This window comes from Trichosurus vulpecula, chromosome 7 (assembly GCF_011100635.1).
Source record: "Trichosurus vulpecula isolate mTriVul1 chromosome 7, mTriVul1.pri, whole genome shotgun sequence".
Taxonomy (NCBI): Eukaryota; Metazoa; Chordata; class Mammalia; order Diprotodontia; family Phalangeridae; genus Trichosurus; species Trichosurus vulpecula.
The window spans coordinates 159,590,849-159,861,376 of record NC_050579.1 but is presented as its reverse complement, the minus strand read 5'-3'; the positions used below and the strand labels follow the sequence as shown (position 1 = coordinate 159,861,376).

Genomic DNA, 270,528 nt, shown 5'->3' with positions numbered 1-270,528 from the left:
TCTCAGCTGATAAGGTAAAGTAGAAGGAAGCCATAGGATTCTTAAGGAAGGATGAAATGGTTTAGAGAAAGCCATTGTGGTGAGTGGGCTAGTGAATCAGTTAAGGAAGTATAAAACGATTGTCTTCTTGTAGTGAGAGCCCAGTTGAGAACATGTAACATAAATTTCTAGTGGACCCAGTCAGCACTGGCCTACTAGTGTTTCTGCAACTGAATTGCCTTCAAAATGAGAATAAAATGAGTGACTATTGAAATTTGAACATTGAAATAAAATAGAAAACTTGACACAATCCTTGTATAAAACAATTGCAAATCTATCTGTGCTTGGAATACTGTATGCCATTCAGTTTGCTATGCATCAAGAAAGACACAAAAGTGAAGAAGGATCAGCATTTTTTAAAAAAGAAGGGAACAGAGATCTTGCTATATAGAGAATACAAGAAATTAAGAAGCTTCAGCCTTCAAGGCTGAAGATGGAGATATGACAACAATCTATAAAATTATGAAGGGTGTTTGTTATATATCACCTCATGTGGTTTCTTACTGCTGCTAGGTCATTCTTCTCTTCTACCCCCATCCACTCCCTGTCTCATTCCCCACATTCATTGTTCTCGATCTGCATGTGATTAGAACACCTGTAGCTAGGGAGGAAATGGACCAAGACCAAGACTTCTTTCTACCTTTTCTTTCCCCACAGTGCAATAGTGTGAAATTGACTAGGATGGGGATGATAGTTAATTTCACACTAGGGTTAGCACCCTAGAGAAGAACTTAGACCTTTTATTTTCCAACTGCTAGTATTTTCTAGTTCTGTCTAGGAGTCTTTGAATGTGGTGTGGAAAAGTCAATTTTTCAACACAGAAGATTTTTGTTCAGGCATAGATAGAAAGGTATAAAGGGCAATGAGCTAGGAGGCAAGAGATTTGGATTCTAGTCCTGGCTCAGGAGCTAACTAGTTATGTTAACTCAGATAATAATAATAATCCCTCATATTTATGTAGTTAAAAAAGATTTATGAAGCACAACCATATGAAGTCAATAGTAGAAACATCATTTTCCCCATGATAGTGAGTTGAAGTCCCAGATTGGTTAAGTGTCTTCCTCTTTGTCACAAAAATTTAAAGTATAGGAGCCTGTATTCAAATCCAGAATGCTCATTTCTAGAACTTATTCTCCTATACCACATTATTAGCCAACTAATTTCTCTGGCCCCATTTCCTCATCTATAAAATGTAAGAGTCAGTTTAGAGGCTCCAGAGGTGGAGAAACTGTGGCCTCAAGGCCACATGTGGCCTTCTAGGTCCTTGGGTATGGCCTTTTGACTGAGTCTAAGGTTTACAGAACAAATTCTTTTATCAAGGGGATTTGTTCTGTGAAGTTTGGATTCATTCAAAGGGCCCCACTTGAGGACTTAGAGGGCCACATGTGGCCTGGAGGCCGCAGGTTCCTGCCCTGGTAGACATTCTTTAAAGTCGTCTCCTACTCTGGACCTTTGAAAGAAACAAGACACATTATCTTTTTTAATCCTGGGTGGGAGGAAGGGGAAGATAGCCATCGAGGGGAGAGTTGAAAAGTATTCTATTTTGTCCCTACAAATAGGAGAATATATAAACATAAGTCATAATTATATCCCCTGGACTAGGGTTCTTAACCTAAGGCTTATGAACGCGTGTGCGTGTGTGTGTGTGTGTGTGTGTGTGTGTGACAATATTTCAAAGTAATTGGTTTCCTTTGCAATCTTATGTATTTAACACATTATTCTGAGGAGGGGTCTATAGGTTTCATCAGACTGCCAATGGGGTCCATGACACAAAAAAAGTTAAAAATTCCTGCTCCAGACCATATATGGAGAAGCTACTGATGTAAACATCAACCTAGAAAGGATAAGTCTCATTCAGGGTAAAGGCTGGGAAATTCTCTTAGCATTGGAGCTGCTACTGTGGGATGCTGCTTCTTAGCTTTGTTCAGGTGTTTGGGGGTTTCATCTGCCATTTTAGTATGTGTCCATTTGCTTATAGTTTACTACGGCTAATCACAAGCTAAGAGTTCTCCTAGAAGCTGCACTGGTAGGTGTCCATAAAGTCCATGTGCATATACAAAGTTACAACTATTTTAAATTGCACACAGACTTTATGGACACCCTATAATGCAACTTTTTTTTTTGCAGGGGGGCAAGGCAGGGCAACTGGGGTTAAGTGACTTGCCCAAGGTCACACAGCTAGTAAATGTGTCAGGTGTCTGAGGCCACATTTGAACTCAGGTCCTCCTGACTCCAGGTCCAGTGCTTTACTCACGGTGCCACCTAGCTGTCCTAATGCAACTTTTTAACCTCATTTACATGGGCTCTGCTTTCCCATTCAACCCTACCACCAACAGGTGCTACATAGAAGCTCCTTGAGTCATAATATCCCTGGGTCCTATTCATCTAACACATGAGGACTCAATTTGTAGGTAATGGGTGTAAAAGAAAAGGAATAAATATTAATACTGTACTTTGTGCTTTAGATCAGAAACAATTTTATTTAATATACGTCTAAATCAAGGTTGGAAAGAGAATGATATCCAAATTGAAATAGTCTCCCATGCCTTCCAACATCACTCTGCCATAAAGATTTAAAGTAAGATTTATAGGAATCTTGACCAAAGAAAAGACCATATATGAAAATACAGTTTGGAGTCAACACTCCGAAAGTGCTTTATTCCTTCTTGGACAATTCCCTTTAAAGACTGAAAAGAGCTCCTTCCTGTGACCAGTATTTTAACCTTGAATTTCAAGAGAACAGACACCGTCCATAGGTGGGGTCCTGATACCCACCAATCCAGGTGGTCAGGAGGCAAACACTTTATCTAGGCATGAGATAAGTTGATCATCCTTACACCATTTCAGAGGAAGTTCTTCCCATTTTCCTAAAGGGAAAACTCCGGAAAGGGTTTTAGGTTGGAGAAGTAGAATTTCCCAATATTTCTAGAGAAACTGAAAAGGAGGCTTTTAAAAATATGCTTCCACTCTAGGATAGAGTAAATCCCATGGAGTGTGTTGAGAACTGAATTGAGCTTTTCCTGGACACTTCTGGGGACATACACTTAGCACTAGAAGTGGAAGAGCCAGGATTTCTTCTTGAAAACTGCCTGTTCCTACATATCATTTTGCCATTTAGGGAATGACTCTTGTTCTTACATATTTGAATCAATTCATTATGTGTCTTGCTGGATATCAGATCTCCATTAGAGAAACTTGCTGTAAACATTTTCTCCATTTAATTGTATGTCTTCTAATTTTAGCTATGTTCATCCTATTTATTCAGAAATGCTTTGATTTTGTATAATTAAAATTGTACATTTTTTTCTCTTTTGATCTTTTCTATCCCTTGTTTGGTTAAGAGCTATTCCTAGGTCCACAGTTCTGAAAAAACCTCCTACTCTGCTATGCTAATTTATTTGTGATATGACTTTTTATATGTAGGTCTTGTGTCTATTTAGAGATTATTCTAGTATATGGTATGAGATGGTGGTCTAATCCTAATTTCTGCCAAACTACTTCCTAGCTTTCCCAGCAGTTTTTGTTGAGTAGTATTACCTAAGTATTTGGAATCATTGGGTTTATCAAATACCATGCTACTTTGCTTATTTCTTTTGGGGTCTTATAAACCCAATATTTTTTACTGATATGCTAAAGACCCATCTTTTGAACATTTATGTTCTTTTGGTAATGCTCTATTTCCATGAACCATAGAATACTAAAAGCTCTGAGGAATAAAAATTACGTGTCACTCTTAGAGCAAAAATGAGATGTGTGATGAATATAAATACACAGAATATCAATGATTACTCATACATAAAATAATAGAAAAGATACTAAAAGATGAATGCCTTGGAAAGTAAGTGGGACAGTCAAATAATGACAAGGATAGCATAGCCAGTGTGCTGCATTGGTGTGGAGTATATAATGTTAAAGACCTGAAAGAAGCCCCCTAGCATGTTCAGTACACCCTCCATGGTAGATTTACAAGATGACATGAATGAAGATCTTGGAAGATGAGTGAGAATGAATGGGTTGTGATCTGCTCCATTACTGAGAGTGCCCATATCAGTGAGATCACAGATGTATTGGACCATTGAATTATTTTTCAAAGTAGTTCATCCCTGTGGAATGAACATTAACTACATGAATAATCATCCTGCTTCAACTTAATGTTTTCCTCTAAAATTGGAAAGGCTGAGGGCTATGTCTATTTGAGACCCAAACTAGTCTGTTCAGTTAATTCAATGAAACTTCCAATTAATTCAGTGAAATCCAGTTATTTTTATTGGATTGAGTGTTTAGCTCTAAATAGTAATTTGAGTAGCCCCTATATAGATTTAATCTAATTTTTATCTTGGGCAGCTAGGTGGCACAGCAGATAGAGGAGCGCCAGAACTGGCATCAGAAGTTTAAATCTGGCCTCACTAGTTGTGTGACCCTGGGAAAGTCACTGTTTGCCTCAGTTTCCTTATCTGTAAAATGAGCTGGAGAAGGAAATGGAAAACCACTCTAGTATCTTTACCAAGAAAACCCCAAATGGGGTCAGAAAGAGTTGGACATGACTGAAAAGGACTGAACAACCACAAAACATTTTTTTAAAAATAAGTTATTTATAAGAAAATATTATGTTATAAGAAATATTAAAATAATTACTCCTAATATGAGACAGCTAGGTGGTGCAGTAGATAGAGTCCTGGACCTAGAGTCAGGAAGACTTGGATTCTTAGATACTTATTAGCTGTGTGATCCTGGCAAGTCACTTAACCTCTGTCTGTCTCCATTTTCTCATCCGTAAAATGGGGTAGTAACAGCACCTACCTTCCAGAGCTGTTGTAAGGATCAAATGAGATAATATATGTATAATGTTTTGCCAACTTTAAAGCTATCTAAATGCTGGTTGTTCTTGTTGTTGAAGAACAAAAGACACCCCTAAAATAATTGTATTTCTTTCCACATTTGCAAAGAAAATTCTACTCTTTACCCAGCTTGAAAATATCATCAGGATGTTTCTTTCTCATTCAAATTCAATGTCCCTGGAAGTGGGACTAAACTGAAGGATAAGAAGACACTTTCCAAAAAAGATTCTTAACTTTGGTGATAGAGAAACAGTGATGTCAACATGCTGGGCTGTGAAGAATTTCTGAAAGACGATCTGAGAAGATCAGGTGATCAGGGCTTATCGTGTAAGCCACTTCCAATAAGAAGTTGGCTTCTACACAAGAGATGTGTCATTGTCAACTCCTGCCATGTCAAAACTGGAGTCTCAACTTCTGGTTTAAATCACTCAGTATATATCATATTGATATTTTGACTTAAAAATTTTTTTTTCTCACAAGTAGAAAATCAATAAGAATGTGTGAACAAGATAGAGAGCATTTTGAAGGAGCAAAGGGTAATATGTTTTAAATATGTGACAAGTAAAAAAGCAATATGCTTATGTCAATGCAAATGACAAGTGTTTTATTTTCAAAGTTTTACAGAAGTGAGAAGTAGTGTGGTGTATGGCGAAGAGAAAGCCAGCCTCAGAGTCAGGAAGACCTTGATTCAAGTCTCCTATGAGGCTTCTTGATGGATGCATGACCCTCTATAGGTCACTTTAACCACTCAGTCCCTCAGGCAGCTCCTTACAAAAGACAGAAAAGTTGCAGGTCTGAACTAGTAGAAGGTATTTTCTCACTGGAAAATCCCCACACCAATGAGATCACAGATGTGGATCAAAAAAGTTTTGCAAATCACTAGACAAGACAAATACTTTTGTTTCCTACACTCTTGGGAGTGTAGCTTTTCTTTATTTCTAGGACAAATTTTCCAATTTATTTACACAGCATGCACTTTTATCGAAATACATGTTCACTTTCTCATACAAGACAGAGTTGAAATATTTCTCCTATGAGTATTATGATGGGACTACTTAAGGGGTCTCTCTGGTTCTATATCTTAAAATTTAGGATTTCATCTTAGATTAAGTCTACTGGCCTCTAGGGCATGGTGTAACACAGCTTTCCAATTAGACTTCTCTGATGGTGCCATCATGATGCAGATACCTTACATCTGACACCTACTAGCTGTGGGATCATGGGATAGTCACAGAACCTCTCAGGGCCTTTGACAACTAAGACTCTTAAGTTACAGATGAGTTAGCAAGATTGATGCAGGGAGTGTCCACATGGGGAGCTCTCTACATAAATGAAATTGTAGTTGTTTGTATGTGTTTTTAATGTATATATCTATATTATGTTTATGAATATATAGTATATGTGTAAACATACACATATGCACACAAATATATAGTATATATGTATACATACACACATATGCACACACATACATGTTATATAATGTTTACATGTTACTATATATGTATACATACATATACAGTCAAACAAATATATATAGTATACATATTCTATAATATATATTTGTCTATTATTATCTATATGCACATATATGCATATACAGATATATACAAATGAATATGTAATGTGAATTATGTGTACTGTAATAAATATAGTATATAATACAGGATATATTATAATACTATGTTACATGTTATATATGTACATATAATATACATAATACATAAATTCACATGTATTAAAATATGCCTGTGAGAGTTGGGCTATAGGGAAAGTTGAACATAGAATTGACACTTTTGAATTGTGGTGCTGGAGAAGACTTCTGAGAGTCCCTTGGACAGCAAGGAGATAAAATCAGTCAGTACTTAAAGAAATTAATTCAGGCTATTCACTGGAAGATCAAATACTAAAGCTGAAGCTTGAATACTTTGGCCACATAATGAGAAGACAGAATTCAGTGGGAAAGACTCTGATTTTGGGAAAGATTGAAGGCAAAAGGAGAAGGGGATGGCAGAGGGCGAATGACATGGATAGATAGTGTCAGGAAAGCAATGAACATGAACTTGGACAGACTTCAGGAGATAGTGGAAGATAGAAGGACCTGGCATGCTATGGTCCATGGGGTCACAAAGAGTCAGACATGACTGAATGATTGAACAATAACAGCAAAAATACATAAAGTATGTAAATACACATGTTCTAGCTTATATTTAGAGCTGGTAGAGATCTTTCGAGTTATCTAGTCTACTTCCCCTGCTCCTCTCTTTCTATAAATGAGAAAACTCAAGCCCAAAGAGACGAGGACTTGCCCAAAATTGTATAGCTAGTAAGGGACACAGTCTTCTAATCCAGTACTTCTGGCGCTAAATGGAGTGTCCTTTACAATGCATCAACACTGCATAGTTTTAATTGTTGCCTTTTAGTTTTATACATTTTTGAGCAAGTGTCTATCCTTTCCTTAGTCCTAAAAGCAATTTTTATAAATTAAATCATAATTATGGTACAATAGAGGAAAGAGAGAGAGAAAAGAGGGAGAAAGGAGAGAGAGAGACAGACAGAGAGACAGAGACAGAGAGAGACAGAGAGGAGAGAGACAAAGAGAGAGGACAGAGAAACAGAGAGAAAGGGAGGAGAGAGAGAGGGAGAGAGAGAACGAGCTTCTTCCAGGGCTGATTTTGTTTTATATGTATTGGTGTGCAGTGACCTAGAGGTCTTATGTAGCATAGCCTTTTGTGACACTGCATACTTCTGCTGCCGCAGAAACAAGAAAAACAATCCCTTTAATGTACTTGTGGGGTAGGAAGCATGGGGAGTTCAAAAATAGCATATCAGCAGGCACGGAAGCTACAGTGAATCTAGTCAACATTTCAATCTTTGGGAGTCCCCTAGGTGCAGAACTCCCTTCTGAGTTTCATCTTTCTCAATTTATCTTTTCTTCCTTCCTTAAAAGACACATAAAACTTATTTTCAGAGGGATTGTTTTTAACACTTGGGTTCTCATTCTCATATTTTAGGACCTAGCCTCAATTTCTTCTTTCTCCCCAGGGCTGCTTTTATCTCCCATATGGCTTTACTGTAGTGTTTTTATTGGGTTATTATGGTGTTTTTAAGATGGATAAGAATGCCTCCAAGGGCTTCCCAGGTGCCTTAACAGAGAGACACTTTATAAAATTAAGTTGACATTAATATTTATCAGAATGAATGCATTTCTCTTTTCAAGGTAGGAGAGCTTATAATGCCTAATAAACAAAGATACTTCATCCATAGCATTTAAATAGATCAAACATGAACATATTTGCACGTGTGTGTTACACACGTCTGAGTGTTAACTCTATCTTTGGTTTAAAAAAAACCCCACCAAGATCATAACCCGATATGAATTTATGCAATAGTAAGTAGTCTTTTCTTAACTACACTGGAACCGAGATAGATAATGAGAAAATTAACTTCACTGATTAGCATAAATAGTTCTAATCTTCCACCCTGCTTGCCTCTCAACCCCACAATCTATTTCCTATCTTAAAAGCTTCACTGCTTCTACCTTTCTTTCTTTAAATGCCATCTGTGATCTGACTTGTTAAGACTGCATTTTAATACTGTTTTCAGGTACAAATGCCCAAGGAATAAGCTGTGATTCGTTCTTCACAGAAAGTTAGGTCATTTGTAGACAGTACTTTGTGAGACTAATGCCGCTGTTATTAACCAAATGAAGGAATGTGCATCATTCTGGAAGATATAAGCACGAAAATATTTGATTGAAATGTCAGAAGAGATTTAGTGTAATTTCCAAGTGTTTAGGCCCTTATTACTTCATGCAGTGAAGCTTTCAAAGTGCCTGGTGCTTAGCATAGTTCCACCAGGCACATAGTAGGCCTTTTATAGATGCTTAATAACTGACCAAAATAGCCTAATTTGGCCTCATTGCCCCATCTCTTCCACTTCACTTTCTTCCATTACTATGACGCATCCTTTTTTTTTTTTTTTAAATTGGGTCCTTCGCCTGCTCAGAAGCCTTCATGTTTCCCTATTGTCTCTTCAGTAAAATCCAACCTCCTTAGCCTGGGATTTAATAACCTGCATATTTTGGGACCAACCCATGTTTCTAATTCACAACTACTCTACTATAAGAAACATCAATGCAGCTAAGCTGTCTTATTCAAGTATGTAGGGTTTCCCCCAAGTGTGCCTTGCATTTAACTGCCATAGTGGATTAGCTTATACCACTTCCTCAGGGCAGTAACATGACTTTAGAAAGATTATTTTGGCAGTTGTGTGAAGGTCAAATTGGAAACAACAGAGACTGGAATCAGATAGACCAAAAAGGAGGCAGTTACAGGAATCCTGGAGAGAGATGATGAGGACCTGAACTGGAGTGATGGTCATATGTATGGAGATAAGAGAATGAAGGGAGAGATACTTTTGAAGTATTTTCATAAGACATGGCAAGTATCTATGTATGGGGACTGAAGGAGTAGAATCAATCATGACTTTGAGGTTACGAGTCTGGGTGATTAGGGGGAAGGCGATAGAGAAACAGGGAATTCTAGAGAAGGGAAGGCTTTTGAAGGGTGGGAGGAAGATAATTAGTTCTGAGGCTCTTGTTGGAAAAAAATATACTAAAATGAGAATTTCCAAAATATACCGCCACTAAACAAAATAAATTTTATGTCAGTATGTGTCATAAAGGGATAATGATTCTGTAAACAGTCAAATCAACAAGTATTCATTGAACACCCATCATGTGCCCAACACTATGATAATATGATACTCAGCTCTACAGATTGAACCCCATCCAATCCTTCTCATCCTTTGTGAGTCTTGCCCATATTGTTTTCTCCCCCAATAAATATAGGGTGTCGCAAAAGTCTTAGTGAAGTTTTAAGCTTTAATAGCTTAATCTGTAAATGTTGGTTGAATTAAACATATGTGGTAATTTTGGGGGACCAATCAAGGTCATCATTTTGTGGGATACAGTTAATGCTGTTACATTATATTCTAAGCTTTAATAGCTTAAAACTATACTAAGGCCTGTATTTAATAGAGGTTCTACCCAGAATATGGGATGGCTTCCTCTAGCTATTCTAGTCTGTCCATGGGTGTATCATTTGCTCATTTTGTGACTGACCTGCATGCTTTTCTGGTTACTGCTTTAATAAATAATACTAACTCAAAGCTAACAGAGTCAAACTGACTTATAAATATCAACTGATAGTTATAGGGGAAATGTACTGGTGAGGGCTCATGGGCTGTAGAACTAAAAAGATTCCCTTAAACCCCCCACCCCCACCCCCTCACCCCAGCTATGCCTAGAACCTTGGGAGGGACATCATTGTAGGTAAGCTCTGGGGACCTGACCTGCTAGTATTAGTGGGGTTGGGAGAATGAGTCCCAAAGCCTATATTGCTACACATGCATGTACTAATCAAGCCATATATTGACTTCACTGAGTCAACTGGGCTTCCGTTCAGGTTTCACAGTTTCTAGCATGCTTAGCAATGTGCAATTAAAATGCTGGACTCTGGTTCTTCTTAAATATGCCATGGTGTATTTCGAAACTTCCTGATCCTGCCAGCACCTCCTTGAGTAGCTTATTCTCAAAGTCTCGACTGTGGTAAGAGTGGATCCTGACAGGCAATCGTATGTAGAGATACTTCTCCCATAATACCTTGGCAGTCATAGAAGCCTTCCAACTCCTGGTTGAATATACCTACTCATAAATGGTGACATGGTCTTTCATCACTAGGATATTGTTCACATTCTTTCTATTTCCTTCCAGATATAAAAAGTCTAAACACAAATCACCCCTTCCATGGCTTAGGACATGAGGGCCTTATAGGATGCTGAGGCCTCTCCATCCATGTTGGTTATATCTAGCAAGTTGAATTCAAAGTTGGCTAGTGCTTTGACTCATCTATGGCCCATATCATCCAACTTTGTGTTAGTCAGAATATGTGAATGGGTTGTCGTCTTTCCATACTTAAAACTGGTGCACATACATGACAACACGCTTCAAAGCCAAAAATTCCAATTTGTTTAGGGGATAATGAACCTCCTTGTCATGGAGTCCTTTACTTTCAAATGCAATAGGCTTTTAGTGGCTATTGCTCTCCTGCTGTAAAACTGCTTCCAAACCCTCTCTGTTATCCATGTGTTACACAAAGAACTTGGGTGAATCTGCATAAGCCAATAACTGGTTAGGCAAGAGGGCCTTTACCAAGTCCTTGGAGGGCTTCTCAAATTTCTCATCCTAACAATCACCAAATTGTATGAAAGAGTTCAGGCCAGAATGCCACTTTATGCTCTTCTATTTCTGTTTCTTTTTCAGGTACATACTCCCGAGTGAGATAATTGAGTGATTTAGCAAAGAGAATATATTTCTCCACCAATTTCTGATAGTATCCACCAAACCCTAGGACCTCTTTTAGATCTCAGAATTTCTTTGGACTTCTCAGGCAAAAAGTGCTTTTTTCTTCTCGAGGACAGTACTCACTTCCTACTTCGAAGCCATGTGGTCCAAGTACTTGGTAGAAGGTCCTCAGAATTGGTGCTTGTCAAATGACCTCTTTATACTGACATCTTCTGGCTTATCATCCATATCGTGACCACAAACAAAAGCTCTGTTCTAGGCCTTCTCTTTTCTTTATAAACTACCTCTCTTCATGACCTTGCCAGTTTCTGTGGGTTCAAAGTTCATCTCTATGGAAATATCTCCCAGATTTATATATCTACCCTAGTCTCTCTCCTGAGCTTCATGTCTACATTATCTGATTCTTACTGAATATTTCAAATGGGATATACCAGAAGCATCTCAATCTCAATATGTACAAAACAGAACTTTTTATCTTTCTCCTCAAACTCCCCTATTTTATATATGTATATATCTATGTATATACTATACACATGTACATGTATATGTATACGTGTATACACATCTATATACATATAGATGTATACATACATTACATATATATACATACATATATACATGTATATATACATACAAAGAACAAACACAACAACAACATATATTTCGCTGTCGAGGGCATTACCATCGTTCCAGTCATGTAAGATTGCAATCTTGGCGTAATCCTCTACTTTGCTTATTTACTCCATCTATCTCATCAGTTGCCAAATTTTGCCATTTTTATCTCCATCCATCCCCTTCTTTCCACTGATAGCCACTACCTTAGTTAAGTCCCTTATCAATTCTCATCTGGACTGCTGCAATCTTTTACTACAAGACTTCTAATTGATTTCCCTGACTCAAGTCTCATCTTACTCCAATCCATCTCAGTTGCCAGAGTGCTTTTCCTAAAGTTTAGACCTGTCCATGTCACTCAGCAAACTTTAGGATCTTACTATTGCCATTAGGATAAAAAATAAATTCCTCAGTTTGGATTTGAAGTTCTTCACAATCTGTCCACTTCTTACCTTGCCAGTTTTTTTTTCTTTCCCTGAACACTGAATTCCAACTATTACTAGTATAGTTGCTGTTTCTCACGTATGATATCTCCCTGTCTTTTCATTGGTTGTCCTCCATGTCTGGAATATACTTCCTTCTCACTTACACTTCTTGGAATCCTTGGTTTCTCTCAAGACTCGGCTCAAGTACCATGTTCTTCCTCATTGGGTCTTTCCTCATTCCGCCCCACCCCAGCTGCTGGGATACCCCTTCCCCAAACTACCTTGTGTTCAATGTGTGTGTGTGTGTGTGTGTGTGTGTGTGTAGATTATGTAACATAAATTTCTAGCAGACCCAATCAACACTGGGTCTACTAGCACTTAGAAGTCATCTAGTGGTACCAATGCCTCAGAGTAATTCTCATCAATAGCCACCTTCTCTGTGAACCATTGAAAAATGATAGGTTGCCAAAAATCCTTTAGGGCTTGCACTTAAACTGGAAATATAATATTGATTAGAGGAAGCCTGTTTTTTCCATGCCTTCTACCATATAAGAATACTCACTGTATAAGCTTAACACTAGAAATCACTGGCTATTCAGCAGCTTAAAACAGGGTAACTCAAACCCATGGCATAGTATACTATGTATATAAGGACTGTATGTATATATGTATTGTCTCCTTCAATGGAATGCAAGCTCCTTGAGATCAGAAATTGTTTCACTTTTGATTTTGTGTCCCTAGAGCTTAACACAGTGTCCAGCCAATTGATTTTATTTATAAATGCTTGTTGATTGATTAATTGTACTGATCTGTTTTGGTTCCCTTATTTAATATTTAATAACTCATACACATATGAACCTTTTCAGTTTTCTTCTATACTATCACTATAAGTGAGAGGTACAGATTTTGGGGCTTCATGCTAATTACTATTGACCAATAGTTCTTTCATATGGCTCACTGGTTTTCCTTCTCAGAGAGGGAAATTTTCCAAGACCACTTAAGAAAAGTTCAGTGTTTGGGATGCAATGGTTATTCTTTGAGCACTCCTCACCAAAGTAGAGGATTACACCACACTCACCACCCACTGATGCAATGAGCGCATTGTCATTTTTGAGCAGTTTCTTTCTCAAGTGATCCTTCATTCCTCAGGTGCTGGAGAATCACTGAGGTTGAACTCCTCCGCAGCAGGTGATGGGTACAGTATGCCTTTGATGCTTTTTGCCGTCAATAGACTCTATCTTTTTTATACACTTCCTCATAAGAGGCATGGATTTTTAGATTGTTGAGATATTCAGACCCAGTCTGCTGTCTGCAATAATTTGCCAGTACTTTGAGCAGAGATAGAGATTGGAATTGTGATTTCACTGATGTAGGGAACTCCCAGGTGAGCAAAGTACTATACCAACCACTACAGCACCTCTACCAAGCACTACACAATTGCAAATTGTTAATGCACGTCAGCGTGTTATCTGCAATTTATACTCTTAGAGAGTTGCCTAGAGCACTGAAAGGTTAAGTGACTACCCAGGGTCACATAGACAATATATGTCAGAGGCAGGACTTGAATCCAGGTCTTCATGGCTTCAAGGTCGCTCACCACCTGTTAGGCCATACGGTAATTTGAACAGGCTGCAGTGATAACAGTAAGTAGCATTTACAAAGTATTTTAGGATTTGCAAAGAGTTTTGTGTGTTATTCTCATTTGAGCCTCCCAGCAATCTGGTATGGTAGATTTTGTTATTACTTCCTTTTCACAGATGAGGAGACCGAGGCTGAGAGAGGTTAAGCAACTTGTCTGTGGTCACAATGCTGGTAAAAATCTGTTTTAGGATTTGAACTCAGGTCTTCTTATCTCCAAGTCCGGTTCTCTGTTCACTATGCCACCTAGTGGCCACCTACCCGTGATTGGTCAATCAATGCCAATTTAACTCCAGAGATGTCCACTAGATCTGGGCATGTCAGGTCCATGCCATGTCAATGTCTACTTTCCTATTGCATCCATTTTGCTCCAGATCCTTATTTTAATTCCGCGTAAATCTTTACGTTTATGTGTTTCTTGTTAACAACATATTAGGGAGCTTCAAACTCACAATGATATAACATAGATATATGTGGTCCTTCTCAGTCCACAAAGGCCTCGTCTATCCATGTACAGACTGTAGCAGTTTATGCTGTGAATGTCTTCCTAAAATGACTGAAATATAATTGTAACTTTCGATCTTTTCTTTAGCATTGTGGCACACTGCATTTTCAAACCTTTTCCTTTTTAAAAAAAATTCTGAATTTAACAAACACCAAATAAAATGAGCATTTCTATATACATTGTAGAACAGGAGGGAGTTGTACATAAAACTGGGAATCTATTATGCAGAACTTGATTTTATTTATAAGTATATAATAAATTCAACATGTAACTATCAAAGTTGTCCTGCTTGTCTGTGATTCCTTCTGGCTTTCCTTCTGTTCTTTTCTCATTTATTTAAATGGAGGGAGACCCTATCCCTAAAAAAAGGGCTAGAACAAAATCTATTATGCTTCAGCTTAGCTTAGAAAAACAAGGGTCGTAATCAGGATCTCAGGCAAGGCAAAAGCAAAAAGAGATTTGGTTAAAAGAGGCAAACGGGTAAAACACATTATGCTTAAAGGCACCCTAGAAAATAAATTAATATCAATAGAATAATTTATATAGCAGTAATACAACTTTGAAAGACAAGAACTCCAACTAATTTACTAAGTAAACATGATTCTAGAATACCAATAATGAAACATTCTAGGACATACTTAGAGAGAGGTGATGGATGCAAGATGCAGTTTGAGATATATATTTTTTTGTTTATGGCAAATGTGGGAATGTGTTTTTATTGGCTGCATATTTGTTTAAAAGGGTTATTTTTCTTTTTTTTTTTCTTTTTAAGGAGTACAGAGGCGAGTGGGAAAGGGGACCTTTCTTTGTTTCTCTTGATTCCTGTATTGGTATTTCAATTTCTACTCAGTTCTGATCTTTTCATCAGGAATACTTAGAAATCCTTTAATTAGAGGTCCATGTTTTCCCCCTATTGGACTATACTCAGCTTGGCTGGGTAATTTAATGTTTGTAAACCTTTATCTTTTTGCCTTTTGGAGTACAATGTTCCAAGTTCTTCTCTTCTTTAAGATGATAACAACCAAATCTCGTGTGATCCTCTTTGTGGCTCCTTAGAATATAAAATCATTCTTTATAGATCCTTGAAAGGTTTTAATTTAATCTGGAAACTCTGGCTTTTTTCTATGAAGTTTTTGGGAATTTTCCTTTTGATATTTCTTTCAGGAGGTGACTCATAGATTCTTTGTATTTTCACTTTACTCTCTGTTTCTAATGAGTCTGGACAGTTTTCATTGATGTTCTTTAAACATATGTTATTGAGACTCTTTTTTTTGGTCATAGCTTTCAGATAGTCCAATGAGTCTTAAATTAAGTAGTATGTTTTAGGGTGAAGTCTGATAGCTGCCCTACTGGTCTGAGCTTCATAGATTCTTTCTGTGCTGACCAGGGCGGGAAAAAAGATCCATTGTGGTTTCTCCTTGGATTCTCTGATCACTGTATGGTCTGGTACTCTTCTTCAATCTTTGTTGGAGAGATTGTGGGAGAGTGCTAGAGATTTCCTGTTTCTTCCTACTTTACTATCCATCTGTGTTTGTCAGTCTTTGTCTTCAAACCTGTCATTGCTGCCCAGGATTCTATGATTCCAGTTACAATGGCACCTGAAAATATTGATGGATCAAGGATAAGGTTATTGGGATTTTGTATGGCTCCTGTCTCTGACCCCTTTTAGTTAGAATGAACCCTGAAAATGTTACTGGGTCAAGGATAAGGTGCCTGGGGCCTTAGACACCCTCTGTCCCTAATTCCATTCTGCCTCATTGATTCTGCACGCTTTCTTGTTTTCTTGAATGCACTCATGCACATATACCTATTCATTTATTCCATAGCACTAACACAGTAGCATCCTGACTCTTTGGTTGCATTCTCTTAGCACAATTTCCAAATTGGACTGCTTTGACTCATGGTCCCAAGCTCCTTTGCTCCTCCAGGGGGAGTCGCTCTGCCCACTGTACCATCTCCCAGAAGACTGAGCTTCTGCAATGGAATCTGGTTGATCTGAAGCAGTGTCTCATTTGGACTCAGTGGCTTGTACTTGAGAAGTCCTGGAGGCAGTCAGTATCCGTCTTGTGTATTTCTAGCTTTTCTTCCTGTCTTTTAGCCTCTTCTTGAAGGTATCCTAGGTAGCCAGAACTCAAAAGGTTCCTCATTTGGTGGATGGGATTATTCGCCCCCATCTCTCAAGAAGCACTATAACTTTCCATTTTGAGTCTTTTCATTTGAACTCACAGGCTAACCATTTATTTGTACTCCGTTCTTTATTATCACCACTATATCCTCAGCTACCAAAGATGTTAGCATGGTTTCATGAACAAAAGATGCTACAGGTGACATTCTTCCTACTTTTTGCTTAATGTAGTGCCTGACATTTAATAGGTACTAAATAAATGCTTGTTCCCTTCCCTTTTCCCCTCTTATTTTACCAGGAAGGCCCCAAACTTCCTCAAACTCACCCAAACTCCCAGTGTAGGGAGTTCACTAAATAAGCCGCAAAAACCTGTAATCTCTTTAACAGGAATCTGGGAATGCTAGACTGTACTAATGTTTCAGGAAATTTACATAACACAACTACTATTTCTTCTTTGTCCACTGGCCTATGCTTTGCATCTCTGCAAAGTGTCCCTGGCATGGCATAATGTGCATAAAATAACATCATTATCACAGTCAATAGGTCTTCCCCAAATCACTAGTCCTTTGGTACAGGTCAAAGCCCATGAAGGAGCACTAATCTTCCAATAGCTGTCCAGCCATTGTGACTCTTCAAATGTGTAAAATTTCTGTTTAATATCGTCACTTCAATTACACCAAAGATTTCAATAACATATCGACACATAACAGTATAATAATAATAATAATGATAATAAAACCATTGGTCTAATCAGTATTTCATTAGGATTTAAAAAACTAAACCTTTGAGTGCTGATTATGGTCTAGGGGGAAAAAAGAGAACATCTGCACTACATCCTTATATTACCTCACGGTGACCCAATACTGAAAACAACCTTGCTTAAAAAAAGTTAAACCATGTGTAATGATATATGACTGTAAACCCTGCTACCAAGGATGCGTAGGGTGATGGAACTCTAAAGTTTGGGAGTTCTGAGCTGCAGTGGGCACCACTGTCTAGTGCTGTCTGGCACCAATATGACAAGCTTCAGGGAGAGAAGGGTGAGGTTGGTCATCAGGCTCCCTAAGAAGAACCAGTTCAGGTTGGAAACAAGGAAGGTCAAAGCACCCATGTCAACCAGTAGTGGGAATAGAACCATGAACAAAAGCAAAAAAAATAAAACAGATCCTGGATGAAGCCCCACATATGAAATGCCACCAGTCCCATTTAGATTCTTGGAATCTGTTTGGATACATCTTCTATTTAACTACTATTCATGAGCCTGACCTTACAACTGACTATAATATAGTTGCATGATGTTATGGTAAGGCAAATGGACATTTAATTAAGATAGGATGCAAGAAAAAACGATAAATGGTTACATCAAGAAGAAAGCTTGATTTATCACCTATTTCCCAAAACAATCTTTTTTTTTATACCTCTTGCAGTGGGAGGGTTTGAATTCACACCTTTTCTCTCCCTAGACTATGAGTAGATGAATGTTAAGGATTCAATGCCTAGACAAAAGTGTCTTAGCCTACATCACTGAAGCCTCATGGTCTACAAACCATTGCTTTCCTTGCACTATAGGAGTAAAGCCTCCATGTTTCCAAAGCATTGCTGCATTAGTCTGTTAGTAGAGGCAGGAGTTTTATGTAGCTATGCAGCAGCTTCCTAGTTCTTCATCTATGTTTTTCTTTCTCCCAATTTTATTCATTTTTCCATTCTTCTCTTCCGTTTTCCCTGCTCTAATCTCACTGCTGCTCATCAGCTTCTCTTCCTGAGTTTTTTTTTTTTTTGCTGCCTTTCTTTTTCAAAACTTGTGTGTTGCTAAGCCTATGCATAGCATTCTGGAACAGAAAGTCCAGAACCTTCTGGGACATGAAATAACACGTAGACTCTCTATCACAGAATAGAGAGAGTACATGGCCCCCACAATATTGTAGAAACATGGGATCTCCCAGAGGGAGAGCACAAAGGAAAACAGTTAAGCAAAACCAACATAGCAACTACATGTGATAGGATGCTCAACATTCTATAGCTGTATACCACCACATCTTGCCTGAGAGGAGAGAAGTGTGTTTTGTTATCAGTCCTCCGGGAAAAAAGGAAAAAAAAACTTGGTGACTGCATTTCAAAGAAATTTGCAAGCAAGTCAAATTTGGGGTAACTGAAACTTAAAATATAACAATCGTCATTAGCTAGATGCCAACCTCCAGATCCCTACCTCATCTCAAGATATCCTAGAACCCCAATCTACTCTAACCCTGGAATGTGTTATTCTTTTGATGGGGAATATGCTATTTTTTTTTTGTGCCCTGCCATTGCTTTCCCTAGATCCTCTGGGTCATGCTATGTACACTGCTAATCTTCCTTCCTATGTACTACTTGGCTTTTCCGTTTGGTATGAGCTAAACTGAACATGAGTCCTGCTCTATATATTGTCACCCACAATTAGAATGTGAATTTCTTTAAAGCAGAGACTGTCTTAACTGTCTATTTGTATCCCTAGCACTTAGCACAATTCTGGGCAGAGAGCAAGCATTTTTATTTTGCATTTATGTTTTTCCATTTCCTATAGCATAGTATATAATTTATAGTATGTAGCAAATGCACCTTGAAATAAGAATTTGATTTCTAGACATATAACTTTTCATTAAACCCTTTTTATATTCCATAGCTGGGTTACAAAGAACAAGAACTAAAATCCATTGAGTGTTTTCTTGTTTCTTTTCCTACTTTCTCATTTGCTTTAAAACAGAAAATTACATTGATATTTCCGTAGTTTCTCCAGTGGAGGAAGTTATAGATATTTATAGCCATTGCTTTATTCATCTTCCAAATATCCTTTGAGATTAGACAGTGTAACCATTTAATTTTGCAGGTGGCGATGTTGAATCATAGCAAGGTTACATTTCTACCCAAAGACTAGTCACTAGTGAAAAATGAATCATGAAATAAAACCGAGAACTCCTAGTGTCTAGTTTATTACTAAATCTTATATTATTAGATCCACCTTTGTTTTTACTTCCTCCACTGTTTCCATTATTTAGTGATAATCTGTTAATTTTTCTTTATTTTTGATGAATAGTCATAGGTCAATTTATATAGTACTTCGCAATGCACAAGATGCTTTCCTTACAAGCTGGTGAGGTAGGCTGGGCAGGTATCATCCCATTTTAAGTGTGAGGAACTTGAGGCTCAGAGAGGCTAAGTCACATGTTTATGGCCACACAATGTCAGAACTTGAACACAGGTCCTTTGACTTCAACTTCAGCATTCTTTCTGTTTACTTTACCACATTTTTTTTGCTAGAGCAAAGAAATGTGGTTTAAAATCAGGAATGATAAGCACTAGGATATACACTGTTATGGTTAAAGTTTAAGAAACTTCATGTAGGCACTTTCCCTCCCATTCTTCATTCTTTATTTATTATTTCATTAAAATGAAAAGAAGATAAACTCATGTCGGTACAATGTAGGGTCCATACACATTTTGCGTATCCCCTTATACTCTCTTCTTCTGTATCTAAGATATTATGTCTAACAATAGAACCACTGGGTTCTGGGGATGTTGCTCTTGCTTGTTAAGGACCCCAACTCTGGGCTCTCATTGACCAGTTTAAATCTCGGGCAAACCTGGACTCTAAAGAAAAGGATAAGGCTCTTTCTTGTTGTTGCTGGCTTTTTATGTCTCCTGTCCAGAACTTCAAAGGGAAACAACCACTTCAAGCTTAGTTTTGACTCAAATCTTGTTGTTCAGTTGTGTTCAACCCCTCCTGACCCCGTGGACCATACTGTCCATAGAATTTTCTTGGCAAAGACACTAGAATGGGTCACCATTTCCTTTTCCAGTGTAAGGTAAACAGAGGTTAAGTGACTTTCCCAGGGTCACACAGCTAGTAGGTGTCTGAGATCACATTTGAACTCAGGTCTTCCTCTGCCTCTGTAGGCTCAAGTCTGGTCCCTAAAAGAGATGAGGAAAGTATTTAAGCTATAGGTAGATAAGTTATAGGTATTCATTCTTCCATACAAAATAAATGATGATATTTTTTGTACCTTTCACCTCCCATCCCCCGAAGCATACTCAGTTGTCAATCCAGTATTCCAGTCAAGTGCATGGAAGCTTGGGGTAGGCCTGCTCTTGTACTTCAGAGATGGCATGGTTAACCTCTGCTTCCTGTCATCCATTGTTACTATAAGGTGTTTACTGGGTGGTGAAGAATAGCCTTCTAACTGACCAAAGAGCTGGAGCTGTTTACAAATCAAAGGATCAGTATGCCTCTCCTTCGGCCCCACTTGCACATCTTCCTTGGTGGTTTTTGGCTTTTCAGTGAGGACTGCTGTGAACCTCTGAGTGGGAGGAGGGGCAGCAGCTGCCTTGTTCTCCAGCCAGCCACCATGTGTTCCTGAGCACATTGGTCCTGTTTCTTTTATGTTTATTTTTTTCCCCAATCTTAGGTGAATGAGATTTGGAGAGGAAAGAATACAAGTAGCCAGTGAGATGGGGAGATACATCAAAGCCATCCAAAGCCTCATTGACAGCCAGAGTCTTGAAGTCAATGGCAGCAGATGCTGAGTTTGGTGAAGGTCCAGCAGAGCAGTCAAGTGACCTACTTGACCTAGCCCAGCCATGAATTGGTTCATCAACTGAGACCATTTCCTGGAAGGAGCAGTGAATCCAGATGAAAGAAAGAGAAACTTTGTAATTGTCTTGGATCATTGTATTGCTGAGAAGAGGTAAGTCATTCATAGTTGATCATCACCCAATGTTCCTGCTACTGTGTACAATGTTTTCTTGGTTCTGTTCATTTCACCTTGCCTCAGTTCATACAAATCTATTTAGGTTTTTCTGAAATCGGCCTGCTCATCATTTCTTATTGCATAATAGTATTCCATTAAATTTGTTCAACCATTCTCCAATTGATGGGCATTCCTCAATTTTGCCATCGTGGCCCCTTTAGATCCACCCCAATGCATTTTTCATGGACTATGGTCTAGTCTAACCCTTGCTACACATACAATAATAATTTTAATGCAGAATGATAACTGTGACACTCTTTAAGATAGTAAATCATCAAAGATTAAGGTAAATGTTTCCAATTCTGCCCCTTCCCTTCTCTCCCTCCCATATCCAGTGTTGCTAAGTTGAGGTTTATCATGGCTTTAAGGTAATTTTCATGACCTGGGCACTATATACCAATCATGTTAGGAATTGACAGGAATTTGCTTGTTCTAAGCCAAATGTGAATGATGATAGAGGGATTTCCTCTTTAGGGAAGGGGGGGGTAGGGTAGAGATGAGGTAAGGAAAAAAGTTCTTAATAGCTGCCTAAGTGACCCTTTTGTGTGTCTACTTGGTGTGGTGAGGCCTTTCTAATCAAACAATGGAAAATATGTTGATTGGTCCCTAACATGTTGGCCCAACCTAGTTTCAACATAGAGAGATAATAATACTTCCTTTTGGAAGAATAAAACACAGCAAAAGATGAGTAGAATTTTAGCTCCAGAAGATGGCAGTAAGAGTTTGACAAAGAAACAACAAAAACTAGTTGGGGAAGCAGAGAACAATGTAAGAAGATAGTGCTACAGTGGATAATGATGATTGCTGAAGTGGAATGGAATGGCATCAGTAAAAGGGATTAGAGAATCATGCTGAGAGGTCTACAAGCAGTGCAGAGCAGCACTGATGAACACTAGGTTGCTAGAGGAAAGAACTCCACCTATGAAGATAATCTACCTCATATCACAAATTGCCTTATGAGTGTTCACCTCTTCCCAATCAATGTAAGAATCTGTGAAAGACCATATCTTTTTGCATATGGGACCTGTTAAGTATGATACTATTGTTTGATTTTTCTCTATTTACTTGGCTATTCTGTTCCACTTAATCAATCAGTCAGTAAGTATTTATTAAATACCTACTAGGTGCTAGCCACTGTGCCGGGCTTTGAAGATCCAAAGACAAAAGTGAAACAATCCCTGACCTCAGGGGACTTACAATCTAGCCAGGAGAGGAATTTGATATAGGATTTCTGCCCCATCCATTGGTAGGGAATGTCTTGGATGGGGGCTCAAGTCCTATTTATATTTGCTATGATTGCTTCAACACCCCACAACCTAGGAGTATTGAAGAGTTCTTGAGTCCATGTTACAACTATAAATGCATCTGAGAAATACTCACTTTAGAGTTTAGTGTTAACATAAGTCATTTGTTTAATTTTCTTTTCATATATATCTTTCATGATGAATATATTGTGACCTGTGTGCTAAGTGTGGAACTGTTAGAAACCTTCTTTCTAAATGCGGAACTAAGTCAATAGGAATGAGATAAACCTCAAGAACAGTGTTTCCCAGCCCAAACTATATTGTGGCGCAGGGAAAGTTCTAAGGACTATATATGCCGGATTATTTCAACTTCTGCAGCCTCATTTCACTTGCTCTCAGTGGCTCAAGGTGCAGGGACCTGGAACCAGCAAGAAAGGAAGTAGTGGTCAGGAGTAGGAGAAGCTGGACCCCCATAGAAAAATGGAGGAAATGTTTTTTTAATTATTAGTTTTAAGTAGGAAAGATCTTTGGTATCTTAGTATTTTGTATCTTAGTTGAGATTTGGCATGGATAGTGCTAATTCATTGACTGGATGTTATGCAATGCTATCCTAGAATGCACAGTGGGCTTTTGCTACTTGCATACATGCTCCTGGCACAAGGGTAGTAGTACATTCTAAAGGTTTTTCAACAGGCATTGAAATATCATGGAGTTTTTAAAAGATTATTCTTAGCCAGGAAATTCCAAGCACTCTATTTTTGAAACATTCTAGATAGCCATTTAAACTGCCTTACAAAGGTATATATATATGTGTGCGTGTGTGTGTGTGCATGTATGTGTGTATACACACATATATGTATGTATGTATTTACATATGTATGCATATTCAGATACTACAAATAAGCCCATTCATATTAATTTCCAGGTCAGTCAGGATTTAATGCCTGTACAATTCAAAATTTCTTGATCTTTGGAAATTACTCTAATACACTTACAGCTACTTTCCAAATATGAAATGTTATGTAAATGATTGTTCAAATTGTGAAGTCAGACCAGAGTAAATCACTATATAATATTTCAACATTCCCCAAAGAAGATCATTTATACTAATGAAAAGTCCATAGTAAACAAAAATCCCATTGACTTTATACACTAAAATGAATGACTTTTGTCCATTCAGGATATCCTTTCAGGCATCTGGACCACAGATTTAATAGTTTCAGTGGGAATTTTTTTAAACCAGCACAAAGGCACACAATTTGTCCAAACATCTATTATGGAAACCTTAATTTATGTACATAGCTTTTATTCTTTGGCTGAAATGTATAATGTCTTTCCATAGTTAAACTGCAGAATCTTTTCCACTCAATGTCCTCCCTCTGGGACATAATAAAGAGACAACTTATGCCCCAACAACGTATTGAAGACAAATTTTCTGTGATTGAAAAATGCCTCATTGTGCTTAATGTTTCTCAAAGGAGGTAGGTCAAAACATAGATATCAATTTCATGTAATTATTTATTGAATACCATGCATAGTTCGGGGGTATAAAAATGTAGAATGTTACATTCAGAGACATTGGTGTTTTGTGATGGATGTTTTTACGTTGTATAGTTGTAGTACAAAGCAGGGGAAGGAAGGGAGGAAGAGAAAGAAGATGAAGAATATAGATGAAGAAAAGGAGGAATAATTAAGTCTTTATCTTTCTAATGTCTTTTGTAACAGAATTCTCTAGAAGGAATATGCTGCTGAGAGTCACTGAGACACAGATCAAAGAAAATGGGCCGTGTTGGTGGCCAGGGTGAGTGACTAACTTAGTCACAAAGTTAAAGGACACATCCTTCCTTTCTGCTAATAGTCTAAAATTACAAAAGTGGAAGGTAACATGTACTATTTGAGTGATTTTGCTTGACTGTTTTGGGGGAATGTGCTTTGAAGGCAGATTTGTTTGGAGTTTTGTTGGAAAGTGTTCATTATGTCAAAACAAAATGTTTCAATGCATTTTTTAAAAAAGAAGGAATGTGTCATTTTATTTCCCCAGGTCTGAGAGAATTGGGTTGTCACAGATTTAATAATTTCTAAGTCACTTGGTTAGTGACATCTAAAGTACATATAATTCTGGGCTAAGACTAAGACTAAGACTATATCTACATAGTACCAAATGAAGTGTAGCTTGATCAAAAGTGACAATCAGAGAGGATAAACCAGCCTTTGAGGTATTTTTTTTGCCTGAGTTACCTGGTTTGGCTATCTTTATCAACCACATTAACAAATAAACATATCATTTTAACTGGTTTCATGTTAATAAATTCAATTGGGAATATGACAAGAAAAGGAACTTGTGCATGTATGTGCATGTATGTGTGTGTGAGAGAGAGAGAGAGAGAAAGAGAGAGAGAGAGAGAGAAGAAGAAGAGGAGGAGGAGGAGAGAGAGAGAGAGAAGGAGAGAGAAAGGGAAGGAGGAAGTGAAAGAAAGGGAGAGGGGGAAAGAGGAGGACAGAGATGGGGGGGGAGAGGGAGAGAGAGAGAGAGAGAGACAGAGAGAGACAGAGAGAGAGAAAGAGACAGAGAGAGAGAGAGAGAGAGCAGAGAGAGAGAGAGAGAGAGAGAGAGAGAGAGAGAGAGGGAGATACAGAGAGAGAGAGAGGGAGATACAGAGAGAGAGAGAGAGAGAGAGAGAGATGCATCACATCTGGCTGTTCCTATATTTATTTATATAATTAACAAACTTAGTTTTCTCCAGCGTTATTTCCTTGCCACTTGCAAATTAAGGTCCTAGGGTGAATATCTGTAGGCAGCCTTCTATCTTTTTAGGCATTGGTCATTGGGGTACCATTTAGCAGCTGTCTGCTTCAGTGCCTGTCCTAAATGATATCCTAGTCAATGACTTGCTTCCTTATGTCCAGTCTTATGAACTAGGAGACTAGATCAGATTTTTCTATTTGGCTGAGTTAGGTTTTGGCTGAATATTGAAATTGACCTCTCCCTATAATCAGTAATTCTTAACCTGGGATTCATGAAATTTTTTTAAAAAATATTTTGATAACTATTTCAATATAATTAGTTTCCTTTGTGATCCTATGTGTTTTATTTTATGGATTTAAAAATAAGTCTGAGAAAGGATCTATAATCTTCCCCACAATCCCAAAGAAATCCATAGCACAAAGAAAACTGAGAATGCTTACCTTGGATGGATAGGAACTGAGTTCTAATTGTAAAGAACTCTTTTTTTGAACTTACAGATGTACCTTATTTTATGTAATAGAGGTGTTCCTGAAAAATTGAGGTTCCAGAAATTTAAAAAAAATAAATTTAACTTTATCTTACCTGTAGTATAGGAACTCATTATTTAAAAGAACCCTCTTAATGAATCCTTTTTATATGTGAAGAATTTTTTTGTAGTTCTAATAATAGCTTCCTAATTTAACTGGTGTAGAAGTTTGGATTTTTCTCATAGCATTTTTTTTAAAGCAAGGCATACTGATGTTTGGATTTAACCTATAACTTCAGTGTCATAGTTGTGCAGTAGTAATCCTACTATAGGTCACCTGGTAGAATGAGTTTTGAAATTTTACTTTTGGTTGTTGAAATCTATTTTTATATTCAATGGCACAACCTTTCTCTTAGGCAAAGATGTTTGCAACCTCAGAGTCAGCTTTGACTCCTTCCCTTGTCTTGTATCACAATCCAATTAGTTGCCAAATCCTGTCCATCTTTTCCTTACTATTCCCGCTACCACTCTCTAGTTAAGGCCTGGTTATTTCTTAGTTGTACTATTGCAATGACATCCTGACTGGTCTCCCCACCTCAGTGTTAAACAGTCCTGGGCCTCCAATACTTACTGTGTGATCACGGGTGAGTTAGTTAACCTCTTTGAGCCTCAGTTTCCTATAAATGGTGGAGGGGTGTCAACCAGATGACTGCTAAGGTCCCTTCCATCCAACTCAAAATCCTATGATCTTCTGATCTATTCTAGGCATCACTACACGATAAATTTTCCTAGTGCAAACATAAAAAGCATTGTCTGGATTCCATCCCACCTTTGACTATGTATCTCTGGATATGCCACCCACCTTAAAGGGTTGCAGTGTGGAGAAAACACTATAAATCTTAGTTCTAAATAAATATGTGTTATTATTCTTCTCCTCACACTAAAGTTCTCCCTCACCTCATCTTGGCATAGAAGTGACCTGGACTTCCTTAAAGGCTTTATCAGTGGAATATAAACTCTAACAGGTTCTACCAAGCTGGAAAGACATCAAATTTAGATGCAATGATATACTGTATGTCTGTTTGTTGAAGATTAGTTTATATAAATTTAAAGTCTCTTCACCATTTTGGCCAAGAGTATGATTACTTTTTTGAGGGGGCAGGGAGCAAAATTACTCTGAAGAATCATTTACTAGGAGGCAGAAGTATTGTGCTCATCTTTGGTGAGGGGATTCCAACATTGACAAAGTCACAGATCTTTCCAGTATTGAAATGACCTTTATAATAATGCATAGGTCTGATCATCTTATTCCCCATTGCTCAAAAACCTCTGATGATTCCACATTTTCTCCCAAATAAAACCCACACCCCTTAGCTTATCATTCAGTCTTCTACAGTCTGGATCCGATTCACCTTTCCAGCCTCATCTTACAATAGTCTCCCTCATGTACTTACTCTAATGTCCAGCCGACTGTGTTTTCCTGTTAAATGACTTCTAATATATGTCTTAAATGTAACATCAGTAGTCAATAGGTCAATATCAGTGGTCAATCAGCCCAATGTTTTTTGACTCATTCACACATACACACATATATACCCACACACCTGATTATTTGTAAGTTTATTGCTTAAGAGAGACTATTAGGAGTCTAATTACGGGCACAAAATTTAAGTATTACTTCTACCTCATAGACTTTATCTCTTGATTTTTTTTTTGTAAGAAACCAATGTTTATTTTCCATCAGCATTTTCCCAACATTATTAGAGCATCTGGGGCAAAACTTACCATAACTCTGTGGTCATTCCTACCCACTCAGTGGCCTGAGCAGTAGGAGCTGCAGACCACCACTCCAATCTTTAGTGGGGAACTGCTGAATGGGCACAGATGGCACCTTCACTCCCTCAGACCAATCTGCCACTTCTGGTTGAGTAGCAGTGAATTCTGGGGCGGGTGCGGTCCATTCACCCTGAAACTCTTCCTTTGTCACTGCCTTCTCAACTGCAGTCTGCTCTTCTTTTTCAATCTCCTCTGGATCCCTGCAGAAGTAAAGATCAGGCATAACCTCCCATGGGTGTTCACAAGAGATGGTACCACACATACATAAGACTTCACGAACTAGCATCCACCACATCAGACCCACTGAGTGAGCCCTCTTGTTATTACATGGAATGGCAATATCCACATAGCGAAGTGGAGAGTCTGTGTTGCACAGTGCAAATGGTTGGGAGGTTAATGTATGATGCTTCAGTCAGAGACTGGTGATTTGCCTGAGGATCAGTGACCACCAAGAGGTAAGGCTCCCTGAAAGCTGCCTGGATCTGGTGAGTGAAGGTGCCCAGTGTGAAACGTCCAGCAATAGGTGTGGCACCAGTGGCAGCAGCAAATTTCAGAACAGCTCACTGGCTGGTGTTCCTGGATGAGATGACACTAACATTGGCTGGGTTTTCAATGGCAACAATGGCACAAGCTGCCAGCAGAAGCTTTTCCTAAGTTCTCTTCAAGTTAATGATGTAGATGCCATCACTGTTTCTTTTGTAGATATACTGTTCCACCTGGAAGTCCAAATTGGTGCTACCCAAATGGGTTCCTGCAGCAGGGAATTTCAGGACATCCTCCTCCTTCATCTGCAAGACATCCAGGGCTCTGGACATTGTGAAAGTTTCCCTTTAAAGTTACAACAGAAACCGAGAACAACACCATATGGAACCCTCTTCAGGGCACCTTGGAAAAGCATCTCTTAATTATTGACAGCTCATCTATTAGACTCACTAAAAATTGGTGCATGTGGTTAACTGAAAAAGTAATTAATTAAACAATTACTTGATGTCTTTGTGTAATTCACTGTAAGGTACAGTGGGAAGGGGTACAATGAATCAGTACAATCCCTAGGGTCTTTGGAGCCCAAGGGTATCTCTGGGAGTTTAATACTTCATACATTTGTGTGGTCTCAATAAACCAACACTTTTATATTAGTTACATAAGGTTAAAAGAAATATAAATGAAAGACATTGGATGGGCAAGAACATGGAAAGTAGAATAGTCCTAGACCCACATTGCTTTTATGATAGGGGAAAGGGATTTATGAGTTGATTGCATGTATAAGAGCTTCAGATTTTTTAAGGGTCATTTGGAAGTTTGTCTTTGGTTTTTCCTCAGCAGCTGCTTCCTCGAATGACTTCTTAGTTTCACTAGCTGTGTGAGAAGGACAGAGTTAGGAGATAGAGATGAGAGCAGATAACAACCCAGAGCCATCAGTTTGATTTGCTGTACCCTAGATTCAGTGATTCAAAGAAACATAAAACACAGTCCCTTCTCTGAAGGAGTACGTGATCTGGGAGCACAGATGACAGCTGAAAGGGTACTTAAAGGCTACTGAGTAAAACCATATCTTTTACTTATGAGGAAACTAAGGTACAAACGATTGAATGGCTTGATCAGAGTCACATGGCTGTCAAGTGTCTAAGGAGGGATTTGAACTCATCTTCCTGAATGCAAATTCAGTGTCCTATCTTCTACTCAAGGATTCTTAACCTGGGACCAGTGAATTAAAAAAAGAATTTTAATAAATGTTTCAACAGAATTTGCTTCCTTTGCAATCATATGTATTTTGTTTTAAGCATTTAAGCACATTTTTCTAAGAAAGGTTTCATGGACTTCACCAGGTTGGCAGTGGGACTCAGGACATCAAAAAAGGTTAAGAATCTCTGGTCTAGAGGACATGTCATTGTTTTCTGGGGCATATGATTTAACTCATATTATAAACCTATGCAATGAAACAATACTAGAGGACAATATGGTGTTTTTAAGCTGATCTATTGATATTTTTTTTCAGATAGGCAGATAGAAAGTCTTGACTTCCACTGTACTTTTTTTTTAGATTCACTAACAAGATTCTTCAGTTCTTGATGCTTGAATTTATCCTTGACAATGAGAAGTCTTTGAATGCATTTCACTTGGAGCTGAGAGTCAGCGCCAGAAGCACTGAATCCTGGTTTCTAACATGATGTCTTCCCCTCTCTTCTCTCTTTCCTATTTTTCTCTCTTTTCCTGTAAAGGAACAGGTAAGGTAGATAACGATGATGAATATTATTATTATTTAATGTTGACTCATTTCAAAGAAAGCATTATTTAAAGGAAGGTGATCTATATCCAAACATAACTTTGGTCTATGTTTCACCTTTTTTTTGGTTGTTTATTATTCATAAGTTATGAAACTGTATCTGAAGATTTGGGATATGTAACTTGTTATATGATATGCACTGAAAAACAGTGAATCAATTGTAATGGTTCTGGCACCAAAGGAAATAGAGAGGCCTTAAAAATATTTCCAGTAGAGAAAAAGCTACATTTGGGGGACAGTTTACAATACCTGTTTCAACTGTTTGGAATATTGAAAAGTACTTTAAAGTTGTTTGCTACTTCTCCAAGTCAGTGGCACCCACAAAAATTCACTCCCCCACCTCAATTCCCACATATACATACAGGACCACGAACAACAGCACAAAACATGAAACTTCAACCCACATATCACTTGTCAGATGTATTGGATGTAATTCAGATTTTAAAAACGATTTATCTTTTTGTTCCCTCTGCTTTCTAATGGAATGTCTTTTGTTGCTGTATACCTTCAGCAAACTATTAACATCTTCTTTACCCCCATATGATTGTACCAAGGGTTGTTTGTGCAGAAATTCATATTTCATTCATTAGGAAGCTATGGAGTGAGATCCCATGGCTAGGAAGTTGAGCCTTCAATGAAAAAGGAGGTAATACTTTTGTGCTGGTCTAGTGACCCCAACCCAGCAATTACACAGAAAGTTTGGAGAGCTCAGCCATTATAAAGAGCTCTAGTAAAATTCCTTATTGAATCTGGATTTTCTAACTCACTGTGTGCTATCATCCTCCTGAGAACTTGGGGTAGGAAATCTTCCCCTCTCCCTTTGTGTTTTTCTTCTCTGCTGAACAGATTAAGCTCCTGATAGCTCTCCAACTTTTCAGCAGGGCAAATGTTTACTACTGACCCCTTTCAGTGGGTATTACGCATCGTTCCAGAGTTTCTCTCTTTTTACGATTTGATTTTTGAGGGGATTGGGGGCAGCTTGGAGAGACCTGCCAGGCTCAGAGAGGTTTTCTTCTCCCTTTGGACTCTCCTACTATTCCATCCAGAGCTTGGGAGGAATAGAAGAAAAAGGGAGTGAGAAGAGATTGGAGGGCTCAATTTTCCCAGGTTACACTTCTATATGCCAGTGATTTTTAAGCTCCGGAAACACACACACACATACATACATACATACATACATGTATGCATATATATGATGCAAATGAGACATTGTAAAGTGCAGAATGAACTTAGCTTTGACAGGCTAAGCAGAAATTTTTTATTGAGAGCCTACTCATAACCCACACAAAACACATTTTATCTTTCAAGTATCAAAAAAAAGTGTAATTTAAAGCTCCACCAGTCATAATGAAAGATGCTTCACAATTACAATTTTGACTAATGGAACAATGGACACCCCCATATTGTATTGTATCAGGTAATTATGAACTACCACAGAATGTGAAAGTTCGGGTCCCAGGAACAATCTATGGATCCTTTCAGTCAGTGTGCATCGTAATTTAGCACCTTCAGTCTTTCTTAACTCCCATGGAACCATTTATTCCTCGTAAGAGGAGCGGTTGGGGGAGAGAGAAGCGAAGAGAGAGAGTGAGAGGGAGAGGGAGAGGGAAAGGGAGAGGGAGGAGAGAGAAAGAGAGAGAGAGAGAGAGAGAGAGAGAGAGAGAGAGAGAGAGAGAGAGAGAGAGAGAGAGAGAGAGAGAGAGAGAGAGATTCTTGGAGGGAGAAAAGTTTATAAATCCAGGAAAGAAGCGGCCAGAAGTAAGGGCGGGGCAGGGTAGAATGGGGCGGGGTGGGGCTCTAGAGGGTGTGGCTGTGAGCGCTGGCCATTCTGGAGTTCTGAGAGAGCCGGCTTCTGCGGGCCATCCTGGGGTGCTCTGGACATCATCCGGTGGCTTCCACATTGAGAAGGCACAAGTGCAAACTAGTTGGCACGGAACCTGGGAAACCCGGGAGACACTCAGGGGGTGGAGTGAGTGAGTGGGACCACAAGGAGTAGTGGGATTAACTTTTTGTATGGGATTGAAGGGATGGGAGCTGTTGCCCTTTAAAATAAAAGGAAAAGGGGCGGGGGCTAGGAAGAAGAGATGCTCCACTTCCTAATGGGGTCGACAGAAAGACTGAGACCCAGAAAAGCAAGCTTTCTTTGGAGCCAAGCGGAAAACCTAGTGCTAGGAGGCGGGGAGAGAAGGCGTCTCCAGCGGGATAAGGGAAGAAAAGGGATCAAGGACTTCTGCGAGGGGCGTCATCAAGCCCCGGATCTGTCTCTACGATGAGGGCTCCCGCTGAGGATCACAAAAACGCAGCCACAGGCCGCCGCCCGCGGGCACTGATTGCCCTCCCAGGACCGCAAGCCATTCGAACCCCAGGACCATCAGCTCTGGCGACTTGCTAGTTCAGCCTTCTCGGCAGAGCTGCCAGAGCTCTGGTGTAATTAGCAAACTGAGATCTCTCTCTCCACTAGCCCATTTCCCTACCTCTCTCTCCTCGCCCCCTCCCCAGTCACCCCCGCCTAATTTCCAACAGCAACCTCTAGGACTGACGCCTCCAGTGAGATCTTGGGGGATTCTAATCCCCACCCTAATAAATATAAAATAGATTGTTTAGTTACACACATTGCAAGGGCGCAGCGATGGGGGAGAAAGGCACTGAGGATGGTGGGGAAGCCAGAGGATGGGGGGCAGAAAGGAAACAAGGAGGAAGAGGAGGAGGAGGCGGCAGGAGCGAGGTGAGCCGCCTCCTGCCAGTCCCTGCAGAGGATGAATAGCCAAGTCTAAGAAGCCCCCGCAGCCCGAGCCAGAGCCGAGCGGAGCAGCATCCGCGTCTTCAGTGACGGCGGAAGCCCCGCCCGCTCCCTGAGCCGGGGGGCTGTCCTAGAGCCCCCACCTTTTTTTTCTCCTTCCGAATTCCCCCCCTCCCAACCCCATTCCCTTCCCCTACTCCCCCTCTCTCTCTCCCTACCCCGCCCCCCGTTCACTGAAGGCACTGGGCTCTCTGGCTGGCGCGCTCTTCTGCCAGGCACACACTAGACACACACGCACACACACACACACACACACACACACACACACACACACACTCACGCGCGCGCACGGGCGCGCGCGTACACACGCATAGAACCCACATCCACGCACACAGAGCAGCCAGCTCTCGCTCTCTCAGTCTCCCTCTCCGGCCTCTGTCCCTCTTCTCCCATGCAGACAGACAGAGAGACGGAACATGGCTGACGACTCCACAGGGCATCGAGGATGCAGCCCGGTGGTGGCGGCTGCAGCGGCGGCAGCAGCAGCAACAGTGGCGGCAGGGGCGGCAGCAGCAGCAGCAGTAACAGCGGCGGCGGCGGCAGCAGCAGCAGCAGCGGCAACAGCAGCAGCGGCGGCAGCAGCAGCAGCAGCAACAGCAGCAGCAGCAGCACAGGCGGCGGCGGCTCCGGCGGCTGCATCATCGGCATCCCTCAGACTACCAGAGCTCCCTTTCCCTCTGACAGTCACTGACGTCTATTGCCGCTAGAAGAGTTCCCGCTCCCCTAGCTCCTGATCCCCCTTCCCTACCTCCAGCACCTCTGCCTCTCCCTCCTCCTCCTCTTCCCCCTCCTCCTCCTCTTCCTTCACCGCCACCGGCAGCACCGGCGGCCGCCGCGGCCGAGGCACCCAGGCAGGCGGCGGCGGCGGGAGCAGCCATTTCATCACCCCAGAAACCAGACACAAAAACATGGCAGAAATGGAGAAAGAAGGGAGACCTCCCGAAAATAAAAGAAGCAGGAAACCGGCTCACCCTGTGAAAAGGGAGATCAATGAGGAAATGAAGGTATTTATAAACCCCCACTGGCTGGGTAAAGCTTGCTTTTTTTCTTTTACCGCTCCCCCCCTCCCCTTGCAGTTGCATGGATTTTTTTTTTAAGAGATCTCTTGTCAATTTCTGTAGGATGCACTGAATGTCTCAGCTCCGCCTCCCGGGTGGAAAATAGGGGCTAACTCCCAGCCTTCAATCCTGCAAATCGACTCTTTTGACTGACAGAGCGAGGGAGAGGGAGAGAGAGGAGAGAGGGGAAGAGAGAGAGAGAGAGAGAGAGAGAGAGAGAGAGAGAGAGAGAGAGAGAGAGAGAGAGAGAGAGAGAGAGAGAGAGAGAGGAAAGAGAAGAGCCCTCACACATAATACTTAGTCTAATAAAACCAAGGGAGTTACGGAGACATCCAGGAAAGGAGGAGGGGAATAAGGGACGGGTGGGGCATAAAGAAAGCTTGACTAATCGTTTGTGCAGTTCCTGCTGATAAAACCTTTCTCCCTGTGAACCCTCCAAAGTTAGGGAGCTGCCTTGATGGGGCAGGCACCTCTGGAAAAGCGCAGTCTTTCGCCTTCCTCTTTTGCTCCTTTCTTCTCCCACCCCCTTTTTAAAATAGCCAACTGCAACGGTATAATTAAATTGTCAAAGTGAAATGTTATGGACTGAACCGCACATAATTTTTGTGCTACACGGAGGGACTCCCCCCTTTCACTGCTCTTTCTCTCTCTCCCCCACCTCCCCTTTTCTTTCCCTCCTTTTCTACCCCACCTCCTTTTTTTGCTTCTCCCCCTTACATGCTTCACTTCACAGTTAATCAAACCCGAGTAAGTCCTGTTGAAAGAAAGCTGTCTGAAGGAGCTGTTTTTGACAGCAGTGTATTTATTGTTCGGAGGGGGGTAGCCCCGGTGTCCTATCTGATATAAAGACCTGCCAGTCCAGCTGTGTTCCAGAGGTTGTGCGGGAGGTTGGTATTCCAGATGTTCAGATTCTAGTGGTTGCACAAGAACACAGCTCAGGACATTTTTTTTTTTCCATGAGGTTGCAGCTTTTGGCTAGATGAGAGTTTTTTTCTGTGTTGACTTTACACGTCTGTTCTGGTGTTGCTTCCTCCTACCCCCCCCCCCCCGTCTGTTTCTTTTTTCTTTTGAGTCACAAACAGGTAATAGATATTAGAGAATTTACTTTCCAGTCTTTTGAATCTACTAAGACATTGCTTGTATAGAATACTTTAAATTGGCCCATTTGGTCACTTAAAAAAATCCTTTAATTCACCTTGTTAAACCAGATGTTTAAGTTTATATTTGAAAGACCCAACTCAAAGAAACTAGTATTCCATTATGGCAAGCTTAGAGTATTTTAATTTTTAATCTGAACCTCCCCTCCCCACATTTTATCACATTTTCCTTGCTGCTTAAACATAGTGAGCACCTGGTTGCTTATATGTGTATAGTAAATATTACCTACACATGTGCTTATTGTTTGCATGATGTCTTTCTCTCCTTTCTTTCCTGTCTGAAATGTCAATGCCCATCTGGATTTTGATGCTAGGATTTTCTTCATCTGTGGGTGAGGGACATAGTGTCTAGAAAGGTGAGAAATGGATGTGTAGATGGAATAATGATGTGGTTCGGGTGTAATAAGGAGGAATTACTTCGGAAATTGATGGCTTTTTATGGAAATCACCAAAGATTCTAAGAATGGACAGTTGTTTCTTTGAAAGATCATAAGTTGGTGCTTTTTGGTGGGGCTTTCAGGAGCCAGATACCCCATAGTAAATAAGATTGCCATTCTAATTCCCTCCCCATCTCCTCCTGCCCTAATTTCCAGATTTCTTTTTTCCATTTCATATTATATTGGGAACAGCAGAGTGAGAGGTGAAGAACTCTGCAGACATAGATCACACTATGCCCTGCCCCTTTAAAACATTTTTCAATGTGATCTATATAGATTGCAGCTTTTAAGTTTCATAGGTTCTAGAATTACAAATTAGCTAATTTTAATCAAAACATGTGAAATGTTATCCTGGCTGGATATAAAGGCTGACTGTGCTGGATCCTCTGGATTTGTTTTGTTTACTTTGGCTACAGGCACACTCAGCGGTTTGGGAGATAGCTGTTCTTCTACAGTATAACAGATGTTTGTCTGAACTAGTGAGGAAGAAACAAAAACAACATTGTGTGAAGGGGGAAAATTACACAATTTTTAACTAATGCTTAACGACTAAGCATTGGAATTAACCTTGGTGCACAGAGTTTAATTTTTTTTTAAACCGTTGCTAGCTGAAGCTACAAACCTCAAGATTTCAATCTGGAGTAGTAAGTCGATAGAAAGTCATCAGTTGTGATAATATGATTGCCTTCAAGATCTGTATTTTTCTCTTTGATCTGAATAATTTAAGTGAGCCCTAGGTGAAGTTTTTATGCCCTTTCTGTGTCACAATTATATCAGTTAGCCGTGAAATCGCATTTCTAATGGGATTGTTTAATACTTACCCCTCCAATATAACAGAGGGTAGAAGTGTTATTTGTCCTTTTTGATATAATACTGCTTTTAATAAAAACCCATGGGGAGGCTTTTTTTAGAGCCCCCATAAACCTAAAGAAAACTGGAGTAACATAACAAATTGGTTATACTGTATAAATATGTGCAACAAAATGTCACGGAGAACACAATGTGCCCTTGTGGAGTTTCATATCTGTAATGCTCAAGCTGCCTGACTGTGTTTCCCTTCATCTGAACTGCTTTCATCTGGACCAGTGTAAAATAAGCTCTGGTAAGTAATCACGGCAGAGCAGAAAGAAAGGAATGTATACAGCAGTAGACAGCCTAAGCTGTAAAAACTGTAACCCGAGCACCCACAGTGGATCAGATATCAAGGCTTTAAGGTAGGGGAAATGAAAGAGGGAAAGACGAGAGAGGGAATGGAAAAGTCAGCTTGGAAAGTGAAGGATCAGGAGGAGGGCCCCCTTAGGGAAATTTGGCTCAGGGATTAGGGAATTTTATCGTGGTGTACAGTGACCTACTCAGGTTTCAGCCCTCGCTGGATCGAGTTGCTTCCCTTTGCGGGCAGAAAGAAAAAGGACTGGTGTGTATGTGATTTTTCCCCCCTTCGGGTAATAAAAAGACTATTGGTACAAGTGTCTATTTTAAGTACAGCAAATGCAAGGCACTGTGAATGAGCAATGAAATTACCTCATCACAGAGACTTCCTTCAAGATCTTCTGTTTGATATAGTCATATATTTGCTCGAGGATGGCTAGAGAAGACAAATAGAGTCTGAGGTTTTCACATGACACCAGCAATGTCACTAACAGCCTGGTTTTAATGTGGCTGGAAACTAATGGTGGTCGCTGTTTCATTATATCAGATATTAAGTTACATTTTCCTTATCACTAGACTAATGTACATGACAGTTGTAACAAATTTAAATTTGATACAATACAATTTTGCGTGCAAAAAGCACATGACTGCAATTTCTTTCTACTGTACTTTGATGAAAATATATTCAAACAGAAATGTCTATTTCACTGTGACCTTTACAATGTTTCATTCTTTATCTTTGGTTTCTATTTTTCCTTCTTCCTTTCATCCTACTTCTTATATTTTTATGCTCATTATTATAAAAATGAATTTCAGGTTACTTTCTTATAGCCTATGATTGGTATACCTTGTTTAAATGTTTCCTAGAATAGAGGAAATTTTTTAAAAAGGATTACTCTGAGATTATACCTCATATTTACTTATGTTAGTAAGTTTGTCAAGTACTTTTGCATGCATTTTCTGATTTGAGTTTCATAATAACCCTGTGAAGTGAGGGGATATCTTCATTTAACAAATGAAGAAACTGAGACTCAGAGAAATGGCTCATGGTCACATAGCTAGTAAATGGAAAAGCAGGTATTCCAACTTACCCAGAATTTTCTGATTCTAAATCTGATTCTTTTCCACTGAAGCCACACTGTCTTTTGCTACACTATGCTTGGCTATTTCTTCTGGTTCCTAAATATTGGGATCCCATCAAACATTGCTTCTTATTAGCATGTCACAAATGATCTCACATGATGTAAAATTGGTATATTTATTTGTAGTATAGCTGACACATTTAAGCGCTGATTAGATGTTAGTAGCTCTGCATAGCATATATAGTGAAAACTACTTTCTTCAAAAATCTGTCAGTGTACCTGTACATATACTTATTATAAATATAATATATGCATATACATATATATGCATGTAGATGTGTATGTGCATGTATATACATAGGGTGCCTCCCAAAGCTTAGCAAAATGCACTAAGATTTTTGGGACACCTTGGGTGTATATGACAACTAAAGAATTCCATCAGCTGGTTGCATAGAATTCACCAAACACTTGACTGTGAACCATGACTGTTATACACTTATATGACTCAAACTATCTAACCGATGATTAGATTGATTGGGTCAGATTTTCATCCAGTGAAACTATTTGGGGGGGAAAAAAGCTAAAAATGATTAGATCAAACACCTTGCCCTGGAAACTCTCTTACTTGAAACTAAAGAATGCATTTGCAATATTTGGCTTCTTTATCAATTGCAAAACTACAGGTTAATCTGCGTCAAAATTTTAGAGGGCTGTCTCTTGTGCCCAAAGAATTTGCTGTCTATAAATATTCTCAGTAAGTAATTTGTATCTAAAATTGGGCTTCATTCCTGATGCCTCCAGCTTAAGACAGGTCCATCTGTTAGGGTTTAGTTGTAAACTCATCAGGAGGTTCTCCAGTTTGGGTTCTAACATTCCCAATTTGGTACTGAAAGAAGTAGCTGTGTCTAGATGTAAAAGGCTTGATATAGACACCATAGATTGTGTATAGAGTGCCCTTGGTTGGTTTGTGTCTTTTAATGGGGGGAAGGGAGATAGAGTGGGAGAAGTTAAAGTGGTTACAAGTTTAAAAGCCACTTACTAATAAAAATAAAATGAACCTATTAAAGGTGTGATCATGGAAACCATGTCCTGGTGTCAGACCCAGTTGGTCCGTGATGCCTGGGAAATGTAATGAATTTTGAGATGGCTTAGTCCAAAATTCCAACTGTGACGGACACCTTTTATCAGTCTTCCTCAAATGAACAGTAGCCGTGAGTGTGTAATCATGTGGTACATAGGAAAAGCCAAAGTGAAGTTATGTCCTAGGCCTCAAGACCTGGTTGTAGTACATTGCAGTAAAATCATGGATTGCCATTTATAAATCCCGATTACGCCATTGATAAACCGCAACCATACCACGTGAGACTCTCAGTTCAGTTCAATCTCATTCAACAAGCATTTTTCCAGTACCCACTCTTAGACATTATGCTTTTGGGGAGTGGAGGATGGGGAGGTATTCAAAGACAAAAGTGAAATAGTCCTTGCATCCAAGGTGCTTAAATTCTACTGGAAGTGGATCAGTCAAAGGTGGCAGAACTGGGAAGATACAGGATCCTAGAATTTTAGTTGGAAGGGATATAGTGAAGTATATACATATGTTTGGCTCTATTCATATTGGGGATCCTCCGACAAGTTTCCATTTCTGTCTAAGTGTAATGGTGGGCACATTCTGAGGTGTGGTGTGGATGTCTAAGCTTCATCCAACTCGTGGGTCCCAGAGACAAGGAAATGGAAAGGAACCACTCTACTTCCTCCAGAATCTGAAATAAACATTTGAACTAAAAGAAAATGAGTCTGACAGACTCGTTCCTTTCTGCGTTTCCTGCCTTGGAGTTTGCCAAGCATTGCTCTGAGGAGCCAAGGCCTGCTCCCCTTGTGTGAAAGGCTCATAGAAAAGTGGAGGTAACATAGAATTTTTTTCCTTCTGCAAAAAGGAGGGAGAGAGGGAGAAAAACAAGCCCTGAAAAAAGGACACACATGTCAGTGAGCACCAGAGAGTTTTTAAATGGAAGGGGGGCACAGGGGAAAATCCTATCCTATTAGAAAGGTCAGACTTCTCCTATGCTCTAATGAAATGTATCCTTTACTGAGAGCCTTTGTCATTTGGTGGAAATATTTTTCTCTAGCTGCCTAATATCAGGAGTAGTATTAATACATGAAGGTAGATTATAAAAATACCAAGTCTAAACATTTCCACTGCAGAATGGCAAACTAGTTACATATGCAATTTCGGTCTAATGAGTATTGAGGTTCTTTTGTTGAAAGAAATGAGATATTATAAGGTAATATGAGAAAAAAATAAATTGTGCTAATTTGAAATGCTGAATAAACAATATCTAGGAAAACAGAGACAAAGGAGAAGGGAACCCAAAGGAAGTCAGAAAGATATCCTGAACCTGTATTTTAGGATCTGAAGACGGATGGGTATTAATATCTCTTACATAACCAAAGGTCTGTGGAATTCTGCACCGCTTTAAGTCCAAGGGTTTTTGGCAAGGGCGAGAGAATAATGTAGCAAATCTTTGTGATTTTGAGTTCAGTCCAGCAGCTGTGTGTGATAGAGCTCACAGCTGTACACAGCTGCACACCTGCCATTCCGGCTACAGAATTACCAAGAGGCCCTGCTTTCAGTTTCACAGAATTTATTTGACCCTTTCAGGACACTTGGATGCACAGACAGCAGATCAAAGCTTAGGAGAGATGACTGTCTGCTACATGCCACAACAAAATATTTGGAGATGCAGTAAATCATTCATTCATTCGTTCAAAAAGCATTTATTAAGCACCCAGTGTGTATTGCATCTTTGGACAAGTTATTTCATTTTCCTATATGTTAGTTACCTCATCTGTAAAGTGATGGTGTTGTACTGGATGGCGTTGGAGTTGGAAGGTCCTTTTCAACCTTTTACCTATGAACTTAAGACCATCGATAAAGGAGACCTTATTCTCTGTAAGCATGGATTTTATATGCACGAGTAGATAATTAAGGTTTCAGAGTACTAATATCAAACTCATTCAAAGCAGATACCAGAGAGAGCAAGAGAACCTGTGCTTCTTTTCGTTCTCAGTTCAGACCCAAGTTGCTTTTATTAGCATGACCATGTATGGAACTTTAGCACCATCAGCCCAGTTCCACTTTTGTCACTGTCACATTATTTGTTATAACAATGATTCCAATAAAGACAAGATACCACGGTCATATTAAGAAAGAGTCTAGCCCTCAAAGTGCTTCTCTCTCTCTCTCTCTCTCTCTCTTTTTTTTGAGGCAATCATGGTTAAGTGACTCTCCCAGGGTCACTCAGCAATTGAGTGTTTGAGGCTGGATTTGAACTCTGGTCCTCCTGGCTTTAAGGCCGGTCCTCTATGTACTGTACCACCTAGTTGCCCCCTCAAAGGGTTTCTCATTGAAAAGTCACATTCAAAGCAAAGGCAACAAAGGCAGCATCTAAAGTTAATGTGTCTATGGAGAAACTACCCCTTTCTTGACTTATTTTTCCTTAGAACAAGCTCTGGCCAATTTTATTAGAAGGTTCACTGTCCAGTAAGTGAAAACTGAAACATGAAACAAAATGAAATCCCAACTGATTTATTTTTCACTGTTTAAAAATTTCTAATGGCATATTCTTATCTTAGGCTGCAGCATTATCAAATATAAATAAGTAAAACTTTGAGCCAGATTTGAGAGGGTTAGCATAGACTTGGGACCAGGCCTATGCCTGAGAATGCAGTCAGAAACTCTATTCTAATCTAGTTCAATTACTAATTCACCCTGAAACTTTAGACAAGCTTCTTAATCCCTTTTGCATATTCGGTTACTTCACCTCTAATAGTAGTAGGTCAAACGGTACCTGACTGTCATCAGTGTCAGTCCTTAGAAATGGAAGATGAGGAGCAGACGTAAGATTTTCAAACGAGACTTTATAATGGATAGTGGAGCTCTGGATTAAAAACGAGGAGACGTAGGTTTGAAACCCACTTCAGACTCTTACTAGTTGTGTGGTCATAAGTACGTCATTTAATCTCTAAGACTACTAGCTTCCTGATAATGGATGTGGCACAAACTCTCAGGGTCTCAGTTTCTTCAAATCTTTAAAAAAAAGCAATAATATAGGTGGAATCATAGATAGTGTACTGGGTCTGGAGTCAGGAAGATTCATGTTCCTGAGTTCAAATCTGGCCTCTGACATTTACTAGTTGTGTGACCCTGGGCAAGTCACTTAACTTTGTTTGCCTCAGTTTCCTCTTCTGTCAAATAAGCTGGAGAAGGAAATGGCAAAACACTCTTTGCCAAGAAATCCCAAATAGGGTTGATAAGAGTTGGACAGACTGAATAACAATAATACTTTCGCTAGCTGCTTTTCAGGGTTGTTACAAACTTTAAATTATTATATAAATGGATTATTATTCTTTTTTTAAAAAAAACTTGTTTCATTCATCTTGTGCTGAGATTTCTTAGTTGTACTCAGTTCTGTCGTTATTTCAACTTGTGATATTTTTGCTAATTTTATTTCTTTAATTTCTTCAGTGTGATCCATTTTGTTGTGTCTTGAGAAAATTGTAGTTTTGATTTCTAGTGCTTCTGTTGGCATAGTCTGAGTTTTCATTTGGCATCCTTGTCTCTGCCTTTTATAATTCATAATATTGCTTCATTTCTTAATTCATATTTTTTCTTTTGTTTGCTCATTTCTTTGAATTTTTTCCCTAACAAAATTTGTTTTTAGGGTTTCTGGTATTTTTTTTTACTTCCTCTTGGTATTTCTTTTGTGGTTTTTTAGAACAATACCGAAAAGCTAGGCTCTCTTGTGATGTCAAATTTGATCAACTTCCAGGAAGTTGTCCATTATCATATTATGGATACAATATTAATTAGCAGGCACAGCTGCATTTTTCCTACCCCTTAAATTGTGTGGGATTATGAGTTTCTTTTCTTTTTAAAACAGCTACAGTTTGTGCTCCATAGACTTGTATGATATGCCAGTAGAGGCTCTTCTTTATTCTTATTGACACACAGATATTTCTGATCTTCATATGTTTGAGGTTACCCCTAATCCAAACCCCAAAAGACCTCTTCAGAATTTTGTTAGAAATTACATTTCATTGCTCTTTGAGAAACCATTTAAATTTGTTGCCAAGTTTTATTCATCCCAATAGAATGCACGCTCTTTGATGATAGTGGCTATCTCACTTTTATAGCTGTATCTCCAGCACTTCTCACATTCTAGGCACTTAATAAATGCTCAATGATTGTTTGGAAGTACTGTTGGACATCGTGGGGAATAAAAAGAATTATGTGTTTTTTCATCAAGTCGTCTGGCTGAAGAGACTGACATTTCATTGAGCTGGGTTGAAGAGGAGAGAGGAGAGAAAGGGGGAGACGAGAATTTTAAAATGATCCTTGCTTTGTTCATTAGGATGAAGATCAGAGACATGACTTTATTAGGCTTTGAAAATTCCCTGTTCTGTTTTATAGGTTATTATATTGAAAAATATTAATTCAAAGAGTAGATATATTGGACACGATTGGAAAAGACAACTTACTTTTTATTGTTTCAGTGCTGTCTGCCCTTATGTTCGTACAACAGTTCAATGCTTACAAAATGAATAATTAAATTGAGCATTCATTAATTATGATGCAGTAGTACAAGCACTGGATTTGGATTGAAAGCATCTGGGTTTGAATCCTGGCTCTGCCATTACTTGTGTGGTTTTGGACAAGTCACAACATTTCTAGGCCTATTAAATCACCTTGAAGGTCACTTCAGGCTCTAAATCTCTGATTATTTCAGGCTAAGCCCCTACAGTAGGGGGATTCTGCTAGGTTCTAGAGTAGATACAGAACCTGAGTTGATGGTAATGAATCAAAGTGATAATGGACCAAGTACCAGACCTGATGTCAGGAAGACATGTCTTCATGTGTGTGTTCAAATCTGACTTCAGACACTTACTACCTGGGTGATCTGGGCAAGCCACTTTACCGTCTCGTCTGTAAAACCGAAGATAATAAGAGCATCAATCTCCCAGAGCTGGTGTGGGGATCAAATGAGATAATATACCTAAAGTACTTCGCAAACCTCAGAGCACTATATAAGTGCTTTTTTTTGCTATTATTGTTTGCCAGTTTTCAGTCACACCTGATTCTTTGTGACCCCATTTTAGGGTTTTCTTGGTAAAGATACTGGAGTGGTTTGCCATTTCCTTCTCCAGCTCCTTTTGACGAATGAGAGAAGTGAGGCAAATAGGAGTTAAGTGATTTGCCCAGCTAGTAAGTGTCTGAGGCCAGATTTGATCTCTTGGAAGATAAGGATTCCTGATTCAAGGCCCAACACTCTATTCACTAGCCACCTCACTGCCTCTCATATAAGTGCCAGCTATTATTATTATAGAAAATTTAGAGGAGACACCTCAAGGCATCTCCTTTCACTTTATTTGCATATTTCACATATCACTCTTATTCACATAGTAGGAGTCTTCCTGTATTTGCATATTTCATATTTTCCTCTTATTTACATAGTAGGAGTCTTCCTGCTTCATGATTGCCTTTCATGCATTCTACATTCAAGTCATACTAGCATTCCGGCTGTTCTGCAAACACCTACAATTTGCTGCCTGTGTGTCTTCACGTAGACCATTTCTCATGACATGCCAGGAATGTACTTCTCCTCACTTTTATTTGTTGAAATACCTTTTTTCCTTTGAGGCCTAGCTCAGGTGCTGGATGGTCCATGAATCCTTGCTTGATCCCACCAGCTGAAAGTTTTCTCTTCTTCACACACTTTCCTAGAGCACTTTGTATGTACCTTCACTTTGCCCCTCAATATTCTACTTTGAACCATGCTTCTTTGTGTGTGTGCTGTGTACCCTTTCTGATCTCCCTCCTAATTAGATTGTAAGCTCCTTGAGGATGATAGTATTATCTTTCATCATCACGTCTCCAATGTCTAGCACAGTACTTTGTACATATTAGGTGCTTAATAGATGTTTGTTTTTTAATCAGAAGGATATATGCTGTATCCATGTCATTCATGTATTTGTGTTGTTGTTCAGTCATTTTCAGTTGTGTCCTACTCTTTATGACCCCATTTGGGGTTTTCCTGGCAAAGATACTGGGGTGGCTTGTCCTTTTCTTCTCCAGCTCATTTTATAGATCAAATAGGATTAAGTGACTTACTCAGAGTCACAAAGCTAGGAAATGTCTGAGGCTGGATTTGAACTTGGGACTATGAATCTTCCTGACTTCAGTCATAGAGCTCTATTTTACTGTGCCACCTAGCTGGTCTGATGCAAACATGGGAGAAATGGAAAATACTGTGTAGATCCCCTGTGAGGTGACAGAAAACTAAGGGAAGATGATGAAGGAAGATATCCTGGAGGAGGTGTTGGCAAAAAAGCGATCTGTTAATTAACTTTGACCTCTATGTACAAGGTGGTATGCTAAGTATTAGAGAAGCAAAGACAAAAATAAGAGGTGTAGGGGACCTCCGGTGTAAATATGTGGGGAAAGAAGCTAGAATGTTGAATTCGGGAAATAATTAATGGTTTGGTTGGGCGGGAATACGGAGTTCTCAAAGGAGTTAGTATTAAGGCTGGAAAGTTAAGCAGGAGCCAGAGTATGGAAGACCTTAAATATGGACTTAGTATTTGTATTTAATCTCAGAGGCAACAAGGAGTCTCTGAAGGTTTAGAGCATGGGAATGATTTGGTCAGATCAGCGTCTTAAGGAAAAGGTGATGTTGGCAGTTAAGTGGATGATGTATTGGAGAAGGCAGAGGCTGGAGGTGAGGAGGTCAGTGAAGAGGCTGCCATCTGGAAGATGTCGTATAGGAATTGCAGAAGGGTTTTGAGATTAGTAATCATTATTTTCAAAGTGCTATACATTCTCAGTTGTCTACTAATATAGAAGAGAACGGCAGGATGGATAATGTAAAATTATTTTATACTGTGTTGTTTTTTGTTTGTTTTTGGAGGGGGGAAGGCAGGACAATTGGGGTTAAGTGACTTGCCAAGGTCACACAGCTAGTAAGTGTCTCAGTGCCTGAGGCCGGATTTGAACTCAGATCCTCCTGATTCCAGGGTGTGTGCTCTACTCACTGGGCCACCTAGCTGCCCCTACACTGTGTTTTTGAAAGTCCATAGTATTTACATTTGTATGTGTGATATTCGACATCCTAGAAATTAACTTTAAAAAAAAGAAACAAAAATATCAGTTATGAAAACCCAATACAGGAAGAACTGGATAGCCGGGCATTTTCCCTTCCTATGTCTTTTTTCCTTATTGTCAGCAGTGTGCTGGTATATATTTAACAACCAGATCTTCAACAACAACAACAACAACAAGACACTTTTAAAGTTTAACCTACATCAGTAACATTTTCTCTGTCACCTTCTTAAATCTAGACAATGAACAAAACAATAAATTGAGTCCAGATTTGTAGCATTTGCCAATTTCTGAAGTGTAAGTTCTCACGTCAAAAAATTTAACAATCACTTTTCATCCTCCTGCAGACTTGTGTTTGGTTTATTCTCCAGTTTACCTGGAGCTGGGGGAGGAGATAAAAACCTGAATATAGTGTACTGACTAAGTATTTTGAGTTCCAAAATAAACAGATGGAATTATGATATCAACAAGGTCACAATTAAGAAGATTAGGTACCATACAGAGTGAGTATCTGAGATCATCAGCAAAGCAATTACTTAATAGAATAGGTACTAACTATGAATAAAATTGAAAACAAGCTAAGTTCAATGATAGACAGACCCTGATTTGAGAATTAACTTCATGTCTATAATAAGAACATTCTAGTGATATTTATCCTTTATAACACCTACATCTTTGGGTCTTTTAGCTACTGATCAAATGATAGAACGTTTGTTGTTCAGTTGTTTTTTCGTCATGTCCGACTCTTTGTGACCCCATTTGGAGTTTGCTTTGCAAAGATACTGGAGTGGTTTGCCACTTCCTTCTCCAGCTCATCTTATAGTTGAGGTAACCGAGGCAAACAGGGTTAAGTGACTTGCCCAGGGTCACACAATTAGTAAGTGCCTGAGGTTGGATTTGAACTCAGGTCTTCTTAACTCTAGGCTCAGCGTGCCAACTAGCTGCCCTAATAGAATAAAATAACAATATATGTAAAATGTTTTTCAAAGCTTAAAACTCAATGTAAATTTGAATTATTATGTATACTATTGTAAGGGACTAAACATGTATTTGAACTGTGTTGGTACAGTGTGATACAATAGAGAGACCAGCATGATAGAAGTTAAGAGACCTGGATTTTGGTCCTGGCCTTGCCACTTACTTGCCGTGACCTTTCGTGGAAATTGTTTGAACTCTCTGAGCCTTACTTTTCTTAACTGAGGAAACATAATTCTACTTGCTCTACTTACCTCAAAGTTTATTGTAAGGATCAAATGTGATCATACATGAGAATGTACTTTTTAAAAGTTAAAAGGAAATTAGGAAGGAAGGAGGAAAGAAGAAAAGAAGAAAAAAGAGAAAGAAGGGATGGACGAGAGGAAGGAAGGGGGGAAGGCAGGAGAGAAGGAAGGAAACAAGCATTTATTTACTATGGGTCAGGTACAGCGTATATGCTTTAGAGCAGGGCTTCTGAAACTTTTTCCACTTGTGAACCCTTTTTGAGTTTTGGCATTGTGTTCGGAACCAAGGCTGCAGTGAAGCTGCGGGATGCAACACGGGCCAGCACTTCCAGAAACGCCTTGGATTCATTAAGTGTTTGATTTTTAATTAATTTTTAATTGTTGCACATTGAGAAACCTTTAAACATTGTCAGATTTTGTTGTGACCCGTATGGGGTCGAGACCCACAGTTTAAGAAGCACTGTTTTAGAGGGGGGGGGGGATAAGACAGTGCCTACTGTGTGCCAGGCACTGTGTTAAATGCTTTAGAAATACGATCTCATTTGCCATACAGATATAAAGTAGGACTATAGTAACATTCTTTTAAAAATATTTCTTTTCTGACACTGATACTTCAATGGATCTCTGACCTCATCAATGTGGGTACTCCCCATTAAAGGTGCTGATTGCAACACATCCAAATCTTTTTATCCTGTATGACTCTTGGTGTCTTCCCATGAATCCCCATGCAATAAGTTGATGGCCTACCTACCTACTTACTTTGTGGATTCCACTGGAGCACTTGTAGACTGTCCAGTTATTCTGCACTTGAATTCTTTGGTGGGCACTCTTCCTTTTCTGGTCATGTATTTCTCCAAAAAGATCTTTTTATAACACTTTCCTGGAAAGTTCATTGGTGGTAGTATGCTGCAACCTACCAGTAACCCCTATGTCCCTCTCCCATGCTCTTTGGGTAACCTACAACTTTGATTATTTAGGGACTGTAATATTCCATTGCTTGTAGCCATACAATATCACTCGAAGAATATTTTTATTACATACATTTTTCCCCAATTGTATGTGAAAACAATTTTTTCACATTTTAAAATGTTTTGAGTTTCAAATTCTATCCCTCCCTTCCTCTCTCCCTTTCCCCTCTCCCTGGGATGATAAGCAATCAGGTACAGGTTATACATGTGCAATCATGTAAGACATTGGAAGAGTATTGATGTTAAAAAGATGGGGCTTTGTTTCAGGAAGCAGCTTAGGATCATTAAAAGCACTGTGCAATTTCCCAAAGGCAATCTCACCTGTTCACCTACTTCCATTAAATTCTGAGCCCAGTTCATTTTCTGTCTTTAGTGCCTGAGGGGTGTGTGTGTGTGTGTGTGTGTGTGTGTGTGTTCCTGTCACAGCATCATCACAAGTTACACACACACACATATACTGCTGGATGAACTCTATAAAGCTGTCCATGTATATAAGCATAGTCAGAACAATACGTATTCTTCATCCACTTCACTTTTCTTGCACACAGTTAGGTCAAATACTTTTAATTGATTTTAGATCTCGTTGAAGAGATTCTGCAGTGTTCTGGGGCTTAATGGAATGTGAATAATGCCATCCACAAACAAGAGCGTGTGGAGGATGTTACCCTCTACAGGGAATCCCATTTTGATTTGGATTCCATGCTTTCTTTAAAAAAAATGGTTTTATTGATACCTTTTTTTTTGCACTACCTTCCTCTCCCACTGTATCTCTGCTGCCTTTGCCTTTCCCAGAGACCTATCCTTTCAGATAAAGAATAAAAAAAGAGGAAAAGAAATTCAGTAAAACTAACCAACATATTAAAAAAATCTGACCCATGCAGCATTCCGTGCCCATGGTCCCTCATCTCTATGAAGAAGTGAGGCAAAGTGATTTTTTACTTATCTTTTCACTGAGGTCAAGGTTGGTCATTATGATTTTTTAGCCTTTAATTTCAATTACTTTATTATTTTTTGATTTACTTTGTTGTATTGTGTATCTTGTTCTCCAGATTCTGCTGGCTTCATTTTGTAGCAGTTCATGTAAGCGTTTCCATGTGTCTTTGTATTCATCATATTCATAATTTCTTACAGAATTTAATATCCCATTACATGTATCTACCAATCAATGGCTGTCTATTCTATGAACAATTCCTTGATACCACAAAAATGGCTGCTATAAATACTTTGGTAGGACCTTTCCTTTTTCGCTTAGCCTCTTCCTTGACAGTAGCAGACAAATAACTATGGGGAGTATGTTTACCTGTTTTTATGCTTTATTTGATATTAAGAATCAGTTTTTCTGACAAAGTTATTTCTATTGTTTCATCCTTCCAGGAATCTTGTATGATTTTGATATACACATGGAGAATACTTTGTTAGGGGATATCTTTTAAGGCAACACTTTGTTCTACTGAATCAAATGCTTTTGTGTAGTCAACAAAAAATAAACACAGTGGGATCTTGTATTTTCTGGACCTTTCAGTCAATTGTGTAACTGTGAAGGTGTGATCTCCTATAGAAGATTATTTGAAAAAGACTGTCTATTCCCTTCCCATAACTTTATCCGAGATTCTCTTGATGCATATGTTGGTCTTCCTAAATATTATCCCAATCTGTTGTGGGGATTTAGAAACATTTGGAAAAGAGTCTAAAATGCTGATACCAATAGCTCTTTTTATGTTCAAATTTTACCTCACATAAGAGAAGCGTTTTGGATTCAAGGGACACCCAGGAACGGGAACCTCAAGGGGAAGTCAGAGACAACAAGGGAAAGTAGAAACCAAAGTGGCCACTGGACATCTTTGGGCCATGGGAAGGGGAGGAAGAAAGATTAGTAATGGTCCTTGGAGAGGCCACTCCTTGGTCTGAGAGCCCTTAGCTCTAGTCCGAGAGATGGCTAGGGTCTTATCTCCTCCTTCAGGGCAGCAATGACATGGGGCTGGAAGCCAACATCTCCAAAATTAGGACCACAAATTGAGGTAGTGAATGTAGTGAATAGGGGACTGGACTTGAAGACAGGAAGATCTAGGTTCAAACATTATCTAAGATATTGGCTGTGTGATCCTGTACAAATCATTTAGGCTCTCTGTGCCTCAGTATCCTCATCTGTAAAATGAGGGGGGTTGGGCTACATGGCTTCTAATTCTCTAAAGTTATGTTCCTATGATCTCTGTGATAAGAGTATTGACATTTACTGAACTATAGTGGACCATATCACTTCCTAGAGCAGTATTCAAAGAGGCTGGGACCAGGCATCTTATAGGGAGAGTGAGCATCTTGCTCAGGTACAATAGGATAGTTTACCCCTTCTCATTACATAGAGGGAGGCACCAATTAGCGAGGCTGAATGGGACAGGGAAATTTCTAATGTGAAAGATTTCAAGTATAGAAGGTTATGGAGAAATGAAAGAACACCAGACTGGAGGAGGAGGCATGTCTAGAATTGAGACAGCCTGTTGCAAGAAAAGCTACACTCTTCAAATGAGAAGATTTTTAAAGACTACTCAGACTTTGTAGAAATAAGAAAGTATGTGTATGGATCGATAATTGTCCATATTTTCTGGATGATTTTTTTTTAGTGACAATAAAGTCCAAGATTTTCTCCCAAGTATTTGTTACCCTCCCATGTTTCAGATATCCTATGAATCAATCTATCTGCACCTTCAGAATTGTGGTCTCTTTGGTCTAGTCCAGGTGGGCATTTCTATATCCTCATGGAGTATACTGGGGACTGTGGGGTTAGATTGGTCAGTATAAGTAGAAATTTCTTAAAGAGTTTATCAGAAATGCTTCTGATCCTAAGGAGCTATGACATCCTTTAATTTCACAGAATTTTAGAGATGGAAAGGATTTCAAAAAGTCATTTAATCCTGCCTTAGATCATGTCACTGCTCCAATCAAAAGTCTTCAATGGCTTTTCATTGCCTTAAAAAGAAAGTAAAACTCAGCAGCCTGCCATCCAAGGACCTGCACAATCTAGCAATATCCTATCTTTACAGACATATTTCTCACTACTTTCTTTCTTGCAGGGACACTCCAAACAAATTAGATTATTCTGTTTCCTTGATATACAGTCTGGGCTTTCCTGTCTCTGCTTTTTATTCCTTTTTCCTAGAGTTCCTTCTCCCAATTTCTGTCTGTTGAAACCTACCCATCATCTGGGCTCAAACTCAAAAGTTATTTTCTCTGAAGAGCCTTCCTTCATTCCCTGCAAGAAGGTTTTTAACGATCCTTTCTGTGAACCCCTATTGTTCTCTCTACCTTTTACAACACATCATATTCTGTCTTAGTACAGTTATTTATATGCTTGTTTTCCTCTACTAGATGCTAAGCCGGTTGAAGGTAGAGCCTATGTCTTATTTATCTATGAGTCTTTCACAGAACTCAGCATAGGATTCTGTACATTAAGTTTGCCATGAAACATTATTTGTTGAATTAAAATGAGTTGGATGTAAGCCACAAAATAGAGTGTTGTATATGTTATAGAGAAGCAAATTCTGCAATCTCTTGGCACAATAACTTGTTTTTATTATTATTTAAGTGATGATTCCTTATGTTGAGCTTAAATATCACTTTCTGTATTCTAAATCCATTTTTTTCATATAGAAACCCTAGAATATATCATATACCTGGTGATAGATAATTCCTAAAATACCGTCTTGCAGCATTGTTGTAAGGAAAATACTTTGTAAACCGTAAAATGGTAAATGTGAGCTATTATTATTATTTTGCTTGCTGAGTTTCAACCCTGAGAACCAACAAATTACAAGAATATACTTTATTGCTTTGGTTCAATTTAGTATCAGGCCCATTCAGAACCAACAGTTGAAGCTCCTGCTAGGAAAATGCCGAAGGTCTGGGCTTGGATCTTTCTTCATTATGTGCAGCATATTACAATCCAGCTTCGATACTATATGCCTAGCTCATCTTGTTTTATCAACTTTACTTTTTGCTTCCAGATTTTTGGTTTCCATGTTGAAATATTTAGAGGTACATGTTTATATTTTATGATATGAGGGAATGTTCAGCCTTAAATACAATGCTTTGCTTTCTTTGACATTGTTAGGGTGCCATCATCATGGACTGCAGAGGTACCATTGCCTTTGACATAGCTCTGCTCAAGAGAGTAGGGAACGGCTCAACAAGTCTTGGTCAAAGATAAACTTACCACCAATCCTGTAATAGGTTATCGCTGTCTTGCCCTTTGATATATCATTACCTCCTCAGCTCTGCCCTCCTCTCATCCTTCAAGACATCTCAAGCATCACCTTTGACATAAAGTCTCCCCTGGTCTTTTGCCCTAACAGCTAGTACCCTCCCCCCAAAACTATCTTGTAGTAAACAACTTTGTATTCATTCTTGTTCTGTTTATTAGATATACTTATATATCCTACTCTTTGTAATATAACATCCCCTCCAGTATAACATAAGCTCCCTATAAATAGAGATCGTTTAATTCATTGTATTTGTATCCCTAGTGCCTAGCTCACTATGCCTAACACTTATTGATGGCTCAATTAAGAACTCAAGTAGTTTGCGGTTCAACTCAAATCTAAGATTTTCTTCACGGACGTAGGACATAAGATAGCACAAAGATACAGACAGGCACTCAGGAACAGTCATTCATGTATCTAGGGTCCTTATGGTGGTGCTGTTCTGCTGGAAGATCTCTCTTGCTTGTCTTCCTTGAGAAATTCATAGTGCTATCACCATAGTGCAATGGGTCAACTGAATAAAAGACCACGTTATCCTTACTTTTGTCTACTGCCTCCAGGCAGCCTTGGAGCAGAAGAGAGGCTGATGTGCCCTTGTTAGGGCTAATGGTTGTAGCTGCTGCCCTCCTGTTCCACAGATCAACTGTCCTGCTTTCCCAATTGTATTAATGACATTTTTTTCTTTAAGACTGGTCCTTCTTCCTTTCCCTTCCTGGAGGAAGAAGGGTGCCCCTATCTCATCATATACCCCGGTGTATGTTTCATTCTTTTTATTTGTATCCCAAGCACTTGGCACAGTGCCTGGCACACAGTAAGCACTTAATCAATATTTACCGATTTATTGATTGGTTTCTCTATGGCTTGCAGTACAGCAGCACTACTACTTCTAAGCCTTCCATTTTAAAAATCTATACTTCAAAGGCAGTAAGAAGAAACACTGGTCTTCCAGGGTCAGCGTGGTCCAATCTTTAAGCCCCAGTCATGGTCAAGGATAAACTTTCTACTGATCCTGTGATAGGTTATCACTAGAGGCTACAAAGATCTTGCCCGTTATGCTGGTGCCGTCCACTGCCTTCTCCTAAATTAGGCATCTGTGCATATGATTGGCTTCAGTGCATCCTAGCCTAGAACTCTCCTTCCTTCGTTCCCTCCTTCATTCCTTCCTTCTTTCCTTCCTTCCTACTTTCCCTCTCTCTCTCCCTTTCCCACTCCCTCTCTCTTAGTTTTATTGATGTGTTTTGTTTTTTTACATTACATTTACAGATTACTCACATTTAGTGGGAGGTCTCTTGTAACAAAATAAACCAGTTTGAAAGTAATAATATAATGACCTCATTTGAAAGTGCTTGTAACATTTCACATCTGTAACAGCACACTACCTCTCTATTTTAAAAAGAAAAAGAAATCTATTTTTCTCTCCCTGTCCCCACCTCACTGGGGGAAAAATCCACAAAAATAAATTTATTGTTAAAAAATATGGAGAGTCAAGCAAAACAAATTCCCTCAGTGGCTATATACAGAAATATGTGTATTTCTCATTCTGTACCCTAAGTAGGTAATAATCAGTCAATAAATACTGATTAATATCCTGCTCTCAAAGAGCTTATATTCCAGTAGGGAAGATAACAGAAAAAAACTTGGCAAACATGCTATATACAGGATAAATTAGAGATAATTAAGTGAGGGAAGACACTAGAATTAAAGGGCACCTGGAAAGGCTTCTTGTAGAAGGTGAGATTTTAGCTGGGACTTGCAGGAAGTCAAGAGGCAGAGATAGGAAGGGAGAACATTCCAGGAATGAGGGACAGCCAGTGAAAACACCCTGATGCAGCTGGTGGAGTGTGTTGTTCAAGGAATTGCGAGGAGGCCAGTGTCACTGGATCGCAGAATATATGGTGGGGTGTAAGGTGTAAGAAGACTGGAAAGGTGTGGGGGCCAGGTCATGAAGAGCTTGGAATGCCAAACAGAAGATTTTCTATTTGATCCTGGGAGACATAGGGAGCTGCTGGAATTTATTGAGTGTGAGAATGACATAGTTAGACTTGCATTTTAGGAAGATCACTTTGGAAGCTGAGTGGAGGATGGACCAGAGGAGAGACTTGAGGAAGGCCAACCAAACAATAGACTACTGCAATAGTTCAGGTGTGAGTTGAAGAGGGCCTGCATCAGTGTGATGACAATGTCAGAGGAGAGAAGGGAGTGTATATTAGAGACGTTACTAAGGTCAAATTGACTGGACTGTTACGACAATGGACGTGTCACACCAATTAAGTCCACAAGATTCTCAGGCATAAGGAGCCCTGAGCAGTCATTTAAGGTTTTGTTTAGGCCTTTCTAAATACTCTCACAGACACTGCCTCCTCCCAACCCAAAATTTCCTTGGTTGGTTGAATTTACTTTTATAAGATATCAAAGAATATTCACCCTGTCAGAATCCCTGAAGCCACATCCTATTTGCAGGGGTGGTAGCCCAAATGATCCAAAATCCTATCTTAATGTGTTAATGATAACTCTCCACTGGGGGGGGGTGCTTTTTTCTTCCCTCAGAGTAACTATTCAATCTAGATTATTCCTCTCTCTCCTCTGCCTTCCCATCTCTAGCCCAATCTACATTTGAAGGTCTGTTCAGAAGGTCCATGACTGGATCTTAAAGACTGGACCACATTGATCCTAGAAAACCAGCATTTTCTCTTCCTGCCTTTGGAGTATAGATTTTTAAAAAGTGGAAGACTTAGAAGTAGTGGTGCTGTTGTACTGAAGACTATAGAGAAACTGATCCATAAATCGATAAACATTTATTAAGTGCCTACTGTGTGCCAGGCACTGTGCTAAGTGCTTGCGATACAAATAAAAAGAATAAAACAATCTCTTTAAAAGAGTGATTCTGTGAGGTAGAGCTGATAAGTTAATGTATTCCAGACATTGAGGTTAGCAGGTACAAAACCACACAGAGACAGGAGATGAAGTGTCATGTGTGAGGAACAGAAAGATGGTCCAGATTGGCTGGATCATAGTGCAGAAGGAAGAATGATGTATAATGAAGCTGGAAATATGTGTTGGGGCCAAGTTATAAAGGTCTTTAAAATCTATTTTTTTTGTCCCAGAGGCAACAGGGAGCCACTGGAGTTTATTGAGTAGAAGAGTGACATTATTAAGGAAAATCACACTGACAGAAGTGTGAGGATGGATGGAGTGGGGACATAACTGAGCAAGGAAGACCAGTTAGGAGGTTGTTACAAATAATCTAGGTAAAAGGGGAGAAGGGCCTGAACTAAAGTTGTGATTTATGTGAATAGAGAGATAAGATGTTGTACATCTAGAAACAATATGGTCTGAAAGCTGATTAGGTATGTGGAGTCAAGGTTACAAACCTAGGAAAAGAATATTTGTGGTACTTTGACAGAAATAGAGAAGTTTGAGAAAGGGATGGGCATAGGGGAAAGGTAATATGGTCAGTTTTGTACATATATTTAAGGTGTCTCCAAGGCATCTAGTTTTAAATGTCCAATGGGTAATTGGGGACTGAAGCTCTCAGGAAATATTGGGGCTAGATGTATAGATCTGTGGGAAATCTGCACAGACATGATACTTATACCTATGGATGCTAATGAAGCCATCAGGAGAGCGTGTGTATGTATAGAAAGAGGAGGAGAGGAGAAGGCCCAGGACAAGGAGAACATCAGTAGTTAGCAGGCATGATATTGATGTCAAACCAGTGATGGAGATTTTGAAGGAACTGTTAGACAAGTAGGAAGAGAACCAGGAAATATTAGCAAGCATCCCTATCATTCTCATCCTGTTTTGCTTCCAGAATGCCTTTGAGGTTTTGAAGTAGCAGAGTTAAGAAGAGGGAGGAGGTGCTCTGTCTTAAGCCTTTATTACCTGTCTGGGTACCATGATCTCTATCTGCCAGGGACTTGCAATCACTGACTCAAACAGGCCCAGGAAAATGGAGGAAGGCTTCAGAAGGTGTTGTCAAGGATTTAACAGTCACCAACTTTGTGACAGAGTCATCACTGCATAGCCCTTTAGCATATGCTATGTCTGTAGCCTCAAGCAGTTGGTAGTACAACCCCATGGGCAGGACTTTTCCCTAGAGACCCACGGAACACAAGGGAATACAAATGTCAATATACAGGGAAACTATAGAGCTAACAAGATCATCCGGAGATGAACTATTTTCCCATGAAAAGGTCTCACCTGGCTCTCTTGCCAACTTCTCTTCCAAATAGCCCAGCTTAATCCCTATAGTATATCAGGCCAGCTTGACATTAACCCAGAAGCCCATACTTTCCCTACATTCTTCTATTGCCTGCAGGTAGCTTCAGAGTGGGAGAGGGGCTGGTGACTTCATTAACATTATTAGTAACAGCTGCTGTCTTCCTGCCCCCACCCCCGCCCCAATATAAATTTCACTATCTTCCTGATTAGGCTAAAAAAATTTTCTTAAATACTTAATTGAAAATCATGAAAAAATGTAAATTCGTATTAAGTAGTCTATGAAGTCAAATGGTTTGCAAACCAAACTATAGTATCTGAGGGCCACAATTGAACTAACCAAATGGTAAAAACCTGGGATTAAAAATATAGATTAGGTTCCATGTATTACAAAAATCTTGAATTATATTCTGCAAAGTATGGATCTGAAAAAATGAGTGGATTTGCACCTTGAATTCTTTGGTAAGAGAAGACAGATCTATAAATTATGGATTATGGATTATACATCCACTACAGAAGTTAGATGGAGCTATAAATAACTGTGGCAAAGTTCATTCATCCTTTCATTCTACAATTATGAAGAATCCATGATTCAATGTGCACTTTAATTGAACTGTATTCAACAAATAATCATTAAATGTGAACTGTATTCAAGGCATTATACTTAGTAGAGGTGAATACACAGAGAGTTTATAATCTAGTTGGAGTGACAAGATGCGCACAAAAACGAATATAATACAAATTAGAATATGATAAATGCTTCAGAAAATATAAAATTAAGAGGTGCTATTGGTAGAGATGAAGAGACTGGTTGGGTTGTGTCAGAGGAGGGAGGAAGATTAGCCCAGGCATACATATATAATTATAGAAAAGTCTCAGAGTTGGAAGGAAACTGAGAGACGATGCAGTCCAACCCATATCTGAATCAGAATTCCTTCTACAACATGCTTGACAAGTGGTCTTTGAAGACTCTTTATGAGGAGAACGCCATTATTTCCTAAGGCAGCCTCATTTCCCTTTCAGTTAGCCATAGTGGACATTATTCAAAAAAGTTTGGACCCAGTGTTTTGTCCTTACATTACTTTAATTGCAATGTCAGAGTATACAGACTAGGAGCAATTTGATGACTTCTACTTACTTTGAGAAGACTATGGGAACCTTTAAAAGCCATTGGAAGGCAAGTTTCCCATTTCATAATACGTCTTAGTGATTTGGGTTTTGGCTCCATGTCTGATGGGGGAGGGGCTTGTACAATGTGAACTTAAGTCAGCAACATTCTTATTCTCGAGTCAGACTAAGTTGAGTGAAAGAAGTGAGATAATAAGGAACAATACCATCTCAAAGAAATGCTTTTCTGATTTAATAGAGAAATATTTAGCACAAGCCTCCTCCGGGGAGGTATTCTTGAAGTTACTAGGTTTATTCTTCTTATTGTTCATACCTTGTTTATGTATTAATTAATAGAATGTAGACATGACCAGCCATCAAAGAAAGTAAACCTCTTACAGGAGGTTTGTTGGCTGGTTGTACTTTGGGTGTTTTTTTTTTAACTTGCTGGCATGTCATTGCATTATAGTTTGACTCAGTTAGATCTCTGTGCTAAAGAAAGGGTCTAAAATCCTGTGGGTGGTTTGAAATGCCAGGTTTGTTTTTGCAGAATCAGTAATAAAATAGCTTTTCATTTATATGCAATCCTAGTTGAAATCTAAAGACATAGAATTCAATAAAACCCAAAACACTCACGTTGTCTTAGCACGTCAGAGGTAGAATCAGTGATGTGCTGGAGCCAGCCTGTACTGGCTCTGAGAACCAACTGTTAAATTTGTTGTGCAAGCTTTTATACCAGAAATCAGTAAATTATACATATCAGGGAGTGATCTAATGTTTGTTGATTGACTAGACAAGAAAGTGATGGAAAATTGTTAATAATGTAGATTAAATTTAAAAGTATATTAAGAGGCAGCTAGGTGGCACAGTAAGTAGAGCACTGGCCCTGGAGTCAGGAGGACCTGAATTCAAATCCAGCCTCAGACACTTGACACACGTACCAGCTGTGTGACCTTGGGCAAGTCATTTAACCCCAATTGCCCTGCCCCCCCCAGAAGTGTATCATGTGTATATCCCCTTTCTTCCCCAAGCTGGTTGTTAAACCTACCAAAATACCCTTGGTTAAAACCCTGGTACATTATCTCAGGTACATAAATTACAAATTAAAATGTAATTCTGAAATTCTAATTTTCACTCAGCAGAACCCAAGAGCATTTGAGCTAAAAGGAAAATGTGAAGTGGTAGTTTATGGCAATCAAGCCAGGTATCTTATGCATATCATCACATAGTTATCCATCACATCACAAAAGAATATCAGAACATACAGTTTCATATCTTGTTTTGAAATTTACACTTGGTAAGACTGTAAAGTTTTAGATTTGCTGGACTGATAGCATGAGCTTGAAAAATCAATTCCATAATGATTATAAAATTTATTGGCAGTTAACTTTAAGGATATCTTCATTTCATAAGCGCACCTAGCACAATATCTGGCATATAGGTGCTTAAGAAATGTTTGTTGAATTGTCGGATTGAACTGAATTCTGAAGCAATAGGAGATGATCCAACTGACCTTGGGTTCATGAAGCAAGAAAATATAGTCAATGAAATTAATATTTCTGGATGTTTAAATTTTAATTTTTTGTAAGTAAACCAAGAAGGAGTATAAGGTTTAAAAAATTCCTCCTGCTCAATAAAAAATGAAAAAGAAGGCTTATATTGTTACTTGCCTTACTTTACATATTGACAATGAAGAAATTATTTCTTTATTGAGATTTCAGTTGATCCAAGGCATTCATGTTAAGAATCTACGTTTGAGTTAGAAAGCTATTCCAATTTAAATTAAATCTGTAGTTCTGAAAGGGTTGATTAATTGTTTTCATAAGGATGTCTTTTGTTCTCATCTAGTTTTGTGTTTCATTTTTCAATATTTTTATAGAAGCATGTTACATAAATTTTGCTAATGAAGATAGGCTAAAAATATGACCTCTCCATAAGCAAAAATGATAAATTCCTTTTTTCTTATTTTCTTTAAATTAGAAAAGTCTGAAGGTACATCATAATTGTACAGGGCATCGTGGGATTTAAATGTGTTATATATTTTATACGTGACTTGAAAAAGAACATGAGTCTGCAGGGGGTGGGACAATGCTAGCAGTTCTTGGTACAGTGCAAATAGATTTCGATTTATGTATTCTTTCCAAAATGATTATTGATTACCTAAATAAGCAGGCAATTCTTCTCTTTCAGAACTTTGCTGAAAACACCATGAATGAACTTCTTGGCTGGTATGGTTATGATAAGGTTGAATTGAAAGATGGCGAGGATATTGAATTCAGGAACTACCCTACAGATGGGGAGAGCCGGCAGCACATTTCTGTTCTCAAAGGTAATGACATTTAATGTTCCTTTGTTCATGCAAAGAAGGATGAACTATCTCAACCTGCCAGAATAGAGTTGCAATGGGACTCATGCTTTGTAGCCTATTCCAATGGCTGATTTAAATGTACATCTCCAACAGGGTTTTTCCATAAGCAGGATCCAATAGAATATGAGAGTGCAATATAAAACAAATAGGAACTTACTATTATCTCTCCACCAACAGTTATATTATGGCAGAGCCAGACAAAGGATTCTGCCAAAAAAAAAACAATGAAAAGAAAAAAGATTACCTGCTACTTTTAGATTCCTGAGCCCTTTTACTATTAAAAAAAATCCTGGGACTTAGGCTTTCTGTTAAGCAAAATGTCAGAGTTAGATCAACAAAATATAAGTGAGAATCAAGATAACTATGGAAATGATGGCTTTGGTTTTTTTTTCTGCCTCTTCCATCCTGCCTCCCAACCATGGGAGTACTAATAAGGAGAAATATTGGAAGTATGGGTTGTTGAGTTGGGTTCTGGTTGTGAATAACATTCCTGGATCTTGTATTGTTTATGGAAATTATTCCCAATCTTAAACAATAGGGGTATAGTTCTTTCCCAGTTCATTGCTGTCTTTGGATTCCTCAGACAGACTTGATAGATAGGGAATTGCAGCTAGGGTGAGAAGAAGAGGAATGATACAGATTCAGAGTGTAGCAAATGCCTGGCTCAACTTATCCAACAAGCATTCTCTGAAAACAAAGGTATAGGGGAGAAACTATGGTAGCTCTTCGTGGTACAATGGCCCATCATGTGGTCTTGTGAATGGTCAGCTATGCTTGGAGCCTCATTAAGGAAAACTACAACTGTGCTGTATTGGGTATTGATATGGGGACTCATGAATCCCATATTTGGGAAGATTATCTAGGTAGAGATGAAAAAATATGTATGAAAAAATCCTCCCTCAAGACAAACAACAAACAATATTCTACCTCACTCTTTAGGGATATTCACAAACCATTTATGAAACTAATTGCATGTTGTTATTGATAATTTGATCAGTATTTGTATTCCACCAAAAATCCTGTCAGTATAAACTACCTTTTCAAATATTTTATTTCCAGTCTCCAAGGTAATACATTTCCTTCTTACATGACAACAAATAGAATGTAAATGAGCTGTCCTGCAGGCATGTGGAATCGAATGTACGTGACAAATTTTATATTCAGCTTGCTATGAAATTATGTACATCATGTTATCTAGATAGCATCATCAATTTCTCTGTAAATAGAAAGATGCAAGTCATGAGTTTATATTCTATAAAGTAATAGTTCATGTAATACCTGGACTTGGTATTAATCTTTTCTTCTGAGAAAGGCAAGGGGTGAGTGCCTGTAAGATTTTTGTTTTTAATGGATGAGCAGCTTACTTCCTTTATTCGAAGTTTTTGGGAACTTCGTTATTTAAGAACTTGGGTTCTTGCTCAGGTAAAGGTTACTAAATTCATATTACTAAAATACCACTAAACTTATAAAATAAATATCCTTTTAAAAATAATTTTGTTTGCTAGTCATGAATATGTTTCTGTGAAAATGTGGAAGATAGAATAGAAAGAGGGCTGAATTTCAAGTTGGAGGACCAGAGTTTAAATCCTGCCTCTGGTCACAACTATCTGTGTAACCCTGAGCAAGTCACCTGACTGTTATGGCTTTTAGGCTTGTCATCTATAAAATGAAGGGACAGCACTAGATGACCTTTTAAGGTCCCACTCAACTCTGAATCTATAATCCAAAGAGCCTTTTTTTCTTTCTAATCATCTACTTCCTGAGTTTTTTCTTTTAATTCAGCAAGGTCATTACACAGTGGTATTTAAAAAAAAACTAATATATCGAATATTATATATTTATAATTTTTATTTTATTATTTTCAATAAAAAATTGACTTATTTTTCCCTCATTGGGAAAAAAAACCCAAACCCTTGTAACAAATAGTATATACTGAGCCAAGAAGACAAATTTTTGCCTCGGCCATTTCCAAAAAAGTTTATGTCATAATTGTACCTTGAGTCCATCACCCCTCTGTCAAGAGGTCAGTACCATGCCTACAATTTATCGTCAGTCTTGTGGAATTGTGATAATCCAGTATTTGGAAAACTGTAAAACCTTGCTTAAATAGGTTTGTGTGATGTGAGAGAGATGCTACAAACACCACATCAGGGAGAATAGTTTGACCTTCAATAAATCTAAATTTTGGTTGTTCCAAGGAGTTTTTTACACTATTAAATTCATCAGTTTTGATGTCAGAATAAAATGGCCAGCATGAAGCCAATTATAAAGGAGCCAGATGGAAATTTGTAGTGATGTGAGCAGAATTGTTCCCTGGAGTTTTGATAATGTTTTATTTTTCAAAGTCTGATAGAAAAATACTAATTTTCACTATACAGTCTTCCGAATTAAGAAAAATAACCAGAGAAAAAGTTTTTGTTCAATTAATAAGTGCTTTTTTTTTGCCATACTGTGTAAGTATATATGTATACATATTTTTTTTTATTTTACAGAAAATTCTTTGCCAAAGCCAAAATTATCCGAGGACAGTGTTATTTCACCATACAATATGAACACAGGCTATCCAGGGCTTGCCACGGGAAATGGACTAACTGACTCACCAGCAGGGTCAAAGGATCATGGGAATGTACCCATTATTGTACCATTAATTCCACCACCTTTCATAAAGCCACCAGCAGGTAAATCTTCACTAGTGTTTAAAAATGACAGTGATTCATAGAAAGCTATCCTTACTCTGCCATCTTATGAGTAAATTTTAAAATAGCCATTTAAGTCTTGGAAAGGGCTGTAATATTAATTGTGATGAATGTTGCATGAGGAAGATCTGTGCTAGGTTGTTTTGTTTTTTAGTATTAGTGTTATATTGGATCAAATTTGGCATAGACTGCAGGCTCATGCATCGCATGGGCTTTCATCTCACAAAGGGCTTCTAATATTATTGGCTGCAAATGATGGATTTCCTTTTTTAAATGTCATACTTAAAAAGAATGAACTGATTTTGAAACTTTCAGTTATGAGAAAGAAACAAATGGAGTTGAACTGGCCACAGGGCAAGGAAATATTTGCCCATTGAGGGCCTTTTGGGAATGTGCTGAGTCTAAGGATTTCTCTGTATAAAGGAATGTATAGGATCTGTTGATCTTGGGCTGGGTCTTCTCTCTTCTTTAAATCTACCCAAAGCCAGATCATGACATCTAGATTCTTAGTAGTGATCTACTTAATTCTTGGAGAGAACTTTCTGGACTGCTAGTTACTCTTTCGGTTGTTTTCATTTTTTATTACTTTATTTATTTTTAGTTTTCAACACTCCCTTCTACAAGTTTTAAATTTTCTCCCCCTCCCTCCCTCTTTCTCTCCAAGACAGCCTGCAATCTGATATAAGCTCTCTATATACATTCCTATTAAACATATTTTCACAGTCCTGTCATATAGAAGATTCTAATGAATGGGAGAAACAATAAGAAACAAAACAAAACAAAAAAAGGAAATAGTCTGCTTTGCTCTGCATTTGGACTCCACAGTTCTTTCTTGGGATGTGGATGGCATTTACCATCATGAGTCCTTTGGAACTGTTTTGGGTCCTTGCATTGCCGAGAAGGACTAAGTCTATCAAAATCAGTCATTGCACACCGTGGCTGTTACTGTGTACAATGTTCTCCCGGTTCTGCTCACTTCACTCTGTTTTCATTGTTTCAATAAAGATCTTTCATATTCTCAAATCTCTTACATTTCCAGAAAATCCTCACCCTAAAATTAAGCACTGGTGCAGTAGTAGACTTAGCATGATTATTGAGTCCTGTAATGTAGGTGGCAGACGTTTTACAAAGAGAGATACTGTATATAGGGGTTCTTAACCATTTTTGTTTTATAGACCTTTTTGGCAGCCTGGTGAAACCTATGGACCCTTTTTCAGAATAACATTTTTAAATAAAATACATAAGATTACAAAGGAAACCTATTATATTGAAGTAAAAGTTCATTTTTTTTTCTCCATCCAAGTTCATGAACCCTCTGAAATCTATAAACCTACCCCCTCTAGGTCCATGGACTAGAAGTTAAGAACCCTTGCTCTCTGTGATAATGTATGCAGTGGACTATAAATGTTAGGACCAGGACGAACTAATTTATTGCTACCCTGGTTACACTGGTGGTGTATCGTACACCAATAAATGCTGAGTTCACGTGACAGTTTTTATTCTCCTATGTCCTAATAGTGGTCATTATAATTTTATTAGAGAACTAAAGAATGCAGTGAGATGTTGGAATGAATTTCCCTAAATGACCAACACGTGCATATATCTAAAATTTCTAGTATAGGTTATAGGTAGGTTTCCAATGTATTATTTCTTTTCATTGCTGACACCATTGCCTCAAATAGAAATAGGCAATAGATACCTTGATTGCATAGTATTTCATGTTAGTGTTAAGAGGGGTTTAGATGCTGAGGATCTTTTAAAATATATATAATTGAAATCCATTTACCAGTCAAACTTAAAAAAAAATCATGTTTGTGTGACTATGAGTAAGTAACTTAACCTGTCATTGCCCCAGACAACTCTTTAAGACTTTGAGTTACAGATGAGTTGCTAATTTGCATGGGTGGAGGGAGTATCCACACCAGGAGTTCACATCATTGATGAATTATAGGGGCAGCTAGGGGGTGCACTAGAGAGAACATTGGCTCTAGAGTCAGGAGAACCTGAGTTCAATTCCAGCCTCAGACATTTGACATTTACTAGCTGTGTGACCCTGGGCAAGTCACTTAATCCAAATTGCCTATAAAAAAAGAAATTATAATAATAATATTTTATATTTATGTAGTACAAAATCACTTTACTATAAACCTCTGAGGCAGATGCTACTAGTACCCCATTTTACAGATGAAGAAAGTAAGACTGAGACTAAAACTAAAACTAAGAAACTAAGATTCATAGAGGTTAGGTCATTTATCTAGTGTCACACATCCAGGAAGTGTTTGAGACAAGTTTTGAACCCTGGTCTTTCTGATGTTAGCTCTACCCCTCAATTCATTATGCTCTTTATCAAATCATAAGACTGGACTCGTTAGGAATATTTGTTTAAAAAATAAAGTGATTTGCACTTAAGATAATATTTAATTCTTCTCTGTCTGTCTTCTCTTTTGGCTGCTTGTGCAGGGATAGAGTGGGGCCCAAATTTCCTTCCTAAGAGACCAAAAATCTACTGTGAATAGGCCAAGTAGGGGTAGGGAAGGAATGGTTAATTTTCTAAAATTGGAACTTGTTTTTGAACATGTGTACAGAGGCTTAGGTGAGTGGCTCCAATAATAATAACTTTTTTAAAAAATCTTTTCCTCTTCTTTGCTTAGTCTCTAATCCTCCTCCCCATCCCTACCAACAGACATCCCACACATAGGCCATGCATAAAGTTGTGTGCTGAAATGCAAATTGATTGGCCAGCAGCGTCTCTTGAGAGCAAAAGGGAACTTAAAAATGAACCAAGTTGAGGCTCCCTTGGGTGCAATCTGCCAGAAAATTTCCTCTGGTGTTTCCTGCGTAGCAAGTCGTGTGGCGTCTAGGCACACAGCACCCATTTAACATCAGTTTATACTATGAATATACAAAGGAATTGAGGCCTGTAATGGAACCCATGGATTCTGATAGGCTGGGACAAACAGAATATCCTGACACAAATATTTGTTTGTTTTTTTTTAAAGCAGCATTTATGGAACTTTTACAGTTCCTTAAAAGAAAAAGTGTGGTCATAAAGGCTGTCTTCAAATATGCCCTTGCACCATCACTGTCAAACCCTGAACCTATCTATACAACAAAGGTGCCAGAGTGTGAAAAATGATAAAAACATTTTCCTTGACCTTGAAGAGTTTGAGAACCAGTTGACTCTTCAACAGAAACCTTACTGGACCTGAAAGGATGGGATTTTTATTTTAGTTTGGCTCATTCAGGGCCAAAAATAGGAAAATTCCCATGATATTAGGCCAATGGATTGAGTTTCCAGGGGCAAGATTCCTAGGGTTTGATGGGTATATTCTCTCAGGATTTCTTGACAGAGCTTATTTTGAGTCATGGACCCATCTGGCAGTCTGGTGAAGCCCATGGATCCCTTTTCAGGATGACATTTTTAAATGCATAAAATACAAGTTTTTTTTTTTTAAACCCACAAGTTCAAGGACTCCATGTTAAAACCCTGTATTTGAGTGATGTCAGAGTGTAGATTATAGTGTTAGGGATAAATAGGAAGTGAAATTTGGTGATTGGTTGATAAGGACTCCCCACATATTTATGACAATTGCCAAGTAGCCTACTCTGGGTGTCCATGAGCAAAGGTGAAGAGACCTTCTTGATTATTTCTGCCTTGCTGGGACTTGACATTAGTTTTTTCATATATGAAGTCTATTCTTTGATACATAAAATCCATAAATTATCAGAAACCCCTTTCTAGCCCACGCTTGGCAGGGGGCATAGTGCAATAAGTATGTTAACTGAGGAGGAGTGAGATGACCAAAAGCTGAATGACCTAGCATTGACTGTAACTCCTAAAAAGCAGTACCAAGTTTGGAGATGGGAGATGAGTTCACATCCTCCTTCTGACATCCTAGTTAATTGTCTGACTTTGGTCTAATTACTTCATCTCTTTGAGCCTCAGTCTGCTTATCTGTAAAATAGAGATAATAATATTTGACTTACCTACCTCACAGGGTTATCTTAAAGGAAGCACTGTACAGACTTTAAAATACTATAGATATATGGACTATTCCCATCATTTTAATGTTATATGCTATATAATTATATCATATAAGATCAGGGCTGTCCAAAATATGGCCTGCAGTGCAATTTTATCCGGCCCGCCTGTGGGTTTTAATTTTCATGAGTGAAAAAATAAAATAATAATTTGCATGGAATGCATATTAGATTTTTTGATTCCATCACTAATAAATAGTATCATTGATGTTAATTTTCTTTTGTGTTTTTAAGCAGTATTACGGACGGAACATATCGCACAGAATTTTCAATTGATCTGTGGGATGCATTCTGTCTGTACGATGCAGACTAGTTGGTATGCACCTACCTTCATACTGTTGTGTTGTCGCTTTGTTGTTTTGTGTTTGCTTTCACGCTTTGTGCCTTCTCCTGTTGTATTGATGATGCGTGTTCCCCCATTTTCTATTGGTGTACTGTATTTTTTATTCTGGGAGTGGCCCTCAAATAATTATTTTATTTTAATGTGGCCCTAAGATAACCTAAGGTTGGACAGCCCTAATGTAAGATAATTATATGATACATAACATAATGACACATTGTAGTATAATGATTATTACATTTATTAGAGTCAGCAAGGTCTAGTGAATAGAAAACCAGCCTCAAAGAGAAGGAGACTGAGATTCAAGTTCTGTTTCTGATATCTACTGGCTGTGTGATCCTGGGCAAGTCACCTAACTTCTCAGTGCTTTAGGCAACTCTCTAAGGCTATAGGTTCTAGAGAAGTTGCCCTCTTGCATTAGTAGAGGTAATTTTCTCACCTGGGAGTTTCCTGTACCAATGAAATTACAGGTTATAGTCAATCTCCCTCTCCCTCTCCCTCTCCCTGTTATTACCTTCCAAGGTAAGGAAAATGGAATAGGGCAAATGTTTGGTCTTCTGGAAATACAATTATTGTACTAGAGCATAATTTATCTTTTTTTTTTAACTCCACCACAGATTGACTCTGTGATATTTTAACTAAGGTCACAATGTCTTCCTATGAAATTGCCATGTAGAGTAGGAGGACAACAACGCACACTACAACGTTTCCATGTTCTCTGATGACTACATGTCTACGTGTACATGTCTATATCTGAAGGGTCTTATTTTTTTTCCCTGAAGACCTGATCCTATGGTGAACCAAAAGGAGTCAAACATTAGCTGTGTTATTAAGAGTGTGCTGCTCTCATGAGACAAGCTATGTCTTGTGGGGTGCCACTGGGGTTTGTAGGGGCAAAACTTTCCTCCTCTAGAATGTACTTTTTTTTTTTGCCGTGACTCAAATCCACCACTTTTGGCAGATCATTGGCCCAGTGGGGTATTCATGATTGGGAACACACAGATATGTTCCCTCTGCTTTTTACTCTCCTTCATGCACAGCTGCATGCAGGAGGGCTGGATATCAGTCATTTTTGTGGCTGCAGAACAGATCCTCAGGCTGGATCCTGCCACCACTCCCCCACCCTCCAACCCCCCCCTGCCTAGGACATGGGGGAACTCCCTGCCCTTTTGTGGTTCTCACAAGTATTGACCCTATTTTAACCACATATGTTTATATCCCTTTTCTTATTCTAACTTTTTTTCCCTCCACTCAGAGCCAGAATTTGGCTCGTGGTGCCAAATTTGTGACATCACAGTTATTACTATGGTAACAGACTTGTTATAAACACAAGATAATAGCCCTGATTTTGCAACCTTTCTTGAGTCAGTCGATGTCAGTAACAGTTTTGCTGAAATTAAGATCACAGGCCTTTTCATCAGGATCTAGTAAACGGGCAAATGGAAGCATCCACAAGCAGATTTCCTACATCAGACTAATGATCATGATACAAGTAGCAGAGCCCTGGCCAAGTATTTATATTTTTGCCAAATGTGTCTTTCCCCTCCCCCTCTCCCCAAGTTTGAAGTCACAGGAAAATCCTATTGTCTGGTAGATTCTAAAATAAAAGACGATAACTAGAAAAGAACATAAAGTTCTTGAGGACAACTCCAGTTTGAATGGCCAGATTTCACAGTCTTCATTAAAACTTCATTATACCATTCTTTTCCGTGGAGTAGGATTTGCTATATAAATGGTCTAACCTTCTGTACTCCATACAAAGTGGATGAGTTAGTTTAGCCTCAGAAGCTTTTGGGGGGCAGTGTGGAATAGTGTGAAGAGCACTGGCTTTGGCGTCAGAGTCTTGCCTATGTCGCTTACTACCTGTGTGACCTTGGAAAGTGCATTAAACTCTCTGAGCCTCAGTTTCCTCATATGTAAAATTAAGGGGGCAGGTAGACTAGATGGTCTCTGAGGTTCCTTATTGCTCTAAATCAGAGTTTCCAAAGTTATTTGGCCTACCTCCTCCTTTAAAAAAATTACTCACCCCTACTCCTGGAAATCAACTTCTTTAACCCTTTAATGGTTTTTAAAAAAAAATTGAGTCATTTCAAAAAAAATATAAATTAAAAAAGATGCATCTTAAATTTAATAATTTATTGTAAATTTGTGGGGTTTTTCCTGCATTGAAATTTTGATGCCACAATATTGCATCATGTAACCATATAGTATTGTATTGTAAACAGGTCGTTATGTGCACATATTCCTGCCATTCCTGCTGGACTTCCAGACAATGTGCCACATGCTCACCTGACAACATTTGCTTGTTAAGACCTGTTGGTGGACTTGACCACTGATCAGTTATAACTTGCATTTTGTGTCTTTATTTGGAAAATAATGTAATTGCTATGACTTTAACTCTGTTACACAACAGATGAAACATGCACAAATGTTTTTTTTCAAAATTTTCTTCTCTTCTTTCCTTATGCTTCCACCGCCCCTTTATTTTTATTCAATGCCCCCAGTTGTACCTGAGGCTACTGCCACTCCCTTGGATCATTCCAGCACCGCCACACCCCAACCCCAACTCTGCGGGGTATTCCCACTCTGGGAACCTATACCTAAACTGATGGTCCTGAAAGCAACGGTATGGCTCTTAAGGACTTATTTTACAATGAGGGTTTAGTAATTATTTCTGGAAAGCTTCTCAATATTTTTATTTAAATTGCAGATATTCTGAGAATATAATTGCAAAGAAACCAACCCCACTTTCTCCTTGTGTGGTGATTTGTAGCTTTTCAAAGTGATTTCACCTATATTTTTTATTGTGTGCAATATTTTAAAGCTATTTAAGCTTAAATCTGCATTAAGACTTTTGGGATACCTTGTATATGGATTCTTCTCACAACTATGTGAGGTGGGGGTGAAGTAGGGTAAATCGTGGAGGAAGAGAAAGTAACTATCATTCCCATTTTTCAGAAAAGAAAACTGGGGATCAGAAAGACCACATAGTTAGTGAGTGGCAAGAGGGAAAAACCAGAATTCAGGTCTTTGACCAAGTCTGGCATATTTTTTCCCCAGACTGTTACCACATTGCCTCTTTGTAAAACTAAAGAGCATCACAAAAGATAAAGTGATTCTTGTTCTTGTTTTTCTGTGTGAGAAAGAGATTATAAAAATGATTTTTCCCACTGAAAGTTTCACTGAACCCTGCTGGGGGAGGAGCGGAGAATCTTGTATTTAGAAAAGTGAATTTTTAAAAATCAGAATCATTTGACAGGCTTTGCCAGAATACACAGAGGCTTACAGACTGACTATTCTGGATTCAGCCTCACTATAAATCTTTGACTGCTTTATAACAAAATGAAACAGGAGAGCGGGGGAAGTCCACAATCTTATTGCTGAGATTCTGGAAAGTCATGAGTAAACTGCCTCTGTCCCCTCCAAATGATAGCTGACTTGATTTCCATTCTCAGGCTTGCAACCATACATCAACTTGAAAAGAAGGGTCCATTCATAGAGCACAGCTACATGTTCCTATGAAAGGGAGGGAAAATATTGTCCATTTAGCTCTGCTTAGTTACCTGCAGTCTTGTATTTTTTTAAAACAATGGATATTTTCCATCATCTGAGGTGGTTTAGTTTCATTGAGCTTTGCAGATCAGTTTTTTAGCTCATAGGCACAGAAACATGATACCTTTTTTTTCCAGGCGAATCCTAGAATTCTATGTGTGTGTAAGAACGGCCTCCTGAGGCTCAGAGGAACCATTAGTTTAACTGAGAAGATGGAAACAGTCACATGACCTACAAGGCTATGTGTACGTAGTTGAGCAACCCACAGCTAATGTGCACGTTGCTTTTTTGGCTTCTATAATTCTTATATGGAATTGCACAAGCAGGAAAGCAGGAATCAGAATGTGGTTTTCATTAGGATCATCATTTATTTCTTCTGTTATTCAATATTCTCAGGGCTTGCCCACGAATGATGGGTTCCAAAGACCCATTGAGAAAATATGGGATTTACTTAGATACATAGTTTGCCATTTATTTAAATGTTCAAACTTTAAAACATAATTATTAAATAAAATTATATAAATTTAAGAGGATTCGGATGACTTAACCTCAATGTACCAGATATATATTTTTTAAAAAGTACAGTAAATTGTTCATTCACTGTACCAGTGGGAGAGGGGGACAGGGAGGCCATGGTAGATAGCAGGATTGGTGGTGGCTTAGAGAAAGCAAAACAGAATATCAATTAGCCAATAAATAAATACATAACTGTTTATTGATCACCTACTCTCTTTCTAGCACTGTTACATGCTGAATAGGATTAGAGTGAGAGAAGAGGCAGAAAAGTTGTCTTGCAGTTTGAAATTTAGCGCACATATCATCCAAAAGTTATTTTAACTTGGCTTTAGACACTAACATCTGATCTTAGCTAATCTCAAGATCCTTAAGGCATTCTAGGAAAGTCAAGATGTCTGGAGAAGGCCAGCCTATTATTGAGTATTCGATGCTAATAAAGCCGATCTTCCAGAGATAAATGAGAACTGCATGGTGCTGTGGAAAGAGAACTCTGCTAGATGTCAGGAGACTAGGGATCAAATCCTGATTCTGAGCACTCACTGGTGGTGTGACTGACTTTAGGGAAGTCATTTGAGCATTCTGGGGCCACAGTTTCTTCATTCTGTAGCATGAAGTGGGAATGGGGTGAGGGAGTAGATTGAATGAAGTCTCCCAACTAGAACGTCTTGAGATTCTGTGAATTATTAATACTGAAACATATAAAGGAAAAAGGGCATTTGGAATTCAGAATTACAAAAGTTACCCAAAGCAGGAAAGAATAGAAAGCTTTAGCTGCTATGACAATGGTTTCAGGTGTACCTCGGTTTGTGTGATAGATGTGCTTCTGGAAAGTTTTTCTAGGTTATAACAGAATCTAGTCCAACCTATACACCAAAGGAATACTCACTGTAACATGTGGTCTTCTAATCTTGGAACCCGCCACCTATCAAGCCATTTCATTCGCCCATTGGGTGGCTCTAATTGTTAGAAAATGTTTTCTTATCTCCAGCCCAAATTGACCTCTTTTCAACTTACTTCCTAGGGCAGCTAGGTGATGTAGTAGATAGAGTGCTGGATCTAGAGTCAGGAAGGCCTGAGTTCAAACCTGGTCTCAGATACTTACTAGTCGTGTGACCCTGGGCAAGTCACTTAATCCTGTTTGCCTCAGTTTCCTCATCTGTAAAATGAGCTGGAGAAGGAAATGGCAAACCACTCCAGTGTCTTTGCCAAGAAAATCCCAAATTGAGGTCACAAAGAATTAGATACGACTAAAATGACTGAATAATAACAACAACCTCTACCCATTGCTTCTAGTTCTGTCCTTTGGAGCCAAACAGAACAATTCTAAGCTCTCCTCTCCATGACAGTCCTTCAGATACTGGAAGATGACTTTCAACATATCAAAACTTTTTAAGTCCACCAGAGGAATTTGCTCTCTAAAGGGCAGCGTGGTATACTAAAAAGAACATTGCACTGATTATCAGGAGACCTCTTTGATTCTTGGCTCAACTCTGCCCTTTACTGGTTGTGTATGTTTGAGTAAATCACTTAACCCCTCTGGGCCTCAGTCCCCTCATCTGTAAAATTTTGAGGTTGGCCAAAAGGTCTCTGAAGTCTCTTCCAAATGTAGCTCTCTGCTACTATGAAAACCAACCTAATTTTTGTGTCTTGTAAATGATAGATTTTTGTACCTGTGCTTTGTTTAAAGCAAGGGTCCCTATAGACTGTCATTCATTCATTAAACAAAAATTTATTAAGCATCCACTATACTAGGCACTCTATGGGATACAGAAAGAAATAATTACTCAAAACAGGTAATCATTCAATGATTGCTGATCGATTTGCTGAATATCTCAGATAACAGTGAAATTCATACCTAGGTTTATGGTTATCATAGCTGCATAGTTAATACTTCTTCTTTGCTTCCTCATCATCATAATTATTATTATTGTTTGTGCAAATATTCAAGGAGCTTTTTCCTAACGTTGAACTCAAATTTGTCTCTACAGCTTCCACTGCACCTAGTTCTGACCTCTGGAGTTAGCGTCCACATAAGTTCTCCAAAGACATGAAGACCCGGTCCTCTCTGAATTTTTTTCCAATCCTCTCTGAATTTTTTTTCCTTTTTGTAGGAATCTATCAAGCTAAACATGCCCAGTCCCTTAAACTAATGCTCACATGTCCTGAGCTCAAGGACTGAAGTCCTAATTATTCTCTTCCAGTTGTTCCTTAGCTTCTCAACATCGTTTGTGATGCCTAGGGCTGTATGTGATATTCCATGGCTGGTGTGATCAAGACAAAGTGCAGTGCCACCAGTACTTTTCTGGTTTTTAATGTTATGCCTCCTCTTGTAGCCTAAAATAGCATTAACTTTCTTGGCTGCTATGTTGTACTGTCTGAGGTGACGTTTGAACCATAGCCATCCTAATTTCAAGTCCAGTATTCTAGAGCACATTGATTATTCAAGATGATACAAAATATTCTTATCAATTGTTATATTCCAGTAACCTTTAATAATTGACATCAGACTGGAGTTAGTGTCTGGCAAGTTTAAGTAGAGAAAGAACCTATACAAAGCATATATTGTTGGTTCCAGTCACACTGACCTTATTTTTTAGCATAACATTTTATTTTCAAAACAAAACAAAACAAATTTTATTTTTCCTCAGCTACAGGTAAAGACAATTTTTAACATTTGTTGTTTTTTTTTTTAAAGTTTTCAGTAGCCACACTGACCTTATAAAGGAATAGCTGTTGTTCAAAATAATCCCCACCTTCAAAATAGGGAATTATGGGAGATAGCAAGAAGAGAGTAATGGAAGAATCACGAGACCTAAAATCAGAAGACCTGAGTTCAGAAGGATTTGAGAACCTCAGATACTTGCTTATTCAGGGGCAGCTAGGTGGCGCAGTGAGTAGAGCACTGGTTCTGGAGTCAGGTGGACCTGAGTTCAAATGCGACCTCAGACACTTGACACACTTACTAGCTGTGTGACCTTGGGCAAGTCACTTAACCCCAATTACCCTGCCTTCCCCCCTTCAAAAAAAGTTATTTCACTTCTCTGTGCCTCAGTTTCCTCACCTGCTATGGGTTGGGCTTGATGGCCTCTAAGATTCCTTTAGCTCTAAATCTATCATCCTATGATCTCTCTACATACCAAGTGACCTTTGGCAAGCCATTTAAATTCCCTGAGCTTCAGTTTCTTCCTCTGTAAAAAGGGGATATATAACACCTGCAGTAGCTAGATGGCTCAGTGGATGGACTGCTGAAGTCAGAAAGATCTGAGTTTATTTGTTTTGGTTTTTTTTTTTTGGGCAGGTCAATTGGAGTTAAGTGACTTGCCCAAGGTCACACAGCTAGTATATGTGTCAAGTGTCTGAAGTCAGATTTGAACTCAGGTCCTTCTGACTCCAGGGCTGGTGCTCTACTCACTGTGCCACCTAGCTGCAATCTGGCCTCACACACTTACTAGCTGTGTGACGTTGGGCAAGTCACTTAACCTGTATCTGCCTTAGTTCTTATTTGTAAAATGGAGACACACTGGAGAAAGAAATGGCAAACCGTTCCAAACTGCCAAGAAAACCTATGGACAAAGTCCATGGGGTCATGTAGAGTCAGACATGACTGACTGAATGAACAACAAACACCTAGATAGTTCTAAGATTTAGAACAGAAGAAACCTCAGAAATCATCTTGTGCAACTCCCTCATTTTATAGAGCCTCGTGGATTAAGTGAGAATACACATGTGAAAGCAATTTACAAACGAAGAGGTACTCTGCTGCATGAAGCATTATTTGAGCCACCAAGCTTAGGAATTTGGTGAGGATTAACATTTCCTCTCATAACTAGTTTATCCATAGCCGGCTTGACTAGTGGAAAAAGCACTGCCTGTAAAGATCTGTTGATCCCTCTTCCATTCTCTCTCCCCAAATGAAAAAAAAAAGGTGCTTCTTACCATGAAATACACATGAAATTAAACTTTTATGATGGGGAACTGTAAAAACTTGACTTGCTTTCTGAAACTAGCTTGAGTAGTCCCCAGGAATGAGGAGAGGTACAGCTCAAGAAGGTTTATAAAAAAAACTCATAGCAGTAGCAGTGTTTTTGTAATTGGTTAGGAACAGAGAAAGATCGAGGGAGAGAATCATTTTAACTTGTGTATTATTTGAACAAAAGTGGTTTTATGAGTGAAGAAAGTTTTTATGAGTTTTGTGAGTAATTTTCTGGTTAGCTCATCTGTCTTCTCTTTTTGGAACATGCCTCAAATCTCAGACCCCTCTTCCCGAGAACAATTCCACTTTACCTAAAGTTCTTGACCCAAAGATGCTCAAATAAATGACGCAAAAGTTGGGCAGGCATTACAAGGCAGGGTAGGTAGTTATCGATATTATGTGATTTGAGGGGCCTCTTCCTTCCCTCTTTCCATCTCCCATGCCAAATCTCTCTGCTCTGTCCTCTGTCTGTGTGGCAATGTACCATGTACCATACTGAATACATTTATGTATAATACAATATATGAAACAAGGAAGACCTTCAATTTAGTTTGACAAACATTAAGTGCCTATGATGTGTAAGATATTGCAATAGGCTCTAAGGATACAAAGAAAAAAACAAGATGGTCTTGCTCTCAAGGGGCATACAACATATACACAGCTAAGTAAATACAAAGGCTATATAAAGTTAGTTATACAAATAATTTCAAAATAGAAATGGTATTAACAACTGGTGGTAATTGTGAAGGATCAGGAAAAGCTTATGTAGAAGTTGGCATCTGAGCTGTGTTTCGAAGGAAGCTAGAGATGCTAAGAAGTGGTGGTGAGGTGGGAGTGCATTCCATACCCAATGGACCACCTAAGCAAAGGCATGGAGGCAGTGGATGGAACGGAACAATTACGTATGGGGAAGAACTAGATGTGGTTTGACTGGAACAGAAGTGGGAAAGGAGTCATATGAAATATGACTGGAAAGGTCAGTGGAGGCCATATTGTACAAGGTTTTAAATGCTAGCCTGAGGAGTTTATATATTTTTTCCTGTATCAATAGAGAGATATTTTAATATGGGCATGACATGATCAGATCTTTGGTTTAGAAATATCATTTCAGTCTGGAGGATGGATAGGAGGGGGAAGAGCTTGGAAGGAGGGAGACAGGCAGGAGGCTTGGAGAAAGTCCATGAAAAGGGAATGAAGCCTTGAACTAAAGTGTTAGTTATGTGAGTAGAGGCAAGGGGATGACTGTGAAAAGTGTGGCTATAAAATCAACAAAACTTGGAAACCAACTGGATATGATGGGTGAGGGAAAAAAAAGTCAAAGATGGCTCTAAGATTATGAACCTAGATGACTGGAAAGATGGTGGTACCCTCAACAGAAATTATGATATTTGAGGAAGGACGATTTTCATGGGAAATTTATATTTGTAGATTTTGGTGTCTTTGGAATATAGATTTATATCTTGAAAGCCATCTTGCCCAACCTCCTCATTTTATATACGAGGAAATTGAGGTTCAGAGACATTAAGTTATTGGCCAGGAGTCATACAGCTAGTTGATGTCAGAGATGGGATTTGAACCTAAATCTTGCTGGCTCTAAGTCCAGGGCTGTATCCACTGTGACAAACTACCACTTTAGAGGAGACAACCATATGGAGATGGTGATCAGGTGGTTGGTAAGGTGGGATAAGAGTGCAGAAGAGAGATAGGGATGAATATATAGATTTGGAAATGGTCAACATAGATATGATTGTTTAACACATTAGAGTTGGTGACATCAAGTAGAAAGTGTAAAATGAAAGAACAGAAGGGGCCCAAGATGAGGGCACTGGGAGCATAACAACCCTTAGTCAGCTATAGATTGGGTTTAAGTATTGCCTCCCATCTATTACCTCTGTGATCATGAACAATTCACTTAATCTCCTGGAGCCTCAATTTTCTGAACTTAAAAACAGGATAATAACATCTACTTCCCAGGATTCTTAGGAGGCTCAAATGAAAATAATAATTGCAAACTTGAAAGCACTATAAAATGTCTCATAGTGCAATGTGGCTTTGGAGTCTGTAGACCTGTGTTCAAAGAGGTAGGAACTTCTGGTACCTACTGCTTTTGTGTCTTTGGACAAATAACTTAAGTCCCCTGGGTCTCACTTTTCTCTTCTGTAAAATGAGATATGTGAACCACATGGCCTTTGAGATTCCTTCCTGCTCTTCATCTGTGATTCTATGGTTTCACAAGTAGGAATGTTAAGTTAAAATAAAGGACTTTTAGGCTTTTCTGACCAGCTGCCTGATGCTAAGGTAAATGATGAAGGCCAAAATTATGAAGAAGTTATGTTCAATAAAGGTACAGCTCAGAGATGTCCTGATCTTGGTGGATGACTCTTCTTATTGGAATTCTTAGAATGACCCTGAAAGTACCTCTACCATCAGTGGTCAGGAGTTCATCAATCTCCTTTCCCTTTTAGGGTAAGCACTTCTCATAATACATTTCTGTTTTTTTCTTATTATCTTAAACAGAATCAAAGGGCTTCAATTTGACATCAATCACATTGATCAGCTAGCAAAATGGCCTTATTTAGGATCCTATAATTCTGTGAGCCAGTTATTATCTATATATGAAATTATTGCATTAGAGCCATTCCCTTGGGTTAAACGTATTGTCCCTTATTACAACTGAAGTGAGATATAATAAGACAAATTGTATTGGTTGTTCAGACTTTGGTATGAACAAGTTTTATTACGCCCTTCCTCAATAGGAGAACCCAACTTAAAATAGGTTTAGAACAGTGAGCAAGAAGGTATTTGGGAGGTGTTTTAAGGCACAAAATTAGAGAAAGGCTTGGGAAGGGGAAGAGAAGGAATGCACTATAGATAAGCCCATTCTTTGTAGTTTTTAATGGCACTGTTGTGAGGTTCTACAGGGTTGCTGTGAGGTCCAAAATAAATAATTTATTTAAAGTGATTTGCAATTCTTAAAGCTCTACATAAATTATTATTATTATTATTTCTCAATGTTTGACCTTGAACTTAAATATAGTCCAATCTCCAACTTATGAAAAGGTTATAGTCTGAAAATTCATTTGTAAGTAAATCAGTTGTTTGGAATTTCAAGCACACTTTTCTATGGAAATAATGTTATAACTGGTGGTTAGTTTCCCAGGTGAGCTCTATGACAGTCATTTCATAATGTAGCTGAACTGTATAGTACTAACAGTCCTAGACTGACTTGTTAGTCCTGGGAGCAGGAGGTTGCACATTGAGAGAGAAAGGAGGAGGGAAAGAAAAAATAATTATACTCCTTTTCTGGGTATAGGATTGGCTCCAGGCAAAATTTTGATACAGGTGAAATTTGTCTTTAGGACTGTATTTGTGCTCTTTTCCTACCTCACAGTTTTCCTCTAGGTCCCTCGTCTGACTCTGTAGCATTTCACGCATGCTTACCTTGTCTCCCTAAATTGCCCTCCCATTAAACTGTGAGCTCCTTGAGGGCAAGGATGATCTTTTGCTTTTCTCTGCATCCCCAGAGCTTAGTATAGTACCTGGCACACGAGGCATGCTTATTGACCAACTGACTCCTCTACAAAATCGCTGTTATTTCTATACTGTTTTACTTACATCACCTTCATTGAGCTTCACCACAATCCTCTGAGGTAGCTGGTAAAAATATCTTCTTTTTGCAAAAAAGGAAATTGAAGTTCAGAGATGTTAAGTGAATTATTCGTGGTTACATAGGTCCATCCATGTGCATCAAAGACTGGATTCAAACACAGATCCGTCTGATTACATGTCCACCATTTTTTCCATCATCTTTTTCCTCTCAAAGTATTCCATGCCCCCAGATTTCCTATCTCACTTTCTCCCAATTAAATTTCCTCTTCTCTGAGCGTGGATGATCTAAGCTAGGAGGAATAGAATCTGATTGCACTAATTTACAGTAACGTGTGAATGACATAGCTTTTGACACTCCTAAGCTCATTTGCATTTTTAAAAGAGTTGGCTTAAATACTCAAATGAATTTCTAGCTGATGGAATTTCAGGTAGTTTTTCCTGCTATTCATAGCTTTTTTCCCTTGTTCTACTTATGAACCCAGAAATTCTTTGAAAGCTCCATTAGAAAAAAAAACAAGTCTCAAAATCAAGGCCTCCAGAATTAGAGAGAGGAGATGGGGCAGGGACTATTTCCAACTATGGGCCATTTGTATGGTCAGGTGTTTTAGAGTTATGGACTGTCCGGATTGGAGAAAGAAAAGGGAAAAGGTGCCTCATAGCCACATTTTCAAATTTCATTTATTTGGGATATATATTTAAAATCATGGAGATTTAGATGTCAAAACAACTTTATTGACAATCTAATTCTTTGATTTTGCAAACGAAAAACTGAGGTAGGAGAAATTTAAGTGACTAGCCCAAAGTGATATAGATAATAAACAACAGAAAAAACACTAGAACTCAAATTTCTTAATTCTGGCTATCTGGTCTACCAGCCAATGCTTCTAAAAATATATATATTTTTTGCAGCTGGTATCCTATCTGACTATCATCTGACCACCCCACTTCTTGTAGTCACCAAAATGACCTTGAACTTATTATAAGCTGTTTTCTGGGCACAACATGGATAAGATACAATCTTTAGGATAGCTTGAAAGATTACCAAAGGGTTAAGGTGTAATGTGCAAAACATCAAACATAGTGGGTATTTAACAAATAGTGATTGAATAAATGGTTCATGGGAATAGAAAGAATAGGAGTGTTCCTCACTTTTGTACGAATTTCCTTCTCTGGAACTAGTCTAGACTTTCCAGAAATTAAATGCTGCATTAAAGAAATTAATAAATCATTGGCCCAAAGCAGATAGGAATAGATAAATTGGGAGCTAATATTGACTCAATGCAGTCCTTGTCTCTTCTTCCGAACCTCTAGTTTTATTAGAAATTTGGAAGGGTACTGGCATATAGAGCATGTGAGTAGAGAGGAAGAAACTAGGATTTCATTTTTTTCTGCCTGTCTTTATGCTTCCAGTTTTCCTTTTCCTACCTTTCTTCTATTTACCTTCATGTTTCTCTTTTTCTCAAAGATAGCTTATTCAGATTAGGTGTTAGACAAAGATGACAACCTTGGTTTGCTACACTAGGGTATATTTTCAACCTTCTTGCTCCATACTCATTAGAGCAGGGACCCTTAATTTAATTTTTTTTTAACAAATCATAGACCCCCTCAGGCAGTCTGGTGAAGTCCATGGACTTCTCAGAAATAATACCTGTAAATACATTATAGTAAAATACATAAGATTGCAAAGAAAACCAATTATTCTGAAATATAATTATCAACATTAAAAAAATTCACAGATCCCAAGTTAAAGACCCTTGCACTAGAGAAAGGTCCTCAGTGTGAAATCTTGTGAGGTTCCTGCCAATTCAGGTGCTGAAGGCAATTGATTGCTTATCAAAAATGATAGAATTTAAGGAGAGAAGTTAGACCATAACTCCTTGGACCTCTTTGTGATGACAGCATGAGGGTGGGTTTGAACCTTGAGATGATTCATTTGGACTTGGTGCCAAGTGCTTAGTTATCAAAATTCCTTAAAAAAAGTTGAAATGGAACTGCGTTTGTACTTGAGTTAACTGTTCTCCCACCTCTGAGTCCTAGTAGATAATTATGCTGGAGTAAAAGTCTAAATTCATAAGGCATTCATTCATTCATTAACATTTCTGAAGTGCCTATTCTGTGTAAAGCACCGTCCTGGGGAAATGCAAAATTTAGATTAGACATAGTCCATGCCCTGCTAGAGCTTATGCTCTGATAGTATTAACAGTCCTTAATTGCTCTGTTTCCTTTTCTTTAAAGCTGTAGTTTATAGCTATAGATAGAACATACAAATATGTCCTCTTCTATTCCCTTATCATGGACTCTGGTGGGGGGAGAAGGGGGAGGGGCGGCAGTGTTTTTACACCTCCTTCATTTCTTCTATTATGTAGCTCAGGGAAAGGTCTTTCTGAACAAGGAGTAGAGCCAGCATTATTCCCTTGGGTAGGACTGGTAGGACCTGAACCTGTCCTGTGGAGCAGGCCCAGAAAGAGGATGACAGTTGGGCGGTCAGACTTGAATTCTCATTCTCACTAGGTTCCTGTAGGACATTCTTCAACAAAAAAAAGGCAGAGAAGTACCAGATTTGGGGCATACAAGGGCAGTGAATACTAGCAGCAGACATGAAGTTGTCATCCTTTATCTCCAGAAAGACAGTGACCACAATAAGAGACTTTCTTGGATGTGGACTGAGATCCTAAGTAATGAACCCCAAATTCTGGGTTTTTTTCATTTTTTTTGGCAGGGCAATTGGGGTTAAGTGACTTGCCCAAGGTCACACAGCTAGTACATGTGTCAACTGTCTGAGGCCGAATTTGAACTCAGGTCCTCCTGATTCCAGGGCCGGTGCTCTACTCACTCTGCCACCTAGCTGCCCCATGAACCCCAAATGCTAATGACCATCAACTGGAATGGATTTTCTTTCAATTTCTGATGGTGATCCATGACTGATCTGGAGTTTTTCCTTGGCCTGCTAGGCCAGAATCATATTTTTATCTTAGTCATTATCTGGCTTTGCAGGTTTTTAGATAATTGGAAATAGTCTTGTCCTTTACATGGCTAGAAATAATTTTTGCTACTTAATGTAAATTGATGCTTTTCCTGGGACGTAGAAATGGTCCATCCTGTTAAGATGGAATGAGCACTGGACTTTAAAATCCTTGGTTTGAACCCTAGGTATGACACTTACTAGGTTTCTAATTCTAGGAAATTGAGGTCTGGAGATGTGCAGTGATTTACCAAAGGTCATACAGGCAGAAAGTAGCAGATCTGGGCTTCTAGCCCGGGTCTTCTGACTCCCATTTTAGTGTATTTGTCTCAATAGCAATGCTACCTAGTGGTGAGAAACTCTACTTGACCTATTACTTTTTTTTAACCTTCTTAGGTATATTCAGGGTGGGGGTGGGGATAGCGGTGGTGGTGGGAAAGGACAGTTTTGTATTAACTTTCCAGTGGGTTCTGTTCAAACTATATCATCAAAGGCTCATTCCTATGTTTCATGCAGCTTTTCCTACATCTCTGAGTATGAATCAATCTATAAAGCAGGTTAAACGAGGGTGGGAGTATGAAGAGTGAAAAAAGCCATCCTGGGCAAAAGGAAATGCTTTTCATCAGTGTTTCATCGTACTTGAGGCCACCTTAGAAATTATCAAAGTAGACAGCAGGTGGCTCTTTTATGTCTGCCTTATGTACTGGGGCACCCAACTCTCTGATATGGGGATCCTTATAATATTCTGCTCTGCCTGGTTTTCTAGAATGCTTAAAGTTGGGTCCTGTTTCTTCATCTGTAAAATGAGTAGGGTGGACTAGATCAGGACTTCTTAACCTTTTTTGTGTCATGGACCTCATTTGCAGTCTGATGAAACCCATTCTCAAAATAATGTTTTAAAATACAATAAAATAAAATGCAGAGATCGCAAAGGAAACCAATTATATTGAGATGAAGTTATTAATATATTTTTAAATAAAAAAGATCTACAGACTACCCACATTAAACCCCCTAGGCTAGGGTACTAAGATTCTCTCCTGTTCTAAGTTCTCTAATGCAAGGAACTACATTATCCCTTCCACATCACTGGGGCTAGGGATCTGGAAAATCCGCATAAAATTTTTTGGCCCTCCCTTTGTGCTGCAGAAGAAGTCTGAATTATAATGGTATTAAAAGACAAATATATTAATATTATACAATACTGTACATATATAGTTTATGCATTTGAATTTCTAAACTTTTTCTGTGTCGTCTATTGGCCTTTGTGTGTTATCTGTGGCTTCTGTAAAACTCCCCTCAAATTCTCATTTAATTTCTTATGCCAACCCACTATATATCATGACGTGGAAGGGATAACTGTAGTTTGTTATGTTCCCCTTCATGGACTTTTCCCAAAAAATAAAATTTATTATTTATTTTTAAATTTGAGTTTCATATTCTCTCCCTCCCACCCCTTCCCTGCACACTGAGAAGGCAAGCAATAGGATTATCATTATACACATGAAATAATGTAAACCAAATTTCCATATTAGCCATATCTCAAAAAAAGCAAGAAAAATAAAGTGAGAAGATTATACTTTAATTTGCACTGAGTTCATCAATTCTCTCTCTAGAGGTGGATAGCATTTTTTTTCATTATGAGTCCTTTGGAATTGTCTGGATCATTGCATTGATCAGAATAGCTAAGTCTTTCACAGTTGATCATCATCACAACATTGCTATTATTGTGTTCAATGATGTCGTGGTTCTGCTCACTTCACTTCGCATCAGTTCATATAGGTTTTCCCACTTCATGAACTTTTTAAAAAAGTTAATTCATTCAAAAAGTCCAATTACTCTTAAAGATGTTTTTACATTGCTTTCATTTCCCTAACAGTTTCCCATTTAATTGTTATTGAAGGTGATTTTATATCACCTTAACTTCCTGAATATATCTCTTCCTCTTTCTTATCCAGCAAGTCATCCCTTGTAATGAAATGTAAAAAAGAAATAGAAATGAAAAAAAGGTAATTCAATCAAACTAACCAACATATATGCAAGTTGAATTTGACAACATATACCATGTTCCATAGCCATAGCTTCCCACCTCTGCAACTCCTCCATGGACTTCTAAAAGCGCGTGATTCCCTTAAATTCTGGAGAGTAATTGAGCCCCATGAACAATTCCTGATTTTTACTTGGAACCTAGACTCTGTACCTTAGCATCTCTAAACTGTGAGCTACAGAAGGGTTGGACTTGGGCAGTCACAGACTTCTGGGGTCACCATTACTCTTGACAAACCAACCAAATTCAGAGGATGAAACAAATATTCTAGGTAAAGAGCAGGATACAAGAATGTCACCTATGTTGTCTTGAATTTATAAGGTATCTTACTGTCACCATAAAATTTGCCAAGCCATACTATGCACAGAGAATATAAAGACAAAATCAAAACAGTCCCTGACCTCAAGGAGACTACGTGATACTATGGAAAATAACACATACACAGAGAAGTGAAATGTAATATATGCAAAATAAATATAGTCATTTGGGGGTTGAAGGAAGACAAATAACTGAGGGAGTCTGGAAAGGCACCTTGTAGAAGGTGGCACTTGAACTGAGCCTTGAAGAGAGTTAAGAGAGGGCAAGCATTCCAGGCATGGGGGATGCTCAGTGTAAAGGCAAGAAGAGGGAATGTTGGTATGAGGAATAGCAGACAGTTAAGTTTGTAATGTAGAATGTGTGAAAAAGTGTAACATGAAATCATTCTGCAATGGTAGGTTGGATCCAGATTATGAAGGCAGATTATGAATGACAAATGGAGGAATTTGTATTTTATCCTCAAGGTAATAGGGAGCCACCGAAGTTTCTTGGAGAGGGGAATAATGTGGTCAGACCTGTAATTTAGGAGTATCACTTTGGTAATTATATGGAGGATGAGTGGGAGAAGTGAGATAGTGGAGGCAGAGAGACCAATTAGGAGGCAATTATGATAGTTTTTTGGGGGGAGAGGAGGTATTGAAGTCCTGAACTAGAATTGTAGCTAGATGAGTGGAAAGAAGGGGATGAATGAAAGAGATTGTAAATCATTATGATATACTTCTCCTTTCTTGTGATTTATTATCTTTCCAATAATAGGGGTGGGTTTGGATTCATCCATTCATATTCTCCTGTCTGATCCTTCTTATGACATATAGCACAAATTAACAAGACGCAGAGAGCTGGAGCTCTGTGGAGAGGAAATAAACTTAACTGACCCATTCTGAGGTGAAATCTATGGTTAATTTAGAGGCAATGTGGTATAGTGGAAAGACGACTAATCTTGGCATCAGAACAACTGGGTTTGAATCCCGGCTTTGCCGTTTACTCTTGGACAACTCACTTCATCTTTCTGATCCTCAGTTTCTTTATCTGTAAAATGGGAATAATACACAACCTACCTCGCGGAAAAATTGTGAAGGAAATGCTTTGTATGCTTTAAAAGGTCTTGGCTGCTAATTGGAAGAGCCTGCCTCTTTGTCTCATAGTCTGTGTGATTGCTCTGTCCTCTGTTCAGTTCTCATTTCTCAGTGCTCTGTAGAGCACCTAACATACTGCTTTGTACAGGGTGGTTGCTCAACAAATATTTGTTCTGGTCTGATTTAACTGGCACTTTTGCCGCTGTCAGTCCTCATGCCATGGTTTCTTCCTACTTAGCTTGCATTTGACCTCAGCTCACTAAAACTATTTACCAAAGGCAGAATTGTGAGGTGGAAGATGCTCAACTGCTCACACTCTCACAATTTACTCTTTGTACCCTCTTCCTGCCATCCAGGTATTTGGTTTCTTGACATTCTGCCTGCCCTCCTAGCTCTAAAAAAAGACCCTTGAGAGGAAAATCTGATAAATTGATCTATGTTAAAGTGTAAATCATTGTCAATAAACATTCATTAAGTCTATTTTGTGACTTAAAAGTTCACTTTATGACCATTCATTCTTTGGGTGGTGGGAAGATGGTATTTTCATTTTGACAAGGGATAAGAAGCCACCCAGCTGTCCCTCAACAACAGTGACAGGTAGGATAGTGGATAGATCACGGGGTCTGGAGTCAGAAAGATTCATCTTTCTGAGTTCAAATCTGGCCTCAGACACTTACTGGCTGTATGACCCTGGGCAAGTCACTTTATCCTGTTTGCCTCAGTTTCCTCATCTGTAAAATGAGCTGGAGAAGGAAATGGCAAACCATTCCAGTCTCTTTGCCAAGAAAACCACAAATGGTATCATGAAGAGTTGGATAGGACTGAACGGAAGGAATTTTGAAATCTGGAATTGGATCATAGGGTCTGGGTTCAAATCTCAGCTGTGCCCTAAGTGAACTTGGAAAAAGTAAATTTTCTTTACTGGACCTCAGTTTCCTTATCTGTAAAATGAGAGAGGTTTGGACCAAAAGATATCTAAGGTTCCTTCCAGTTTTAAATTCTACCTTTCATTCAGATGTTGATAGAGACATTTTTTGACATCCATGAGACGAAATCCTACAAGTAGCCACCTAGGTGAAAGGCCATATGTCTTTGTTCTGCTGTCATCCATCATCTACACAATGGTGCACATCTGTAGCTGCTATTGTAACTGTGGTGGTGTCAAGGGCCACCATTCTGTTTCCCATAGCTATGTTACTGAACCTCATAGAGTAAGTGTATAAGTAATAGTAGTTGTAATAATAATGACATTAACTAACAATTAAACGTACCTTAAATTTGCAAAGCATTTTACATACACTATCGCATTTGAGCTTAAGTGTTTGAATGTTTTATAAACAGATGACCGGATGAGTTATTGACCTTAGATAGCGATTCTGACTTGTCGCTTTGTGTCAAATGTGACTCATAGATTATGCTAATGCAAGTCAGATGTGGTACATTCAGCAGGTTAATTTTCTTAGTCATAGAGTCGTTAAAGGCATGCTTTGTAGGCCTCAAACATGGTTTTTTCCCCCTAATCAGTCAACCAATCAACAAATATTTACTAAACATTCCACTTTAATGGTCTCTTCAAAGGCGTGTTGACATTTTAAATGTGAATTTCTACTTGATGCACTCACTCGCTTAATCATTTATTCCTTAATTGAGGTACCATCTATTACGCTTACTCTGCTAAGTTCTGGGGAAGATATAAAATTTACAAGAGTCAGAGTCTTGGCCTTCATCCAGCTTCCAGTCTAGGGTGAGAAAAAACACGAACACAGATAAATGTAATATAAAGTAATGTATGATAAGTTTTACAAGTCTTGAAAGGAAAAAGGTATGCCAGTTCTCTGCCTTATGGATAAGGTCATCATCCCTGTGATTCACCAGACAAAAACTCCCTTCCCCGGCCACCACTACCTTATATGTATTGGCAGGGTCTGTTTTCTTTGATGTTGTATTTCTATTGCTTAGCATAGTGCCTGGCAAAAAGTAAGGACTTAATAAATGCTTTTTTATCCATCCATCCACCCATCCATCTAGCCATCCAACCATCCTTCATTCATTCATTCAACAAACAGCGTGATGCTACAGGGGGAAGAATGTTACTTGTGGGAAGTGAGAGTGAATCTGGGACAGATTTATAGAGGTATTTGAGTTGGGCTTGGGTGGGAATTTAACTGGTGCAGAAAGAGGGTAGAATATTTTGGGCACAGAAGAGAACACTTGTAGCAAAGACAAGGGAGAGTGCAGAGCATATTGGCAGGAGAGAAAATTGTTCAGTTTGGCTGGAGTATAGAGTATAGGAATTGTTGCAATATGGAAAAAACTGGAAAGGTAAAGGTGGCCTTAGTTTGTGGAGTGCCTTGAATATCAGGATAAGGAATTTGAACTTTTCTGGGGAGGCAACAAGAGGCCATTGAAGGTTTTTGAGTAGAGGAGTGAGAGGACCAGATCTCTATGTAAGAAAGCTTATTCTAGCTGTTAAGAAGGATCAGAAGGTTCAGCAAATGAGACCAGGAGGACATGTTAGGAGCCTATTGTAATGGTCCAGGAGGATTTATCTATCAGAGTGTCAGTGGATAATGTTCTGCCCAGGTCACAGAGTCTGTGACAATTTTCAGTTCTATTTAGATGAAAAAGGTTCTTACCTCGCTAGCATCTTTGTTTTCCTTGATGTGGGATTGATATGGGATCTCAGTCTTTTCTTGCCTTACTGTCTGTTCCTAATTGGAATTGAAGGCATAGGATTGGAAGAGTTGGTTCAGTGGATAGAGAGCTGGGCTTGATGTCAGGAAGTCCTGAGTTCAAATCCAGCCTCAAACAATTACTAGATATATGACTTAACCTCTGTCTTCCTCAGTTTCCTTAATTATAAAAAAAATGGGGATAATAACAGCATCTACCTCCCGTCTTACAAGGACCAAATGAGATAATATTTGCAGAATGCTCAGTACAGTGCCTAGCTATAGTAGGCAGTTATTAATGCTAACTATCATCATCATCATTAATACTACATTACATGTGAAAAATGGTCCAGGAACCCTGTCAGGCATTCCTGGGGCATGTTTCTAGACCACCGTCAATCATGCAGGAGTTCCTGGAGGGTCATCACAAGAGCTTCTTACAGGGGTCTTACGGTCTTTGGAATTAAATAGCCTCCAGAAGGATTCAAAGGAAAACTGGACATCAGATTCTAAGCCACGTCTGTGTGTGCCTCCAAGCATGGTCACAGAAATCTAAACTGAATACAACCTTGTTTAACTCCACTGGGGACGATCAGGATGACAACCAAAGCTGCCTTGTAAATTATCTTAAAAAGATCATTTGGCTTTCAAAAGTGTATTCAAATTCGCTCATCCTACATGTCACTAGAGAAGATAAGCATCTGTCTATATAAAATATTTTCTGAGTTTCCCCACAGACACAGATTCCCATGGAAATCCAAAAGGAAGAGGAAAAAGAGGCAGGGCATTTTCATTTTCCTTTCCGTAGTAGAAAGCTAACTGCCTGCTTTCTACTATGACCAACCACTTTCTTTTAGTATCTGGTGATGTAGATGAGAGTTTTCATTTTTATATGTACCCCCATTCCAGAAAAGTGCTCATTGTCCGTGCTCTTCTTCAGAAAACCCAGATAAGGAGATTCCATAAGCAGCCCTGAGATTTCAGACATAACTGACACTATATTATATGAAGAAGATTCTTGCGGCATCATAGAATCTTAGTGCCAGAAGGGATTTTTAAATTGTCCTAGAAGCAGGAGTCTTTCCTCCTGGAAGGAAGCAATTCTACTGACAAGTTGCTACCCAGCCTCCAGTGATGGAGAACTTACCACTTACCATCCTAAATTTGGATAATTCTACTTCTTAGGAAATTATTTTTTATGCTTAGCTAAAGTCTGCTTGTCTAACCTTTATTAATTAGTCCTGTTTCTGCCCCACCTAGAGCTATGTGAACTGTTGTTTGAAGATGGCAGTCATGCCCCGCCTAACTCTCTTCTTCTTTGGACCTGAACCAGAATAAAATGTTGGTCATAATTTATTCAAATTTCTTGTTTTGGAGATTTAAAGTAGGAAAAATTTCTTTAGTACTTTAACCATGAGCCTGAAAAAAAAAAGAAAAGAAAAACAACCTTAAACATTCTGCCTAATTAAGACCCAGAGAGGTGGTACACATTTTGGATGATTACTTGAAGCATCCTTTAGACTGATGCATATTTAGTTATTATAATGTGATAATTTTTTCTTGTTACACAAACTGTTCCCTTTGGGAACATGACTTAATGTTGTAAACATTCTACATTTGTTGCATTTTTCATTATAAAAATATACCGGCTAAAGACCATAAGGAGTGGTAGATCTTAAGTCCAGTTCCTGAAGTAGTCTTTGGGAACATGCCTTCCCACTTATAATGGCATAACCTTTAAGTAAAGACATAGTTGAGAGATTATAAGTTTCCCGTTGCTGGAATTTTTTTCTAAAGGAAGAGAAATGAAAATTATCTACTGAGCTTAAACTTAGAAAAGTTAAGATAATCAAAGAATCTACTTACCTGAGTATCCATGTTCATTCCATGTTTGAGCTAATTGTCTAATCCAGGCCTCTTGGAAATCCCTTGGCTTTAGAGTAGTTATGATTTGGTTGCTTTTGTGTGGAGGGTGGTAGAGGAGTGGGGTGTAACTTATTTAAGACAAGGAGAAAAAGCTCAGGGATTGTAGAAGAATTTCCTGCCTAGTATTGATTGCTAAAATTAATCTGGAAATAAATCACAGCTACTTTCTTTGTTTACTAACTGTAGTGTTAATTTACTGAGCTTTGCAGAAGACCAGAATAAATGAGACATCTGAAAAATGTTTGCTTGAATTTTTGGAATAAACCTTTTATGGAATTTTTGGGGGGGATCGATAGTAATTGATAACAATTTTATAACTGAAAAGAAAAAAAGGTGATGGCTGTTTTCCAAGGTGGTGCCTCTCTGAAATTGAATTCAATGAGAAACATAAGAATGCCAACTTATTTATCAAGGCAAATGCTAACCACCATTCTTAGAGTTTTCCAACTGCTGAATAAAGAAAAAGAAATCACACAATTTCTTTGGCTGCATTTTATCATATTGTTGGCCTGCAATGGGGCTCGTTTGCAAAACAGTCTTTTTTTATGATACCTTCCTTGTTCAGTCACTAGGCTTACTGTCAGAAAGCATCCCCTTAAGTAGAATGACAGTTTGAATGAACAATTCTTATATTTGATGATGATGGGATGAGGGATGTAGGGGAGGGAAACTAAACTAAATTCTTGGATCTCAGAAATCCTTCATATATTCTGGTTTGTGTAAGCCTCAGTACTTGCCCCACTATACTTTTTTTGTCCACTATACTTTTTCTTCTCAGTTCAAATCTGTACTGCTAAATAAATAACAGTAATTCAGAATGCTGTGCTTGGCTTTGGAATCTAGACTCCTTCAAGAGGGAAGCAAGGAACGGAATCTAATTAGTGGAGATATTCTCAAAGTGTGCTTTCCTCACTGAGCTGTGATGCCAACTGATTTCCCCAGTTCGATTTTTCCTTTCAGGTTTCATCAGCAGTGAGATTATTGCCACTGGATCATTTGTGAAACGTTCTGCTGTGCCATCTTTTTTCAGGAATCCGAGATTTAAAATGTATTTAATTAATGGGGGAAATTTAAAAATAAAGCAATGGATGATGTTAGTTAGTCATCTTTTGGGAATGAAGATTGGCTATTTAAAATATAATTAACTAAAACTAAATTTAAAAAAACACTCCTCAAATCTGCTCTAAGGTAAATTAGGGTATTTCGGGAATTTTGTATGCCACGGATATTGTGTCTAATAGGTAAATGTGTGTTATATTTTAAAATATATATGCATATATATTTAAAACTTTGAACAAGTAAATTATAAAATGAAATAAGTTTGTAGCATTAAATTTGAGGTTATATTTGGTTCCAATTAAAGAAAAGTATAAGTTATAAAAGAAGTCTGATTAAAAAGGAAAGGTCAGCTTTTTGTCTGTGTGCATTTGATTTGTAACTATAAATTGCACAATATAATTTGGGGAATAAAAACCCATTAAACTGACAATATTTATTCCATTAAGGTGAATAAAATGTACCATGTAATTCTGAGTTATGATACTCAAGGGAAAAAAAAGTCATATCGCTGCACTACAAATTAGTTTGCTTCTAATTTTGCAGGCTGCTGACAGCAATGCCTCAAAACAAATCTCTCAAAAGGAAATGAGATGGTTGTATGACAGACTCTCTGAACCATGAATGTGTCAACAACTCATGGACCAAGGATTGCTTTAGCAATTAGTCTTTGGGGGATTTTGCTCAGAAATCAGACAAAAGAGAATGCCAGAGATAGCTGGGGATCCTGTGGTTGCAGTTCCAGTTCATAGGAAGGGCTCTGATTTAGCCCTTAAAAATGATTCTGTACAAGAAGGAGAGAGCTGGCTACTGACAGCAGGCCATCTTGCCTACCATCAGTTGGGAGGGAGAGAAGAAACTCGAAATGGAGCAGAACCTTCTGTGATAAGCTTTACCTGGCCTCAGTGTTTGAGTTTTGTTTTTAACTTAATTTTCATAGATGAAGGAACATATACACCAAAAAGACAACCAGGAAATGAAGTTAGAAAAGGATTGCGTAAGGCCACATGACCTCAGTCCTTATGGACTATATGATCATGGGAGGAAAAATGATCAAATTAATAGGTGATACTAAATCTAATTTACATTTAGAGAAACCAATGCCAAAATGTAGTTTACATAGATTATTCAGAAAGCCAAGTGTGCATAAGCATCTTAATTATTAGAGAGTGCTTAAACATCCAGGATGTGACCACTCAGATCTTCCCCTCTGTTGCTAAATGCAGAGGTCTGTCAAAACTCTTCCATAGAAATTGAGAATATTGCACATTTTGGAATGAATATCCACTTGGAAAGAGAACATTCTCTTGGTTCCTAACAGCTCAAAGATGCACACGAAGTTAATGTTATTCAAAGACTATGCTGTGGAGACGATGATGCCTTTTGCATTTGGCGAGGAAATGATGTGGCAGGATATCTCAGATCTAAGCAATGCCCTATTAGGAATGGGGTTACTTTGCAAGCTTCATTAATTTTGAGGCTAGTTTCAAGGAGCAGAGGGAGGTATCTTAAACCAGGCTACCCACTCCCCTCCCCTAGGACCTTCCACAGCTTTTTTGTCATGCTCTGTTTTGTATGCAAACCATCTTTTCCAGCAATCTATGACCATGAAAATCTCCTAAGTCTATCCAGCCAGGAGCTATCCTGACTTATTAGAAAGTTGTGAGGCCAGTGAAATAAAAGTAGCATATGCCCCATTCACTTTTGTTAGGTTGAGGTTGTGTGTGTGTGTGTAAGTCTGATGGGTTGTTTGCTTCTGATGTCAACATTTTTCTTATACTTTTGTTATAGAAGATGATGTGTCAAATGTACAAATAATGTGTGCCTGGTGCCAGAAAGTGGGAATCAAGCGATATTCCCTGAGTATGGGAAGTGAGGTGAAAAGCTTCTGCAGTGAGAAGTGCTTTGCAGCTTGCCGAAGAGCATACTTCAAGAGGAACAAGGTAAGAGAACCATAGAGAGAGCCATAGCATTGACACAGGCCAGGTCTAAATCATGAGCTAGTTAGTGCACTAGTGTCTGTTAGTTTCTGAAAATATTGTGTACTTTTTTTGGGGGGGGTCTGCGCTCTCTCTCCCTCTCCCTCCCTCCCTCATTCTCTCTCTCTCTCTCTCTCTCTCTCTCTCTCTCTCTCTCTCTCTCCTCCCTGCTCTTGCTTTTCCTCTCATTTTCACTCTCTCTCATTTTTAACTTTCTGTCTTGTTGCTTGAGTCATGCGAGGGTGGATGAACTTAATGAGCACACAATAAGTAGGAACCATAAGCTAACCAGAATACTATTTTGACTTTTGAGGGTACAGGCAAGATATCCTGTACATAAAAAGATATTCCATGAAGAATTCTCATGCAAAATAAGGCACTAGGTTCCTAACCTGGGCAATTATGCCTTGGTCTATTTAATGCACCCCCCCCAATGGGAACAGTTTGCTTCTTCTTTCCAAATTCTGACTTGCTGATTTCATACCTGAGGTTTGATGGACATGCCCCATGCTTCCATCATCATAAAAGCCATTCTAATCATTATTAAACATTATTAATAATGTCATACCATGAAATGTTTGCATGATATATGCATTTGGATTCCAAAAGCAAAGTAATCATAAATTATAAAAAAAAGATATCCTAGGACAGAAAAATGCATTGTTAGAATATTTTAAACTACTGTTTATGTGAAATTGAATGCATGGTATTTCTATTAACACACATATACTCTCTCTCTCTCTCACACACACACGTACACACACTCATACACACACACATACGAACAACCTAATTTCTGAGTCTTTGAAGAACTATGGCATTTTGCCACTAATTACTGAAAGATATTGCAAGCTCTTGACTATTTTCTATTGATCTATAAAGCCTTCTTAATTTACAAAATCTTCCACATTTTGCTAAGCATTGTCATTTCCGTAATTCAGGATCAAATTCTGTCCTTTACAAAAATTAAAGAAATCTCCTATTAGCAATCCTGAATTTCTAATTATGGGATCATTTCCTTTTAAGGAACTCCATTGCAGCAAAAAATCACCCTCCTTTGCCAATTTGGGTCACATCATTCTGCCCCAAAACATAATGCCTGAAGAATTGGGTTGCATATGTCCATGGAGTAGAATTTTAGTAGGTATCTCCTCGTCCACATTGGAATAGGAAAGCCAGTATGGAAATCCATTGGAATCTCCCTTCAAAACTCAACAGATTGAACTTTTTTTCTCTTCGGCAGAAGTCAGTGAGGGGGAAAGGGATGCAGGGAGAGAACTGCTCCTTGACATTCAATTGTAATATGGAGAAAAGTCAATAAGTATTTGTTAAGTGCTTACTATGTGCCAGGCACTGTGCTAAGTGCTGGGGATACAAAGACAAGCAAAAACAGTCTGGGCCTTCAAGGAGCTCACAATCTAATGGGGAGACAAGATGCTAATAACTATGTGCATATAAGAGATATACAGGGTACACTGGAGGTGATGTAGATTAAAATCAATACTTTGGAGAAATCTTGGTTCTTGTTGGTCATTGTCAAGAAAGTTAAGATGAAAATAGCAGGAATCACCCTATTTCTTTTTCTCAATATGGCCCAATTCCCCACAGCAAAACACTATTTATGTCATTCAAAGAGATCACCACAGAACATTTTTTTTCTTTCTCTAAATCTGGAGGGCCCTGGGCAGTATTTTGAATCTTCGTGTGCTGCTTGAGACAGATTGCATGGATGATGATAGGCAGGTAAAATGAGATTAGGAAGGTGCTAGAAACTCATATGGAAGTCTCCACCAACAGCATGTTTTACCTCAGCCTTTTGAGTTTTTTGGAAGAAAAGCAACACATACTATTTGACAGAAAGTCACAAGGCATTATCACTAGTAATGATAAAATTTAGATTAAGATTTGGTTCTTTCATATCCTACATGCTTGATTTATGGTGAACTGTGATGAACAAACATAAGAAGTACGATTTAGCATATCTGTAGAAATGCTGTGGAATTAGCACAAATGCTGATAGGGATAGGCAGGTGCTGATGTAACATATCTGGCAAGTAGTGATTAGTGTAGGTGTTCAAAATCATAGCAAAAGCCAGGAGCTACCTTGGTTTTCTTCTAACCCAGTGACCTCCAAGTGGACTCTCCAAGTTTAGCAGCACATAATACCTGTCTTCTCTATGATCCTAATGCTTATTTATGTATTTCAAAAGTAATACCACTCTACACCTTCTCATTTTGCACATTGAGGAGTAAGCTGGTCACATGTCACATGCTGGATTCTTATTTTTTTTTGAACAGCGTTATCTCTGCCACAATATAGCATTGTGTTACAGTAAATATGTACAGCTGCTGCATTTCTGTTAACTGAGAGGGCTGTGTGGTCATTTGATTTAAGGCTTGGGTTTCCTAATGGATTGTATTAGACACTGTTCCCTGTTCTGTCGTTTCTAAGAAGTGCTGTAATAAGCTCTGGGGCTTCCCTCTATAGAAACAGTAGTAGAGAGAGCACTTAAATCTTGCATCAGTTTCAAAAGTTGAAAAGAAGCCCCGATTATGATTGCAGATTTTCTCTATTTTAAAACCAGAGGGGGAGGGGCAAAATTCTCCTCCATGGTTAGAAAAGAAGCATTTTCCTCCAGTGATAGATATCAAAGTTATAAACTAAAGAAGAAAAAGGAAAAAAAAACCCTTGCATGTAAAAGATTTTGCCTTAGGTATCATATAGATAAAACATGTGAAATTAAACATGTTGTAAATTATGATTCACAGAGATGGACACTTTCCTGCCTGATAACATTACAGGATCTAAAAAAAGGTCTCTAATTTGAACCTAAATTATACACAGAACTTCACTAAGAAAAATTCTGCTAGAAAAGGTAGCTAATTAAGAGCCAGATTTTTCAGCTGACCTCTGTTTTGTACATGAACAACACCTGCATTTGTGAATGTAAATTGGACAGCTGTTCCTGCAGCTACCCACCATGCTTTTCATAAATGCTTAGTGGTATGGGAAAAAGCTGATTTTTCTGAGCAGAAAAATTCACTCAAAACAAAGACCAACTGAAAATTCACTCCTTTAAATAAATATGATTTATGTCTGAACCTTTCTTACTTCCTTTTGTTTTTGTTTCTAACTTAGAGAACATCTATATATTACATATAATATATGATATATACATGTATACCCCCCATACCCACCCACAACTTTCTCACAAGCCAATGCAGAGTGGTAACAAGTTAATCCTTTACTGCAATGACATTTGGAGGTGATAGTGTTAACCATCCCCACACCCCCTTTCTTGTGACATTATTGAGATAATTTAGGTTTTGGAGTTGTTTGGTTTATCACAAATGTTCAGGCTGTATTCTAAATGCTTATTCTAAATACTTTGCTAATATGGGCCCAAGAATCACAGCTGCATACAGTTAGGAGTTTAATTACTAGCTCACATGTTTCAGGATATTGGATCTAAAAAAAAAAGGCTGTATTGATTCATAATTTCATTATGTAGAATCTGAATCCCTAAACGGTTCAGTTGATGATTCAGTTTTGGAGAATGTGGTTCAACAAAACAATTAAACCTTTGTGAAAGCCATGTTTGTTGGGTGGGGAAAAGTCGGCATTAAGTATACGTAGGTGTCAATTTCATTATGCTCGTATACTAGGCATATACTAGAGACAGAATCGCTTAAAAAATTGGCCATAAATAGAAAGGAACCTAGAAAAACTTCTAGTCTTGTTCTTGTTAGAATTTATTTCCAACTCGTTGCAATTTTACAAGAAGTATTGAAACTATTATTCAGTCCTATTTGGTAGTTGTACAATACCACCTGCTTCCTTCCCAACTCCACCCCTAGTCACCCATCACCAAACACTAAGTAGTTCTGTCTTTGAGTGTTATCTCCCAGAATCCCTTGTCCCTTTTTGAAAAAAAAAATGACTTGTGGACAGAAGTGATAGTGATTTTCAAACATCCTGTATTCAGTCTTGTTGCAGATTTGCATGACTGCACAATTAAGAAAATTGAAAAGAGAGAACCGTTTATATTTTCCTTGTCATCTAATTTCCACAAAACCATAAACCCAAAGCAAATAGTTGCTCGAGTCATGAAATATAATTGTTTTTTTTTTGCTCGGGTCACTGGTGTAGTAGTTTTTCTGAATCAATAATTTGATAGCTTTCATATCAGTTTTAGAAATCACTGCATGTTTCCTGTCTCTTTCCTAGCTTCTCTTACCTTCTGGAGGCAGAATAGATTGCTACCTCTCTGATAAGCGGACCATCATATGAATGAAGCTGAATCTTACTTTTTCTTTTCCCAGAAGTCAATTCAATTCAATTTAATTCAGATCAATTTGCTGTTGGGAAAAGTGAATTCAATTCCCAGCTGGCCATCATGGTAGGAAAAGCAGGTGGTTATTAAACAGCTGGATTGAAGCTCAATGGGAGCAAGTTTGCATATTTAAAGATCTTTTCTTTCAGATGTTTAGAGAGAGTCAGCATTTGCAAATGACCATAAAAGTATGGCTACAATTGTAATAATTATTAGCATAAGTTTACCTACTACATACAATATGTTAAATAACTCCTTTTACTTTCAAACCGTGTGTAAAAAAGAAATAAAAACTAGTTCATGAATGTGAAGCAGAATAATGAATCTAGAGCAGTCATCTCTGGAAGAACACATTTCTAATTAACGTATGTCATCATATTGCTTATTTCGAACTACGTCGTGGCTAGATGTAGAATATTGCTCTTTGATATTAAAACTGAAAACTTAATGGGCAAAGTTTTCTTCATTTCAGGCTTAATTATACAACCTAGTAGTGCAGAAGAAATATTTAACGATCTCCCAGTTAAGCCAATGAGTAATGACAAAAATCTGTCTGCTGCCTTTTTTCCTCCAACACCTGCAAAATTTAATTTGCAAAATGACTATCATTCATATAACTTTGGGAAATGGCTTCAAAAGATTAGACACAATTAATGTCCCTTGACATTCAAAAGCTCAAACTACCAGCCCCATTTTGGCTTCTTGTTCTAAAGGAAGCTTTGCCACATTTATAAATGCTTCTAGGGAGTCAATATTTTCCCTTTTGATTTACCTTGTTTTAATTAGATGCCTGTTGAGGTTGCAGGGAATGCTGGTGGTCAGCCTGGCTGTCCTGTTAGGATAGGATTACTTTGGCTTTGCAGATGCTTTGGGGACTTTCATTAAAGCCAGTGGGTTGCCTTGCTTTTTAGTTGGGAGGTTGCTGTATGAGGCCTTACTCCTATAAAGTAAGCCAATGTCTCAATTCCCTGTTGGTTATAGCAGACAAAGGAGTCCGTAGGAAGCTCTAGTGGGGAAAAAAAATAACAAACCCACCTGCTCTCTCATTCTCTGGTGTGTTGAAATATTTAATGGAATATTGATGAGTTCCTACAAATGGCCAACCAGGATAAGCAATAGCAGAAGTGTGGGATGGGACTATAACTTTGTAAGCACATTTCTGATGGGAAGATAAGAATTTCAATCCATGTCATGAGACTGAAGAGAAATTAAGCATACCTGGAAGTTCTTGAGGAAAGATATGCAGAATCTTGAGAATTATCCCCAGCTGTATCAGAGGTGAAGTAAGATAGAGGGAGCGCTAGGTTGTGGCAAAAAGATGGATAATTGTTTTTCATGGGGTACATCTTTTATTTTTCTTTTGATATATAAGACTTCCTTTGCTTTTTAAATTAATTTTTCCAATTATCAAACACTATTTTTTTTCTATATTACTCCCCCCCAAGAAGAGTGGGGATGGGGAACCACAAAATCCTTTTAACCAATAAGTAATCAAACAAGACATTCCCATATTGGCCATGTACAAAAATGTGTGTCTCATTCTAGCTATTCATCCATCACCTGTCTTTTAGGAGGTGGGTAGCGTTCTTTCTTAACACTCCTCTGGATTTATGATACTCAGTTCTTAAGTCTTTCAAAATTGCTTTTACAATATTGATATTCTAACATAAATGGGTATACCTTCCTTTAAAGGAAATGAGACCAGATATCATACAAATTCCAACACTACCCAGAATAGATTTAAAATATCAATTGTGATTTTGAAGGTTTAAGTTTAAGAAGAGAAGATGACGAAAACCCAAATCCACTCTAGTACCAATCTGTGTTAAAGATTCTTTTAGGGTTGGTTATGTGGGAGTGGGAGTATGGTAATGGTAGCAGGCTCTGAAACCTGAATGGGGTCACCATGGGATGCCTAGTGGCTGTTGGCATACGTGCAGGCTCATTAGCTTTCAGGCACAGTAGGTATCTTACCAACCATCTGTGGCTATTTAGTGCCATAAATTGAAATTGTTTTTTTTTCTCCCTCTCTCCTCCAATTGGCCAGGGTTTATCCAATCTATCTAAAAGGCAGGTTTCCCTTTGCCCTTAACCATAGTGTCAAGTTGCATCAGCCACATTGAATGCTGGTCAGTATTGTGTTGGTTGATAAATGTACTTGTTTGGGGTTCATGGTCTGGCTGTCTGTTTGAGTAGTGGGAATTTCAGTCAAACAAATTGCCAGGAAGAAATCTAATTATCTGATGCATCCTCCTTCTTCTTCCAGACACCTGCACTGCCACATCTCTCACCTTGCCAGTAACAGGGTTTTCATTTGCATACCAACTGTGCAACAAAAGAATTATGTAATCATTCCTTTCGATATTCTTTTCACATCAGAAGATGGGTTGAGTTAATCCAAAAGAAACCTGTTCCATCTGATTTAAAAGGGAAGGTGTGATCACACCTTAGTAATGAACACCAGAGAAAGGAGAAAGCACAGTTTGTATGTATAGGGCAACCTTTTCAGAATGACCAAGGAAGAAATAATGTCGTGGGGGGGCGGCGCGGGGCAGGATGTGAGCTTTGCAGAGTCACTGAGGAAGAAACAATGTCCTGTTTTACTGCGCATATCTTCCTGTGGTTATTTTCTATTTGATCAGATAGCTCTATAAAAAATGTTGACTGCTTAGTTGAGTGCCCCCCTTGAGAGTTATGCATTCATTTTAGGTCCTTTAAGGATTTTGGTGTAATGAACTTGGAGATTTGCATCTAGGATGTCTATTCCATCAGTTTCTGAGATTCAGAACCACAATGACCAGAAGTCTCAAAAAATCCCTTCAGAAAATTAATCTATAACTTATTTACACATCCATGCCTATGTATATTTTCTCTTATATTGCCTTTGGACTGACTTAATATAGACAAGCAAGCTGTGTATAGACTGCACCTTTGATCCTGTACCCCTTTGCTCTCAGTTCATATCGTTTCAGATTAATACCCAATAAATAATAGGATACTACAGTTTTGTGCTGTGTCCACTTCATCAGTGGAAACTCATAAGGGGGAAAATACCCTTTGTTGTAATCCACACCCAGATTGGATCTGCAAACTGTGTTCAAATGTCTCCCAATTGCCTTTGAAGGTTATAAATTAGCTTTCTGTATCTTCTGTAAATACAGGTCAGAGACTTATAGTCCTATAAGCATCAGGAGGGAGATCAATTGTTCAGTGAATCCAGCAAAAATGTTTGCAACCCTGCTGCATCACACCAAATGCTCTTATTAAATGGCACTCTAAAACAAAGACAACACCAGAGGATGGAGAAAGTCAGTGTTCCAAAATTAAAACCTACCCGAATTTGTACTACCTCTTCATTGCTAAGGGACATGTGACCAGATTTATTCTTTAGAGGCTTAGTAGCTTTCTCATACCACCAGGTATTTGAGAGTATTTGGCTCCAGGAAGACAAAATTCTGAACGTGCTGCTTTAGTGAGGGGTTATTTTTATACTATGAATTTTTGAAAAGAATAACCCTTATTTAAAGAAATAAGACTTTTCTCAAAAATTAGAATACTTATGCTGACAAGGAGTATCATTGTAAGTCATTTGCAAAATGAAAAATTAAAAGGGAAAGATCTGTTTGTGGCTAAATCCTCAAAATGTTAAATCTCTTAGTACTAGAGAGCCCTTATTAATCTTCCCATGGTAGAATGTAGCTCATTAGTCCACTGTAGTTAAGGGTTCACAACAGGGCAGTTCCCATAATAAATTCAGACACTAATGAATTTTCTGTTTAATTCATTTTTTGACTAGAACAAAACATAAGGTTAGTGAATATGCAATACTCCCCCTATCCCCATGTGCTTTATTAGACTGATTTAAAAGAAAAATTTGGTAGGCATATTGGACATTTGCTGCTATAAATAAATTGAAATTTATTTTTAAGATATGTGGTTGCAGTTGATTGGAGAAAAGGACATTTTTAACTTAAAAATTATTGATTTTTTAAAATAGAGGCATCTGAATTGATGACATTCATTAAGGATTGATTTTCTCTTTCATTACTGCATTTCTCTTTCAGGCTCCAACAAATTTCTGTTGCTAGTTAACCCTTCTAGATATCTTACTGTTTTCGTATGCAAAATAAGATGAGGACTGCTGAATCTTTCCTTTGTAGGAATGCTGAGTTTAAATCAATATAATGATGATAACTAACATTTAGAGCTTTAGGGTTTGCAAAGCTCTTTATATGACCTTATTTGATCCTACTATGGACCCAATCAAATCGGTGTCATTAGATTCCTTCTGTATAAAATGAGACAAGAGAATTTAAGTGACCTCCCTTTTCTCACACAGCTAATAAGAGTCTGAGGCAGGATTTGAACACAAGCCATCCTGACTCCAAGTCCATTGTCCTTCCCACTATACCACACAGCCTTTCTTGGAACTTTTGAAATGTGCAGATAGAATGATTCTTGTAGGTATTTAAATTAGTGTTGCAAGGCAATCCAATGGGCATTTATTAAGTGTCTACTATGTGGAAGACACTATGTTTGGTGCTGGGGATGGAAAGACAAAAAATGAAGTAATCTCTTGTCTCAAGGATCTTGTGCTCTACGGAGAGACATAACACACTAATCTCTATGTGTGCACACATGTATTTATATGTACATATATACATACATAATGGTTTGAGGAGGGAGAAAGCATTAACTAAGGGGTAGGGAAACGTTTTCTCATAGGATTACAGAATTTTAGAATTGGAGTGGATATCAGCAGTCATCCTGAACGACCCACGGAGGAAATGGGAGAACAGAAAGGAAATAAGCATTTATATATCATCTACTATGTGTCACACTGGAAGGAAAGGGAACACACATTTGTGAAAATGCCTGCTATGACTTAGGCATCGTGTTAAGAGTGTTTACAAATATTTCATTTGATCCTCACAACAACTCTGGGATACGGGTGCTATTATTATCCCCATTTTACAGTTGAGGAAACTGAGGCAGACAGGAGTTAAGCGACTTGTCCAGGGTCACGCAGCTAGTAAGTGTCTGAGGTCAGATTTGAACACAGGTTTTCCTGATTTAAGGCTCAGTGTACTATCCTTGGAGCCAGCTAGCTGCCATGTTAATTTACAGATTAATTTTGTTCTGTAGTAACTTTACTTCCTCTTCTGTGATAAATCTGCAATATTTGTTCAGTTCTATAGAACTGCTGTGGTAGCCATCAAACCTCCTTACCTTCTTCTAAACTATTGTGACAGAATTATTTAAGATTATTTAAAGTAATGGGCAAATCTATTGAAAAATCTATGACAGGACTTCAAAACCTGTTTTCCAACGAGAATGTTTGGGAAGACTGATTTGTAACTGTCATCACTTCTTAAAGTGTTTGTGGGAAAATTAAGATGTTGATGTCAACACTTTTTGGGTGCAGAAATTAAGTGAATGATCAGAGTAAAGGATTTGCTTATCTGAAAGCAGGTATTTATGCTATATAATCCTTAGTTCGCATTTACTTGGTATTTAGAAACTCAAATTTTTGTAGATATGTATTAAAATAAAAATCCGCATTATTAGTTCTAGCTAAGATAAAGTTAGGGAGTTAGAATTATGGCATCTCAAAGGCCATCACATTAACTCCTATCTGAACAAGAATACCTTCTATAGGGTGTCCCTAAAGTCTGGACACATAGACAAAAATGCATATTTTGAAATATTTGGAATATTAACAGACGTTAGCCCCCTTGACTTCTTTTTCTGGGGTATGCTAAAGGAGAAGGTGTATTCAATGAAAATCACAGATGGAACACACTTGATTGAATGTATGAAGAGTGAATGTGCTAAAATTGACAGCAATGTGGAGTTATTGCAACGAGTTCACATGAATCTTGCAAAATGCATCTATCTTTGCATCACAAATGATGGAAATCATATTGAAGATGTTATTTGTTAATATTCCAATTGAATAAAATATGGTTGAAATTTCATTCATTTTATTCCTTGAAAATATGCATTTTTGCCTATGTGTCCAGACTATAGGAACACCCTGTAGGATATATCCAATCAGTGGTCCCCTAGTATTGGAGTTTTTTTTTGAAGACCTCTAAGTGGGGGAAGGAGAAGGTACTATTGCCTCTAGAGCAGGCCATCCATTCCATTTTTGGATGATTCTAACTGTTAGGAAGTTTTCCCTTTTATAATAGTAACTACAATTTGTAGAGCAATTCAAGGCTCGCAAAGTACTTTATAAATATTATCTCATTGGGTCCTTACACAACTCTGGGAGGTAGGTGCTATTACTATCCCTATTTAAAAGACAAGGAAATTAAAGCAGACAAAAGTGAAATGACTTGCCCAGGGTCACCCTGTTAGTAAATATCTGTGGCTACTGTGCCACCTAGCTCCTTCATTATCAATTCCTTCAACTATTTCCCACATGGCATCATCTCTAGTCCCGAAGACTTTCCAGCTTAACATGTCCTAATTAAAATTGGGGTATTCATTTATGTAGGATTCCAAATATAGCTAAGATGAATGAGTTAGAAAAAGGCCACAGTAGCTGGGTCAAAGTAGAGTGGGTCTCATCATAGAAAACTGGAGACTGCTGATTTGTTGTTGTTCATCTTACTCAATAAACATGTATCATCAATTATGAAAAATTGCCCAATGCCAAAAGCATGCAGAACCAGCTCATTTATATATATGTATATGCATATATATGTACACATACATACACACAAACACACACATATGTATATTAAAGGTGTTGTAGGGGAGGAAAATGAGGGCAGAAAGTTAAGTCACTTGTTTTGGTTCCCAGCATAGACACAGACTTTAGTATGACAAGACTAACAACTTTGATTTGAGCCTACCAATGATATTAGCACCTGAGACTACCAGCAACTGAGAGAACCCAAATTGGGATGTTTCCAACATACATAAGGATTGATGAAATCCTAAGGGACGTTAAAATACTTTGTAAAACCCAAAACATGACATGAACAGAAGTTACTGATTCTAAATGTGGCAAGGTGGAAGGAAGCAGTTTAATTTACATGATACCTACTCGGGGATCCTAAGATCACGTCTGTAAGACTTCAAGGGATCTCACAGGCCATCTAATCCTACACCCTCTTTTTAAAAGTGAGAAATCTTAAGCCTAGGGAGGCTGTGACTTTCTCAATGTCTCTGAGGAAGTAAGATTCAGAAGTGGGAAAGAAACCCAGGTTCTCTGGCTTCTGGGTCAGTGGTCTTTAAATTGACTTAATACAAAGGTTTCATTTGCTAGGAGAAGTGATAGTTTGATGATAAAAATTACTGACTTCTACTGATTGGAAGAGAGGCAGAGGTCATAGGATAATAGATTTAGAGCTAGAAAGGACTCTAAACATCACCTAGCCCAACACCTTTATTTGACAAATGGGGAAACTAAGGCCAAGAAGGGTTAAGTGACTTTACCAAAGTTACACAAGAAACAGCTCAGTAATGCCCCAGAGTTCATTGAAGGGTAACCTCTGCCAGGCTTCCCCATAGGTAAGTGACTTTGGAGGCTGAGTATGGACTATGAGACAAATTGCCATTCTGTCCCAGCCTTCTCCAAAGAGCCATCTATCTCATATGAAATGACGATTGTCCATGACGTTCATTATTAAGAAGATGGTGTAGTGTGTATTATTTAGATTGTGGTACCACTTGGGAAGAAGGGCAACCCTAGGGAAAAGGTATGCATTTCAGTCCATTCTTTTTTCATTCTGGTCAGATCCTATCAAACATGCGAAGTTGGGAAGGGCCAAAAGAAAGTAATTACAGTTAGCTCAATTATTCTCACTCATGAAGAGGAGCAATGATACATTTAATTAAAAATAGAAAATAATACACAATATAACTTCATTAAACTTCGGTGGCAGATTTGGCACTGGTCCAAGACTATCCTGTCTGTGGAGAGTCAGATGATTTGGGACAGTCTGGATAGTCATTTGAAGTTGTTGGATTGTTCAAAAAGGTGCTTCTGAAGCTATCCTGCTTACAAAGAATCTGTTATGAAGCTAATCCTTGTGTGGATATTTGGGAATTTGATCTATTAAGTTGTAGCTGGCTTTCATCATAGCAAGGAAAAGGAATCTTTTGAAAAGATGTGAGATTTTAGTGAGTTGGAAGTCTAAAGTTTAGGTCTTCATAACAGGATTGTAAAGCTTTGGAGATAGGAATGCCAAAATCTAATCCTGGTTCTGTCTTGCTCTGGGCTAGTAACCTCATTGATTCTATCATTCAGTCAATAAATAGTTCTATGAGTTTATGAATCTAAAACTATTATCAGAGAGCAAACAATATCCAATAGTCATTTCAAACTCAATATATCCACAACAGAACTCATTATCTATCCTTTTTCCTCTCTTCCTTATTTCTTTGGAGGGTGCTGCTATACTTCTGGTCACTCTGGTTGGCAATCTCAGAGTCATCCTCAACAAGTAACTTTCAGGATATCTGATAGATTCTACCTCAACAACACCCCGTATGCCTGTCCCCTTCTTTCCACTCATATGGCCACTGCCTTAGCTCAGGCTTCTGGACTACTGCAATACCTCCTAATTGATGTCCCTGACTTCAAGGCCTATATTGCCTCCCCTCTCTAATCCATCCTTCACACTGGTACTAAATTAATATTATTTAAGCACAGGTCTGATCATTGTCATTCCTTTGCTTGAGAAATTCCCAGTAGCTCCCAATTGGCTTTAAGAAAAATGACATATTCCTCCCTTTTTCATTTAACGTCCTTCACAATCTATCTCCACCCTACCTTTTTCAGACTTACTATACACTACTTCCCATCACACATTCTGCCTTCCAGCTAAATTGGTCTATTTGCTTTTCTTTATATAGACATGCTAGCTCTCATCTCTATGCCTTGGCATAGGTCATCCCCCATAGTTGGCATGCAAACTCTCCTCTCCTGCTGCTTAGAATCCCCACCTTTGTTCAAAGCTTAGCTTAAGTGCCAAAAAGCTGACTGATTTCTTCAGTTGCTACTTCCCTTTCTCCACCCCACCCCCCAAACTACTTTGTTTTAGATTTTGAATTTACTTAATATGTGCATGTATTATTCTCCCCCAATAAAACTTGGGTTCCCTAAGGGCAGGCACTGTCTCTGTATGACCTTCCTCCTAATTGGCACATTAGAGGCACTTAATAATTGCTCATCGAAGGAAGGAATTAATTCAAGGCATCACCATAAAGGTTATAAAGGATAAAATGCATACAACAAAGTATTTGCCCTCCATGAGTTTACAATCGATATCATTGACTCTAGAGTTGCGACAGTAATACTGATTCACATCACGGAGTGTTTTGACAATTCATTAACTCATGAAGGTAATGAATGCATTTTGTAAATAAATTTTAAAATGCTGTTTTTAATGATCAAATGCCTGCATAAAATAAGCCACAATGACAACAAAGAAAAGGGAAAAGCTAAAAGCTTTGCTTTGGAAAAGGAGAGTGGTATAATTAGTGTCTGATAAATGTGGCTGGGTGATTGAAAATAAATGGGATAAGTGGCTTCTTGGTGAAGAGAGCCACAGAAAGGGTAGATTAACACCCTGGGTGGGGGAGGAAGAGACAGCTGCATTATACATGTAGGGTACTGTACGGCTATATCAAACTTTAATTCAAGGGTGGGGATGAACATTGGATGATCACAAATTCAGGAAACACTAAACATAATTATCACTCAGGTCACCAGACAAGAATACAGAGGTAAAATTGAAACAAAATAGCAAAATCTACCAGCAAAATGGCTGGTAACATAACACAATGGTGTACTGGGGAGAAAGAGTTCTCTTCCCTTTCTTTGGATTCTTTGTTCCAGCCTAGTATCTCATTTTAGTGCCTGGTATTTTGTAGACAAGCTTCTCAGATATGGAAAGACAGACAAATGGGCAGGTAAATAGCTACAGATTTTAGGTTTCCCCTGTGCTAACTGGTTGATAGACATAGTTTTGCTAAATGACAGTTTTCCCAAATAGATAAACAGGATGTCAAATCCTCACAGGAGAAGAATGATGATCCCTCGTTATGTTCAGCCTGAACACACCCTGAGCAAAGGACTGTGGTATCTTGGTTAATGGTGGCCGTAGTGCAATTAAGTTGGGAATCATCATAGGCTTGCTTCCCTCTCAATAGCCCTGAGAACCACACACAGTGACGATCACCTCCAAAAGAGGCTGATTTTAAAACTGTGATGAAAATGGCTAACAGCAGGCTGAAGGTTAAAGTAAAAAACTTTAAAACCATAAAATCTGCCTGGAGGCTATTTAAGAAAACTGTTTTAGAGGCACAGATGGTTTATATACCTCTGAGCCAAAAACAAAAAGGAAAAAGGGGACAGTAAAGCTGGCATGATTAAACAGACAAGTATGAAAGTTTATTAGGATTAAAAAGGCATCTTTTAAAACATGAAAATCTGTCTCAAGAAACTAGCAAGATGGGTTAAAAGCAAATTGGAAAATCAAGGGGGCAAAGAGATGAAATTTTAAAAAAATCAACCAATTAAAATGGTGAACTTGGAGCCACAAGTACCTTGATTTGAATTGTGTCTTAGGGGCTTATTAGCTGTGTGACCCTGGGCAAGTCACTTAATCTCTTTGTACACTGGACATAATAATAGGATTTACTTCACTGGGCTGTAGGGAGAATCAGATGAGATAATTTATTGGAAGTGTTTCATAGAAGCTAAAGTATTATATCACTGAGAGCTATTACTGGTAGTATCACTGTTATTATTATAAAATACAATATATAAATATATAAAAGTATTGACTAGACATGTGCTTTCATTGGTGTAGGGAACTCCTCCTGTTGCAGAAGCACCTCTACCAATGTAGATCAAATTCAGTTCTACAATTTATGGGTTAGTGGTTTACCTGGCTGCTAAGACCACCATGCTGTTAAATGTAGCAACTGTACCAGAGAATGTGGGATGTCAGTGGGATTATATCTCTAGCTTTCCACACATTGGAAGACTCTCAGAATTTTCGATGGGGAAACATCATCTCAGTGGTATGAAATCTCTATCTGAGGAATCATACAATGGTAGACACTAACTGTGTGACCCTGGACAAGTCACTTATCCTTGTTTGCCTCAGTTCCTTATCAGTAAAATGAGCTGGAAGGAAATGGCAAACCACTCTAGTATCTTTGCCAAGAAAACCCTAACTGGGGTCGCGAAGAGTCAGACATGACTGAAATGACTAAACAACAACAATACAATGGTATAGAGTTGATATGAACCTAATCTGAGAGGGTTAGACCTCCAGATCTCCTCAGAGGAAAAAAAAAACAAACAACATGTTCCTGTCAGTTGGCATTCAATATAAAAATAAATAAATATTCAAACTATAACCCTGCAAAAAGTGTGGTAATTTATTTAGAGCTTTACAAATCCAAGTAATTCACTTAGCATTTGGCCAGCCCCCTCAGAAGGCACCCTCGAGGAAAATAAATAAGAAGAGGCAAGGCAAAAAGTGTTGCTGGAGATGAAGAACCTGGGTAAATAGTGAATGGGTGTTCCTCAGAGGACAGGTAATTTAATGTTAGTTCTCTAGGGCTATATTAGAATTGGTCACTTAATATAGTGATTGCTTCTTGCAAAGAAGATGCAGGTAATGTGGGGGAAGCTCACTTTGGTTGGTAAAAACCAGAGGGCTATGAAAAATCTCCTAAGAAATTTAAATATAATGAGCTAACCTGATTTCCGCTATCATTCCATTCAATCAGCTTTTAGGCAGTGCAGTCAAACAAACGTTGTTCACATTTCTTTATCAGTCAGTGGACAAGCATTATTAAACTCTTACAAATATATTAAACTCTTACAATATGCCTGGTTCTGTGCTCGGCCATGGGGATGCAAGAAGAAAGAACGATTCCTATTCACAATTAATTTATTTTCTAATGGGAACAAGAAGACTGAACAATAGCTCCGATATGTGGAGTGTGAGTTAAAAGTGGAGGACGATATTCTTATATGCTCTATACGCATTGAATTTGCAGATTCCCTGGAGAGAGAACTTAGTGGAGCCTAGCAAATCCCTGGCATTGGCTATTTAGGGCATAGAAGCAGCTTTTGAATGCCTGATGAGATTATAAAAAAAGCAGAGCAAAAATGCTTCAGATGACCAAGATATTAATCAAACAGTGTCACCTTCTCGTTGCATGCCCTCACTCCATTTTATGTTACCTGAACTTTCTGGCTAAATCTGAAACTAAAAAAGATTTAAGTTAAAAATAAAATTTAGAGGTGACATGGAGGTCAGCTAGGAATTAGGCTTAAGTGAACCTGAAAAGATATCCCAGTCTAGGAAGTGAATCAGGGCTAACTCTTTACTGTCACTGAAAAGTGAATGAAGGAAGACTAAAGACAAACAGGACTACAGAATGCTTCTATTCAAGAGACCTATAAGGGTCTTCTGGAATTAGCTATTGCTGAGCATGACTGGGTCAAATGTAGTGCCTGAGGATTTTAGAAATCATGGATAATTTGGCCAGTTGTCAATGGTCTTCTTCTCCCTTCAGGTTCTCCTTCTCTCTAGTCCATCCTTCAAATGGCCATCAGAAAGATCACTCTAAGGCTCTTCTCACCTCTAGGCCCATATCTTCATTAGAAACATCTCTACTTGCAATGTCCATGTGGACTTTGTGCCCGACTTGTGGTAGAGCATTCTGAGCTTATATTGGTCTGATCAGCCACAGTCAGACACACTGTACCTTGACTCTAACATAATGATGTCATTTTGGTCCTCTTCAGGTTGTGGTTGTGGTTTGTCCTTCATTCTCAAAGAGGACCATGACATCAGGGAGATGATGACATGATTTGCAGTTGACTTTGATTTGAGTGAAGGAGAGCTGTGCAAAGTCACTAGCCTCACTTTCTCCTCCAGAGCCATCTGGGTCCAGTGGCCTGATATCAATCAGGACAACTGGAGATGGCCTAGGGTGTACTGGGAGGACCTTTTAAGCTAAGGTCTTTCCAGGTTCTCACTTTGAGTGAGGCAATGCCCATTCAGTGAATAGGCCTCTTTAGGAAGGAAGTCAAGGGATGGCCCCTTTGATTAAAAAAAACAAACAAACTGGGAGGGGAAGACCCTCAGGGTTGATGGCCAAAAGAGAAGTAGTTACTATTTACTTTCACTCTGAGCCAGGAGGGCCCAAAAATAACCATTAAGTGGTGCTTGGGCAGGGAACTATTGTTGTCTAATCCAAGAGATCCAGAGTGAATTGGGTTTAAAGCTTGGCCAACCAATCACCAATTGCCTATTAGACATTTTTAATTGGAAATCCCATAGGCATCTTAAATTTATCATGTTCAAAATGAAAATCATTATTCCCTCCTAACCCTACCCTCCAAACCATCAATCTTCATAACATCCCAATTTCTCTTGAGGACACCACCATCTTGAGTTGGACTAGATCAGGGCTTCTTAATCACTTTTGTGTCATGGGCCACTTTGGCACTCTGGTGAAGCCAGAACCTTCTCAGAATAATGTTTTGTTGCCCATATTCGCAATTAAAGGTGTCATAAAAATTGTCCAAGGATTCGTTGATAGGTGCCAATCATACTTTTCAACATGCAGAAACATTTTAATTGGTTTATTATATGCATTTAACTGGTTCTTTTGTGCTCAGCATAGTCCCATGTATACAAAAACCAGTGGGGTCCAGCGGCCTTTTCAGCAACCTTATATAGGCTTTAGTTACATCAGGCAGGATGGATACATTACGCAGGGCAGAAAAGAGTCGGTATTTTCTAGGATAAGCAATGGAAACCACTGTAATTTTCCTGGCATTTAAGACTCTCCACAATATAGTGCCAACCAACATTTGCCATCTTAATTTGCTTTGCTTTACCTAGAATGCAGGTAGGTGGTACAGTGGCTAGAAGGCTGGGCCAGGAGTCAGGAAGGCCTGAGTTCAAATTCAGCTTTAGGCACTAGCTATGTGACCCTGGACATCACTTAACCTGTTTTCCTCAGGTTCCTCAACTGTAAAATGAGCAAAGTAATAGAACTTACCTCCCTCCAGGGGCATGGTGTAAAGTGTATAGGACAGTGCCTGGTACATAGTAGGAATTTAATAAATATGTGTTTCCTTCCTTCCTTTACCCTTCCTTTCTATACTTTATAAAATTCTGCTCAATGAGCTATTAACTGTTCCTTGATCTTTTCCCAGAATCTCTTGTGTCCTTTTGCAGGCTGTCTCCCATGCTGATCATGTGCTCCTTCTACATCTCCACCTGTTAAAATCCTTCAAAGCCCCGCTCACAGGCCATTTCCTCCATGGAATCTTCTCTAGTCTCCTAAATGAAAGCGATCTCTTCTCCCTTGAGTTTCTTATAGCTTTTTGTCCCTATCACATTCTACTTTGCATCATCATTATGTGTGTCTGTGCCTTATCCTCATCCCCTTCTCTTTGCTTTACCCTTTCTCCATACCTTTATTAGATCCTAAACTCCTAGAGACCAGGGACTTTGTAGTTCTTCATTATATTGCTAGTACCTTCTATACAATAGCCATTTAACAAATGGTTGTTGAGTTGATTTGACTGGTGAATAAGAGCTGTGATTTGTTGCTATTCTACTAAGATAATCAGGTCTCATTTTTCAGCTTTGAAATTAATGAGTTCCCGGTTTAGACAAACAATATTGCTCTCTTTTCTAACATTGGATACTGGTCAGACGTACTTCAAGAAAGGAGACAATTTAGTTTGTTTTCAAGTGGCTGGAAAACAATTAAATTATCCAAGTGTTTATTAAACAGCTACCATGTCCATGATTCTGTGCTAGGCACTGGGGGATACTCAGATGGGGAAAAAATGGTAGAGTTTATGCCCTCAAGGAGTTTATAATCTAGCTAACAGAGGAGCTACCAGTTGCTAGGAGTGTGATTTAGTTTCCCTTTTTAATGGCAAAGATCACATATGAATTGAAGAATTTGTGGATGGAATGCATTATCATTGGAAATGACCTGCAGGATTCCATTGACTCAGAGCCAATGGAACAATAGACTTCCACAAAGGGACTTAACAAAATAAAAAATTACATATTTTATAGCTTGAATGGCTCCAGAGACATCAGTGATGCCACTATCTCCCTCCCCCATCCCATTTCTTTCTTCAGATGTATGAAATAGACAGCAAAGGATAATGTTCCCTCAAATCCCATAACACTCAAAACTGTGTTTAAGGAAAAATGAAAACAGCCAGAACTCAGGGAATTCATTGTAAAAGAGGACAGACCCATCATACCATGGAGGGAGTGAGGAGAAATCATTTGGGATTTTGAAGCTTAAACCAAGACGATGGGAATTATCATCATTTCTGAAAGTTGGAACAAAGCCTCAGGCTCCTTCCTGATGGATAGGATTTTAGAGATTTATTTCCAAATGTATTGAATTAAAATAAAACATGTATGATACATACAACATACAACATACAACAGTATGGAGGGAGTGTCTGAGTTCAGCTGTTTCCTCCTCTTCCTTCCCTCGCCTCAGGTGGACTTCACCTCAATCCGTTTAATCCAGTTGCCCATTCAGTACAACCTATTCACACTTGGTTGTTGTTATTCAGTCATGTCCAACTCATTGTGACCCCATTTAGGGTTTTCTCGGCAAAGATACTGGAGCGGTTTGCCATTTCCTTCTCCAGCTCATTTTACAGATGAGGAAACTGAGGCAAATAGGGTTAAGCGACTTGCCCAGGGTCACACAGCTAGTAAGTGTCTGAGGTCAGATTTGAACTCAGGAAGATGTCTTCCTGATTCCTTCACTATCCACTGTGCCAGCTAGTAAGTTTTGATTGTACTTGTCTTTCCTAGTGATATATAGCCTTGGGAATAAGCAGGCTTTCAGATTTCCCAACTATCAAAAGTTTCATTGTTAATATTTAGTCATTAGCCTGGTAAAGGTGGTACTAGTTTTACCTTCCTTCATGTGTGAGGGGGTGAGGTAAAAGTAGTAGGTTATATTTTACTGATGGCGTAAAAGAAGAGGTAGCTGAGGGTATGGGACAGCTAGGGGGCCGAGTGCATAGAGCTTTGGGCCTGGAGTCAGGAAGCCTCATCTTTCAGAGTTCAAATTTGGCCTCCGACCCTTACTATCTGTGTGACCCTGGGCAAGTCACTTAACCCTGTTTGCCTCAGTTTTCTCACCTGTCAAATGATCTGGAACAGGGAATGGCAAACCACTCCAGTATCTTTGCCACAAAAACTCCAAATGGGGTCATGAAGAGTGGGACACGACTGAAAGATTGAACAAAAAAAGCCCAGGGCATAGTGGATAGAGAGCTGTCCTAGAAGCCAGGAATATTTGGTGTCTCTGACACCTACTGGCAAGTCACTTAATCTCTCAGTGCTCTAGGTCAGAGAGGTCGGCAAAACTCCTGAGTTTTGGACCAGACTGAAATGGAATTAAGAAATGTTTAACAAAATAAATAGAAATCTAATATGACATAGATAATGCTCATTTGTGATTTTCTAAGTCAATATGTAGCCCAAAAGGATCTGTTTCTATTTGAGTTTGACACCACGGTGGTCTAGGTAACTCTCAAAGACTTTAAGCCACAAGAGAACCTGCTGACTTTGTGGGTAGAAGGAGTTTCCTTCCCTGGGAGTTCCTCATACATCAAAATCCCAAGCCTAGCTTCTATCTCAGTGTATTTCTGTCAAAACCTTAGGGGGAAATTCCATTAAAAAGTATTGGTGGCAAATACTAATAACTCACATGTATATAGCACTTTAAGGTTTGAAAGTTTCTTTAATATATTATCTTGTGTGATATTTAAAATGTATATTTTATTTGTGTAATTCTTAAAACAGCCTATGTAGTGAAAGGTGGAAGGGATCTTAGAGATTTACCAGTTTGGAACTCTCATTTTACAAGCAGAGAAACTGAGCTCCAGAAAGGGAGGCCTAGTAAATGGCAGAGCCAGTCCAGTAACTCTGGACTCAATGTCCTTTCCTGTACACTGCCTCAGTCTCTGCTTTGCCAGCTCTGCAGGGGGATGGTCAGAGAAAGGGCTGAGGTATCCCTCAGGCTTGATTTTCCTGTTCCCCCCAGCCCTGTGAAAATCTAGCCTCCTGTTCCTTTCATCCTCACTAGCTCACTAGTGCTCCCCAGAACTTTATTCCTAGAAAACCAAAAATTCCCTTCCTAAAGGTGGGAGCAGAGTAGAACTGGCTGCTTCTGCTTCTGCTCCCTCTCCTGATGGGTCCACTGCTCTTTCATCGCTGCCTTACACAATTCTCTCTACCCCTCACTGTCCTCCTCATGGTAGATTGGAGATCAAAGGCAGTCAGTCTCAGAGTTAACCCTTGTTGCTTTGGGCTGTATGTTGTCAAGAGAAGAAAACTATAACCCCTTCATTAGAGATGTGTGGGTCCTCAAAGCTGGATTACCCCTTAAGGGTTATACTACTTCTTTTGTCTTGAGGCTCTCTTTCCACCCTCCTCCCACCCCCCCAACCCTCCCCCCTCACCTGGGACATATTTTAGCAATTTGCCCAGGGGCACACAAGTAGTTAGTAGCAGAACTGGGCTTTGAACCATGTTCTCTCACGCCAAATCTAGAACTCTTTTGCCCTGCACCTACTTCACTGTTATTTTTTTCCAATTCACAAGATAACATAGAGAGGTCAGAGATAATCTCTATGAAGGTCTACCTTCTCCTAGAGGTTTATGTATTGGCAGCAGTTCCTCAGAGCTGAGCTCTAGGGTGGAGTAAGAGGTAGTGTTGCTTTATTTACATAGCTATTTAATTTCTTTGTTATGAACCAAGTATGTCATCAGATCAACGAAAGCCAAATATATAGGTGGAGGGTTGGAGAAGATTCAAACTCATAAAATACCTACAATGTGGGGAAGCTCTTTGATGGACAGCCCACCAAATCCTTTACTTTGAAAGGATTCTAGCTTCGATGTAGAAGAAGGTTTACTTAAAATAAAAATCAATAAATATTATATAAATCAGCAATGCCCTAAAATCCTATAGTGCCCCCTTGCATTTCAAGATCCCACTATCCCCGGGTGAGGGCTCTTTTCCCATCTCATTCCATGTACTCTGCTTACAAAGTTTGCTGCATCATCCTCTGCTGGCATAGACTAACTCTGTTTGTGATTCCACGGGGGTTTTATGGCTCCTCCATCATGGCCCAATAGACCTGTCTGTTGTGATGTTTGTTGGTCAACAGTGAACAAGCATTTATTAAGCACTCACCACGTGCCGAAGTTCTATGCTAAGCACTGGGGATACAAAGAAAGGCATAAAAACAGACCCTTTTAAGAAGCTCACAGTCTAATGGGGTGACAACATGCAGACAACTATGTACAAATAAGATTTATGCAGGATAAATTAGGGATAACCAACAGAGAGGGTCCTAACATTAATGAGGATTGGGAAAGGCTTCTTGTAGAAGGTAGGATTTTGGCTAGGACCTGAAGGAACCCAGGGAAGCCAAGAGGTGGAGATGAGGAGGGAGAGAATTCCAGACCTGGGAGACAACTGGTGGAAATGCAGTCAGGAGAAGGAATGTCCTGTGCAAGGATTTCTCACTCTCCTTTCTCCAGTCACCCAAGAGGAAGCTCCCAAGGAGTCCAGAACAAGGAGCTCTTGTTACCAAATGGACAATCTTTACTCCCCACAGATCATTTCCTCTCCCTCCTTTCCCATTCTGGTCCATAGATCTCCCTCACTTTGGGCTTCATGGTCAGCTTCCCCAAATGGTAGGCATTTTGTGGGTTAGAATCCTCTCCAAAACCAACCTGATGGGTTTTACTTTTATCAATCAACTTGAAGACACATTCAGGTCCTAATAATTTAATTGAATTGCAGGTTAAATGAGCCAATAATATAGTATCCCCTCCTATCTTTTAACCCCCTTCCTCAAATCCCCCTCTCTCACTCTAATAATAAGTAGTAGAAAGAATGGACCTTCATAGGACTTACCTCTGACCTCTCTATGTCATCTTGTGAATTGGGCAAAGCAATAGTGATATGCAGAGGAAGGAGTTCTAGATTTGGAGGTAGAGAACTTGGGTTTGAAGCCCAGCTCTGCTGCTTATTACCTTTGTGGCCTTGGGCCACATCTGTAAAATGGGGGAGATGGACTGGATGGTCCCTGAGGTCCCTTGGACCCCATGGACCATGGCGCTCTAGGCCCTTCTGTCCAGCATTATCTCTTGAAGCCTAAGTTCCTTCCATAATACTATCTATCCATTTATACTTCCATGATACTATCTACCCATTTCATCCTCTGTCTTCCCCTTCTTCTTTGGCCTTCAATCTTTTCCAACATCAGGATCTTTTCCAATGAGTTCCATTTTCTCATTACATGGCCAAAGTATTTCAGCTTTAGCTTCAGTATTTGACCTTCCAGTAAATAGCCTGAATTCATTTCTTTAAGTATTGACTAAAATTGAGGTAAACAGAGATTACATGACTTGCCTAGGGTCACACAGCTAATAAGTGTCTGAGGGCACATTTGAACTCAGGTCTTCCTGATTCCAGTACTGGAGTTCTATCTGCTAGCTGCCTCACTTTCTATGTGCCAGGCACTGTGCTTTGTTATTGTTCAGTCATTTCAGTCATGTCTGACTCTTTGGGACCCTATTTGGAGTTTTCTTGGCAAAGAGACTGGAGTGACTGGTGATTTCCTTTTCCTGTTCATTTTATAGATGATGAAATTGAGGAAAACAGGGTGAAGTGGATTACCCAGGATCACACAGCTAGTACATATCTGAGGCCAGATTTGGAACTCAGGTCTTCCTGAATCCAGACTGGGTACTCTAGCCACAGTACCACCTAGTTGCCCGGGCACTGTACTAGGTTCTAAGAATACAAAGATAAAATACTCTCTGTCCGGAGGGAGCATCCTGCCCATATTATTTTTGAGGAGGTAACAGGTGTAACAATATGATTTTAGGTATATGCGAAATAAACACAAGGTAATTTAGGAGAGAGGCACTAGGTAATTTGGGGAGGGGGGAATCAGGAAAAGCTCCATGTAGGAGGGGGCACCTGAGCTTCCTTTGAAGGAAACTTGAGAATTCTATGAGGCAGATATTAAGAAGGGAGTGCATTCTAGGCATGGAATTCCTCAGCATATGCAGAGGTCTGGAGGTGGAAGATGGAGGGTAGCGATGAGAAACTATGTATTTCTATGTTTTACTATATGTTTATAAAGGCTGAAGAGGTAGGTAGAAGCCAGACTGCCCGCACCCTTGTGAAGTCTTTACCTAAGCGGAATAGAAGTAAGACCACATGTTCTTAGCTCCCAATCTTTTATCTTTTTGTCATTGCTTAACATGATGACAATTATATACTTGTTGTTAGTCTCATCTTCCCATACCTTGATATTTTTGGCATCTTTCTGCAGAAGTTGGGTGTAGGACAGAGGTGTCAAATTCAAGGCAGGATATAGCCCCTGGCACTGCCTGCAACCTTTACAAATGTCACCAGTACCAGATTAAAATATAATCGGGAAATATTTAACAGAATAAATAAGACAAGAAAACATAAATCATGTTAATTTGTGGTTTTCTAAGCCAATATAAGTTCCTGAGTTCAAATCTGCTTTCAGATACTTACTAGCCGTGTGACCCTGGGCAAGTCACTTAACCCTGTTTACCTGTGTCTCTTCATCTGTAGAATGAGCTGGAGAAGGAAATGTCAAACCACTCCAGTATCTTTGCCAAGAAAACCCCAAATGAGGTCACAAAGAATTGGACACTTGAAAAACAACTGAACGCCAACAACAATGTGTATACTACAAGAACCTGATTATTTTTGAGTCTGAATTTGGATCAAATCATTTAATCTCTTTGGGCCTCAGCTTCATCATTTGTCAAATAAGCGAGTTAGACTAGATAATCACAATTTTTTTTAGACCTAGAGTATAGGATTTCCTTAGTATTTTACTCCACAGAGGAATGTTCTTTTGCTGTCGTAGCCCAACTTAGCTTGAGCAAGGATTCTGAGTTCTGACCTTTACCCCAAGCCGAGAGGTATAAGGTATGGAGGTCTATGCTGTCCTCATCAGCCTATTTGATTTGTGTCTTTTCTGTTGTCTATTTCTGGCCAGTGGCCTTCCTCAGCTATCCAGGACACCCACAGCTTCCCCTCAGGAACCGTACATTTCAGTAGGGGAAGCCTCAGAGCTATACTCCTGGTCTGGCCAATGGTTAGAGCTCTTGAAGGGGAGCCCACAGCTCTAGCTGTCAGGGGCCAAATTGAGGATTCAGTCCTCCCAAGACTTAAGTCCGTTTATAGCTCAGCTGTCTGTGTATATTAAGACTCACCTAGAACTAGGAGAATTGTGTATCTTTAACACATATGCTATTACTCACTGGGTGGGTGTAGTGGAACTAATGGCAGTGACCCCATCTGAGGACAGGGAGGCTGAATAATAACCATATTTTATACTTATCTAGTTATTCAATTCCGAAGTATGGCTAAGTGATTTGCAAAAACAGATTCAGCTAGGAAGTGGCAATGGGGCGATTTGAACTAACTAACTAACTAGGAGTAACTAAGCGCGTTACTCTTTTTGGGTCAGTATCCTGCCTCTCCAACCCTGGTGGCCTTCCTTACTGTGTCACAAAAGGATTGGTCATCCCTCGCCCTATGCCCTCCTTGTCCCAGGGTTGGCAAGGCATGCTGATTGTCTCCCAAATTACTCTCATTAGGCACTATGCCCAGAATAATCACCATCACCTAGGGCTCTCGGTGACAAGTACTGAAAGCAGTGGCCTCTCATCCCAGGGGAAGCTCAATAGCTCCTAAAATGTGTGTGCCTCTAAGTTGGCTTGGGGTAAAGGTCAGAGCTCAGAGCCCTTGTTCAACAGCAAAAGGCTGGTATCCCTCTGTGGAGTGAAATACTAAGGGAATCTTATTCTCTGGGTTAAAAATAAAAAAGGTTGTCATTTGTGATTTGTGAAGTTCGTGAGTCTAACTCACTTATGAGACAGATGAAGAAATCGAGGTCCAGAAAGATTACATGATTTGATCAAGTCCATACAGATAACAAATAGTAGAGTTTACAACCTAGAACTCAGGTTTCATGATTTCCATTTGAGTGATCTTGCCACAATTTCAATTGAATTCAGCAATCATTTATTAAGCTCCTACTATGTGCCAGGTCTTAGGAGCAGCTAGGTGGCACAGTGAATACAGCGCGGGTTCTAGAGTCAGGAAGACTTGAGTTCAAATATGGCCTCTGACTTTCACTAGTTGTGTTACCCTGGGCAAGTCATTTAATGGCTCCCTGTCTCAGTTCTTTCAACTGTAAAATGGGCGTAATGATATTATGTACCTCTCAGGGTTGCTGTGAGGACCACAGAAGTAATATTTTAAATTGCAATTTAAATAATTTAATACTTAACAATTATTTTAAAATAATTTAGATAATAATTTGATAATAATTTAAATATTTAATTTTCAAGCAGAAATAATATTTTAAAAACATTTAGCATAGTGCCTGGCACATAGTAGGCACTTAATAAATGCTTGTTCCCTTCCCCCATGGCAATAGAAAGATAAAAAAGCACCTGCCTTCAAGGAGCTTATATTCTATTAAGGTTTAACAACATGTACACATATAAGTAAAAGTCAAATAAATAAACTCATTCAAGTGAACTTGTTGTGTATTTGGAGTGGAGGGTCCCTTTACTATCTCACAGCTCGCAGAGATGGCCTCACATCGGAGGTGGCATGTGGACTGAGCCTTGAATGGAAGTGAGGATTCCGAGAGTCAGAGAGTGTTCCAGGAAGCAGGAATAGGCTGATTAAGGGAAAGGAGATGGGGGATGGAATGTCTCATATGAGGGAGGGACAGCAGGTAGGTTAGTTTGGCTGGAATATAGAGTGCTTGAAAGAAATTAATGTGAATCATCTGGAAAGATATGTTAGAACCAGATATTCAAAGGCTTTAAATGAGAAACAGAGGAGTTTGTATTTTCTCCCCTAGGCAACAGGAAGTCTGGGCAGCTTCTTGGCTGAGCTGGAGAGTGAAATGATCAGAACTCTTCTATAGGAATGACAATTTGACCCCTGTGTGAAGGATAGATTGAAAGATGGAGGCAGGGAGACCAATTAGGAGTGTGTGTGTATATATGTACACACACACACACACACACACACACACACACACACACACACACACGGCTGTTTCCTAGGGGAAAGACGACATGGGGGAAAGGAACAGGAATGTCAGAAAGTGCTCCCCCTCTCAATGTATTATTGTCCATTGGAGGCTTGAAGCTTTTATTGCAATTCATGTGACTGGACACAGAACAAAACAAATACTTCCATGACAAATGCCTCCCATACTCCCTTGCATTTAACTAGTCTGTATGAACTTATTTTTTATTTCGTCTGTTTATATTTACATATGTACCTGTTGCAAGTAGGAATTGTTTCTTTCATTGTACTTGTATCCCTAGCTCCTTGCACATAGGTACTTAATAAATTCTTTTTGATTGATTGATGGATGGACGGAGAGCAGATTTTTCTGGCGTAAATGTTCATTTCTAAAAAGCAATATTAAAAGGCATCCCTTGTCATCCCTTGCTGTGTCTTGTGTTTTGAGCAGCTGTTTGCGTTTCCTACCTCTAGCCCTGGCCCTCTCAGTAGGTAGTTTTTGTACCCCTATGCAGGCTTTTAAAATAACTTTCTTCAAGAATGAACTTTGCAGAATTGGTGAGGGAGCAATTCTACCTCCCCATAGGAGACAGCATCCTCCTCCTAGCGTCTGGAGCTTGTAGATTCAATGACAGTTTGGAAGCTGTATGCTAAAACACCTGGAACAGACAGACACCTCTGGAAATGGGTGTCATTAGACTCACAAAACTAGCAGTATCATGGACTCAGATTCTTCCATTCATACTACTGGCACACAATGGATGTGGGCAAGGTCTTGGTCTTTTTTTTATAGTGAGATGTTATATTAAATAACATGTGGCTGCCTAGCCTTGCTGTCAGATACCATTGTGAGATTTAGAAGAATCCCCTGTCTGCTCTTAAAGGAACGCAACCAGTGGGCCCATTAAATGTTCACTTCTAATGTGAATTTTTAGATGAAGCCAATTTAGTTTGACTCAGGAAGGCGCCTCTTCGTACTGAAATGCAGGCCTGAAATTTTTTTTTTTGAGCTGGGACCATGCAAGCTGTGAACCATTTTTTTTACTATATAAAATTCAAGACACGGGGCCTTGCTTGGCACAAAGGAGTCACTTTTGTGGGTCACTTTTGTATTTGTCAAGGAAAAACAATGCAACATATTCAGTTCAACAACTCCCTACCATTCGAGTTCTATGGAAGAAGTATTGTTCTAGACACCCTTACAATAGACATGGAAGCAGTCTGAGAAAGTAGTTTCTCTTGTTGCTTCTGTAAGGATTTCAGTCTTGGTTGGCCTTTACCAGGGGGTGGCGGGGAGACATTTGTTCTGAAAGACGTTAACTAACAAATACCATAAGTGGAAAAGCTTGGTAATGTATAGCAGTATCTCTGATTTGAAGCTAATGGTTTTGCTTTTTTTTTTTTTATAAACCCCTTGTGTAGGGAAATCTGTGATTACATTTTATTTTTCTCTGCACAGGTGCTCGAATGCATTGCACAAACACAAACATATCCCACTTCATGAGAGAATTTGGAAGTCATTTGCCTTCCATCTGTTTGCAGTAGACTGTGCTCTAAAACTGGCCAACCACCCACTCATTCTCCCACGCACCCACTCAGTGACAGGGAGAAATGAGACTGCAAGAGAATGGGGGGAAAAATCATAAACCCCAGAAGGCATTTAAAGGAATGACTTATTAGTATCATTTGGACAGCAATGAATAACGCATGATAGCTTCTGGGGTTTCATATTATTCACAGAAGAGTACCCTTAATTTCACTCCTCACTTTCATATTTTCTTTATTGCAGTGGCCTTTCTAAGTCTGACACCAAAAATCTTATAGAATATGACTGTTTTGTATACATGTATGCATTTTCCTATGTCCACTGGGGATACATGCCCAGAGTCTGTAGGTAGGCAGCACAGAAAATCAGATGGAAAAGTCTATTTCAAGAGAGGCAGAGAGGACAGTACAGCTGTAAACATTCTGCAGTGAGATAATCAAAGCCCCAGCAGGAGCACCTTCCAAGCACAGCTGTACAATTCCCTTTGCTCTCTAGAAGGCAGTGCACCCTACGTGCGGTTTCCAAGCTACATTTAACACAATTGCCCATCAGCACTTAGGAAGCAGTTACCACAGAAACCCAGCAGAGACCAATTAGTCACATGATTAAATTAATTAAAATAACCCAGGGCATCTGCCATCTTGCTTCTTTCTGCTACAGATAGCACATGACCCAGACAGAACTGTAATTGGTTAGCAATATTGTTGTGTCTTCTAGTTCCAGAATTATGTCCATACCGTGATGAAAGAAGTGTTCTTGATTTTCTTTTCCCCTTTCACTAAAGCCTCTTTTCAGTTGTTTCAGAAAGGAGAATATAGTATTTCCCCTCCCCCTACCAATACACCCCATAAGCCATAGAATATCAAATTTACAAAACACTGGATTTAAGAAACAGTGGGATTTGTTACGTTGAGGATAAGAGGATTGGGAAACACTTTCAACTGCAGAGTTAAAGACTTTTGGAGGTCTTTTAATGACAGCTTTAACAATACTTGCCAGAAGGTATTTTGTTGTATGTATTAACACTAGACCTGAGAATTCTGAGGTGAGGTGGAAAGACCTCTTCTATGTCTTGCCTTGTTGGAGCAATAGAAGTGTTGCAACTTGGCATGTTCGAGTGTTCTAAGCTGTCTGCATTGTAATATGTTATCGGAATCAATTGTGTCATGGTAATGGTGTAGCCAAGCAGTCTGTCATTTTTAAAAGAAAGAAATGTACAATCTCCAGTTAAATCAGTAAATCAACTCTTTGTCCTTGATTCACTGAATGGCCTATTAATGGCCTTTCCAAAAATTTCCATGTAGTCAGAAGTTTTCCATTATGCCGATGTCATAATTCTTCCATGTACACACAAATCAGCTTACCTGCCACACCATGAAACAGAGAAGAGTGTGATTTCCATCACCTCAGATGTTGGCAGGAGAGCACGCTGACCCATTGCACCAAATGTGAGCTGCAGAACACGATTTCTTGGAAGGAGGACAAGGGAGCGTTGGGGTTTTCTCAGGCTATTTCTATGAGAACAGGCTTGACAAAATGGCATGGATAAATTATATGGTTCTGGTGCATTAATTTGTGCCTAACAAAGCAAATGGCAGCAACACTGTTGATAAGCCATGGCAGCCCAGACAGGAGAAATACAGTTATGCATGAATAAAGGTTTATATGTAAGTAATCAACTGTTTAAAACCTTGTGGCTATTTAAGGAGTAGGGTTAGTTTAAACCTAATTTCAAAAATGTTATAACAGCCTCATTTAGGATGGAACTGAATCTGGTCAGCTGTTGGAACAGATGTGCACACCTGGCAATGCCCATATCCAGTGGAATGAGGGAAGAACAAAAGTTCACAGTTAATAATGAGTTAACAGAACAAAGTTGTGGACTCTAACACATTATGTGCTACAGAAAAGAAGACCAGACAGTTTATTCAAACCTCTGCCCCTGGGTCTGGGATAGAGGAGGAATCAGGCAAAGTGGCTGCACAATTCTGTGAGAATCTGTGCTTTCTGACTTCTACCTACCACGATAAAAATTTATCTGTGATGTCTTTAGAGCCCAACTGATTGTAGGCAGCAACATGAATTTTTAGTGACTAAAAGAGATGTATAATTAATTATGTGAAAAAGAATATAATAGAAGTATGAAATATAGGTTTCACATTTTCAGGTTTTTTTCTTGAAAGTTAAAATTAGCAGTAAAAGACAACAGAAGAAATTAAAGCATGAGGTGTTATCTCAGATAAATGATTAATGAGCATTTCAGGAGAAGGTGATTTTAAAAAGCAATAAAAAATAGTTAATTTTGCAACACAGAACCACGTAGACTCACCCAGCACCATCACATATTGCTGTAATCTCTAAAAAAGTTCACTGGGATCTATTTGAAATTACAGGGCACGTGCCTTGTATTTACTGACATTTTCTTTAGAGGTGATGAATGAATTTTAAACCTGAGCTCTGTTGATACCTTTTAGTCATGTGCTGAATTTGCACGAAATCAGTCAAGTATTTTTTTTTAAAACATCACAGAATCATCAAGCAGATAAATACAAAATGCCAAGTACTTGAGGTGAAATAAAACCTTTACTTTATTTGGCTAAGAAAACCCAATGACATTATATGTAAACCAACAATTTCTGATTATCTATGACTAGAATAGTCACAGCAGCTCAAGGCTATCCATCTTTTTTATTTAGTTAAGTTTGGAGTCATTGAAAATAACCCTAAAGCAGGAAGGGACAGAATTAATTATGGAACTGGATATGTGTATTTGTGTGTGTGTGTGTGTGTGTACGTATGTTTGTGTGATTATATGTGACTGAATTTCTTGTTATTTTATTATCCATTGTTTTGCGTCGTTACATTTTAATGCACCTTTCCTACTCCATTAAGGACTATAGTTAAGAATTCACCTTGTATATTTTCTTTTGTGCCCTTTCCCATGTGATATTTACATTAGTAAGTGTATGGGAATAGTAATATGAAATTATAAAATTTTTATTGGCCATAGTTCATTTGCTATATGTGCTATAATCATTCATTGATAACTATAGTATATTTACTTTGTACATTACATGCTATAATTTTTAAAAAGAATTATAAAATGTAAGAGCTAAGATACTAATTCTGTGAGTGGAATGGTACTGACAGGCTATAAAGTGTGTTCCCAAAGGGGGGAAAGATTAAGGTGAAATGGTTGTGGTTGTTCAGTTGTTCTAGTCATATCCAATTCTTCGTGATCCATTTGGGATTTTCTTAGCAAAGATACCAGGGTATTTTGCCATTTCCTTCTCCAGCTCATTTGGCAGATGAAGAAACTGAGGCAAAGTGTTAAGTGACTTGCCCAAGATCACAGTGTTAATAAGTGTCTGGGTCAGATTTGAATTCAGATTATTCTGACTCCAAGTCTGGCACTCCATCCACTGTGCCACCTAGCTGCCCTTTAAGGTGCACTGGACTGGGATATCGTTGGCATAGGGAATTTCCAATGAGGAAGCCCCCTTTACCAAAACAGATTGGTATCTGCTCCATAATATATAACTGGAGTTGACTGGGGGTTACTGAGAGGTTAAATAAATTTCCCAGGGTCACACAGCAAGTATGGGTCAGAGATGGAACTTGAAAATAGGTCTTCCTGACTTCTGGGCTAGCTCTCAGTATCTCATGCTTCCCCAAGAAAAATATTATAAACTTAATTCTACATGTCAACTGATGATATAAGGAATAGATGCTTGCTATTTAACATTCACTTTAAAAGTTTCATTATTGGATTCTAGGTTGGTGAGATTTTTGGCTATAACAACTCTTCAAAACCATTTACCAAGTTGTGGATGGGTTCTGATCTATATTTAGGAGAGAATATGTGGTCATCTTTGATCCCTAGCTTCAGTGATCAAACTGATGGGGGACGACAACTAGGTGGCGCAGTGAATAGAACGCCAGACCCGGAATCCGGGAAGGCTCAGCTTCCTGAGTTCAAATCTGGCCTCAGATATCTACTGGCTGTGTGATCCTGGGCAAGTCACTTAACCCTGTTTGTTTCAGTTTCCTCTTCTACAGAATGAGCTGGGGAAGGAAATGGCAAACCATTTCAGTTTCTTTGCCAAGAAAACCCCAAATGGGGTCGATTGAAATGACTGAACAATCCTGGTATTACCGTATACACCAATGAAATGTTTTAAAGGTATTGAAATCTTTTGGTTTGTCTTTTGTCAAGTCTTAGGAAAATTTCCCAAGGCACCTAAATTGTTGAAGAATTGAATTTCAGACAAGATTAAATAAGATGTGTTGGATCTTAGTTTATGTCACATTTATTCACATAAGAATCCTATTATGTAATAGGAAAGAGGCAGAGCAACAAGCCTAAAATTATACAGAATTTTTAAAGCCTTTGACAAAACATCCGCTCATTTATAGGCTATTATTTTTTGTTGTTTACGAGAATGTTTAAAGGAATAATTCTCCAAAAGAATAATTCTAGTGATATGAAAAATCCAGAATCTGTTATATTGAAAGACTTGGCTGGCTATTTTAACTAAGGAGACTTGCAAGGTGATATCACACTGAATGGATGGACCAAAGAGCTTTTATTCAAACACACTATTTTGAAAGTTAGAAGGAGCCGATACATGAGCTCACAGTTTTGATGTGGGGCTTGGATGAGTCATTCATTCCCAGCTCTTCTGCTGACTGAGCTTTTCTGTGCCTTAGTGTCTCCCACTACAAGTTTCAGGGAATGCTGCTTTGCCACTCACCTTCCTCTCTAATGCACAGTGAAGCTTTAGGAGATGAGCTTTGTAGGGGTTGGCCGAATTCTCTTCAAGCTGGAACAGTCTCTGTGCCATGAAGAGATCCGGTGACTGCACTAAATGAAGGATACTCTGGTTGATTATTAGTATTATTCTGCTTTCAGCATGCAAACATCGTAGCACAAACAAACTTAAAGAGGGCTGGAGATGGACTGAATTAAGGTGGAATTTATTTTAGCCAACTACAACACTAGAAACTAGTATTTAATAAAAGAAAAAGGGGAATATTGAAAGTTAGAATGGAAACTGAGATATGTGCAAAGCACAGTGGAGGAGGGGATGGATCTCCCCTATAAACAGGGGTTCCCAATGGGTATTCTTTCTGATTTTGATGGGATCATAAATACCTAAAGTAATGCCGTTATTGAGTCCATGGCAAAGGCTCTTTGTAGATTACTTAGGCTGCCCAAGTTGTGGTCCTAGAGAGGATTTTTCCTAATCATTCTGTCATAGTATCATTATAAAGTCGTGATACATATGTGCATCATGTGAGATAATGTGAGATTGCAGGAAGCTTTGGGTAGCACCTACAGGAGGCTTTGTATAATGCATCCAGGGTTCAGCTAATGCCTAGTAGCAAACGTGGATGAAGTGGACAATCCAATCTAAGATAGGGACTTTGGCCATCAGGTATAAAACTACTTGTTTGCAATATTCTATTTCTCTTTCCCTGCCTCAGACAGTACTAGCTTGAGGGACTCAGTCACTCAGTCTTTCTGGGTTGTAAAATGGGAGGAGGCTAAACTCCACGGCTTACTAGGAGCCCATCAAAGCATCTGATGTCATTTACACCTTAAGGTGGCCAACTCGTCCTCCTGTGTTTTAGGCCAATCTTACTTATGTGGAAGCCTTCACCTTTCTGAGAGAGCAGTGTATTGACAAGAGGAGGTAGCTAGCTGACAATGTGTACTTCTATCACAGGGCATCACTGATCTCTAGAAAACACACATTGACATTTTCCCTACCTGCTGGGCATGTGGTCCAACCTTGCTTGCATGAAGTCCCTAAAAGCTTTTGATATTCTCTCTTTCCTTTTCTGATTTCTCAACTGATAGCATCCTTAAAAACAAAAAACAAAACAATGCATTATACTTCTATTTTTTTTAACGTTGCTGTAATTTGCAATAACCTGTCCCTTTCCAATGGAACCCTTACTTGTAACAGAGAAGTACAGACTACAGTTAAGCAAAAGAAGCCAGCACAATGACCATGCCTAACAAGTTTTGTATTGTAGTCTATGCCTCTATGCAAAGAGGAGTGAAGTCATTTTCATGATCAGTTTTCTGGTGTCAAGACTAGTCTTTGCATTTATTTGAATTATGATATTCTTAGCATTATTTTCCTTTATATGATTATGATTAATGCATTATTTTTCTCTTAGTTCTGCTTACTTTACTCTGCTTAGTTCAGACAGGTCTTCCCGCATTTCTCTGAATTCTTCATTTTCATTTCACAAAAATATTAATTTCTATTCATATACTGTCTGTTTAGCCATTTTCCAATTAGAAGTCTCTGTCTCAGAAAAACATGGTGACTCCTTTGGACATATCAGATAGTTAGATGCTACTGACCTAAAGTGTATTTAAAAAAAGGCTAGGCTAGACCACTCAAAAGAAATGAACCTAGCTATCACTAGGATCCAATTTGGGAAGAGGTTGATTTTAAAGACTTTTATTGAGCACAGAATGTCCTGAGAAGTGCACACAAACTAATACCAGATGAATTATTCATTCCCTTCTTGGTGATATTCTATCTCTATTTGGATGACATGATAGAGGCCAAAGACAGGAGCATATATTTTATGGTGCTCCTTTTATTGTAATAAAAAAGCAAACCTATCTAAAAGCTACAGATGAAGTATTTCAATTCAATTTCATGTCAACAAATATTAAGTACCTGCTATGTTCCAGATGTCACACTGGTAGCTTTAAAGAAAACCCAACAGTTCCTGCTCTCAGGAAGCTTAAATTCTACTTAACATTCTTATCAATTTTGTGAGCAGGAGATCATATAGTATATGCTAGATTGAGGATGAATGAGAAAATTAGGGTTTTGAAGTAGAGATGTTTTCATCCAGGAGGTTAATCCTAATGATTAGCCCTTTTCTGGAAATTTTCTTCATCCATCGCTTTTCACTACTCTGGATGTTCAAAGGTTGCACAGTCATTATTTGGAATACACAGCATGTGGACAACCAATTCGCCGACAACCAACAGGTTTTTTTTTTTTAAGTTCCGACTATGTGTCAAATACCATGCTAATATAAATTCAAAGACTAACACAATCCACACTCTCAAGGAGCCTATATTCTAGACAACTCTGTGCTAACACCTTGGGAGGTAAAGACTTTTATTTAATGTATTCTGTTAACATGCGAAGCTGTCTAGAGTCACCCACAAAACTGAGAATGTTAATATCAGTGGGGATGACTAAATGCAAGAAAAGAGCTTGACTGGTCAAATTACTTGTCAGGTTAAGAAGCCCTTTGTTTCTGTTTAGCTTTCTGAAACAAGACAGATTATGATATTTTCTGTTAATTTCTTTCCTTAATGAGTTTCATTAAAATCAAAGCTTCCGGAAGACTGAATCTTGACAGCTGTCTAAGGGCTGTTTCATTCACTTGAGGCTGTTTAGACTGAATAATTATTACAGCTTGGCTGTTTTTTTTTAAAGTATCAGAAAGAAATGAATCCCTTGGAAAGTGTAGCATACATTTGTAGTCCTTCCTAGCTGTGATTCTGTGGTCTTCAAAAGAGACCATTAAAATTATATATTCTTTGAAGCAAAACCATACTAAGTCATCACATGGTTACTTCTTAATGGCCCCCTGGTTCTTAAATGCTGAAACTCATCTAATGAGGGTAGATTGGAAAAAAAGGCTTTTAGAGGTTAATAAAAACAAATTGTCTTTTCTGAGAGATTAGCTTGTTTGTACCTGGCAGGTCATTTAGCACATGACATAAAACCATTGTTTTGTTATTTTGATTTACTAAAAGGCAGCATATTTTAAAATTTGCTGATGAGGGTACATTTGTTCTCATATACATGTACTTAAGTCCTTCCTCATATATGTTATATTTGTTGTATAGTTAGTTTCTTTCCTTTCCCCTCCCTTCTCCTCCCCTTTACATTGCTTAGGACTAAAAGGGCCATTTGATACCTTTAAATGAAAATCAATGCTGACATTTAAGCTGAGGGAGCTGTTGGAGGAAGGTGAAAAATAGGGGACTGGAGAAGTCGAGAGAAACTGAATTTCAGAGCAGTTGGCCACAGGTTAAAGGTTTATTCTGGACATTTGCCACCTGTTTTCATAGGCCGCTGGAGCTGATAACAGTTTGGAACCGGAGAAGGCAGTTTAAGCTAAGAGAGCTTCAATTTATAGCCAGAGTTTAAGATTTCAAGATGTGAATGGAAGATTTCTTGTTATGGGGGCAAACCCTTCTCCTCTCCCACAACATCTCAGACCAGTTATTGTATCGCTTTTGAAATTACTCTTTGTTTTTGTAGGAATGGTATAAAATATTTGGAGGTGATTTAAATGAGGGTTAAACCTTAAAACCTTAAAAATAAAATAATACAATATGTTGAGGAGGGCAAATATATTTATATATACATGTATGTACATATGTGTGTATGTATATGTAAATATTTTTGTGTGTGAATATGTGTGTGTACACACATTTCATATATATTATACATACATACACACACATACACACATATAGTGAGAGAGAGAGAGAGAGAGAGAGAGAATGGATAACTGGAATCTACTGGTTCAAAATCATTTTAGGTGGAAAACTGACCAGGAAAAGCTTATCTTTTTTGGATTATGAAAAATGAAGAGCCTTTGTATCATTGAGAGGAGATAGGAGATGGAGAGAGAGGAAGGTTAAGAATCTAGGCAGGTAGGTGGCACAGAGGTTGGATAGAATGCTGGGCTTAGAGTCAGGAAGACCTGAATTCAAATTCAGACTCAGATACTTACTAGCTGTGTGATCCTGGGCAAGTCATGTAACCTCTATTTGCCTTAGTTTCCTCATTTGTAAAATGGGGATAATAATGGCACCTATCTCCCAGGGATGTTGTGAGTATCAAAGGAGATAGTATATGTAAAGTGCTTAGCACAGTGCTTGGCACATAGTAATTATTATACAAATGTTAGTTGTGGTCATGTACCTACATTCCACAGACATCCAAGCTCTGACTTTTCTTGGTAGAGAATATATTTAAATTTTATGAAATTAAATGGGGGGAAAGATGATAAATCTTTAGATAGATTACTAGGAGCAGAGTGAAATCCCAAGATGGAACAGCCATCCATTAAAATGAATATTGTGGCACTTATATGAAGGAGAGGAAATTAAAATATTAATAGTAAGTAATTCACCTCCTGGTGTTTTCTACAATTGTTAAACCACATTGGAGTATTCGATTCAATTCAACAAATGCTTATTAAGCAAAATATTTCCTTGTGCTGTGTTCTGGACACCACATTCTAGGAAGCACATTGGCACACTCAACCTTGTCCAGAGTTACGTGACCAGGATTTTGAGGATACTAGAGACCCTGGTCTATGAAAATCAATTAAAAGAAAAGGGAATGAATGCTTTAATCTTAAAAGAGAAAACAGTGGTATGTGATAGGTCTCTTTACTGCCTTTGAAGACCTGTTGTGTGGAAAAGGCTTAGTCTTGTTCTGCTTGGCTACATAAGGCAGAAGAAGTTACAATGAATAGAAGTGACAGAGAGACCAAGTTCAAGTCAGGAAACACGAATAATCACAAGCTTTCTAAACAAAGGGAGCTGTCTGAGGGAGTGATGGTTTCCCTTCACTGGAGGATGAATGAGCCCAGCTCAGGGATACCTGATTGGGTCTGGGATGGATTGAATAGCCCCAGAGGTCTCTTTCAACTTGGAGATTCTCTGATTCTGTGATCAGAAAAAGAAAAAGGCAATGTTTTAATTACTCTGTCTTTAGCGGTATACTTCCAAGTGAAATTTGTGATAAGCAAAGAAACCCAAAAAGACCCAGGACCTTTTCTCACATATTCTTGCTTCTTCTTTCCAACATTTTTATAGCATTTTAAGGCGCGCAAAGCACTTTGCAAATGTTATTTAATTCTTATAACACCTCTGAGAGGTAGGTACTGTTATCATCTCCATTTTACAGATGAGGAAATCGAGGTAGATAGACATTAAATGACTTGCCCAAGGTCACAGTTATTAAGTGCTGAGACTGGATTTGAACTTAAGTGTTTCTGACTCTACTATCCATCGCTCCCACCTAGATTCTAAAAAAGGAGAGAGCATTTCTGTGACAGTATTGTTTAGGAGAGGAGATTTCAAAGACAAAACCTCTTGAGATGGAAACAGACAAGAGATTCTGAATGACGAATTACTGATAGTAATTAACTTGTTCTAGCCATCATGTGCCTTTGGTAATATGGATATATCATGGAGTCATTCAGTTTCTACTTGAATATTTGTGATTACTGTGAGTTTACTATCTTGTGAGGCAGCCTGGTTCATTTTGGAGGCTGATGTAGATGAAATCTATGATCTCTTGCAATTCTGTAATTTTGTGGTTCTGTGAAGTGGTTAGAAAATAAGAGTCTAAGCATATAAAATTTGGATAGAAAAAAGTAGATGCATAGATACAAATACGTGAGGGATCTATTATTTCGTGTGGGGGAGTCCTGTTATGGAAACTACCCCCTTCAATCAACGCAGTTTGTGATGCTTCCATGACTTGGTAAGTTCTAAGGGGTTTGACTGAGTCATACAGAGGTTTAGTGACTTACCCAAGGTCATGTAACTAATAAGTGATAAAGAAAAGTTTTGAACCCATTCTGATGCCAAGCTCAGCCTTCTATTTCCTATGTCTCTCAATATCACACATAAACATGACTACATACAAGTGTATGTATCCTTCTGGAAAGGAGTTCAAACTGCAGGCTGGCTGCCCACCAAGTAGCAAACAGAGTGTAATCTGGCCCTGCTTATTTTTTTTTAAAGCTCTTAATATGAAGGAACCTGGTCTCTCTCAAGATCTCCTCATTAAACTTTAAAAGGCACTCCTGTAGAGTAAATGCTACAAAAGAGCTCCCCTTCCACAAAGTATTTTGCTATCTCGTGGAAATCTCTCCCTTAGGAGGTTGCTGAACCCAGGGCTGCAGCTGGTTTTTAATAAGAGCTGGATAATTTTATGACCAGCAACATTTGTAGTTACACATGCTACAAGGAGGTTAATCATATCTCAGCCTTCGGGGCGTAATATGGATTCCCATTGGACTTTTCCTTGGGAATTTTATATTTGCCTAGCAGTAGTGGCTTTCCTGCTCACACATCAGATGTTGACCATTGCTCCAGCATCCTAGACCTGGGACTTGTCATCTCCCTCACACCTCACATAGAATAGGTCCATGTCAGAGCTATTGACTGAGTACTGTCATGTGGCGTTACTTCTGGAGGCCAGTCCTCACCACCTTATGCTGCCATTACAAGGATTTATTTTCTAGTTTGGAGCTTCAGGTGGGATTTACATATCGAACTCAGCTATGTAACTGATCTTCAGAAGGCAATTTTTTTTCATTTCATTTTGATTCTGATCTTCTGAACTCTCATTTAATTTTATTCTGAACACTAAATACAACGAACATTTTGATATTCATTGTAAAACAGCAAATTGTATATGAAACCAAATCCCCGTTACACAGAGCTTGCTTTTCTTTTTAAGTATATAATAAATTCAATGTATAACTTTCAATGCCATTCTGCTTGTCTATGATCCCTTTTGTTTTCTTCTCATTTTTCTAGGAGGGATCACTATCCCTACCCCTCCCTCTTTCCTACCTCCAATTGAATTAAAAAAATATAACCCTCATAATAAATATTTAGAATCAAACAAAACAATTTTCCATATTATCTGTATCCAATAAGGTATGCCTCATTCTGCATCTTGATTCTATCCATCACCTTCTGTCAGGTGACATGGGTAACATGCTTCTTTATTGGTCCTTCGGAGTCATGGTTGGTCTTTTCATTGAACACAATTGTAAAGTCTTTCAAAGTTGTTATTCTTGACACTTCTGGTTTTTTTTGTATCATTTGTTGAGAAGCCAGAATTTAACAATAGTTTGGGGACTTGAAGTAAGGATTGCGACTTGAGATACCGAGTATTTTCCAGTGTTTCTCAGTTTCTTAGGAAACATATCAAGTGTTCCAAACCTCTCACTTGGTAGAAGTGTTTCTTTACTCAGAAATAATCCATCTCCTGTCTGTAAAAAACATCATCATTGTCTGAAGGGTACTGGTGCAGGCCTAGGGCCAGATCCAGAAGTGAAGGTGTGGACCAAGAATGGCTCAGGGGACCCATATTTGTCTGCAGGATTCCTGGAAGACATTAGGGAAAGGTACTTGAATCTTTATATTAGCCCTAGAATGGACTAACTTAGCCTTCCTATAATTCTTCTAGATAGAGGATGACTTGAATATAACTCAACCCACTCTAAGTTCTGGTTGGATTCAGATCAGCCTCTGATACTAAATGTCAGTAATGGCAGAGGAAGCAGCATTTTGGGGAATATTTGTCCCTGTGGTGTTTGCCTAGATTCCGTATTTCCTCTTGCAAGTGAAGGTGCATTCAATTCAATACACATAGGATACAAAGACAAAACCAAATGGTCCCTGCCTTGGGAAGCTTACATTGTACTGGGGAGAAATAATATGTATACATGAGTATGAAATATATATTGTAATTTCATCCATGGAAGGAAAATCTCTGCACAGATACAGATTGGCATCCCATGTACAATTTGTAGTTTAAAAGAGCTGACTGGGACACTGAGATGTTAAGTGACTTTCATAGAGTCACACAGCTAGTTTATGTCAGAGGCAGGACTCAAACCCAGGTCTTCCTGATTATAAGGTCAGCTCTATCCATTATGCCTTGCTGGGGGTATATGTACTCATAACCTATCAGATAAAAAAACCTGAACCCAAAAACTGTATGAGTTCCAACATTGATTGGCTTTATGTGAGATGGAAATGAAAGCTGGAAAAGACAATTACTGTCTGTGGTTGGTTCATCCCACTTCCATAGGTGCAGGGAAGTGATGGAAATCTTGCTTTCCATTTGCTTCAAGGGTAATTTTGAACTTTCACCTTACTCCCACTTGTTTTTAGTTCATTTATGTATACAAACAGATTTTTTTTCAATTGTCTCTTGCTAAAGAAGCTGACACCTGTCACTCTCTTTGATTATAAATGACAGATGCCCTGAAGGGTAAAGAACTTGCCAACTGAGTTTCCATTAACATTAGAATCTAGCAGACTTCACCATTAGACAGACAGCAAAGTTTAACCCGCGAACTTGGTGAGAGTTCAGCTAAAAGAGCAAAACAATCAATCTCATTTTGGCCAAAATTAACACACAGTATCTCTTCTTTATGAAAAGCACTGCTTTTGCCCCATGAACCCCTTTCTCTGGCTTTAATATACAGATCTCTGTCCTTCTCATGACAAAGGGAAGACCAAACATTGTTTTTATAATATTGTTGATGTTAACAACTGTGGTTGGTAATTCCACATGACCCCCCACCCCGCCCCCAGGAATCTTGACTATTAATTTCCTTATCAGTAAAATGAATGGTTAGGATCATGTTACATCCTTTGTTCAAAAATCTTCAATGGCTCTCTAGTGCTTATGGAATAATATCTATAATCCTCAGCCTGGCATTTACAGCCCTTTAGAATCTGGCTTCCGCCTGCCTTTCCATTCTTAATCATATTACTACCCTTCAGACACTCCTCGTTCTGTTAAATTTGTCTGCTAACTGTACCCTTTACTCATCTCCCAACTGTGTCTTTGTACAAATGGTTAAGTCATATCTGCGATGCATTCTCTACTTACCTCTACCACACAGAACCCCCAATTGCCTTCAAAACACAGCTCACTTGGCCATCTCCTACATGAAGCCTTTACATATACCTGTTCCCCAGTTATTAGCACTATCTTTCTCATGAAACTACTTTGTAGATACTTGGTATTTAGTTATTTATATCCATGTATTACTGTGGCAGAATATAAACTCCCCAAGAGTCAAGTCTAATTCATTTTTGCTTTGGGACTCCCAACATGCAGGAGAGTGCCTTGATTATAACAGGGGCTTAATAAAAATTTGTTGAATCACACTGACTATAAGATCTCTATAATAAATGATTCTATGATACCTCACATTTCCTATGCAAGGTATCATTTACCTTCTTATCAAAAGAGAAAGAAAAAAAGAAAATATACTTTTGAAGAAAGGAGATGGTATGATCTAACATCAGGAAAGACAATTTCCCCCAGAATTCTATTGTTTATTTAACAATAGGATTAGATATTGAGGAGGGGGAACAAAGAGGAGGAGAATAGAAACCAAGTCAGGGTGGGTAGCAAAGAATTAGGTCAGTGATGGTGGCAAAGAAGGGAGGAGAGTCATGATTACACTCTGTTAAAGGGGAGCTAATAAGGTTACTAGGAGGTACAGTGGATAGACCGCTAAACACCTGGAGTCCCAAAGAGTTCAAATCCAACGTTAGATACTACCTGTGTAACACTGGGCAAATTACTTAGCCTCTGTCTCAGTTTCCTTATCTGAAAATGAGATGATAACAGCGTTTACCTCTCAGTGTTGTTGTGAGGATCAAAGGAGATAATATTTGTAAAGCACTTTGCAAACTTTAAAAAGCACTACATGTGTGTTAGCTATTGCCGTTATTACATAAATAATAATAAATGACATCAGCTCTGTAGCTCTCATCTAGGATCCTGTCCTCACAATTCGGATTTTTCATCCATCTCATTATATGTGAGATTGGAACAACCTACACTAGAAGGAGCAAGGTCCTTGAATATTAAATTAAATTAGATAACTATAGTCTTCTTTTTCAGGCAAACCATTATTGTTCCAAATTTGATGAATAGTAGAAAAGCTGAATGGAAAAATAAAGTACGTATGTTAGAGATTTCGTGTGCTGGAGCTAGATGTTAGGATTCGGGATTTCTAGGAGGGGTAGTTTCCTTTACTCTTAACCCAGCTTCCAGCAATATAAGTGAACCAAGGACTATCCAGAATTCTAATTTTTTGGATAGAGTTTGTCTATCGAGAAAGTGATCTCTCCTCCTTCTGAGTTCCTATAGCACTTATTTGTCTCTACTTCCAATTTATCACTTATTATGGCTTATTTTGCAATGTGATGTTTTAAAGTTAATTTTTTTTAATGAATCTAAATCTATTTTTTCCTTACCTCCTCCCTATTAAAAAAAACTAATAACAAATATGGATAGTAAAGAAAAACAAATTCCTGAATTGACTGTGTCTTATTTTGCACCCTGCGTCTCTCACCTCTCAGTTAGAAGGAAGGTATCATACTTCATCATCACTCCCCTGGAAGCATGGTTGATCATTGCATTGGTCAAAACTCTAAAATCTTCCAAAGATATTTGTATCTATACTATTGTTGTTGTTGTATAAATAGTTCTCCCGGTTCTACATAATTCACCTTGCATCAGTTCATAAAAGTCTTTCTCTAAAACCATCTCTTTCATCATTTCTCATGGTACAATAGTAATCCATGACATTTCTATAACATAATTTGTTCAGTCGCCTCCTAGTTGATGGGTACCCCTTTGGTTTCCTGTTCTTTGTCACTACGAAAAGAGTTGCTACAAATATTCTTGTACATATGAGTCTTTCCCCTCATTCTTTAATCTCTTTAGGGGTATAGACCTACTAGTGATATCACTGTGTCAGAGGGTATGCACAGTTTAATAACTTTTTGGTCACGGTTCCAAATTGCTTTCTAGAATGTCTGATACTTCTTGGCATACAAGTCATGCCTCAGCTTTCAGCTGCAGTTTGCACATGATGCAGGGAGCAGTTGGTTGGATGAGTCTAAACTGTGATGGCTGATGGTGGGCAGCCATCCATAGTCCATCTAAGCATGAAAAAAAGGACAGAAAAAAAGAGAGTTGAAAATGGAAGCTTCCATATAAGAACATTAAAGGAAAGAAAGGTGGAGTGTTTTTCTCATCCAATCTTTTAAGGCTCCTCAGAGAATGTGTGGAAGGAATGCTGGCACTTAAATCCAGTTTGCTACTTCACCTTGTTAAAGGATGAGTCCTAGATAATTTGGACAATGTCTTTGCCATTTAAATCACATGCTGCCCCAGACTCAATTCTCAACTGAGAATTACAGATAATGTAGCAATCATTTTCAAACAGCAAAGCTTCTGCTAACAGAAGAAATTAAAAAGTGAGCTCTATCCCCTCCACCTACAGGATCATAGACCAAGAGCTGAAGGAACCTTAGAGATCATCTGAGCTAACTCTCTCATTTTCTAGGAGAGGAAACTGATGACCAAGGAACTTAAAATGACTTGCCTAAGGTCATACTGGCAGTAAGCATCAAAGGTGAGATTCAAACTCAGGTGTTCAAAGCAGACTTCAAAGCCATACTCTTTCTAGTACCATGAGTAACTCTCTATTCCATTCCTCTGGTTGCATATTAAAATCATTTAAAAAGTCATAATATACATGCATGCACATACAATATCCATATATGGTTATGTACATAAATATACATATAAATGAATACACATGCATACATGTGCAAACAAGACTATCTCCAGTTTATCCTGCACGTAACTTATTTGTACATAGTTGTTTATGTATTGTCTCCCCCATTAGATTGTAAATTCCTTGAGATCAGGGACTGTCTTTTGCCGTAGGAGGCAGGACTCATTGGAAACGATCCTGATGTTGGGAAAGATTGAAGGCAAAAGGAGAAGGGGCCAGCACAGGGTGAGATGGATAGATAGTGTTAGGAAAGCAATGAACATGAACTTGGACAGACTTCAGGAGATAGTGGAGGATAGAAGGTCCTTGGTCCATGGTCCTATGGTCCATGGAGTCACAAAGAGTCAGACATGACTGAATGACCGAACAACACAACAACATATCCTCGGTGCTTAGCACAATGAACAGCACGTAGTAGGTGCTTAATAAATACTTGCTGACTTGATTTGACATTACCCCTGGAAAATGATGCAGCTGCCAGACCCTTTGAAATATGTATTTTATTGTTTCTAGCAATTCCACACACTGAAACCATATTGAAAATGAACAGCTGACTCAAATGAGCCAAAGCATGCCTCAGGCAACACAAAGCTTTCTGCAAGTTTGGGATTAACTTCCATCACTCCCTAACATTTGTAAGAGGCTAGGTTTCTGAATAATCTCCTAACTCAATTCTAAATTCTGAGAGCAGAATAAATTAGGTTAGCTGTAGCACATGCTTCTGCATCGCCAAGCTTCCCAAGTCTTTAAGAATTCGACTGTAACTTTATTGCTTTGCCAGACAAAAGTGGTAAGCTGATAAGGGATGGTATCCTCATCGCCTAACAGAAGGGGTTGCCCAGCAGATAGGTGAGATACTATTGTGAAATTTCATAATTACCTCACCCTTGCTTTCTTTGCCTTTTGCACTCTTTTGCAAAATGGGCCCATTGTCAAGAATTCCAAACTCCAATTTGTACCGAGTGACTTCTGTCAAATTGCTAAGTGCATCTGTGAAATCAAGAGATTAATCTTTACTATGCTTAGGCTAATAGAGCACTCTGTTAATGAGGCAATGTGGTTCAGTGGAAAGATTGTTGATTTAGGAGTTTGAGGAGCTGGGCACAGATCCTAGCTCCACTATTTATTATTATGTTGGACAAGTCACATAACCTGTTTGGGCCTCAGTTTCCTCATTTGTAAAATGAGGAGATTGGACAAGATGACTTAAAAGGTCCCCTTGGGATCTCAATCTATGATCTGTTGCCCCCCCAAACTTTAACCTCATTAAACATCAGTAAAAGCCTCCAACTTTTTGAACCTTCAGTTTTGTGCTAACTACTTGGATGCAGGGACAGTTAGGTGTCTCAGTGGATAGAGTCAGGAAGGCTCATCTTCATGAGTTCAAATCTGGCCTCACACTATGTGACCCTGGGCAAGTCACTTAACCCTGTTTGCCTCAGTTTCCTCATATGTAAATGAACTGGAGAAGGATATGGCAAACTACTCCAATGTCTTTGCCAAGAAAACCCCAAATGGGGTCACAAAGAGTAGGACATGACTGAAATATAACTGAACAACAACTTAGATACAACCACAACAGAAACTGGGCAAAGAAGTGGTTTTGAGAGAAGAGAAAGGTACTTACAGCTTATTTATATGAAAGAAAGAAACCATAAAGAAGTGTTTTCCAATTTTTTTCATTTTGTGCACTATTAGATGGGAAGCTCAGGAGTATGAAAAGAAAAGAGGAAGGGATTTGGACCTGGTGCCTTCTGTAATGTCCCATATTTAACAGAGTCCTGAATTCTGCATTAGGTTCAGATTCTGCTTTCAGAAACTCCTAGGTAATCATCAGTGGCTCCTATGGGTCCCTGGAAGCAGGAGGGGTTTATTAGTAAGTGAGGGCCGGCTAAAGCTCACAGGAAAACTGATGAAATGTTCCTTGTTGGCCCCTACCAAAGCAAATCTATAAAACTACTCTCAGATATCCCTGTATTTATTTACTGCATCATCAGATAGACAAAAAAATTAAATCTTGTTACTTTCTGATGGTTCACACACACATTTCTGCTCAATTTTAGCCACGAGCAAAGGTTAGGGGGTGAGGTCTTCCAAGGGGCACTGTTTATAAAAGAAGGACCTCAGAAGTTGTGACAGAAGCCGTGAGTGAGGCAAGCCAAAGTTAAGGATCTCTCTCAGTTCCTAACTCATCTTTGTCACAGCGAGCAAGTTCCACTTGAGCCCGAAGTCTGAAACCTTGTGGCTGTTTCTGGCTTGTGTCACATCTTCTAAGTCATAGTCTAGCTTCTCCCATCCATGTTTTTTTTACTGCACAGAAGGTTTCACGTTTTGTCAGCTTTTGCAGAACAGCTGTGCCCAGAGAGAAAACAGAATGTGTGTGTGGTACAGGATGCGTTCAGCTGATGCACAAGATTCTTCCTACCATATGTGGAAAGCAGTGTGCTTTTCACTCTGAAAGTTCACCGCCAAAGCTTCCAGAAGCAAATAAAGAAGGGTGTAAGGCAGAGAGACATAGCATGCTAGGCCTGAAGCCTGGACCTTGAAAGGAAGGGGAAGGGAATAAGCATTTATATAGCACTTTACCATGTGCCAGGACTTCAGTGACTCAGGAAGAGAGAGTGAGGCTGACAACTTTGTGCAAAACTCTGCCTCGCTTAAATCCAATTCACACGCAAGTCAAGACATCACTCAGGAAATCGTTGCTGCTCTTCGAAAAAAAGGAAGTACCAATAACATCTATGTGCCCGGCACTGTGCTAAGTGTGTTTTACAAAGATTTTCCCATTTGATCCTCACAGCAACCCTGAGAGGTAGGTGCTATTATTACCCCCAAACCACCTTGACGATAGGGGCTCTTATTATCTCCGCTTTACAGTTGAGTTGCTTCAGACAGAGATGAAGTGACTTGCCTACAATCACACAGCTAGTAAGCCAGGCTGGATTGGAAGTTAGACCTTCCCTCCTCTAGGCCTAGTACTCTATTTGTACCACCAGCTGCCCTTCCATTCTCTTCTCCCTCTAAACCTAAGATCCTTTTATCATATAACGCATTTTTAGTCTTAACGAAGGATAAATGAGGGGAAAGAGTACCAGGCAGAGTTAGGACACTTGAGTTCTACACCATACAACTAGACAATTTTAGAACTCAATTCAACAAGTATTTATTAAAGACCTACTGTGTGCAAGGCACTATAAAATGTTTAAGAAAGGAATGATAATAGCTAAAGCTAGTATTTACATGGCATTGGAAACATATTACCTCATTTGCTCTTCACAATAATCCTGTGAAGTAGGTGCTATTCTTATCCCTATTTTATCCATGGTGAAACAGGGTAAGAGAGTTTTGTTGTTGTTCAGTCGTGTCCAAGTCTTTGTGACCCCATTTGGGGTTTTCTTGGCAAACATACTGGAGCGGTTTGCCACTTCCCTTCTCCAGCTCATTTTATAGATAAGGAAACTGAGGCAAACAGGCTTAAGTGACTTTCTCAGGGTTACACAGCTGGTAAATGTCTGAGGCCAGATTTGAACTCAGGAAGATGACTCTTCCTGACTCCAGGCCCAGTGCTCTATCCACTGCACCGCCTAGCTGCCCATAAGAGAGTTTATTAAGCCCCAAGTCAAAGCCAGTCACTGTGTTAAGCGATGAAGATAAGAAGAAAGGCAAAAACATGGTTTCTTCCTTCAGGGAGCTAGCGTTCTAATGGGGGAGACAGCATGCAAACTGTGCACATATATATATATATATATAATATATTATACACACAGACACAGACTCAGACACAGACACACACACACACACACACACAGTAGATGGAAGGCAATCTTAGTGGGGCAATGGGGAGGGTGCTTGAAGAGAGTGGAGAGGGACCAGGACAGGTGTCCTACGCAAGGTGGATTTGAGCTGGGTCTTGAAGAAATCCAGGGTAGCCAGGAGGAAGACAGTGAGTAAAAAACAGTTTTGGGAGCTGAAGTGTCACCTGAGAGCAACAGCAAGATGGCTGGCGTTGGCATTTCACAGAGCATGAGAAGGGGAGTAGAGTGCAAGAAGACAAGAAAGGTAGGAAGGAGCCAGCTTGTGAAGTGCTTTATAAGCCAAACAGAGGATTTTCTATTTGAGAGGAGTGGAGCCCCTGGGGTGGATTGATTGGATAGGTGACATTTTTAGATCTGGGCTTTAGGAAAATCACTTTGGCAGTGGAGTGGAGGATGGATTGGAGTGGGGAGAGACTTGAATGATGAAGACTAACCAGAAGGCTATTATTATAGTCCAAGTATGAGATAATGAAAGCCTGTACCAGAGTGGTAGCTAGGTGAGTGGGGAGAAGGTGGTGTATAGGAGAGATGTTGGGAAGGTAGAAACAATGAGACCTGGCAACAGTTTGGACACGTGGAGTGAGTAAAAGTGAGCAGTCAGTGATGAATGACACTGGGATTGCAAGGTGAGTGAGAAGAGGTTCTGGCCTCAATAGTAATAGGCAGGGGTGTGCTGGTAAATCCTTGACAATCAGCTTTGCAGAAGAAAAAAAAGCATGGCACACTTTTAAGTTTAACTTGTTTAATTTTTGAACAGCTGGGTGGAGGGTGAAGCATGGAGGTGGTGGTCGCCATTAGTGGAGAGAGAAAGGAGGATAGTGTGTGCGTGCGTGCGTGCGTGTGTATGTGTGTGTGTGTGAATGAATGCATGTTTAAAGTGAGGATATGAATGGACAGTTGCCTGCATCATTTGATAGTTAGGTATAAGGGGGGGGGGTGGAAGAAGGGTATTCTAGGGTGTTCTGGACAACTCATAAGTATGCTGTGGGTTGGAAAGATTAGAAATGTTTAAATAATAGAGTACATTATTGCCTTTCTAGTATATAGCTTCATTGAAAACCCATACTGCAGGCTCAGCAAAGGATCCTCACAGCTAAAGCTTTTACTTACTTAGAGTATTTTCTTTGCTTGACATGACTTCATTTTTGACTGGTGACATCCACACCGAGCTCAATTCCCATTCATTTTGTAATGGGGGATTTGAACACAAACTGTGACTAAGGAAAATGATTACACACCTGTCAATTCTATAAAGGGAAAGAGAACTGTTGGCACAGAAGAACAGGCCACATCGCTACCCAGGTCTCTATGGAGTCTTCTCCGTCAGAGATGTCATTTCTCATTTTTGCTCTGAAACAAGGCAGACCTTATAGCTTCTGTCTTGCCAACAGCATCTATAGGAATTGCTGCCACAATTGCTTATCTAAGCCAATAAAATTCCATTTTTGATCGTATCTTTGTGCACATTATATCCTAGGGCCCAGGAGGGTAGGATGGAGCATAAATTAAGGAAGGAATGAGCATAAATGTGACATAATGACTGAAATGCGGCTTCCTGTCACGAGGCCAGAGGCGGAGAGGGGGAGAAATGAAAATGATTCATGCAAAGGAGAAACATTCATTTTAAGGTGAAATAAGGTGGAATGGAGTATTGGAAATAAAAGGAAAGCTATTCCAAATGGTACTGATGACCAAGGCAGTGGGGCTTTCACTGATGGAGAAGAGATTCTGAGATAAGAAAGAATACTCTCTATGAAGTGGAAGAAAGAGAATGCCATGTTGGAGAGAAACAAGTATTAATACATGTTAAAAAACCCCATTGACAACAATTTTGACTTGAGTTTTGAGATAACTAAGGATCAAGTCAGTGCTATAATTCTACTTCAAAAAAGATCAGTCTGACCTGAAAAAGAAAAAAATGCCTTTTTTTCTATGTTATCAGAATTTTGAGCCAAATATAAGATTTAATCAAACTTTCTCTTTCCCTCCAGTTTCTTCCCTCTTTTGCCAGAGCCCCTGGTCTATGTCACATTGGGTAACTCAGTTTGGAAAGCTTGTTTTGCAGTTCTATTTGGCTCTCTCCCGGCCTCAAAGGGGAATTTATGGCAAAGATAAAGGGATCTTCTGCTTCCAGCCAGAGAATTTCTGTTACATAAAATGGAGGTTGTTTTTTTTTAAGACCTGAAAATTAGTAAAAAGAGAGATGAGAAAATAGGCATGAAATTAATGAATTGAAGATTTTAGTAGACATGAAAGAAGGCACGTGGTAGCAGTGTGGTAGGGACAGATGCCTACCTAAAATGAGGAGGGCGGCAAGAGTAGTTGCTAAGATGTGCAAGAGGAAAGAGTGGTATCATAGTCAAGCAAAGTTAAATTGGGGAGTTAGACTCTAAAAGAGGGACACAGGAGATGAAGTTACATTCGAGAAATATGTTTTTATTGTCTTTTCCTGTAGGTATTTCTAGAACATCTGTAATTCTAGACAACTCCCCGAATATATATGTATATACATATACATATACACACACACATATACATATATACATATACACACATACATACACACACATATATACATAACATACACATACATACATGCGTACATGTGTATATATGTATATATATATATACACATGTATATGTATATTTGTCCACTGAATCCCAGCCTGTTGCCAGTCATCTTGATGTTAGCCTTGCCACCGGGCTTCAATGACTCTGGAAGAGAGATGGAGGCTGATGACTTTGTGCAACTCTGCCTCGCTTAAATCCAGCTCATACACAAGTCGAGACATTACTCTCTGATGTCACTGGTCTTCTTTGAAAATGTAGGCCAACAAGAACAATAAGAAGCTTTGATAATAAGAATGCAAAACATTTTTCTCTGTGCTATATCATTTTAATTTAATCAAGACCTTGAAAAAAAGAAAAAGTACTCTTGTCCCCCATACCAGCTGGGTCAGTTCTCTTCTAAAAAGGCATCAGGTCCTCTAAAAAAATGTCAAGCAGTCATTAGCTCAGCTATCTTTTGAAATACCCCATTCTTAACCTTGTATTTTGCCTACTTCCTTTTTACTTACTACAAGTGTTTTCCTCTTCCCAAGAGAGTATTTATAGGATTTCGCTTGTTTTTCAGCTTGGACTAAATTTTATTCAGCTACTTGGAGGGTAAGGTGAGGGTGGGAATAATATATATTTAAAATCCAGTCTGACATTGAGAAAAATACATGTAAAATCCATAAAAATGAGCACCTCAAAGTAACATAGTTAGTCCTTGATAAGGGTCTATTTTCAAGGAAACCTCCTTGGTGATAAATTTAAAATTTTCAGTCACACATAGTTAGTATGAAATTCTTATTAGTTGTGCAATTGCTCACCACACTACAGGGTTGAGGAGCAGCTTGTGCAGATGCTTCGGCTGAGGTGGCATGTTAATTTTGTGCCAGCAAAACGCCCATGCCTTATACAGTAGTTTGGGGATAAATACCAAATAGAGAAATCTCAAATTTACGAAGCTTGGTGAAGCCATTTCACAGTTCAAAATCATAGGGTTGTAACCCCTCTTCCCCAAAGCAAGGAAATAAAGAACAAAACCTCAGCTACTCAAGGAGCTAGCAAATTGTGGTAATATAGTAGGTGCATACACTTATTAATAATATAGAATTAATACACAAGTAAAGGCTTATCTTTAAACAATGATGGAGTATGCCAGGACAAGATAGTAGTCCATTCTGTGACTGAATAAATGTGAGAAGTAACTTCAGAGCCCAGGGCTTAAATCCACGGAAATCTTGCTCTCCAAAAATATGTCTTAATTACTCATACAAAATATCTGGGAAAAGATCCCTTTTATACATTTTACCAGCCATAGGTTGTTACTTTTGGAACTGAACCTATGAAGACTCCAAGTAAAATAGAGAGGGGAAAAAGAGTGCTTTAATAATGTCTGTTCTGCTCCAATGAACTATAACTAATAGAAGGATAGAAGGCAGCCACCTTTACACCTTTGCAATGAATGCTCCTTTCTCCAAGGATGTGCACATTTCCATGATCTAACATTCTTATTTCCCATAGCACTATACCCTTTTCTCTTTGTATTACCTATAATCTTTATTTTCCCATCCACTATCCATCTCTATTCTTGCTCCCACCCACCCTTACCTCAAGAGTATCTAGAGACTCTACCTTATTCCACCTCTGTGTTTAGGTTTTAGCCTCCCCTCCACTGGCCTCTGGAATTTCGTTTTCTTTAGCCACTGATTTAATAGATATAATCAGAGTATCATTCTGAAACCTCTTCTTCTCTCTCCCACACTCCTCTTTCGGGAAAGAGGGGAGAAAGTGGGATAGGGTGAGAGGATACTGTTTAGAGATCATCTCCCATCTTGATGCCTTTGCATAGGCTGTCTCTCATGCCTGGAACATTGTCCTTGCTCATTCATGCTTCTTTAGATTCCTAGCTTCCTTCAGCTTCAACTCAAGAGCTACCTCTTAACATGAGGCTTTTCTTGATCCAATAAGCTCCTTGTGCACCCCCCAAAATTGCCTTGTATTTACTTTGCATGTATTTTGTTGTGGTGCATGTACATTTCATTCTCTGTTATAGAAGGCAAGATCCTTGAGGGCAAATATGGCTTTGTTTGTCCTCTGTATCCCAGCTTCCTAATGCAGAGCCTGAAACAGGGGTGGGACACCTATGGCCTTGAGGCCACATGTGGCCCTCTAGGACCTCAAGTGCATCCCTTTGACTGAATCCAACCTTAACAGAACAAATCCCCTTAATAAAAGGATTTGTCCTGTAAAACCTGGACTCAGTCAAAAGGCTGCACCTGAGGACCTAGAAGGCCATAAGTGGCCTTGAGGCTGCAGGTTCCCTACCCCTGGAATATAGCTGTTGCTTAATAAATGTTTGGTGAATTATTGATCACTATTAATTGCCATGAATTCTTGGCAACTTTCAGTTACGTGTGTTGTGATTCCCTTCTCTGGAAGGCTCTTAGGTATTCAATGATTTCAGGTGAGTTTGGGTAATCACCTTCCAAATTTGTTCTAATGTTAAGGGTGCTTTTAATAGTACAGTGCCTAGCAACAATCCCAAAGACCCCACTGTATTCTGAATGATTTGGAATTTTGGTAACCTAGTGGGTGGTGGTAGGGACAATGAGGGTGTAGACAAAACAAAGATAAGGAATCATAGCTGAATTGCTAAAGGAAGTGCAGCAGATGATTTTTTTAAAATAATACTTTATTATTTTTCTTTTTCAAGTAACACATTTATAAAATCAATCTGTCCCTCCCACTCTCTCTTTCCTCCATTGAGCAAAATTTTCTTTAAAAAATGAACAAATGTGAAAAACAAATCCTTCATTATATATCTACCAAGTTGGGCAAAACAAATTCCCACACTAGCCACGTCCAAAAATGTATGTTTCTGCATCTTAAGCCCTGAGCATGTTTCACCTTCATTCTTTTGGATTCATAGTTTTTCATTGCTTTGATCAGAATTTTAAAATCTTTCAGAGTTGTTCTTCTCTACTCTTCTTATTAAATAAATCATTCTAGGTCTGCTCCCTTCACTCCACATGAGATCATAAAGTTCCTCTCAATTTGCTTTGAAGCTGTCCATCTCATCATTTCTTATATTCTATTACCTTCATATGGCACAATTGGTTTCACCATTCCTCAATAGAAGGATACCTTCTCAGTTTCCAATTTTTGACTGCAACAAAAAGAGCTGATAGAAGTATTTTTGCACATATAGATCTTTTTCTTCTTTCTTTGATTTCTTTGAGGTGTAAGCCAAGTAGTGGTACAACTGGGTGAAAGAGCATGCATAGTTTGATGACTTTCTGGACATAGTTCCAAATTGCCCTTTGGAATGGTATATTATTAAGGCAGAATTCATGACTTTAAAGATAACCATGAATATGCCTGAATGGTCCAGAATCAGAGGATATAAGGAATTCTCTAAGTAGAAGGCAGAGGAGTTAAAACATTTATTGAAACTCAAAGGTAGCAGACCCACGGACCAGTGTCCCCAGTTCGACATCCTGGCAAGAATCTTCCAAAACCAGTATGCCCATCTCACAATAGTGACCAGGAGGCCACAGAAAAGCATTATGGCAGCAAGCCAAGCCATACTGGTGCTTCCCCCCCTTCCATGCCAGGGCCCTCCAGCAAGAAGACCACCCACTGGCCTCAAACCCCTGCTCAGCACTCTCCGGTCTCCACGAGGGTCAGTCCTGCTTTTTTGTAGCGCCTGCCACCATTGCCACCGCTTCCACCTCAATCTCCAAGCTGTGTTCCAGCTAGCTGACTGCTTCCTCTCTCCTTCAGCTCTTAACTGCTCTCCCCAACTGCCTCTTAGCTCTGCTCCAACTCTTCAGCAAGCTCCTCCCACACAGGCTTCCACTGGTGCCAGTCCTAGCCACTCCCCCCAGGACCCTGAGAGCCCTGCCCCCGAAGCCCAGTGAATGGGTGGGAAAGATCTTCCCATTCACTGATTGCCTTTACAAATGGCTGGACCAATTCAAAGCCCTGCCAATAGTGCACTAGTGTGCCTATTTTCTAGTGGTGATTCTTTTTTTTTTTTTGGCAATGCAATTGGGACCAAGTGACTTGCCCAGAGTCACACGGTTAGTGAGTGTCAAATGTCTGAGGCTGGATCTGAACTCAGGTGCTTCTTATTACAGGGCTGGTATGCTAGAGTCTATCCACCGTGCCACCTAGCTGCCCCACTAGTGGTGATTCTTAACCACAAACAATTTACAAAGGCTTTTTTCAATAAAGGGAATTCCAGGTATAAGAATTCTTTCCACTAATATATATCACATTTTGTCTCTAGTTTAATAAGTAAGTTCTAGGGAATTGCGTAAGCCACATAAAGGTGAATTGACTTGTCCAAGGTCATTTAACTAGTGTCAGAGAAATTCTGGTCTTCCTGTCTCCAAATGTAACCTTTTCTTCATGATATCATGCTACCTCTTAACTGTAACTAATCAGAATACTAAAAGAGAGAAAAAGTGGAAACATGGGACACTTTCTGCTTTCATTCAGAAAATATTATTGCAATAAAGTATTATACATTAATATATACAATTATTATAATTTATTTTATTCAACAAAGATTAATAATTCAATAAATATTATTTAGCATTGACTGTGTGCAAGGTTCTATGCCTTGTGCTGGCAGAGAAAAAGAAAGAAAAAGTGAGAGAGAATGGAAAGAAAGAGGAAATGGAAAGGAAGAGAAAATGGTCAATGAAGCAGTTTTAGAAAATGCACAAAAGAAAACAGAAGGAAGGACAGAAAGAATCACAGATGATCGGGGCAGCTTTGAAAGTTACATGTTGAACTTATTGCATATTTTACAACAAAAGCGAACTGTTAGTATCGAATAAGATAACATGGAAAAAGTGCTTTGCAAACCTTAAAATGTTATATAAATGCTACTTATCTTTACTATTTCATAATATATATTTGCATTTTAAGTATAATCTTTTTCTATCCTATTATGGATGCAGAGACATTCGTTTTATTTATAAATTCAGAATTGTAAAAAAAAAATTTTTAAACACCACATTTCTTGGGACCAAAAAAAAAAAAAAGAAAACAAAAGGCAGGGTAACACTGTTAACTATGTCTGTCACCAAAAAATTAATGTGGCTAGTGAGCATACACTTGTCCTTAACCTGACATTCATTTGGCAAGCCTGATATGAGTTGCCTTCAGCTCCAATCAGTTTCTACTTAAAAATTTCTTCCTGACTTAAACATGTCACTATCCTCCCTATTATTATTACGAGTCGACATCTTCAGCAAAGCTGAGCCTAGAAATGAATATGGTAGAGGGTGCCATGTGTATGGAGCAGGTTTTCTATCTGTCTCCTTATCTTGCCACATTTTCTTTTGCTTCCTAGAGAAATTGGTTGTCCCTCTCTTTAGCGATGGAGTGATGCTGGTTTCCTTCTCAAAATCCCTGCAGTGCCTCCATTAGTAGGTCAAGTGGTACATCACCCATAACTGAAGTCTCATCAGGAAAGCCATCCTATGCAGGGCAAAATTGTGTTTTCATACTTGGGAAGACCCATGGAAAAAACAGACGGAGATTGACGCACAGCGTTGCTTTGCTTTTTCCCCTGGCCCACGTTCATGCAGCATTAATCATAGCTTTGCTGAATATTATTAAGGACTCCTCTGTAGAAATAGGTGATTACAGGGACACTTCCATTATCCAGGCCTAGCCCCTTTTTTTCTTTTTCTTCTTCAGGCTTATTTTAGGTCCTTACCCAGGTTATATAGAGGCTTATTTATTCCCCCCTTCCCCCACTCCAACCCTCCTCCCTATGGAAACCCAGTGTTTAAGACTCACTATGATATCCATTAAGGTTCTTGGTTCACCTTAATTGGATATTGACTTTTGTGAAACTAACACCATGGACTAACTGGAATCAAGAGAGAAGAAAGTTTATGGTAATAGAGCCCTGATCATGTCACACCTGTAATAGAGGGAACAGAAATTCATTAAATCAGCCAGAATCACTTTTTAAAAAATGATTTATTCTGAATTTAACAACCACCCTGCCCAAAAAGGGGAATATTTCTATATCCAAAGCAATATAGAAAAAGAAGGATTATATGTGTACTCTATTATGTGCAGCTTACTTTTAAAAAAAGTATACCATAAATTCAACGTGTTACTTTCTTTAAATATTTTTGATATCTTTTTTCTATATCACCAGAATTTTTCCTAGTATCTCTCCCATTTCCTTCTCCCAGAGAACTAGCTCATATAACAAATAATATTTTTAAAGAAAAAAAAAGAAATAGAGGAAGAAGAGAAACAGAACCAGCAAAGCCAACCAGTATGTCAAAAAACATCTGAAAATATATGCAGTGTTCCACGCCCATGGATGTCCCACCTAAGCAAAGGACTTAGGCTGGAGATATCTTCTCCAATCTCTTCTTTGGTGCTTTGCTTGTTCTTTGTAATTTTACAGCATTCACTTTCGATTATTTTGTGGTTGTTCTTTCCTTTTCAGTTGTTGTCATCATTATATATACTTTTCTTGGCTCTATTTACTTCACTCTGCATAAGATCATGTAAAAGTTTCCATGCTTCTCTATATTCATCATATTTGTTGTTTATTGCAGAGTGGCAATATTCTTTTATAATCACATACCATGATTTCTTCAGCTGTTGGACATCTACCATGTTTCTAATTCTTTTCTACTACAAAAAGTGCTGCTAGAAATATTTTGGTGTATATGGGGACTCTCTTCTTATCAATGACCTTCCTGAAACATGTTACTTTCCAAGTGGTCCTGGTTGACTGTCTCCTTCTGAACTTCCTTTTCTTCTCTTACCTTCATTTTTTTTTTAAAAAAAATGCTTAAATAACTGGATGACTTTTAAATGATTTAAAAAGTCAATGATTTTGAATGACTTTAGCTGGAACCCGACAGGCATCAACAATATTTGTTACAGTTCATCATTTATATTCTTTAGTGCCATAAACAGTCAGTAAGTATGCACATTCTAGGGCAATATTTGGTTCAGTTCATGATTTACAACTATCCATTCATTCAATGATCAATGTTTATTAAGCATTTAATGTCATAGGATCATAGATATAGAAATGGAAGGGACCTCATAGGTGATCTAATCTAATCCTCTCATTTTATAGATGGGGAAACCTAGGACCAGATAGGTAGATTGACTTGCGTAGAGTCACGTAGGTAGGAAGTGGAAGCCAGGGCCTTCAGTTCATTCTGCCACCACTCAAATGCCTCTTTGTGATGTGCAGATGACTGAATTTCTGCAGGCTTGGCTAATGGAGCATAAGCTTTGGCTGTTTTTGTGAAACTAGAGAGCCTTTGACAATGGACTTTGTATCTGCTATCTGAGAACTAACCTCGATAAAGGCAGAATCTCACCACTGGAAGACTGATCACAAAGTGAGGAATTCTTTTGGCCACACCAACTCATGGAAAAATTGTGTTAGGGGCTAACAGAGAGAGAGTGCATTAATACCAGAAAAGTCATGACTCTTTTCGAGCACTGTAGTTATGTCCTAAGCACTGTGCTAGAGGAGAAACAAATAGTACATAGCCCTTCTCCTCAAGGAGCTTACATTTGTCCATCCCCATCCTCTTACAAGGCTTCTCTTGGGATCTACTCTTGTCAGATGCCAGGCCAGAATTAAAGGAATCGTATGTGACTTCGCTTTGAGATGGTGTGAGGCTTATGTTTATAGCTATGACTTACGCCTTATTAGTATCAATCTTTAAGCAAAAGAGCTAACATTGTCATTCCGTTGTGTCCGACTCTTTGTGACCTCATTTGGGGTTTTCTTGGCAAGGATACTAGAGTGATTTGTCATTTTCTTCTCCAGATCATTTTACAGATAAGGAAACTGAGGCAAGCAGGGTTAAGTGACTTACTCAGGGCCATACAGCTAATAAGTGTCTGAGGTCAATTTGAACTCAGGAAGATGAGTCTTCCTGACTCCAGGCCTGGCACTCTGTCCATTGCACCATCCGGCTATTCTTATTATTGGGGCATGATTAAAGTTAACGCTTAACTATAAATGATGATTCAGGGTATATTAATGTTAAATGAGAGGGCAAAATGAGGATATAATGGATTCATAGAATCATAGCTTTAGAACTAGAAGGGTCCTTAACCTATTCCCTTCATTTTGTAGATAAAAAACTAAGGCTTTAGAGAAATTCAGTGAATGACTTGATATTACAGTTTGTGAGGGTTGAAGCAGGGATTTGAACCCAGGTCCCCTGGTCTACACCTAGCAAGCTTTCTACTACACTAGAGGTTCAGGGCCTATTTCTCAGCATGCAGGCCCATAAACTCAGTTTCATTAATTCACATAGTGTGACCAGGCTTTGATGAACACTAACCAAAATAACACAAGATACTTGTAAAGCAGGAAAATGCAAATTAATTTACATTGGGGAACAGAATTGCCAGGGCTGCCAGATATTATTAGTTGATCAGAATACCCTGTGCTCAATATTGAATAATTTGGGAAACCCAATAACTAATCACAAGATTTCTTAGTGAATAGAGAATTAGGGTAAAGGAAGTTGAATGATCATAAGAGACCTTTTCATCAGGCCACGGTAATGACTCACCCTTTTCCATTATTTGGATAAACTTGCCAAGTCTACTGAATATTTATGTTTGCTGGCCAGGGATCTCTCTTGGTCAGGGCTAAAGACACCCTGGCAAATCCTTACTCACTGCCTCTCCTGTTACTAGACTGTAGGCAGACCACCCCTCTTCTGTTTGCATTTGCTGTTACAATACCCTCCTTTTTTAATTCAATAAATTTTTCTAACATTTATAATTTTGAAGTTTATAGTCGATTTTTATACTGATTACATTTTAGGTTGGCTTATATCTGATGATATCTTGAGTTGTGCTATAATCAGATTAGTAATGGTTTTCTAAATCACGTTTTAGGTTGGATTATTTTGGAAAGATTTTTAGTAGTTAACCGAATCTTTAGAATCTGGATTCTTACTGTTGGAATCTTCCAATATTCTCCTTGCCTGTTTCACATTCTTCCTCATTTCTAACTTTTTTTCTCCATGGGCAACTAGGTGGCACAGTGCACAGAGTGCCAGGCCTACAGCCAGGAAAACTCCTCTTTCTGAGTTCAAATAGGGTCTCAGATACTGACATCCTGGTTAAGTCACCTAACCTTCTTTGCCTTAGTTTTCTCATCTATAAAATGAGCTGGAGAAGGAAATGGCAATATCTTTGTGAAGAAAACCCCAAATGGGGTCATGGAGAGTTGGACACAAATGAAAAATGACTTACCAACATTAAGAAGCTCTTCTCACTGACAGCTGGGGGTTATAATAAGAACTGGCATTTATAGAACATTTTCAAACTTGTAAAATGCTTTATATGCATTAACTCATTTGAGCCTCACAACAACCCCTACGAGGTTGGTATTAGAGCTGCATTAAATTCTCCCCTTTTATAGGTTCATAAGGATGAAGTGTCTTGTTCACATATCTATGGATACAGTCACAGAAGGAATGTAAAGACTGTGTACCTCTAGCTGTGTGACCCTGGGCTTGTCACTTTACTCTGTTTGCTTCAGTTTCCTCGCCTGAAAATGAGGATGATAATAGCATCTACCTCCCCGGGTTGTTGTGTGGATCAAATGAGATCATATTTGTAAATCACTTGGTGCATTGCCTGGCACATAGTTGGTATTTAATATATGATTATTCCCTCCTCACCGCCTTTTCTTTTATCCCTCCTCTTTATCTATTTCGATGCCACCATCTTTTCTGGTTGGTTGGTTCCCCATCTTTTTTCTGGCCTAGGGAAATGTGTTTTCACTCTTAATTGCTCCCAGAAGGTGGGCTCTGTCCAGCCAGTAATAGCCTGACCACCAGATGGCCCAGAGATATTAATGGCCATGTGGTTTCAGAGACGAGATTCAAACCTATTTCTTCCTGATTCCAATACTGTTACTCTATTTACTAAATTAACACAACTGACTGAAATCCTCATGCAAGCCAAATCCCTCAAGGTAGCCAGTCATATAAACTTTTTAACCAAGACTCACCAATCTTTTAGGTGTGGTGACACGTGTCTAGGCCTTGCTCCTGGGGAAGCTGAGGCTGGTGGATTTCTTGTGTTTGGGAGTTCTGAGCTGCAAGGGGTAAAGCTGAGTGAATGTCTGAACTAAGTTTGGCATGAATATGGTAAACTACTGAGACCTGGCAAGGTGGGGAAATGGGTGGGAGGTTACCAGGCCACCTAAGTAGGGGCAAACCAGCTCATGTCAGAAATGAGAATTTCAAATCTTCTGTGCTGATCAGCAGTGGGGTCAAGCTTGTGATTAACCATGACATCTCTAGCCTGGGTGAGATAGACTCAGTTTCTTCCCCCTGACCCTCGACAATAGCAACAAAAAGATACCAATCTGTACTGAATATTTCCTACACGGATGAAATCCCAGATCAAAAACAAGCAAATAAAACCCCCAGGACTTAACAAGTAACACTTATTTCACCACTTATTTTCTTTTCCTTACCCATTCATCAGTAGAATGGGATCATGTCCAAAATGGCAATCAATAGGAATAATTAGGGGCAGCTAGGTGGTGCAGTGAGTAGAGCACCAGCCCTGGGGTCAGGAGGACCTGAGTTCAAATAGGGCCTCAGACACTTGACACACTTACTAGTTGTGTGACCTTGGACAAGTCACTTAACCCCAATTGCCCTACCTTCCCCCTCCAAAAAATAAAAATATATTAAAAATAGGAATAATTAAGAAGAATTTAAAAATTCTAAATTTCTAGAAAAGGCTAAAGAGTTTAGATAATAGCTCCCATTTTTATAGCCCTTAAAAATTTCCAAATCACTTACACACATTGTATTTTTTGATCCTCCCCCAAAATCTGTGAGATAGGTACTGTGAGGAAACTGGGGTTCTCAGATGTTCAGTTACTTACCAGGGTTACACAGCTAGCAAGTATATCAAGAAGGATTTGAGCTCAGTGTTACTGACTGTAGGTCCAGGGCTCGATCAATTATGTCCTTATACTGCATCATACTCGAATTTCATGAGTTTTAGTACATGGGCTGTGACATTTGGGATATAATATTCTTGCAAATAAAAGTAAATTTATAGATAACTTTTAAAATATAAATACTGCTTACTCAGCATATATACATATATATGTATATATATATATATATCTATATATACATATATATGGAAAGACAGAGAGAGAGAGAGAGAGAGAGAGAGAGAGAGAGAGAGAGAGAGAGAGAGTATTTTAAATCTAGTATTTGCAAACTAAACAAAACTTGCCCATTACATAGATACATTAACTTCAGAAGACATCAAATCTTGAATTCACAAAGAACTCACTGAAAATTGTTCTTATTTAAAGGAAACTTCTCGTGCTTGATAAAAACTTAGTTGCTAACTAAGTTGTTGCTATCTTAAGTGTTCAGCATGCTACACACTATTCTTTATGGCGAAGAATACTGTGCTATGAGCAATAAATAAAAAAAGTCAAGAGCCGTTGTACCTTGGGCAGGCCAGCTCTCCTGAATCCACAAAGTAGATCATCAGCCCCTGAGTACTCAGGCCTTAGGACTGACTTGTGGTGGTTGTTTGGCCTCACTGAGAGGTGAATGGGAAGCATTTGTATCTTCCTTCAACTTTTGCCAACTTTCCAGCCCCTATCTGTCTTATAGGGCCCTCTCTCCTAACATGTTTAATTGAACAAAAGCACTCAAGTTACCTCACAAAGAATAGCACACAATAAATCAAAAAGGGTCATCTGTCTCATGAAAGAAAATAGATAAATATTTTTTTAAAAAAACCAAACAGAGGGATTTTCAGGACCATGTGGCAACAAGGATGTGTTAGTTGAGACACAGCTGGAATCTGTGAGAAAGAACTTAATATGTTTTCATGTATGGAATAGCTGTATTTCAGGCTAATATTGAATCTTTTCTCATAACTGTCATATAACCCATATCTGTCCCTGAGTAAGGACAGTCATTAGTCAAGCAAGAAATCTGCCCCATTGACTCATTTCTGTGCAAGCTCTACATGGCTATGATCTGACACCTCATTCAAAGAAATATTCACAGAGGCAACAAACAACATTCACTTCATATTATCTTCATGTTGTATATTTGTTACCATTATTCTTTTAAGGCTTAAAATGGAATATTAACATTTTATTATAGCTATAAAGGCTTACACAGAATGAGGGAGATACAGAAAGAGAGAGAGGAGAGACAGAAAGAGGAGAGAGAAAAAAGGCAGAGACAGAGAGAAGGGAGGGAAAAGGGGCAGAGAAGAGAAAGAGACAGAGAGACAGAGATGGACAGAAAAAAGAGAAAAGACAGGAGAAAGAGAGATGGAGATACACAGACACACAGACACACAGATACTACAAATAAGTACTTCTCATCTATCAGTGCTGTTTGACCTATCACAGAAGGAAGTACAGAGGCAATCTGTCTGATCACCAGCTGAGTGAGGGCATAGTATTAACAGGCGAAATAGCCTTTCCCTCTGTTTATCATGTCAAGTGAGAACAGATTAATTTTGTTAATAAACACAAGATCAGGACTTTCCCGCATCAGTCTCCTAATCCTTTGCTTCTTCCAAACCTCTTAGTTCCATAGAACGTGCTAACCATTCTCATAATCAGTCAGCTTTGTAGACTTGGAGTCATGTTAGAGCAGGAGTTCTTCCCCTTTTTGTGCCATAGGCCCCCAGGGCAGTCTGGTGAAGTCTGTGCATTCCTCCTCAGAATAATATTTTTAAATACATAAAATAAAATACACAGGATTACAAAGAAAACAAATTGTATAGAAATGCAGTGGTCAAAATATAAAAAAGAGTAAGTTCACATGCCCCAGATTAAAGACTCATTTCCCTCCCCCCACTCTCCAAAAAACCCCTATCAGTTGGCAAGTTTTACTGATTATAGAATATAGCCACCCTTCTAGCTCAGGCCCTCACATGTTTATCTAGACTGTTCTAATAGCCTCTTAATTGATGTGCCTTCTTCCAGTGTTCCCCCCCACCAATCCATCTTCCATATAGCTACCAAAGTACTCTTTCTAAATTGTCTGACTACACCACGCCAGTCTTCGAAAACCTCAGTGGCTCATCATCATGTATGGAGCAAAATACGGGCTTCTTGCTCTGGCCTCTGAGTCCCTCCACAAACTGCCCCCTCCCACCTACCTTTTCAACTTTATTTCATCCTCCTCCCCTTTATGAACTCCATGATCCAATAAAAACTGGACTGCTTCTTATCTCCTCCAATCAACATTCCCTGCCTCCATGCATTTGAAGCAATTGTTATGGATTCTCTCCTCATTTCTGCTTCTAGAAATCCTTGTCAGCCTTCAAGGCTCAGTTCAGGGGCCACCTCCTTTATGAAGCCTTATCTGGTTCCCCCCTCCAATTTTTAGGGATCTCTCTTAATACTTAACTAGGGTACATGTGTCCCCTCAGTAGTGTGTAAGCATCTCTAGGACACATACTGTTTTAATTTTGTTTTCTCATATAGTATTTTGTAAAAAGCAGCAAAATGCATAGAGTTGGAATTGGAGTTAGGGAGACCTGAGTTCATATCTGGCGTGGATACTTACCTTGTAACCCTAGGCAAGTCACTTAACCTCTGTCTACCTCAGTTACCCATATATAAAATGAGGATAGTAACAGTGTCTACCTCCTGGGATTGTTGTAAGAAGATAATATATACAAAATACTTTGTAACTTTGAAGCGCATATAAATGTTTGCTATTATTATATGTATAGTAGGTATTTAATAAATATTTGTTTAATTAGATTGAACTGAATTCTCTGACCAGCAAGTATAAAAGAGCCATCAGCCACTCATCATACCTAATCAGTAGTAAAAGGAAAGATGTGAGTTTGTAAGCCCCCATAACAACTGCTTCGGAATGCTTAAGGGTTTGACCAAATATTCAACAGGTAGCAGAATGATAGGGGTGATTTTATTGTTCACAGGAGACTTGGATTTCTCTTCATTTGAGCCAGATAGAGAAACCATTGTTTATTATGGTGAGATGCAACTCGCTATCTGCTTGAGAGAAGCCTGACAACTTAAACACTTACAAAAGTATAATTGATATTTCGAGGCAAGTGGTTCACAGTGGAGAAAATGAGATACTTTGGACACTTATCTTGTTTTTCAAAAGAATGCAGAGTTCATTTATTATGGCAGCTATGGACAAGGGATTGTGGGAAATGTGATGTTTAAAAAATTTGAGAAACGAAATTTCTGGGTCATCATTTTATTAATAATGCCAGCATTTTAATTAAAGGAGGTCTGTGGCATGCTTAAATGCCAAAGACAAGCATGGCAGCAGGCTCATGGCTTATATGCCCTTGGAAAAGGGGTATTCCCCCCACCCCAGAGTGGCAATCAACTCTGATTGGTTAACAATTAATGAGAGAATATATATTATGATGAGGGGCTGAACTTAATTCTAATGAACTTTGATTCTGTCATTTATTTCTAAGTTACCCCCCAGCCTTGGGCAATCTAAACAAAGAATCTATATCCCCTACCTAAGCCTGAGCAGAAGGGAATTTTGCCTTAGATGAGAATTCTGATGTAATTGCATGGAGTAGCAATACCCAGAATGAGGAGAATGTTAACCCTGTCTTTCATCAGCCCTCTCCTTGAGAGATTGGACAAGGAAATAGGACAGGGGAAAAAAAGCTGGGGTCTTCCCAATTTTAATAATTGGCTATTAATATGAGAGAAATAAAATTTCTCTCAGAAAATACAAAAATAAGTTAAGACCTGGCCCCTACTTTGTAGGAATTTATAATCCAGTGTAGAATATATCATGACCAGTGGACTAGCAGTGGGGGTCAAATTGGGAAAGGTTAGGAAAAGGAATCCAAGAAAACAAGTAAGGCCAAGGGGCTGAATGTGGGAGCAAAGCTGGGAGTGGTTTATTCTAAGGATAGCTTGTGAGGTTGAATCCTAAGGTAAATCTGAAATTGGTAAGTCTGCCTGAGGGGAAAGCTGAAAAAGGGAGATAAGTATTATTGGCTATGGTCCAAGTTAAGTCTGATATGGGAGCTGGGTGGATTATGTATTCAAAGATAGATGATAGAGATTAGAAGATTCAAAGCTGCTTGGTAGAGGGTGAGGTAGGTGGGAAGCTGCTATTTGGAAGATCAGCCAACAGATATTGGGGACTCAGCCATCAGGAGACTGGGGATAAGGAGTAGGGAAGCCAGTGACTAGGCTCTGGGCTTCAAGATAGGATACTCAGCCGTTGAGAAACTGGGGTACAAGGCAGGAACTGAGTTATAAGGATATATGACAAATAATTATGGAATTGAGGAATAGGGCAAAAACCTAGTCACTAGAACTAGGGTATCAAGGTATGTTGTGTTCTAATTAGGTTCACGATATTAGGAAATATAAAGCCTTGCGCTAAGTTGATCTAAGTACAGAGTTTGCTGAATGATATATAAACCACGTTGGTACAGTCATACAGGAAGGGCACAAGAAGACAATACAGGTCTTTGACCTACCTTGCTGTCACCTTTTGGGTCCTATATTTTTCAGGGCAAGAGAAGGATGGCTCCATGCTTAAACTATTCCCAGAATGTGCATTCTATTCAGCCTGACGACCAGATTGCTCAGAGATATTTGTGGCCCTGTGGTTTCATGCTGAGGTAGAAAAAGGGAGCTACTGCCTCTTACAAATATACCCACCCAGGCCTAGGTGGCCAGGTAGCTTAGCGGATCGATCAACTGCTAGTTTGGGAGTCTAGAAGACCTGAGTTCATATTCTGTCTTAGACACCCATTAGCTGTGTGTGATACAGGGCAATTCACTTAACCTTTCTCAGTCTCAGTTCCTCATCCCTAAGATAGGGATAACAATAGCACTTGCCTTATAAGGCTATTATGAGGATCAAGTAACATCATATATGTAAAATGCCTCGCAATTATTAAAGCACTATATAAATGCTAGCTATTACAAGGAGAAATACAGGGGTTGGGTAGATTTCCTATGAAATCAGGGCCTAGACTTATGGATACTCCAGCAATCACTTTACTTGTCTCTATTTGTATGTGTCCTCTCCTCTGGGCAAAAGGACCCGGTTACAAGGTCATGGCAAGACCTTCTCAATGCAATGCATGACCTATTCCCATAGAACTCCAGGATTAGTCAAAGTCGGTGGGTGGAGCTAAACCTACTGTGAGAAATAAGGCTCAGCTGCCAAGGTTGATAGGGATAGTACACCAAGGACTACAATAGATGGTATGAGGATCTACTCGGTTCTAAGCTACTAGGCCTAGGTCATGCCCAAATCCTCTTCTGGTTTTATGAGCTCATAGGTATTTCAGAAAAGGTCATAATGGAGGTAATGGAAATTAATGGGATTGAAATTCTCTAAGTTGTCTGAGTTGATAACTCTCTATAATTAAAAAAAAGACTCTAGTCCCTCTAGTTCTTAAAAAATATACAACAATATATAAACCCAACCTTTTCTGTCTTTTCTTCACTAGCATTAAAACCTTAATTACGTAGAGTTGAAACACACCATTATTGATTGACCTAGAACACTTGGATTTGAGCCTTGGCTTGCTTGCTAGCTATATGACTTATCTCAGACTAACAGTTTGGGCCCTTGATTCATAAGAGTCAGATAGGACAGTGATGCAAAGATCCATCGAGCTTTATTGTGGTGAGTTTTTACACCCACAAAGGAAGGCTCAGGGACTAAAATAAGACTCCCGTGGGTAAGATCATGGGAAGAAGGAGCAACAAGGGAAAGACAATGAAGGAATTTTTCAGATCATGCATGCAATGGCCTTTAGGCTGTAGTTGAAGGAGTAGTAGAGCTAAGTGGGCTCTTGGGAAGAGGCTACCTTGGACTTGACACACCAAGCTTCACCTGCTCTCCATCACTCTTTCTAGATACTATTTGATATAGCTGGGTTCCCATATCCTCCATACCAAGCAGACAAAGGCCATGGGTTTTATCGGGGGAAAGTTCTCACTTCCCCACGATGGCTTCCCCATCTCTAATATCACTGGTAAGCAGACACTAAGGATTGGTTAGCGAGGCTCCAGCTGTACAAACATGGAACATGGAAGTTTCCAGAATAAATCATGGAAGCTTTCAGAAAAGGGCAAGGTTGGGAGTGCCAGGAAGCAGGAGACAGTAGGTCCAGAGTCCTAAAAAAAAGAGAGGCTTTTAGAACTGTTGCCGTGTTTCGGGCAAGTAATTTAACCTTCCCAAGTCCCCATTTCCTCATCTTTAAGATAGAGGCAGATTCAACTCAATAAGATTGTGTTTGTGAAAATAAGGGTAGCAATATTTTCTGTTTATATTTCCCTACTTCACAGGGATCAATTGAGATGGTATCTGAAAATTGCTTAGCAAACCATTACTTCAATACTTGAAAAGATCTGTGATTTTTACCAGTGTGGCCCCTATTGCTATCAGCAGAGATGGAGATTGCTCTATGATTTAGTATCTGTGGCTGAAAAATTCATCCTCTTGTGGCCATCCTGGTGATCAGTATCTTTAAACTTGGCTGTTCAGGCATAGTCTGTCAAGACTCCTGTGTTGGAAGCCTTTCTGTATGGGTAGGATCTACCAGGATTTACCCACTGCTGGTATAGACATTGAGAATCCAGGATCACCTTCATGCCTTCTGATGAGGCATAAGAAGAGATCTTTGAGAGACCTCTTGAATAGAGATTTTGTAAAACATGAATCTATGTCAATTACTATGATTAGTATTCCAATGAAGTAACTAAGTTTTTGATTCCACAGTATGTGCCCCTTGACACATTTGTCACACAGGCTCATAGGAGCCTGTGGTTCATTAGTTACCCACCTGAAGGAGTACCTGCTAGTTTGTTTTCTTTTTACTCAGGAGAGGGGCTTTGGAATCTCATTGACACACAGACTGCCATGGTGTAGCCAACCAGTAGAGTCAGGAGACCAAGGGTGAAGTCTTGGCTCTGACTTACTAGCTGTGTGTGACATCACCAAGTCCTTTGAGTTCCTTACACCTGTGAGACAGGAGTAATGATTTTTAGTTGTCCTTCAGTTGTGTTCAACTCTTTGTGACCCTATTTATGGTTTTCTTGGCAAAGATAACTGAAGGCAACTTGGCAAAGTGGTTTGCCATTTCCTTCTCCAGCTCATTTGACTTATGAGGAAACAGAGGCAGACAGGGTTAGGTGACTTGCCCAGGGTCACACAACTAGTAAGTGTCTGAGACCAAATTTTCAGGTCCTCCTGACTCCCGACCTGGTTCTCTGTCCACTAAGCCATCTACCAGCCCGAGGACTAAGAACACTGCATAAAATACCTGCCTCACATGATTGTCACCAAAAAAGTACTCTATAAAATATTATGCATAGGGACCAAACCTGTGATTTTATTGGTATAAATATGCCAATTTACTCCAATACAGGTCAACACCTTTTTTTAGGGAGTTGCCTAAGTTGATAAGTGACTTGTCCAGGGTCACATAGCCAGTATGTCATAGGTAGGACTTGAACCCAGGTCAATCCTTGCTTGGAGGCCAGCTTTATGCACTAGCGCCTCTCATAATAAGCTATTTTTGTATAAATGTAATCTGAAGGTATATTATGTAGCCAAGAATAGTTGTTATATTATAGCTATCTATCTGAACAAGTCACTTCAAATCTGTGGGCCTCAGTTATAAAATGAGGGGAATGGTTCTCTAAGGCGCTGTCCAGCTCTTACTCTGAGTCTGTGATTCTAAGGATTGCATAAGGGATAGAGAGCTGGCCTGGAAGACCTGGATTCACGCCTTGCCTCTGACACATATTTGCTATGTGAACCTGGGCAAACAACTCAGTAGCTGAGACGACTCTGAAACTCTAAGATTTGGAGAAGATACAGACTTGCATTGGTAGAGGGGAGGAGTAATCTATAGCAATGAAACCAAAAGAAAGAATGCAGACTTTGAATATTAAATAAATAATAAAATCTCTGGTCTAAGTGTGTGAGAGAGCTTTTAGTGTAATATACAAAATAAAAGTGTGGAATTGGTGATGATATTTGCAGAAACATGGACTAAAATGAGGTATTGAATTTGTTTAGGCTAGAGGCATTAAGGTATAAGGCAGATAGGTGACACAGGGCTAGGGTAGGGCACTAGTGATAGAGTCAGGAAGGCTAGCTATGTGACCCTGGGCAAGTCACTTAAAGCCCTCTGCTTGCCTCAGTTTCCTTATATGTAAAATGGGGAAAATAATAACACCTCCTTCCTAGGGTTGTTATGAGGACAAAATGAAACATAATTGGAATTTGGAATTCCAAGACTGGAAATCACTTTGAAAACTTCAAAGTGATATATATGTGCTAGCTTTTGTTCCATAGGCCAATACTTTAGGCTTTCTTCTCCTTTACTATTTATTGAATATTCCTTCATCTATTTTAATACCCCCAATACCTGCAATTTTCTTTTAAAATTGTGTATATGACAGGCAGCTAAATGGTAAAACCCTTTCCCACTATAATGCAATTTGGGGATTTTTATTTGATTTCTTTTTTGTCTTGAAGTGAAAGCAACTCACAATAATAATAGGTAAAAAAATATTCCTTTGATCTGACAGTAACATTTCTTATGAAAACACTAGGATCAACTCCTCCCTATGCTATATTTAAAGCAAGTACACAATGCCCTAGCAAGGGTATAGTTACTTATGAAGAAGTAGAGAAAGAAAAAAAAAATTCTAAAGTGCCTCATGATTTCAATTATATTTTGGTCCAAATTGTGTTTCATATATTGCCATTCTCTCACCCTGCCAGCAAGTCTGTAAGTTAAGTGCTTTCCTGGTCCCTGGACCTCAACATTAATATGGGGCTCTACTGTATCCAGGCATAGATATGGAAGAAGACAGTGACCACAACCAGAGGTTCAGGAATCTTCCTGGAGGAATCCTGCAGCTTGGGAGAGGAAGTTCCCAGGGATTTTTGCCTAGCACTCCAGAGAAGTGGTATGACCCATTCGAAGGGAATTGGGCTCCATTTGTCCCACCATGAGAGAATGGAGAACTTTTCTTTTGTTCCCTACAGAGGTCCTTAGGAATGTGCTACCACCTCCCCTTCCACCCTGAATTAAGCATTTACCCTTGTTTCCATCTCTCCCTTAGAAAGATCTCTTTAGCTTTCTTGGGCCAATGATGGTACCACCAACCATGCATGACAGTGCTCATTTGGTAGTGTTTGCTGTTGTTGCTGCTACTACGAGAGAGGGATGTTTGGTTAAGTCTGAGAGTGCTCTGAGTGATGTCATAGGGTTGCTGATAAAACCTCTTATGGTTAATTGAAAAAGTCAGCACGGGCAATTGATTGCCGAGGCAGTTATTGGAGCTTTGAAAGCAACCTACAAAAAAGGAGAAGAACAGATTTTGCCTTGGTATTAATATCTCCCCTAAAGATTTACTCTGTCATCTAACTAGGGGCTGGAGGATATCCTGGGTTCTCAAAGTCTATGCCAGTAGACTGTGGATAGGTTTTAACTACAGGCTTGGTGTTGAATTATGGCCCAGCCTGCCTAGATTTGTGGAAGCTTAGCAGCAGAAGATTGGCTACCAGGTGACAACATTTCTCAGTAGCTCATTAAGAGCATCTACTAAGGCAGGGAGGAGTCAGAGGGAGGCAGTACAGTACAGTTGGAAAGATCACTAGCTCTGGAGTTGTAGGACCTGGGTTCAAATCCCCTCTCTGATGCTTACTGTCTGAATGACCTTGGGCAAAGTCACTTAACATACGTAGGCTTTTGTTTCCTCTATAAAATGATGGGGTTGGACCAACTGGTCTCTGAGATGAGAGTTACTCTCTGAAGTTCCTCCTTGCTTTATATCTTTGATTCATTTAAAATCATAGGTCAATCAAGTAATGAATCGAATATAGTAGCTATCATGCAGGCATTAATTTAGCTCTTAGCGAGCAGCAAAAGAATACTGGCACTAGAATCAGATCCTTCCACTGACTCTTATAAAAATAAATAGTGTAGCATTTGTGGTAGGGAAGAACTAAACATCCACTTGTATGTGTGTGGCCTCATGCAAGTCATTTAACCTCCATGGGTCTATCTTCATCTATAAAAGGAGAAAGTTGGACAATTTGGCCTGTAGTTCTCTTCCAACTCCAAAACTGTGATCCTATGACTCCCATGTATTCTCAATCATGATTATTCATAAATGGCCTGTGAGAGTCAAGAATGAACTGAAGCCTCCCCCCAGCTTTTTTAGGGTGACTCCTCTCTAATCAGCAGTTAAACTGGAAAAATAGCCCATCATTTAACACTTCAAGTCAACAAGAACCTAGGCAATGCTAAGCTGTTCCTAGAATAATATCCCCCAACTCAAGTATAATATTCTTCTGAGAGCTGCATACATCCCTTATCCCCTCTAGTGGTACACAGCAGACAACTCAAAAGATGTGGTAGTATTCCTCTAGATCAAGCAGTTCTCAAGAGAATTATACCTATTCTCAGGAGAGAAGGGAGCAGAACACCTCTTGTCACTTAAAACTTATTTTTTTAGATGATTATATTTGACTTCTTTTAGTCCTTAGTGAAGTTTAAAACTTTAGACCATTTAGAAATTCAGAATACTGTGAGGATTATTTTTGGTGGTGGTGGCAGTGCTGGGGTGTGTATATGTGTGTGTGATGGTGTGCATGTGGGTGGTGGTGTTGGGTTTCCTTTCACTATGTGTGCTTTCCATTTCCGTGGTTGTGTGATGGATACCAAGCAAATGGTTGTAGGATGGAATTTCTTTAACTATGTAGTCAGATTAATTGTCAGAGGTTCAGGCACTTTCCAGTGACAGGGATGTGTGATGCAGAGAAAAAAATGGAAGATCTAGTAAGATAAGCTGTGAAAACAGGATGGTTCAAGTTGCAAGAAGCCCCATGATAGCATGGGGTGGGTGTGTTGTACTGTGAGCCCAGAGGCTATAACCATTTGACCCTTGGCACATCACCTCACCTGCCCGAGCCTCAGTTTCTTTACCTTTAATGTGAGGGATTAAGTCAGATGATCTTTAAAGTCCTTTCAAGGACTTGGCATTCCATAAGTTTCTTTATTCTTTATACTCCAAACCACATATGCCTCCTAGGAAAGTTTCTAGAACATCGAGCATTAGAAGATCTTACTTTAGAACTTCATTTAACCTCATGAATTATGAACTGTAAATGCTGAACTAGTTGTTATGAATAGACAAATTTAAGACCTACGTAATAAAGTAATTTAAAAAAACCCCAACAACTCATGAGAGATTTACATGTAAAGGAAATAAATTTATTTTTATTTTTATTCTTAATCAGCAATGTTGACAATATCACCAGGCATCTGGTGTGTATGTATGTGTATGCGTAGTACATGTATAATAAACACATTCTAGCTTATGAATATTTATGTATAAGATACATATATATCGTGAATATAGACATACATATGAAAACACACTGGCCCCTGTATAACTATATGCAAAGTGTGTTTTCAGGCATATGTAACACAACACACTAAGAATGTAAAAGGATGTGCTCAAGTCCTTCTGCCTAATCTAATGTCATTTTCGTGAGGACTGCTTATAGCAGGCTTTAAGTTTGGCACACTTCAGTGTTTTTCCATGTAACAGCAAACATTTATTGAGTGCCTATTATGTATTAGGCACTGTGGGGAAACAAAGATAAATTCTACATGGTTCCTACCTTCTAGGAAGTTACAATTGTAGAGAGGTGTTTATAATCTATTTATAAGAGCCAAGCATTACAGCGGAGTTTCGTGAAGCAGTATCTATTACTTGCTCCAGGCATCAAAAATCTTTCTTTTGTTGAAGCATTCCATTTTTTGCTTCTAACCACCAGGGCCACCACAATCCAATCCAATCCAATCCAATTCAGCCCAACAAGAATTTACTAAGCACCTATTGTATGCAATTGCACCGGGCAAAAAAGCAAAAGAAAGAAAAAGACAAAAATGAAAAATAGTCTCTACCCTCAAGAAGCTTATATTCTACTGAGAGTTAGGAGTGGGGCAGGAATATACTAGGTTTGCAGATAAGTATATATTTGGTAATTTGGGGAGGAGGGAGTGAGCACTATGAGCTAAGGGAATCTGGAAAGATTCCCCATAGGAGAGGCAAGTAATGACGGATTTGTAACCGGCCCAACTTAAGGCCACATTTCCTTAAATAGGTCATCCTGATATAGTACATAGTATGTGTAACCCTGTATCATGTGTTATCAGGTCACCCTGACATAGAGTAGAATGAACACCCTGAGTATCAGTTGTACTTTGAGTGAAACTTTGGACAATTTAAGCTGGTAACTATCAAATCAAGATGTCAAACACTCAGGAAGAGACAGCTTTTACACAGCTTGGACCCTCAAACTGTATTTTTTTCTCCTCTAAAGTTAACTGCATTGGGCATCAGGAAAAGGCTCAATAAAAGAGGCATTGAATCCTAAATGGGGGGCAACTCCTAATTCTTAAAACAAATCAATTAAAAAACCCACCCTAATCCTTCTGTGACCCAAATACTAGTGGCCTTGTCATTCCCTCTTTTGAATTATTCCATCCTAACTCCCATCCATCCCTACAGTGGGAAGCAAAAGCCTCTATGATGATGAGCTACGCATACCAGGGCTTGCAAAATGTGGATTTGTTTTTGAAATGGCAATACAAAAAAAAAAAAAACAATGCTCCCAGAGTTCCCAGCGACACCCAACAACATCAGAACAATTTCACTCCATCAAGGAGAAACAATGCATAAGGGCTGTCAGGGCTTGCTAGACGGATACTCATCTTCCCCGCCTTAGTCCATATATCACAACAGGTAGTTCTCAACTCTCTTTGTGTCAGACATACATTTTATCTGAAAAGACAGCAGACAGAGCTACCTGCTGTTTACTCTATGGCTTTCCTGTGTTTCTCTTCTTTTTCTTAGTTCACTGGGGCTTATTTAAATAAGCTGGCTTGGGGCCAGGAGCTCATCATTTTAATGCAGTGTAAAATGGAATATGCATAATTATATGCAAGCCATATGTGAGGGAGACAGCTCAGCTGTGAATTTCAGGAGGCTGGGAGAGTGAACAGCTAGGGATTAGTTGAGATGAGAGCGGAACAGAGTGCAAGTGTCGCCCAAATGAATGGCTTAATGAGTGTGCTGCTGACACTCCTCCTTTCACCTACTTCTCCCTTTGCTTTAACTCCAAACCCGAAAATGATGTAGATTAGAAGGAAAATACTGTATGCAAACGGTATTGCTAATGGGTTCTGTTAATGTCTCCATTTAAACTTCAGCTTTCTTAATTAACAGTGTAGATCAAAATAACCAGTAACTTTTAATGCAGCTTCTTAATTAAATATTTTTTACTGCATTTGATTGAATACTCATTGTTCTTGCTAGACCGTTGCTCCTTTCAGATCTTTATTTAAAAATAGAGGGGAAATCAGTTTATCGCTAACAGTATTATGATGCCAATTATAAGTATGCAAATCGCTTTTCTTACGGCCTTGCTATTAAAACAACAAAAAAAAGTACGTTATCTAGAGAATGCTTGAGCATGTCAAAAAGTTTACATGTATGTAATGGAATCCTGAAAATGCAATAAAGTCATATAAAACTCCTAAAGTGGGTATGACTTTCAGCTTATCTATTGGATTTTGGTTTGTTTCTTATTGTTTTAAAGTATTAGAACACAATGAATTTGCATGTTCAGCCTAAGCTATTTAAAGAAAAAAAAATCCCAAGTTTTGATATCTAAAAGGCGTACTGCGTATTTAAATAAACTTCTTATTAATGTTGTTATTTCTGGATTCCCGTTTGTTTAATGATCTGAGCTGTTATGCTTTTAGCTTTTTTTTTTCTTCCATTATTTGTAAGTCCCTAAATAGGCCATTATATTTCCCTTCAGGCTAGAGATGAAGATGGACATGCTGAAAATTTCCCCCAGCAGCACTATACTAAGGAAACTCCAAGGCTTGCCTTCAAGAATAACTGCGAACTACTTGTAAGAATAACGTACTTACAACAAGTCTAGAATGTTACTTTAGCACAGTGAAAAAAGTTTTGGAAAGGGTTTGTACATGATTACATAAGTTATGAAATATTAGAGTTTTATCTGTATACAAGTTCTAAATGCTGATATCACTGAATAATTATAAGATCTCAAATGGTTTGCAAATCTTTTATATCTGATTATAGAGCTCGAATGGCCCGGTTTCATTCATCTGCTTGGTATGGTAGCTTGTAGGCAGCCCTTCCCCGATTAGAAAAGTAAAAAATATAGAGACAATAATTATACATATAGAGAGATATATTATATACATATATCTGTAGCGTTAAAAAAAACCCCAACCCCACTCCCACCTGATATCTGTATACTATTTTTAGACAAAGGTGTAAAATTTTGTTCTGCTAGAAAAAAAAAGATAGCAGAGTCGACACGCAGTACTCCCTTTAGAATTCAACGATTTTGCCACTCTCTTACCAAATGCAATCAGGCTCTTTCCGTCCTGTTTTTCTGTGTAGAAGGAGTCAAAGCAAGTAAGCAAAAGCACTGACGAGAAAAATCGAGAATGTTTACAAGTCGTAAGAGAGAGGATATCAGTGGTGAAAAGGACTGTATTCCAAAGGAGGGTTAATTTGCTGTTCATTTGAGCATTTTCAGCTAGACAAGATGAAAAGCAAGCAAGAAGGCCTATTATATTTCTATTAAATGAATCTGTTGGGACCTAATGTTCTTGATTAGCTTTTCAAAATGAGTACTCCACAATGAATTTTCTGTTTACCTAAAGTAAACAGGGAATGAATTGTCATTTATTTAAAGAGATTTCAAACACTGCTTTTGAAAATGAAGCTGTTTGATGAATTCAGTTATGTCTTCCCCTAAATTTTCCTTTCTCTCCAACTGCATTTTAAGCACAACATTTGCTCCCAGTGAATGAGAGTGAGAATGCTTAGTTATTATATCTCGAGGTAGTCTAATTTCTGTTTCATTTTTGGCCTAATCCAGTAAGAGCCTGTCTGCCAAATCTCTGCATTAGGAAATCCCACATGCAACGGTCTTTGGGTTTCTCCCTGACACCAACTGTTCCATAAAAACAAAGTGTCCAAAGAGCAGGAGAAGCATGAAAAAAATACAGTTCTTGCCCATTCTAGCCACAGTGACTATGTTGAAAGAGAGAAACACTTTTTTTTTGGCTCCATGGCCCTATTCAGTTACAACAGCACTACTCATCTGCTGTGTGCTATACTTTGGCTGGTCGGAGGGAAGATTTAATTCTTATAAACAAAATTCCTCTGAACCCTTACATTTTCTTGGATTTATCAATGGGACACTGAATCCTTTGGTGCTGCTCTTGTTAATGCAGACTTTTCCAATGAGCAGCACTTCCCATTCAGCCAAGGGATTTAAAAAGTATATATATGTATATATGTATATATATATATATATATATATATATATATGTATGTATATATACCTTCTGCTATACTTGGTTGAAGACAGGAGGAGCCATTAGTGTTGGTACTCAATTAGTGATTTTTGAACAGTTTGGTTCTTATTTAAGGAAGCAATGAAAGTATTTTGACATCTCCCCCTTCTCCCCCACCCCTTTGCTATTGGAAAGATGGGTTGGCCAAGGCCCTGGCTGTGGTCAGTTTGTATTGGAAGAGGGGGAAAAAAGAAGATCCTTTTCAGCTATCATTAGCAAAAAGATATGTTTAGTTAGGGCCATACTTAAACACCATATCGTGTTGTAGTTTGGGAAGTTTGGGAACTAGTACAATCCTTGCTTTCCTGGTTGTTGTTTGAAATGATTTATTTTTGATAATATATTCAACTCTCTCTCTACCCCCATCCCCATAAAAAGGGAAGCAAGCCAAAGAAAAACCAGAGAGAGTATTTCTCCAATGAGAGATTTAACTAGTTTTTCATCTGTGAGAGGGATAGTGGTTTGAGGGCTAGTTACGAAGTCCAGAAAAGTTAAGATTTGAAACAAAAAAGATTCACTAATTCTTAGAATAATTGGGAAGTGCTTAGAGCTTGCTTAGGAGATCTTAGAGCAAGTCTGATAAGGACTTGTTGGATGAGCTTGGGCCCTTGGACTCCAGAGGGCTTTCTTAATTCCAGGGTATAGATCCAGCTGCTAGGACAGCAAATGTAGCCTCTGGTTTAGACGATGTTTGTGTATCTGAGGGATTGCCAGGATGGATCTAGCAGAGAGAGCACTGGGATGGTTTCTGAATCATCCTGGGCTCCTAGAAGAACCAGATCAAGGGCTTAGATGGTCACAACATTGAATCACAGGCATTTATTTGAAGTCCTTTGTCCTAGGGTAGATGCTACTGTGCTACCCTGAAAGGTTGGATGGTGTCTGGATTTCTCTCATCTCGTTCAACAAAATAATTTTTTTAAATCTTGGAGTTTCTTGAAAAGGTGAGGGATATTAAGTAAGCTAAATGAGAGCAGAAAGAAATCAATGCCTGGATTATACAAGTGTGTGTAATCAGAAGGCTCTCACAGTGAAAGCATCGGCTGATACGAAATCTGCTCTACAGCTGTAGATTTCCTGTAGGGTATTGATTTTTCTATCTAAATCCTAAACTGTGATATGTGCCATCACACTTAATGTACAACACAGATGACTAGATATTTAACTTGGTGGCCAAGATTCTTTAGTCAGGGAGGGTTCAGCAGTTTCCTTATGCTTTTAATAATTTTGAATATGAAAGGCTGTCAAGATGAGCAACATCCAATCAAACTTGTGCCACTACATCACAGACCACAACCTGACTTAATCCCATCATTTCCTTTCCCTCACCGTCATTGGGTAGCATGCAAAGATTTATAGGACCAAATCCCAGAAAGCGTTAGGAGACAGAACAAAAACGAAAGTAACCAAAATGGTGGCCAGGACTTGAGGCCCTAGCATCCCTTCAAGGGACAGTTCTCTCTGTTGCCTCAATATGATGAAAACCCTGCACCATCATCTCCAATAGGATAGCACATGCATATGTAACCTGTGTCATGACCAAGTCAAGAGCCCGTGATAAAGGGGGATTATCTGTGTCAAAAGGACACAGAAGGGTCCTTCAGAAGGAAAAACATTTAGACCAGCCTTAGGGGTAGGAAGGGTGATTTGAGAGGGTCCCTTTCTCTAAGGATCATAAAGTCATAGAATGTTAGAACTGGTAGAGACCCTAGAGATCATTGAATTCCCTTCTGCCTGCTATTCTGCCATTATAGTCTCCTTCCTTTGGGCCTTGAGGACTTCCTAACTTTGGGAGCTCCCTGTATAAAATACCCACAATTCTGACAGGGTTTATACCTAAATATATATAAATACCTTATAGCTTAAGTTGATACATTAGTTGTCAGTGATAAGACCTCAAGTAAGTCAGTGAGAGTAAAGACCTTAATTAGGTATTAGAGGAAACAGGGTACACAGGAAGGCATGGAAAGACATTAGAAAGGAAGGTAGAAAGGTACCAAGATAAACCCTGACAACTTCCAAATTTTGGATTCTGAGGATGGGATTATATTAAGGAAGAAGGTAGCAATATGGTCCTAACATATGACCATTTGATATGACATTTAAAGTAGAAAAAGAAACAGACCTGGAAAATCTAAATCAGCATTTGTTGAATGAATGAATGAAAATAGGAAGGAAAACAAGGGAACTCAGAAAAAAACAATTAGCTTGTTTTGTTTTTCTTAGCTCTAGATTTCTGAGTCATCATCTTGACAACTTAAGAGTTCCTTTGGTTTCTTCCCAGACGAGCTAGGGTGAGAGGGGGATCTTATGGTTGAATATAAAATATATTCACCTATGTATGCATATATATTCCATATATGTGTATTTTTATATATTTCGTGTGTATGTGTGCATATGTGTAGTATGTGTGCAGTATAGTGTAGAGGATTCAGAATTGGCCTTGAAGCCAGGTAATACTGGAATTCACATTTTTCCTCTGACACATACTGACTTTTTGACCAGGCAAGTTGCTTAACTTCTCTCTAGGCAACCTTCTAAGATTATAAATTGCAAAGTTCTTGATGACTTTCACTGATAGAAACTCCTCACCTGGGCATTCTTTATTCCAAAGAAATCATAGGTTCAGTTTCTATCTATCTATTGATATATCAGTCTATCTTTCTATCATCTTATATACTTCATCAGGATGTGGAGGCAAAGGGGAAGATGAGTCAGAATTAATTGGGGAAAGGAGGGTTATACTATTATTGGGATATGCCATATATCTCCCTACATTTATCTCCCTTGTCATAAAAAAGTACCCTTCTTTCCTCATACTGCTTCCTATCTTTCCCTTGCCTCAATACCAAGGTGAAGTACACAAGCATTTATCTAATGAGTCCTAGAAGTACTTGGTTGAAAGTCTCTCTCTCTCTCTCTCTCTCTCTCTCTCTCTCTTGCTCGCTCACTTGCTCTCTCTCTTCCCCACCCCTATATAAGAATTGTACTAGAGAACATGCTTTTTTGGGGCCATTCATAACATCAAGACAATTTTGTAATTTAAAATAATTTTAAGTTTGTGGCCTTGTATATACCATGGAAAAAAGCAATAATGGCCAGGCAGTCATTTCATGGAGCCATTTTTCCACTCCATTTATTTGTGGAGATGGAAAAGAGAAGTATAATAGATGGACTTGATCAGAAGAATCCTTCTGATATTGAATTACTGACCAGCAGAACAAAAAGCTGAATTCCTAGGCAACTCCTAGAGTCTCTATAGCTTTACCAAAAAATTTTAGGCATCCTATTTCTTCAGAAAGTAAGTTGATGCCAATTAAATAAGGAAATAAGAGCTTTGAGATAGTGTGTAAAGAGGAGCTATTTGTTTAAAAAAAAGAGAATTAAATGTCTATACAATCCTCCTTCCACTATTAGCTCAGCTTTTGTAAGCCATGGCAGGTAAGATAACTTAAAAAGGACTCCCTGACTTTAAATGGAAATTTAATTACTATGCTAGTGAAGTCTTGCCTATTCTAAACTCTCAAGACCCTAGGCTGAGAATGAGTTATATTTATTTTATAAAGTAGGATCCAACTATCCCCTTTCTGCCCTATCCCTGTCCTCTTGTAGCCCAGCAACAGGTCAAGGAAAATTGAAAGCTATAACAAATGACACTGACATTTAGTTATTGCTTTCGGATCTGCAAAGCACTTTACATATATCATCTTATTTGATCCTCACAGAAATCTTATGAGGATTGTACTCTGGATCCATACCAATGATTTCATCAGTGCAGGACAATTACAGTGAGGAAAAATCTCCCTGTCTGCTGAGAAAGATTGCTGCAACTTAAGAGTATTAAAGAATTGTCCGGACCACTGAGGTTAAGTGGTCCAACCTCCCTGGGTAATAACTGGACAGTGACTATTTGACACAATCAGTATGTGTCGGGAGCAGGAAATGAACCCTGGGAGTTTCTTGACTCCGAGGCTGACTCTATATTCACTAGCCATACTGCCTTTCTACCTCCATTTTACAGATGAGTAGCCTGAGATTGGGATAGTGACTTGCTTGGGTTCACATTTGAACCCAGTTCTTACTCACTGTAAGTATTGACCAATACTCTACTCACCTGGCAAGGCTTTCTTTTCTCTATTATGGAACGTATGGAAAGAATCACTGTAATTTCACGGCTAAATTGGGAGGTATAGGGAACCAAAAAATTAGCTGAAAAGCTGAATGTAGGACCAACACATTTCATTTTTAAGCTTGATATATTCTTGAAAGCAAGTGTTACTGACAAAACTCTCTCTTTAATACTATGATTCTTTAATACTCTTGGCCAATTGGATGTCATTGTTAAACTTTACTTCAAACTATATTACCATACTCAGATGTAAGGAAGATTAAAAACCAGCGTGACAGACCTAGAATCCCATCACCTTCCCTCTACTACCCCAAAATGTATCATTATACTACAACTATATACTAAATGGCACATTGCTTCTAAAATAAAATTTTAAGACCCCAAAGAGGTACAGTTGCCACATAAAAACTCAGGTCTATAAGGACATGTAAAACAGTACATTTCTTAGTCTGTTGAGGGTTGCCTGAGTACTTTTGCTCCAGGCCTCATTCACTATCACAGCTGATTTAGAATCAATTCAGCCCATCGCATTAAAACTGTCCCTCTGCTCTCACAGTTTGCAGAAATGAATTTTCCTGACAAATAGAAGCTTTAAGAGAAGACACATGAAATGAAACAATTCCTCGTTTTTAACCTAGCAAAGAGAATGAATGACTGGTTTCTGGCCAAAAAACTATTGCAGTGTGCCATGCTATCATCTTGTAGTGTTCTACAATTTTTATTCAACTATTCATCAAGCATTTATAAAGTGCCTACTGTATGTTAGGCACTGTGCTTGACACTAGAGATACAAAGACAAGTTCCCCTAAAGAACTTACATTCTACTGGGGGAAAACCTTATTCTCAGCTAATTCAAAATAAATCTTCAATGTAAATAAAAATAATGTGAGTGTGTTACTAAAAAGGTGATGGCAGATGCATCCAAAAAAATTCTTGTATAGGGGTGGTACCTGAACCAAGCCTTGAATAAAGTTAAGGATGATCTCAAAGGAAGAAAACCTTGGGCAGGAAAACATTTTAGCCAAAGTTTCATGCTTACATTCTGTCTTTTGTCTCTCTTGGCATCATTTCAAGTTATTTCCCACCTGCATATTTCCTCTTTTTCTATTCTTCTGGGTCTATTCATCCTTCCCTCTTTCTCTCTGCCTACTCTGCCCACATTTCTTTGATCAGGTTCTCCTTCTTCAATATCTGTTAGTTACTTGTGTGGGCCATCTCCCTCTACCTCACCTCTGACTTAAACAAAATGTTTTTCTTCCTTCTTTCATATGTAGGCTGGAAGGTGGAGAACAAGAGTTGCTCTTTAGCTCTGCCTTCTTGTGCCTTTCCTTTGGTGCCTGCTGTGGGCCAAAGCCATTTACTCTCAGTAGGTACCTTGGCTAAAACATGTCTGCAAAAAGGAGGCTTTTTCTGCCTTTCTAGCATCCTATGCCATTTGATAATTGATTCAATCAGAAAAGGAATATTTGCTCATGACCCACTTCCAAGAGCTCTGATTGGAACACTTGTGCCCTATCCTTTAAATTCTAGTAGTTATGTTGGCCATAAATTGAGATTTGAGATCACATACATCCAAGTTGAAGATTGTCTCGCCACTGAACTTTGATGACTTGGGGAGAGAGTAAAACTGATGACTTTGCGCAACTCTGCCTCACTTAAATCCAATTTATGCACAAAGTCAAGACATTACCTCTGATGTCATTGGTCCTCTTCAAAAACTGACGAATACCACCACCACCACCACCACCACCACCACCACCACCACCACCACCAAAGCTCCAGTAGAAAAACCCAGACACACAAATTTAGAGTATTTGGATTTCTTTCCCAGTGAGAGTGCCTTAGCCAATGGTCTTGATTATTGACCATTCAAATGAATTGTCGTATTTGAACTTAGGGAAATCTCTTGGGAACATTTTTTTAGATAATCAACTGCCTAGGGGCCCAGGGTGAGTAAAGATGTCTTTTGGCTGTGTGGCTAATGGGAATGTGGACTTGCCTATTTTTATTGGTGCTTTGGGGTCAGTGTATTTTCTGGAAGGAGACTAGATGAGTTAAACAAAACAAACAAAAAACATGAGCTGGAAAATGGATTGTATTCATTTTTGAGGCTGCTCTGGAGCATAGTAGGGAAGGCTACCTTACAAATTATAGACTTTCTAACGATAAAAATAATGGAAGGGAATGCCTTCAAGGTTGCAAATGTGTTTATATGCAACATTACATTTGTGTCTCAATGACAACTCTGTGAGGGAGGGACAGTTATCGTTGTCCACGTTTTACAGATGAGGAAACTGAGGCCCTAAGAAGGGAAGTCCTATCCTCCAGGTAGAAAGTAATAACACATGGCTCCAAATTCATTCCTCTCTTCCACTTTTCAGTGCCATGAGTGACTAATCTTAGAAGCCAACAAATAAGACTAATGTAAAATGAAAATGTAATTTACCCAGAAGAGAGTACTTTGCAACTGCAAACTGATGGAAGCAATTACTTCAAGAAGCATTGTTTGAGGCTTCTTTGTCACCATAATTCTATCTAAAGATTCTAAATTAAGCCAGAAAGAGCAGCTGTAAGGGAGCATGAGGAAATGCAACTTCTTCTGAAAGGGGTAGCTGTTTGTTTCTGCAAAGAGCTCCCACTGAAGAAGCAATTGTAGGAAAAGTATCCAAAGGATAGTTTCCTTTTATGTGCTAGACGATGAAAATGGCAGATGTAGCACTCCAGAAAAATAGGGTGGTGGTATGCTTTTAAAATATTCTTTCACTGGGATTTGGGCATTGCAAGGGTGGGGGAGAGGGGGAGTATGATTTCCTGTCTGAGAATAACAGATACATGTGGTAGATGGCAGTGTTCTCTTGAAGATTTTGATCCAATTTCTGGTTATCAAAGGGACCCAACTTTTCAAACAAAGGCTTGAACACTCTACTGGGCAGGATCACCCAGAGTGAATTAGAATTTTTTTCCTGTTGTTATTCAGGGAATTTAGACTATAGAAATCATGTCAAGTCATCAGTACCAGGCACTGTGTTAATTTACCTGGACCAGGTTCTGGTATATAGGGTTCTCCATTTATCTTGTATTCTTACAGTCTCCAGAGAGAATTTTTTTATTGTTATTGTTCAGTCATTTTGGTCACGTCCAACTCTTGGCAAAGATACTGGAGTGGTTTGCCATTTCCTTCTCCAGCTTATTTGACAGATGAGAAAACTGAGGCAACCAGGGTTAAGTGACTTACCCAGGGCCACATAGCTAGGAAGTGTCTAAGATTGGATTTGAACTCAGGAAGAAAAGTGTTCCTGACTCCAGGTCTGGCGTTCTACCACTCTGCCACCTAGCTGCCACCCTCTAAAGACAAGTAGATGCATGAAGTACCAAGGAGAATATGCTTTCTATGGTTTCCAAGAGAATCACAGAATCTTAGAGTTGGAAGGGATCTTGGTAGCCATCTAATTTAACCTATACCTGAAAAAGAGTTTTCATTGTAACATACTTGACAAATGATCATCTAGCTTCTACTAAAGATCTCTGATAAAGGAAGTATGTGTTAATTATCTACTATTTAGAGTATTTAGGTTTCTTTCCCAGTGAGAGTACCTTAGCCAATGGTCTTGATTATTGACCATTCAAATGAATTGTCATATTTGAACTTAGGGAAATCTCATGGGAACATTTTTTTAGATAATCAACTGCCTAGGGGCCCAGGGTAAGTAAAGATGTCTTTTGGCTGTGTGGCTAATGGGAATGTGGACTTGCCTATTTTTATTGGTGCTTTACATACCCTTTACATATCTCATTTGATCCTCACAACAACTTTGGGAGGTAGGTGCCATTATTATCCCCTTTTTACAATTGAAGAAACTGAGGCAGACTGAAGTTAAGTGACTTGCCCAGGGGCACACAGGTAGTAGATATCTGAGGCTTGATTTGAACTCAGGTTTTCCTGACTCCAGCCCCATCCCTCTATCCACTGTGGGAATCCATTATTTGTTCCCAAGGCAGCCATTCCACTTTGGAATAGCTCTAAATGTAAGGAAGTTCTTCCTTGTACTGACCCTACATTTGCTTCATTGCAACTTCCACCCTTGTCTCTAGTTCTACTCTCTGGGGCCCAATGGAACTAGTTGATTCCCTCTTCGACTTGACAATCTTTCAGATATTTTGACTATAGCTATTATGCTCCTGTGTATCCTTCTCTTCTTCAGATGAAGCATCCCCAGTTCCTTCAACTCCAGGGGTCCTATGTCAATGAAAAAAGAAAATCCACAAGAGCCATGAATTTTCAGTATAAATATGTATGAGTAACCAGCCAGAACTAAAAACCGTATGTAAGCACATGTTTGATTTATGGCTAGAATAAGAAGTCAAGAAAAATATGTTGGAAGGAAAAGGGTAAGAAGAGAAAAAACACATTTTGAGTGGGGTGAAATGACATAAGTAAATTGAAAGAAAGGCGAAGGAAGGGGTGGGGAAAGGAGAGGATTTTTTTTTTTAAAAAGAAGTCAGCTATGCAGAGAATCAAGATTGTACTACATGGAAATATCCTTGTTAGGTCCAGGAAACCAACTCTATGGATTTCAAGGATGCTTAAAATTGCATTTTTAAACTGTTCCTTTAGCTTCAAGCCTCTTTGATAGTTCAGAAATTGAGACATTTATCTGCACGTCAGAGTTCCCTTCAAGGGCTGGCTTCATAGTTCTTTCTTCTCCTCCCTCTCCCCATCACCTCTTTTTGCTCCAGGGACTCAGAGTAGAGAGGTCAGGCCTTGTTAGAAGGTCATACCCTCCCCCCGCCATCTTCTATTGGTTCTAGACTATAGCTTAGCTCTGTTGCAGGCAAAAACCACTCAGTTCCATTTATGTTTTTGGATTGATCTACCTTAGTGAACCTTGATCATCTCAGCACATTTATCAACAATCCACTTCCCTCTACATTTGTGATAATCAAGGCCTTCAGAGCAAAGTGGAGAATTAGAAGCAGCTATCCAGATAATCTGGGTCTAAAAACCTAGATCCATATTTGCTTGAACTATCTGGAAAATTGCTCAAACTCTCTAATTCACATTACATTTCTCCAATCGTTTTTCTTCAGACCTCAGAGTCAGAATGATAGAGCAACATTGATGCTCCTCTTATTAAAGTAGAATAGAGACAATGTGGTGTGATCTAAGATCAGAGGACTTGGGTTCAAATACCGGTTCTACTACTTAATACTATATGATATTGCCTATGTCATCTTTAAAATGAGGGGGTTGGACTGACCAGTGTGATTTCTAGTGGAAATCTATCATCCTATGACTTATGAATCTTTATAGGTATGAGTATTATGGGAAACCATCAATTTGTGGAGGATTCATCAATTATTGATTCATAGAGGATTCCAATTTATGCTAAGGAACATACACAATAAATATATTCAAGGAACTTAAAAGCCATGTTTTAGGGCAGCTAGGTGGCTCCGTGGATAATGACTCTGGGCCTGGCGTCAGGAAGACTCTGCTTCCTGAGTTCAAATTTGACCTCAGACACTCACTAGCTGTGTGAGCCTGGATAAGTCACTTACTTACCCCAGTTTCCTCATTTCTAAAATGAGCTGCAGAAGGAAATGGCAAACTATCCCAATATCTTTGCCAAGAAATCCCCAAATGCGGGTCAGAAAGAGTCACACATGACTGAAACAACTGAACAACAGCAACAAAAAGCCATGTGTGGGGTACCAGTTAGTACAGTGCAAATTAAACTTCCTGAAATACCCTTTGGGGGTGGGGCTAAATTTTCTGTTGTAAACTTTCTGTAGTGTGTTTCCTTTTAAATGGAGAATTTGGACAAAATTCTGCAGGAGTGTGGATTGGAGCTAATGTTCCACTGTGGAAAATATTTGGCTGAACGTGAGGCATTGGAAGCTTAAGGAAGTGATAGGCAGATCTTCACTTGAAAATTATCCAGGTAACTCAGAGCCTGATAATATATATTCACCTCAGTTTTCTGGGTAATTTGATGAATGTGGGTTTTCTGGCCTTTATTTTTGTTTATTTGTTTTCTGGTGAGCTCTCAAGGAGATCACAATCTAATTTTTCTTGCTCTGATTTATCCAGATAACCTGGATAAATGGACCCTGCCATGAAGAATTGAAAAAAAAATTGTATCTAAATGATCAGGAAAAACTCTCCTAATATTTATTGGAGATGAGATTTTTGTCTTTGGAATTTTATAAATGTAGCATATCACTGTAAGAAAGTTTTTCCTTGTACTGAGCCTAAATATGCTTCAATGCAACTTCCATCCTTGCCCCTAGCTCTGTTCTCTGGGGCCCGATTCTCTGTGGGACTAGATGGTCATATGTCAGTCTCTCCTCTTTTTCCTTTGTTTCTCTCTTTGTATAAGTATGTGCCCACATATGTATGTGAAGACACAAGCATGCACATTTACAAAATACATATGAGAACACAATATACATCATATACATTTATGGGCATGTTTGCCTCAGTTTCCTTATCTGCAAGATATGTGTGTTATGTGTATGTGTATATGTATATGTAAATGTGTATATGTATATATACACACATACTATACACACAGACACACATATATTATATATATATATATATATATATATATATACTGAAGAATGAAATGGCAAACCACTCCAGTATCTTTGCCAAGACAACCCCAAATGGGTCACAAAGAGTCAGACATGACTGAAATGACTGAACAACAACAACAAATACATACAGGAAAATTAATTTTAAAACAATAAATTGTTACATTATTGATATTAACCCCTGCTAAAATTAAGCAAAATTGAAGATTTTATGACATTTTATAAATACTAGAGTCTCACATGTATATAATGTACAAAAATAAATAACATGAGAATGTTAAAATTACCTTGAGAATTTAAGTTTCAATTTTCCTAACTTTGCACTTAAAAGCTTCACATTCTGGCTGTCACCCAATAAATAAAGAAAAATTGAGTTGTATCAATGTAGACAGCTAGGGTAAATAATTCAGTTCAAAAAGACCCTTCTCAATTAAAGCCCTTTCCCCCTTTTCCCTCCTCCCCTCCCCCCATTCATCTTTTCCGGGTAGTTACTTGAACCTTCCCTCTCACAACTATTTATTTATATTGCATGTGTATACACTGATAATGACTTCAATTTCGGGGGTTGAGGGGATGTTGAAATATTCTGATGGAAAATAAAAAATTCAGTCACACATTTTGAAGTTTGTACTGCCAGCCATCTGGATACTTGGAAGCATCTGGGTATTTTGGCATTTAATTAAATTCACATGCATTTAATAAGTACCTACTATGTGTAAGATCCTGAGCTCAGTACCAGTGACACAAAGATGAAAATGGACATAGATACACACATAGCTCCTTAAGGAGGTGATAGACTAATAAAGGTATAGTGAACTATACACAAAACTATACACTAAAACTATACACAAACAGCTGTAAAATAGAATGTTACAAGTAGAAAAGAGAGAGCAAAAACCAAGTGCTATAATGAATATATATGTATATATAGTATATATACATATATAATGTGTGTACATATATACATATTTACATATACATATATACATATTCACACTTTATACATACACATACACATATATACATACATTGTATGTGTGTGTATATGTGTGTGTGTGTATGTGTGTATATATAAAGAGACAACTTTCATTTCATGGGGAGGGTGGGGGAAGGGGAATATGAGAAGTCAGGGAAGACTTCATGGCAGTGTTGTTACTTCATTTAAACCTCGAAGAAAGGGAAAGACTCCAACAAATGGGGAGGGAGCGTGCCTCCTAGGCATGGGGAATGGTGTGAGCAAAGCAACAGATTAGAGGAAAGGTAAAAAGAGAATGGCGGACGAGGGAGTAGTCAATATGGTTGTAACACCGACTACATGAGATTTGACTGGAATTCTATTGTGGGGAGCCTTGAAGGAGGTTTTGAGTCAAGAAGTCATTTGGACCAAAAAGTCTAGTAGAAAGTCTACGTGGCCAGTGGTACGAAGGATAATAATAGCTACCATTTCTATGACACTTGGAGGTTTGCAAAATGTTACACATATATTATCTCATTCAATTTGCCCAGGGACTCTATGGGGTAGGTAATATTATTCCCTCTTTTGCAAATGAGGAAAGTGAAGCTGAGAGAAGTTAGTTAAATAATGTGCCCACATTCACGCACCTCGCAAGTTTCTGCAGCAGGATTTTTGATTTCCGAGTCCAGCACTCTATCTACAATAATGAATTCATAAAGACAATCAATTAGTAGAGACAGGAGGCAGTTAGGAACGTATTACCGTAGCATAGTAAAAAAAAAACTTAAGCATGTGAACTAGGTCTTTGTGTGGATATTGCTTCTGTCTCTTAATATATGAGTATATGGTTATGATACAGTACACTTGTGTATAAAGTATTTTAGCTACTGAATTAATCAGCAACTATTTATTAAACATTTACTGTATCCAACACCGTGCGCAGAACTGAGATCCCAAAAGAATGTGACTGTCAAAACAAAATATGTCGATAAAATATTATAAAACACAATCCCTGCCCTCGGGGAACTTAGAGTCTAGATGATGAGGTGAGATATACACTTTCAAAATAACTAATGAGGATGTCTAAAATACAAAGTAGTACAAATAGAGAAATGGACAGTATGAAATAACATGCTAACTGTACAATCCGGGCAATATATGTAAGACAATTCAATATGTATTTTATTAAATTCTTACCATGTACAAGGCAATGTGTTAAATATTGGGGCTACAATGATGAAAAATGTGGAGGGGGGCTGTGTGGTTAGTGGGACTGCAGTCATTCAGGGAAGTTTTCGTTGAAGAGATAGGACATACTGAAGGACCTGATGGATGGAAATGGATATGTAGAAAGGAATGGGGGAGGGGATGGGGGGGTGTCTTTCAAGGAGAGGAAATACCATTAGAAAAGCAATTAGGTGAGAGAATGTGAGCTGGGAGGAATGCTCTAAGGTGATTGGTTTAACTGAGGTAGGGAGGTGCTTCATTTTTTGGAGGAAATATGACAAAGAAACTTGTATTCATGTACTGAATGGGGTCAGATTATGAAGGACCTTGAAAAGGAAGCAGATGACCTTACACTTGATGTGGTAGACAATAAAGATTCCCTTTAGGTTTTGGAGCAAGGGCATGATATGTTGAAAGGGGTGTATATGAAATAATGTACATGAAATACCCCAATGTGTGGAGTATATTGGAGCACGGAGCAGAGAGATTGAAGAGAGAAAGACCAGTTCATCTAGGAGGCAAATGCAGCTAACCAGGTATGAAGTGATGAAAAAGCTGGGTTTATTGTAATGGCAGCAGTAGAAATGGAGAAGATATTTTTCAGCTTGAGAGGTGCATAGTAGCATAGGATTTAGACCCATGAATTAATCTAGTCTGGGCTCCTCACTTCACAGATAAAGAATTTGAAGCCCAGAGTTTTGTCTACCAAGAGAAAATCAAAAGATAATGGGCACCAGGTTCTGATGAATATGTTAATACAAATACCTGGCAGGGATATTAATTCTCAGGCCAAATTTATATGGAAATCCACACTTTGGTTAGTTAATATTAGGCAACATAAATGAAAAGTAGTTCAGTATGTATATTACAGAAACAAAGGACCAAAGTAGGAGCAAAAATTAGAACTGGATAAAAGTAATTTTGACCTAATATGAATAAGGTATAAATCTGATTTATTTTTAAAATTAATTAATTAATTATAACATCCATTTAAAAATGTTTATTTCATTAAATATTTCCTATTTAGAGTAAACTTTTTAAAATAATCATTTAAAAAAAAATCTGAGTTCCAGATTCCTTCCCTCCATTCTGCCCTTCCCTTGTCCTCTAGACAGCAAACAATTTTATATTGATTAGACATGTGAAGCAGTGCAAAATACATTTCCATGTTAGCCATTAAACATGACTTTCAATATAATAATAGTGACCACCACAAATCAAGGGTCTAATCCTATGATACTATGCACCCTCAAGCTGAGGAATATCTTCTCCATTTCTACTGCTGCCTTTACAATAAGGCCAGATTTTCATCACCTCATACCTGGTAAGCTGCATTAACCTCCTAAATGAACTGGTCTTTTTCTCTTCAGTCTCACCACTCTATTTTCCAATGTACCCCACACTGAGCTCCTTGAAAGCAGGAGCTATCTTTTGTCTTTCTTTGTATCTTTAGTGCTTAGCACTAGTAGGCACTTAATAAATGTTTATTGATTGATGGACTACAAACATTCCTAGATCCAGCCTATTTAAAAGGAGATACGACAAAATCTCCATCACATGGAATCCAAATACCCACAGTTCTCAATTAAATAAAGCATTTTTTCCTTCAAATCTTTAGAGAAAAGAGGCAAATAACAAAATGAACGAGTGAAAAAGCATTTACTAAACTATCTGTGCCAAGCACTGTGCTAAGTGCTCAGGATACAGATACAAAAGCAAAAATAGCTTCTACCCTCAAGGGGCTTACATAGTAATAGAAGGAGACAACATATATAAAGGTGAGTGGGGCCATGGAGGAGTAAACTGATATACCCCTTTCTGGAAAAATAGAAAAGTGAGGGTATTTTCATGATGGCAAGGATGCTGGTAACGCTGTGAAGGTTGTGTCTAGGGGATAGGGAATGAAATGGAGCATATTTCCAGCTTCCAGCAGGTAAGGAAGCTTAAAATCAGGAGGTGGGGAAGAAGGGGAAGGGAACGAGGCCCAGACTTGAAGCTGTGGAGTTAAAACCTCCAGGTCATGGTAGGCTTCTAGCAAGGTGGTATGATGAAGTGGTATGAGACTAGGAAGTGACCCCAGGGAGCAACTGCAACAGTACTTGAAGACTCAATCAGTGCTCTGGACAGAACACCAAATTAAGGAATTAGGTGCTGTGGGGAGGGGGGGGGGGGGAGAGAGAGAGAGAGAGAGAGAGAGAGAGAGAGAGAGAGAGAGAGAGAAATATGCAAATTAAAATACTCTGAGAGTGTTTTATCAGATTGGCTAACATGACAGAAAAGGAAACTGACAAGCTAGAGGGGATGTGGAAAAATTGGGACACTAATGCACATGTTGGTGGAGTTGTGAACTGATCCAACTATTCTGTAGAACAATTTGAAACTACATCCAAAGGGCTACAAAACTATGTATACCCTTGGACCTAGCAATACCATTACTAAGTCTGTACCCTAAGGAGATCAAAGAAAAGGGAAAAGGACCTATTTGTACAAAAATATTTATAGCAGCTCTTTTTGTGATGGCAAGGAATTGGAAATGTTGTGGTATGTGATTGGGATGGAATACTATTGTGCTAAAAGAAATAAGCAGAATGCTTTCAGAAAAACCTGGCAAGACTTACATGAATTCATGCAAAGTAAATGAGCAGAATTAGGAGAATATTGTACACAGTAAGGGAATATCATAAAGATTAACAACTATGAAAGACTTAGCTACTCTGACCAAAACAATGATCCAAGACAATTCTAAAGGATTCATGATGAAAAATGCTAACCACCTTCAGAAAGAGAGAACTGATAAACTCTGAATACAGATTGCAGAATAATTTTTAAAACATTTTTATTTTATTTTGTGTGTATTTTCTTTTGCAACATGGCTAATATGGAAATGTTTTGCATGACCTCATATGTATAATTGAAAGCAAAGTGTTTGCCTTCTCAAGGAGAGGGAAGGGCAGGAGAGAGGAAAAGGATTTGGAACTCAAAATTTTAAAAAATGATTGTTGAAAAAATTTTTACACGTAATTAGGAAATATTTAACAAAATAAATAAAAATAATTGAGAAGGAGAAAGGAGGAGGAAGAGGAAGAAGAAAAGGAAGAGGAGAAGAAAGAGAAAAGGAGAAAGAAGAAAATAGGGTGTCTGTCTTTCAGCAAGTTAAAATACAGTTGAGAAGTAACAATTTGTGAAACACTTCATGTACAAGGGATTGGTTTTAAAAATGGAAACAAAAACGCTTCTGAGAGTTAAACTGGTAGCAATACAGAGGTCCACAGAACTGTACAGTAAGGATGGGTGTTCAGAGTCATGCCATGGAAGAGGGGCAGGATCCTTAAATTTCAAAGAAAATTCACTTCTGTTTAACGTAAGGCAGGAAAGTAAATTCATAATTTATTAAATTTTTCAGCAATAAGGGTTAGAATAGAAAGGAATTTCTGGTTAGCCAAATTCTGATGGCCAGAAAATGAAATTAGGCAGAATTTCCCATTCCATGACAATTTCAGTTTCCTGAGGATTTTTAAAAGTTATATTCCTATCCCAATACATATTTATCTGCTTTTTGGATCAGCTTCCTTCTTTGTTCCTAAATTGGTAATTTCAAGAGTATAAGAATTAGGTACATGACTGACTCTCCAGGTTCTATATTTTAACTTGCTCTGCCTTAGCCTGTTGAAAACCATTTGGGACCCATGAGTTTTAAGAATCGGAAAACTCAAAACAATTCAATTTGACAAACATTCACTAAATATCCTATTTTGTATAAAACGCTATTCTGGGCACACAGGGTGAGAGTCTTTCTCCTCAAGAAACATGCCATCTAGTTACAGCATAATCACTGGTGCTATATAATCTTAAGTTTATTACTATCTTCAGTACAATAGAAAAAATGTTACAATTAGAGACCCATTTCTCTGATCCTATTCTCATTGAACTGGGCAGTAGTGGCCCCAACACAAAATAAACAAGGTGATTTTTCAAGGTGAAAATTACCTCCAGAAAAGGGTGGTGACCATTGCCTGAGGAAAATTGTAAAAAGAAAATCCTACCCATTTGAATTTACTCATGTCTCTGGTTTCTTAATTCTTAATCTTTTTACCTAACTAGTCAAATGTAATTTTAGCACTCACATATGATTTCTAAAATCATAAAATGAGTATCTGTGTGTATATGTGAATTACACATATATTTGAAATGCCATTTCTTTTCTTCCAGTAAGACTGTGGGTAGTAAAATCATCATTTCAATATTTTAATTACTTGCAGCAGACTGGATCTCACTTAACAGAAGTTTTAGCTCTAGGAAACAATAAAATCCCAATTATTTTTAGGTTGTGAAATTAACCATGTGGTTATTTTTAGTCTTTGTAATATAAATTAAAAACACATGGTAATGCCTATTGTGAAAAGGATGACCAAAATTAGTGGGTTTACATTTTAGGTTTTCCCTGAGAAGAAATATTAGGGAATCATTGAGGATCATAATTAAGATACAATCGTCGAAATGAGGGCTCAGGAGCTCCAGTTGTTGGTTTATCTCACCACCGATTTTCTAGGCAACCGTGACTACCTGGTCATCTTTTATGATCAGCATCCCATAGACTTAAAGAGAAATTATAATATATTGGAGTCTTGAACTGTCTGCAGAATCAATGAAGTGGGATTATTATTCTTAAATTCATTCATTTATTCAGTCAACAAACTGGAGCCAACTCTGAAGCATGGCAGACTGGGTGCAGAATACTAGTGACACATCCTCATGACAAAATCCTTTTGGTATTTTGTCCAATATGGACTAATAATAATAATAGCTCACATTTATGAAGCACTTTGAGGTTTATAAAATGCTTTCTTTATAAAAATCCTGTGAGGTAGGTAATAGAATTATTATCTGTGTTTTATAGATGAAGAAATTAAGGTTCAGAGAAATAAATCGACTTGTCCAGGCTCACAGAGTTAATGTGCCAAAGCCTGGACTTGAACCAAGATCACCTGGGTTCTCTAAGACAAGTGTTCATTTCCACTGTATCACTCTATTGCAAATAGTCTTACAGTAAAGTTTTTGTTTATTCTCTACTTAGGTTAAACTCCATATATTTGATATTACTGCCTGTCTTCTATGTTCCTCATACTATGCCTATCTGTTCTTGTAGGAAATGTCTTAGGATAGAAAGGAATATTTCTAAAAAACAGTTAAGTATCTTTAAATATGCTAATGGACTACTTTGATTTCTCACCTATATGCCAGAAGTCTACCATTCATCCCCCTGGAGGATAACAGACAAGGATTCCAGGAAATGCTATATCAGTTAGGTTGGTGATTTTCACAGAAAAAAAAACTTAATAGGTCAGAGAAGTAGAGAATATTGCCATATGGAACCCAATTTTTCCTAAATTAAACCTATGGAATTAGCGTACATCTTTTGGAAATGGAAATATGTGAAGCCCTGAATTTTATTATAGAAGTTAATACCAATAATTACTTAAAATTTAATGAATTTCACTACTGGCTTAATTGCTTTTGAGTAGTTCACTTAACTTATTAAAGAGAAGCAAGGACATATTCATTTAATGAGCAGCAGAAGCCTTGGCCTTGCATCTGCCTACATTCTCTTTTCAATTAATCAATTATAGTCCGATGGTATGTAATTACACATTAAGAAAGTTATTGGATATCTCAGCAGGCCTATCCCAGGGGGCTCATGAATACACTAATATAACACACCTGTAATGACCTGCTCTCAGATCAGCAAATTACACTCATTTCTCTCTCTGTCTCTCTGTCTCTCTCTCTCCCTCTTTGCTAAATGAAAATGAGTGCAATTACCATTAACTTTTGGAGTCATATCTTGTCAATGTGATAAAAACACAGAGAGAGGAAGAGAGAAAAAGAAAAAGAGAGAGAGAAGACAGAAAGGAAAGGAAAGGAGAGTGGAAGGGAGCGAGGAAGGAAGGATGGAAGGAAGGAAAAAAGCTAAAAAGGAAGAAAAGAGTAATAGAGTGGAAATAGGACTAAATTTTGAGTCCAAGGAGCAGGGTTCAAATACCACCACCACCACTTTCTGCCTGTGGGCCTCAGTTTCCACATCTGTACAATGAGGAGGATGGCCTGTTTTTGTCTTTGTAGCCTCAGCACTTACCTTAGTGTCTGGTACATAGTATGTACTTTATAAATGCTTATTAAATGAATAAATGAGTGAATGAATGGATGAATGAAAGACTAAATGGCTTCTCAGACCCCTTCCAGCTCTAAATCTAAGATCTGAAGGAAGGAAAAGGAAACTCTCTCTGTTTAGTCTTCACAAATCTATCTTTTGATATTAGCCCTTGTAACTGTATCAAGTCTCCAGTAGACATTTTTGTGGTTCAGAGAAACCGTGGACTAATATCTGAGCTGAGTCTACTGAGTCATATGAATTGCTGGAGGAAATCAGACCAGTATCATTTGAACTCACAAAATGATGTGCTTCTCTCCTTCCCTCAGTCTCCAGATGAGAGAAACAGGCAAACAGGAAAACCCTGTCAAATCACATACAGGCTTCATTTGCTTGGCTTGGTTCACATCAAACCAAACTCTGGAACTGATCCCCTTGCAGTAGCTCTAAGCTTCTGCATAGCAACTAAGTTATGCTAGGGGTGGGGAGTGCCGGGGGGAGGGGGTGGAGAGAGAGACAGAGAGACAGAGAGAAAGAGAGAGAGAGAGAGAGAGAGAGAGAGACAGAGAGAGAGAGAGAGACACACACAGAGAGAGAGAGACAGAGAGACAGAGAGAGGGTCGGAGAGAGAAGAGACGGAGAGAGACAAAGAGGGAGACAGAGAGAGACAGAGACAGACACAGACAGAGAGACAGAGACAGACAGAGACACACACAGAGAAACAGAGACAGAGAGACAGAGAAAGACAGGAAGATAAAGACAGAGACACACACAGAGAGACAGAGACAGACAAAACTAGAAGATGGAAACAGAGACAAAGAAGAGAAGGAAGGAAGGAAAGAAGAAAGGAAGGGAGAAAGAAAAAAGAAAGCACAGAAGGGGGAACAGAAAGTGGGAAAGAAAAAAAGAGAAAAAAGAAAGAAAGAAAAGAAGAGAAAAGAAAGGCAAGGAAGAAAAAAAGAAAAGAGAAAGAGAGGAAATCCATCCAAAATATAACATGAACACATATAGAAGAAAGGGCAAATTTTGCTATGTTCATGGTACAGAGGATATGGTTGTATAAAGGGAGGGCCATACTCAAGCATGCCCTTCTGATTTATGCAAAATCAGTGAAATGAAAGAGAACCGCTTAACCCAAATTATGTAGTCAGCCTATGATTCTGTGACAGATTCTAAATTCCTGAACCAACTGAGGGAGCTTAAGTAAAATGCTCTGTTAAAAATAAGCTTTTGATGTCTGCACAAGTCAAAGGCAAAAAGCAATCTGTTGACATTTTTTGGTAAATGCTGTCTTAGTGTGAGACTGAGGTGTCAATGACTTCTTCAGAGCCGAGTAATCCTTGTTTTCCTAAATAAACTCCCTCTGTTATCAATTCAGCAAGATGCTGAAAAGATAAAAATCCATTGAGATTAATAGATGTCCTTCAATATAGAACTAAGAATACATGGTGAAATTTGCATGAGCCACTGCCAGAACAACATGCCCTGCCTTTTCAGGGGGGCAGGCTTTGCTTTGTTGTTTTGAAATTCAGAAATGATTTTTCTGTGTTTCTTACGCTGCTCCTCCTCCTCTTCCCCCCTCTCTCAGGCAAAACCTTCCTCTCAATGTGCCTTCTGTGCCACACCTGGCATCTGCCTTCAGTGAAGTGTGTGTGCCCATGGAGGTGCTGCAGAGTGTACCACTGAGCTATTGCATCCTTGGGCATCTTGACCTATCATGACTAATGTCTTTGCCCGAGGGATCGTGTTCCTGTGTGGGCTACACTGGTGGCATTTGATGGGCCTCCGGGAACGGAAATGTAAACAGGGGCTACCACATAAAACCCTCCATCTGTGCCCATGTGGGTAGTGTGATGGGGAAAAAAATTTTTTTCCAGGAAAACTAACTGATATTTACAGTCACGGCACAATGGAATCCATTCTCATACACATGGGATCAGATGATCCCAAAGGACCAATGGGCATTTGGCCTATGGAATAAGCAACACTTTTAAAAAATACCCTTATGATAGGGTAGAGGGGAGGAAAGGGACTATAGCAGTACGCTTCTGTCCATATAAGGTCTGGCTTTCAGATAGGCATTATGGGAATTAGCTGGATCTGCTCCATGAACTCTATAAGGTTGTAGACTCTGTATGTACTTGGCTTAGGGCAGTGGTCCCCAGATAGATTGCTAAATCATCCTTGGATGACATTTGTGTCTCCAAGGGAGGCTGGGGGTTCTCTTTTTTGTGCTAAGAACAATAGAACTTGAAGAAGTTTCCTTCTTATATTTTCTGGTGTTTCTGTCCTCAGACTGGGACAGGCCAGTGTCTATGATGAGGGCTAGTCATGCTGCTTCTAAGTTAGTTCAACCAGACTTCACTGCCTAGGAGAAAGTAAGAAGGATGGTAGAGTGGAAACCCTGGGTTTGACTCCCTACTCTGCCACTAACCCACACTGGGCGAATCATTTCATCTCTTTAGGCCCCACTTTCTTCACCTGGAAAAAAAGGTGAGGGCGGAGATAACCTTCAAGGTTTTGTCTTTTTCTAACATTTGATAAACAGGCAATTTGGGGCTTTCTTGAGTTAGGGAAATCTGTCCTGAATGGGAGCCAATTTCAAGGTTTGCCCTCCAAAAAAGACATCTGTCAGTCAATCAACAAATATTTAACAAATCTTCACTGATGATATATGATGGAAGGGGAAAAATAAGTATGAGACACGATCTAGCTACTTTTACTCCCATTCACCAGAACGCATGACAGGAAATGACATATAGTCATATAAACATTATCTGAATAACAATTTACTTTATCTAGTACTTTAGAGTTTGTAAAATGCTTTCCTCATCCTATCCTTGGGAGGTAGAGAATGCAAATGGTGATATCCCAGTTTTACAGATGGGGAAACTGAGTTTCAGAGAGGTTCAGTGACTTGGGAAATAGGGAATGCACATATTGATATCCCAGTTTTACGGGTGGGAAAACTGAGTTTCAGAGAGGTTAAGTGACTTGGGAAATAGGGAATGCACATACTGATATTCCAGTTTTACAGATTGGGAGGTACATTTCCTATCAAAAGAAGGGAGGTACATTTCCTCAATTTCTTCTCTGGGGCCATAATGGTTGATTAAAATTGTACTTCATTTAGATTTATCTTATTTTAACCCTCCCTTATAATAAGTAAAGTTAATCAAAACAGAATGACAAAACAACCATATTTGAGATGCAACATTCTACATTCTGCATATGAAATTCCTTACTTCTTTACTGAGAATAGGGACATTTTCTACTAGACCATGTTGTACACACATATATAGGAACACATTCACATACAATCACTCCAGAGTGGCCACTGGCCACTCCATTGGCCATCCCAAAAAGGCACTCAATGGCCATTTGTATCCCTTATGCTATAGGACCCAGAGACTTTCCCCATTGTGGGTGTCTTGGTGTAGTTCCATTATGCTTTTAGAAGTCAGAACTTCTGTCTCTTTCCCAGCCTGGGTTAGCTCTAGGAAACCCTAGGATTACCCTAAAGCTATCTATGAGGCTGAATTAGAAGATGGAGGGGGGTGTAGTACAGTGGAAAGAGCACTGCTTTTGGGAGTCAAAGCACCTGAGTTCAAATCCCATGCCTGATGCTTACTCCCTGTGGGACATAGGGTAAGTTCCTTTGCCTTCCTGGATCTCAGTTTCCCCATCTTTAAAATGAGAATTGATCAGATGGCCTTTTTGCCTCAGATCTATGACCATAGAGGAAGAGGTTTTCTGCTTTCCTGGGTCATGTCATGGGGGCTTTCTTTGTATCATTGGCCATGGGCATGGACATTTTTGCTGGGCATGCTCTTCTGACCCTCTCCATCCAGCAACCTGGCATGTAATCATGGATCTATGTGTACATTACAGTTCTCATGATTGTTAATATGTTGTTAGCATGTTGTTAGGATAGATGCATATGTCAAAATACACACAGACACAGTCCTTCTTAGCTGAGCAACTCTGCTCTAGTGGGCTGAGGAGAGAGTTGGTATAGAAAGAGTTCCTTTGTAACTTAGAGAAGTGGCTAAATTGTGGAGGCAGATGTGATGTAGCAGAGAGAGAGTGCCAGTCTTAGATTCAGCAGATCTGAGTTAAGTTCTGCTTCTGACATTCTTTGGCCATGGGAAGGTCATTTGACTTCTCTTTACCTCAGTTTCCTCTGTGTAAAATGGGTATCTTTCTTATGCTACCTTCCCCACAGTGATGGTGTGAGAAAAATGCTTTGTGAAAGGAGCTATTACATTGTAGGAAAGATTTATTACATTGTAGGAAATGGACAGCATGTGGAGCGGATAGACAACCAGCTTCAGGGCCAAGAAACCTAGGCTCAAGTCCCGTCTCTCATACATAAATGCCATGTGACTCTGGGCAAGTCATTTAACCTCTCATGGTTCCAGGGAACTCTCTAAGATCTAAATTTCAGAGAAGCCTCCAGGCTGCATAACAATTTCCTTAGACCGGTGATTCTCAAAGTGGGGTCTTGAAACTCCTGGGGGTCCTCAGGGTCAAAAGTATTTTCATAATAATACTAAGACATTTTAATATAGTAAATATAGATATAACTCGCATAAACAAAAGCTATTTGGAGGGTCCTCTGTGATTTTTAAGAGTGTAAAGGGAGCCTGAAATAAAAAAAAAAATTGACAACTGTTTTCCTATGGCAATGAAAACACAGGACCAGGCCTATCTTTATATTATAAGAGAAGGTGATAGCTCTGTGAGAAAGGGTGGATTGATGGAGAGTGTGGATAGACAGGAAAGATGAGAAATGGGCAGCACAGGGACCTAGAAGACATGGAAATTGAGAGAATGCATTTCTTTGGAAAGCCTCAGACACAGGTTTTGCAATCTACATAGCTGAGATCAGGCTCCAAGTTAGAGAGTAGAATGTCATCTCTTCCTGCCCGCCACCTCAACTAATTACTGAATTGTACTCCCTGGATTCAGAAATGTTGGTTCCATTGTTTGATCAGTGGAAGGAAAAGAACCGGGATGCATCCCTGAACAGCATCGCATCCCAGCATTCACAGCTAGCCTTAGGGGAAAGAGGCCAAGTTGGGGGAAGGGGGAACCAAGAAGACTGCATGCCCTCAGGGCTGTCCTCATCTTCTGGGCTCTGCAGAGTGAAGGCTGGGGAGCAGGGAGGCACAAGTGTCAGATCCCTGCCCTCGTGACTCCTTACTTATGCCAGATGGGAATGGGTGGTGGGAGATGGGGGGAGGAGGAGAAGGCGGCTTGGGGGTGGGGAGAGGAGGTTGACAGCTGCTGTACTGGCAGTGTCGACCTTTCCGGCTACTACTGTTGCTGCTGCTTTCTGTTGGCAGGAGACAGAGAAAGCTGTCACTTCTGTCTCCCCAGCCTAGCTCCCACCCTCCCTGGCTGCAAGCAGATTAAAAGTCTGCTATGGAAAGGGCAGCTTGAGGCAATTCTGGCCGCCCATCTCCTGAGGTCTAAGAAGAGCTGTGCCTGTTGTACATGTGTGAGCTGATCTTGGAAGTTATGTATCTTGTTCTTCATCTCTACCTTTTTACACACATGCTCATGTGTGAGTGTGTATACAATATGTGCATCCACACCTGATAAATGTACTGAATGCATGAGACTTAAGGTATACAAAAAAAAAAGTCTTTACCCTCTTGAGAGAGCTGAATGGTTGGACTCTAGGGGAGGGAGAGAGAGAGTGAGAGAGAGAGAGAGAGAGATAGAGAGCTGAATGGTTGGACTCTAGGGGGAGAGTGTGTGTGTGTGTGTGTGTGTGTGAGAGAGAGAGAGAGAGAGAGAGAGAGAGAGAGAGAGAGAGAGAGAGCGAGCTGAATGGTCATACTCTGGGTCCAGTGAGTCTGTAGAGAAGTCAATAATCAGACAATGGTTAAAGGTGATTCTGGCCGTACTTTCTCACCTTAAATGTGTTGTTGAAATTTAAAAAAGAAAACATAAATGCAAAAATGTGTACTTCTATATGTTAGACTGAACAGGGTTGTGCTTGTGTGAAACAAGGAGGCTAGGTCAACATGAGGAGTATATATGTAAGGGTTAATTAAATTCAGTTCTGTTTTAGTCACTTTGATGGCAGGGATTCTTAAGATTCTTGAGTCATGGACCCCTTTGAAATTTGGTGAAGCCTCTGGTCCTCCAGCATTAGGAAGGGAAGAAATTAATATTTATTAAATCCTTACTATGCCCCAGGCACTCTGCTAAGCTTTGGGGAAACAAATCTAAACCAAAAGAAAGATGGTCCCTGGCTGTTACATTTGAATGAGGGAAGACAACATACAAGAGCGATTTCTGGAATTTGGAGTAGGGATGAAGGTCCCTGGATAGGGGCATGATTTTGAATTCAGGAAGCCAGGCACACAGGAAGAATTCACCAATGGGAGAAGGGGGTGTGCCTTATGGAGGGACGTCCCATGTTGAAAAAGCCTCAGAGATAGTTGGATATTCCAGAGCAAAATAGGGCAAGCCATAAAATAAAATACACAGAATAACAAAAGATACCAATTATACCGAAATAAAGATGTAATTTTTTTTTCCTTTATGGACCTCCTAGAATCTATCCATGAATTCTTTGATGGTCCATAAACCCCCCAAGTTAAGAATCTCTGGTCTAAATGCTGGCCTTAGAAGGAAATAAAATGGACCAGGCAATAGCCTGTAAAGTGTAATTTGAGGAATACACCCAGGAAGATTCATTCTGAACCAAAATATTCTCCTCCCAATCTAAGATTCAATTGATAGAGGTGAATTCCTTTGTGAAGAATGCTGAAAGAGATTGTTCGTATTTAGCACTTAATTTTTGTAGTCGAGGCAGAGAGGTAGACACTGAACTGGAAGTCCAAGACCTGGGTTCAAGTCCCAGTTTTAGCATTTATTCACTGTGGGATCTTGGGCAAGTTGTTCTTAGTTTACCCATCTGTATAATCATGAGTTTGGATTAGATAATCTCTAGAGTCTAAATTTCTATGAGTCTTTAAATGCTCAGGGACAAGAAAAGCCCAAGAGGCTTCAGGACTAAGGTTTTTCATTGGTCCTTCAATCTTGTTTGTCGATTCATTCATCATTTACTAGTCAATCACTCAGGGTCTCTTATGTATTAGGTACTGAGGGAGATAGATAATATGGAAGACCAAATCTCTGGCCTTAAGGAAATTGCAAAGTTCAGAGACAAGATGAGAAAATTACATCAGTCAGATAATGTAAAGAAAGTTTTGTGGTAAGTGCCTAGCAGGTATGATCAGAAGGATATCAGAGTTAAGAGTCTAGCAAGCTTACCTCTAGAAGAAGAAATCAAGGCTTCCTGGAGAAGGTAACATTTGCATTGGACCTTTGAATGAAGAATTTCAGCAGGCAGAAACAGCACGGGAGAGAGGAAGGACAATCCTTTTCTTGGGGCAATCCCAAAAGAAGGAAGTGATTGTAATAAAGGGAAGGGGTAAGGGGGAGGGGAGCTCACAGCAACAGTGGAGTGAGACAGAGGCACTCCTTGTTTTAAGTAAATTTGTTTTCTAGAATTTCCAAAAAAAAAAAAAAACAAACCCAACTCTCTCTTTTACTCAATATAGTTCTCATGATTAAAATGTCATTATTTTCTTTAAAAAAATTTCAAATTTAGCAAAGTCATGCCCTGATTCATTTCATAGGTCTAGATTAATGATCTCCAAAGTCCCCTTTGGCTGCAAATCTTGTGATTTTATAGAGCCTTGCGTTTTAAGCCATTTTCAGGTTGGGTTCTACAGTACTGATTAGACTAAACATTCAGATGAAAGGAAGAGAGCAAAGATATGGGACATGTTATATGGTGTTAAGATGTCTCTAGGAGAAATTACTGTAATTAGCAAAGGATGGATGTGAGAAATCTTGTGTTATAGTGCAAAGAAGATCCTACTTAGATTCGAGAAATTTGGACCAGTTTCCGAAAGGGCTATAGAAATGAACTTTCAACTTTCTTAAGTGATTCCTGGCCCAAAAGTTCCAAATTAGTTTATTAGAGGTTATTTCTATGGAAACATTTCTCCAATTTTATAATGTAAGTTAATGTCTAAATGGGATTCGCTTCACAGAAATCACTTACTAGAGAATTTCTAGACTCTTTTCTAAAAAACAGGGTATGTCTGTACTATATGTATGTTTTTGTGGGGGAAGGGGGAGGGGGGAAATATAGCCTCTTGGGCCATATTTAGGGCTAGGTAGAACAAGAGCTTGAGAAAGTGTGTTGGATTGCTTGACATTCTCACATGAGGCAGAAAGAACCTCATAAGATAAGGTTTAGTCCAGCAGAGAATCTGATGCTTTTTACCCTGAGACATCAGACATATTATAGCAGCCTTCCTGGAATGGTATCCAGAGAGGGGCAAAGGGATAAAGGATTGGTTATGTAGAAGACAGTAGTCAGAGAAAAGGCTTTGCATGTGTCTAGGCACCGACTACAGGATGTCGAATTTGGCAGGAGTGGGAACCGGGTTACCTTTATAACCATCATTAGACCCTTAGAGGTGGACAACGCAGCTGTGGATTTTGCAATTAAGCCTTTATAGAGTTTCTTTCCTTCTGTATTTGGTGCGACACCAGACAAATTGGTCTGCAGAGGAGCAGCCAGAGGTTTATGCGGCAAAGAGCAAAATGCAATTAGAATGACCCCGACAGGAGAGAAAGTGTATTAGAATTTTTGCCTATTAGTCATAAGCCTCATTAAACACAACTAGTGAGATGTGGCCAGATATATGGTACCATTTCACTAGGGGTTGGGTTTGTCATCAGCATACAGATTCTCTTTCCAAGGTAGTGTGGTGTACTGGAAAGAACTATGGATCTGGAATCAGAGGGGCTGGCTTCTAGCTTTGCTATTTATTCCCTGGGTGACCTTGGGCAAATGCCCTGATGCTCTGGGCCTCAGTTCCTTGACTGTGAAACAAAGGGATTAAACTAGATAGCCTATCAAATCCCTTCTAGCTCTAAATCTGTAATCCATTACTACATGACAGCCTTGGGGAAGATGTATCACCTCTCTGGGCCTTGATTTCCTCATCTGTAGAATGGAAAGGTTAGACTAGATGGCCTCTGAAAGTCCTTTCCAGCAATAAATCGGATCAGAAATATGATTCAGTGACAACGATGAGACTGTCTTGGGGAAAAGGTATTACTCCTCTGGGTTCCAGCTCAATCAGTGCTGACCTCAGGTAAGAGACACCTTGGTTGGGTCTCCTACTCCTTTCCCTACATTTAGGTGTTCAACAGCATAAGCCATCCAGCAGATATCATAAAATTATAAATAAGATTATTTAATAAAAAACAGAATTATAAAACTAAATAAAGTATAAACTTCTAACTCTGGCATTCAAGGTCCTCCAAAATCTTATTCCAACCTGCCTGATTGGCTTTATCTTAAGAGAACATCAAGAAATTAAGAAATCATTTCTCTGACTTTTCCAATCCCTGCCCCTCCCCGCCCCCACCAATTGTACAGATTCGTACTTCTGTTTTTAGAGCCAGGCATACTACTTTCCTTCGTGTATATATCCTGCATCCCAGCCAAGCTGGACTATTTTCTGTTCCTCACTTTCACTTGCCCCATCATCTCCATACCTTTGTTCATATCTGGAATGGATTCCCCATTTCTTCCAACCTCCACAGACACACACACACACACACACACACACACACACACACACACACGCTGTCTAATGAAGTTTCTTTCTTCTTTTAAGGCCATAGCTCAGATTCCTTTCTCCATGAATCTTTCTCTGATTTGCCCAGCTAAAAATGAATTCTCCCTATTTGAATTTCTCATTGTACTTTGCCAAGATTTTTCCTTTACACTTATCCTTTTTATCACAATTATTTGTGTAACTGCCCAGTCTCTTTCCCTCCTCTGATAGATTGTAAAGTCCTTGTCAGCAGGAACCATGCCAAGTCTTTCTTTGTATCCTTAGTACCCCGCACAGAGTCTTTTGCCTTATAAGATGCTTAACATATGTTTGTAGAAATGCTAGAGAACATTAGTGCTGGAAGAGATCTTAGCGGTCATCTGGTCCCACTCCCTCATCCTATATATGAAGAAACTGTAACTTGCCGAAGGTGACATAGCTGATTAATGACATTTGGGACCTGAACCCAGACCTCTGGGCTTCCAATCTAGGGCTTTTTCCTTTACTCCCAGCTTTGGCTGTGTACATCCTGTGTCATAGCTTAAAGAGTGTGGTAAGATTTAGAATCAGAACAGACCTTAGAGATCACTTGGTCCAACCCCATCCTTTTACTTAGGAAACTGAGGATCCAGGAATTGAAGGGACTTGCTTATGGTCCAGGATCCAAATCCTGGGGTTCAGTGCCTTGCACTGAGTCTGGAACATAGTAGAGGCTTAATGAATTCTTGTTCATTGACCACCCAGCTCCTTTGATTCCAACTCCTCTTCTCTTGCCCACTGTACCATGACACTTCTCTTTAGGTCATGTCTGAAAACATCAATAGCAAAGCACCCTTTGGGCTTTTTGTTGGTTCCCGCACCCAGGGGGAAAGAAAGGGCAACTGGACATTCATCTAGTAATTCTGAAAGAAACTGTATTGTCATCTCTAGGTATCATTTTGCATGGTAAATTCAGTATTTCCCCTCTTTGAAAGGAAGCAAGTTGTTGGCTCAGCCCATTTGAAAGGGTGTCACTGCCTGGTTCTGAAGATGGAAGTATGAATCTAACAAATTTGGGGGTTGGGGGAGCTGATCTAATTATCTTTTAATCCCTTAATGATCTCGTAAGGTTAACCCCTTTGAACCCAAGTCCTCTCCTTGTCTCCAGGTTTTAACCTTCTCTTGCTGTGACACAAACTTCCCATCTTTGTTAGCTGACAAGAGCAGTTGACCCAATTATCTATGGTCACTTTAATTCTGAAACCCAAATGAGATGACTTTTGAAGTGAACCCTGTGATCCCTTCCCTGAAAACTTCACAAAGACTGAAATCTCTGATAAAAACTGAGAACCTTTGTGAGACTGTCTGAGCCAGCACTATTTGTCATCATCATTCTGAACACAGTTTAATCCAGGCAAGGGAGGAGAAGAGGGCTGCTGGTGGGTGGAGGAAGGGAGGGAGGGAAAGAACATTAATGTGTAGAGAAGAAAGAAAAAGGAAAAAAAAAGTCCAACAATAACCACCAATAAGCACATAAAAAAAAACCCAAACTTCCTGCAGATGTGGACACTGAAGGAATTCAAAGATTGGGAGCCTATTTTTAGCAAGAGTAAAAGTGCAAACAGTGATAGACGCCACAGGCTGCTGTCACTAAAATTTGGCTATAAGCAACATATTCATATTTAAACGTGGCAGCCCTGCAAATCGAAAGGAATAAACACTCTGTCTGCTCATTGGGTTAAAGCTATCGCCTCCCCTCCTTCTCCCTTCAACTCAGTGGGGGTCCTGACGCCTCCTGATGGATTAGCCAGTCATTGAGTTTACTTGTATGGCCCTGCGTGTTTACATTTCAGGCACTGTGGTTATGCTAATGTTGTATGACAGTAAGAACTGAACTGGTATTCTTTCCAGGTGAGAAATACCATGGAACATGAGCAGCATGACCTCTGTCGGGCAAAGGCCTGGGGTACTCTGATCAGTTAAGCATGGGCATGTGGAAATTGAATACTCAAATGCTCAGGAATAAAAACTATATTAAATTTAAAAAAAGAAGATAAGGAAATACATCAAATAACCCTACTGAACTGGGGCAGGAGGGAGGCAAACCTCGAAATGTCAAAAGAGAGAATCCCAGCCATTCTGGGGTCAGTGACTTGTTTAGCAAACCCCGTCCCCCTCTCCAAAGACAAGAGATAGGCATAAGCTTCCAGATATATAAGAAAATGTATGCATTAAGAATAATTAAGAATAATTAAGTGTGGACTCAGTAGATTTTTAACACTTTCTGCTTGGTTTCTGAGAATGGGAACTAGAATCCTGGCCCATGATAATATAAGGTTACCTTATCTTATGTGATCCTTAAAACAACCTTGTGAGCTGGGTCCTGTTATTATATCCACTTTGCAGAAAAGAAAACTGAGGTTCAGGTTGTGACTTACTTGCATAAAGTCATGCACCTAGTAAGTGTCTGAGATAAATCTAGGTCTTTCTGGCTCCAAGTCCAACATTCTATCCATTATATACATATACATATATATATGTATATATATATATAGCCTATGCAGAAAAATCACTAGGCACTGATTAATCATATACTGTGTGGCAGGCACTGTACTAGGCATGGGAGAAAGAAAGACAAAAGTGAATAGGCCCTACCATCAAGGAGCTTCTCCCTTCCCCTGCCAACTCGCCTTCCATCTTCCCCCATCCCCCACTGATAAAGGGGCTAATATGTCCTGAGAGGTAGACTGGTGTAATAGGAAAAGACTGCACATGCAGTCAGAAGACCTGGCTTTGAGTTTGAGACATGGCTTCATCACTATCTGGATGAGGTTTTGGAAAAGAATGCTGGACTTGCTGCCCAGGAAAGAGAAAGTTAGGCGAAGATGAATAAATCCCTTCTTATCTGCTTGTTATTCCTTTGGATTTTCTAGGAGGGTTTAAACTTTTCTATATGTGAACTGAGAAGATATCTGGACTCAGATCTTGATCCTGGTGCTAGCTATGTGACCGTGGGTTAACATTAGCCACGTGGACATTTCTGAGCCTCAATTCCCATTCCTACGGATGGGATAGACTGGACCTGTGATTTCAGAGGTACAGACAACTCCTGGGTAGGGAGACCTCCTCTACCAAGGCAGATGGGTACCTCCTCTGCATCATACAGCCTTAGTTTCCAGGGACACTGAGAGTTGAAGTGATATATACAGAATCGCTAGTATTTGTTAGAGATGGGACTTGAACCCGGGGTTTTCTGGCATTGAGACCTGCTCTCTATTTACTCTGCCACAATGCATCTTACCACTTAACCTCACAAGATTGTTGTGGAGGAAATGCTTTGTCAACCATAACATGCTAAAGAAAATCTCATGAATAATTATTGCTAATTATTATTAGGTTTGGGGCTCTCAGGAGCCAATGATGACCCAAAATCCAGAAGGATTAAAAGGAAAAACAAAACCACTGGGCAACATCTACTGCCTGATACCAAGTGACAGGTTCAGAGCTGTCATTCCTGTTGACATGGAGACACATAGAGAAAAGTTTAAACCTTTCTAGAAAATCCAATTTCATTTAGCCAAAAGGAGGTAAAAGATAAGGGATTTCTTCATCTTCTCCTCTTTCTCTTTGATGAATGGCAAGCAGCACTACAGGGAGCAGCTAGGTGGTGAAGTGGATGCAGAGCTGGGACTGGAGTCAGGAAGACTCATCTTCGTGAGTTCAAATCTGACTTCAGACACTTACTAGCTATGTAACCCCTGGGCAAGTCACTTAACTTACTTTCCTCATCTGTAAAAATGAGCTAGAGAAGGAAATGGCAAACAAAACTATCTTTGTCAAGAAAACCTCCACATGGGGTCATGAAGAGTCAGAAACAACTGAATAATGACTGAACTTTGATAAAGCACCCCTACTCTAACTGGAGAGCCTCAGAAGCCCAGAAGGTATCTGTGTAGCCTGTCCTGGCCTTGGACCTGGATTTGGGGCCATACCTGTTTAGAGTTAATTTCTGCTGCAAAGACCAAGCTTCCTAGTTTATACCTGAGTCCTTTGGAGGCTGGGCACCAGGAAGGAACATTTGAGCAGAGAGGGACTTTTTGACCTTCTGCGTTGAAGGATTTGTGTTTTCTACAAAATGCAGAGGCATTTGGTTTTGTTCTCTGACCCAGTCCTGGGCTCTATTCCCATTGCAAACACCCCAAGTACCTATGAGAAATCATTTTATCTTTGCCAGTAGAAACCAATTCCCAGAACTGTAGTGGTACAGAGTGGGGAGACAAAAGGGAAGGCAGAGTAACCGGGATGGAGCTTTGGGCACTTTATCAATTCTAAATTAGTCAAACCATACAAATCCACAGAAAAGCCCTGGGAGATATTTGAAGCGTTGTCTTTTGTGGTAGGTTCAGGTTAAGCCAGCTTTTCTTGAATACAGTCATTCTTTCTGGGTGGGCCGTGTCTGCTTCACAGTGGTCCATAACCCCCCACAGCAGTCGGAAGCTCCTCTGAGATCTGAGACTGAACATAGAAGAGCTGCATTCCATGGCATGCTTAATTTGCTTTAAGAGTCATAAGCTTGTGGAATCATGGTTACATAGATCATAGTGTCAGGGGATCCCGGAGGCTATCACTTAGCACATTGGCTGGCACATAGTAGGCCCTCAATAAATTTTATTAAATTGGATAGTCCAACATTTTTAATAATCTAATTTATTATTTTTATTTTATCATTTATTATATTTATACCTTTAATATATCTAGTAATATAATAATTTAAATGTAAATAATTTAAAGTAATAAAATTTTAATAATAATTTTAAAGATAAGGAAAATGAGACCTAGTGAATTTAAGTGACTTGCTTGGATCATAAAGGAATAAAAGCATCAGAGATGGGATTTAAACTCAGTCTTGATCGTTTCTTGGAATTTCTTGGAATTGTGATGGGGATTGACTGAAATCAGATGGACTCATAACATTTCTTCTGAAAGAAAATTGACTGCTGCTCTTTTAATCCAGAGCAGGATTAATGTGGAGCAAAATTGTGATGGAGGTAAAGAGTTGTCACATTGCCCTCCCGCCTAGCTTTTCTGGATTTCTCCCCAAAATCTCTTCTAGATCCATAATTCTATTGCTTATGACTGCAGATGCATCCCATCGTTCCCCACTGTCATCCACACCCTGCACCCTGCTCTTCCTGGTCTTTCTCAGCAGCATTCTGTTCTAACTTAGAATTCCATTTCCTCTCTAGTCAAACACACCTGTCCTTTGTCTAGTTATTTCAGCATCCTACTCTTTGCTCTTCCAGGTAATAGCTAATTAATTGAATAAACTAATGCATCTAAAAGTAATAACAGCTTAATATATTGCCTCCCCAAGGGATATTTAGATTTTAACAGGATTCCTAGAGACATAGTTCCTTAACTTAAAAGGGAAAAAAAATCTAGTGGTGGAATCTCAGGCACTGAAAGGAAGATATTTGGTAAGGCAGATTTAAAATTTTTTTTTCATTTAACAAGCATTTATTTTTAATTCCTCCAACACCCCACCCCATTCCCTCCACCCCCAGAAAAGAAAGAAAAACAAAACCCAGATAATAAATTCACAGATTCCTACAATAGCTATGTCCAAAATATGTTTCTCATTATTTATATTTAGCATTCTTTATCATCAGTGTAAGGGAGGTATTTGGGGGGTGATGGTAGCTATCCAGGAATTCTCAAATCATACTCTATAGCTTATCTTAAAGTGAGTCTTGCTTCAGACACTTTTAAGATCTAAGTAAAGTACTCTGAATTCAAAGTGTTGTGGCCAACTCTATGTCATACTCAGAGAGATGCTATTATCCAGAGGAGAGTATGGCCACCATGCCATAAAAGGAAGGATTGCTTGAAAGATCTGGACACTTTTTTTTCTTGACCTGGAAAAGAAGAAACTTAGAAGGAATGTAATGACTTATCTTCAAGTATTAGGAATTCTGTCACATGGAAGAGAGGATTCAATTTGTTCACCTTGGCCCCAGAAGACTGAAGAGGCATCTAGGTGGCACAGTAGATAGGAGACTGGACCTGGAGTCAGGAAGACCAGAGTTCATATTTGACCTTAGATACTTCCTAGTTGTGTGACCTTGGGAAATCACTTAACTGCTATCTTCCTCAGTTTCCTCAACTGTGAAATGGGAACAGCGAAAACATCTACTTTTCAGGGTTGCTGTGAGGATCAGTTACTATTTATACGTAGTAGACCCTATATAAATACTACATTTTATTAATAATAATATTATTATTCTGGCAGAACTCAGATGGATGACTGGAAATTCCAAAGTGGCAAACTTCAGGTCAACATAAGGAAAAACTTTCTAATAATTAAGGCTACTTGAAAAAAAACCCAAAATGGGCTGCCTTATGAAGCCAGGAACTCCCCAGAGAAGTGTTTGAACAGAGGCGGGTAGATGTCATGGAAGATTCCTGCACTGGGTGGGAGTTTGGACTGGATAATAATAACTCATATTTATAGAGATGACCTTTAAGGTCCCCTCCCACGCTAAGAGTCTATGGTTTTATGATTTAATTGGTGTCTAAGTACTGCGTGCCAAAATATGAACCCAAAAGCATAAAGCAGATTTGGATTTAATAATCACCTTAGCAATTTAAAAACCTGTCCTATATCCTGATTAAATGCTCACATCATTGTCAAAATCAGATTTGGAGATACTTGGATGCTTTGGGATTTTGATTGCTTTAGGTTTATCAACTGGAGGGAATGTGAACTCACGCATGTTCTAAGTAATAGTGGATTACTCTTTTTAAAAAAAAATTGGTAACAATGTGGTACCTACTGTGTGCTAGACACTGTGGTAAGAGCTTTTACAAATATTATCTCATGTGATCCTCACTCCTCATTTTACAGTGGAAGAAAAGGGTAAACAGAGGTTAAGTGACTTGCTTGGAGTCATATAGCTAGCAAGTGTTTGAGGCTAGATTCGAATTCAGATCTCACTGACTCCAGACCCAGTGCTCTATCCACTGTGCCACTTAGCTAACTTACTGAATAAATGTGGCTCTCGAGGGGTTAACACAGCAGAAAAGAAAGGACTTGAGGAAATAGACCTGAACAGCTTACATTATCCTAGAGGGATACATTTTTTACAAGCATGTTATAGATATTATACATAGCTCAAATTAATTAGGACTAAGAAATTTGGGTGGATAGCATGATCATTGTCTTCAACTATCTGAAGGATGTAAATACTAAGGGGGAAAAGAATTATGTAGCACAAGACGAGGGCTATAATTAGGGTAGGAGTAATAGGCTGAAATTAAGGAAAGAAAAATTTAGGCTAAATAGAAGGAGGAAATTTCCCAGCATAAAGATTTATTGAGCTCTAGAATACTTCTCTAGGGGCTATGATGAAAGTTCCAAGTCACTTCAAAATTCTCTGGACAAAAATGTATAAATCGTGTTAATAGAATACATTTATATTGTTTATTGAGTTGTTTCAGTCATGTCCAATTCTCTGTGACACCATTTGGGGTTTACTTGGCAAAGATACTGGAGGGGTTTGCCATTTCCTTCTCCAGCTCATTTTACAAATGAGGAAACTGAGGGTTAAGTGACTTGTCCAAGGTCACACTCTTAGTAAGTGTCTGTGGCCTGATTGGAATTCAGGTCCTGCTGATTCCAGGCTTGGTACTCTGTCTGCTACACCACCTAGGTGCCCATACATTTCTATAGTGTTTTCAAATTTGCAAATTCCTTTACATATAACATCTCATTTGATCCTCACAACAAACTTGCGAAGTAAGTGGTATTATTTTCCCCGTTTTTCAGAAGAGGTAAGAGAAGGTCACAGAGGTTAAGTGACCTTGGACAGCCATGGTTGTCAAGTAAGTATTTGAAACAAGATTCAAAGTCAGATCTCCTTGGCTGCCAAGTCTAGTACTCTGGCTATCATGCCAATAGGAAACAGTAGCCTACCCAGGAGTTTAGGCAAGATAGCTTAGCTTTCTATCATTTTGTTTATGATTTATATAGTTTATAAACATTAAAAAAGCTCCACTGGGAATCCTCTCCTGAATTAGTTAGCCACCCTTTGTCAATGGATAAGGAAGTATCTCAAGTGAGGCATGTACCATAAAGGAGGCATCTCCATGTGACAACAAGGATGGATGAGAAGACTTAGAATTGAAGAATCGAAGCATTTATGAACTTTAAGGAAACTTCGAAGTCTTCATTTTGCCAAAGAAGAAACTGAGGCTGAGACAAATGATTTACTCAAGCTCCAAATTGTCTAATATGTTTCTTATTGATATTTCTGGTGGAATATTTTGGTAGGAAAAGAGGTTTGATTCAATTTGACAGCTGTTTACTGACAGTTTATAGTAGTCAAAGCACCATTGCAAGTAGTGCAAGAAACACAGAAATGAATAAGATATGGCCCCAATATATGTATGTATTTTCCTTTTTTCTGTAGAGTTGGTAGCAATTTGGTAACTGCCATCAACTGGTACCAATCAACCGGTACCTCAAAGAGTGCGCTCTCTTTATGGGGGTGATTAAGACATACAAAATAATACAGAAGTAGAAGATGAAGAGTCTGAAGTGTGTAGTATAGCACCAATGGCTCTGGAGTCAGAGGACTGGGGTTCAAATAATGGCTCTGATGCTTACTATGTGTGTGACCTTGAGCAAGACACTTGACCTCCTGGGCCTCAGTTTCTCCATCTGTAAAATAAGGAGGATGTTGAAGTTGATGGCTTCTGGGGTCTGTTCTGGCTCTCATTCTATCATGCCATGACTCTACCATGTTTGAGAAAAGCAAGCCATTTCTTTTGGGTTAGGAGCATTGGGAAAGCTTTTACAAAGGCATTTGACTTGGGTAGGATTTCCATAGGCAGAGATGGGGGATGGAGGATGAAGGGAAAGCATGCCAGGAGAAGAAGGTACAGAGCAAAATATAAAGGTTAGTATTCATGAAAGGGCAAATTTTCTAGCTTGACTAAAGTGCATATCTTTTTGAAGGACAGGAACTGAAGATCGATTTGGAAAGGCAGGTGGTAGCTGAGGTTTGGAGGACCTGGAGTGCCAGATCCAAGGAGATTGGACTTTATTTATTCAGCAAGAGTTTGATGGGTTATTGATGGATTTCACTGATGTTTGTCTCTGGAGTGATTTCAAAGTTGGCTTTAGAGGATAGAAGTCAAATCAACCAATCAACAAGCATTTATTAAATGTTAGCATTTTCTAAGCATGCATCTTATCACAGGTACCGTGCTAAGATCTGAGGATATAAAGAAAGGCAGACAACTTTTATTGGTATTTATTTTTCTATTTAGTAAACCTTCAGTATGCATATGCTATGTGCAGAAAACTGTGCTAGGTGAGTTTTGATGAGACATGATTCCTGCCTCCTTGGGACTTGCAGGCTAGTTTGGGAGACAGACTAGAAGACCTTGTTGTCTCATCACAGAGTCAGAATGTATTCTTATATTGTTAGAGCAGCATGAGATCTTAGAAGCAAATTAGTCCAACCCCTCACTTTACATGTAAAGAAAAAAGAGAGGTGGAGTGACTTGTCCAGTTGCGGAAGAATTTTTTTTAAAAAAAGATTTAAAGCCAGAATTTAAATTATAAGCCTCTTGAAGGCAAGGAAAGAAGGAAGAAAATAGGCAGTTATGAACAGCTTACTTTGGCAGCAATTGGTGAAAAATACAGTCCCTACCCTCAAAAAAGACAATGCACAAAAAGAAGCTGAAAAGGGTGGGGGAATTAAGGTACCCACAAGGAGACATGATTTTTAAGCCCAGAAGGCAACAGCAAAGCTAGGAAGGAATTGAAGGCTGCCTAGCCTGGACCCTTCCACAAAATGGAGACGCCCAGGAAGAATTCATAAATGGGAGAAGGGAACCAGCTTGGCAGAGGTATATTCCAGGGTGAGAAGGCTGCAAAGGTGACTGAATGATCCCTGGTAAGGATGCCCCAGGCATCAAGGGAAGTGTCAGGATGAGATCACAGCTGAGGTGTGAAAGTCTAGTAGTCCAGAGCAGAGCCCAGAAGTTACTGTTTTACTTTTGTATTTATACTCCCCCAGCACATAATAAGTGTATAATAAATGTTTTTCATTCATTCATTCATCCATCCATCCATCCATCCATCCATTCATTCATCCATTCATTCATCCATCCATCCATTCATTCATCCACCTATCCATTCATCCATCCATCCATCCATCCATCCATCCCATCCTTCATCCATTTCATTCATCCATCCATCCATCCATCCATCCATCCATCCATCCATCCATCCATCCATCCATTCATTCATCCATCCATCCATTCATTCATCCATTCACTCGTTCATCCATCCATCCATCCACCCATTCATTCATTCATTCACTCGTTCATCCATCCATCCATCCACCCATTCATTCATTCATCCATCCATCCATTCATTCATCCACCTATCCATCCATCCATCCATCCATCCATCCATCCATCCATCCATCCATCTATCCATTCATCCATTCATTCATCCATCCATCCATCCATCCATCCATCCATTCATTCATCCATTCATCCATTCATTCATCCATCTATCCATTCATTCATCCATCCATCCATTCATCCATCCATTCATTCATTCATCCATCCACCCATCCATTCATTCTTTCATTCATGCATGCATGCATTTGTTCATTCATTCATCCCAGTTTAGAACTCTTTGCTCTTGGTGGTTGCCTGAGGGGTCTCAATTTTCTAACATTGACAGCCATGAGAGTTGAACCATTTCCTGACCACAGATTGTGTAACAAACATTTGCACTTTGCCCTTGCTTTCATGGGTTTTGGCTTCTCATCAGTCTATAGGAATCCGTGTGTCCTGCTCCAGATTCTAGCACATCCAGCTCTCTCCCCAACCACGTGACATTTTGCATGTCAGGAGGTGCTGCCAATCTGGTTGTGCAGCTTTCGAACATGCAGCCTTCCTATTTACTACCTTCCTGAAATGAGGCCAAGACCCTCACCAACTTCAGTCCTAGAATATCAGGAGACTCAGGCTGCCAGGCACTCTGAGGCTAATTATGAGGACATTTGCATAATTTGCATGAGCCATTCAATACGTACCAAAAGGTATCACAATACAGGGATATACTGACATATGGAGGAATTTTTTTTTTCTTCCCCAAACCTCTTGAAAGATGTCAGCAGGCCTAGCCTCCTCCCAGGATATAGGCAATGTCAAGTTATGGCTTTTTAATTCTTCCTAGTATAACTCTAGCTCCCACATCATTTTCTCCTTTGAATCCTACATCTTCTTTTTTCTTTATTAAGTAAAATAGTGTTTTGCTCCTCAAAACAGCCTTGTCATGTGGCTAGTCTGCACTGTTAGCTTTGTCTTAAAAGGAAATAAAATTCTTAGGTTGAAACCCTATAGGAGCCCATGCTTTTGGAGATCTCTGCAAGAAGCCTAACATATACACCACTCTGATTATCGCTTCAACTCCAGAAACAGCAGGACCTAGAGTCCTTGAAACGGCTGACATTTGAAGCGTTGGTTCTTCCTGTACTTTGAGTTACTCAGACCTTGATCTCCTCGCTTGGCATAGAATCCTATACTCCATTGAAACCTGACCTCCTGCACTTTCCTTGGGCAGCAGAGGAATTTGCATTCAGTCAGGCTGTTGGAAATTTCTTGTTTCTAGCCTCAGGACAGACTGAATCTAGACTGCACAGGGCCAAACGGGCAGGACAATAGCAATCACAGAAGCAGAAAAGGGAGAGAAGGATGCAAATGAAGAGTTACTGGGGGTTTGAGATTGACAGACATTGTGAGATACACAGGGGGAGCAGAATGGAAGAATACATCAGAGGAAGTGTCAAGGTTCAAAGTAGAATTCTTTGTGGGGGGGGATGCAAAACAATGAGGGGCGGGGCGATAATTCTGAATCAGAAGGAACTGTACCATTCAAAATGTTGGGAATTAATGATAACGTTTATGTAGTGCTTTATGGTTTGTGAAACATGGGGCGCATATCATGATGTTCACAATGACCTGGTGACACAGGTGATATTACTGCTATCATCTGCATCTTACAAATGAGAAAATCAAGACTCAGGGTCATAGAATGAGTATTTGAGTCTGGATTTGAACTGAGGCCTAATGGACTACAAGGCTAGAGTATCATCTACTATGCCACCTAACAGGATAGAATGAAAAGAAGTCATAAATTAGCCTGAGTGGTCTAGGACAATAGGCAGAATTTCCAGGATTTTTCACTTATTCTGATTTAATCTGTGATTAAACTTTTTAAAGTTCAATCCAATTCAATAAATATTTGTGTTGAGTGCTGAGGATAGAAAGACAAAATCAACCTTAGTCTCTGCCCTCAAGGAAATTACTTTCTGGGGGAGGATACAACATAAGCAAATATGGAATATATGCAAAATATCACAAAATAATCTCAAAGAGGAGAAAATGATAAAAACTGTGTGTTATAGTGATAGGGCTATTGTGTGAGAAACTCTACCTCATCCGGATCTTTAAGGAACTTAGGGATTCCAAGAGGCAGAGGTGAGGGATGGGCTGCATTTTAGATATGAAACTCTACCTGTACCAAGGCATAGAGATAAGAGATGAAATGTTGTGTGTGCAAAAAAGCTGGAAAACCCACGTGACTATACAGGTAGGTCCTGACTAGTATGAACAATAAATCCCATGAAATGGTTGCATTATTCAAATTTTCATTGCATATTTCTGTTGGGCTGGAACCAATGACCACATTTTACATATAATTTTGAATAGTTCAAATTCAAATAATATGACCACTACATGGTTATTCATACTGATTAAGACCTAGCTGTAAAGGAAAGGACTTGAAAGAGAAGAATGAGAAATAGACTTGGAAAAGTAGCTTGGGTACAGATAATGGCAGGCTTTAAATGCCAGGCTGAGGATTTTGTATTTTATCTTAGAAGCATAATGTATGGTGTGTGTGTGTGTGTGTGTGTGTGTGTGTGTGTGTGTATTTATGACTTGGTTAAATCTGTTTTAGGATTATCTGTTTGGCGCTTCTGTGTTCTAGAGGGTTGAGAAGCAAGGAGATGGGTATGGAGGCTGTTGCAATAAGTCCAGGTGAGAGGTGATAAGGACTTGAAGTAGAGTAATAACTATGTGTGTGGAGTGATGGGGTTGTATATAAGAAATGTAAGGAGGCAGAATTGAAAAGTCCTGGCAACTGATCATTACGGGGGGAGGAGAATGAAGGATAGCCATCCTTGCCTCTTCCAAAATTGGGAACCTGAGTGACTTGACAATGGGGGTGCCCTTGATGGAATAGGGAAATTTGGAGGAGAAATGTGCTTGGATTGTTGGATTTGGGAACCATCTTTTTTTCCCCTTAGGAAATCATCACACAGAGTTAATTTCAGAAAAGACAATCACACATACTCCTTTCTCTAACCCTGGTTTTACAACATGCCAGAGTATCTCCATTTAACACAAGGGATTGTGAAATTCTCAAAAACAAAATCGCCCTTTAGATTCACACTAGTTGTAAGAGCCAATATCTGCCCATGCTGCCCGCTCTTGGCAGGGATGAGGCAGGAGAATGTGAATTGCAAAATCAAACAAAAGGGCAGCACAGGTTTCTAAAGCCTGAGAATTACTGCTTTATCTGATTTGGCTGAACTGAGGGTTAGTAGCCCTTTTCTGTTACCATATATCACAAATGTTTTAATACCTTTCAATAATAATACAGTTGTGACTTTCTCAGCATGGCTGCTACTTGCTATGTGTAAAGCTCCAGGAAGTCCAGCTGATGTAAATACAGATGAATTATTTAAAAAGTAATAGGGAAGAATGAGGTTCCAAACATGTAATGCTTAATAATTCAAAATGCATAATGGAATATGAGTCCAAACTGATCCCTCAGGTCTCCCTGGTGCTTGGATAAAAATTTGCTCAATGAATTAGTTTGCTTAGCTTGCCTGTTTGTTGCCTCACTTTTCACTCTAGAAAGGCAAAAATCAGCCTCTGATAGATACCTGGTATCATAGATATGGTTCACTTCAACATTCTTACTCCTTTTCATGAAGTCATTGTAAAGTCCTTCTTGTAACTGAAATGATTGGTGAACTGCTGGCTGTCTACACATTGTCATGAGGAACTGACAGCGTTGAACCATCAAGGAAGCAAACAAAGACCCACTTGAGAACATCAGCCTTCTTCCAACTCCTAGAGCATACGGGAGGAATAATGTTACCTGTTAGAAACCACACACTGAGAATAGTCCAGCCTACTTTGGACTCTCAGGGATTTTGTCATGAAATGCAGCTTACGTTTGGAATCTTGGGATGTTGGCCTTATAGAGCTAGGGATGGCCAGCTAGTCTAACCCTTCGGATTTTACAGATGAGGAAACTGAGGACCAGGAAGGCTAAGTGAACTTGCCAAAGGTCGCACAGGTGATAAGCATCGGAGGAAGTCTTGGGACTCAGAGCTGGGGCTTTTCCCCAGATGTGTGATTAGAATATCTTGATTAATAGAAAGAATAGGAGTAACTCATTCATTCTTTGGGACAGTCATCAAACGGTCCTTTCTCAAACCAAGACAAAGATACATTTACATGGAAATCTTGCACATTTGTGGTAGGCCCTGGCCTGTGAAAATGATGAAGAAAACAATCTGTTTGACTTTTTATCGAATAAATGCTCTCAGATCAATATAGCTTCCTTCATCAATGGCATTGGCATACCAGTAAGAGAGGCTGAAGAAGAGCTGCTTAAGTTTAGGTTTGAATTCTATTCTAGTAGCATGGACTACCCTTTGCATGCAAAGACAGTGCTATGGAACCACCCTCTGTATGGCATACACGAGGGTTGTTTAATACCATTTGTGGTGATGAATTTAGCATGAAGTACTCATCTATCATCGGGGCAGCTAGGTGGTGCAGTAGATAGCGTGCTGGGCCTAGAGTCAGGAAAACTCATCTTCCTGAGTTCAAATCTGGCCTTGGACACTTACTAGCTCTGTGACCCTGAAAAGTCACTTCACCCTGTTTGCCTCAGTTTCCTCATCTGTAAAATGAGCTGGAGAAGGAAATGGCAAACCACTCCAGTATCTTTGCCAAGAAAAACCCAAAAGAGGTTATGAAGAGTTGAACATGACTGAACAAAATGCTTTCTTATTACAACTCTACAGGTTATATGACAGTGAGCTCCACCCTGATCAGACTAACTGACTAAATCACAGAGCTGGAAGGAACTTAGAAGTAATCTTTTACAGATAAGTAAGCTAGAACTCAGAGAGGTTAATGAATGAATGAATGGTCCAAATGCTAATCTCCATTCCTAAGGCCAGTAATGACATTTTTAAAGCCTTTTCCTAATAAGACAAATGGAAGAGGAAGGTAATCCAGTATGGCACAATGTTTCATCACCAGATCTCTGAGACATTGACCACCAAAATTTCTTTTCAAGTTTATGTCTGAAATCTAGTTTCTCCCGCTCAGGTTCTGTTCATGTTGTGTTGGGTGATAGACAGGAGGAAATGTTTTGTGTGACTCTATTAAAACAGTTATATTGATTCCACAAGTGAAGGCAAGTTATCTTTTTGGTGGAATCAGGAAGACTCAACTTCAAGAGTTCAAATCTGGCCTCAGACACTTACTAGCTGTGTGACCCTGGGCAAGTCACTTAACCCTGTTTGCTTCAGTTTCCTCATGTGTAAAAATGACCTGGAGAAGGAAATGGCAAGTATGCAGTATCTTTGCCAAGAAAACCCTACATGGTGTCATGAAGAGTTGGACATGAGTGAAAATGACTGAAGGACAACAACAGCATTTGCATATTTACTGATTTGGCCCTGACTTGCAATTTCATTGGTATAGGGAGCTCTTGGTTAGTAAACTCCCTCTACCAAGGCAGATCAGTATCTTAGAGAGTTTTTCAGGTCAGAGAGATTACGACTTGTCTAGGGTCATTCAGTCACTATGTGTCAGAGATGGGATTTGAACCTAGGGAGGTTAGTTCTCTGTCCATTATGCCATGGCACTTCTCACAGTGTAGACAAGGAAGCAAAAATTGCTGTGTAGAAGAAAGGCTTTAATCTGCTGATAGATTCTAAGCCATAAGGATTCCCACAGCAGGGGGGTCACACAAAAAGTAATGAACTTGAAGTCTGAAGACTTGAGTTTGAATCCTAACTCTGCTATTTGCTACTTATATGGCCCCACCTTAACCTCTCTGGGTCTCAGTTTCCTTATCTATGAAATAGGGGTATTGATCAAAATTCAATTCAACTCTCTTCCAGCTGTAATTCTTAGGAACAAAATAGGAAAATACTGAAAGCTTTCTGGCTGTGGAGTAGCATGGTCAGACCTGTACCTTAAGAATATTGATTTGGCAGCTATAAAGAGGACAGATCTGAGAAGGGAGAGACTAGAATCAAGGATATGAATAAAGAAGGTTGTTCCAATAGTTCAGGAGAGAGGTGTGGAGGGTCTAGATTAGTACAATGACTGTATGACTAGAGGGAAGGGGAAAATGCAAGAGAAATTGTGGAAATAAAATCAACAAGCCTCAGAAATGATTGGATAAAGTGGGAAAGAAGAGTCAAGGAGAACTCCTATGTTGCCTTCCTGGTTTCCCTAAAAGAAAGATAGGCGTTTGAAGGAAGGGAAGGCTTAAAGGGGATAGATAATACATTTCTTTGGGGATATGTTAAATTTGAGAGCCATGAGAAGCTAGCAGATAGAGAGGTTAGGGCTATATAGATTTCAGAGCCATCTGCTAATAACATAAAAGGTAATAATTGAACCATGGAAAGTGATGAGAAGACTCAAAGACAGAATAGAACAAGGCCCAGGATGGAGACTTAGGGGAGCCATAAACTTATTGAGTAGGAGACGGGTACAGCAAAGAAGACAGAAGACGGGAGACAGGTAGGAAGAGGACCAGGATCAGGGTCATGGAAGCAAAGACAGGAAAGGGCATACAGAAACTCTCCCCAAACTTCAGAGGTCAGGTAAGACTGAGAAAAGGCTACTTGGTTAAGCAGCTAAAATATGTGATAACTTTGAAGAGAACAATTTTGCTAGAGTCCTGGGGTTAGGAGTGAGATCACAAAGGGCTGAGAAATGAGTGGGAGGTGAGGATGGAGGCATCCAATGGAGGTGACTTTTTCTATCTCTAGGTATTTGTGAACAGGAGGAGCGATATTGTATGACAGCTTGAGGCAGCAGTGTCAAATGAGGGTCATTTACTTATTTATTTTAAGGACAGGGGAGATTTGAACATGCTTATCAGCAGCAGGGAAAGGAGTCAGTAGATAAGGAGACATTAAAGATGAGAGACAAAATGACTAATGGGGAGAGCTTCTGGAGAAGGTTTTAGGGGTTGGAATTAAAAGAATAAGTAGAAAGCAAAGGAAAGGGCCACTCATTCAGAAACTGGAGGAAAGGAGGAGAAAATGGGGAGGCTAAGTAAAAGAATTTTGGGATATGAAATAGAGGAGAAAAGAGTATTCTCAATTAATCAGGAGGAAGAGAGGGTGAAGATACAATAGAGGGGGATCCCTTTGAAAAGGGAAGAAAAGATATGGAACATCTCTGTAGAAAGCATGATAGAGAATTAATCAGGAAGAATAAGAGGATTTCTCTATGTCCAGAGCTTCTAAACCTTTTTGTGTTATAAATCCCCTTGGCAGTCTTGTGAAACCTATGGATGCCTCTTCAGAATATAATATACACAGAATTACCAAGGAAACCAGTTAGATTGAAATAAAAATGTAATTTTTTTTCCATCCAAGTCTGTGGACTCCCTGAAATCTATAGCCATGGATCCTTTGCTCTAGGGTAGTGAGGGCTGACTTGAGATTAGATAGTCCAATATCACATACATAGCAGTTAACTAATATTTGTTGAATTGAATAGATAACATAACTTTGCAGTGGCCCCTTTTTGACACCCTTGTGTCACTTCCTCCTACGATGTTCAACACTGTGGTGAGTAGAAGTAGAGAAAGCAGACAGTGAGGATAGCTCAAAGTTGGACAACAAAGCCTAAGCATCAGTAGAGCAAGGATGCATGGAATTAGAGGGTGGAAGATAATGGACAGTTCAGATGTATGCCTACAAGATCAAGAACGTGAAGGGAAGAAGTGAGTCAACGTCGTTGATGGATTTTGGGAACAGGGAGGGAGATAAGACCTGAAGGTATTGGTGAGGACAAAGACTAGGTTCAGGAGGAGTGAGGAAGGGAGGGAGATACAAGTTTATGATCAGAGAGAGATCAGGATCATGAAAATAGCAAAATTCTGGATGATGGTTTTAAACTATGGGCCATCCCTGTGGGTAAGTGAGGATAGAGATGATGAGAGTGGAGAATGATGTACTAGTTAGTCAGGGTGTTTGTGGGAGCATTAAAGCAGATATTCGGATATCTGAGTATGGAGGGGAAAGATTGAGGCAGAGAGAAAGACTACAAGCCCGGCCCTGAAATCCCTGAAAAAAGAGAGAGAAGAGGGTTGTGTGGTATAGTGGGAACAGCATGGGGTTGAGAATTTGTCTGTTAAGAGAATATGAAATGTGCCTCCAACAGTCACCTTCCTGGCCGCTCCAAGCAAGAAATCTTTCCTCTCCAACTCTCACTCAGTAACTCTACTCATCCCCGTATAATAATAATAATACTAAATAGTGCCTACTCTTCTTTCTGGTCCTTTGGATCAAGAAGCATGAGAGGAGAAACATCCAAACACTGAAGAAGGTGGTAGAGATATGATGTCTTCAGGAAGAAACTTATAGGTTACCATAAGGCCAAGAAGATGGAAAGAGTGCGAGAGGAGGAAGGGACATTTGCTAACAATAAAATGGAGTTTGCAGAGGGCATGATAGAGAAGGAGCACAGAGGAAGCTGGGAAGAGGTAGGTCAGATCTGGAAGGTGTTGAGAATTAGGTCAAGGTCAGAGGCATTTCATTTTAGCATGTAGCAACCACGAATCACGGGTATAAAGAGAGGAAGATGTGAGATTTTATCAATTGCCTTTTGACTTAAATGATACCATTGGTTTAAGCCATTTGGCTTAAAGGATAATCTTATCAGGGATTCTTGAACCTGTTTTTTTAAAAGAAACATATTGTGGTAACTTTATGTCAATATAATTGGTTCCCTTGATAATCCTGTGTATGCAATTAAAAACATTATTCTGAGGAGGAGTCCACAGGCTTCATCAGACTGCTAAAGGGGTCTATAACACACAAAAATAGTTAACAACCCTTGTTATAGGTAGGTTTTAGAACTAGAAAGGACCTTTGAGGTGATCTACAATAATCCTCCTCTTTTTACAGATAAGGAAGCTAAGACCCAGAGAAAAATGACTTGACCATAGTCAGTCACACAGGTATTAAGTAGCAGAGTTAGTATTAAAACTGAGTTGATTTAATTCCACATCTAGTTCTCATTGTGCTATACCTTGATGGCTCTCTAACTTTGCAGAAAACTGTTCATGAAATAGATGCTTAATAAGTGTTTTTTGAATGAATGAATATTTCTGTTCCCTCTAGTTCCATGTCCCCACCAAATTTGGCATCTGTGGGGTATTATGGGTTTTGGTTACAATCTGGGTTAGCAATGACATTAAGCATCACTGTCACATAGAATTATCTTGATTCTGTGGCAGAAAGAGTCCAACTGCAGAAGTGGACAAATGAAAATGTGTTGGTGGATTTCATTCTGGTCCCCCAGAGGCTGTGGTTGTCAAGGAAACATGAGATTGGAGTCATAATCACAGCACTGTCATCAGACTATGACTATGAGAGCACTTGACCATATAACCAATGCTAGCCTCAATTTACTCACCTCTGAAATTAGGTTATTACCTGGCTTTTCATTCCTTCACACACTTATATTTCCAACTAATGAGGGAGTATCTATATGCAGCCATTTAAACTAGAGGATCTGGAAAGAAATTGCTACATAAATACTAGTTGTTATGTGTGTGTTATGTGCATATATGTGTGTGTGTGTCTGCTGTACTATATATGTTACATATATACATACATATGTATACATACACATACATGCATATATAATGCATGTATATGTGTGTGTGTATTATATATATATATATTTCTTTTATTGTCACAGCTGTCCTCAGCCCACACTGTTTGGCAATCCAAGCCAGGAGTTTAGATAGAGATAACAAGGAGATTGCTGATAAGTACTGAGTTGCTCGAGGGAAGCTGAAGGGAAAAGCTAACACTAGCTGAGCATTGGTTTTCAACCATGTTGTTAGCACTTCCTGACCACTAAATTCACAGGCTATCAACCAGAAAAGAAAAGATACGAGCAAACAAGCAAGGTACAAAGTAGCCTAACAAAAGCTGAGGAACCAACCTATTATAGGCTGCAATCCAGGAAAAGGTTTCTCAAGAAGGAATTCAGAGCATCCCTTGCAGGGACTAGAGGAACCATCCTAATCCTAGACAGTCTCTTAGGTCTTAATTAAATCATAAAGACTTACTGACATCTCAAATTACCCTTCCTCTCCATGTTTGATATGTGAGTACTTTTGGCTACTCAGAGAAAGGCATTATTCAGGGACCCAGTAAATGTCACATTTGTGTGTTACCCAGCAACAGGGATTCCATTGGTAGCTTTGGCCTGGTTGAAGTGGTCCTGGCCTGAAGCTAAGCCTAGGGCTAGAAACATCCTGTGTGAGTTTAAAACCACCACCTGGCCCTCAAACCACCTCATTATTGCAATTACATTGCTGTCAAACATTTCATGAACCATTGGAAATACTGTAGAGTTTGGCAGGGGGGTGATTTGTCTTTAGTTGGGCTATGTTTTTTTTCTTCTTGATTTGATTCCATATCCTCCCCCTTCTCCAGAATGCGCCAAAAGAAAGATAAATTAAAACGGAAGAAGAGAAAATACATGACTAAGTTTTAATTTTAAAACAATGGGTAAGCAGAATAATCCATAAGTATATAATTTGGCCTCTTAAAATAGTGATGTTATACATTTATAAAGATTAATGACTGCAAATAATTGAACTGGGAAGTCAGGTACTTTTCCAATTTAGCTACTGATGAAAATGGTCCAGTGACTCATTCGGTAACAGAACTTTGAGACAACTCATGAAGCCTAGAAGAAATGCATTTTGTCAGCTACTAGCTCATTGGATCAAGAATCTTTTCAGCTAAATTTTATGGTGGGGGTGGGGGTGAGGGTGGTAAAAAATCCCCAGATGAATCTGGAAAACTGAGCAATATGAAAGACAATAGGCATGATCTAGAAAGAAAACACGGAAAGCAAAAAGTGCCTGGTAATTCTGATGTGAAAATAACTGGGAAGTAGGTTGGGAAAACTCTGGTCTCAGCTATTGACATGTCAATGTACAACAAATGTAGGGGAAACAAACATGGAGATCTTGACATTTTAATTTAAAAGGGTAAATACAAATTCAGAAGTATCACAGAGACTTGGTGGGATGGGCTTTATGACTAAAACACAGTAAAGACCAAAGAAATGGCAAACCACTCTAGTACCTTTGCCAAGAAAACCCCAAATGGGGTCACACAAAGAGTCAGATGTGACTGAAATGACTGAAGAACAACAATAGCTTGTCCAAAAGAAATAGATCTGAGAGAGCAATCAACCAATAGACCAACAAACATTAAGTACCTACCACGTGCCAGGTCAACGAGGGGCGAGAGTGACCACACGTAAAAGGATGGTATATGCCAACATGAAAATATAGGAAAACACAATGGTGAGCGTTTGAAATGTCATTGTCGTTGGGAGTCTGCTACAGGTGGCATTGCCTGAAGTATGATATGGATGATATTCTCAATAATATAGAATCAAAAACTGGCACTGAGACAGGATATAATTGTGAAAGCAGGCTTCAGTTTTCAGATATGTGCTAAAGATCTCATTCTACTAAGAGCCAGACATTCGATACATTCATTCATTCATTCTTGATTTGCCTTTGGAAGCAATTCCAAAACAAACATAAAGAAGAAAGGGGGCGCTGAAAGAAAACAATGCATTGGGAGTTTCAGAAAGCTCAGATCTTTAAAGGATATGTAAAAAAGAGGGAAAGCCTGTAAGGAGAAGTAAAAAAGATGGATGGCCAAGGATGACCGTGAAAGTAAGGCAGCTAGGTGGCACAGTGGATAGAATGCTGGATGTCAAGAAGACCTGACATTCACTAGCTGTGTGATCCTGGACAAGTTACTAAAACCTCTTGCCTGCCTCAGTTTCTTTATCTGGTAAAATGGGTATAATATTAGCCCAGGGTTGTGGTGAGGATTAAATAAGATAACATATGTAAAGTGCTTTGCAAGTGCTAGCTATAACTAATTATTATCATTATTAATAGAGTATTCAGATCACAGAAGGTAATATTCCCACTATGCTTCTAAACTGGTGAGATCAGATCTGGGCTATTATATTCAATATTCTAAATCTTATATTTTAAAACAAACATTGACAAAGTGGGATATTTCCATAGGAACTGTGGGCCAAGATAGCAAAGGGTCTAGAAATAGTAGCAATAATAATGATAATAATAATTAATAATAATAATAATGATAGTAATAGCAATCGTTAACTTTTTTATTGCAATTTACGAGGCAGCTTGCTTAGAGAGTCATATAACCTCCTAGGTGGTCAAGCCTGGGTTCCCACTTGGGTCTTCTGATTCTGAATCAAGTCCCTATATCTTGTGATCTCTGTTGATTAGATTATGTGATAACAAAATCTTCCCCTTATCTTAGACTCTAGTAGAGTTAGTAAAAACAGAACCAAAGGGCATGGAGACAATGACAGTTAGAAGGTACAGAAATAATAAATTTTCTTTTATGCAGTATATATTTTCAGTGGGACAGTGAGGTGGTGCAGTGGACAAAGCACTGGGCTTGAAATCAGGAAGACTCATTCTCATGAGTTCAAATATGACCTTGGACACCTAATAGCTGCATGACTCTGAGCGAGTCACTTCACCCTGTCTGCCTCAGTTTCTTCAGCTGTAAAATGGACTAGAGAAGAAAATGGCAAACCACTCCAGCATCTTTGCCAAGAAGACCCCAATTGAGGTCACAAGGAGTCAGACACAAATGAAACAACTCAACAAGTAAACAACAACTCTACAAAAGTATTTTAAGTTAGTAATCATTCGTTGAGAGGCAGTTTGATAGAGTGGGTAGAAAGCTAGTTTCAGCATCAAGAAGATCTGAGTTCGAGTTTTACTTGTAATCCAGGCTATGGGACCTTGGGCAATCAGTGCTCCAGCACCAGCAGGGAGGTGCTGGGAAATATTTAACAGCCACCTTTTACATTTTTTTTTTTGGTAAGGGATAGGAGGAAATGTGTACCCATGACAGATTTTAAGTTTAATTTATTACTAATATTTTCTCCATCACTTTCTTTAATCTAGACAATCAACAAATCAAGCCCCAATTTGTAGCGTTTGCCAATTTCCCAGTTGCAAATGCTCACACTGAAAATTTAACAATTGTCTCTCACCAGTTGGTTGGAGTTAGCTCCAGCACACCCCTGGTTTCAGGCAACTCTCTGGAAATAGCAGAGTAGTTGTTGATCTCTTGTTATAGAGGAAGTTTCCTTGTTCTCTACGCCAATGAAATCATGGGTCTGGTTAAAAAAAATCATTTCTTAGTATCTCCTATCCCCACCCCCCAAATACATGTAAGATTTTTTTAATGACCAATAAACCTGAAGAAAAATGATTTGCTTTCACCAAAAGACATGGCAGGACTTCCATAAAACTTCAGACAAAGCAGTTGGATTCAGTGATCTTTAAAGTCCCTTTTAACTGTCGCATTCTGTTATCTCTGTGGTCTTTTAGTCTGTGGCACCATTAGGTGCCAGACATTGTGAAAACTGAGCAAGCCAAAGATCCCAGATGTTTGGCTCTATGTAGACCAAAAAATTGGTTATTTGACTCAATTTTTCCATTTCCCTTTGGATGGACCAGCCTTATATGAACATAATCTGCATCTCCACAAACTAAATGAAATCGATTTTTTTCTGTAATTATATAGCTACTCCAGGACTGGGTCAGTAATCTTAAAAATAAAATCAGACCAAAGGGAGGAAAATCACCTTAGTCAGAAATATCTGATTGTGGGGGTAGTCCTAAAATCACCGTTTATAGCAACCTCTCATCCTTTGCTTTAGCAGAACCTCAGGTTAGGCAATCTGAGCTTTCCTCAAGCTTCTTACAAAACTTGGTTCCAAACCAGGGCTACACCTGTTTTCTCCCTGCTTTGGCCATGGCACTCAGTGAAAAGGATGGACTTGTCCCTAGTGAACTTAGTCAAGAGTTCTGGGATCCATCTTAGAACTATAAGATAAGTGGATTTTGGAGATATATCACAAAGACTTCTTTTTATAGTTAACTTTCTTTGTGCTGAACAAGTTTTCCATTAGATTTTTAGTTCTGACAAAGACTTCCCTAACAGGTCGTTGAGGTCTAAAGCCTATTTTAACTTGCTTAGCAAAAGAAAAAAGCAAACTTCCATCCAAACACACACACACACACACACACACACACACACACACACACACACACACACATTCCCCGTATCATTTAAACACAGTGAACTTGATAGTAAACTTCATGTGAAAACTAAAATTTCACAGGTTGAGAATGGATTTAGTTCATATATTCTAATGTGTATTAAATGTTGGTTCCCCACCCTGCCATTTTTGATCCAAACCTGTGACTTCATGGATTTAGGGAACTCCCAGGGCAAGTTGGCAGCATATCTGCGACTTTATAATTTTAGACTTGTCTGGGACACTGAGAGAGTAAATGACTTGCCCATGGTTGTGCAAGTCAGATGTGTTAGAGGTAGGATTTTAACCAAGGTCTTCCCAACTCATTGCCCATCATAGATCTTAGGTATATTTTTTTAAAAAAGTTTTTTTAAAAACTTACTTATTTTTGTTCGTCCTAGTTACAAAGAGTTTTGCTGATTTTTGAAAGTCTTCTCTTGATTTTTGTATTCACTTACATGTCTGTGGCCAAATCATCCTTTGAAGGAACTTGTTCTCCACTCCAGCTTTGCAAAGGGGCAGCTAAGTGGCTCAATGTATAGAGTCCTGGGCTTAGAATCACGAAGATTTATCTAAATAATTTCAAATCTGGCCTCAGATGCTTTCTAGCTGTGTGACTTGGAACAAGTTCCTTAACCTTGTTTGCCTCAGTTTCTTCATCTGTTAAATGAGGAGGAAATGACCAACCACTCCAGTATCTTTGCCAAGAAAACCCTGAAATGGAGTCACAAAGAGTCAGAAATTACTAAACAGCAGCAACAAAAGCTTTGCAAAACTGAGCAGGCTGGGATGTCGTGCTACTCCACGGCATTTTGGAGAGATTAGTGACTTTCTTTACACATATAGGAACATATAGTTCATCTATGCCTTGTTCCAGCTAGCCAGCCAGTCTCCTTTTAAATGTCCCTGATAATAGGGTGTCTATTTCTTCCTTTGGAAGATGATTCTGCAATCTAATGAGTCTAGTAGATTATTCATCTACTCTGTTTTTTAATAAAACATGAAGAGTACAGCTTAGGGCTCCCACTATTCAAACAGCAGTTGAGACTATGAGAAATTATTCATTTTAATGGATTTAACACTCATTTTCAAGCAGCCTTGCAGTTTTATCAAGCTTCTGCTTGAATCAGAGACAGGCTGAGCTTGGAGAAGGAAGGGGAACGGCCAGGGGAGAAGAGAAAGGCTCTCAATATTAAAGAAGCAATCCCTGCCCTAACAGATTTGGTGTTTTTTCTCCCCCTGAAACTCGACTAAAACGTCCCTTTCCCATTTAGTTGCTGTTAACTACCTGTGTAACTTTGGGTAACTCACCCTGTCTAGGCTTCACCTCAAAGGATACAAGTTCATAACCTGCATATGCTTGGTATGTGTTTTTCTGTTGTCCTCTGTATCACTTGTCATTTCAGCTCTTCAGAGATGTTAGCATCCTGTGATTCACTGTTATGTGATATTGCGGTGAGAATATGGTGTTAAAAAGGATGGACTTTTGTAGTGGCAAGATGTTTAGGATCATTGGAAGATTGTAGCTAAAGGGAACTGTAGCTTAGAAACATTAAATGATTAATCATCTAAGTACTAAGATCATTTAAGTAGAAAATAGGAAGGAAACAATTCAAACAACATTTACTCACCTCAGGGATAGACTGAATGAAGTCCAAGGTCTCTTCCAGCTTTAAAGCTATTTGAGTTGCTCTGTTTAGCTAATTGCATCCCTCTGGAAGGCTGGGAGAGTTTGCCCTGAGTTCTCGAAGAGGACCATGACATCAGACAGGTGATACCGTGACATGCAAGTGAATTGGATTTAAGTGAGGGAGGGCTGTGCAAAGTCACCAGCCTCACTTTCTCCTCTGGAGCCATCTGGGTCCAGTGGTGAGATATAGATCAGGCTGACTAGAGATGGCCTGCACCCCTGAAGGAATGAGGGATGAGGCAAGAAAAGACCAAAAGTATGGTGTCATCTAGCCTTGGAGGTTGAGATGTAAAGTTCCCAAATGGAAGAAATGTCTAATGAGATGGAATCCAAATAGGCTTCCCCAGAGTGTGTGTGTGTGTGTGTGTGTGTGTGTGTGTGTGTGTGGTGTTTCTGTACTTTTTGCAGATGGATGGGGTAGGGAATAGGAGAGGACAAAGGAATTCTAGGCCTGGATTCTCCCAGCCTTCAACTCTACAGCAATCCATACAGTATGTTAGGAATATGATTCAACATTATAATGAATTACAAGAAATATTTATTAAGTATTTATTGGGTTCAGAGCATCTAGTTTGAACAATTTGGTTAAGATAGGGTCCTTGTGCTCACGGAGCTTGTTTATGATCTAGTAAACACACAGGTATAGACACATTCATTTATTTTGACTAAAATAGCATTATTATGCAATCTTATGGCGGTAGTTGACCTCTGCCTTGAGACAGCAATAACAGGGGAGGTTGTTGGGGTAGAGGTTTGAGGGGAGGGTGTAGAGAGAAAAGATGTTGGTTTCAAATCTTGCCCCTGACTCTTACTACCTTTATGAACTTGAATAAGTTACAATCTACTTTGGTCTCGGTTTCCTCATTTGTAATAGGACAGGGTTAGACTAGATGGTCTTTGAGGTCCCTTTCATGATCTTATGGATATAAAAGCCAGATTTCTGAACCAAAAATTTGGGGCATATGGCCTGACAAAGGATATACTTTTTTGTAAAACCTTATTCACTTAAAAAGTTTTTAATTTAATTTTTTAGATTTCTAAAAAATCTGGAACTGCCCCAGAAAAATCCAGAATGGATGGTTGTAGAACTTAAAGACATTTCTGACACCAGATTTTAAGTCAACCAAGTCTTCCCTCACCACCACATTTTTTTTAAATCATCAAAAACTTGGCCAAGCATGATATAATTCATCTTGTTAAATCATTTGATATAATGCTTTAGTGTTTTAGGGGAACCAGTTGCTTTATCCATGTGTTGTAATTCTCAGTACCTAGCTGGCCCTATAACTTTCTTTTCTGGTTGTATATATGTACTCTAAAAAAATCTCTTTTTTGCCTGCAGCTAGAGGTGCAGTGGATAGAGCCCTGAGCCTAGAGTCAGGGAGACTTGAGTTCCAATCTGGCTTCCAATACTTATTAGCTGTGTGACCTTGACTTAACCTTTGTCTCCATTTTCTTCATCTGTAAGATGGGGTTAATAACAGCATCTACCCCACCCCCTGGGGTTGTTGTGAGGATTCAATGAGAGAATACTTGTAAAAGCAAAGTGCTTGGCACTTAGTAGGCTCTTTGTAGATGCTTATTCCCTTCCTTTTCCCAGTGACTAGTTTATAAGCTGCATACGCTTGGTATGTGTTTTTCCATTGTCCTTTGTATGATTGTCATTTCAGCTTTTCAGAGATGGTGGTAGTGACCCATGATTCACTGTTACATGATATCGTGGTGAGAATATGGACTTTTGTAGTGGCAAGATGTTTAGGGTCATTGCAAGATTAAAAGGACTGTAGCTTAGAAACATTAAAGGATTGCTCATCTAAGTACTAAGATCACTGAAATAACAAATAGAAAGGAAACAAGCATTTATTAAGTGCCAGGCTCTGTGCTAGGCACTTTACAAATGTTATCTCATTTGGTCCTCATAACAACCCTGAGAATCAGGTGCTATTATGATGCCCATTTTACAGATTAGGGAAACTGAGGCAGACAGAGGCTGAATGACCTAGCTCAGGGTCACCAGCTAACTAAGTATCTCGGGTTGGATTCGGGTCTTTCTGACCGCAGTCTGCTCTCTCCACTGCGCCATCTAGCAGCTAGAAATTGAAAGCATGTCCTCTGGCTATAAACCAAGTGTTCTTTCCACCATTGCCCACTCCCTCTCCCTTTCATTTCTTATTGCGTAGCATGAATTTCTTACTATTCATCCGCAGTGCTTGTCGATGATCCGTACTGATTGCAATAATTTGATGGGTGGTCAATATGCATTTTTTCTCTACTGTTTTTTGCAGCGAGGATGATTAGACTTACCCATCTCTTTCACCTTTCTGCAAATTTCACTGAGGAGGCCTTGCATTGCTCTAATTTTATGGATTTTATTTTGCTCATGTGGCTTCCAAAATCTCTGCCCTTGCCTCATCCCAGAACCAAAGGTCCGGCTCTTGCTGTTGTTCCATTAGTGAGGGATGCCGCTTCCATGCTGAAAAACTGCAGTATAAGCAAGAAGATAGTTATCAGCTCAGTTTAAATTACAATAAGATTCCTCCAAAGAATGATGCTAGGTCAAATTGTGAAGAAAGCTCCTGGTTCCTGTTGATATCTCAATTCTTCCTACTCGCTCCAGGACCCAGAGCTGCCTGGCACCTGTTTCCAACCTTAGTACCCATTCCTGGGATTCAGCAGCCTTACTCTGGACTTCTCCTTTGTTGTTGTTCAGTAATTTGCAGTTGGGTCTGACTCTTTGTGACCTCATTTGGGGTTTTCTTGGCAAAGATACTGGGGTAGTTCACCATTTCCTTTTCTAGTTCATGCTACAGATGAGGAAACTGAGGCAAACAGTTAAGTGACTTGCCCAGGGTCACACAGCTAGTATGTGTCTGAGGCTAGATTTGAACTCAGGTCTTCCTAACTCCAGGCTCACCGCTCTGTCCACTGAGTTATTTAGCTGTCTCTAATTTTTCTTAATTGCCCATCTACCTGGCCAAACAAATAAAACTTACTTGTGTTGTGTCCAGTTCCCCTTAGGACCCTATTCTCTCCTAGCTCCTTAGCTAGCTAGTCTGATAAACTAATCCGTGCCAATGTGTTAATAAATGGTAGTATATTATGCCTCTTAGAAAACATGCATTTTCATAGGGATCTTCTAGAGACAGTGTATTAACGCACAGACTGAGGAGGAAGGTGAGAATTTGTGTGATGGCCAGTGAGGGAGATTTTGTTGTCATTGTGAAGAGTTGCTTTCTGGGTTCCCAAAACCAGAGCTGTAGGTAACTGCCTATAGGTAGGAGTGATTCAGGTCCATACACAATACTGATAGTATTCTATCTCCCTTCACTCCACCCTTCCTTTTGTTAACAAGTGCTCATGACTTTCTAGACCTGATCTGTACTAGAAGGCCACTGGTACCTTTTAGAATTTTGTCAGCTTGTTTGTCTAAACATGATTTTTATTGGTAGAAGGAATTCTGGTTGGAAATACCTTCCATTGGTGCTGATGGGCAACTCACCTGTAATTTATTCACTTCGATACTTCTGGCACCAAGGGGCTCATGATTTGCGCATGGTCACAAAGCCAGTATTCATCAGAGATAGAACTTGAATCTGGTCTTCCTGATGCCAAGGCCAGCCCGCCATACATCCTCCTACTTTGTAACTTTTTAGTCCAAAAGATCAAAGCTTTTATTCTTTAAAATATTGAAGAGCTATGATCTCCCAGAAACAAAATGGAGGTGTGGATAGAGAGCTGGGCTGGGAAGACTTGGGTTATAGTTCTGCCATGGACTAGCTATGTGACCTTAGGTGAGTCACTTAATTTAAGTACCCCAGGAGCCTCTCTCTAAGACTCTAGGTGCCTAGCACATAGTAGGCATGTTAATAAATGTCTATTGGTTGACTGATTAAATAGTCGTTCAAGTGCAGTTGTAGAGGGAGTTTCCTCACTGAGTGCTCTCTAAAGCAATGAAATCATGTGGATAGACCTAACATACACAAACAAAACATCTCTCAGAGGTGACCAGTGTGACAAATTCAGGGAATGCCAGAGAATCTGTAAGGGTTGTTTTGGGTTTTTTTTTGAAGTTGGTAGATTCCATTCAAGAGATTGTTAAATCCGATTCCCATTAGGTTGGTGCATATATCTTTACTCAGGATAAGAAAAATTTCAACTAAAGACCTTCTTAATTAAATCTTACCCAATGTTAGATTATCATTCAGAGGGCAGTGGTGGGCTCCTCTAATGGATGAACTCCTCTCCTGACTTTGACAGCTGATTAATGTATTAATTATACTGCTCCCAAAGTTACTCCTTTTAAGCCTTGTAGAATGTATATGTTATACCCATGTGGTCTTGGACTTGCCTCTGGACATTTATCGAAAAATAAAGGCTCAGCCGCCAATATGAATAGTTTGCTTTCTTTTCTGGGGAAACATAAGATGGAGAAAGTTCTAGGAACCAGCAGCCCTGGCCTTTTGGTTTTCCCATATCAAGCAAGAGCAAGTGATATTTTTGCTGATGCAATGTCTTTGGAGCAGTCTAGTGGTATATGTTGCCACACATATTTTTTTCACAGGAAAAGGGGTGAATGATATCAAACCACCGAGCTCATAAGTACTACCCTGGCAGTCAGCCACTAAAGTATAAATACTTTAAATGTATGAAAGGAAATGTTCATTCTGTTGTTTAGAATTGGACGCATACCAAGGAGGTAAATTTAATCTTCTTAAAGGCTGCTGCTATAAGCTACAATGGTATATACGTACATTTGTTTCTCTCATTCCTGATCTTTTTGTCATTCCAGCTTCATATTATGTATTAGTGGAATGAAGCATTTCAGCTGGGTCTCATACGAGAGTATCATATCGGTCAATTGTTTGTGTCCTCAGAATGCCATTGTTAGAAAACCTCAGTGTGATATAATCCTAGGACGTGTTTAGGACTCTTCCTAAAAGGTGCAATGAGAAAGGATGGATTCCAAAAGAAATAAAGCTATAATAGAATTAAGTGGAGAAAAATATTCTAGAGCCAAGTTAGTTTCGTGCTGTATTTGTTACCTTTTAATTTTAAAAAATGTCTGCAAGATTTTTTTAACCTTTCTTGAATAATTACAGTGAAGGGGGAAAAAAGCAATGAAGTTTTATAGCTTTAAAGCAGTTTGTGGAAAAACTCCACAATATGACAATTATCAAACTGCAGTTTATGAGATACATGCTATATATATCATAGATATGCAAATGTTATTTTATTAAAGTGAAAGATATATGGTCTATGCTTTTACCTAACTCCTACATCTTAAGTAATCAGGAAAGGCTCTTAGAAGAAATCTTTAATTACTAAGAGTATGTCATTAGTTTGATGGGGAATGAGCGATGTTGCTCTATTTTATTGCCTTGTGTAATACAGCCAGTTGTATCATAAATTCATTGACCTCATCTTAAATGATGAATCCTGGGCTGGATTCATTAATTCTTAAGTGACAATTTTTTTCCTTTAAGAATTTTTTTCCCCTGAAATTGAAAGATTACTTTTCTGTATCTTAGGTCAGTATCCTGGGATATAATACAATAAAGAGGGGGAAATGTTCTCTCATTCTCTTTCTCTGTCATTCTCTTCTCTCTTTCTTTCTCCTCTCTCATTCTTTTTCTCTCCTTCCTCTCATTCTTTCTTTCCTCTCATCTCTCTCTCTCATTTCCTCTGTCATTCTTTCTGTCTCATTTTCTCTCATTCTCTTTCCTCTCTCATTCTTTTTTTCTCTCTCATTCCCTCTTTCACTCTCCCCTCTCTTTCCTGTCATCCTTCCTCTCTTCTCTCATTCTTTTTTCTCTTCTCTCTCTTTCTTTCTCTCTCTCTCTCCTCTCCTCTCTCTTCTCTCATGTTATTTCTCTCCTTTCTCGTTCCTTTTCTCATTCTTTCTCCTCTTTCTTTTCTCTCATTCTTTCTCTTCTCTCATTCTCTTTCTCATCTCTCCTCTCTGTCTCTGTGTCTCTGTCTCTGTCTCTGTCTCTCTTTCTTTCTCTCTTTTTCTCTCCTCTGCCACGTCTCTTACACACCCATGTATGCATGCGTGAACTTGCCTGTACACAGAGCACAACACAGAAATGAGATAGTGCAGGGAAGTCTGGTATACAGTCACTTTCACTAAGACATTTTAGGAGATGGCAGTTATCTGTTTGATAACCACTATTTTTTTCTTCTAGTCAGGATGTTTGGTGCATTATTTTAAAATTGTACTCCTCGTTATTTGTACCTAGTGAGTGATATGAATAAGGGAGCATAATGTTAAGAGATGGCATGACATAGTTGATGGACAACTGGGCTGGAGTATGAATTTATGAGCATATGTAACAGAAGACCAAAGTTTAACTCTTAGCTCTGATACTTACTAGTTGTATAACCACAAATAAGTCTCTTAACCTACCTGGGTTTGAGTTTCTTCATCTGTAAAGTGAGGCTAAGGCTTCATCTTCACATGGTGGCTGTGAGGAAAACACTTTGTATACCTTAAAGCACTATAAAAAATATGAATGGCCATTATCAACAAAACATGGCGGATGGTCTAAATTTTATATGAGTTAGTTATACTGCCTATAGCCCTTTTTGCTTTTCATATGAATTATTAAAAATGAGATAAATTGAGGAAGAATTTTCAAGCAAGGTTCTGAAGTGTTTTCCTGGGAATGAAAATATTTAACTGGAGGTGACTTTGGAATCCCTGGGAGGTCGACAAATTGATCTAGCAATAAAATATATAAATATTTCTGTAAGCTCTTCAAGTGATAACTGACCCCCTAAAATAATACAAAAGGAAGTCAGGAACTCTGTGGTATATTTTTCTTTTTAATGACTTCAACTCAGCCATTAATAATGCTCTTTAGCATAAAATTTCTAGCTGTCCCCTCATATTTTTTCAATTATTTCTCTCACTATAGTCTTGTAAATTTCAATTGTAGGTTTTTGTTGAATGCCTAATTTTGGAACATAACAGCACATGGCCAAGTTCCATAGATGGAAATTAAATGCCATGTCATGTGTATATTGGTTAACTCTATAGCCAAAATGAGCAGGTTTCTAAAATACAAATGTGCTTAGATACATTTGGATAAATTCAGTGTTTATTTATAGCATAATCATCCTTAGAGGGCCTGCCGAAGTGTGAGTACAGGTCTTCACCTTCAAAGAATTTTTGCACATATTTGTGAAACAAACTCATTCTTCCTCATGCCTAATATTAAAAGTTTCCCCAGCCCCTTAACTTTGGAGGGGCTTAGAACGTTCAGTAGTGGAGTAGTAATGGTATTGTTTTCTCCAGCTCTGTGAAAGTAGTTGTGAAAATATAATTCAGAAGCCACCTTTCTCATTTCCAAAGGTAATTTGGAAGGTATTATTTCTTTTTGAGGGACTATTTAATTTTTAGACAAAATAGAAAAGGTCCAATAGGAAAACTTTTGAAAAGAAAGTGGTGATGAATGCTTATTATTGCTGGGGGAAATTCATGCAAAAGAAGGAGTAGAAAGGAAGTGGGTGGATTTCTACAGATAGGCACATGGACACCAAACACATCCATAGCACAGACAGAAACACTTACTAGAATGCCACCACTGTTTATAATCAAGGAAAGCTGAGAGTTAAATGAGATGAGTAATCAAATGCCCAGCATATGTTGTTTTTGCATTGTTTATGTGGCCAATCATTATTAAAATTAATCATCTTTTTAATGCTATCCACTTACAATAATTGTTTAAAAAAAACCCTTACCAGCAACAAGCAACTTAAAGCTGGCATAGTACTTCTGGGAACAACAGACATCGGTACATGGTGCTTTATTGTGACATGGTCAGAAGTGCAATCAACAAACTCAGTGCTTGCAGAGTCTTGGAACTCTCCATGGGCTATAGAGTTTGAGCACTGAGCTAAAAAAAAAGAAAAGAAAAGAAAGAAAGAAAGAAAAAGATTATATGTGTGTAAAATTCTGTCAGAAAAGAAGTAAGGCACTGAAGGAACTATTGAAAAATTTGACATCTGTTTATCTGTTTATAGCTATGGCAAGATTACTCATTAATTCTTGTTTAAAATGCCATATGAAGGAAAGTCATTTGTGCAAACAAGACTCATATTTGAATTGTAGATCATGTCTTCACCATCTGCGAGAACTGATGGTGTTGCAAAATTAATGTGTTAATGAAATCACAATAATTTCTCCGAAGTAATGGGTTCTGAAGCCTAGAATGACTATTTTTTGAACTTTGGTGTCTAGTGATTTCCAATTGGGAAAAGCTTTCAGCCCTTAATTAGTTCTGCAGCCTTACTTTAAAATGAATTTGGCTAAGCCTTCCTCACACTAGGAGTAGAGGAGGTTCGGAGGGTGGCTGGTGGGGGTAGGGGAAGCCATAACAACTTTTGGAAAACGTTCTCTCATGTTTGAAAAGTTGTTAAATAAGCCTGCCTGCCAAGAAATATCACCAAGAAATCTGACTACTGAGTGAGAGTGGGCAAACAGCTCAAAAAATACTTCTAACTTGCTGCAACATCACAAGTTGGGGAGAACTGAACCTTACACAGACTTCATGATGAGTTCCAAGTTTCGACTTGGAAGGAGAGAGAAGGATTGTTGGTGCTTTGTGATATCTCTTAATGTAGTGCACTCTGTCCAACATTATTGGGAATGTAGTCAGTAGGGGAAAAATGCCTCCTGGGGAGGAGAGTTGTAAAGGGACATATTGCGAGCCCACTGAACTTTTTGGAGAAGGCCTCTTCTCCAAACATATTTAGATTTGCATTTACTATGGGCCTTTTTTGACAAGTGAAAAAATGTGTGGGCAGGTGTATTTATTCTTCTCTCTCCAATTAAACACCCAGTCACACACACACACACACACACACACACACACTCCACACACTCCACGTACGTGATGTTTAAAGTGGAAGGTGTAACTCCTTTTTTAGAGAAAGAACAAAAGAGGGTGACATTAGCTTATGTGTGGGGTTAATATCGGCAGCTCTTACCCGTCATTTTTTTATAAATACTTTAGACTCTTATCTCTCAGAAGAAAAACTCAGGCTCTCTGAAAAGCCCTGAATGAATATGAAAGAAAGAACCTTTATGTACAATATGAAACACTCTTTACCGAAGGAAATTGCTTATCTCACCTGTTGTGATTTTGTTACTGTGTTGTAGGTATGTGACTGGTGTAAGCACATAAGGCACACAAAAGAATACCTGGATTTTGGGGACGGGGAGCGAAGGCTTCAGTTCTGCAGTGCAAAATGTCTCAATCAGTACAAAATGGACATTTTCTACAAAGAAACACAGGCCAATCTTCCAGCTGGACTGTGCAGCACATTACATCCTCCGATCGAAAATAAAGCAGAAGGTGCTGGGGTACAGCTGCTGACTCCAGACTCTTGGAATATACCGCTAACAGATGCTCGGAGGAAGGCCCCCTCCCCAGTGTCTGCAGCTGGCCAAAATCAAGGGCCTGGACCATCCTCGTCAACCACCGTCTCTCCATCTGACACTGCCAACTGCTCTGTCACAAAAATCCCCACACCAGTTCCCAAACCCATTACCATCAATGAGACTCCAAATGTCCCTCCAGTTTCTGTTCAGCCACCTGCTAGTATTGTGCCTCCAATCGGTGTCCCACCTCGGAGTCCTCCCATGGTGATGACAAACCGAGGGCCTGTCCCCCTGCCCATCTTCATGGAACAGCAAATCATGCAGCAGATTCGCCCTCCCTTTATTCGGGGGCCACCTCACCATGCCTCCAACCCTAACAGCCCTTTGTCTAACCCAATGATCCCTGGGATTGGTCCACCACCGGGTGGTCCCAGAAACATGGGCCCCACCTCCAGCCCTATGCACAGGCCAATGCTATCACCTCACATCCATCCCCCCACGACGCCAACCATGCCTGGGAACCCCGCGGGATTGCTGCCCCCGCCCCCTCCTGGAGCACCTTTGCCTAGTCTTCCCTTCCCTCCCGTCAGCATGATGCCAAATGGCCCTATGCCTATGCCACAGATGATGAACTTTGGGTTGCCATCCCTTGCCCCACTGGTGCCACCCCCAACCCTGTTAGTGCCATACCCCGTCATCGTCCCGCTGCCTGTGCCCATCCCCATCCCCATCCCCATCCCTCATGTCAATGATTCCAAGCCCCCTAACGGCTTCTCTAGCAATGGGGAAAACTTCATTCCAAACACACCCAGCGATTCAGCTGGGGGCAAGTCAAGTGGACACTCCTTGTCCCCTAGAGACTCCAAGCAAGGGTCTTCTAAGTCCTCTGACTCATCCCCCGGCTGCTCGGGCCAGTCGTTGAGTCATGCGGCGGCTCAGCAGGAGCATGGTAAGAATGAGGTGGTGGATTTGACTGTGCGGTCCAGCAGCCCGGTGAACAATAAGTTTAGTTTTTCCAGTGTGGTCCAGGGTCCTCAGGATGGTGTGATAGACCTGACCGTGGGCCATCGGTCCCGGCTGCACAATGTCATTCACAGGGCCCTGCATGCTCAAGTTAAGGTGGAACGCGACCCTAGCAGTGTTGTAAGCATGGCTTTTGGTAGCTCGGACAAAAGGAACTGCAGCACCTGCAGGGACAATATTTGCAGCGCGGCTGACCCAAAAACTCTGCCTGGTGGTGACTCAACCCACTGCGGGCCCGTCTCTCTGGTCGCCTCAGGCCCTTCGGGACTCGAAGCCACCAGTGCCGCGGTTTGCAATGTCATCGTGAACGGGACAAAGAACACCGAGGGTTCTAAGAGCTCGGAGCAGCCTCCCGAGCAGTTGCCTCCAGCGCCGCCGCCGCCTCCTCTGCTTCCGCCGCTGCCTCCTCCTCCTCCTCCTCCTCCCCTGCCACCCTCCCAGAAGAAGTCGCAGCAGCCAGAGGAGCCAGCAGTGAGTGAATTGGAATCCGTCAAGGAGAACAACTGTGCTTCCAACCTCCACATGGATGGAGAGGCCGGCAAAAAGCTGATGGGGGAAGAGGCCCTCACGGTGGGTGATAAGACAGACCCAAACCTTAATAACCCTGCAGATGAGGACCACGCCTACGCTCTGCGGATGCTGCCCAAGACAGGCTGCGTGATCCAGCCTGTGCCAAAACCTGCAGAAAAGACTGCCATCGCACCGTGTATCATTTCAACGCCAATGCTCAGCACCGGGCCTGAGGACCTGGAACCGCCATTGAAAAGGAGGTGCCTCCGAATTCGAAATCAAAATAAGTAAAAGGTTTGTAGGTCCACGTGGCCCGTCTCAGTCATGAGCCAAAGGCCTCTCCTATCTCTTTGCAGGTGTGCATAGACTTGACAATGTGGAGAGACAAAAGTCGAGGCTGAGATCGAGGTGTTAGTAGCTAAGATCCAACAAAGAAACAAAACAAAACAAAAAACGAGAAAAGAATAGGGACGGGGGAGGAATGTGGGATGTCACAGTTATATTTATATTTATATTTTGTCTGTGTCTTGTATAATCTGTGTTCTCCAGTCATTGCAGGGTGGGGCGATTTTGTAGGGAAGGATGAAAGGTTAGTGGGGGACCTCTGTAATTTTTAGTCATGGGGTGGCAGTTCTGAAGAGTCATCTAACTAGCCAGTGACCCACCCATCTTGGCCATATTCTGGTACCAGTCACACCACTGGCTAGAACTTTCCCAAGCCATCAAGTTTCCATTATAGTCATTGTGTTCTGTTTGCAAAGATCATCGACAGTGTCCAAGAGATGAGCTAAGACCGAGCTCGGTTGCCCAGAGCTCCGGACAGTTGCCAGGCAGGCAGCTGGGGAAAATGCTTGCTGCCCTGAATCTCGGAGGAAGACGGGGTAGAAGGTCTCGCTCCCCACTTGGCTTTATTGGGGGAAGCCTGGGAAAGTCAGGGTGGTCCTTCAGGACTGCACAGCTTTCTCTCCTGCCCACTGCTATTGAGGGGGGGGAGGGGGAGGCAGAGAGGAAGAAGCATAGTATAGTAGGATGGCAATTGCTGTCTCAGAGTTCATCTCTATAACTGGTAGTACACTTAAAGTTCGAAAAGGGTACCTCCCTAAATTGTCATAGCCCCTCCTTGCTGGAAATCCTCCCTGGCCCTGTTAAGCTGTAAGAGGCAGCATGGTAAAATGCAAAGTGAAGTCACTCTGGAATCAAAGGAATTGGGTTTATATCCCGCCTCTGACACTTACTAAGTGTGTGACTTCAGGCAGATCACTTAACTTTTTTGGGCCTTAGTTTCCTCCTCCGTAAAATCAGGGGATTGGGCTTCATGGCTTTTGAGATTGAGCTCTAAATCTATGATCCTATGTTCATGAGCCCTAAAGAGTGAGTGAGTGACTTTTTAAGTAAAAGTCAAGAAATGAGATGGGTCCTAGGGAAGGAGATCGCTACAATGGGAAAGTAAAGAAAGCAAATTCCCACTAGGTAAAATCTTTTTCATTCTTTCCTGTTGTTGGGGGTGGGGGGTAGGGGGAGTGGGGTGGGAAGTCCTCAAGTCCTCAGGCTAAATTAGGACTGACAACTTACTTAACTAAAGATTGAGATAGGGACCTTGCCTTACTGATTTCATAAATAGAACCCCAATTTTTTCAAAGACAGGTCTCTAGAATCTTCCTTTGGTTATCTCCATTGAGAGAGCTTCCCATGAAAGAAATCTTATCTCAGCTCTTTGCTCACTGGGTGACTTTGGGCAAATCCCTTTGTCACTACTGGTATCGGTCTCCTCAGCTATAAAATTAAGGGTTTGAATCTGTGATCTCATGACTTGGTGAGCATTAATAGCAGGTGGTAGGAATCTATGCTCAAACTCCCAAGACAACAACATGAGTAAACACTTTAAGAAAGCAGAGAGAAAGCATGGGGCTGTGTTCCTTTTTTAACCCCATTTTTAGAAGGCTTTAGAAAAGGTTCACTTGCTCAAATGAGCATCAAGGCAGTTATCCTTCCAAAACTGAGAGCAGAGACAGCCAAGCCACGAATAGCATCACTAGGTCATTTACTGAAAAGGGGCCCTTGATACAGAGGAGAAAGGGACATCCCATGATTGGGAATAATCTGGTTTCTTAGTCAAGAATGGGTCCAGGACCTGGCAAATGGAGACTTAGAGTCATTAGAGAAGATAGAAAGCCTCCTTCAATCCATTTCCAGAGAAACTATAACTCAATTTCCTATGGCTCTTAAGTGTGTGTGTGTTGGGGGGAGGGGGGCAGTGTGGGAGGGCGGAGGTCATTTGTGGTGGTTCTTACATACTGTGCCCTTGCTTCTCCCATCCCTCACCTAGGTCTAGAGGGTCAGGAAGACAGATTTGCTGCCTCTAGCTTAGTGGCTTAACAACAAATCTAGTGATTTGCAAATGAGAGAGAACTAGATAATTTCAGGAAATCATGTTTTCTGTTTTCCATTGTAGCTTCATGTCAACCACACGATGTAATCTCAACTTGTGATAATTCATTTCTAGAACCTCACCTCTTCTTGTGCTCACCCCCTTGTATATATCTGTATACATCCACCTAAGCACACATGTGCTTATACACGCATACACATGTACAAACACTGCTGTCTTTCTTTTTTGCCTTTGAGCACTTGAAAGCCATGTTCATTATTGTTCCACATCATTAGGAGGCAATGTCATATAATGGAAAGAAGTTAAGGGTCTTGGGTTCAAATCCTACTTCTTTACTTTCTTCTGGAGTGACCCTAAACAAGTCACTTAATTACCCTGGGTCTCATCTATAAAATGAAAGGGTTGGACCAGATGGCCTCTGATATCAAGCCCTTCTAGCTCCAGATCTGGAATCCTAGGATTTCCCATGTAGGAATGCTAAGTCCTAAATAATGGACTTTGAGACTTTTGTGACCAGATGGCTGACATTGGACTGGTGAATGATACAGGCCAAAGCATTCAGGGATATGGTCAGGAAGGTGCAGCTAAGGGACGTCCTCATCTTGTTGGCAGACTTCTCTTATTGGCCCTTTTAGAACCATGTGGAACCATCTGCTACTAGTATCAGAAATGTTTCTTCAGTTTCTTTCCCTTTCAGGTCAACCATTTCCCATAATACATTTCTATTTTTTTCTTATTATCTTAAACAGAATCAAAGGGCTATAGTTTAAAATCAATAAAATAATCAGCTAGCACAATAACCTTATCTTACTGTGAGAATATTGGTGTTACACAGAAGGCTTTCTGGGGATTCCAGTCAGAAGTAATTCTGTCCCTATGTGCATGACTTTATATATTCTTTTGTATATTGTAGGCTGATAGGATTACAAGTGACATGAGTGCGCATATATGATTCCCTGCAGCTGCAGGACAAATTAAACTCAGATGAAGATAAAAGCACAATTTGGGGGCCATCCCATATCCTTAAACCTTTGACAATCAAAACACCAGTTCTGCATCTCCTGTAGAATGAGGGGAAAACCTCCCCCCAAATGAAGAGACAAAATACATAAACATTTTTTTCCAAGTGTCCTGTCCACAAAGAATTCTATTTATAAAGGGAATATCCTTTTATTTGTCTTTGCCCAAGGGTGGTTTAAGGGAACTATTTGCATTTGTACATTTTCTGAATCCCCAAAGTTTATATTTGCCCTTTGTATAACTAGGAGTTGAGAGTGGCCATATGCAAATGTTTGCCGATATTCAAAAGTACCCTACCACTACCACCACCACCACCGCTACCACCCATTTTCCGAAGAAATGAAACATTCTGATTTAATTTTTTTTTCAAATCAGTGGAAAAATTTAGAGCATGAGTAACTTCATCACTCTCATATTTTCCACTCCTAGAGAGAGGCCGATGGGCCCAGAACTGATTCAACAAAAACAACCCATGCAACTTTTCATTCTTGGGAACAGCAGTTCTGAGTGTTCCTGTACAATTTAAAAATCAAATGAAAATTGGCCCTTTTTCTCTCCCTGATTGTTTTTTTTTCTTTCTAGACTCAAGCTATGCAGCTCTGATTCTTTAGAACTCTGGAGACTCCTGTCCCAAGAGTTTGGCCTCTTTGGTTTTTCTCTGGGAAGGCTGGAGGCAGTGGCTGCAGGTTTGGTCCCTTGGAGTTTAATTATTAGTCAGGTCATGGAATCTCACTAACTGAAATGACTGTTGTGTGACAGGGATTTCTCCTCATTAGGGAAACCAAACATGTGGTTGTAGCATGTAACTTCTTGTCAATTTAAACTCTTCCACAGAATAGTTTGACAGAAAAGTGCTGGCTTTGCCTGTGGTGAAGTTTCTGAAGTCAAACTCCATATTCAGAAAGCTACTCTGAATGCCTCCTTCCAAAAACAAAAGAAGAAAAGGAAACCAATTCAAGTGTGAGCTGTTGGGGCACCAGGCCAGACAAGATTATTTAAGGTCCCAATTAAATTGTTATTGGGAATGCTAATTAGCAACCTAATTTCCTGATTTTCAAGTTTTGCCTCTGGTCAGGGTATATGTGGTTGATCAAGTCTAAGTTGATATAACTCAAATATTCAGTGGAAAAAGCCACTATGTGAGCATTTCTATAGACACATACAGTGATTAACCAAGAGATTTTGTTTGCACCCATTGTCTCAGGTTTGTCAGCCAGGGCTTTCTAAAATTAGCCTGCCTCATGTTGGCTGTGCACACATGCTATATGTTGGCAGGATTATGAGAAGTGGTTTAAGGTAAACAATTTGAGGCTGTGAAACATCTGGCTTTCACATAGTATTTCAGTCAGGTTTTAGTGGTACATGCAACCAGATTACACAAAATAGAAAGACAAAGTATTGACATATTTTCTTCCCTTTTTCCCTCCAAAAGGTGAACAGGGAATTCCAATTTTGTGCCTTCTCCTACCAGGGACAGGTGAGCAAAAAGATGAATTCTTATTTAGCTACATCAGAATTGGGAATTTGCTCTTTGCCCTGGGGAAGTTAATTATCTCAATTGAAGAGATTCCAACATGTTTCCCTGAAAAGAGCAGCAACAGATCTAATCCACTATTGCTAAGTCTTCCATGGTATTAAAAAAAAAAAAAGAAAGAAAGCTAAGTTTCTCCCTAGTGGAAGTTTGTCCAAGTCATAGAATGTAAAGAGACAAACTCAGGTCCTTCTTCAAGTTCCCAGGAAAGAAGACAAGGAAGGAAAGAGCAGAAACACATTAAATTTCTAAAATGTATAATCTTTCCCAGATCATAGGGAAGTGCTAGCTAGCATCCTGGGGTGGTAGTGGGTAAATAAGGGTAAGTAATCCTTAACAATTTGCTCTCTAAGAAGAAAGCAATTTAATGGTTTCTGTCAAAGCAATAAGAACTAGGCTAGCTATATGACAGCAAACCAACACTTTGGGGGGGGGGGGGCGGGTATGAACTGATGTATCCTTCTGTGGCTTCCCCTGCCCCACCTGCCCACTCCCCAAACAAAACAACAACTTGTATTTTTGTTACAGAATGTGCTTCCTTGTATTGAGGGGGAAGCAGGCAGGAAGGAGAGGAAAGAAAGGAGGAAGGAAAGAAGGGAGGAAGGGAAGAAGGGGATGAAGGAAGGAGGGAAGGAAGGAAGGGGAGGAAAGAAGGAACGAACAAAGGGGAAAAGGGAGGAGGGAGGGAGAAGGAAGGAAAGAAGACAGAGGAAGGGATAGAGGGAGGGAGGAAGGGAAAGAGGAAGGAAGGGAAGAATGGAGGGAGGGAGGAAGGAAGGAAGAAAGGGAGGGTAGAAGGAAGAAAAAGAAAGAAAGGAAGGAAGGAAGAAAAGAAGGGTATTAGACTTGATTGTAAAATTACTGGAAATTGTTCTCTTGATTGGCTGCCAATAAATGGCTCCTGGTGGTACTCAGGCAGAAGACGCTTTCTGATTGGTCAAGGTCCAGTCATTTAAGGCCTAACCTCTCAGAGACAGACCATACCATGGGGCACAGAAGTTTGGAGACAAACAATACTGTACAGTCTGGAATATTTACTTCATGGAGACCCAGCCCAAACACTCAGTCTTTTCCAGAACATCATGTCAAAAAGGGTGTGCCAAAAGGAATGAAGAGAGTCATGTACTTTTTTCTTTTAATATTCCCAGCATGGAGTTTGTGCCACTTGGTTGCTATTTTAAACACAATGCATATAATTTTCAAAAGACTACTTAAGTCACATATATACTCCACACGTATGAACTCTTTAATGTTGAGACTTTTTTTGGGGGGGGGCACAGTTTGAAGGATGAAGTGGGGCAGGGAAAGATTGGCTCAAAAAGTAATTATATTTCAGGGGAATTAAAAGGAAATACCTTAAAAGGATAAATACTGCCCCCCCACCCCCGATTCCTTAACCTCAACCTGAGCTTATTCTAAAGGGAAATCTGGAGTAGATAGCATCTCAGATTCAATTCACCAAGCACCATCTAACTATAAAATCTCTGAAAATTTGTACAGTCCCACAGAATTCTGAAAAACAACCAGTTGCAGGGCGGGGTGGAAATTGATTTTATGATTGCAAATTGGAGGCAATCAGGAGGAAGAGTAAACACACCCAAATGATTTCAAGGGTCAGTTGCAAGATCTTAGCTGAGATAAATCAGAGCCAAGAAAGCTCATGATAGCTGTAGGAATGACTTTCCACATTTCAAAACTGTTCCTAAACGCTCCAAGCTTTGATCCGTAGAAAATGAGCAAAGCTCTGCCTGACCACCTTTGGGCTCGGGTGTTCTTGAGTAGTTCATCACAGCAGCAGAGATCAAAGATATGCTTCCAACAAGTTAGCTCAGTTGCCCCATCATCAGTAGGCGTCCGAGAAAGGCAGAAATGGTTCTCTGGGCAGTCATGAGATCAGGGCTCAGGCCAGTGAAAACTGCTGCATTTTCCAAGCTGCTTTTCTATCCAGTCAGTTCAGGAATCTCCATCCTCCTCTGTGCCAGGTTTGGCTTCCTCCTCACTTCTCCATCCCAACCTCTGGTTTGCTGTTTTCTTTTGATAGCAAGCTGTGTTTTGTCTTGAATGAAGGGGAAGTAGAAACATGAGGCCAAAAATGTTGAAGAAGCAGGCAGAAAGGAGAAATACAGGAACTCTATAGACACATATGATGTAAAATGTTGACCTGAACTCTGGAAATGTAGTGTAAAAAAATGTATCTCTAGCTCATTTGCATGACTGTGTTTCCTCCAGACATGTTTTTGGTATTTAAAATGAATGGTATTCCTGTACAACATGTGTCTCAATTTGTAATGATATCCTCCTTGCAGCTGGCTTAGTTCTCCAAGTGTTTCTAAAATGTTACTGTCTTAAATTTGAGCCAACCTACAATAAGAAATTATCGAGAAGCCAAGTGGCTGAACTGCATTTGTTGAAAGAAAGTTGGGGTGGTGGGGGGGAAGCTATATTTCAGCCTCTGACTCTTGTGTTGGAAATTTGGGCCGTGTAATATAATCTTCCTCTGTGGAAACCTACATACACACTTTAAAAATTGTGCAGATTGAATGTTTTGAGGGCAAGAACTATCAGGTTTAAGTTTCTCTGCAAAGTTCTGCGTCCCATCAACATACTCTTTTGATATTTTAAACCTATATTTAGAGCAATTGCAAGATATTTGGTGCATACGCAGTTAAATGTAAAACTTTGTCATTATGATTTGTTCGATGCTTAAATTTTAAATATTTATAAGCTCCTATGAACCACTGAAGCTGCTATTTTAAAGTACCTTGTCCAAAAAAACCCTCTCCCACCAGAATACTGTAATCTAGCGGCATCTGAACATTATTACAGATGATATGCGATGAGATCACCATGACATGCATATATGCATGCTTGGATTCCATGTGCTTTTGGTTTAAACTCAAGTGCTGTTTTTGGCACATCCAATTCATTAACAATTTTTGGAGAAATTGTCATAACCACAGAGTTGTCTCTGATAAAAGTTTTTTTTCTGTCCGCCAGCTCCTCAAAAGGCAAAAAATGAAAATGTAAAAATCACAAATTCTTATGGAAAATCCCACTTCCTTCTTCTCATTCTAATTGACGTTTAGGACTTTTCTTTGGAATCTACTTTAGGAATTCACCCTTACCTGGTTGTGAAATGGCTTATGTTGCCCCTCCTTGGCAGGTTTTTATAGCTTTTTGGTTAGATAGATCAGGTTTTTTTATCACACACTGTCAGCTGGGGAGCTGGTCTTTGTCATACTGTTATCATAGAAAACCTGACTGTTATTTGTGGCCTTCATAGGAATACAGGGGCGGGGTGGGGGGAGAGATTATTGCCAAGCTCAGTATCCACTTAAACTTTGGAGGTTATAAATTTCAAACTGACCTCAGGCCTCTGGGGTTCGAGCTATTTTATGACTGGCAAAATACGACTTTCTGGTCAGGACGAGGAGTAAAATAGCTTAGGAAAAGGGCTCATAAAGTTTTTTGGACATCTAATAGCTCTTACCAAACAGCATTTTGATGAGTTAAGTGTAAATGAGTCAGAAACATATAGATTAAATTTCCCTTAAAATACACATGGGTTTAAAAATTAAGGCCAAAGTGCTTGGCAAAATGCATTTTGGCTTTTGCCAAACCCAAAATGTTTGAAAAATAGTTTGAGCCATTTGCCAAACCAAAAATACATCCAGGTTCCACTGTCCCTCCCATTTAATACTATGGAATCCTAAACATGAGACATAATTGCTGTTTTCCTATGCTTTGAGGTTTGATCAACGTTATGTATCAAATAATGATAGAAAAATTATGCTCCAACATTTGGTTGGGGGTGGGGGGAGGCGGGAAGGGATAGGGTGGGTGGAGAGGAAGAATCACTTTGTCCAGGAAATGAAGATTAAGAGCCAATGGTTTGGAATTCTAATTCTAGTTCTGTTACTTCCTCACTGCCTGAGTGACAGTCTTTCTATCCCACTTCTTCATCTACACCACCCTCCCCCCCCCCTGCCAATGCTTAGATTTGGAATATTCCCTAGATTAATTTCAGAACTAAAACTTTTATAATCAGGAAAACACTCACAAGATGCACTGAACTTGGGGTCACAAGCTCTGACATTTAGTACCTCTGTGACCTTGGACAAGTGACTTGGCCTCTCTGGGCTTCAATTTACTCATCTATAAAATTGGACAGGTGACCTCTAAGGTCCGTTCCAGCTATAGATCTGTGATCCTCAGCATATGGCCAATTTCTGGCACATAATAGATAATTAATAGATGCTTGGTTGATTAGTTGACTCCATGAGAGTGTGAAATTCAGATTTAGCTAATCACAATAAAGGTAAAGGGCTTGTTTTTACTGATTTTTTGTGGGGGGAGGTTTTAGGGGGTTTGTAAAGAAAAATACACTAGGTAGAGAAGGAAGACAACATTCACAGCTGGGTCTTCATGGACTTCATTTGATCCTCTAGGAAAATCAATAAAATACATTTAACAAGTTAACTATATTTATTTAGAATCCCTCACTTCCTTCTTAGGGGCTTAGCATGGTGCCTGGCACATATTAGGTGCTTAATAAATGTTTATTGATTGACTGGCTGTAAGTTTGAGCTTACCTCCTTTGCAAGGGGCCTTTCCTCATTTCTCCAATTGTTAATGCTTCCCCCCACTCTAATGACTTTATATTTATTTATCTGTATTTATCTGTATCCATGCGCACAGGCATGTGAGTTCCTTAAAACTGGCAATGCTTTTTTTTTTTAGTTTGTATCGCATAATAATATGATATAATGTAATAAGTTTGTATTTTAAATTTGTATGTAGCAGAGTGCCTGGCACCTGGAGGACATTCAATGAATACTTTTAGGTTTAAATTGAATTCCATATAAACCATGTACACATTATCAGAGGATTCATGGGGAGGGGAAAAAAAGACAGCTTGCGTTTTAGCTGAGGAGATAGAACAGGACATCCATGAAGCAACTCAAAAATCTGTATACAAAGCAGCATATCAATAGATGTAAATTAATGTAGCTGGTTTCAGTCTAGGTACAAATACTATCTAAGTGCTGAAGGGATGGACATTTAGTGTGGTTAATTCTGCAAGACTTCTTGAGGACGATTTGAGTTAGATTTTTAAAGCAACGGGGGGGGGGCGTGGGTTAGTGGACAGAAAAGGGGGAGAGGATTATTGGTTTAGAGCTAATAAAACAGCAAGTCTAACCCTCCTCATCTCATATTACAGATGAGAAAACTGAGAGGTCGAATGACTTGTCCGAGGTCACACTGCTAATAAGCATCAGAGGCAGGCTTTGAACTCAGGTATTTCCCTACTCCTGTCATAGGCACTTTATCTACTATACTACCTAGCTGCCTTTAAAACCTGAGAGGTCTAGGGTCTGGGGATGGGTCTCAGATTTGCCTGATGGGAACAGAATCTTCTCCTTGTCAGCTTAGTGATGAAAAAGATGTTGGCGTACAGTTAGGAGATCAGAGTTAGGAGATCAGAGTTTGTGTTTTATACACAAGACATATTTGAGAATTTCAGTTGCTTGAGGGCAGGGGCTGATTCCTTTTTGAGATTCAAATAGCCTAGGTCAGTACTTGTCATGTGGCCACTTAATGCATACATTTTGCTCGACAAGGCAAAGCGGCAGCATGTTGAAATTTTTAATGGAGGACTGACCATTGTTCTGTCAGCCATGCGTAGAAGAGGTAGGAATAGGGTGAGGTTGGCACCACTGGCATTTATCGAGGCATTTGAAAGAAAGGCTAATTGTCAATGGTCAACTCAAAACATTGGACATTTTTTTCACCAGGATACAAGGGAGGAAAGTTACCACATGCTATGTTTTAAATAAGTTGTATAATCACAGTCACGACATGGGAGAAAGTTCTTTTCCTTTATGCCTGTGAGTGGGCCTGGGGGCACTCAATGACACAGCATGGGACCTGGAGGGCTGTGCAGAACTTTCTAACCAGTCATTAGAGGCCGAGGCCTGGCCCAGCACCAGACTGCCACAAAAACAGGTGCAACATTTGTCTGAAAAGCAGCTTTAAAGCTTCTCCCACACTCACGTCAGCTTTAGGCTCCCACAGCTCCCCTAAGCTTTCCCCTGCTGGGAGAATGCCGAGCCAGGCTGGGTCTGCTGGCACAAAGATCATCCTGGGGAAGGGCCAAATGCATACACCACCACAGTTGTTTCTAATAGGAGAGGATACCATTCAGGAATGAGAAGATTGATGCACATCCAGGGGATCGGACCACAGTGGTGCTCAGACTGTCCCTCTTTAAAACAGACACCTGGAGTCAAACTCCAGGTTGGCATTGGAGGCACTCGGGAGTCTTGTAGTCACTGATCCAGATTCTCTTAAGACTTAAGGTTGTTCTTGAGTGAACAAGGTAATTTTGGAAGCTGCATTAACTTTTTAGGGCCTGCCTTTCATTTCATTCAACCCTAGAGACCCCTAGTCTCTGAAGCTTTCACGTGCGCCTAAATTACTGTATGAAAATGGCAATAGGCTTCTCTTGGGATGCCTGTGTTCCCAAGAGTTTAAAAATTGTTTTACTGGGTCAGACACATGCTCCATCCATCTCATTATTGTGTCTCTGGCACATTGTGGAAGTATGGTTGAGGGTTAGGAATACACCTTAGACTGTTTCACTAATTCTCTTAACATACCTAGAAAGTAGGTAGAGGGTAGAGATTACTATCTCACAGGTGAAAGAATCATGGAATCCATTGTATGGTTAAAAAGATGAGTTAGAGGTCATTCTGTGGCACAGGCTAGATTAGATTGATAGACTCTCAGGTGTCACCCAGATTAAACAGGTGGCACACAACACTTCCCAAGTACTGTCCAAACTAGATTAAAATGTAATTGGGAGATATTTTACAAAATAAATAAAAGTACCATAAAACATAGATAACTTTAATATGTGGTTTTCTATGTCAATATGCATCTTTATGTGAGGGTTAGTGGCCCCTATTTCTATTTGGGTTGCCATTGCTAATCTAGACCAGTCCATACCTGAGGATATTCTCAATAAACGATCTTCTAAACTCTGCTTGAAGGCCTCCACTAATGAATGAGGACTGCATTTGGTGGGGCGGGGGGAGGGTATTTCACTTTTGAGCAGCTATAACTATTAGGAAATCCTCGTAGTGCCCATCTGCCTTTCTCAGTAGGATGGAGCATGAGACTAAAGTACTTTGCTAACTTGTCCTTGGCAAAGGCCAGAGCTATATTTTCACCATTCATTATACGTTCTTTATATAAACTAGCTGACTTCAAACAAGATACCAGTTTCACTTGTGCCTCTGAAAAGTGACAGGGCTGATTGGACAAAAAAAAATTAAATGTCACATTTCTTATTTCCTTAGCTGATTTAGGGTCAAAATCTTCCTAGGGTGTTGGGGTCCAAACAACATAGAAAAAGCCCAATGACTCAGACTTATTACTTCTGGCTTGAATTAATTAATGGCTTGATTTAAACAGAGCTGGTGGTTGGGACTGCCCAAATCAATGATATCACTGATCTGAAGCTTTTTTTCAATCCTTTCTTACCATAGACCCAAGGTATTTAAATGAGGACCTGAGTTATCCAAAGTGACAACTCAGAAAGGCAGCTTCTTGGTAGGAAGAGCAGAGGGAAAACCAGAAGTGAATTTTAAGTCTAGCTTTCCCACTCTGTGACGATTAATAAGTTATGTAAATTGACTTGGGCCTTCTTATCTTTCTGGGTAAAATGGAAATATTCATATATTGGAAAAAGGAAATAATGTAGGTAATTCAATTAAAGAAAAATCTATTAAGCTCCTACTACGTGCTAGAGACTAGGGATACAAAGACAAAAACAATCTGTTCCTTCAAGGAGCAGAGGACTGAATACACTATTTGTGCACAGAAGTAAATAAAAAGTCTATATTAAGTAATAAGAAATATAAAGCAATATCAAAAGGGAGCTCACTGGGGGATCTGGAACAGCCTGGTGTAGGAAGCAACACTTGAATTATACTTTGAGGGAATCTAGATATCAGATAATTCATGCAGTTGGGAGCCAGAAAACTAATGTTCTACTCTAACCTTCAAATAACAATGATAAAATCATATTTATATATCGCTTAAAGTTTTAGGAAGTACTTTTTTCACAACAATCCTGCGAAGTTCCTTTGTGATGGAAGAATAATCATATGACCCATTAGTACTTTATTTGCCCCATTTGTGAATTGGCCTTGCCACCAAACTTTAATAATTAGCATTGTCTGGATGGTACACACCATTAGCTCTTTATTCTGAGATTGCTACAACTTTGGGGGAGAAGACAGAAGTAGCTCGGTTGGTGCTTGGTTGGACTAAATATTAGGCGATGTAATATATGGGAAGAAAACTGGATTTGCAGCTAGAAAACTTGATTTTGAATTCCAGTTTTACTGCTTTCATAGCAGCATGGTTTTGAGCAAGTCTCAGACATAATCTTTGTGGATGCCGGTTTTGACACCTATAAAATGAAAAAATTGGAGTAGATGATCTTTCAGCTCCTTTCTAGGTCTAAATCCTGTGATTCTTTAAGTGCAGAAGAAAAGTAGGCAAAGGGAAAGAAAGAATTTAGAGTACCCCATTAGAGGCCCATCCTTATAAGAATAAATACAGTGACATGTACATCATAGGGACTTGATAAAAGTCTGTGGAATGATTGAATAAATGAAACCTTTTTCTGCCACCTAAACCAATAATTTCTGAAGATTAAAGATACAATTTGTTCAGTAAAGGTTTTTGTATGGTGGTAGTCTTTGATCCAAGAGTTGCATTAGAAAGCTTTCTAAAAGGGGAAACTGTCAGGAAGGGAAGCGAAAGGAAGGGAAGGGAAGGGAAAGGACAGGATGAAAGGAAGGAAGGAGGGAAGGAAGGAAGGAAGGAAAGAAAGAAGAAAGGAAGGAAGAAAGGAAGGAAGGAAGGAAGGGAGGGAGGGAGGAAAGAAAAGAAAAGAGGGTGGGAGGAAGGAAGGAAGGAAGAAAGGAAAGAAAGAAGGAAGGAAAAAGAGAGGGTGGGAGGGAGGAAGGAAAAAAGGAGACAGGGAAGGAAAGGCAAGAAGGAAGGAAGGAACAGCCACAATTAGTTTAGTCATAATACCGTATTTGTTATTGGAAATAATTCTGAGGCTCATCTTACCTATCTTTTTAGATAGGCCACCACTGATCATGTAGAACTCAGAACAAAATACAGCCTGAAAGCCAGAGTGAAGGTGACCTTTGCCCCTCCATCTCCCTTGCCCCTTGCCCTGCCTTTGTGTTCAGTTTCCAGCCATAGATCTGTTGAAAAGCAAGAATGATGTTTTTCATTTACTTTCATTAACCAATTTGCAAGAAAATTTTATTTCTTTCACCTTACTTCATACTTACCCACCCCCCATTTTTTTCATACTGATATAGGCTACTTTAAAACAATTTACTAATCAGCAAGAGAAAAAATTATTTCATGGCAAGTCTTTATAAATCTCAGCTCTTTTAAAGAAAAGCTTCGTGCTGAGACTATTATCAGGGATCTCATTTGGGAGTTTTATCAGGCTGCACAGACGGCTTCTATTCACTGACTGCTTGAGCTATACCCTTGTGATCTGAGAAATCAGCTGTGGCTACCCGAGAGGAGTTTAGTCCCCCATGAGACTCCTGATTGTCCCAGATAAACAACACTGGTATAATCAAAACTTAATGTCTTGATTTAAACATGTTAAGTGATGGTTGGGACTGCTCAAGTCAATAATATCACTGATCTGAAACTTTTTCAATCTCTTCTCACCATAGACCCAAGGTATTTGAATGAAGACTTTAGTCAACAAGTATTTATTGAGTACCATGGGGGTACACTGTAGTGCAGACTTTGTAGGAAGGGGGGGTCCGTATTAAATACCAGAGGGTAGATGGTCTCTGCCCTAAAGGAACTTACAATGTGAGTTAACAAGGTGAGATAATCCATGTATGGTGTGGTGGATAGAAAGCCACCCTTGCCATTAGGAAGACTCAGGATTCAAGTTGTGTCTTTGACAAATGCTGGTTGTGTGACCCTGGGCAAGACATTCTCAGTGCCCCAGGCAACTCTCTAAGACTATAAGCTATAGAATAATTGCTGATCTGCATTGGAGGAGGGAGTTTACTTACCTAGAGTTCCCTACCCCAGTGAAATCACAGGTCCGGACCAAACAGACAAACAAAACCAACCCTCTTCCCCAATCCCCAACAACAACAAAAAATCCCACAGATTAAAAGAATTTTTGGCTATTCTGGTGTCTGCCAATTGAGGTTCTTTAGTCTTATCTGGGCAGTGTGCTTGAAAAGTATAGGGCTCCCAGCACCCTTGGGTAAACAGACATCATCTTCTTACTGCCACTCTACAGACTTCCCTGTGACTTTTGTATTTCTTGACCATAGTCTGACAAATTGGTAAATGATCCTGGGCTGATCTTCATCATAAATTGTGCTCAGGTTCCTTTTCTTACGCTGAACAGAAAAAAAGAAATCCCTGCAAAAGACCATGAAGTGGTTTTGGCTCTCCTGTTCCTCTCTCTCCTTACTGACCCTTTGTGAGAAAGCTTCGACCTTCCCTCTGCTTTTCAAGGCCACTTGAAAGGCCTCTGTCCAGGCATTACTGGAGATCTTTAATTAGCAGTGAGGTACAACAGTATAATAAAGTATTAACCTTTGTGGCTCAGTTTCCCTCTTGGTAGAGAGTGGAGGTGGAGACAGGATGACATTCTGCTTCCATGCCGGGAAACTTTTTCAGTCGCTTCTCACCATAGCCCTAAGGTATTGATCCCTAGCAAGAGTGGAGCTGGAGATACGAGAGAAAATTACTAAAGTTCTTTGAGGGCAAAGGTGAATCACAATTGTGCTGGCAGGGTGAAGAAGGGAGAAATTGATCAGGGGGAGGCTTCCTGGAGGAGATGGACATTAACCAGTGATTTAAAGTACGTCAAGGAAATTTTTTTCAGTGATTGAAATCCTTTTTTTCTTCTCTTTCTAGTTTTATTTCATTGGTTAACATTTAGCTGTAACTCCAAGGTTCTTTGGGAGACAACCAGCTCAGGCAAGTACAAGGACAGTAATATGTTCTTATCAACTTTTTTTAAGTAATAAAAAATTGGCCACATTTTTGTCCTTTATAACTTCACAAAAAGAAGGCTGAAAAAATAAACAACTAAAACCCACCGCATCCAGCAACACTTGGTCTCCTTGCTAAGTGAAGAGCCAAGGGCAAATAGATTTAGAATATAAACTTGTTTGTGAAATTGTATGGAGGAGGATGGTAGAAGATCATAATCAACATCGCTTCATAAAGCAGTGAGAAGTGACTGGGGTGGAGGGAGGCGGGAATTACTATATAGAAGACTCGGCGAGAGGCCCAATTAAGTCAGATCATCTGAAAAGAAAAGTTTAAAAATGAGAATGAAAGTAGGATAACAAGCAGATAAAAAAATAGAAAAGATCTGTCAAGATTTCGCTAAAAAAAAAAAACCCCTTTTGCATCAATGAAAGTGAAACCACCACATTTTGTCATCGCAGCTCCCAGTATTTTATATGGGGAAATAGAAATTACAGTAAAGAAAACAAAAACGGGAGGATCAGCTGGATCAGACCAAATATATATTGAGAACCGTGCTAGAGATGATGAATTTTGAGGATATTGAAGGATCAATTCTCATAATATCTAAAGGAAGGGAAAACATCAAGTGACTAGAAAAGAAAATCACTATAATCCTACTCCCAAAACAAGAGGATCAAGAGGATATCAGTAACTTCTAAGCCAGCTGTCCACCTCTACAGTCTTTGTGAAAATAGGCTCCTTACATCTCAAGGGCATCTTTGATGAAAATATGAAAAGGGAACAGGTAGGCTTTTGTGAATAACACTATACAACAGGGTACATATTTACAATCACACAGGTCAATCAACAAACATTGATTAAGCACCTCCTATGTGCCAGACACTGTGCTAAGCTTTGGGGATACAAAGAAAGACAAAATAGCCCCTATCCTCCAGGAGCTTACATTTTAAGTGACTGAAAAGTGTGGAAAACATAAGATTTCATTACGCTTGTTATTTGTTGACTATAAAAAAAAATTTATTTTTGCAGAACTAAATGGAATTTTTTCAACAAGGGGTCTCCCATAAACATGTTAATATCATGCATGGGTTTTTTATTTTATAGATTTCGCAAAATGTGTTTGCTACTGTTGTGTTAGAGTTCCAGTGTAGTGTTCAAATGGAAGATTCTCTAGAGATGTTGAGACCTTCCAGACATTCCTATCTGTGGATGACAATGTGCTGATTTCATCAAGCCCCAGAACATTGCAGTTTAATTCAATTCAACAAGCATTTATTAAGCTCCTCCTGTGTGTCAGGCACTGTGATAGGTATTAAAGATAAAAATAAAGTAGTTCCTGCCCTCAGGGAGCCTATATTCTGCTGCGCAAGATTGGGGGTTGGGTAGCAATAGGTATGCAGATGTACATAAAACATATCTGTAGTAATAAAAGGTAATTCTGTTGGAGAGGGAGAGCAATAATAACCAGGTATTTTGAAAGTTCTTATGCAGAAAATGACTCTTGAGGTGATCTTTGAAGTGAGATAGTGATTTTAAGAGGCAGAATCGAAGAGGGAGAGCATTCCAAGCATGGGAGATAGACTGTACAGACACATAGATTTAAGAGTTGGAATGTTGAAGGCAGGCAGCTTGAATATAAAAAGTGTGTGAAGGGGTGTAAGGTGAAAGCTGCCTGGAAAGACAGGTTGAATACAGATTAAGAAGGTCTTTAAATGCCACAGTAGTTTGTATCTTATCCTAAAATCAATTGGGAGCCATTGAAACGTCTGGAGCATGGGAATAACATCATCTCCAAAATGAGATCCATAATCACTCAAAAAAGGTCATTCTTTCTATCCACACTGGAAAAACAAAGTGGATGAAGAATGTCTGTTTTTCAGACTGTGATATACAGTTGGTTGGACAGCCCATAGAACTTTTTCATCGATACCTAAATCTTGGACAAATACTGCAGAGGCACAATGAATTGAATAGGAGGAGGAGAGCAGGCTGGATTGCATTTGGGAAACTGTGCAGCACTTCCAGAGATCCCAAGCTTCTTCCTAAAAGAAAATTCCATCATTTCAACATTTGTATTCTTCTGGTGAGGCTATATGGATACAAATCATGTGGTACCAGAATCTCTGAGGAATCAAAATGGAGGTTGCCCAGAGGGCAATGGAAAGGTACATGATGGGTAGAAATAGATCACAGCATCTTAACCATGACAGACTGCATGCATGAAGTAGCATTAAAAAATGTCATCAACGGGATATATTGCCAGCAAAAGAAATGCGCTGGTCATATAAAGAGTGTGAAAAATGACAGGTGGACAGCCAGAACCCAAGTAATACCAGGAAACCTAAAAGAAGACCTCTGCACATTGCGGGGCACCTCTCTCCTGTGGAGGGTTTATAGGAGGACACACAGACAGGTATCACAAAGGATGAGAAGGCATAGATGTGCTTATATTGAAGAGATCCTAGCTTCCTTGCCCAATATAACCCATTTCTGTTTCTTATGCTATCAAAGATAAGGAGTCTTCACCTCCTCTACAATTTATTGCAAGTGAGAAAGGGACACAAATGAAGAAGAGATGCTAAACCATCCCCACACCACCTTTCTCACAGTATATTTGCCCTGAAATTGTTACACCTGAAAAAGAGTTTTTGATTCTACAATGCAGAAAAAGTGGTTAAACTCTGCGGCAAGCTATACATCATCATTCTGAAAGCAGGTTTGGCTGTATTATTATTAGCAATGTTGCATTAAAATGTCAGAGGTTATCTTAATATGAGAAATTATCTTAACATGAGATATTTGGTCCTGGCCTGTGATTTCAGTGGTGTGAGGAATTCTAAATCAGGAAACTCCATTTTCCAATGCAATTTAACTACTGATATCTATTTATAGTTTTAGAGAATTGCCTGGGGCAGTGAGAAGTTCAGTGACCCAACCAGGGTCGTAAAGTCAGTATATGTCAGAGGAGAGACTTGAATCTAGGTCTTCCTATGCCAAGACTGGATCTCTATCCACTGTGCCATGATTCCTCTTAGTTTGAGATCAAACAGCAGAAATGCTCATGATTACAATGATAATCGACATTTAGTGGTTTTTGAATTTGAAAAGTTTTATAAATGATATATATGAGCAATGGTGCCAGGCATCCCAACACTTAAATGATGCCCAGAATATATGTCTAGAAGTCTTTGGGTTTAACTACTACCCAAATGGTCCCAAGAAAAGGGGGACCCATCTGATACTTAGTTAGCAGTCAATTAAGTGGTATGAGATTCTTTAGAAATGTTTGCTTAGGAACTTAGAAATTAGACCTCTACATGGAGTACACAGCTGCTTATGTCCATAGTCACTTTGCATGCAATATGTCACTTTCATCCAGAGATCTCGAAGACCTTGCTTACTTTTTTCATGGGGCAGTTTCCCATTGAGACAGATAGGGAAACTGGTATTTTTGGTCAATCTTTCTTATAAGGTCATGCTAGAAAGACAAAGACATAATAGCAGTATACTGCAGATCCGAAATCTCTTGCCTTCATAACTTTCTAAAAAGCAACACAATATAGTGCAGAGAACAGTGAACTAGGAATCAAAAGACTTGAATTCAAGTCTTAGCTCTCCTACTAACTGTCTGGGCAGGTTACAGATCCTCTCAGTCCTTCTGTTTCTAAATCTGGAAAGTGAGGGGTAGGAATTATTTGATTGCCAGGGTCCCTTCCAGCTCAGACATTCCACAGTCCTTTCCCTCACTTCCATGCTGGCCCTGCTTTCCAAATAGGTATACTTCCAGATACCATGGGGATGTGGTCTTTCTTCATTTACACCGCACAGACAATCTGTTCAGTAACAACAGCCCTGCTTATCATCAAGAAGGGATCTGACCTCAACCAAACAGAGCCTCAGAAGGCTGAAGTGAGCTTGGCTTCACTCCCATCCCCAGAAATGGCAGCTACAGAAAGGGAGTTCTGCTGCCACCATCTGGCCCCTGGGGTTGTCCCTGACAGAGGAAACGTGTAGCCAGGATGAAGGAAACACAGCCCAAATTGTCTGCTCTGCTATTCATTTAAAATAGGCTGTGTGTGAGGAGGCTTTCAGAGCAGCAGGAGTTGAAGCTGCAAAAATAGACGGTACGGTGCAGCTGCACCCTTTGCAACTTTCGGGGAAAACACATATTATTTACCAGACAATAATAGATACCAGAGAATAATCATGATTATTATAGCGTTTGTGACGGCGAATGCTATAGTTAGGGTTCCAAAATGGCTTTCATTATTTTGCAGTCATTTATAAATGCCTTGAATTTTTTTTCTTCTAGTAGGCTGATGCTTCCCATGATTAATGTCTGTCCAAAAGGTGAACATTCAGAAACTTATTTGACATATTCTTCCTTTTTTTGCGGGGGGGGGGGGGGCAGGAGGGGAGAGAGAGAGAGAGAGAGAGAGAGAGAGAGAGAGAATTTAGACATGAATCTCAGAATACTGAAAAAGAAATTGTAGCATCATTAAGAAAATAATATAAAATAGTAGCACTTAGAAACTTCTGAATCATTCAATAAATAATTAGCCCTAAGGTTTGAATAAATTACAAACAAAATATATAATTTCTCCTCCTCCCCTTCCTCCTCTTTCTTCATCTTTGCTTCCTTTGTTGTGGTCATCATCATCATCATCATCATTACAACAACTTACATGTATTTCAGTCCTGTGGCAAAGCCTACCTCTGACACTGGCTGTGGGACCCTGAGTGCGTCACTCCAGTCCCATGTATCTCAAGTAAGACCTTGGAACTTACCTACTAAATTTCCACACCGGTGAAATCACAGATCATTTTTTTGTGTGCTGTTACAAAGCTCTGTTACGTGTGTTATGTTATGTGATTATCACTATAGGTCTATCAAGTAAGGAGGGAATGTATTACTGTCCCCATTTTGCAGATGGGGAAATGGAGGTCTAGAAAGCTTAGGGTTATAAATCTATAAGGTTCTCAATCAGCAAGTTCCAGAAAAGAGATGTGTGTTAAAAGACACTTTTTATTCTTAATTAGATTCAACTAAGTTCAATTCAATAAACATTAAGCATATGCTAAGTGCAACATAGTATACTAGACAGCATCAAGTCCCTGCCCTCAAGAAATTTCCATTCTACTTAGCAGTGTGGGGTGGGATTGCACCAGAAACAAAAATACGTGAGTACAAAGTATATGGGTTTATATTCTGCCAGATACCAATATTGGCTCCCTTGAAGAGTGATTTAATGTTACACTTTCTTTTTTTTATTATGAATTCAATCAACAAACACAAAAATTGAAATATAGAAAGAAGAACAAAAAGAGGATTGGATAGAAAACCGTAAACTTCTGTAATATGGCTTTTAAAGTGTTTAACAAGGCAGTAAAAAAAAAATCGCCCTTTCTGTGATTCTTTCCAGACTTCTTTTTGCCCTTTGTGTGTTTTGAAAAATTGATCCTCTTTTCTTTGTTTTACTTAAATCTCTGTCAAATGTCACTAGCTCACCCTCTTCCCCCATTGCCACTAACAGAGCCCTCTTTTGAAACGAGTAACTGTAATCAAGTAAATAGACTAATGCATTGGCCAAAAAATGCATGTGCCATTCAATACCTCTAGTCAAGAGGTGAGAAGAGTAATCTAAAGTCATAATTGGTCACCGCCTTGATCAGATTTCCGAAGGCTTTAACAGTTGTCTTTCTTTTACCTGTGGTGGTCCTTGTGGAAATTGTGCTCCTGATGAAACTCTTTCACTTTGCACTGATTTATACCAGTATTCCCAGGTTTCTCCAAATTCTTCATTTGTCATTTCTTACTGAACAACTGTATTCCACTATCTTCCTGTACCCCAATGAAGAGTGATTTTTCTAGGCACATTTTGTCAAGGGATCCATGATTGTCTGTCACTAATGTAGAAGCTTCCGCACAGTGCTTGTCAGACTCCAGACTCTGGGAAGGGAAATGAGCCAATCCCATGGCTCAATTCCTCTTGCTTTTCTCATTATCTCCTTTTCTTTGCAGCCTCTTTTCCCCACTCTCTCCTTTTAATAAAAACATCAGAAATCAAATGGAAAGTTATATGGTTCCACAATGTGATAGAGTATTTACATTTTTAGAGCTAACCATGCCAGAAAAAAAAAGTTTTCGTGTCTGGGAAACTCCAGTCCTGTTGCATATTTGTGGTGGGTTTTACATTTTTAATTTGGCAATTAAATGTACATCTTAAGTGCTCACAGTGCTGGCGATTTCATATTACTCTGGGAACTCTGGCATTTCCTACCATGTACACATTTAAATTTCCAAACTTGCTGTTAGCAAGTACCAAGAGCCATATTTATACTACTCTATTAACATCAGTCATTGAGGAGGCATTGTGCAAAGGATGTACTTAAACTTAGTTCCTCTCCAACGGACTTTTTTTTACTCCTTAAATTCATTCTGATTTCTTGTTACAACCACAATGGAGTTGGTGTTCGTTCTAACAACATTCTCCACAGTTGTAAAGGTTTTGAAGAGCCTTCTGCCTCTGCTTCATCTTAGCAAAACTTTAGCTGGGCACATTTTTGATATCCTCATTTGGGAACAGAAAAAAAAAAGATGCTCACCGTTGTATGGATGAGTAGAAGAGGACCTGCTCCTTCACTCCCTCCCCCCTCCCCCCTTCCTTCTTTTTCCTTTCTATCTTCCTTTCTTAAATGAATACTCTTTGCTTTGACACAAATGAGACAACATTTGGGAAAGAGTATTGTGCTTGAAGGTAGAAGACCAGGGCTCACTTCTACCACTGGTGTTGTGTTGCCTTTAACACTGATAGACTCAGCCTCCTCATATGTAAAATGAGGGGGTTGAACTTGACCTCTAAAGTAGTTCAGTACTTAATCTATGAAACCCCATCTAATTCATACTTGTAATCCTGGCCACAATGGTCAAGCAAAAGGAACACTTCGGAACTGATCACCAACTAAATGTGTTTGACTGACATTGAAATAACCTAATGAGAATGAAGAGCCAGGGAACAGTTTCTGTGCTGGGGTAGACGTTCCCAAGCACGTCAGATTTCAGTCCATGGTTGGGGATTGAAGAGTCCTGAGAAGACATGTCATCATGGTTTCAAGAGGGCTTCACATAGGTTATTTTCTTCCAATCCTAGCCTGCAGTTCGGTTTTGTAATATAAAAGTGTGAATGGCTCATCTCCTCAAGGGAAGAGCTGGAAAAACAGAGGCATGGGTAGATTGGTTGAGTGAATTTGGCACCTGAAATTTGACTCATTCATTCCTACCACTGGGGACATCATCACTCCATCTCTTTGATAAGTCTCTTAAGAGGTGTGTCTCCATGTAGATTATGACTTCATTTGCTATAAAGATGATCTCTTGACCTCATTGCTTTACAACAAACACCCCAGAGTGAGGTCGTTTGCTTAGTAGGAAGGGCCAAATTTTGGAGCTGCAGAGCCCTAATCATGGCTTTGTTCACTATTAAGAGACCTAGGATTGGTCTGAAGACCTCAACTTCCAGGAGTGAAATAAGGTGGAGAGCTACAAGCTGTTGACTTGAAATGAGGCTCATGGCCATTGGTTGAGAAGTGTGAATTGTATATGTATTAAAGGATTCCAGACTCAGGTTTAGAGAGTTAACTCAGTCGATCATGTGAAGTTGGTGGCATTGACTTCTATCAGTCCTGGGGCAGTCCTGGGAAAGAGGTTCATGGAACAAGTCATGCTTACTTAGTTCTCAGCACCTTTCTTGGTTCAGAAGGAATGAACTGAATGTCTGTTGCCTTACTCATGCCTGGACTCTCATTTGCTGGGGGTGGTTCAGCTCCTTCTGACTGGCTCCTTCTCTTCTGTTTTTCAGGAATACTCACTCACAGGGTACCTTGCATGGAGAAAGGGAGCAGAGCAAACCATGTCACTCCACCAAATGACACCAGCTGGTCAGCTCACCACCCCTCTGGCTAAAACTCAAGCAAATAAAGCAGCTTCCTGTCATTAAGCGTCTCAGAGGAAGCTGCCCTCCCACGGTGGCCTCTGGCCCAAAAGAGCCAGCACATCTTGGACCCACCAAGCCCGCTCAGCATTCCTGCTGCTGCCACCTCTTCTCATCCCCAGGAGAACTTGGGGATTTTGCCCATGGTTTAAAACAAGACAAAACAAAAACAAAAAAAGCACCAATAAACCACAAGGACCAATGTAGGTACTTTCCCCTCTCTGTCTTCAAGGCTCAGAAATGTGAGACTGAAAGATGATATGGATTTTAAAAAAAAAAATTTTTTTTGTCTTTTCAAAAACTGCTGTGGTTTTGCTGCTACACTAAGAATTGTGATTTGCATTGTACGGTTTTGGACCTATACTATTCACGTTTTGGTGGGGGAAAGGGATTCAACTGGAGTCACAGTGCTTCAGAGTCATCTCTAGCCTACCCAGGATGCACTTTTAAATGAAGAGTTAGAATATTTTATTGGCTAATATACTTTTTCTTGTTATTTTTACAAAGGCCACCTTTATCCTTTTTAATGCCATATTTTCAGTGTTACACTTTTATGGGTTTTAATTTTTGATTTGACAGATGTAAGAAGCAGCATGAATAGTTTATACTGTGGTTTTTCAGAGACGGAATGCCAAGAGAACTCAGTAAATGTTTATTCTTCTCAGCTTTCTCTTTAAATTCCCCTAAATAGCGCCCCATTTGGGAACAGAGCAAGAGTGTTGAACTAAAGACCAAAATTCCCTCAAGGTGTAAAATAATATGAGAGGAATATTTGCTGGGCGTCACGAAAGACTTGGATGAAATTTCAGCCCTGATGGTTTTCAGTGATCCAGGAAGCCAGTGAGACAATCTCTCCATACGCAGCGCCCTTTCATGATAATTAGAATGGTATGGACAAACCGCCGCAAACAAGGAGTAAAGTGAGAAAGGTCCCCCATGATTCTGTTTCACTGTTTGCTTTCTCCTGTCATGGTTAAGAGAAATGTGCAATTCGATCCTCAATCGGTGGGTGGAGGACAACAGGGTAGATTTACTTGTGTGCACTTGTACAGTCGTAGCCGAGAGTCCACTAGAGCATGTATACTGGCACTGAATTGGTGAGACAGTTGTGGAGTACCCCATTCTGACAAATACAAAAAAAAAAAAAGAAAAATACAAAAAAATACAAAAAACCCCCAAAAGAAAACCAACAAAAAAAAATTCCGATCACCTTGTGATTCAGTGTATCTGTTTACTAACTCAAATAAAGCAATTGTTCACGCGGAAGGTTTCCAAGTGCACCCTGACCTACAAGGCTGCAGAGCAGAACCAACGAACAATTGGCAGAAGACGAAGGGAAGGTTGGTTGGTCGATTGCAGGGTCAGCAGAGCTGGGACAGGGGTACCTATGCCCAGAGCCAGAGCCTTGTAGACATGGGGCACGACGGGGCACTATGTACATACTGTATTTCTATATTTTCCTTTGTACAGATTCACTTAACGAGTCAAGCTACTGTTTTACAGGTGCTCCTTATTTATTAGAGCTGTGAGAGCTTGGGAAACACACCTGGCGAGCGAGCTCGCTTTTTAAAAATAAAATCGTGGGGCAAGGGAAGGGGAGGCGGGAGGGAGGGGAAGCTCGCAAGCCAGGGGAGAGATTTTTAAAAGTGAACAAAAGAAAAAAAAAACTCCAGCAACAAATTAAAAAGAAATCCCACCCCCCATCCCCAACATGCGCCAACCTTCTTCCCCTTCCCAACACGTGTGTATACACACACGCACACACACACACACACACACACACACAGAAGTGGCACTGAACTTGTGCTCATTTTCCTTCTGGGCTCACAACATTTTTTTCTCTCTCCCTGACTGGTGTCAGATTTATTAAAACAAAAATAAATCTCTGAGAAAAAAATGCACGAACTTGTGCTGCTGTTGGTTTTTTTTTTCCATTATTATGACTATTGTCATTGGTGTTTTCTTTTTTTCTTTTTTGAAAGCATTCTTTTCTTTCCTTATGGATTATAGCTTTCTGAGGATCAGTCAGTTAAAAAAACACACACACAACCCCTCCCCCCCAATTGAAAAAACCCAATAGAGATACTAATTCTGCCTAACCTCTTTCTCATCATTTTCTTTTGCAAAATGAAAGTGTGTAGAGATGTTATTTGAAGTTCCAAGTCCCTCACCTCTTTGGTCATGCCATCCCCTCATATCACATTTCACAAACATATAGGTCTGTCTGTAGTCAGGACTTCAGCCTCTTTGCAAGGAAGTCAGAGGATGTGGGGTTCAATCCCCATTCTGCTATGTACTATCTAGGAGACCTTGGGCAAGTCATTACTTTTTTATTGCCAATCAACTGGCATTTAGTAAGCATTTACTGTGTTGGAGGCACTGTGTACTAAGAGAAGAAAGGCAAAAATAAACCAAAAAAAAAACAAAACCCAGCCCTTGCCCTCAAGAAGCTTACATTTCAATGTGGGAAATGAACATGTAGATAAATGGGAACATGTAAAATGCATTGAGGAAGTAGGTGCACAGTGGATAGAGTTCGAGGCTTGGAGTCAGAAAGACTCATAAAATCTGACCTCAGACTAGCTGTGTGACCCTGGGTAAGTCACTTAACCCTGTTTGCCTCAGTTTCCTTATCTATAAAATGAGCTTGAGAAGGAAATGGCAAACTACTCCAGTGTCTTTGCCAAGAAAACCCCAAATGGGGTTATGAAAAATCAGACACTACTGAAATGACTGAACAACAAAATGCATTAAGAGTAGATGGAAAGTAACATTACAAGGGACCCTGGGGCAGGGTCAAACATTATCTTTGTGACTTTGGGCAAATTACTGGCCTTCTCTGAATCTCAATTTTCCCAATCTATTGATTATCTACAATTTATCATATATGCATATATCATACACGTATATGTATATAATTTGTACATAGTTGTTTATACATATTGTCTGCCACATTAGACTGTGAGCTACTTGAAGACAGAGACTTTTCACCTTTCTTTTTATCTATAGCACTCGGCATAGTATCTGGCACTTAACAGGTGCTTAATAATTGCTAGTTGATTGATTGACTGTAAAATGCAGGGATTGGACTGGGTCACCTCTACTGCTCTACAACTCTACCTCTTGTGTTTGTTTCTCTTCCATAGTCGTTTCCAAATCCTTCATTTTTTCGGCTCTTAGACTCCTTTCCTAAACAGAGCTGTTCATAGGGCTCTACACAGTTGCTAATGCAAATCAATAGAAAGACAACTCAATTTATGTGTTACTCACAGGCTTTCTACACACATCCACATCCTGACATGAACCACATATTCTGTTTTCAGTGGTTATTAATTTTAATCAGAGTTGTGATTTCATCACCGTGGGGATAACTCCCAGTATAGAAACTCTCTATTGAAGGAGATAGCTTTTGTTGTTTTAATTTAGCATTTCAAGAAGTTTCCCTGGCCACTGAGATATTAAGTGACTTGTCCAAGATCACTTTGCCAGTATGTGTCTTAGGCAGAATTTGAACTCAAATTTTTCTAACTCTAGACCTCTGTCTACTACACCATGCTACCTCTCACTGGCATTGATTAGCTTTTATAAAGGGTATATAGCAACCACCAGTCCACCTTGGGGTCAGCCTAGTTTCTCTGTAGCACCTAAACATTTGCATATCAAAAGCAGGTGCTCATTAAAAACGTGCCATCCAAGGGAAACCTTCTTCAAATGACCATCCCATGGTTTCTGCCACACTTGCTTCATGCTTTCAGAGCCCTGGGGCATCATCAGTGGAGGCCTCTGGGTACAGTTCTGTGCCAATGACATAGTCTCCAAATGATCTGAACAGGCCCAGCAAAGGACATGCCAGGTTGGAAAGAATTGGCCATCAGTTTTCCTGCCTGGTAAGCCATCCCTGATAGCACTATTCATCTGGACTTGGCCTCAGAGACAATCACACAGGATATTAATTTTGCTTTTGTCTGCTGTCCAAGGTTGTCGGCAAACATTTTGACCCTTCTGGAAACAAAAGTTTCCTTTGTTCCCAACACTAGAGAATATCATTAGACATCAGTATATTGTTGTCTTCTTTTCCTCCTCCTTTTAAACTCAGCATTTCCAGAGTGCAATATCTCTTAGACCATGAAAATCATCTATAGAAAAGAAATACAAACCAACCCTGAAATCTAATCCGTAGAATGACCATGGAAACCTAAACTGATCCAGAATTTTTTTTAACCTCCTGAGAATTTGTGCAGATGATTCAGTTTCATTCTAACTTGGCCCTAATTTTAAACATGAACAAAAACATTGGACAGTAATGATTTACAGCTCACTTCACCTTTTGGCTTCTGAGAAGATACTGAGGATACTCGACTTCCTGGAAAATGAGTCAGGGAGTGAATCAGTCAACGTTTATTGAGTTTTCCCTGCGTACCCATAGCATAGTAGGTGTGATGGCAAAATGTGAAAGGGATAAGACCGAGAAACAAAATGAAAACCCTTGCAGGGCTTAAGATTGGGAGAGACAAGGCAAAGGCATGAGAAAAGGCTTTAAAAACACTGACAATGTCAATATAACAAATTGGCCAAACTGAGCCATTAAATTTAAGTTCTGGGCTACCACTTAAAACTCTGTAGAGGGGGCCTCTTCCACCCAAAAGATTTCCAGAAAAAAAGTGGTGATCCTACATCCATTTCAGGGACCCATGGACCACTAGAGGGACAGTTTAGTCAAGGGCTATTGCTCTGAGAGCCTGATTGGGATAGCTGGGTGATTCAGTTTTCAAGTGATTGACTGATAACTAGGTCTTAGGTTGAGGGAAAGCTGTACAAAGGATGCCTGCTGTGCCTTGCATATTGTGTAATATCCTTCTGGACCTGTGAATGTCATGCAGGTTTAATTTAAATACTACCTGAAAGAATGAAGAAGCCAACTGAACTTTCTTCTCAGGGCCATGTTTCTTGATCTCATCCAACATCATGTATGTTTTGAGGTCCCATGGAAATTCTGTGACATAATCATAAATTACAAAGGAAAACAAGAACCTAACAGCTGACACATCTTACTCTAAGCAATTGCTCTTTTTATTTAAAAAAATGTTTTTTTCCAATTACATGTAAACATTTTCAACATTCATTTAAAAAAAATTTGAGTTCCAAATTCTTTCCTTCCCTTCTTCCCCTCCCCCCTCATTGAAGGCAAGCAATTTGATATAGGTTATACATATGCAGTCATGAAAACATATTTCCATATTAGTCATGTTGTGAAAGAAAACACAGACCAAAAAAACCCCCAAGAAAAATAAAGTAAAAAAAAGTATGCTTCAAATTGCAATCAGACTCCATCAGTTCATTCTCTAGAGGGGGATAGCATTTTTCATTATAAGTCTTGGATCATTGTATTGCTGAGAATAGCTAAGTCATTCACATTTGATTTTCATATAATATCGATATTGCTGTGTACAATGTTCTCCTGGCTCTGACCACTTTATTTTGCATCAATTCATGTAAGTCTTTCCAGGTTTTTCTGAAACCACCCTGTTTATCATTTCTTATAGCACAATAATATTCCACCACAATCATATACCACAACTTGTTCAGTCATTCCCCAGTTGATGGGCATCCTCTCAATTTCCAATTTTTTACCACCACAAAAAGAGCTGCTATAAATATTTTTGTGCATATATATACATATATATATATATCCTCTTTTAAAATCTCTTTGGGAAACCAACCTAATAGTGCTATTGTAAACAATTCTTCTTAAATGAGGAAATACATCCTCTTCTTTATTCACCTGTTTGTAGAAAGTGGTTTCTTTTGGCAACATGAAGAGCTTAGTAACAAAGCACAGGAGGACTAGATGAAGGCTGTCATGAGCACTGTTCATCATTTAAGGAAAGTCCTCAAAATCCTTGCCTAATTCATTCATTCATCCATTCCATTTACTCAGCCAGTATTATTAAATTCCTACTCTGAAAAGCACTGTACTAGGTGCTAAGGGGTTGCAAAGTCAATGGTATAGTTTCTTGTCTACAACTTTATTTTAGAGAAAGAATCATAGACTTTTAGAGGTGGAATGAATCTAAAAATCATTGAGGTTCTTGACACAAAAACATTTCTAAATAAGAAGCCATATTTTATCCTAAACACCAAGAAAGGACCTATGGGTATTGAATCATAACCATATTGAGTACAACCATAGAGCTGGAAAGTATATTAGAGTGTATCCAGTTCATTTCACAGAAGAAGAAACTGAAACCCAGAGAAAAGTAAAGGGACTTGCTAGAAGTCACACTGGTACATGTGCCAGAGCCAGAATTTGTACCCGCATCTTCTGTGATCTCTCCACTATACCCTGATCTCAGGAAAGTTGCAAATGAATGAAAGGGGAATCTAAACATTCCTCTTTGGAAGCATGCAATGAGTAAGAAGAGGACCAGAAATGCAAGACTGAATGGACCTGACTATACTGTCACCAATGATAAAGTCACTTAGTTCTTAGGTACCTGAACCTGTGTGATGTAGGCATTTTTTCCCTTTTGTATGGAGGGCATTAAGAAAAATCTAGCTGCCACACTAAGAAGCAGGGCTGCAAAGAGGACAGAAAGTAGGTCTGGGAGTCAGGAAGACTTGGGTTTGGCTCCTTCCTCCTACTGGCTGTAGTCACTTACCCTCTCAATGCCCTCCACCCCCAAAACCCCAATTTTCTAAGTCTAAACGTTGCATAGCAGCCATTTTATCTGCATCAATAAAAGGTGTTTTATGGGGGGCGTGGCTTACACCATTGAACTCACAGGTTTGAACCAAAACCAAACCTCTGCAGCATAATAGCATCCTTTTCCCCTTGGTCCTTTAAAGGGCCAAATATGCAAATATCCATCTGCTTATGGGCAGATGTGGGTGAGGGGCCAGGAGGAGAGTTGTTGGAGGAACAAGCAGAGATACATTTAATATCGTCAATCAGTCCCAGATTTGAGTTTCTACATCCCTAGAGAAAATAAACAGAGGGTGTTATGATGCATGTGGGTGACGTACACATTTTTCCATTTCAATGTAGTTTGGTTTTCTAACTACTAGGTCTTCTCTCTCCTTGGCTCTCACTAAGATTGATGCATGAATGTTAAACATGTGTTAGAGGCCAGCTGGGGCATATGAAAATATAACATTCCTTCCCCTCTCCCACCTCCTCCAAGCTCAATGAGCTGAGATGGGCTACAGGTGTTGAAGGTGTGAACGATCCACTACTCACATACACATCTGGACTGAATCTCCAGTTGACAGGAGGTTACTTGTGTTTCGGATATGGACCTGTGATTTCATCATTTGGGAGAGTCCCTGGTGTGGAAACTTCCCTCCGCCCAGATGAAACTGGTCGCCTAGTCTCAGAGAGCTGCCTGGGGGAACTGAAAGATTAAGTGATTTGCCTGAGCTCACACTTCTAACATGCATTGGAGGACTTGAACCCAGGTCTTCTTGACTCCAGTACCAATCTTTTATCTATTATGCCAGCCTGCCTCGTCACTGGAATCCATTCACTTATTTAAATATCATTGTCAACTCAAGTAGCAACTCAGTTTGGATTTTAACCATTTCATGGTAAAGGTATCACTCTCATTTTCAATTAGTTGGTTAGTTGGTCCAGTGGAAGAATCTTTAAAGTAGGTTCGTTTTCAGTCCTCTATGCTTCTTTAAGACCTGAATATTAATGACTTTCTCTCTTCCCTCAAAAATGTAAATCTTTATTCATCTGGGGGACCACCCCTAAAAGTTACATAAGCTAACTGCACAAGCACAAAATAGCAATCACAGATTTGGAAGTGGAATGGACCATATAGGGTATCTCATCAAAGTCCCCTATTTTACAGATGAAAATGAAGGCCATGAAAGTGAAATGGTCACACAAGTGGTAAGAAGCAGAGTCAGAATTTCATCCCACAATACTATAGCAGAGACTGTTTCTTGAGTTAGAGGAGCAAAAACCAGTGGACTACTTCACATTCTCCTAATTAGCCCCTAGTTACTTTCTGTTCTGAATGGAAAACACTGCCATCTACCTACGTACTCACAGAGATGTTGTGGAAGAAGTGCTTTGTAAACCTTAAATTGCTATTGAAATATGCATCATTAGCATCATTACCAAGATTATTAGAAAATCACTGAATCTGAGATGTTTTTTGATGACCACTTCTAGACACCCAGAAATTGGAACTGCTGAAGGAAACTTACTCTAGCATGATATCCAGACTCCACAATACTCTATTGTCCACTTGGTGGGGCGTAGAACAAAGTTGACCTTTGCCCCATTTCTGTAAGTAGCCCTGGACTCCTGAGGTGGCTTCAGTGGTAGGGGCGGAAGACACTTCAAATTGTAGATTTAGAGCCATGGAATCCAACCTCCTCACTGTACAGATGAAGAAACTTTCCTTGTCCTCAAGAAGCTTATACTCTAACGTGAGAAACAACATGTAAATAAGTAGAGACATGTAAAATCCATTGGATAGCTAGCTGGTGCAGTAGATAGAGTGCTGGTCCTGGAGTTAGGAGGACCTGAGTTCAAATCTGGCCTCAGACACTTACTGCTGGGTAGTTGCCAGTTGTCTTAACTTTTGTCTTACCGCTGGACTCCGATGACTCTGGAGGAGATTGAGGTTGATGACTTTGCACAGCTCCGCCTCACTTAAATCCAATTCACATACAAGTCAAGACATCACCGTTGTCCGTCGGTCCTCTTCAAGAAAGAAGGACCGACGGCAATCACACTAGCAAGTCACTTAACCTTGTTTGCCTCAGTTTCTTCATCTGTAAAATGAGCGGGGAGAAGGAAATGGCAAACTATCTCTGCCAAGAAAACCTCCAATGGGGTCACAAAGAGTGGGACACAGCTAATCGACTAAATAACCACAGCAAACTGAGGCCCAGAGGTTCAATGGTTTACCCAAGATCAATCGCATAGCTTCTTCAATCTCTTGTCATCCTGGTGCTACAGAAGAAGTGACTAATTCTTTCACTGAGAGTCAGGATAGCAATTCAATCCAATAAACATTTATTAAGTGCTTACTATGTGTCAGGCATTGTGCTAAGCACTGGGGATACAAAAAGAGGCAAAAGACAAGTTCTTGCCATAAAGGAACTTACAGTCTAATGGGGGAGGGGGATACAATGTGTAAACAGAGACAAAGCAAGCTATATACAGGATAAATAGGAAATAATTAACAGAGGGAAGGCACTAGAATTAAGGGGGGTTGGGAAGATTTTAGCTGGGACTTAAAGGAGACCTTTGTGGTTTGCTCTATGGAGGTTTCCCATAATCACATATATGGCAGCCTCTCCATAATTTAATTATTAAATCTTAAGAGTGTTGCTTCAGGCTCAAAGAGCTTATGGGATTGTCCAGTGTCGGAGGTGGATCCAGTCTCACATCCTCCCGATTCTAAATCTACTCCTCTATCCATTAAGTTATATTACTTCAGGAGTTTGAAGAGCTACAGAAATCCAATGTATGCTGACCCAAAACCAAGGAAATGGGGCATTAGGCAGTACAATTGGACTTTGAATTATGAGAAACCTCTGTTCAGATTCTATGGCAATATACACAGCTATAGAATGTCAAGAATGAGAACTGTAGAGGCAGAGG

At 39.3% G+C, this 270,528-nt stretch overlaps 1 protein-coding gene and 1 pseudogene across 1 annotated transcript; one reads left to right on the top strand and one right to left on the bottom strand.

The window, feature by feature from the left end:
* Positions 1 to 27,567: 27,567 nt before the first annotated feature.
* Positions 27,568 to 28,437, bottom strand: LOC118857691 (annotated as a pseudogene).
* Positions 28,438 to 32,908: 4,471 nt separating this feature from the next.
* LOC118858546 (sine oculis binding protein homolog) lies at positions 32,909 to 262,087 on the top strand. The gene is made up of 7 exons (XM_036769111.1): positions 32,909 to 33,710; positions 59,701 to 59,839; positions 62,371 to 62,556; positions 92,451 to 92,602; positions 169,434 to 169,529; positions 235,142 to 237,190; positions 260,775 to 262,087. Exons 1-6 carry the CDS (start codon positions 33,615 to 33,617, stop codon positions 237,185 to 237,187), a joined length of 2,715 nt encoding a protein of 904 aa, XP_036625006.1. The 5' UTR covers positions 32,909 to 33,614; the 3' UTR covers positions 237,188 to 237,190; positions 260,775 to 262,087.
* The last annotated feature ends 8,441 nt before the right edge of the window (positions 262,088 to 270,528 follow it).

Excerpts from the sequence above, each read along its gene's own strand:
- LOC118858546 (XM_036769111.1), top strand. The coding sequence starts at position 33,615 with ATGGCAGAAATGGAGAAAGAAGGGAGACCTCCCGAAAATAAAAGAAGC. Across the intron at positions 33,711-59,700 it reads AGATCAATGAGGAAATGAAG|AACTTTGCTGAAAACACCAT; the intron begins GTATTTATAAAC and ends CTTCTCTTTCAG. Across the intron at positions 59,840-62,370 it reads GCACATTTCTGTTCTCAAAG|AAAATTCTTTGCCAAAGCCA; the intron begins GTAATGACATTT and ends TTTATTTTACAG.